The sequence below is a fragment of the Ambystoma mexicanum genome, chromosome 4p (genome assembly GCF_040938575.1).
Source record: "Ambystoma mexicanum isolate Mex_15411 chromosome 4p, UKY_AmexF1_1, whole genome shotgun sequence".
In the NCBI taxonomy this organism is placed as follows: domain Eukaryota; kingdom Metazoa; phylum Chordata; class Amphibia; order Caudata; family Ambystomatidae; genus Ambystoma; species Ambystoma mexicanum.
This window is the reverse complement of record NC_090927.1, coordinates 754,258,827-754,547,184: the sequence shown is the minus strand read 5'-3', so window position 1 is coordinate 754,547,184 and position 288,358 is coordinate 754,258,827.

Genomic DNA, 288,358 nt, shown 5'->3' with positions numbered 1-288,358 from the left:
ATTTGCGGTACCGTAATTAGCGCCTTCCCCGTTCCCATTGAGCCCTATGGGGCAAAAATGGGAATGGGGAAGGGCAATGGTGGAAGGGGGAATTACCGCCCCGCCAACCTTGGAATGGGGCGGTAATTCCCCTTTCCGCCAAGGCGGTGCCGGTATTTTACCGGCATGAACCATGGCGCTAATAGCGCCATGGTTCTCCGCCATCCGTGTAATGAGGCCCATAGTCTTAAATTCATCTTGAATAATGCTGGCATCCATGCCATCTGCATTTAAGAGGATGAGGTAGAATGGTGGGACAGTAAAGAGTAGGAATAAGGAAAGAAAATTGTAGGACAAAAAGATCCATCCAGGGAACAGGCAAACAGGGAAACACTTTAGGAAGGGAAGGAGAAGTGAACATTAAATCAAATGTGGCACCCAAGTTATGGGTTGGCCCAATAACTAGCTTATTCAATAAAATATTGTTCATGGCAGACAAGAACCTTTTCTGCATTACAACAGAAAGCTGCAGAGATTTCTGATTAAAGTCAGCCAAAAGCAGTAGATCAGAATAGCGGTGTGAAAGGTCGGCAGCAAGTTCAAGGAAAGAACCACAGAAGGTCTAGTCAGGATCAGGGGGGCAGTATAACAACAATGCATGAAGATTGCTGAAGGCAGAAATAGAGATCTGAATCAGCATATCCTCTATTATCAGGGGTTATAGTTCTGGTGTATTTGGTAAGAAATATGGGAGTGGCAGAGAGTGGCTCTCTGTGCTAAAGCAGCAGTCTATTCTCGCTATGCATTGCTTGTGGGAGGAGGAGCCTACCTATGAGCCTACCTTGAAAAACCCAGCCACACCGCAGAGCGGTGCAGAGTGCTGGAGAGTGGCTGTCAGTGCTGTCTATGGTGGCCGGAGGTGGGAAGCAGGTAATGGACAGACCTCAAGTTTGAGGTTGACTATGGAAACTAACGGGCTCGCCACTCAATGTACCAGAAGCCAAGCTCACAGGTATGGTGAAAGAAACGTTGGCACCTCAAAAGTGTAAATGCAATTAAGTGTGCCTGCGGATCAAACATCTACCCCTGACACCTCTTCGATCCCCAGGACAACCACGGATATCACGCCCCCAAGATCATGTTCACCCGTGCTCTCCAGCCCCTTTTTTAGTTCACCTGCTCCATCCTGCATGCTTGAACTACAAATCCCACAAAGCCCCAGTAGCGCTTATACTGACTCTGACTCAATGCAGTCAAACAAACAAGTACATTTGCAAATGTCCCTTGCATTATTCATCCAACATTTAGGGTCTGTACCCTTACCTCCTACTTGGGGGTCTAAATTGGAGTGCCCCTCGTGGCTAGGCCTGGAGATCCGGCGGTGTTCGCCACTATACAATGTGTATCTCTTGTGGACGACCGGCCTGGAGTGGGGACAGGAACTCGCAGGGGTCTGGCTGGTGGTTGGACATGGCCCAACTCTGACCCCTTGAGTTCTGGCTGTCAGCCAGCGAATTGCATTTTGCATGAGTTGGATTCAGATAACCAATCTCCCTCTCCCCCCCGTAAGGAAAGGAAGACAAGTGCTGACTAAGTGGAAATTCGGGCTGAAAGAATGGGTGTCAGCGCACAAAAAAAAAGAACCCTCGCCCTGTTCTGACAAGACCGGTAATGTTTTTTGTATAGGCACATTTGCAAGATCTAATCTCCAGATAGTGTCGTGTGACAAACCCTCCGACACCAGTGTGCTAAGCAAATCTCCCACTCCAAATAATGATACTGAGTTTGCAACCACGTTGTGGCAGTTGGTCTCTATGCTACGCTGTACTCCGTTCTCCTTGAACCCGTATGAAACAAAAAAGGATGGTAACAGACTCCAAAGGGAAAACCAGGAAGATCTTGAGCACACTGAACATACACTCCCTACTGAAGCAAACACAAATCATTCACATTCAATCCTTGGTCAGGATCCAGATGTATTAGTCTCAAGGAAACCGAGATTTGCCAAGTCATTAGATCACAAAACATTGCAGAAGCTAGTTTCTGAGAGTGTGAACACTTTATGCACCCCACAATGCTCAAATGCAAGCTTTTCTGAAACATCTAGTAATTTAATTTCTGACTCAGACTCCCACTTGCCATCTTCAACTCCACAGTTTAACTGAAAGATAAAAAAAGCTACGGAAAAAAATAAACTGTTGGAAAAATACTTATGAGCATTGCCGAGAAAATCTGGACACCCTTCAGACAGAATGTAGTTTAATATCTGCCCTGACAATTTCCTTAGAACCTTTTCTCAAACTATTTGAATGTATATGTGAAAACTTCAGAAACCATGCAACTGTACTTGCCATAACACATACAAAATTGATACATATTGAAGCATTTATAACCACACTACAAGAAAGACTGGACCGTGAAACTACCTCAGGACCCTACTGCAGAAATTGCCCAGTGATCATGAGATTGAAATGGGAGCCAACAAGAAAGTTCAATTGGACATGGCAAAAGACATTTTGAAATGGGGCAAGGAATCTGCAAAAAGACCTCTGCTCAATCCAACAGTTGCAATTAGGCCTAATAGCATCCTGGCTTGCCCAACAGCCACACCTAATTCCAATATTTATACTGGTGAAGTGGAAGGTATCACTTTGTCCAGGAAAACTGAATTTTCTACATAAAATAATGTAATAGCCCCTCTGAACATCACGATCATGGACAAATGGATTGGTAATGGTATAGCAAATGAACAAGCTCCCAATGTTTAAATATATAGCATGTAATAACAAACGTGCTCAACAACAAGTAGCGAAAAATAAAAACATTCCTGTCAAAAAATACCCAAAATATCTAATGCTCGTGATTTTATTAGAAACTTAAAAAACTGCCTACCAACAACCACAGAGAAGGTAACCTTGAAAAACACCAATGACAATACAGATGCCTTACAAAGAGTAAAACTACAGTGGTTTCCTTAGAGGATTCTATAGAGGTTAACAAAGGAAACACAGAAGGCAGTAGAGCTGCACACTCTCAAAGTTTTGAATTAGACCTGCAGGAAATCTCTCTATATGAGGATGGACTGGTCGAAGGAGAATACATTCGAACTATAGCTGCTTCAGCAATAACGAGATCTATTTTTGAGAAGCAAAGGTAAAATATAAGAGACAGATATAGTGCCGCAAATCCCACCCTGAATCATGATCCATCTAAGGGATATCATTTTGAGACTTTGGAAAGAAGACGCTTGCGGACCACCGCTGCAAATAATTACTCTGCCTCTTTAGGATTGGTAAATGCAGAATTTCAATGCGAAAAATCAGCGAATTCCAGTGTACCACTTGATTGCAATGAATTGACCGGCAGTAAAACCAACGACAAATTGAACAAAACAATTGTGAAACCTATACTGAACCCACCATCAGTTGCAATGGCGAGAGGTATTAAGAGCATGTTTGAATCAAAAAGTGTGGAGTTGAAACAAGAGGATAAAAACAGGAACCAGCATAATATTGCTGAACAACCAAGGACCACAACAGTAATGAAGGACTATACTAGTCCCCGGATTTTCATAGAATAAATACTTTATGTGGATGATGGCCTAAGACTAAATCAGACAAATGTCTTTCGCCTTTCCAACATATACCGGTGTTATGCAATTTGTAATTTAGTGACATTGCGCGATTGAATTCCTTATACCAAATCAATATGACTGTGCATATTTGCACATAAGATCCAAAACATTCTTTTAGATGCTGCTGAAGCGCTCTGGTCACTAGGGTTAGACATAAAAGAACTGAGTTGTGAAGATGAAGACTTTCAGAGAAACAGCCTAGACCCGGTTGTCCAGCGGGGGAGCGTGCCCAGTCAAACAGGTGAAGAAACCACTAGCGCCTTACCCGTTTTCAAAAGTATGGTGGAAAGAATAACAAGCAATGATTTCAGAGAGGCCAGAGATATGTCTTGAGGTGCTACAACCCCCCTTAAGATTACAATCAACAGACTAACAGAGAATAAGCGACAAATAAGCCTTCATCTAGTCTGCCCAATCGAAGATAGTAAAGATACTAATTGGTGGTGGCTATCCAAGACCTTGAACTTAAATAAAGTACAATAATGTTCACACAACTCTACAGGAAATATCTTGATGATTGGCAGCTGGAATAAAAGAGGGTTCTCCCATTTCTTTTATGACAAATGCAGGAATCATACACAATATGACATTCTTTGTTGACTAGAAATGTTGATGTTGACAGCTCTGTCAATAGATGGGTACACCCTGCTCCTGAATACTGAAAAGAAAGGCTTAAGGGGGATACCGTCCATGGGCCTAATCACCCTAATTAAAACTGGTTCATGATTGAGAGTGGTTCATAAAAAGAATTTAAATCATCATATTTAAATGGTAGTGTTACGTTGGAGAACACAGTTGGAATTGAACCTGCAAGATGATTATTGTGAATCTCTACTGGAATTCAGAAGATTTGAAAGACAAATGCTTCATAGAAGAAGTAATGACTGTAATTGACAACTGCAGAGTACAATATCATGAGCCAATGCAAATTTTATGTGGTGATCTGAACACAGACCTTACATTACAAATCTTAATCTACATGATAGTGGTATGGTAAACCTTGTCTCTATTTCATAAACTCATCATTCGTAACCCATTGAGACAATTTCCAATATTAGAACCCGATGAAAACGGAAACCTAGATTGGGTGCAAAAAGCTTGGTCATCGCAATGTCACGTAATTCTGGATGAAGCAAACATATCATTAGAGGCCCTCATACACAAACCTGATGCTGCAAAAAAAGAAACTTTGGCTCTAAGATTGGTTGCAAACAAAATCAAACAAATCACAATACAAGATTTATGAAACTGTCACTCAAGAATCCAGAGCAGTGATCATGATTCTGAAGTATCTATCAAATTTTCCAAGTGCCTATGATCGCACCATGTTGATGCGCATTAGGTTAAACTTGTTTCCAAACAATCAAATTCTCAGTCCGAGGAACCTAAGTGATGGCGGATCCACCAACTGTAGATGGTGTAAAACAACAATAGAAACACTAAAACATCTTGAATTGAGTTGTCCAGAACTCCCTACTGTAAGAACCAACTATCTTGGCTCCTTAGTAAGAAAAAGAACTACTTAGAGTATCTCAGACTTATGGACTTTCATGTGCAGTGGTAATAACTTGAAAATGACATTTACATTTACTTTGTTTATTGGCAAAATATTTTCTAAGAGCGTGTAAAGAACAATTAATGTTTTAGCACGTGAAAACTGACTGTGTCCAATTTTCTCTTATACTTATCTTTCTTTTCTTTCTCTTGTTATTGTATTGTTTGTATACATGAAATCTCATTCTTGTTTAATGACTGGCAAATGTTTGTATTGAACCATAAAACAATAAATAAATAAATAAATACATAAATAAATAAATAAATAAATAAATAAATAAGAGGGCTAACCAACCCCAGGATTGTAGCCTGTCAACAATCAGAATGTCATAGCCCTCAGGGATAGCATGAACCAGAGCAGGACCTGAGGACTCTTGGAACCATGTTTCAGTGAGGATACACTATTCAGCTCAGTGATCCTGTAGTAAATCAAAACAATTGGAAGTGTGAGCTACTAGCATGCCTGTATTCATTAGGAAGCAGTTAGTTATACCTAGGGCGGGATCCATCGTCACAGAACTAGCAGGCTTATGATTAATAGTAAGCAAGGAAAGAAGATTAGCAGCCGAGGGGGATAGTGATAAAAGGTGAGAAAGAGAATAAACCTGTTGAAAGGCATCATTAGCAACATTAACTGCCCATGGCCCGTCCATAGGCCAGACGGGCACAGAAGGGCTTGCCTTAAGCGTGCCCCTGGCACGCTGACTGCTGGCCCACTACACAGCCTCTCGCTCGAACACATAAGTAGAGCGATGTGGGATGTCTTAACCCACTGATCCAAGCCCTGCAACATCAATGTAAATTGCTGGCAGCAGAAACATCATAATGGCTGCCGGAAAGCATGCTGCTCGCCAGAAATCACCAGAAAGTGTGCAGTGAAAACCTGAAAAATAGGCCACCATCTACTTATGCCTATGTCAGTGAGCACAGGAGATCACTGCCAAAACCGACTATTGGGCTACACACAAAGTAGCCTGAAATCACTTGTAAAAGCAATGCTGATTGCCAAAAGAAAAGCTGCTTTAAAAATCTGTTTTTTATTTGTTGTCAAATTTGCAAAAATGATGGCTCACAAACCACCCAAAAAGATCCAACCTCCTTGTGGGGTGGTCAAACACATTCTACTGCAAGAATCTACATAAATATAAGGTCCACAGAAGTATGTGTTATCTGAACAAAGTCCACTTTTGAGGATTGCTTACTGGAAGAAATCTGTCAAAAATGGGTGTGTAATAACGTTACTCACCTCTACCAGAAGCCGGCATTTTAAAACCATTTTGGGTAAAGTTGAACATGGAACCCAAACTATGCCAAAGAAAGACTTGCTAAGAGGTGGATACAATTTTAAACTATATTCTGTAAAGGCTTGAAGCAAGAAATTGTTTAATGTATCTGTTAAAAATGTGAGTTATATTTTAAGATAAGACAATGTTTAGACATTGGGTTAAGAGTTAAAAGTTTCCCACACTGTGTTCAAAGGAATTCCACACCTTCTCCCTGGTCAAAGGGGACTTCCCCCTGCCCTGGGCTAAGAGATTGACAGGCTGGTGTCAAAAGGAACTGGGAGTGGCACCCTGGCCTGTTGCTCTCAGTGCAGACAAAGGAATACTTGGGCTGAATAGAAAATGCTAATTCGGGTGTGACTGAAAACAAACTACTGCCAGGAAGGAGAGACATGTGACCCCTGAGTCAGCACAGCTCTGGGGGCGGACCAGACTGAAAAGTGGATTTAACATTGGGTTAAATATATGTTTTAGAAAAATGCTTATAACAAATTGTAACAAACGGACAAAAATGTGAAACTTTGAGATTTTTTAAATGAAAAATGTCCTCACAGTTTAAGACTAAGCTGGACTCCGTGCGATGTTCTGAGACCAAACCTCGGAATTTTTCATATTGTAGCTACTATGTTTATGCCAGGATCCTGAACAATTACAAAAATGTGCTCAGATGGGGTGTGCATGCATGTCTAAAATTGGTGCAGAAATAATATTGAGAAACCCACCAAAAGCGCAAAAAGTGGTCATTTCTGAACCCAAGTTCTTAGGAAGATGAGAGTTGAACAGACATGTACCTTAGTTAATCTGTCATGTGATTTATGTAATATTAACAAGTTGTGTATATTGTAAATATGTGTTTTATGAAAAATAAGATATGCTGTACAGAGACCAAGGGGAGTATTTTTCCCCAAGCCATAAAGATCACACAGGATGACACGCTGATCCTTTCTCCAATCAGGGGACAGGGAATCCTCTAGCCTATCAGATCCTTAGAGGGTTGGGCATTGTAGAATAAGCCTTCACACCCACTTTGGAAATACATAAATAGAGACTGCTTGGGACAGACAACAGACACACTTTCCACTTCTCAACCGATTTCTTGGCGAAGCATCCTGCAGGAAGACTCCAGACTCCAGACATATATCCAGAACCAAGTTCTAGAACCAAACTCTAGAACTTTGAAGCAGAAGAGGCCTAACCCACAAGCTGAACCTTTTTCAGAGGCCTTCAGAATCTTTTGCAACCTGATTCTAACCCCTAAACTTCCAAGGGGCTCTCACAGTCAACAGCCGGGCTGTGCTGTTTTGCTGTTCTAGCCAAGAACCCTGTGCTAGAACCAAGATCCAGACCCAGAAAGCAGAGCTGTATCCAGAACCCGTCAGATCCAGTCCAAGAGGCCGCACAGACCTCAGTGCATTGCTGAGACCAGAGTGTCTGAGACCTGTCCGGTGGTAAGAGACTCCCAGCTAAACCCTTGACCAGATCTTTGACGGGGCCCATTCCATTCCATTCCAAAGCCATAGGAGTGAGTATCTAGTCTAGAACTGTACATAACCAATCTCTTAGTTTAAAGTAATACTATTCCATCCATTTCAATCTGTCCAGAACTGCATTACAGAACCTCTGTTGTCTATCCTTAATTCTTCTCCCCTCGATAATTGTAGCAATAATCATCTTTGCGCTGATATTTTCTGAAGAGGGACAAATGTTTTGACGGACAGAGATCAGACGGAGGCGCCGCTGTTCTGGTGGCTGCCCATGGAGTGTCTTGCTTCTTCATAGCTCCTTAGTATCTTTGTTGGTAATTCTTTAAAGCGCATCTGTCATTTTTGTAATCTTGATTCTATTTCTGAAAAATCTACCTTTCTCAAAAACCTCTGTAACCTTGGAACTGCACGTCCTAGCACTGAATTGTAACTGTCCCTTTGAAGCTAAGATCCTAAGCTTTCCAAAATGACATTCCAATTCATTATAGTTTTCCCATAATCGTGTTTCACGCATGCGGAAAAATTGCCGCAAATTGCAATTTAGCTAAATTTCACCACATGTCAAAATAGCTGTTTCTTGTTTGCAACTGCTGAATTTCGTTTTCAATCTGATAATCATCCATAAATCATTGTTAGTTTTGACCTGAACCAATCCAAAGTAACTCACTTATCCTGAATCTCCTTTAGTGAATTAAAGTAATTTTTAGCATTTTTTCCATTCATTGCAAACCACATTTAAAAGTGATTGACCTGTTTTAAAATCATACCTGTTTTCAGTAAACCTGCTTGTGGGAACTGGAATTGAACTGCATTATTGATTGTATTCTTGAAACCTGTGTGCCCTCATTTCCACCTCTTCATATTGCATAGGGGGGGAGTGAGTAATGACAGGGGAAAAAGTGATCATATTATCTTTTGATTGAAATCATATCAAGTTTATTTCTGTGTTGCATTCTTCCCTATTATTGCATTTCCTTGAATCCATATCAAGTATTCTCTGCTACCTTATCCCTTCTATTCCTACTCCTGATTAACGAGATTGTTGATATTGTACTATTAACCATTGCTGATCATTGTTCATATTCATAAATGTGCTATTCAGATATTATTCATATCCATAAAAGTGTAATCTATATATTGTTCAAGTCTTCGAATAAACCTTTTAATTTGCAAGACAAACCTACTTCTTGGCTCAGTGAGGTCGGGGAGATTCAAAGAGAGGGGCATTATATAAGGGTTCATCATCCAGATTTAAAGAACTTTGACATAAAAATATATAAATAAGGTCTTCCATTTGGCATCCCATACTAAGCATTGACTTAGTTGGAGTGCTGGATTGAAGTCACTTACAGCGATTCACGTGGGGGGCAGGCTGGCGGGGAGGAACAATGGAAGTAATATTGCCTGTCACGTAGTCGAGGGTTACAACAGACAAACAGAGGGGGTCTTAACGAAAATAAATCCTGGTTAAAAGTAAGTCAGATGCACATCTACAATAATCAAACAAAAGCATGTTCTGCAAGAAATAAACATAGTAACATTATTTTGTATTATTATTATTATTATTATTATTATTATTATTATTATTATTATTATACTTTATTTGATTTGGTTAAAAACATTTTAACCTTTTCACTACAGTTTCATTGTTCCATTACAAATACACAATTCATTACATTCCAATTACAATCAATCAAATTAAAAACAATAAAAGCCTTTTTTTAACAATTAAAACTATGTTAGGATTCTAAAAACTTTAATCATTTCAATATAGTAAATTTTTATTCACAAAAGTTGCAGCTTATTTAATAAAGGATACAGCGGCTATATTTAGTGATATATGTTCTGCACTAAATATCGTAGCCCACATTTCATCTCGGGTAAGTAGTTTAAAAATACACGAAAATGTATAAAAATATCCTTCCTAAATTGCACCTGACGCGCATTCGGTAAACAGGTGTTTTAAAGTTTCAATCGCCAAGACATCACTACAAAAGCGGCATATATTATTTTGTTCATGGTCCTTTGACCTGATTGCCAAAACAGTCTTAGTGGGCCATAAGTCAAGACAAATTCGTAAGAGGGCATTCCGGTAAATGGGATCAGAAAACGTTAATAGATATTTCGGAACTTGTTTCCTCACTTTAAGAATAAAGCAACCAATCTTCATTATTCTATAATTTTGGATTGTCTCCCATGGAGTAATCCATTCTGATTGCCATAGTTTTCTCTTTGCACCATCTGGATTCTCTAACAGCAGTTTTTCCTCAATATCAGATTTAAACATTATTTATACACAGTGGTCTTTCCAGTGGCTAAAAAGTATTCTGTCTAGAAGTGATAGCACCTGCTATTATTGGGCTAAGAGTTTTTTTATGATCTGCTTGTAAGTGGCATTTCATGTATAGGACAGCATCTGCCAGTCTCCCACTCTTTGCAGTGATAATAAACCAAGCTCATACATGAGCACCTGAATTGGTGTGCTCCCTGGATGATGCAGCATAGATTTCCCAAATTTCCCCCCAAGATAATCCCATTTTGGTTGATCGGATGGCTTTTTAGAGCGTGCACCATAGGTGACAATCGGTATTACTTTTCGGACATAGAGATCCACATTGGTTTACATGAAAATGATTAGTATTCCCGATATAGGACTTTTGCTTGAGATGTTAGATTCAGCATCTTATTTAACACATCATTTATGTATGTTGTTTCTCATAAAATTGTGTTAATATTTACTCCCAAGTATTTATATTCTGAACAACTTCCAACTTGTCATTTCCGACACACCATTTATGCTTTACTAGTTGTGTTTTTTTTTTGTGTTTGGGAATACTAAGTTGTTTAACTTAGAGGTATTAATTGAAAGTAGATTTTTCACTGCATAATCTCCTAGGTCATCGGCAAAGTGTAGGTGTGAGATTTTTATATTACCTATCTTTGGAGAGAATGAGCGCATAGATTCTACAGCTTTACCTATATCATGGATATAGAAGTTAAAACATATTGCAGCAAGGGCAAAGCCTTCTTTTAGACCCTTCTGTCAGCATCCCCCCTTAGTTGAGTCTAACTCTAACTGATGTATTGGTATGTAGCTGTTGAATCAAGTATATGAGGGCTGGGGGACAATTTGCGTTCTTCAAATTCTGTCACAATACATTTCTAGATATTAGGTCAAATGCCTGCCTGAAGTCAACAAACGCTAAATAGATCTTCTGGTTGCACTTCAGGGCCTGGCATTTTAATGCTGATAATATTATCAGGTTTACAGCTGTACCCAAGCCTGATACAAAGTCTGATTGATAAAAGTCCATTACCCCACTATTTTTCAGCCATTCTGTCAATGTTGCCAGGATCAACCGTGCAAATATCTTTCCTGGAATGTCAAGAAGGGCAATAGGTCAATAGTTGGTAGGATCGTTCCTATTGCCCTTCTTGAACAGTGGGATGATGACTGAAGTCTGCCGTGAAGGGGGGTAACACCAATCAAAACTATCTTCTGGAAGATCAAGCAAAGAATCATTGCCCATTCTTCAGGGTACATTTTCAATGTGAGATGTGTTAGCCCATCTGGGTCTGGGGCCCTCAATGAGCTAAGTTGCTTGATTAGTGCAGTAATGTCATTATGGTCAAAAGTGATTGTATTGAAGTTTACATCATCCTTTGCCAACAAATTCACATCATCGTAATTTTTTGCGAACACCTTCTAAAAGTGGTTTCTCCAGGAAGTTTCATTTATGGTATTCAGAATAGTAGAACAGTGTCATCCTTGGGGGTTGAATTCAGCAACCTCCATATTTCAGAGCTGTATTTAGTGATTAGAGCCTTCAGCCTTTTTTCACCTGCTACTTGTTTTCGTCACTCTCTAAGATATTGTAGATTATTATTATACCTAGTGTGCAAGTTAATTATCAGCTCGGTCATATCGTATGGTCTGGTATGCATAATCTTTGATACAGCTCTTCTTTTTTCATTTTTTTATGTTCTGAACAATTGGGTCGTATTGAGATATAGGTATTATCTGAACTCACCCTCCCTTTTTTGAACTTGCTCAAATACCTGCAGGGTATCAATATCCGTTCACTGTTGATTTTGGACAGGGTTCTGCATATCATCAGTCAGGAGTTAATTCAACTTCATCAAATTGAATGGAGACCATCTGACTCTATTCCTCCGTTGTAGTTCTATAGGATAATTGTAAGACTTACTCTTTTCATTAAACACAAATGACCATGAGATCTCTAACATATTGTGATCACTAGCTATAGCGGGATGTATTACAAAATCTTTCACTCTGGGAAATGCCTGTTCTGATACAAATGCATAATCAAGGTTTGCTCTTGATGTGTCTCTTGACCATGTAGGCCTTGGCAGAGTGTCACTCTCTGTTGACCCATTTAACATTTTAAACCCTCTCATCTTCATTAAGTCTAACCATGATTTAGCCCGGGTTAATAGGCTGGAGTTTATGACTCCAATACATTTTAGATTTAGATCACCTACAATTAAGGCCATGCCCATATCGTTGTCCAAAGCTATCAGATCGAGCATATCTATGGCTAGTTGCAAGAAGTTTGTATCCGATACCATCGCAGCTTTCCAGTATAGATTTAGAATCGCTATTTGAGATCCTATGGTATTTTCTTGGCCTCTAAATAACAGTACGTAACATTATTTAAATAATGGCAGGCTTGGAAAATGAGCACAGCCATACTGTGATCTCTCAGCAGTATGTGATTTTCACTATCTATCTTTATTGGAGGAAAGAAGACATAGGTAAGTACAAATAAAAGGTAATGAGGGGGATAATGGTTTTAAATTAATAGCATTTTTAGTAGTGTAGAAGGTACAGTTAACATATGTTATATATACGCATGGCCACATTGGAATTGTTTTTATGATATGTAAAAAGTAAAGGAGACCCCTGGACAAAAAGGTGTAGCGACTTTCTCATGCTGTTTTTATGTTGAGTATTAAAAATATATATATGCTTAATAAATGAAAAATGTACTATGTGTTGGTTGTGTCGGGGCAGAACATTATGTTATTATAGAGATAAGTGTTAGGAAAACGGGACAGAACATTATGTTATTATAGAGATAAGTGTTAGGAAAACCTACACACACACATTTCACACTTGCATGCACACACACATTCTATGCACTTTGTTCAACTTCAGTGGGAGGTGTATCAGAGTAGGGACATTTTAGGAAAGTAACAGAAATTGTCAGTTATAGCTTGCCAGGACAAACACAGCAGGAACAGAACAGATTGCGATCCAACGTCATCTGAAGAAGGGCTACCAGAAAAAAGCAAAGAGAAGAGTTGCAGCAGATAGAAGATTGTGCAATCAGGTATGCCATCGCGTTCACAGAAAAAGACAGCACAGCTTCATTATAGACAATGGATGCTGCACCACAGCTGTCAACACTAAAAACAAAAGGACACGTTTCACCCAGTAATGGACAAGAGCACAGATGTTGCCAGCACTGTCACTTTAAAGAAATAAACTGCAACAAGACCAGCGCCCTCCATGCAGAAGAAGAAAGGAAAAGCCTACTAAATGGGAAGTAAAGGCCAATCTGCTACTGTACAATGACATTCTGTCCTCATTTGGTCTCTACAGGAGAATAACAAGTAGTTGTCCATGGATGTACCAGGAAGAAATGGCAGGAGGGGTGCAAAAGGCGAAATATGTTTCTTTTTATTGATGTTTTTATGTTGTACTTTGTTTTCCTTCTATTTTGTTTAAAAAAGAAAGGGGGCAGTTTACCAGCAGTAGGAATAAGAGTATAATGTATAACGGTTTTGTGAGAGAAAAAAAGAAGAGAGGTTTAAACAAAAAACAATAATATTATTTGAAGATGGCATTCAAGGTCAGCATGGTACTGAGCAAGGAAAAGTGTGATGTGGTTGTGTGAAGACGGTGGGCCAAGAGCAGACAAAACAACACATGTTGTGTGTGCTCTCTCATCTCACATGTCGTAGTAAGGCACAAGCACATTGCAGATCAAAAAGTAATACTAAAATAGGTAACAGAGGTAATGTTCCTTTCAAGTAATTGTTGCACTGAATTTGACAGGTTTTTCTTAGGGCAGCTGAAACATATCATTCCTATCCCCGGAGGATAGGTCAGCGGCAACGTGCGTGCCTTGAAAGGAAGTCAACATGAAGCAACACAGGTTCGGTCCCCGGATCTGCGCTTAGAAACCTCTGGGGATTTAAGTGCGTTATAAATACACATCTAAGACAAAAAAAACACAATTACGCAAACAAAACAAACAAATAATACTTCCTGTAACAGCGCCTTGATGCCCGCAGGCTGTGTGAGCCCTTTAAAAATGCTAAATAAAAAATAAATAAACAACATTTTTGTCAGTGAACTTCATAGCTTTTTAGTAGTGCAACTTACCCATAACATCCCTTTAACAATGTTTTGTGTGAGCGAATTGCACAGGTTTTTACTAGAGCAACTTAACCATAACGTCCCATTAACAATGTTTTTTGTCAGTGAATTTCATAGGTTTTTACTCGTGCATCTTAAGCATAATGTTCCTTCAGCAATGTTTTTTCAGTGAATTGCATAGGTTTTTAGCAGGATACCCTTACTTTTTGAAGATGCACTGTACACATACTGAACCTGTGGGCACCATGCTAATGCGCACAGCAGTCTCGGAGTATGCGTCTGGTCGCAGACATCGGGTGGCATTCGGCATACACAACAAACGTATGCAGGCAGCAACATGTACATGAATTGCAAGGTAAGATAGAGTAGGGCTGCAAACTGTGTACTTCTGAAGCAGACAGCACAAAGGCATAGGGACTACACCGTAACGGAATACACCAACAACAGAAGTGACGTCTCTCTTCAACAATCTTACTTCACTGCAACTGTGCAAGGGAACAAAGAACGAATAGCCAGAGTATGGACGGGAAAGTACTAAGACCAGAACATCACTGCAACGTAGCAAGCACACTCTGTTGTCTGATAATTGTGCAGATGGGGCAGTATACAATAGTACAGAAGCAGAACTTTTTTTTTGTACATAGCAATGGCAAGCACCTTGCAGTGGCTGGAAGAAATTCTCCCTCAGGATGCAATGACTTATGATACTAAGCCCTTTGGTACTCACAGTAGTGTGAAATGTAATTAATGTAGTATATGTGTTACTCTCACCTGGCTCCCACAGAGGCGTCGATCTGAACTGGACAGCTGCTGTCTCCACCAATGTGACGCGTAGGGCCGAGATGACGGACTGGACTGGCCCACCTAGCTTCGTTTGCTTGGCCTGTAGGAATATTCTTCTGCAAATGGAGAAAGGGAATTAACCACCCGTGGAGATGAGTGTAAATCCCCCCAAACCCCCTGCTGTTTTCCCCACGGATCACCTTTGATGTGCCCTCTTATAGTCTCACCTGATGGTTTGAAAAGATGAGCTCTCCATCCTGCATTGAGCGCAGGGGCGCATTGATAACCAGTTGCTTCACTGGCTCGAAGGAATTGGTGAGTTCCAGAACAATATTGACTCCGAAAAGTATGTAGTTCGTAAGAGTTCAAATGCCTGACTTTTACTCTTGTCCGATTCCTTGCAGATTGCAGCTTGACCCTAGTGAAGAGTTCCTTGTGGCAACCGGTAATATTTTGGTAAGGATTTGTATTTCCAACACAGTTTGATAAATAATGTCAATATGTAACCTGTTGCTTTCTCCCTTATTCAGGCACTGAGAGAAAGTATGAAGTCTCGGGGAATAATACCTCCGGCGGTAAAATCAGGTAAGTCCAATGTGGTGAGGAGGGTTCCCCTTGATAGTCCCTTTGTTTCACCTTGCTGTCCTTTTGTTTCCCCTTAGGGGCCGGGGTTCGGCGAAGAGGCAGTGGAAGCTGCGCCGACCCGTGAAGAGGAATAGTACCCCCAGTGGTAAAATCAGGTAAGTCTATGGTGGGGTTACTAATATTCCTCTGTGTATTCCCTTGGCTCACCTTGCTGTTCTTGTCTACTCCTTAGGTGCCGGAATGTGGCAGGAACATGCAGGAGGATGCGGTGGAATGTGAAGATGCTGCGAAGGCCGGTGAGTTCAGCGCGGCGGTGCAGCAGGCGAGGCGATGCGCATAAAATAACTTCTTTCTTCCAGCTCGAAGGCGCAATGGATCGGGAATTCAGGTAAGGATCAAAGGTATTGCTCTTGTTCTAACCTTTTCTCCTTCTTTTTCCCTTTTTCTAGGAGCTTCAAACTCGAGGCGGGTGTGGCAGAAGGCTGGATGCAGACTTGCAGGCACAGTGAGCGTTATGCTGCTGGATGCAGAATAACACGAAGCATGTGCTGCTCTTTGGGCGTGGTTTAAATAGCCTCCAAAGTAGTCCCAGTTAAGTATTCCTCCCCAGCCCCGCCCGAGTAAAAAATAGTCCCTAGGTAAAATAGTCCCTTCCAAGCCTCATTTGGCTTGTAGCTCTTGCAGCATGGTCTGCATCAGGTAAGCTTGCAGCATGGTCTGCATCAGGTAAGTTCTACTCTATGAGCCTGGCGCCTATGGCACCAGGACTGACTCTCCATATGAGCCTGGCGCCATAGGTGCCAGGACCGCACCCAAACAGCCCCTAGCAGGGGTTTTTGGGCTTGCCCAAAATAACTTGATGCCTGCTTCTGGGGTTGCTGGACCTGGTCTGGATCCCCGGGGGTAGGCATCATGACAATATGTTGCTTCATGTACACCTAACACATTTTCATTTCTGTAAGAAAACATATTGGAAAGGAAAACAAGGCAGCACAAGCGGCACCCCTTTCACAACAGCAAACAGGCATAGGAATGGAAAGAAACTCTATAAGTAGCTAAATGGACAGCCTGGAAGACAAAATAGAAGAATTGGAGAATAATTGTGTTGCTTTAAAAGATTGCGTACAAGGTTATATTATGCACAAAATGAACAGCACTGGCAGACTTGCACGTGAACCCATTCCCCATGTCACAGCCTGCTATCCCCTCAAAATCTGTGTGATGGGAGACGATACGGTGATACCTGAATCCCTTCCTTCACACACGACCAACCTGTACAAATCCTCAATTCCCCACAATAAGTATCCACTTCTACTACTCCTTCCCTTTCCTAATGGTGTGTATGAATGTGTGCAAGTAAATAATGATATTGAAATTGTTGGTGAGTGCATATGTGGTATTGTTTTTTTTAAGTACCGTTATGACTCAGCTGTGAATAGTCCTTATAGGAAAGACCACAATTAAGAAAAAGATAGGTGACCTACAGACACGGCACCTGCCCAGCCTATCCGCAATGACAATGGAGGCATCCGTACGACTCCAGTACGACCCGCATGTCTGCATGTTGTGCACCACATATGATTACGTGGGAGCGGACGTTTGTTCGTTGTGCAAGTACACCCATGTGTATCTGTTCCTCTGTGTCCTGGTGACACCGCCACTGTGCACCATATGCAAATGCATATTAATTAGATCACACCACCCACCCACGAACTACAGGTAGTGATTGTAAGTGACTTCAATTCAGCACTCCAACTAAGTCAATGCCTAGTCTGGGATGCCCAATGGAAGCCCTTATTTATATATTTTTATGAGAAGTTCATAAATCTGGATGATGAACCCTCATATAACACCCCCCTCCTAGAATTGCCCTGACCTCACTGAGCCAAGAAGTAGGTTTGTTTTGCAAAATAAAAGGTTTATTGGAAAAATTAAACAATATATATGTATCACACGTTTATGAATACATATTATTTGATAGCACACTGTTGAGTATGAACAGTGATCAACAATGGATAATATTACAGTAGCACAATTCCTTAATTACTTAGGAGTTGGTATAGAAAGGATAAGGCAGCAGAGAATACTTTGTATGGTTTCAATGAAAAGCAATGATGGAAAGAATGCAGCACAGAAATAAACTTATATGGTTTCAACAATAGATAAGATGATCACTTTTTTCTTTATGACAACTCACTCCCCCCTATGCAATATGAAGAGATGGAAATGAGGGCACACAGGTTTTCAGGAATACAATCAAACGCAGTTCAGTTCCCCCCTAGCAAGCTTAGAGCAACCGGTATGCTTTTAAACAGTCAAAAATACTTTTACATGTGATTTGCAATGAAGTAAAAAATATGCTAAAATTATTTTAATTTCCTATAGGAGATTCAAGGTAGGTGACAGCTACTTTGAATCAGTTCAGGTCAGCACTAGCAATGATTCAGGAATGATTATCAGGTTGAAAATGATTTTCAGCAGTGCAAGCAAGAGACAGCTATTTTTAACATGTGGTGAAATTGAGCTAGTTTGCAATTAGCAGCACTTTTTCCGAGGGCGTCAATCGCGATTATGGAAAAACTATAAAGAGTTGGGATGTCTGGGTTTTTTGGTAAGCTTAGATTCTTAGCTTTAAAATGAAAGTTAAATCTCGCTTCTAGGACATATGGTTCAAAAAATACGGACGTTTTTGTAGAGGTAGATTTTCAGAATGAAGTCAAGATTTTAGAATGACAATTGCGCTTTGACAGGTTGGAAATCACAGAATGGACACACAATTTCTATGCAGTGCGGGACAGGTTGAAATGGATGGGATAAGATTATTTTAAACTAAGAGATTGGTTCTGTACAGATCTGGCTGGATACTCACTCCTAGTTTTTGGACCATAAGAGGCCTTGGACTGTACTCTCGCAACGGGACAGTCTCTGCCACTGGTTCTGCTCACAGCATCTGGTCTGGGTCTGCTATTGGCACTTCATAGCGGTCTGGTCTGGGTCTGCTACCGGCACTGCACAGCGGTCTGGTCTGGGTCTGCTACCGGCACTGCATAGCGGTCTGGTCTGGGTATGGTTCTGGCAAAGGGTTCTAGCCAGAATCAAACAGCTCGCCCGGCTGTTGAATAGTTTGGTTAGGTGGCTGGATTCTGAGGCCTGCTGAGAAGGATTCAGCTTTTGGTTCTGGCCTCTCTGCTTCAAGTTGTGGAGTCTATCTGGAGTCTATGGTCCTTCTGGATATTGTCTGGTCCGGCAAAGTGCTGCGCAAGAAAGTGGAAAGAGCAGTCCCTATCTGGCTTTCAGTGGTTCTTTTTACGTCTTTTGAAAGTGGGTGGGAAGGCTGGCTTTCTATGCCCAACCCACTAAGGGTTCTGATAGGTTAAAGGATTTACTGTCCTCTGACTGGAGAACAGAGTAGTGAGTCATCCTGTGTCATCAGGTATCATTTTTATTGCTTGAAGGAAAGAACACCCCCCTTTGGTTTCTTATAGAAAATCAATTTTACCCAAAACACATATTTCCCAGATACACAAGTTGTTGAAATTACATGTACACATCATAGATTAATTAAGACTGGTCTCTGTTCAACCCTGATCTATCTAAGAGCTTGGGTTCAGAAATGACAACATTTTGCGCTTTTAGTGGGTTTCGCCATATTGGTTTTTCATAAAATCTTCCATGGAGGTACACCCCCTCTCTGCGCATATTACTGTAAGTTTGCATTGTCCTAGCATAAACACAGTGTCTACAATATTAATAAATCCAGGGTTTTGTCTCAGAACATCCCACAACGTCCAACTTCGTCTTCAACTGTGAGTGCATTTTTCATATTAAGAATCCCCAAATTGTACATTTCTGTCAGCTTGATACAGTATTTTATAAGCAATTTAATAAAACATACATTTGCTCTCAATTCAGTACACCCATTTGTTTGTCCCGCCCCCGGGAACTTGGCTTGACACAGAGATCATGTATCTTGCCTGCCCCAAGAGCAGTGTTGACAGATCACACCCAAAATCAGCATATTCTATTCAGCTGAAGGCATCCATTGTCTCTTTCCTCCAGGCTGCAGGGAAACTCTCCTCTCCTTTTAATCAGCAGGACCCTGTGATATCCTGTGCTGTTGGTGTAGGGCCTGGGAAGAGTAGGTGTTAAGAATTCTCATTGACCAGCAAGCCCTTTGAAGTCTCAGCTAATTTAGGATGCTGTTTAGCTTCTGAAATACAGGTCTCCTGTCAGAATTTAGATCGCTAGCACCGGTTAGTGTCAAGCACCGGTATTGCAGCCATTTTTGACAACTGCCTTACCAGTAAGCAATCCTTAAATTATACTTTGTTCAATTATCGGTTCACTTCTGTGGATCTCAGATTCACGTAGATTATTGCGGGAAGATGATGTTGACCTCCCAACAAGGAGGTGGGACCTTTTTAGTGGTTCTGTGAGCCATGATTTTGGCAATGTTTGACATCAATTAAAACAGATTTTGACCAGCACTATATTTCTTTGCACTGATTTTGCTCTGTGTGCAGCCAAAGGATAGGGTCTGGCAATGGTCTCCTGTATTAACACTAACAGAGGCAAAAGTGGTTGGTGGCCTATCTGTCAGGTTTTCACTGCGCATTATTGGATGATCTCTGGTGAGCAGGATGCTTTCCGGCGGGCATTATGATGTTTCCCATGTCAGTAATGCACAATGATGTGGTAGGGCTTGGATGCGTGGATGAAAACATCCCACAAGCCCCCCTCTTGCGATGGCATTGATTTTCCATCAATGGAACTCGCAAGACTGGGATGTTCGCCTCATCTTCTTCTGATTTCTTCCGATGGCAAAGTTCAGCATCTTTTCCTCCATCAGGGTGGATCAATCGGTTCTCCTCACCGGTCCTGATGGGAGTATTGGGCGGTACCCCGGACCCCTCGGATCTATGCTCCCGGTCCCCGGGTCGTCCTCCTTGGTCCATCTCCATGGTTTATCTCTCCTAGGATGACAAAGCAAAAGCGGCAGAAACATATTTGTGGACATTTCCCCACCACTTTTAATGTAGTTGGGTGAACAAATCAGGAGTTATAAATTATAAATCAGGAGACATTTGCATTCTTATCATATATTTTATAGACTATAGGTGGGATATTTTAGGGTTGGAAATTTATTGATGTGGAGCGGCCCCCTCTGGGATTGCAGAGGACTCCTCCAGTTGCTGCACAGTGTGCCTGGGATGGCAACACTTTAGTTGAATAATATGGACCCACTTGTCTTCCCCTTCTGCCAAACTGCCTTTGGGGATGCAGATCTTGTAGGCGACTGGTGAGATCTTGTCTACAATTTCAAAAGGTCCCTTCCATGTAGGCAGAAATTTCCGCTGTTTGCCTGGTTACTTTGGAAATTGTATAGATAGACCTGGTCTCCCACATTGTATTCTTTCCTAGTAGTCTTCAAATCATAGTGGGTCTTCATGCTATCGGCTGATCTTTCTAGGTTTCGCTGAGCATTGGCAAAAGCATGTTGAAGGTGTTTCCTTAAATTTTCAACATACTCATGAGTTGTGGAGGCATTGATCAATGTTTGCTCTTGGGTCCTGTAAAGCAAATGCTGGGGAAGCACCATCCTGCGTCCCGCCATCAGCTCAAACGGTGACATTTTAGTTGCAGATGAAGGGGTAGATCTGATGGCCATTAGGACAAGAGGTAATCGAATATCCCAACTTGGCCCAGAATCTGCCACAAACCTTTTTAAGTTGCTCACAATGGTTCAGTGTAACGTTCTACTGCACCAGAAGAAGCTGGCCGGTAAGCAATGTGTAGCTTCCTTTTAACCCCCAGTATCTCCCACATCTTAGTCATTACTTCACTGGTAAAATGGCTATCTTTGTCTGACTCAATCTTTTGGGGTAGACCAAAACGCAAAAAGATGAGGTTGATCATCAGGGCAGCTGCTGTTTCTGCCTTGCAGTTTGGGGCCGGGAGACATTCCACCCATTTAGTAAATAAGCATGTCACTGTCAACATGTACTTATTTCCCCTCAAGGAGCGAATCACGGGCCCTATGTAGTCGACTTGCAAATCTGACCATGGCAGTGTCATCCCCCTCTTTTGGAGAGGCGCACGGTGTGTGAGGGATGTTGGCTGAAATTGTGCACACACAAGACACCCCTTCAAGTATTGGTCGAGGTCCTGCCCCATGTGTTGCCAGTATGCAACCTCTCTTAAGATCTCAAGTGTTGTATGAAACCCCCTATGACCGGCGGTGTCCGCATCATGGGCGTGACTTAACATCAGGCTTCGGAATGAGGTAGGAACTACCCACTGATCATGGCCAGCTTGGGATTTCCTTACCAACAAACCATCTTGGATTCGGAACATTTTTGGACATTTCATCAACACTCTAAGGTCCTCTTTCCCAATGTAATCGGTATCTGTCAGGGGAAAGTTCTCACGGTCCTCAATGTGTTGGTAAAACTTGCCAATTATTGGATCCCCCTTCTGAGCTGTAATCAAATCAGCATCTGGGGTCTCCTTACTCCATTGTGCAGTTGAAAGATCACTGTGAGCATTTGTCTGGGACCTAGTGATTGCAGTGACCTGGATCTCCCCCAACAGGGACTCAATCTGTATTAGATTCCCTTGGATGGCCCCGGTTTAGGCCAGCTGATCAGCTAGGTCATTTCCAGTTTTGTCTGGTCCCTCTACTTTGGAATGAATCTTGATCTTTTTCCAGTAGATGGTCATCCCATTCGAGGGGACCAGATCATCAATATTTTGGATTAACTTCCCATGTTTCAAGGGTTTGTTATTAGCACATAACATGCCTCTGGTTTTCCAATTAACCAGGTGCTCCACGAACCCGTTCCGTACATAATCCGAATCTTTGATTATGACCAGTTCGTGGAGTTAATGTTGGACAGCAGTGAGGATGGCTTGATGCAGAGCCATCAACTCTGCCACCTGACTACTTCGGGAACCAATCTTGTACCCAGCGGAGGGTTCTGGGGACTCATTCACCCTTGTATTCCCTATGCTGGCCACAAGTTCTTTTCCCCCGTTGTTGTCAGCATGGGAAGAGCATCCATCCACATAGACAGTGGGCATTCCCTCACACTTGTCTTCTTCAAAGACTTTGTGTGGGGAATTGAGGTATGCCTCCATGTTGTCCTTTATTTTTAGACTTTCGTCCTCGAGACAGTTTTCTCTGGCACAATCATGCAAGTCAGCCAGACCTTGCGCGAGGGGACTCTTCTTGTTTTGGCCATATCTGACCGCCACAGGAAAGCCTTGTATTGACAGAATCCAAGAAGTAATTCAGGAATTACTCACATTTCCGGCCCGGATTCTGTCACTTTGGAGATATTGCAGAGGCTGGTGTGAAGTCTCCACTATGATGTGTTCCCCCTGGATAAACGAGCGGTAATTCTTCAATGCCCACACCGTTCCCAGGGTGCCTTCTTACAATCGTTGAATTTTTCCTCCACAGAGGATAAAGTTTTGCTCACATAGGAGATTACTTTATTGACCTTGTCGTGCTTTTGATATAATACTGCAGTCAAGCATGTATTAGAGAACCCTGTCTCCAAGAAAAACTCCTTGTTTCTGACAGGGTAAGCTAGGCAAGGCACTTGTGAGAGACTTCTTTTGAGCTGTCTTACTGCCTCGGATTGTTCTGGACCCCATTCCCACTTGACCCCCCCTTCAAGTGATGAATCAGTGGTCTGGTGATCTCTGTGTAGCCCTCAATGAACTTTCTGCTGTAATTAGTCAGTCCAAGGAGGCTCCATAGTTCCCGCAGAGTTATGGGGTCCTTTAGTTTCTGAAGTGCTTCCACTTTCTTTTCCTGGGGACTTAGACCCTGAGGAGTAATCTCATGCCCCAAGAAATTTACACAGGTTCTACACCACTGTGCTTTCTGAAAGGAAAGTTTTGCTCCGGCGGCCCTCAACTGTGTCAGAACATAACAGATCTCTGCTATGTGTTCCTCCACAGATGAACTTTTGATGAGGACATCATCTACATAAGCCAGGTTACCCCTCGCACCCAAGTCGGGCATGGCCTTGTGTAGGAAAATGTTGAATTCATTGCCGGAGTTGAGATATCCGAAGGGAGTCCGGATCCATGTGTACTGCTGGCCCCCAAAGGTAAAAGCCAGTTTGTATTGGTCCTCCCTACTGACAGGCACAGTCCAGTATCCATTGGTCAGGTCTATTGCAGTGAATACCTGTGACCCCTGGATCTGGGTCAGCCCTTGGTCAATGTAGGGAAGAGGCCATCGGGAAGTATGGACCCATTTGTTGAGCTCCCTAAGGTCGGCGCAGAGTCTCCACTGGCCGTTTGGCTTCAATATTCCCAGCACCGGATTATTGAAGGTGCTGTGTACTGGACGGATTATCCCCCGGGACTCAAGGTTCTTAATTATTTCAGTAAGGGACTCCATGGATGCGAGAGGCAAGCAATATTGCTTCACAAACACTGGAGTCATGCCAGGGTCCGTGGGAATTGTTGTTGTGTGGATGTCGGTGCGACCACAGTCATATGAGTCCACCGCAAAGAGATCTTGGAAATCCAAGAAAACTTGTTTCAACTTTTGCTTCTGCTCCAGAGTCACACAGGCATCAGCTAGGTTGACTCTCTCTTCAACCATATGCCTGAAGCCTGGAAAGACTTCTGATTTTGCTATCTCAGCGGCCTCCTCCAGCTGGGTGGAGATGTACCTGGTCAGAGTGATGATTTGGACTGGAGGCTTCAGGTGGGAAAGGCAGCCCTCATGGACCTGGAAAATCACCTCATCCCCTCTGAAGTCACAAGTCACATCTTCCTTACCATAAGGGCAGGAAGTGTACACCAGTAAGTTCCACCCATGAAGGGTAAAGATCCTGTCTGGTGTTGTGTTTTCATCACTGTCACTGTCAAAACAGTCCTTGGGGATTGGTCCTAACAGTTAATTTCCTAAATCAATGGAAACATGTCGGTCATCAACCGCCATTCCAATAATGGTGCCTGCAGCTAGAGTAATACTCTTTAAGTCGCTGTTTTCCACCTCTATTGGAATGGTGTCATGTTCTAGATTGACTAACGGTGTTGGGTTTACCCCCAACCCTTGCTGTTGGAGAGAAGCATTTAGATGAATATAAGCATCAGGGATTTTCAATTTTTGTCCTCTTTTAACTTTCACTTCCAGGGAGAATTGTCGGGTCCTTTCTGGGATGGTGGCTTCCTCTCCAATCTGAATTTCAACTGCATAAGGCAGTAGTTGAGCTGACCTAAATGCTTTTTCTGGATCATCAAAGCCCATGGGATTATCTGCTAATCGGGACCAAGCTTTGAAGTTTATTAGGTCCAAACTAATGGCAAAGCGATTGAGAATGTCACTGCCTAAGTAAAAGGCGGCAGTGACGTCTCGCAAGACCCAACAATTATGGACTATGCTCTTGTTGCCAATGGAGATTTTGAGCATACACCTGCTTGGCAGGAGATGTTTGGAATTGGGTGTTTCCAGATCCATTTCCCATTTGTCTATCAGTTTGAATGTGGGAAAGGCTGGATCTTTTGGGAGTTGGCAGAACATGGCTTCGCTGATGAAGCTCTTACCATTGTTCACACACACTCGGGTGAGAACAGAGTCCTTCCAATCATTTAACTGAACAGGGATGAACAACTGCTCTCCAATTTGCTGAATATCAGCCAGGCTCTGAGCTGATTTCACATCTTTCTGGACTATTGGAGTGGGAATGTCTGATTGTGGATTAGTAAAGAATTTCAGAGTGTTTCCTTCCAGTGTGGAATATCACCTTAAACTGGAAGGAAGGTTGATTTTCAGAAATAGAGAGGACCCCCCATCACCAGTCTGTTGTCCCACTGCTATTACTGTCACGTCTGGAATTGAGGTGCAGTTTATTCTGGAAGTGAAATTCTACTTGGTCAGATTTTTGTTCAACCATGTGTCATGTGCCGTTTAAACTAACATGGTTGACACTCTGTTTTCATTTTATTGGTCGGCTAGTCTGGGTCCAGAGGACCTTGTTTACGCAATCTATTAGGGGTGACAACCTTCTCAGGAGGTCATTCCTTAGTAAACTAGGGGTGCCCTCTGGAGTCACTACTATGACCGGGTGTGTCACCTTGTGTCGCCCAATTTTAATGTCCAATTCTGCAGTCCCCTCGACGGGAATTTCCTTCCCGTCAAAGTTCTGAAGTTGTCCAGGAAGAGAGGTGAGAGGAATTTGGTAATTCTCCCCCCTCCCTGCATTTAGTTCGACAAAGGCTCTTTTGGACAGAAGGGTAGCTTGAGATCCAGTGTCCACCAGTGCCAAAATTGCACCCTGTCCCTGTACTTGTACCGGGGCATAGTATCTTCCCTCCTTCTCCTCAAGGGGGCACAGATAAGGCATATTTTTGGACAGCTGGTGGGCTAATGTTCTGGTTTTGGACATGCAAAGAGAAGAGATTTGGGCAGAATTCTGTGGAGAGTACTGGGAATCTGAAAGAAAAAGTTGTCACCCAGCAATGGGAGAAATTTTGGGTTCCCCTGGTTCCGGTTCTGGGCCACCCCCCCTTTTTGGAGGCAGTCACCAGAATGGGTTTGAACTAGGGGATTCTGATGCTGTTGGTTCTGGGATGAGATGATGGGCGGCGCTAGCTCAGTCCCTACATCTACCCAGTCTGTCTGTGAATCCCTTAGGACCCATTTTTCCTTGGGAGGAGTTCCCCCATCTCTGAAGGAGAAGATCCTTTTCCCAGGATCCTCTGAGGATCCCTCTCCCTCAAATTGGAAGATCTGTACCTCCTCCCCAAAGCGAGTCTGTTTGGGTCCTTTGTTTCTCCTACCTCCTCTGTGCTCCTTGGGTGGCAGACTTTCAGGGGTAGGAGATTTTGTTTCCGGTTCCTGGGTTTCCAGGGGCTGTTTACAAGTCGGGAAGGAAGCTTCCTCCAAGGCTTTGCACCCCCCTTCCCCTTGTGCCTCCTCCCTGGGAACTGGTGGGTTATCGGGGTGCTGCCCCTTCATTGTTCTGGAGCACCAGGCCCAGAGTTTGGGGCATTCTGCGCTGGCATGCTCATCTGAGGGTTCTGTTGAGCCCTCAGCATGTGACCCAGATCCTGTGCCATATTTTGGACCTGGCGCTCTAAGTGTGAATCCCGCTCAGGCTGATACGGGGTTCGGTTTTCTCCCCTGGGCTGATCCCGGGAAGGGTAGCTATCCCTTCTCTGGTAGTACCCCGGGTTGGGAAGATTTGGGTACCCCTCCACCCTTGGCCTCCCCTCTCCTGGATTAGGTGGTCTGGGCTCAGGGAAGTGGGGAAAGAAGGATGGATGATTTTGGGGTTGGAAACTTTGTGGATACTTGGGGAAAAAGTTCTGCCCAGGGTTTGGTGAATTTCTGCCCTCCTGGGGGAGGTTAGGAGGGAAGTTTCCTGGGTTAGGCGCTTGGCTGGATCCCCCCCCTTGGGCTGGAGGAGTCCACACATAACCCAGGACGGGTCTGTTTCCCTTGTAGCGGGGACTTACATAGTGAGGGGATTGAGGGACCCCATTTGTGGGACTACCTCATTGACTCCCTGTCTGTGACTGGCCCGAGGGCCTTCTTGGCTTGGAATTATTCTGTGCAGGCAAGTTTATAGGCCCCCCATCTCCAAATCTAAAACGGGGGCAACCTTTACCTCTGCCACCTTGGCAGTAGCAGGGGTGCTGGTCGGTTTGGGGCTTTTCTGTGCATTACTTTTATTTTCTATGGGCTTCTGCACCTCATAGATTCAGGTGGCCTGTTCAATGACCCAGTCTAGCGACCAATTTTTGACATCAATTAAAATGGATTTTGACCAGCACTATATTCCTTTGCACTGATTTTGCTCTGTGTGCAGCCAAAGGATAGGGTCTGGCAATGGTCTCCTGTATTAACACTAACAGAGGCAAAAATGGATGGTGGCCTGTCAGGTTTTCACTGCGCATTATTGGATGATCTCTGGCGAGCAGCATGCTTTCCGGTGGCCATTATGATGTTTCCCATGTCAGTAATGTACAATGATGTGGTAGGGCTTGGATGGGTGGATGAAAACATCCCACATGATACAGATAAACATCCTACCTGCTACACCCTATAAACACCCAGCATCTCCTAAAATGGTTGGCGCACATTTGTCATACTATTAATCATTAGAGAAGTGGCAACAGTGTGCATAGAACACCTATTCACATGCGCACAACATATGCTGCCCAAAATGCGTCCTGCGGACAGCCGTCCCAAGGGAGAACAGTGGCGACGTCAAGAAGGACCCACTTCGCCAGCTAGAATTGGTAATTGATATACCGCTTAAAGCTATGACAACTTACAATTGTCTTGAGAATTTGGAGCAAACAAAGCTCTACTTCATTTTACATGTTTGTTATCAACAGTTGTACCTCGCAACCTGTGATTAACACTTCAATAGAAGACGACCCTGAATAGTGTCCCACTGGAAGTTGATGTTTAGTGACACCTCCTGAGGAATGTCCCCGAACTACCTAGAGGACAGAAACATGTTGATCTAATTTTCTACTAAGTGTTAATTAACTTAGTCTTTGAAGATGACACCAATTTAGGGTTGCCACAACATTTAGAAGTATATTTATTATTTTTTTCTCAAATGTTGTTTTTTCAATACTGTGGATGCCATCAACATCCAACCTCTTTAAATTGAAGAATGTCTTGGTAGTCACTTTTCCAATTGTGTTTGTTTCATGAGTATTGACTTTTTATGTATTGTGATCTCCTATATGAGATTTTTATGAAGTATCTTAATAAAATTTTGAGTTAATGTGAATTAAGTGTTTTTGAGGTCTGTTGATAAATACTGTATACCTTTTCTGTAGTAACAAAAGCCATAATGCACCATGACAACTTGACCAGTAACGATAGAGGCGACATATCTGCAAAGACGAACCATCCGGCCAAAATTTCACACATAGAGAAAGGCCCACAAAGCGTCCACTCCTATTAACCCGAAAATAGCAGCAACGCCTCTTTGCACGGCATACCTTTGCAGATCTTATACAAATGCATCACCCACGAGCAGCACTGTGCATCTCTCCATCTCTACCAATCTCATTACACAGAGAGTATTGGGAAAAAGTAGTACTGCCCTTCCTGTGAACCACACCATTGATACCTGATTCCATAATCCCCACAGTTCCTATTGCATGCCCACCATGCTGAGAATGGCAGGACGTGGCATGTGTGCTTTCACAGCTACATCGAGGGCTACACCCCAGTGAAACAGGGACAGTCCTTGTCCCCTCTCCACTGTTCTTCTTCCAGCACTCCCTCATTGAGTACTGTGAAATAAACATGCATGCATGCAGAACTCACAGCCAAAAATTCTTCAGCCAACAGTATCATTTCTGTACAGCACTCCATAGTTACCGTTGAACACTCCGAGTACACGGTGCGTGTGCTTCCAAAGCACCTTCAGTACAAAGGTCTGGAAACAAATCCACAATGTCAGCATCCAAAATCATCCAGAGCGGCACCCAGCACGCCTTTGACCATGCACACAAGAGTCTACTGCTTGCCCACACCCAGCACAACATAATGGAGCCATGCATGCAAACATGCGGCCAGAAAACAAAATCCACAAACGTAACATAGCCAGCGTCACTTCTATCCAACCCCAGTTCCATAAAATAGCGATGCATGAAAACATGTAACAGTTAGCAGAGACCACACACATACCACTGCCTCCGCCATCCCTACCCACTTCCATTCACAAAGTATTGTGTCACTGCCAACCAGACCACACAATCTTCACAACATTGGGCCTACTCCCAGGAAGCTACACAAACCAGAATGTCCAAGCACATAGAACATTGACTTCAAGCGTACCCTCTTCTATACTGACAGTGTTTCAACACTGCACCCAGTGGGCACACTGCAGGACTTTTCAATGCATAATCTCCAGCCATACACCGAAAACCGTAGGATGTTCTAACAATGACTGCACCCATGGAAGCAACATTACATGCATGTCAGCGCACTTCTGGTGCTCTATAAAGAGTAAAATGTGCTTCACAACCATTCTGTAAAGGTGTGCCACCCTCTGACAGATGCAGTCTAAACTGCATTGCTACAGTGGGTGTGGGCAAGGCCTAGACTATTGTGTGCATGGCCTATGGCCTTTGGCCATGTACCCAATAGTCTAGACCTTGCCCACACCCACCACAATGTAATGTAGTCATGCATGGAAACATGTGCCAAGTACCGCACTCCACACACATACCACAGCCACCGCCACTGCTACCCAACCACTGCACCTTAATACAGCTATGCATAGAAAAATGCAACAGTTAGCAGATTCTACAAACATTCGACACCCTCCGGCACCCATACCCACTTTCATTCACACAGTATGGCGTTACTACCAACCAAATCAATACAAATTCTGCAACAGTGGCCCTGCTCCCAACATTCTATTCAGTACACAAAAGCAATATCTCATAGTGCAGTATAGTAGTTAGCACTCCACGCAATGGACAATACACAATCCGATGAAATATGCAGCTCACCCCTAACCACCTCTATGCACACACTATTTAGTATTGCACCCACTTCACACATTGCAGTATCCATGCACATAGAAGATGCACTTCAACCCTACCTGCTTCTATACTGACAGTATTCCAACACTGCACTCAGTGCACACACTGCAGAACTATTCACTCCATTAGCTGCAGCCATGGAGTAAACACTGTAGGATGTTCTAACAAGCACCACACACATGGCTGCAACAATGTATGCAATGCTGGACGAACCACACACAGAAGGCAACAATGTCAAACCTAATTGCACCTACGGTACATAGTTGTTGGTGAAGGCCTGCATCTGTGCATCGAATGGGCTACGGGCTTACCACATGCAACACACGTGAGTACACGCTATCTTACAATGTGCAAGTCATTTACAATGCACTCCCCTTCTGCAATTGAGCTCCTACCAGTCACCATGGAAAGTGGTCTCCGCACCAGCTATCGTGCCGTAATGCAGCCTGCCTGCATTCAGCACACATGGTAGCCACCTCTGCAGAGACACACGAATTGGCACTGTATGCACAGATACTGCAGGCACATCAACGTCTTCGTCCACCTATTGATGTATCACAGTTTAACCACTTCTCACTCCCCCACCCTTCCCATCCATCTTCCCACCACCACATGGCATACTCTATGCAGTACACAAAAGCAGTACCACTTAGTTGACAGTAGTCAGCACTGCACACAATCAATGGACACTACTCAATCCTATAAAATATGCAGTTCACCCCTATCCACTTCTATACACACACTATTTAAATATTGCATCCACTTCACACACTGCAGTATCCATGCACATAGAAGATGCACTTCCACCCTACCCTCTTCTATACTGACAGTATTCCAACACTGCAATCAGTGCACACACTGCAGAACTGTTCACTCAATTAGCTGCATCCATGGAGTGAACACTGTGGGATGTGCTAACAAGCACCACACCCATGAAATCAACAATGTATGCAATGCTGATGAACCACACACAGAGAAGGCAACAATGTCAAACCTAATTGAAACCACAACACATAGTGGTCAGTGCAAAGCCTCCATCCGTACATCTAATGAGCTAAGGCCTTACCACATGCAACACACCGGAGTATACGCTATTTTGCAATGTGCATGTCATGTGCAATGCACTCCCCTTCTTCAATTGAGCACCCACCAGTCACCACGGAGAGAGGTCTCTGCACCAGCTGTCCTGCCATAGCGAAGTCTGCCTGCATTCAGCAGTGGCCTGTGTCGACACCCGGGGATTGGCTCTGTATGGACGAATACTGCAAGCACAACAATGTCTTCGTCCATCTAATGACATATCTCAGATGAATCACTTCTCACTCCTCCACCCTTTCCATCCCTTCTTCCCACCACCACATGGCATAATATATGTTTTCCAATGCACTGTCCTCTGCAAATCAGCTGCCAACAGTCACCACGGTAATAGGTTGCGGTACAAGCTATCGTGCCATAAAGAAGGCTGCCTGCATTCAGCACACATGGTAGTTGCCTCTGCAGGGACCGGCGAATAAGCGCAGTATGCACGGATACCTCAGGCACACCACCGTCTTCATCCACCTAATAATCACACATTTCAGATTAACCACTTCTCTCCCCCCCACATTTTCCATCCCTTCTTCCCACCACCACATGCCTTACATTATATTTCTCAGTCCATTTCGGTGCCGCACTGTTCTCCGATACACCATGACGGCGTTTCACAAAAATGTTGACGCACACCACAGTTCCCTCCAGTCAACCACGGGCCGCATTCAAAGTTCACCGACATCACAGCGTACTCCAAGCCAATGAGACTTCTGTCCATGGAGCAAACAGGGAAATGGGTCCGCGGAGCGGAGCCAGATATAACACATTTTTTTAAATGTGCATTTCAGTTCTTTGCAACAAAAGTACTGGTTGTATTTCCACCAAACACACAAAAGCACGCTTCCGGAACCAAGCCACCACTCCTGCTACAAATTTGGTGAAAGTCCGTCCAGCCGTTCGGGCTGTAGCCGTGCACAAAGTTTTTGCCCATTCAGTCTATGGGAAAAAAATAAGTTTTGGGACCCCCCCTATAATTTCCACCTGCACAAAACCTCACCAAATTTGCCGTAAAAATTCAGAGTGGGCCATATACTTTTTTTGCAAAGTTTGGTGAGGATTCCTGCAGGGGGAGCGAAGTTATAAGTTGCTGAAAAAGTGGTCTTCTTATGGGTTTCGCAACTTAACCGGAGGCCGTGTAATACATGTATATTGTGTGTGTGGTCAATACATTGATATGTATAATTTCTTTTAAAATGTGTGTGCAATGATTAGATATTGTAATCAAGAGAGAGAAACAAGGGATCTAAGCAGTACTCCCCTTTAAGAGTGTTTGCTTTGTATGAGGATAGTACATGTGCTTTATGATTTGTGGATTACTGCCATGCCTCCACTTACCTTTGCTGTGTAATCAACATGTTAGATGTTGTCCCTGGGTGGGAAGAGACATCAAAAATAATTGTAGAGGTGGGGAGAGCCAGGTTTCAGTGTTAAAAATGTAATTTAGTTTATGTGTGGTGTTGAGGTCGGCAAAGTTGGCTTCCTGGTTTACAGCCGAGTGCGCATTTGGTTGGGTGGTGTCGATGGTGTGTTAATAATGGGGGCTGTTTTCAATTCCAATATTGCCTTCAATTGGTCAGTGAATACATCCTGCAGCATTTCCTCCAGTGTCCGCCCTGATTCCAAGAATGTGGCTTGTGCCCCTTCTCTGCCCTAAACATTCTCTACAGGCATCTGAACTATTTGGCTAGTAATTTCATTGAATGGAGGGTGTGTTCCCATCTCCTGAACATGGGGAGGCCTAATGGGATGTGAAGGATACATTATGGTGAGATACTAATGGGCAAGAAAGGAAGATGTAATCCCTACAACAGTTCAGATACCTCCTTGGTGACTCTGACCATCACTTCCTTGGTCTCTGACATAAAGCTTCTCCTTTATCTGATTGAGAGTTCTCATGCAAGGGTTCTTCTGCCAAAATGTACATTTGGACGTTAGATTGTGGTGCAGATCATAATTCATGCTCCCATCCTTTCTCGCTCTCCACGTCTGGGGCTACAATCGCAATCCCTGTACGGGAACAAATAGCACCGAATATTGTCTCCCTTTCCACTACAATCTCTGATTTCTGCAACCACTTGTTCCCTATTGGATCTTTACCCACCTCGCTCAAGCACTCCCTTGTGCGCATCCTCCTGAAAAAACCTTCTGCAGACTCGTCTTGTCCAGCCAACTACCGCCCCATATCTATCACCACCTTCCTTGGTAGACTCCTGGAGAAGCTGCCCCCAACTGACCCAGCACACTGAACTTGTTGATTGTCTACACAACCATCAATATGGATTCCAAGCATCCAGCAGCACAGACACTGCTGTTTTGAACACCCATGAGGACTGGCTTGCATCTCCTGATTCCAACTCTCCAGCTGTTCTCATTCTACTTGATCTCTCCTCTGCATATGATATGGTCAACCAATCCATCCTCATAAAACAACTCCACAATACTCTAGGTATCTCGGAGCAGGCAGTGGACTGGCTGACCTCCTTCCTTAGTGACCGTCCATCCCAGGTTATTCTGGGTTCCTTCTTCCCCCCCTATCTCCACCTGCAGCTTCCCCCACGGCTCCAACCTTTCTCCCTGGCCTTTTAAGGACTACCTTTATCTGCTTGCACACCCTATTTCCATCTTCTCCCCAAACTCCCAGTGTTATGCAGATGACACACAACTCTTTTTCAAACTTCCCTCTTATTCTTTTCTTACTTCCTCCATCATTCCTGACTGCCTATCTGCCTTCCAGTCCTAGTGCACTTCCAATGATCTCTGTCTCAATGCCTGCAAGACCGAGATCCTTCCTGCTGGTACTCCTGCTCCCTCTTTCTGTCCCTCACCCTGGCCATCTTCGATGGGCTTTCCCCCTTCTCTTTCATCTGCAGCCAGAAACCTTGGAGTCATCTTCGACTCCTCTCTTTCCTTCACCTTCAAATTGAGAACCTTGCCAAGAAGTCCCACTTTCAACTCCACCTCCTCAAAGGAATTTTCCCTTTCTTCACTTTCCCCCCAAAGCTCAATGTCTCTAGAGCTCTGGTTCTCTCTAGGCTAGACTACTGTAATAGCCTTTTCCTTAACCTAACCTCTTCTTCTCCATGACCGCTCCAGCTAATCCGGAATAGGACTGTGAGACTTATCCTTGGCCTCAAGCGGAGGGACTGCATCTCTCCAGCCCTAAAAACTCATCACTGGCTCCCAGTTGCTGCAAGGATCCAATTCAAATCCCTCTGTATCACCCACAAGGCTGTCTGGGGCTGTGGACCACTCTGACTACAACTTGCTCTCACTAGATACTCTCCGTCCAGATCTTTACATTCCTCTGGCACCAACACTCTGTGTGTTAAGCGCTTCATTGAACAGCAAGCCTGTGGCCTATCTATCTCCTCAGCAGGCTCCCACCTATGGAATAGCCTCCCCGTGTTCTCTTCGACTTGAACCGGATCTCCTGAAATTCCAGAAGCTCCTCAAGACTTTCATTTTAACCTCCTCCTTCCCTTCTTCCCTCCTCTGTTAAATCCACAGTTGCAGAGATTGGTGACCAGGACCCTTATGTGTCCTTTCAGGACCTGGCCTCCCACACCCAATCGCCTACAGCCTCCATCCCCACCCCCTGACCCCCAGTACTTTGCCTTGGCACCCACTGGCCTATGTCACCACAGGCCTGCACGTATTTATTGGCGGCTGGCCACTCCACCTAGGCACTTGCAGCTGCTCACTGCCTAGATCTTGGTAAAGCTAGCACCTACACCCCCCACTCCCTCATCCCTCCTCTCTCTCTGCACTTGCACATTCTGAATGCTCACAAGGCCTACTAGGTCTGCCTCTATATTTCATTGTTGTTTTTGTTCTTCATCCCATGTCCCCTCCCTGGTGCCCTGTGGTCGATTTGAAACACAATGTACTTGATGAATAAGCACCTTATAAATTAACAATAAATAAATAAATAAATGCAATCAGTCATGGTCTATGTCTGTCCTTAGATGGTGGGTGATATTATAGATGGGCATGGGAAAGATGCACTAGCGTTCCCCCATCTAAATTTGCTAGGGTAGGTATCACTTAGCGGGTGGCATCTCCTTCCCTTCAGAGTGCCTCTCACCCCTCTTCCAAGCCTCACCAATGGGTGCCCCACATTTGTGCCAAATGCATGCTGCGTAATTTTTTTATTCTTTGGAAATGTTGGCAACTTTCTTTTTATAATGTAACCATTACATGTTATTTTTGAACTGTCTGCCCCTTGCAACAGTGCAATTTGAAACTGTCAGCATAAGTGACAGGGTCAGGGATCTGAGCCTGTCAAGATGGGAGGTGGGCCCATCTCAACTAGGGGTGGGAAGACTACCACAGGAGGTGATGATAGGTTATTTACAACACGCTTAATACCCAGAGGTTTCTAAGCACAGACCCGGCGATCTAACCTGTGGTGCTCCATGTCCTCTTGCCTCCAAGGCGAGCACGTTGCCTATGATCTATCCTCCCAAGACAGGTGTGGGTGGAGGATCAGAAGTAGTATGGAGGGCTGAGTAGTAGTGTAGAGAGGGGCGAGTAGTTGTATGTAGACGGGACATTATTAGTGTGAAATGTGGAGAGTAGTAGCATCGAGAAGGGAGAGTAGTACAGGGCGGACAGACCATCAACACGGACCTGAACGGATCCCGGTTAGGACTGACAACTTATTGGAAAGGATTGCAGCCAATTACATAGGACTATAAATAGACGCATCATAAACAAATCTATTGATCTATTGACCACAGGAATTTTCAAAGAAACAACAAGATGCAATAGTTTTCCTAAAACTCATGCACAAATAAGTGCATCTCCGTAATGGAGATTATCATTTAAGTCAACAAGAGCCATTGCAGCATATTGGAAACTTCACTTCACAAAAACTTTCTTTTCCTCCTGTTGAACCACCGCTACCACGTGGTGGGGAAACACGTGTGGAGGAAATCTTTGCGTGTAAGTTAGAGCACACCAGCCTCCAGGACCCTTTCAGATCAGAGCTTACCGCTCTCAAGAGGATCTTATTCTAAACCAAAAGCTCACCGCTTTCAAGGACTCTGCAAGATCTCAGAGCACAATGCTCTCAACTAAATCAAATTAACCAATCAAGATCTTTGGCCTTTAAAAACAACAGAGAAACCAGGTTTTCATTCACTCTACTGTGCCTTAAAACCAAGATACCTTTCTCACAATAAGGAGACCAATTCAGTGTTCAGAAACAATTTTTGAATTCTTTTCTGTGTTTGTTTCAGTGAAATAGTGAATCAACTATATTCATGTATTATTTGTTTCCACTTTCACGCGTACTATATCCTGTTAAATAATACATCTACACAAATCTATCATTCTTACATCAGAGAAGCGTAACCCTGGGACATCTAGTTTCAGAGTAGTATTGGGGAGGAAAGAGTAGAAATGTAAGAGGGGGAGTCATCGTTGGAGCACCGAAACTTGTAGGAGGAGGAAAGAGAACCATGGAGGGACAGTGGGGAATCGAAAGAGAGGGAGAGATTATGGAGAGTGGGATGAAGAAAAGGGAGGAGAGTAGAGGAAAGGTAGAGGAAGGATAGAACTTTGGGACAAGGAATACAAGAGCATGCAAGGAAGGGAACTAGGTGTTTGGAATGCCCCTCTTCTTGTACTCTGTTATTGTGGGACATAGGTTAGAAGTCAGCTAGGATGTTCCCAGCGGGAGAGAGAGAGAAAGGGTGTTAGCCCTAGCATGTCATGACCATGCCATCATTTACAAAACAATAGAGATTACCAATGATCTCTAGTGACCATCTTAGGGTTTAAGGTAGCTGGGTGAGGGAGGGACCACCCAGCGGAGAGAAGGTCGGCCCTTAGTGAGCCTCCTGTTAATTACTTGAAGAAAAAACACTTGAACTGTCTTTGAAAGTTCAAGTTCAAAGTAGAAATGTGTATTGCTATCAATGCGTGCAAATTGCTTTTTTTGCTATTTCCATAATACTTGTGGTTCTTGAATGCCGTAGTGTGAAGAAGTGAACAAGAAGCATTCTATATGAAGTTAAAGAGCTTACAGAACTCTCTGTAGAACTATAAGCCAATAGCTCTCCCGCATTTACTGGCTCAGCTCCAGGGGAGTGGCTTTACCCATCCTCTGGAGTGGCTATTTAGCTCTGACAACAGGAGACACGAAAATCGTTTCAGAAAAAGCTGTGAACTGCCTCAGTAACATGCAGAAAGGAATCAGCTAGAACTGGCTCTGCTTTAAGAAACTGGAGCCCCTGCTTCTAGTAGCCCATCCTTCCTTCCATATGCCTTGCACCCATCTGTGCTGCCTCCACCATGGAAGACATACAAGATTGGCATCAAATGAAATTGAGGTATTTCCTTTGAGCCATAGATTGATAATGGTTCAAGGTATTGCCCGGGTCATTGCAGTGGACATTTCTTTGCTGTTCAATATTTCATGTGATTCCTGGAATGATGGTGCACAAATTCACCTGTACATCATACAGCTTTAGAAGCTATACCAGAAATGCCTGTATCAGCTTTTACATTAAGCAAGGGGTAGAAATCAATGGCTGCTGCTTAAATGATATAATTTGTTCCTGGCATGGACCTGTACTTCACTGTGTCATTACCTGTCACCTACAAGTCCATCATTTGAAGGAAAGGTACAGAAATAGCATAGTTTATAGAGCATGTGGACTGGAGTCTTTCATTCCAACCTATACTGAATAGTATCTCACAATCTACTCTTCGCACCAAAGAAAAGTGTTTGTTAGAGGACGAGATGTTCCTGTAGGGATGCACAAATATAGAAAATAATATAACATAACTGTACATTTAAAAACATTCTTTTAAAATGCAGTCACACAGTCAGAAAATGGGTATTTCGAATATAAAAGCCATACAATTATATCAGTACAAAATACACACAATATAAATCAAAATAAGTTTGCAATTTTAAAAATAATCCATTGCATATATTCAACATACCACCTTATGGCCATAGCCGAGTCACGTTGTGAATCTTCTAAGATTAAAATTATAATCGTACAAATCTGCTTTCTAAGCGTGATCTTTCTTAATTACTATTTTTAAACTATTTCATTCCCAGGGACCAAACCCATTTTAAGAAATGTGTCACTGCAAATACTGTGCTTCTCAAAAAGATACTGGCAAAATGGCTTGCCCACAGACTGAAACTGACGATGCCGACTTAATTTTACCTGAACAGCCTGGGTTGATTACGAATAGATCAACCCAGGATAATCTGTCTACCTTTTGTGATCTTGCAATATAATATTCCCATCTCCCTATAGAAGAAGCCCATCTAGACATACAAAAGGCAATTGATACATTTGAGTGTTTTTTCAGATTTGCAGTTCTCCAAAGGATAGGTCTGGGTGGACGTTTCATAGATAGGGTTAAATTGATGTATACTGAACACTGCATGCTTGTATATACTTATGGTGCTGTTTACTTTTAAGTTCCTCTATCTAGTGGTGCACGCCAGGGGTGTCCACTGTCCCCTTTGATGTTTGTGATTTCATGGAACCCCTGGCATGTAGGCTCAGAAAAAAATCATAACCATTGTATGTTCAACGTCAATTGCGCTCAGATGTTAATATCTTTATCCAATGAAGTTTGCTTTACATTAAAGTTCCGACCTGGAACTTACAGCTGATTGTTGATAGAGTGGCAGAATTTGTTGACGTCTATGGGTTAAGAATAAAGAAGAGAAAGTCGGAGCTATTCCCCTTAAAAGCCTGAGCGCTCATGAGGGCTAAATTCTGCCACAGTTAACCTGGCACCAACAAATGGTCTGGTATGCTGGTATTTTTCTAGCTCAATGATGGGATCTTTTATTTAAACTTGACTATAAAAAGCTCTTGGACTATTTTGCAGGTAGGGTGCATAGATGGCTTTCTCTAACCCTAACTATGAAGGGCTGGATCTCCATATAGCGAATGGCAGTGCTGCCTACATGCTCTCAGATGTATCTGCTGGTCGGATAGCACAGCGAGGTGAGTGCTCATTTTCGACATCTTTGCAGTAGCCTGCTGACACAGGTCTGAGTCCTGTCGGGGCCAACTCAGCCTTTCATCCTTCCGAGGTTAATAAATTGAGTACCATGCGGTGGGTAATGATATCAACTGTTATTGAAGTGCTTTGATGCCCTACGGTGAGCTAGTGTTATATAAAAACGGGTATTATTATTATCCAGTAGGCCAGTGTGGGGAAATGAGAAGTAATTCCCTACCAGCCTTTAAGTAATCTCTACATATTGACACCCCATGGGGAGTATGTAGCTGTTCACTGCAGTTCTCTCTAGTAGGTGTCTATCAACCTGCCCCTGTCAAAACACTAAAGATTGCAAATAAAAGAAATGCCAGTCTAAATCTACTAGACCTCTCTTGTTGCTGTGGTTAAATGAATGCGGTCACCCATGTGCTGATCTTCCATAATCAATATCTCAACCTCAGGCACAACAATATATAGAAGATTGACATGCGTGCTCTACTCAAAAAAGCTTTCCCTACATTCATGGCCGGACATTTAATAATAGAGGACCCCATTCAATGCACACATTCAGGCCACTTCTTACTGTATTGAATTGTTTAATAAGTCTCTCCTCCATTTTTAGCAGAAGAGAGTCCATGTTGTCTCCACTGGATTTTGGATTCATCTGCATCAACACAAACCCACATATATCTTTGCCAGTGTGATTTTTTAGGTTGAAAGCCTCCACCAATGGCTTATCTGGAACACCGTCCCTGGCACAGGACTGGTGTTCACAAATGCGCTGTCTGATTTCCCTTTTGGTTTTTCCTATATAAAGCAGGTTGCATGGGCACTTGATCCCATAAATAACATGTTTACTCTTACAGTTTGTGAATGGTTTCAACTTCCAAACAGTGCCAGACAGCGATAAGCTCCTTATACCTTCTATCAGGACACCTTCCATGTCACATAAACAGACCACCGCATGCCATTCGATCTACCACTCCTTCAAAGGCCTGGGACATTTCTTGATGACATTGCTGAACTCATCACCTCAGCATAATTCACAAATTCAACAAAGATCTTTCTTGGTGACTTCAATCTACCAGGTATCAAAGCCATTGAAAGCATCCAGAGACAAGCTCCTCTACCTGAATGATTCCCTGGACGTAAAATGGCAGGCAATGAACCCCACCCACATCAGAAGAAGTATACTCAACTTGACTGTCTCAGCATCCCCCTGATAAAATATCTTAAAGTTAACCCTCCCACTTGACTGGACAGGTCATGCTGCAATCCCCATCCTCATAAGGATGGGGATATACCCCCCTTTCAACACGGGAAAGTGTAAGCCCACCATGCCCTCAAGTCACTCTTTTAAGTACTTTCCCTTGGAAGTACGAGAATGGAAGTACTAGAACATAAATTACCAACTCCACTACACCCAAGGTTGTTATTCTCTTATCAGCGCTCAACCAAGCCACACTGGAGCTGATTGACACAAAAACCTCCTTGATACTATGTTGCATCATAGTTAAGGCCTCTGCCACTGCACTTAACACTCACTCAAAAAATACTGGGTAAAAAAAACATGGAACCGACATTTCCTTAACCCGACAGCCTCTCATGCAGTATGTGCCAGTCTCCTATCATCAAAGACAAAAACGCAAACTACTCCTCAACTAACGCGGCGGCCGCCGCCAACAGGAGTAATACTGTCTTCACAGCAGAAAAAAACTGCTCAAAAGCACTGCCCGCCCTGAGTCAACAGAAAAGTGCAACAGCCTTTAACAACTGGTTCATCACCAAGATAGATAACACATGAGAACAGACTGATACTGCAGAATCGGTCACCTCCCCCACTGCTAATCCCATGACACAGAAGTGAAACCTGGACAGGCTTGTGCAATAACTGCTAGAGGTCTTCCAGATGCCCCACGCTGCTATCCCAGGGCCATAACAATGGCAAGCTCCAGGATGATGCCATTGTTTTACAGACGCCTTGATTTCAGGAATACGGGGTGTTTAAAATGAAAGTTGAAAAAAGGAAAGGGGGTGTTTTACAAGAATTGAGACAATCATTTGTACAACTTTAGACTGAGAGTCCCACCATCGGGCCTCCAGACCTTATCCCTAAAGCTGCAGAAAAGCATCCCTTCACCAGCCCCAGCGTTACAATTTATGAACTCGGGTGCACCTGCAACAACGTGTCTGACCATTTGGCAAGCATTTTGCATTGGAGAGCTTGAGGTAAGTGGTTAAGATTGGCATGGGCAGCAACGAGACTCACATACACAAGCAAGTGCTGCACTTAACATCAGGTGCAAGTCCAATGGTGACTATGTTTGTGCATATTAATGAGCTAGGTCGAACGTGCAGAGTTTTGAAGGTGTTCTGCTCGAACTCATTTGTCAACCCTCTTATTGCAAGCTGCTTACATTACACTTTATTTTTATTGTAGTATAAAGTGGGAAATGCATTAGTTAAGTTCAAGACAGACCAAGACTGTACACAAAAAAGGCACTACAGGCCAAATGCCCGACTGGCCAGTCCAAGGCTAACAGTGATACTGTAAAGACAGCAGGGTGGTATCTGTACTTCTGCTACCCATATATGGTAGGGTATGGGCATGGAACACCCCAGGGAAGGGTCTCAATTTGGTAGAATGGGTGAGCAGCCAGGCTTAAGCTTTCAGGAGGTGATGCAGTACAGCGTTTCCCCAAAGCCCCCACAAAGGAATGTCCACACACTGTTAGGTGATAACACAGCGTCTTGCTATCAAAACATATACATATAAATAAAAACACTTTGTACTCTGGAGATACTACTTAGAATAATGGCAAATATATACACTCTGTGTGGTACCGCACAATACTGAAATTCAGTAATAGATACACTAACACTAACGGCAGACAGTTTTAAATAGGCATGCAAATTCTTAAGTGAGGTGAAATAGCATAGATTAGGGAAGACAGGCAGGTTAGATATGGACAGCAGCAGAACAATTTCTTTAGATTAGATACACAATTCTGTGTGAGGATCCCCCCACCTGGGCAACCTGTAATGAAAAAATTAGGGAGTAATTCATCATGTATTTTACAACCCAGTCCAATAATGTTCAATAACCTTATACTTTCTTTGAAAAGGTTCTAACACCCCCAAAGTACCTGAGAGCCCACAGGAGGACAGGATCCAAGATGAGTCCGGGACCCCTGGACTACTCCTGAGGCTAAAGATGCTCTTTCTCATCATAATGCATTTGGTGCCTTGGCAGTCAAAGTGGTAGAATTTCTCTGGTTCACTCTCTGATTCCCTCCGAGGATGGACCACCCCACCCCCTTGGAAGAAAGATCCACTGGGATGCTGAGTCCAAGATGAAAAATGGAACTAAAGTCTTTCTGAAGTGCAGCAGTTTTGCTCTTCGTGGTGCTCTCCTTTGGTCGACGATTTCTCTAACTGTAGATGTCCTGGGAAGATGAAATTTGGCGTGGGCTCCTTAAAGGCTTGAGAGATGAGAGTAAGACCCCTGCGACCCTTCGATGACTTTTGGTGGTGGCGGGTGCATAGGTTATCTTTGGTGTCAGGTTTTGGGTTTACACGGTTGCCCGACTTGCGGTTCTTCGGGGATTCAGCTACTGCACAGACATCTTGACAACTTCTGGCAAACTGGACTCAACCACTGGAGTGAACCATGGATCCTCACCAAGTCCGGACCCTTGAAACATCTTCATTATCTTCTGGTGGTGGGAAACCCACCGGTGTACCTTCCTCTGCACTCAGCGATTTTGGACTGTCTGCAGTGAGAAAAGTGATGATGGCAAGAATGTCCCTTGAAATGTTGTTAGGCAATTTGGAACTTTTGCAGCTCTGAGTGTCCAGCAGCACTATGCCAGGGTACCCTCTCTACTGGGTGGTAGACAGCAACGGTTTCCAGCGGTCACGCAATGCACCTCCTGACCCTGGGTGATATGAATGGACTTCTTTGACTTGAGATGTCCGGGCACTCATCTTCAGGTCTCATGAAGACCCCTTCTCCGGACGGGAGGCACACAGGACTGGCTTCCAGGGCACTTCAGATGAAGAGTAGCAGGTTGCACGATGGTCCCTCATAGCTCGAAGGAGAGATCCCCTTTGCAGATCTTCTCTGGATCAGTCCTTGGAACAACACAGCAGCTTTTGGATTACACAAAGAAAATGCTGCAGCAGGCATCTCCTCCAGCTGGGCTTCAAGCAACAGCTTCTTCTTGCTTCAGCTTCAGCTTCTGAACAAATTAGTGACTGAGAGGTCCCCTGTTATACACATTAGTTCCCATTCACTCAGGATGAGCCAGGCTCAGTCAACCAATCATGCAGAAGGACAGTCATGCAGGCAGGCAGCCAATCAGGTTCCCAGGCCATTCACTCCACTAGGAAACCCATAAAAAAGGATGTGGAATGGGGTAAGTACCCAGCCTTTCAACACACTACACTACATTCATAACAGTTTCAGTCAGGGATGTCTCAGTTACTGTGTCACACACAGAAACCAGACACCAATAACACAGATAACACCAATAACACAGATTGCGTGTTCACTTCAGGCTCATTTCACACAGGGATCACCCCTGCGGTGTACCCACAACACACAGACCCCTGGGAAGGCTCCAGTCTGTCCTACAGGAGGCAACCCCAGAGTCATATATGGTATTTCCACCCAGCAGCCAGTCAGGAGGTAGTGACAGAGTAAGGGCTTCCCAGCACTTTGGGAAACAAAGTAAAAGGCAGTAGAAACCAAGAGGTCACAGGGGCCATCTTGCCCTCCTGCACTGATTCCTATGGCAGGGCCTGGGTGTCCCAAAAATGGAGGACACTCAGAGCCACTGTCAGCCCATACCCTGCTCTCTGGGGGGGGGGGCAAAACGCCCACCCATGGGTTTCATAAGGGTATCCCATGGGTGTTGTTCACCAAAAGGAAAACATGAAGAGCTGAGCTGCCAGAGGTCCGGGCAGTGCCAGAAAACATAGAGAAAAACCACGCAGAGAAGTGGTAGGACAAGGGCTAACATCCTCCAGGGACAGGAGGGCCCTGTCCCTCCATAAGGCATTTCCAGCATCACAGACACACTTGGCTGTTAGCTGCCAGTAAATATGCATACACAGTGATTGTGTCCAGAGTATAGGCAGCCTCTCATTTCAGGTGCTATTTTGTGTGGGGTACATCTGCCTCCATAAAAACACAGAAAAGGTCTGCCTCAGGGAGTCCCTAATTAGTTGTGTTTTTTCGATGGCTCCCCAGTGACACTGCTCAAGGAATCTGACAAGATGTTACGTAATAACTCAAGGGAGCTTCGCAATCTGCAGGTAATTATTTCCCTCCAGTCTTGTTTTTTTTTATCAATGCATTTGGCATTTATTTTATAACCAGGCTGTAGTAGACACAATTGTGTAACTGGGATGGGTTCATTTGCATATCAGAGCTCTTAGGTCTGTGCCAACCCTAAAGTAAACACTGACTCCACATTTTAAGAAAAAGAACAATGTAGACAAGTCTCTGACGTGTCTGCTTTGTTACTAAGAAAGTAATGTGTTGCCCATGTTTGTGGAATTGCACAATGTATCCACACCATTTATAACACCAAGATGCATGCCTGTGTGAACGACTTCTGTGGTGCTTTTATTTCATTTTGAAAGCATTGAAAACCATAGATCATTATCCAGTGATGTCAAGTTGCCTCGTGTGAGGTATGAGATATTCAGATAGTGCCAGCATTCAGGCTGGCATTCTATTACTTATACTAATGCATTTATGATGTGCTTTTATAATTCCCGGAGGTCAAAGAAAGAAAACATCTTTGACTAAAGGTAATCTATTCATAAGAAAAAGGAACGAATCTCAGATTTTAGGAGGTGTATAGCTGCATTTTCAAGCAGATGGCTAACATAATCCACTTCCTGTCCTTTTACTTCCTCCTCAATCCAAATGCATCTCTCAGACTTCAACATGGCGACTTACCTGTCTATTCATGAAGGACACATCAGCAGCCTGTCTGCTGGTTTCACAGCCTCCCTGCAGGATCGTCTGGTGCAATCAGCTAGAGGAGTTGGCAGGGAGTATCTTCTTAAGTCAATGGGCTAAGCTCTGGAAGCAGCACTACTCACACTGCCTTCAGACAGTGAGAGGTCTATTAAGACTTCGACCCATGGAGGCCTCCATTTTGTGGGACCGTAATGCAAACTTTGACGTGATGAAAAATGTGATGCTGCAATACTTTCCTTGCTGACGTATACCCATCAAGGAAGTTAGGGATGCCAGAACCGGCAGCTCTCCTGGGATGTAGAGTTTTTGGACTGTGGTAATCTACTAAAGTCTGACATCCAAGTACTTTTAATAGGTCATTTAATTACCTATGGTACTTTGAAACGGTAAGAACGCCCAGTGAGTTGCAAAAAAGTGCACCTATGCGATCAACATTAGACCTTCAGTTGTTTTTTATGTTTTTGATTCATTTTACAAAGTGTGTTCCACTTTCTAATCAATTTTAGGTACCCAAAGCGAGACACATCACCCCCCCCCCCACTCCCCGACCCCATAGAGACAAACACTCCTATGGGGTATGCAAGAATTAGTGTGTCCACGAAACCTTTAACAATGGCTGGCCGTGGTAATAATCATGTCCACCATTTTGACATGGTTGACCTGGTGTCTCACCAGAATTTAATTTCAACCACTTTAGGGAAAACAACTATGAAAGCTGAGCATGCCAGCCCAGTCTCCAACACCACCATAGAGAAAAGCAAAACAGCAAAATAGTGGAAAGATTGATCGCCTGGAGGAACATCAGGCGAAGAACTAATCAGATATGAGTACCCGCACAGCCCATGGAGTTTAATTACTCTGCAGCACACTAGGGAAAAAAGATGCTCAGAGTGAGAGAATGGCAGATGTGGCTTTGAACTTGGAGATCCGCACTAGGAGAGTGCAACACAGCCCAGCAGTAGAGAAACCGGAACTGTGGGGTGCGGCAACCTGAGTGAGAACAGAGTACCTCAGCAGGCAGAAGCAGAACTCAGAGGAGCTACTGCCCACAAGTTCCGGCACTGAGCCAGCGGGAACATGGAGGAGATGCCCACTGTTGTGGAGTTCAGTTGAGAAGTCATTTTAGCGGCTCATGGTGTGATGAGAAGCAGTCAGCCTACATAGCCCTCCGATTGAGCACCGCATTTTGATGAAAGTATGAGGTGGCTGCAGAGACACAGAGGGCAGACAGCAACACGAGAAAGACAACCTTTGGTGAGGGAGTAGGGGAATGAAACCCCAAAGAAGAAAAAAGAGAGAAAAAGACAAACCATGAGGGGGATAAAGACTGAGAAACACCAGGGTGGAGAGAGGAACAGAGACAAGCCCCGGAATGGGGAAAACATTGAAAAACCCCACAATGGGGTAGAAAAGAGAAACAAGACCCAGACCAGGGAAAGGACCGAGAAACCCCAGAGTGGGGAAAAAGAAGAAGAGAATCCCTAGAGTGGGGAGAGGAAGAGAAAGTAACCCAGAGGTGAGGAAAAAGCCAAGAAACCCCAGAATATAAAGAGAAATGGTAAGAAGCCCAAGATTGTGTAAAAGAGACAGGGAGAAGAAAGTGTGAGGTGAAAGAACGAAGAAGCCCAGCATGGGAAACATGCCTGAGGCAAGTTGGGAGTGCGGAGAGCACTGAGAAACCCCATAGTGGGCTGAGAGAAGGAGACCAACCCCAGAGTGGGAGAGAGAAAGAAACCAACTGCAAGGTGGGAGAGAGACAGAAACCAACCCCAGGATGGGGAGAAAGAGAGAATTGAGGCCAATAGTGGGGAGTGAAAACAGCCCCAGAGTGGGGAGAGACTGAACGAGATGGAGAGATAAGAACTCCAGAGTTGGGAGTGAGAAACAGAAAAATAGGACAGTGAGGAGAGACTGAGAGAAACCTGAGTGAGAAAGAGGAAATCTAGAAACTATTCACATTGGGTGGAAAGACAGATTCAATATCACAAGGGGGGCACCTCAGAGTGGCAAGTGAGAAGGAGAGGAGCTCCACAGTGGGAGAGGCTGAGGGAGCCCCTCATTGGGGAGACAGAAAGACAGATAGTACCCAAGGAGAGAAAGAGACAGAGGGAATCACAGATCCGGAAATGTCACAGACAGACCTGAAGTGGAATATCTTGGTAACGCGACAAGGGCGTCATATCCTGAACTGGAACTTTCAGCAATGACCTTTTCTATACAGGGATGAGAGAAAGAGACACAACGCCCAAGTGGGGAGAAAACAACAAAGCCCCAGATTGTAGAGTAACAAGGAAAAACCCCAAAAAGGGAGGAGGAAGGAACACTGCTGGGTGGGGAGTGAGGAGGAAAAGAGCCCCATAGTGGGACACACTGAGATAACCCAGAGTGTGGTTGAAGAAGGAAAACCCTAGAGTGGGGAGTGAAAAGGGAAAGAGCCCACTGAGGAAACTCGCGTGTGGGGAGGAATAAAGAAAGAAAGCTCCAGAGTGGGGAAAGATTGAGCAGAGACCTTTATGTGTTGAACACTAACTGTGAGCCAATGCCTTTGGGGAGAGATTAAAAGAGCCCTTAGCAGGACCAGCCTAATAACATTCCAGCTCATCAAGAACTGTTTTTATTTCACTTGAAATATGGGCAAAGGCTTTTCCCAAAAGCGCCAAGGTTGGGGTAGACCCCAGCAGCCATCCCTTCCAGTGACAAGTTCTGCAAACTATTTCTTTTGTTCCTTTTGTGGTTGTCCTGTATCACATGGGGAAAGTGGTTACCTTAGAGTAGGATTCTGGACATAGGAATTTGTTAAGTTACAGGCAGGCATCCTGACAAGTACCCTGTTTTGACCTTCATATGTTGTAGACTAGGGCATGGACTTATAAAGTTAGGGAAAAATGTTTTTCTAACCATCAGAAAAAAAAACCTTACATAAAACCTCTCATTCCGACTTTTGATTCTGATTTACCACTCTATCCATGGGCCCAACATATGGAATATGATACAAAATGTGTAAAAAGTAAATGAATGATGATCATCCCACCCTGAACACCATCATGTGTTTTCCAAAGGAAGTGTGTATTTCAGTCTGATTAAAATTCAGTTAGATCAACTATTAAAATGATAATGTTCAGTTCTATATGTTCTGCAAGTCGATTATTGGACCTGATTACCTCCGGGTCTACTTAATTATTGTACAGCATACACGTAATAATCAGAAATACGTTTTCTACACAGCAGAAGAATGGATGCCCATGACAAAATCAGAAATCAGGAATTTAGGGGCTATGCACTAGAAAGTGTATATATAAAATGTGCACACCAAACACGTTAGTCTAAGCTTTTAGAGGCACTCTTTAATGTGGAATGGTATACTCCAGCCCTTAATTTAACATGTTGAGCTGTAGCTGAAGATGGGGAGCTTTACTGGGCATCTGTGCCTGAAATAGACTTATGGAGCTGCACTGGAAAAGGGAGAAACCAATGTGCAAATGAAGCTGTATCTGGTGAATGAGCGCAGTAAGAATCTTATCTGGACTTAGTTAATGATGACAGTAGGCGAGCATGAAAGGTTTCATTTAACACATGTGTGAGGACATTCTCCCTGTGGAGGGCAGCAACCTGTAGGAGTCCTGAGCCAGGGATACTACACCTTACCGCGCACATGTGTGAATGGGAAACCAGGGGGGTGATTGGTTTATGCTTTTCCCTACTGGCAGCTCAGCCCTGGTGGCTAGCTGTCCTATGGGTGAACCAGGATAAATAAACAGTCATATCCTCATGTGATTTGGTAGGAGTAATCTCCTTATTTATATAATAGTATTAGCAAAAACAACAGTTCAGCTCCTCGGTATGCCAGAGTAATATAGAATTTACAATGTCCCCTAGTCCAGGTACAACATAAACATGTTGAAGTCCATCTTACATTTTCTCCAATAGTTACAATACTCCTTAACCCCAGTGTGGTCACTTAGAGGGGGTGGGGTGGGTGAACTAGACTATTGTAAGTGGATAAACCAGTAAATGAATACCTCAGTGGGAGCACTGATGAGCTTGATCATTCACATTGGGTAACAACTGGATGGGGAACACTTTGCGAGCGAGATTTTTCACATTTGATTAAATAAATAACTATTTCACCCCATGGGGAGCACGTGCAAGCGAGATTATTCACATGTGATAAATAAATAACTCACCTCATGTAGAACACTTGCAAGCAAGACTATTCACATTTGATGAATAAATAACTCTTTCACCATTCTGGGGCGCAGTTGCCATTGGGATTATTCCCCTTCGATAAATAAATAACTTGTTCACCTCATGTGGAGCACTTTCAAGCGAGATTATTCACATTTGATAAATAAATAAATCTTTTGTCTTTTTGGGGTGATTTTCCAAGCGAGATTATTCACAGTTGGTGAATAAATAACTCTTTCACCTCATGGGGAGCATTTGCAAGCGGGATTGTTCACCTTTGATAAATAAATAACTCTTGCACCTCATGTGGAGCACTGGGAAGCAAGATTATTCGCATTTGATAAATAAATAACTCTTGCACCGTTTTGGGGAGCTTTTGCGAGCAGGATTATTCACATATGATAAATAAAATAAAATGTGTTTAGCATGTCCCCAAATCCTCTTGGCAACTTTTAATATCTTTTTTTAAGGAAAATCCATTTTGAGCTTAAACAGCATGTTTGTATTGCCTTGTAATGTTCAGAAACAGTGGGGACAGCCCAACAGTTAATTGTGTGTGACGCTTATCATTCAAATGATAACTATCGCTAAACATCATGTGTAGGCGGGTGCAGGGCTGTTTGTACTTTTCAAAGCAAGGTTGCCATGCAAAGAGGCTATGGTGCAGAGCAACGGCCCACCAACATCCTAAATAGCGTTACTTGAGGTCAGTAGACTAGACAGAGAGAGGGAGAGAATGTATGCTTGTGTGCAGCTGCAAACTGGCATCAGAATGAAACACCTCACTTTTTCAACATGCCCACTCCTTTAGCAGACGCTCAGACTTTCCTTCAACCCTGCCCTTCTTTGTGTAAAACAGAAAATACATTGTATGTCTAGCCAGTTCTCTTCATTTCTTAATTCAGAATTTTATACATGTATATATCATACCAGACATTTTTGTTCTGGGCTGAGTTCTTATTTGAGTTTTAATAGGTAAGAGCAAGCTTTGAATAAGCTTTTCTTGGCGGTTGGCGGTGTATGTCTGAAACACACTGTCATGTGTGAACCATTCTTTGTGACTCCGTCAGTTCTCTACAACTTGTCTCCACAGTGGCAAAGTCAGTGTATAAGTAAGACGCCCTGATCCTGCTTGCTTCTTACACAATATCCCTGACAAAGTATGATTCAGATATTTACCCCATGCAGTATCGCGCCCTTTGCCAAACGACAGCCAAGGAAAAGCGAATCTGACTGCACTGAAACTCTTATCAATGAGGACTGGTGCCGTCTTATAGTCGTTTATTTTATGGACTTGAAAAGAAAAGAAAAAAAACAAGAAAGAAAATGGCTCAGCCATGCTAAAATGTAATCCCATGATCTGTGCAGAAATGTACCACTTTTCATTGGTTTGTAGTGTCTCTCCTTCCATGCAAGAGGTCATGTACAAGGTGGGAAAGCAGAAAATTGAACCTATTAATTCCCCATCAGTGAGGGGTCACCTAATACTTCAATCTGAATGGGCCAGCTCCTTGACAGCCATCCCATCCCTCACTTTGGTTTCCTATCTTCCCACTTGATTCAGGTGGACTATTGGACAGGTAGTAAATGTGGATTTTACTATTGAGTGCAGCAGAGCAAATTGTTGGGTAGGAATGCGGAGGCATGCATAGGTAATGGTAAGCATTTGAAAGCATCCCTGTGACCAGCAGAGGTTGCAAGAATGTGGTATGCCAGAACCGGGGAGTGAACGACATTTCCCCAAAGGAGCCATCATTAATAATGTTTTTTTATTTGCACTCTAATAAAAAAAATTAAAAAAAACAAGCACACTTACAATGTACTGTGTTGGTCTATGGAAGACCTTACTACTTTCCGCTGTCCTCCAGCCGAGTCTCTGCTTGCCTTCTTCCCATCAGTGCCCTTTTTTCTGGCACATCGCAGGATAGTATTTTTCTTTATACAAACGTTGACACTGCATGAAAGTACTATTTGATATCTACCTCACGAACGTTGTCACCGCATGAGAAGTGTTCTTGGACTTCTACCTTCACTGCATTGTTGCATTTGGAAGAGCAGCAGAGCCTTGTTTTTTTTTAGGAGGGGCTTTTTCTCCAAGTTACGGACATAACTTCCGGTTGCCCTTTGTGTTCTGCCTGTTCTGTTAGTCAGACACTGTCGCTGAAGGGTGGATCATCCCTACCACTTCAAGGAGAGCACCTTCAGAAAGGAAAAGAAGAAGACATTAAAGAGGAGTCCTTCTGAAGTGCCAGCTCCCAACAGAGAATCAAAAAGAGGTGAGAATAATCCCATTAGTACTGATCATGAGACAAACAATTCATCACTACTGCTGCTCACATTCACCTTCAGAAAATGCAGACAATGCATTCATTTCTTACCACTGTATCAAAACCCTAGTCTCCACCCACCCATCTCAGCACACTCAATTACTGCTCATGCCTACTCCTTGTCCTCTTCCCTCTAGACAAAGTCCTCAAGTTCTATGCCCACACTCTGTACAACCTACCCAGATTCTCCCCACTGTTGCCTACCACCATTGTGCTGTTTGGTTCTTCATGAGCAACCACTCCTTGTTCAAACTACATCCCTTAGTCTACATAGCTATCAATGGTCTTGCACCTCAGTACCTGTTGGAATGTTTATCCTTCTACTCACTATCTCGATCAATATATTCCTGCTTTCCACTCAACCTCACTGCTCCATGCTCCCATATATATTCTCACGTGCTTTATCTCCCTACTCGTGGCACTCCATTAGAGCTTGCAGCCATCACAATGAAATCCAACCCAGCTGTGGATCCCTCCAATGCTTAGCTTAATCTTCACTTACTTGCTTAAGTGGTATCGCAATCTGCCATCTCCCCATCCTCCCTACCTGACTCCACCACTCCCTCCATTGCAATGTAATAATGTAATGTTGTATATTTGTATAATACTACTCTTTAGTTTGAAGTACTTGACCCCCATGCTAATGCTATCTTTGTTAGTCACCTGTTTCTAATATTTTTATTTTTGGTTTTCTTTTTTTTTTTTCTTGGGGTCCTGGTCTATGTCCAACTGTGTTCACCCCCCAAAAACTGGCCCTCCGCTTGTCCTCATCTTTGTGCTATTATACAGACACCATTCTGGGGAATGCCTTTCCGATCTGCAAATATGTCATTGTAAGTACTTTCTGATCAAAATTGCCATTCCTGTTCTTGAAATAAATACAAAATACAAAACATCTCACACAGTCCACTACTCGTCTACTGGAAGACCTGAAGCATGCATCTGAATTGTTCGTCCTTCTTCTTCTGAAGCGGTTTGTGACATGTTGTGTTTTGGAAGGTCTTCCGTACTGAATTAAGCAGAGTTCCTTTTTGAACATGCGCCTCTTTATGAAAGGATCCTCCACATCTATCGTTGACCTCCATGTCTTTGTCTTTCTTCCAGGTGCACTATGTTCCACGTGTTGTTTTCAACCTATCACAACTGCACACACTTCTCATCAGGCACCTGTGATCAATGTAAAGGAACCTAATCCCCAAACCCCTCTGCTCAGTCACGGTCTCTAACTGTTGTACTCAGCACATTTGCAAAGCAGACTCTGGCCAGTGCAATAGGGCATTATGGGAAAAATCTGCAATCCACATGAGCTGGGAGTAAATATAAGGGATACTTGCAGAGAGCGTCATGGAAACAGGTTTCCCAACATCATTGAGGTGAGGAGGAAAGAAGGTGGGTGCAGTGGGTATATGTGTGTGCATGTGTGTTGCATATGTGTGTTCACATGCATTTAAGGGACATGTAAGGGAAATAAAGATGGTAATTTAGGGAGATTTCTGAATCATAAGAGAAAACTATATCACTTTCAAGGAAATGTTAGTGAGCTATACAACATGTAGTTTGTAAGTGGTCTTCTGTACTGAGTAAATGTTTATTCTGGAATGTATTGTTTTGTAAGGGGTGCCCCCACACTGTTAGTCAGAGTGCACCCTCAGAAATACAGTCCTGGTGATGGAACAGCTCCTCAGAACTTAGGTAGTGTGACATGGTGTGGTGTGCATGTCTCTTAGTGCATCTATCCTGGAAGCGGCAGAGTGCATTCTAATATATGCAGTCAGTTGGAACAAATATAGTAAGTGCATTATTAGCTTGAAGCCCTTTTGGGGAGGGCTGTGTACAGAAGCAGACTGCATGGTTTTGGAAAGGAAGTCAGGTGGGGACATCCATAATTAGTGATACAAAGTGCATTCAAGGGTATGTGGTCCTCTGGTGGTGTTGGAAGTGTACAATGGAGAAAACATTGGTAGTCCATAGCCTTGTGCATTCTTTCCTCAATTAATTGTGTGAGGTAGAGTGCTGGAGGCTGGCTAGTACATTGACACACAGGCTTGTGGAGGCAATTATTTTGAAAGAGCTGTGGTGCATTCAGTGATAGGTAAAATACTGGTCATCAACATTTGAAGTGTTGGCTGCAACACAAAGTACCTTTTGCTGTGACACCATGGGCTGCCTATCACTTGCAGAAAATTGACTATGTGTTGCCTCATATGTAGGTCTCCCAAAAACAGAAGGAAAAACTACTTGCAGAAGTGTTGCAGCCATCTTGAATTGGTGATTCCGGAAACTCTTTAGTACACCACATGCCATCGTATTTACAATATTGATTCATTTCTTCCTTGACTCTATGTACTTTTATTACTACTGTGTTATTATTTTTTAAATGGTATTGAATTCGTATTTTGGGAAAAATCAGCTTGTGATTTAAAAAATCTGCATGGTGTAGAAATATGTCAGAAAGGGCTACAGTACATATTTTTGTTGTTGGCATGTAACTGCACTATATTCACATTATAATTCATACATATTATTTACATTTGTGCAGAACCACGGCATTGTGAGGGATGGATTTCTGTCTTTTTTGATTGTTCATACTTGGCATTTAGACTGCTTTCATGCTGAAGAGTGGCACAGAATATCTGAAACTCCCTGCCCAGTAAAGTCCACCATTTTTCAAATGGATTTTTCCCAGTGTAGTTGCCTGTAGATACAAACATTGCTAGCAAGTAAAACAGTGTAATGTACAAACGTCACTCCTAACTAGAGATGTATGATGTGGTTATCAGCTCTGTGGGGACACCTATATTGAGCTCGATGCTCTCCTGATTAGAGGGATCTGCCTCCCATTTTTTTGACCTCACGCATACATTCATCAACTTGGTTTTATCATGGTTAATGACCAGCCCATTCTCAGCTGCATAACTCTTTAGCTCTTTAAAGGACCTCTTTATCCCCACCAATGTATAGTCCATCCGGACTACCATGCCGGCATACAATATCCAAGGAACGTGTGTCTTCGCTATTTTTGGGGGAAACATCTATTCCCAGCTAATTGTCCAGAAAAGTCCAGGTGCAGGTTGAAGAGCTTGGGTGCAAGCACACATTCCTGCTTCAAGCCCCTATAATTAGGGATCTCTTTAGAGCAGCTACCCATGCTCTTAGACCTGACCTGGACCCTCATATCTTCATGAGATTGCTTTAAAACTCTTACTAGTGCCAGTGGAAGCAACACATTCTCTAATTTAGCCCACAATCACAGTCTGTCAACAGTGTCACATGTGGAATTAAAATCAACATACATCAAGTACATTGGAGGGCTATTTTTCTTCAGCATCTTATCAGTGTACTCAACAAGAGTTGGTAGTTGGGTGGTGGCAGAACCTGCTCTGAATCCCGTTTGAAATGGCGCTAACATTTTATTTTCCTTGACCCAGTCTTTCAGATTATTCAGTACTCCAGAATCGATAGTTAATCAATAATTTGCTGCATCATTACATTTATTTTATTTTTTTGTAAATAGGAATTAATATTGTCTGCTTCCAAGAACTCGGGATATAGCCCTCCTCATAGAGTCTCTCTTGAATAATGATGTCAACATCTCCCCCAAATCTCAGGGGAATTGTTTTCGATCTCTTGATCATCAGTATGATTCCATCCTTATCGAAATGCATATCGAACTTAGGGCCCCTAGATTGTGTTTTTCTATGGTCACCTACCTCACTTCCACCATGAACTTCATCGGGTAGTCAACCCAATAACCCGATAACCTTCCTTACTGAGATTGGTAATTATACATGATTTGGAGCCTTTTATATCATTAAGAGTTCTCCAACGGCTTCTGGCATCTGCCCTCCTCATAATACCCAGCATATGTTGCTACTACACATTTTATAGAGGAAGTAGCCATCTCTCCAACCATCTTTTCTCTCTTTATTTTTGCTACAGTGGCATTAGCCTCCAAGGTCAGCCTCCTAATTGAACTTATATGTTGCCTAAGGTGGGATTACGGGGTCATGTATCTGCACATGCCAAACTCCTTTACCATGCAAATATTTATATATGCCAGGAATGGCGATTTGGGAAACACAATGAGAATTCCAGCTAATTATGCCCCTTTTTAGGATTGTTGTGTGTTTCTTCCATAACCCAATTCATTATTGCAGAATTCATAGACTTTACATGTTTATTAGTCTAATGTATTCTATTTCTCCTGGTGTTGATCTCCACATCGCCCATTTTTCTGGGTCGATGTTTAGCCCAGTCAAAAGTCATGATTAAACTTATCGTGACATGTTGACTGTAGACTGTATCTTGTACTTTCATAGACAATACATTTTCCGTGTCATGACTATTGATATAAAATTAGTCTAATATTGCTTCCCTCCCAGGTATAATTACTGGGCTATCTTCTTCCAATCTGCCACTGATGATACAGAATTTTTTAACAATTTTACAAAACCTAGCTACAATTTATTCTGAGCGTTTGGGATCAATTGGTTCATAATACTGATTGCTGCTACATTTTTAGTGACATCTATTTTTTGGTCATCAACGCAGTGGGCATTCATTTCTCCACCTAGTATTATATCCATTTCCCCATTTCCTTGGTACAACTCAGCAATTACTCCTCAAAGAGTGTTGTGTATTCTTTTGGTGAGATAGACCCCAGGTGTAGCATAGATATTGATCACCAGCATTTTTTTCTCACCTTTAGATGTTGAATCTATAATCTCTACTGCTTTACTATTGGACCTATTGCCCATCATCTCAATTTCTTTTGCCATCAACTCAGTTGTAGTATCATTCAACATACCACCCACTGGCCTCCTGACCAGACCCCTTTTTGACATTGTTTGGAAGATTGTAAAACCATAAAAAATATACCAGAAGTGTCAACCTGGATAAGGGATATGTCATGCTTACACAAAAACCCATGCCCCCACCCGGCACTGGTAAAATGACAAATGTTTTACGTAGTACATGTCATAGAGTGGTCGAGGCATTTTTTGAGAGCTTACAGGCAGGAAACCGGTTAACCAGTCCCTCTCTTGCCCGTTTGAATCATGTTCCAGCCCATCCATCTCATGTGTCACCATTCGACCTTTTGAGGTAGTTGTGATCTTCAATCCTCCCCCAGTTCCAAAGTGTTCCTTCCTACCCTGTTGGGGGGCATTTCCGGAGGAATTGTCAGAGCTTCTCACGTTGGTTAGCTCATGTGGATGGGCCCAATCTTGACCGTTGTAGCCATTCTTAACGACCAACTTTGGTGACTCAATATATCCCATGTTCAGTAGCTGATGGTGGTTAGATTGCACTAGATCAATCCTTGCACTGCAGAGGTCAGTGTTTCGGCACCCTCCTGCCATTTAACATATTCAATATTACTAGAATGTAGCACTCTTAGCTGTGGCATCATTTAAAATATTTGAAATGTAGCTTGCCTGTTGTTCCACGTTTCCTCTTTATTAGGGAACAAGCTGCTGATTAAAAACCTTTTACTGTTGCTCTCCATCGGCTTGCCCCTTGCCCTGCTGTGCTTATCTATGTTGCAACTAATACCAGATACCTTCGCCAATGTTGGGGCTATCTTTCCTGGTGTAGAACACTTATCTATCTCTGACATAATGTCATCCTCACAGAGTATCCTGACTCTCATCAATGGAAGCTTTTGTAGTCTTATCGGCAGGGGCATTCACCAGCTGGATTGGTAACATGACATTTTTTACTAGTTCTCTTTAGTTTCCATTTGGACCTCTTCATGGCTTTTTTGTGCCACCTGTCAAGCTCTTAGCTGACCCTTGAAGAGTTATGATCACTTGGGATATAACTTCTTGCTTAGCTCTATTCTGTGATTTTAGAACTGCCAGACTTTTCAAGCAGCGTCTTTCTTTTTGTGTCTGATACAAGCTCCCTGCACTGCCATTTGTATCTTCCAACTCATTCTGCTCCTCATTCTCAACCACTTTTATTGGTCCAGGGGGTTATCAATCACTATTACCCAGCAGCACCAACCTTATCAACTGATCTCTTATCAGTCGGTATCTCGAAACCCACCTACGTAGATTTTCCTTGTATGTTCTCCATTTTTGTCAATATGACCGCCTGCGTACAAATATTTTCATACATTGTGTCACAAAGGTTTAGCAGGCTTTTGACAGCAAGCTGCAGTGTTTGCAGTATGGTGTTATCTGAATTTAAGTGGCTGCCACTGGCCGAGGCAATATCCTCATGCGATATTTCCACAAATAGTTCCGGCAAAGCTGATTGACGGTTTCCGCTTAAACTCTTTCTCATTAGTAGAGGTAACATGGTCAGTAACTTCCTGCCCTGAACCCTCTGTCGGGCCGCCTATTGCATGTTGTTTATTTCATTCTGAAGAGAGTAACATAATTCCAAAAGAGAGTTATTGTCAATCACAGTAGATGAAGATGATTGCATTACATTGAACTCTTCATTCTCTTGCGGTGATGTCGCAGGTGCACAGTTGCTAGGTTCTGCCTCAAAATAGTTCATGATTTTTTTCCCCTTGCAGGTTTCGTCCACAGTACTTTATTAAGTCATCGCTAGTAAATCATGCCTGTCTCCTGTTCCTTCTGTATCTCATCCTGAATGGATTATTGCTTGCTCCTTTGGTCATGGCTGGAGGTTAAAGTTACTCGACTTAGTCTTCCTACATGGTGGCATATCAGATCATGGTGCACACGCAACTTTAGATCTTGTAAGACTTTTGTTTTAAGCCCAGAGGGCTACGCAGCAATCTCTATCAAAATACAGACAGCCGCCTCATTAGCACTTACTTTAGAGCCTTTGTGGGGTGGAGATGATATTCTCGGCGATCCACTAGGACCGAGTTTGTCATCCTGCTATACTACAGAACTGCTCAACACTTGCTCTGCACTTGCGTAACATGCACACGCACATGTGCATCGCTTGATGATTTTAAACTGCCAGACACCAGACTGATTGCTGAGTTGCCAGCCCAAAGTAGTCAAGTCGGAAAACTCCACAGAATCAGCACTAAGTGCAGGACTGCTCAGCACTTGCTGTGCACTTGAGAAATGCACGTGCAAGCACTCATCCATTCATGACGAGATACAGCAGGAACGGGAGATAGGCATAATTTTCCTATGATGACTAAAGAAAGTCCCAGGGACGAAACACACAGGGGTAAAATCACAAACTATTTCGAGGCAGAACCTGGCAACTATGAGCCTGCAACATCACAGGGAGAGAACAAAGAGCTGAATGTGACTTGAACTGCAACACTAAGGAGCTCATGCTCCAAGACCCTGCAAATTGCACTTATGTGCAAATAGGTACATCCCATGAAATGTGTGAGATTTGCTCTAAGAATTGCCGAAGGGAGGTGTAAAAAGCAGCCAACATAGCCTGTATGCCTCTCGTTTTAACTTTACTGTGCAAATTGAGCAAATGCTAGCTCAAATGTACACATAACAAGCAGCATTTTCAATGGATTCCATCCGATAGGTAACAAGCAGACAGATTCCAAAGGATTCCACAGCATTTATGCCACAATATAAATGTCATGCTCACTTATTGTCTGCAAACACTGGGCTTCAAGAAGATCATATGGAAGAACTAGCACTTGGTGAAATTAAGTCTCCCTGATGTAGAAGCATCTTCTTTTGCTATAAAAAGATATGTAAACCTCAGTGACAGCCATGTCCATTCTCAGTACAGGAGGCAGCCTAATTCACAGACAATTCGGAATGTAGGCCTCTGTCAGACCACTAAACCCGTGGCAGTTGTTCAGCTTGCAAATTCACCCAAAACGTTGTCAGCTTCCCATATGGAAACAAAGTTCGGACCTGGCGGGAAATGACCGACTGCAAAAGGCAGAAAGTCGTATATTGCATAGAATGCCTTAATCTAAAGCGATACATTGGTCAAAACACACGAGCCATCAACATACGTATTTCTGAACACAGGTACCAAATTAGGTGTAAAACTACTAATGCCCCTCTTGTTCAGCACTATACTAATATAAGTCACACCTCTGATGACATACTTTGGTGGGTTCTTGAGACACTATCTCAAAGCACAAATCCTGAAAGGTCCCTCTTATTTAAAGAGGCCAAATGGAACCATCACTTGAGACACACATTCCGGGCTTAAATGAGGAATTCCAGTTCCCCCACTAAATAGCTAGTGGAACACTTACTTTGTGTAGTTACCAGCTCCACCAGTGTTTTTACCTGATTGAAACAACTATTCTCTTTTTAAGTGTACCCTGTGATCACATAGATTGTCATCTTTTTTTTTTAACTTGGCGACATACCATGCTTTATTCTTCTATTTTCATTTCCATGTGTTCCATCTACTGTTTTTGTTGCACCCCCAGCATGTCTGTGACGTGATGTTTATTATATGACATCACTACGTGCATATATACGTCAGCAAGCTGTGACATAATTTCCCGTGATAACTGAATACACTGAGTCTGCCTCTATTAAAGATCGTTTTTTTTTATTAGCATTCAGGTAGGTGGGCTTACTCAGCCTTTCGCCATTGCCCACTGGACGTATGCAGTAAGCTATTTAACTTCTCCATGGGGGTCCTATTCCTTCTGGCATCCCTCAGTGCTGTGTGCCGGTAGATAACCGTCCTTCCCATTAACTCTTGGTTTGCATTCTGACATCTGATGTCAGCCTATCACTTTGTTGGCCAAATGCAACTTTGCTTTGATGAATCGTACTGTCATTATATTTCTATTTTGTATTTATTTTAATTTATATAGCGCCTTAATCCAAAGCGCTTTACAAGAGGAACAGAGGAGAGGTTCTGTTCCTCTGTTCCTCTCAACAGAGGAACTGAAGCGCTTTACAAGTGGTAATGTTTATAACATGTTCACCACCATAAGCAACTAAACATTGACATGCAAAACGCACGTATCTTTGCTGGACCCACTGACATAAGATATACACATATTCTTGCTACTATATTTATTTTTGTCAACTCCAAAACCCTAATTAGGTTTATTTGCTCTTACAAGGATCCATCCGCTGAATCTTTCTGCCACAGCAAAAATCCCTTTCCTCTGATTTCCACTGCGCACAGAAAATTGGATTTCTTCCCAGTTTAGGTGAACCCTTAATTTGCCCTAGAACCAGCACTTTATGCGAGCTTTTTACTGTCAGCCCACGTTGGCTGAGTCCAGGGGAGTTGCTAGGTCTGGAAAAGACCCGGGGCTACGCTGATGTCGGAACTGTTGGGACTGGGGGCTAGCTAGTCTTTTGGCTGTAGTTCCTGAGATTCTATCCGGGGCTACAACCAAAAGATCAGGGGCTATAGCCCCTTTAGCCCCCCCCTAGAAACGCCCCTGGCTGAGTCACCTCTATGTGTTTGTATTTTTTAACACGGTCCACATCATTTGAGTCTGGTCCTGAGGAAGGCGCTTAATACATTCAGCGTGGAAACATCTTAGACGTCTACCCTGCTCTCAAACCTTTTCAAATAATTGCCATCAATCCTGCTCCCTCAATCAGTTGGACAGGTGTTAGATCAGCATTTCCTGCTCATCACAAGCCTCTTTCAATAACCTCAGACATTTTTAATTTTTTTGAGGCCGTATGGGGTGGAACTTTAAATCATTGTTTGTAAATTGTGTCAACACCAAACACCTGTTCTTGTCTGAAAATATGTATAAAAGAAACACCTGTACTTGTCTGAATATATGTATATTTTTGTTTGCCTGTAACTGTAACTACTTTGAGTATGTCTGATGTTATCTTTGAATAAGTGTAACATAACCAGTTATTTAGAATATTGTTTTCTCTTCACACTTTTATTTTTATGTTTAATAAATGTTTGATTAATTCTAATCATACTCAGTTTACAGCCGCAACGTGGTTGATTATCTTTATTGATCTCATTTATGATGTTTTTGAAATAAGATAAATTGGTTTTGAAATGTCTGTAACTAGCTGTCCTATAGGAACACCCCTTTCTCAAGATGTATTGAAAATGTCATACTGGCATATACGCTGTCTAAGTCATACGCCTCCGTAAAAAATTAAAGAGTAACATAACATTCATGCATACAATGTTTACACATGGGTTTTGTACATTACTTTTACGTTACTTCTCAGGGAAAATGTGCTCATAAATGTTTAACTGCTTCTTTAAACACATCCCTGTTTTGTACATTACTTTTGCGTTACTTCTCAGGGAAGCTGCCCCCAGCTACCTCATCAAAAAATTCTCCAGAAGAACCTCCAGCAGGCCCACCAGAGCTGTTAATCCAAACTGCCTGTTGGTACCAAGATTCAAATCTTCCAAAATTGTCGGCAACAGCTTCCCTGTGAAGGCCGCTAAACTCCGGAACTCACTGCCACACGAGCTGAGAGCGGATCAACCATATCCACATTTCAGAAAGAGCCTCATCACCTACCTCAATCTGACCGAAGACTAGTCCCAACTCTAACCACTGCACTAGAGTACACTCTACCTCCCTAGACTGTAAACTACTGTTTATTACGATGTAAATAACTTTTCTTTTCAAAATCTATCACTCGCATATGCTGTACCCTCCTCCCAATATTGCTAACTTTTTATACCACTGTACACTATGATGTAAATAACTTTTCTTTGAATTGTATTACTTGCACACTCTGAGCCCTACCTATTTTGTATTACACGTGTCAATTTATACTGTTTGCCATTATGTAACCTTGTAAGCCTTGCATAACCTTTGCGGCGCCCTGCTACCCCTGGGTTTGGTGCGCTTTATAAATTCAATAAACAAACAAACAAAATGTGCTCATAAATGTTTAACTGCTTCTTTAAACACAGCCTCCTCATTATCAAATCCATCTAGTTCTATTGGTGGCCAGTGGTCGAAGTGGGCGGGAGCGGTCAGGAGCAGTGCTCCTCTAATTCTTTTAATTAAGTTTTACTTTTCCTATTCTTTTATTTTAAAAAGAAACCGTTCCGGAATTGTTTTGTTTTAAATTAAAAGTGTAGGAAGAAGTTGAAACTTGCACTTTCAGTGCACTGCATTAAACGTTCCCCTAAACAGCAGGAGCATGTGTTTTGGAGTTTGTATTGTGCGTGGGTGGGGGCGGGCGAGGGTGGGGATGGGGTTTGTGTCGGGCGGTGCAGGCCAATAGGGAACATAGTTCCACTACTTCTTTTCGTACACTTCGACCACTGTTTGTGACAAGTGGACCACTTTGACTAACTAGCCACATAAAATAGAACAAATTGCTACCTTCCTAAACTTGGTTTTGGACAAATGCAGACAAATTCATTACTGAACTGATGAACATGCCTGGTAAACACAGCTGCAATATATTCTTCTATGTGTCAGCACTCAGCACTGAAACTCCTCCTTGGCAATGGCATTTGCCATGTGTTGCCCCTTTGATGGTGCTGCTTGCTGGTGACTTCCGTGTTGCTTATCACCCGTTAATGGTGCTGACAATTGTGCATTGCTGATCGTAGTTATGTGCCACTATGTGTTTAAAACTCATTCTAGCTGTGAATTAAACAGAGAAAGGCACAGTGTCTAGCTTAATACAGCTCTACGTGTGCCTGCTGAGTGCCTCTGCCCTCAGAGATGCAGCAGCACCAGAGCCATTTTTGCCATGTGTGTGGCTGCCATACCACTGGCACGTTTGCATGAGTGTGCTTGCCAGGCAGTGCCAGCCCACTGAACTAGTCCACTGCTGACGAAAGAGTGGCTTCGTAAACACTGCCCACAAGCCTGAGTGACCCCTCCCCACTGCAGCAGTGCTGCCTGTTATTACAGTGGAAATGTCTTGCAGGCTAACTGAAGCAGTGTCCAGTAAGGGGTGCATTGTCCCTCGAGCAGTACCTTCTGTCTCTCTGCTATTCATTGAGGTAAGGTTAGCTAACACTGCAGCACTGGCACGGCTCATCAGGTTTAGGAATAACAATGAGCGGATCCAGGATGTTGTAGAGGCATGTGACTCGTGCTTCATGAGGTTGTTTTTTGTGTGAATAGAACCGACTGACAGTTAAAATAATGAAGTTGCCAAAACGTCACATCATATTCGTACTGAGTGTGAGACAATAATTACCAGAGCTCAAAAATAAGCTCTGTGGCTCAGCACTGGCAAACACCGCCACAAATGAAGCATTGAATGGGACTCATTAAACTGGTATGGCTGCCGCCGGAGTTATTTTTTTTCGGCAACCGGGAATAGGGAATTACCGGGGCATTCCTGCCCTGCCGGACCCGGGAATTGCTCATTTACGAGCACCAGAAAAAAATGCTCCCCTTTCCCATTGAGCCCAACAGGGCTCAATGGGAATGGGGAGGTCGGACGCACCGGCACCATTTGTGAATGGTGCCGGTGCATCCGACATAGGCTGGTCGCGGGTGCCGGTACACCCGCCAGCCGTGAGGAGAACTCGTTGTTTGCCAGTCCGGTAACAACGGTACCGGCAAACTTACCTTTACCATTGTTACCGGACCGGCAAACTTTTAATGAGGACCAATGTATTGCTTTTAACTAATGAACTGTTTGATGAATCTGCCTTAGGCCTAGTGGCAAATATGCAGAATATTCAGTGCATCTCTGTTTAATGGTTCAATAGTTGTCAAGCATTGAAAAAAAGTGTGCTTTTGATGTTTTGCATTGGTTTTCCTTTAGGGCAACATGGCCACTGTTTGTTCATGACCTCGCGGCTGACATTTTTTGCCAGCATTAGTTTTGTTGGAGGTGAAAAGTGCAGGAATATGTTTTGTTTTGGTGGGAATCCTTAATAATCATTTTAAACATCGAGTGTATATTGGGGTTTGCCTGAGCAACAGAAAAATGTGTATGATATGATAGGTTATTTATAACGCGCTTAATACCCAGAGGTTTCTAAGCGCGGACCTGGAGATCGAACCTTTGCTGTTCCGCGCCGGTGTCGTCTTGCTTCCAAGACGAGCACGTTGCCCCTGAGCTATCCTCCCGAGATCGCATGAGGTGGCTTTTCAAAACTAAGAAACCTTCTCTTTTCCTCTCGAGCATTTCAGCGGCCATTCCAGGCCTGTGAGTTACATATGCTTATAATGATGTACGAAAGGGGTAAGGATATGTTTTAATCCATGGAGGATTTTAGAGGGTAGTTAAGTAGGACATGGAAAGGTTTGCTATTTTTACAAGTTCTTTAAAAGTATTTGTAGACTTTTTCCGATCCAGTGAAGATTCCTAGCAAGGTTGTAAGAGTTCTTGAAATAAAACTGATTATTAACTATAAATAGACAATTGTATGCACTTAAAAACCTCTGCGTACCTTATTTATTCAGCCAGCAATGTTTGATGCTACTTTAGAGCACGCTCTGTCTCCTGAAAAACCTTACATTGAATGTCTTGATTGTGTTGTAAGTTAGCATAGCGCATTTGCCAGGTTGTTTACAATGTGCATGGTATTTTTATTTAAAAATTGTGCAGTTGCGTATTTTAGATAACTTGAAAAATTCAGCTGTGCAATGCTAACGAGAATGCTGCTTGTGTACTTACTCTTGGATATGACTGGATGACGCATTCATTGCATTGGACTTACGAATTCTAAAGAGGGCTCACCAGGACCTTGTGTTGCTGATAGTTTTAAAGCTTAGAATTGTGGCGTAGGTAATGTCCGCAGGGCACCTTGACAAGCCTTATAAGGTTCCATTAAAAATGATTGAAAAGACATAAGAAGGATGGACAATGAATCTTTGCTCTGAAGGGTCTTTTTTAGGTCTCCCTTTGAACCACGGGATCATAACCTGTAAAGGTGGTAGTCTGGTAAGTGCATCAGTTTGTTGGCAGAATTGTTCTGGGAACTCGGTAGATTGTCTTGCAAGGCAATACATCTGTCGCTATCTGTTATACTACCTAAGAATGATTGCGTGAGTTCTGTTTCTGTGGCAATTTGGCACTGCAACCTGCGCCTGTTGCTCTTTGAGGCAAAACCATCAGCTTTTGAACTGCTTTCCTCTGAACTCTGTTGGCGCCAGAGCTAAGTGGTAAGTAGTCCATGGATTCTCCATTGTAACCAGAGAATCTTCAGTCTAACCTATGCCGTGCGTTGATTATGCGATGACCAATCTTATTGTATGAATTGTAACCACTCTCTCACTGTAACCAGAGATTCAAGCATCATGTAACCTACGCCGTGATACCCCTGGGTTTGGGCGTATAACAAATGAAATAAATAAATAAAATAAATAGTCCTGTTTAAACGTCAGTGAGGTGGTGAGGAGAAGGCTGACTGTAAGTAGTGCGTCTTCGTTGTCGCATAGCGAACACATTTCTAAAGGGTATCGGAACCAGATGGCGATGCTGTGGGCAGGCATGCATATCATATCAGATCAGCAATGAGAAACTGGTGTAATCAGTAAGGGCCATGTCTGGTCATTGTTACTGTAAAACGGCGGCATATTTTTCTGGTATCTGGTATTCTAAAACTTGTCCTCAGATGTAAGAGCCAGTCCCAAACAAACAATAAGATCTTGTTATGTCTGAGGATGTGAGTCGGTGGGTGGATGTAGGCCATGTTTCCCTTCTCAGCGACACTTAAGTGGAGATTCCTGAGCCTGTGTCCTTTTCCTCTCCTGAGGGCCAAAGAAAAGTAGCATTTTCCTTGCGTGTAGAATGAATGATGATGAGTGAGTTTCGAATAGTAAAGGAGAAGGTAATTAAGTTTGAATTACAAAACAGGTAAACCTAACTAGTCATGATTACAGAACAGTTAAAAGAGGTGCCAATAACACCCAAAGGCACATCTGTGCATGTCATGCCTACAAAATATGGCAATCAAGTATGACATTAGTTAACATGAGAGAAATGGCATAACCAGCTTCCGCTAAAAGGTGCCATTCATGTAGGCTCTCCAATTTGAAGTCTACATTTGAATCTAAAAAGGAGAATGTCTAGTGGAAAGAGCCACCAGATAGACATAATGTCCTTAAAATCATAGGGTTAAAAGATCCTCATTAAATATTTTTTTAAAATGAAGGAAAAAAAACGTATTTCTTAAATACAAAATGAAAGAAATAAGAGGCAATCAGAGTAAGAAACAGGGCTCGCATCTGCCCTGCTGTATCCTAAATTGGGACACGATAAGAGGATAAAGGATAGAGAACATAATAGAATGACTGTATGTGGACCACTTCTCAACAAAGCGAGCACATCGACGGGGCAGCTGCCCAACGACTGACTGTTGCTACATTGGATCGTGCTCAACAACCATTGTTAGCTCAACGACGGACTGCCCCTCAATCTTTGACTCCAGACTTTTCCATATGTCAGATGTCAGGACCCATTGCATTACCACCTCCAAATGGTATGACTTAGCTGCCCAGGGGGATTGCCTCACCCAGATTCACACACATCACTGCTACATCTTCACTGGCATCTTCCCTTACAAGCAGAGGTACCAGTTACCGAAGACACTCCTCTGTCATTCACATCCCATTGTGACAATTGCTGAGGACCAAAGCCGACAGAGAAGAGAACTTGGTGACTGCCATGTATCATGGTCCCCCAGAGTTCTTAGGATCCTGGTAAAAAAAATGTCCATATATAAATATTTCACCAAGGCACTGTAGACTATCCAACGTTGTAAAATCTGTTGTGCTCACATGAATCGATCATAACAGTCATTGTGCCAGCGGAATTAAGGCAGAGAATAATCCAACAAGAACAGTGGCCAAGTGAAGATGCAGTGATAAGTACTGAACTAGTTCAAGCAAGGAGAAGGCGATTAGCAACTGTCACTGATCTGTCCCACAGGAAGACAGATTGCAGATTCATCATTCTAAGAAAAACAAAAGTGAATTATCAGAAAACTATTTAGACAGACTTAAGTTAGTGCTCATGCAACACTTGTATTGTTACACCTATGGGCACCCTGGAGGAAGTGGTAGCTAACAGCCTTGTTACAGGACTATACCACCCAAAGTATAGTAGCAGCTGAAAATGTTTTGCATTGGGGGCAAGGGGGAGAACAGAAAATTGAGAATTTTGAAAACAAGCTTATTACATGTGCAAAACCTTCAGATCTAAGTTTCCCAGGAGCCAGCAGTGGATTTTGGGGAGACTAAAGGGAGGGGATAGGGAAGATCTAGAGATGTCCCACAGGATTTCCATCACATAGAGATCCTTAGTCATACAGCTTGTAATTTCAGAAAACAGAGGGCTCACTGGAAAAACAGACCCATAAACTAGCATCAGCAAAATGTCCCTTTCCAGATACAGACTCTTTCCTTTATCCAAAGGCCTCTCCTTTCAAGGCAAATAAGTCCTCACCAAGTGCTCCAGATCAATACTGAGACAACAGGAGACCATGCCACGCAGAGTCATGGCTGATCCCAGATCCCAACAAGCTGTACAGGCAGATGCAGGAGGGCAATGAGGAAAGCATTTTCTTTAGCTGCACTATTTTAACAGGAGACCAGATGACACCACCACTGTCCAAAGTAAAGGTGAGGTGAACTGATTGGGCCCAAGGGATGGGATGGAAGGATGTCAGATGTGAGCTGAGATGGAAAGAAGAGTGAGGATGTGTAGCTCGCATAGAAGACTCTGAAAGCTCACAGGTGGTGGAACATTCTGGTGTAGCAGCTAAGTACTTGTAGTCACCCTCCCTCTTTCCCCACCCCCTTTGGGAGGAGGAGGTTCAGGAAGTGTGAGCAGGGATACCCAGGTAGCATAGTGGTGAATCAGTGACATGACAGAGAAACAGAGGTCTGGTGGGGGAGGCCCACTGTGGAGAGACTTTCCCCTGGGGATGTTAGAAGAAGGGAGGAATGTACGCCTCAGCTCGGTGTACATTTTTACAGTGAACAATGATACAAGTTCAGATTCTCCAACAGCAGAAGTACTGACATACTAAACTGGAGGGGGTAAAGGGGAAGAAGTCACATAAGCCCCTGAAATTATATACATCAGCAACTCTACAGGGAATACAGACATTGCAAAGGTTTAGGAGAGATCAGATTATCACACCCTTAGGGGGGGCAACGTGGCTTAAACGGATGTACCAGTGTGGCTCTGCATGATATGGCAATGAAGGGGGGCATTCAAGACATCTTAAGCAAGATTAAGTATCTCTGCTCAGATATACAATCAGCAAATATGGAAATGTGTGGGAGAATGGACAAGGCTGAAGAAAGATTAGAGGCCATTTAAAATAATGAAATTTCTATTTAATTTCTATGTATTACATTTGTTACACAGCCAGACCCTTTGGTATCACAGTGAGGTTACAGACAGCTTAAAGAATTTCTTATACAGTGTTACAGTCAAATGGTAAAATGTGACATTTCCCCTGACGGCTCAAATTATACATGATACAAAAGTTAAACATACATAGAGGGTATATAGAAGGACATTCACTTATTGTTGTAGATATTCAGGTCTAGGCAATCCAATGACAGTGCAGGTTGGGACTTGGCAGGATGGTACAGATTGTCAATATTGGTTAAAGAGCCAGGTTTTCAGAGCTTTTCTGAACCCTGATATGGATTCCTAATTCTTTAAGTGGTAGTGAGTTCCAGAGAGTGGGGGCAAGGACTCTGAAACTCTAGGGACTTAGTTGTCATGAAATATGAGATCAAAGTGACATACCTAGAGAAGCAGATTTGATATTAAAGTTTGGTGATATTGAGAATACAAAAAGAAGGAACAACCTATGGATCTTCAGTCTTAAAGAGGAGGATGGGTAAACTCAGAGAAATATGGCAAAGAAAGTAAATTACATCATGTGCCTCATGACAGTGCACACAGGGGAGGCAGCACAGTGAAGGGTGCACGATCTATTGTGGCAAAATGACACTATTATCATGATAGAATGGAAGTGAAAACAAAGGCACAGAAAATGAACGTAATTGAGTATGCTTGTTCACAGATAGAGATCTTTCAGTATCTTTCAAATTTGAAAATAGTGAATAGGAGGGAATGACATCCCCTAATCCAGTCGTTAACATCCCATAATATTAAGTACCAGTGTGGCTTCCCTTTTGCTCTTATCTTTGAATGTTATAGAGAAGACTACAGTATTACAAATTTGGCAAGGCAGGTGCTTCATGGTTTGATTAAAACGGAGGAGTGAGATCCTCAGTCACTTAATTATATGGAGCTATGAAAAGAGAAGGGTTGACAAAAGTTATGGTCACAAAGAAGAAGATTTCCGGAGCCCGAAAGTATCACAAGGTGAGCTTGCCATCTCCAGGAAAGAGGCAATGAAAACCCAGACAATTTTTGAGGATTCCCCGGGAGTTATAGGGGGTAATTCATATCATTCAGCGCAGAAGTAGCGCACACGGGCAGCACAGAGAGGGAGTGTGTGCAAACATGAGCCAGCCATGTGCGCTAAACAGCATTCTGACGCAATGCATATTCATGGATTTCCCAAGCCTTTTGCAGCCGTGGCACAGCAGATATCCCACAGCGCCAGTTACACCCCCAAGAACACCCCTTGTGAAAGGAAAAGCCATAGAAATCCCCAATATGGCGTAAAGGGCCGTGCTACCCTGGACCAGTTTACAGATCCCCTACACTGCAATTGCGTGAAAAACTATGCCTACCCCGCTCGCGGCAGACAAAACACATGAAAATGTACTCACGCATCCCCTTGAATACGCGTACCTTGCTCGCAGCAGCCAAAATGCGTGAAAATCAACTCCTGCACCACCTTCAATACGTGTACTCCGCCTGCTCCAGGCAAATTGCATGGAAAAAGTCCCCCCTGCGATGTGGGCTGCCTACGGGTCATGGTCAGGGGTGATGGGCTGCCTGCGGGTCATGATCAGGGTGGATGGGCTGCCTGAGGGGCATGGCCAGGGGTGTATGGTGGTCCCTGTGGTGTGGGCTGCCTGCAGGCATGATCAGGGTGGATAGGCTGCCTGCGGGTCATAGGCAGGCTGGATGGGCTGCCTCCGGGGCATGCCCAGGGGTGTTTGGTGTAGACTGCCTGCAGGGCATTGTTAGGGTGATGGGCTGCCTGCAGGGCATGGCCAGGGGTGTTTGTTCATCCCCATGGTGTGGGCTGCCTGCAGGGGATGGTCAGGGGTGATGGTCTGCCTGCGGGTCATGGTCAGGGTGGATGGGCTGCCTGCAGCTCATGGGCAGGGGTGTTGTGGGGGGCCTGTGGTGTGAGCTGCCTGCAGGGGGTGAATTTGGCTCCACACCTCAATGCTGTGCGAATCTTGGGTTAGCGAGTGTGCTGTCCACGCGATTTTGCTTGCGTGAGCGGGGTACGTGTATTCCGGGGTATGCGAGTGAGCTGTCCATGCGATTTCGCTAGCACGAGTGGGGTACGTATATTCCGGGTATGCGAGCGAGCAGTCCACGCGATTTCACTGGCGTGAGTGGGGTATGGGTATTCCAGGGTACGCGAGTGAACTGTCCACGCGATTTTTCTGGTGCGAGCAGGGTATGTGTATTCTGGGGTATGCAAGTGAGCAGTCCATGCGATTTCGTTGGCGCGAGCGGTGAACGTGTATTCCGGGGTACGCGAGTGAGCAGTCCACGCGATTTCGCTGGTGCAAGTGGGGCATGTGTATTCCGTGGTACGCGAGTGAGCTGTCCACACGATTTTGCTGGCATGAGTGGGGTACGAGTATTCTGGGTATGTGAGTGAGCAGTCCATGCGGTTTTGCTGGCACGAGTGTGGTACGTGTATTCCGGGGTACGGTAGTGAACTATCCATGAGATTTCGCTGGCACGAGCGGGGTACGTGTATTCTGGGGTAAGCGAGTGAGCAGTCCACACGAGTTCTCTGGCACAAGCGGGGTACGTGTATTCTGGGGTATGCGAGTGAGCTGTCCATGCGATTTCTCTGGTGCGAGTGGGGTACGTGTATTCCAGGGTACGCAAGTGAGCAGTCCACGCGATTTCACTGGCATTAGTGGGATACGTGTATTCTGGGGTACGTGAGTGAGCTGTCCAAGTGATTTCGCTGGCGCGAGCGGGTTACGTATATTCCGAGTAAGCGAGCGAGCTTTAAATGCCAATTGGCAGTGTGGCCCCTCCCGGGTGTGCCCTCCCCATGCCTCACAGGCAGCCCACACCACAGGGGACCACCCTAAACCCCTGGCCATGCCCTGCAGGCAGCCCACACCACAGAGCCCCCCCCTACACCCCTGGTCATGCCCTGCAGGCACCCCACACCACATGGGGGACCCCTACAAACCCTGACCATGCCCTGCAGGCAGGCCACATGGCACCATGCACTTGTATGCCCCAACACCAGTCCCCCCCACCAATGACGGGCACCTGCCAGCAGGCCCCGACTCATGTCCCTCCACCCCACCCCCATTGACTGGCACCTTTCAGCAGGCCTTGACTCATGTCCCTCCGCCACACCCCCATTGACGGGCACCTGCCAGCAGGCCCCAACACATATCCCCCCCACCCCAGCCCCATTAACGGGCACCTGTCGGCAGGCCACGACACATGTCCCCCCCACCCCTCCCCCATTGATGGGCACCTGCCAGCAGGCCCCGACTCATGAACCCCCCACCAGTGACGGGCACCTGCCAGCAGGCCCCGACACATGTCCACCCACACCACCCCCATTGACGAGCACCTGCCAGCAGGCCCCGACACATGTCCCCCCACCACCCCCATTGACGGGCACCTGCCAGCAGGCCCGACACATGTCCCTCCCACCTGTGACGGGCACCTGCCAGCAGGCTCCGACACATGTCCCCCCCACCCCACCCACATTATCGGGCACCTGCCGGCAGGCCCCGACCCATGTCCCTCCCACTGCACCCCCATTGACGGTCACCTGTCAGCAGGCCCCGACTCATGTACCCCCCACCAGTAACGGGCACCTGCCAGGAGGCCCTGACACTTGTCCCTCCACCCCACCTCCATTGACAGGCACCTGCCAGCAGGCCCCGACACATGTCCCCCCACCCCACCCCCATTGACGGGCACCTGCCAGCAGGCCCGACACATGTCCCTCCCACCAGTGACGGGCACCTGCCAGCAGGCTCCGACACATGTCCCCCCACCCCACCCACATTAACGGGCACCTGCCGGCAGGCCCCGACCCATGTCCCTCCCACTGCACCCCCATTGACGGGCACCTGTCAGCAGGCCCCGACTCATGTACCCCCCACCAGTAACGGGCACCTGCCAGGAGGCCCTGACACTTGTCCCCCCACCCCACCCCCATTGACGGGCACCTGCCAGCAGGCCCCGACACATGTCCCCCCACCCCACCCCCATTGACGGACACCTGCCAGCAGGCCCCGACTCATGTCCCCCCAAACACCATGTCATAACAATACAGACCCATGGCCCTAATGCCAACCCAAATCCCACCCCCCAACCCCCAAACAAACACCCAACGATCCACTGCACCCACTCCCTAGTAAATTACCCATGCCATGAGAGTATGAAAAGAACCAGCATGCCCATTAATAAATGTCCTACAGAGCCACACAGTGGCAACACATGAGTGAGCAATGCTCATGAAGACATGCACGAAATAAATCATAGTAAACCACACCAATAATGAATAATTATGAAATGTATTAAAAAGAAAACCAAATGACAAAATGATTACCACACATGCAAATGAAGAAATTATGATTGCAATATGAAAAAGAAAGTAAAATCCAAGGAAAAAAGAAAATCCAAAACATGAAAAAAGAAAAGTGGTTAATCGCCAAAGTCCATTGAAAGAAATCCTAAGTTGAAAAGCATAAAAAAACATTACTCCATGTGATGATCTAAAAAAGAAAGTATGTACATGCCCGGAAATATTGGAAATGAAAGTCTGAAAGGTCCATTATCCCAAAACAAAAGGAAACCTACACAAAGCCCTATCCTCCTATCTAAAACACAACTATATTCAAAAAGTGGAGCATAGTCCGTGGACTCCAAATCATTAAAAAAAAACAAATGAAACCTAAACCTAAATAACTAGATACAAAGGTGGCGGGCTAGTCCGACGGCTCACTTTTTGATGTCCCGGGCAAGGGCATCATCGAACTCCATGTCGATGTTCCAGAGGCGGGCCTGTTCCCTGGCCTTGAGATCTCGCAGGGATGCAACCATGGCCTCCTCCAACTCCCTGCGAGTTGCCTCGAGGCACTCAGCCCGCCTCAAAGCCCAGTGCATGGAGTTCTCCGCCCTGACCATTGTGAGCCATGCCCTCTCCACCCGCCGCCGCTTTGCATCTATTTGATGGCCCAACCGCTGCCACATGGAAGACACTCCCAATCCTGGGTCCTCCTGCCCACCGGCCGATGCCTGCCCCCGGGATGTTGATGTCCCCAAGCCATGATGGCTCCCACACTGAGCCTGCTGCTGCCTCCAATGCAACTGCCTCTGGCACCACAACGGCATCCAGGCTGATGGAATCCTCTGATGCCGCTGTGCACGTGCCCTGCTTGTTGATGCCTGCATGTCATCCATTTGTTGGGGTCCAGTTGGTGGGGTGGTCACACCTGCTGGACCTCCGACTCCCGACTGTGGCAGGGATGTGTCCTCTACCAGCCTGGCCGCTGGCTCAGGGGCAGCTCCAGAAGGGGCCCAGGTGACACTTGGGTGGGAAGATGTCACGGAGGGCAACTGGCGCATAGGGGGTTCAATTGAGGAGGGGGTCACAAGAAGAACCAGCACACGGAGGAACCCAGTGCTGACAAACCTGTCCTAGTAGTGCGACATGGCCAAACAGGTATTCGAAATGACGTGCATTGTCCTGACGAGAACCCTGCACATCATCCCGAATACCATGTTGGCGCAATGCCACACTAGCTAGGACAGGCTCAATCCGGTCACGGATTGCCACGTCTGCAGGCAGAGGAAGGCCAGTTGTTGTTTGCACATCCCCTCCCTGAAAATGGGTCTGGACGGAGGCATCCCAGCTAGTGCCAGATGATGCAGTCACAGGATTGGGGACAGGATTACACACAGGCAACTCTGTGGTGGTCTGTGCTGCCTCCTGTCCCTCCCCCTGGACTGCACCAGTAGCACCAGTGGAATCCCCCCTTCCAGGCCCCGTGCGTGGGGCTTCCATGGCCTCCTCCACAACCAAACCTCCCACCAACCTGGATGACTCCATGCTATCTTCCTCATTAGGCCCCTCTGGGGGCTCAGCTGCCCCTTCTGCTGCGGAGGAGTCCACCTCCAACCTCCGCCTCTTGGACCTTCCCTCAGGAGCTGCTTCCTTGGACGCAGCACCAGACTCCTCACTCCAGGAAGATATCAGTACCTGGGAGGGGAGCTGGGCCTTGCGTCTCCGGCTGGCGGTGGGATCCCTGCCACTGTGCTCCACAGCACCGTCTCCACCCTCTTCATCAGTCGACGCTGCAGACAGGGAGAGATAGAACACAGCCATCAGGGCACTGTACAATGGTCTGATACACACATGACAGTTGCACATGAGTGGTAGTGTCAAACTTCACAGATGGCCTCACACTCCCCAACACTCATATCATTTGAACCCACATACATGCACAAATAAACTGGTATCATGCTACAGGCATCAGCATCCATACACACGTAACTGCATGAACAACCAAAGGTTGGCATAACGTCACAAGCAACATGGGTAGTGCTGATCACATGCACACACGCCACCAGACAGACATGGATCTGTACATCTCCAACACCTGTCACAGTGCAATCATCAGCAACTAAGTCACATCTGCCAATCAGGTACCCACATGTCCAGGTCACATGCATCCATGGTGTATCACAGTTGCACACATGTCAAACACGCACACTCCGTGCATGTACATGAAGGTGCAACCAGCATCCATGTGTCACACGGTTATAGGTCAAAGGATCAAATACAAAGGATCGAAATGCAATAGGGTCGAGTCAAAAGGACCTAAAACAAAAAGGTCAATTTTTTTTTATTTTTGGGGGTGTCCACCCTTAACGACTGTTTTTGGTGTAAAAACCACTTTTTCTGGTCCTTTTGACTCGACCCTATTGTATTCTTTCCTTTTGTTTTAGATCCTTTGACTGGACACTGTGTCACACCCCAACCATGGCATAGCACATACACAGAAATGCAAACATATGTGCATCTCCACATGCAGTTGGGCATCATGCATTGGAACACATGCATCATTGATGTGCATCACACATGACTGCACTCACATGCAGCACCGGCATGTCCATGCACACACACACATATCCATACATGGTCCCGGTCAGGCATATGTCCAAGCTGCACACTCCTGCCACACCTCAACATGCACTGTGTGGAATGCAATAGCCCAGACACTCACCGCTTGACTCCAGATGGGTCTACCTCTCCAGGACCTGGTGGTGAAGCACTGGGTCGATGCATTCCAGGAACCTCATCTGGTCGATAGAAAGTTGGACCCGGTGCCCCCCTGCATCCCCTGCACACAAGAGGCTCTGGGTCTTCCTGAGGGTCCTGGATCTGAAGTCCTCCCAGTGCTTCTGGCCGTGTTTTAAGTCGCGGGTTGCCACCCCCTCTGCATTGATGGCAACCACAATGTCCAACCAGGTCCTCTTCTATCTATCCTTGTTGGCGCACGGACATCTGAAGAGGGCATCATAATGCCCCAGGACATGCTCAACCAGGATGCCAACTTCTTTGGCTCAGGAGCTGACAGCCCTCTGCCTCTCTGGCTGGGGGTTGCGAGTGGTCTCAGATGGTGTTTGCCCCAACACGGCAACCCCTGAGGCAGGTGTGGGTGGGCAACTGGTTCCTGGGGCTGGGCTGTGGAGCGATGGAACAGCAGTCGGGAGTCTTCTGTTCCAGCAGGGGTGGTCGCAGCAACTGGACCCCTGCAGATGGATGATGTGCAGGCACCAAATAGCAGGGCACGTGGCCAGCAGGCAGGCAGGCAGCAGCAGATGGCTCGTGGGAGGCAGCTCGGGGATCTGGGGGCAGGAAAATGGCCTTCTGGGCAGGAGTGTGGTCTTCCGTATGTTGTCGCAAGGCCAGCTTGATGCAGAGTAAATCTGCATGTGAAAAAACAGCATGTCAGTGTGTAATTCGGGGAAAGGGCTTTAGCGTGTAAGCGTGTAAGTGACGTGATGCGCGCGGGCATTTCCCTCAGCACGGGTGCATAGTGAATCTGCAAATGCAAAAACAACACCTCCGTGTATAAATGCGTGTAATTCGAGGAAAGGCCCTTAGCGGCGTAAGCGGGTGAGTGACGTGGTACGCATAGGCGTTTCTGTGGGCAGGGCTTAAAGGTCCACATAGGACACCATTTTCTTTTACGTGCTTTTTGTGGAGAGAGAGAGAGAGCGGGTGATTCTTGTACTTCTTGTTGGTTCACACACAATTACTTCACAACGGTTGCAGTGTGTACTCCTTGTTTACTGAGGCAGAGCTCAATTCTTCTTTTGGCGGGGGTGTTGCCAACGTGCACATCCGCGTCTTTTTCACGTTCACTTTTCAGGCGAGTCAGGCATGTATTTTTCCACTGTGGTTGCCCACGTGTGTCACATACCCATTCAGAGGTCATTGTAGCCTGCGTGTACCACGCGTATGCATTTTTTGTATTTCTGGGTGCCACAGCGTACTGCGGGTCCTTCATTCCATGCACGTGGGCTACCGAGGGGTTGCATGCACATTTCTTTTAGTTTTTGGGGTGCCTGAGCATTGCGTGTCCCGTCATTTTCCCCCAGGGGTCACAGACATCCTTTCAAGAGCACAGGGGTACGTATTCCTGCCTCCTTCACCCCAATTGCCCAGGGCAATTGTTTTCTGCACCTCCCATTTGCATAAGAACATCAGTGCCATGGTTGGGAGATGACCAAGTAGTAAGGGAGGCAAAGGTGGCCAACCTCCAAGAGGTGGCTGTGGTAGGGGACGTAGCCAGGATGAGCTGGGTGGCCAAGGTGGCAGTAGTGGGCCACCTGGCCAAGGTAGCCCGAGAGGCCAGTGTGTCCGAGACCATTCAGGGACACCTATGCCCCCCCAGTGGGTCAGGGAGATGCAGCTGACACCATCCCAGCTCAGGCCCTGCTAGCCTGGCCCGGATTGGTCACCGAACTGGCACAAGATGACTCACAGGCCGACTTCCGTGTCACAAAGTCCAAGCCACGTGTGGTGGTGAAAGTTGCTGTCACCAGGCCACGTGGATCTGGGGTAGCAATGTCATCTGTTGCCCCAAGTAGCAAGGGTGAAGAGACTGCAGGGGTAACTGCAGCTTACTCCACCCCGGCTCTGAGTCATCCAGCTGGGACAGTGTTGGTTCCGGACCCTCACACCAAGGCAGTTGTGCAGCTTGGTCCTGGCAACAGCACCCAGCAGCCAATGCCTGCAGTGAGACCTTTGGTCATCGTGCCATTGCCTGCTTAAAGTGGCCAGTCCACCTGCGCTTCAGCCTCTACAGACCAGAGCGGCGTAAGACACTCATGGTCCGCACCACATCTCAAGAGGAAGAAGCGTGCTCTTGCAGAACAGGCTGGGATCCCATACACGGCTCACCCCTCCGACATGTCAAGGAAGCAGAGTTTCAATGATGTGGAACTAGACGCACTTGTGGGCTACGTGTCGGCACATGGCTGCGACATGCTGGTGACGGCAGAGTGCAAGACTATGGGCCTCATTACACGGACAGTGGTAAGGGTTAAAGGTCACTGTTAATGGTACCAGTGACCGTTAACCCTTACCGCCTTACTACAAGGTCCCTTTGCGGGTTGGAGAATTTAACACCTGCTTTTTGCAGGCGTTAAAAACCAACCTGCAAAGGGACCAGGGAGCTAATTATGGTACCGCAATTTGCGGTGCCGTAATTAGCACCTTCCCCATTCCCATTATGCCGTATGGGGCAAAAATGGGAATGGGAAGGGCAATGGGGGAAGGGGGAATTACCGCCCCACCAACCTTGCAATAGGGCGGTAATTCCCCTTTCCACCAAGGCGGTGCCAGTATTTTACCGGCATGGACCAAGGTGCTAATAGCACCTTGGTCCACCGCTGTCCGTGTAAAGAGGCCCTATGACTGCTCAGCGTAGGGCCCACTGGCAGTGCATCGTGGACCAGATTAGTTCCCTTGGATTTGTGAAGCGCACAGCTGATGATTGCTCAAAGCGTTGGAATGACCTCAAATGCCGAGCAAAAAACAAGCTGGCTTCCAATTATGCCTCTACTCTTGTGACTGGCAGTGGGTCACCACCAGAGGAGGATGAACTCAAAGAACATGAGGCAATCGCTAGAGGGTTCATCCTAGAGGATCAGATCCAAGGCGTGGGAGACCTACCAGATCTTGAGACAATGGGCCTCATTACAAGGTGGGAGGTAAGGGATTACTGGCACCGGTAAGGGCACCGGTGCCGTAATCCCTTACCTCCCTGCTATGAGTTCCCTTTGCAGGTCCTTCCTTAACACCTGGTTTTTGCAGGCGTTAAGGACGGGACCCGTAAAGGGACTCTAGAACTAATAACGGTACCACAATTTGCGGTACCGTTATTAGCGCCTTCCCCATCCCCATTGAGCCCTATGGGGGCTCAAATGGGAATGGGGAATGGCCCTGGTGAATGGGGAATTACCGGTCCCTTCAACCTCGGAATGGACCGGTAATTGCTCCATTCACCAGGGCGGAGTCGGAAGGGTTTTGGAGGCAGCCATGGAGCTAATAGCTCCATGGCTACCTCCAACCTCGTAATGAGGCCCAATGTCCGGTGAGTGCCCATGCGTGTGTGTCCAGACCATGGCCCTCATTACGACCCTGGCGTTGGACCATGGTGCTATTTACCGCCCCATCACAAGGTTGGCGGGGGCGGTAATTCCCCATTCACCATTTGCCCTTCCCCATTCCCATTTTGCCCCATAGGTCCCTTTGCAGCACCCACTTGAACGGCTGGTCTACACCAGCCGTTAAGTACGGGTCCCGCAAAGGGACCTTGTAATCAGGCGCTAATGGTTTAACGGCGCCGCAGCCTTTTACGGCGCCGTTAAACCATTAGCGCCTGGGTCGTAATGAGGGCCCATGTGTATGTTGCCTGAGTAACTGCTATATGTGACCCATGTAGTGCCTCCAACCCATCCCCCGCCATTGGATTTTGTGCTCACTGTGTCCCTACTGACCGCTGCAAACATTTTTCACTTGATGACTGCACTTGCCCTTAACTACCATTATGCCACGACATTGTTAATACAGTTTTTCTCTTTATTCTGCCCGATTGATGGAATCATTTGCATGATAAATGCACATTTGTGTGCCGTTCTACCCCAAAATCACCATACTTCAGACTGGGATTTTCCCCCAGAAAGCCCCACATATGTTCATTTTTACGCAAATGATTTCATCAATCAGGCTGATTGACTGCTGTCCACCTACACATGCACTGCACCCCATCACTTCTGAGCCCTGTTTGAATTTTGAACATAAGAACTGATTTGTGTCATGTACAAGTGACCTACCATTGATGTATCCATGTGCCTCCCATCACTGTATTTCAACACACTGGCGTTTTTACAGCGTGTGACACATGTGTGCTTTTTCACACTCTTTTGCATGTTCTATTTGGTGATATGCGTTTGATATGGATGGGGGACAGTAGTGATTAACTTCCATCTGGGTGTCCTTGTCAGTTCTGGCATGGCTATGCTACGTGCCATCTTTGTGCTGGCATGTGTCATGGTTGTGGATGGTCCATGCAGCTCACAGGCTAATGTGTGATGCAGGTGCTATGCATCATGCAGCACATGTGTTGCTTTTCCATTTTGGAGTAATCAGTGTCTGCTTTCAGGGTCCCCTTCCACTTCATTGCCATTGCAGGCATGGCTGGGTTTGTGTCATGTGTGACATGTCTGTATTGGATGTGTACATTGTGATGCCTATGTGTGTCGGCTAAGCTGTTCATGCGTGTCTTCATCACTTTTCTTTTCATTTTGTGCAGGTGATGAGGCACTAGATGCTGTGGAGGAGGAGGAGATGGCGCAGGGGCAGCAGTACTCAGAGCCCCAACCAAGCACCACTGGAGGACATGGGGTGGTGCTGCACGAACATCCATTAGTCCTACAGACCATCCTGTCCATCAGTGTCTCTGGGTACAGCTCCAATGATCTCTATAGCTGAATCAAACATTGAGACAAATGTCTCATTGCAGGTGAGTGTTTCAGCGAGGAATGCTGTTCTGTCCAATGCACCTGCACTGGGGGTAGACCCCTCAATGGCTCATTCAGTGTTGGAATGTCCGCCTGTGGCGCTAACGGATGCAGGATCACACTCCACAATATTTGTGTCATGATCTCTGCTTCCAAAAGATCAGGACTTGCCCGACTCCCTTGGAAGCATACACATAACCCCGGTTCCGAGTGCCAGCCAGTCCCAATTGGGACCTTTTGGACCATGTCCTGGCGCCAGTGGCACCAGGCTCATAAAGATGCCCAGTCCCAGCGCTGGAAGCGCCGGGCTCATAATGCTTGGGTAGACTTACCTGCAGCAGACCATGCTGCTTACTTACCTGCCAGTTGAACCCCTGATCCTCTTCTGTTTGGGACTACTTTTCCTGTTGGGTGGGGCAGGAGCCACTCCCTAGGTTCAGAACACTGGAACTCTTCTGGAAAGCAGGAACTCTTTTCTTACCTAGGCGTGGCTGTGGAAGGAGACACCTAAGCACTACAGGAGGCTATTTAAACCACACCCGATGGATGAATCTTGCTTTGCGTTATTCTGCATTCTCTGCAGCAGAACGCTCATCGTGTCTTCTGCTTCTGATCCTGGGCCTAAGGGAACAAAGGCTTACCATCCTGGAATCCAGTCTTCAGCAGCACCTGTAAAGACAAAGAAAGAACAGGTTAGCACTACGGTCTTCAGTGGCAGCGCATCTCTTACCTGGACCATCGGCTGTCACCAACGCCTCGCGCTGCATTCCGGCATCTGAAAGACAAAGGCTTACCAGCTCTTCGCCCGCTCCGGAGGCCTTTGGCGCTGCATCCCGCATCTGAAAGACAAAAGAAGGTGCGTTTAAAGACATTGGGCAACTTTATTACTCACGTGCCATTACTCCTTCCCATGCCGAATCCAGTGGGTATTCCAGCACCCTTCAGCTTCTCTAAAGCTCTGAACTTGTACATGCAAGATAAAAGGGACAGTTGGTGCGCATCTTGAAGCAGGCTACAAGCGCTTACTTACGTGCTTCCAGGCGCTTCTATTCCTCACGCGGGTTCGATCCTCAACTCTCATCAGCCCGCCATCCGCCATCGCCGGAACCCTGCAAAACAAGAGATATCATTACAAAAGACTTTTAAGACATTTGAAGTGCCCAGAACTTACCGTTCGTGCAGTTAACGACGGACAGCAGTCCTCTGAGGTCAAGAGGCCTGCACCCTTATCCAGTGAAGAAACTGGTTACGGCACCCTGCCCCGAGGCAGATGGAGAGCTTGGCGTTCACTTACCTAAGGTGAGGGCGTTAACCTTTGGGGTTCTACAGGAGAAGAGAAAGGGAAGAGGAGAGAGGCACCCAATAACCCCAGTTCATTAATCCCATATTTCCTATCTGCAGACATCTTACTCTTCGAGTCAGACATACAGTGCACAGAGGTCCAGCCCAAAGAGCCAACCGTGTGTTACACATCACCTTTGAAGGTACGGCATTCACCCAGTCAAGACCAGCGCCTCTACGGGAATCAGGTGAGCGTTACAGAACGCAAAGCCTACCGCAAAACTCCCACCCAGGCGCTATGGAAACCTCGGATACCGACCAGCTAGCCCAGTTACTTGGGGAACTAAGAGCAGAAGTGCAAGCAGCCCGTCAGGAAACGAATGCTCTAAGAAGGGAACTGATTATTTCCAAGGAGCGAACAGACGATCTCGCTAGACAATTGCTACAGTCACAAGCCGGACAAACTCCGTTACCCGCATCAGGGGCAAATCTTCCTTCAACATCCTCTACGAACCCAGTGCAGATCAACCTACCTGGGAATGTACCTCTGGCTCCGCCCGAACGATTTTCTGGTGACCCAAAGAGGTTTGCAGTATTTATTAACCAGTGCCGGTTGCACTTCTTATGCCGGCCAGCAGCCTTTCCAACTGATCAAGCTAAGGTAGCTTTCGTGCTTTCGTACCTTAGTGGCAATGTGGCAGACTGGTCGATCCCTCTAGTTAATCAAGATGATCCGGTTCTCCATGATTTTCAAGCTTTTCAGCTCAGTATGGAAAAACTGTTTGCAAGACATTCACAGGGGCAGGCCTTGGACAATGAGCTCCTTTCATTGCGACAGGGTAATCAAGACCTTTTGGCTTATATTGCGTCTTTCAACAGACTGATAGTGGAAACTCGATGGCCTGAGGACAAAAGGATTACGCTGTTTTATAGAGGTCTACGTGGAGAGCTCAAAGATGTGTTAGCCCAAGTAGTGAATCCCCCGCAAGACTGTTCGGACTATATTGACTTAGTCGTTCAAATTGACCACAGACTGCAGAACAGGAAGGCCGATCGTTCCAAGTTTGATGCTCGAGTATTTTCCAAACCACCAACTCCTACCAAAGGAGTAGACTCCGGGGAACCCATGCAAATAGGGGGCCTGAAAGGACCACTAACACAAAAGGAGCGGGAAAGGAGAAAACAGCTGCAATTATGCCTCTATTGCGGAAACTCAGGGCACTTTCTTCGAGACTTTCCGGTGAAACCAGCCAAGAAGGCAGTAGGAGCTGCAGTTACCAGGGTCACAAACTCTGAGCAGGGAAACAACCTCGCCCGACAAGAATAGAGGTCCTCTTGCCGAGCGTTAAAACCAGAACCGTGACCTCGCATTTCGTGATACCTATGGTCCTCATTAGCCCTGAACATCCGGATCGATTGCATGCGATTGAAGCTTATGTCGACAGCGGTGCCATCGGCAATTATGTGGATCATGAAATGGTTTTGGGGATGAATCTGACTCTTTGTCCAAAGGCTGTAAAGGACGTCATTACTACGGTGGATGGTACGGAGATAGCCTCCGGACCAGTAACGCATACCACCCAAGAAGTGACGCTAGTAAGTCAAGATGGACACCATGAGAAGATCGTGTTCGATGTGATCAAGGCCCCTCAGTTCCAGATTATTCTAGGAATTCCTTGGTTAGAGAAGCACAATCCTCAGATCGATTGGCGAGCAAGAACGGTTCAGTTTCCAGAATGTGTCTCTACTTGTCACCCTCGACCTGGTGTTGCACTGGCAGCAATTTCCTCGGAAGCTCCCCAGTTACCTCCTGAATACCTAGAATTCCAAGATGTTTTCCGGAAGGATCAGGCTAACTCTATACCTCCTCAGAGGTCTTATGACTGCCAGATAGACCTGATACCTGGATCTACTCCTCCTTGTAGTAGAATTTATGCCCTCACCGAGCCTGAGAATCTTCACCTCCGACAATACCTGGATCAATACCTAGCGAATGGGTTTATTCGTCCTTCCAAGTCCCCTGCTTCCTCAGCTTTGTTCTTCGTTCCAAAAAAAGAAGGGGACCTTAGAACTTGTATAGATTATCGCGCCCTGAACCAGATCACCGTTAAGAATAGATATCCGTTACCTTTGATCCCTGAACTCCTGGACCAAGTCAGAAAAGCATGCATATATACAAAGCTGGATCTTAGAGGAGCCTACCACTTGGTACGAGTAAAAGAGGGCGATGAATGGAAGACGGCCTTCCGCACCAAGTATGGGCTATTTGAATATCAGGTCATGCCCTTCGGACTTTGCAATGCCCCGGCCGCCTTTCAATATTTTATGAACGATGTCCTCAGAGAGCTCATAGATGTGTGTGTTATTGTTTACATTGACGACATCCTCGTTTATTCTTCATCGGAAACTGAACATCGGAAACACGTGAAAATGGTCCTCGAGAGATTGCGTCAACACAAACTTTTCGCTAAGTTGGAAAAATGCGTTTTCAACGTGACTGAAGTTGAATTCTTGGGATTCATATTATCACCTAGTGGAGTGCGTATGGATTCAAAGAAGGTCGATGCAATTCTCAAATGGCCATCGCCATCCTCCGCAAAAGGTGTTCAAAGCATGTTAGGCTTCGCTAACTTTTACCGCAGGTTTATCCCCGAATTCTCTCGAATAGTCCAGCCCATCACCGCCTTGTTAAAGAAAAACAAACGTTTTGAATGGTCTACCGAGGCGGAACAAGCTTTCCAGAATTTGAAGACTAGATTTATCTCTGCACCGATCTTAAAACATCCTCGCCCAGAACTCCCCTACATCGTTGAAACTTATGCTTCGAGCCTTGCCATGGGGGCAGTTCTATCACAAAAGGACCCAGTAACCAATCAGTTGCATCCCGTGGCATTTTGGTCCCGCAAATTCTCGCCTCCTGAAATCAATTACACTATTACTGATAAGGAACTTCTAGCTATCAAGTCCGCCTTTAAGGCTTGGCGGCATTATCTTCTGGGGGCCCGACACACCGTTACTGTGATTACAGATCACCGAAACCTGCAATATTTGAAAACCGCAAAAGCTCAATCCTCTAGGCAACTCCGTTGGGCAATATTCTTTGCCGAGTTTGACTTCATAATTACCTATCGACCTGGTACAAAAAATGATAAAGCTGATGCCCTTTCTCGGATGGGAGTGGAAGAACATTTGATCAATCCTAAACCTGTACCTATCATTCCCGAACAAAGAATTCTAGGTGTAATCGCCCCACAATCCATAGAGGAAGTTAAGGATAAAGCCAGGCTACTGGTAACTCCAGCAGACATACAGAATTGGCATCTGCAGGGAAAGGACTTTACGGTGAAGGACAACCTATTATATTTCCAAGAACGGTTATACCTACCCAGCACAGATTTACAGAAAAAGGTAATCTCTTGTTATCACGATTCTTTAATGGAAGGACATCCCGGTATGACCAAGACCTCGGAAAAGATCAAGCGCTACTTCTGGTGGCCGTCTTGGAAAAAAGATATCAGAGACTTTATAATGTCCTGTGGAGTATGCGCCCAAAACAAGAGTCAAAAGGAAAAACCAGCCGGCCTCTTACGCCCTATTGACAACCCACCTCGCCCTTGGCATACGCTTTCTATGGACTTCATCACCGATCTACCTCCATGCTCCGGATACAATACAATCCTAGTAATCGTGGACCTATTCTCCAAGATGGCGCATTTCATTCCACTCAAAGGCTTACCAACAGCAGCAACTCTGGCCCGAGAATTTCTCGAAAACATCGTCCGACTGCACGGTTTTCCTTCAGTTTTAATTTCGGATCGAGGTAGTCAATTTATTTCTCATTTTTGGCGAAGTTGCTGTCGGTCGGCTAAAATTGATGTGAGACTTTCGACCAGCCACCACCCTCAAACCGACGGACAAACCGAGAGGACCAATCAAACTCTGGAACAGTATTTACGCTGCATGCTACAACAAACTGAAAAAACTTGGAAAGATATCCTTTGGATAGTCGAATATGCCTACAATAACTCTTTCCACTCGGGAACTGGGAAGACCCCGTTTTTTCTTTTATACGGTAGTCACCCTCGAACCTCAGAGTTGGATCCACTCCAAGATCTTGGAACACCAGCAGTAGACCACCTGCATTCTACAATCACCCAAGCCTTTAAGGAAGCCGTTTCTCACCTTCAAAGGCTAAAGAACAATACAAGAAAGGAGCAGACCAACATCGGAAGGAAGCCCCCCAATATCAAGTAGGAGATCAAGTCTGGTTATCCACCAAATATCTACCTCTAAAAGGACCACGCACATTCAACCCAAGATACCTTGGTCCCTATTCCATCACTACCATAGTAAATCCAGTAGCGGTCAAGTTGGACTTGCCCCCTCACATGAAGATACATCCGGTCTTCCACGTCTCTCTATTAAAACCCGTGCAACCTCAAACCCGACTAACTACATCTCCAAAACCTATTCTAGTTGATGGAGAACTCGAGTTTGAAGTCAAAAGCATCCTGGATTCCAAGATCTCCAAATCTAAACTATTTTACCTGATTGACTGGAAAGGCTACGGTCCCCAAGAAAGATCCTGGGAACCTGCAGAATATGTCCACGCGCCTCGTCTAATCAAAAGATTTCATCGAACATTTCCTAACAAGCCCAAACCCCCGGAGAAGCCCGGTTTTGGAGGGGCCTTGAGGGGGGGTGCTGTCATGATCTCTGCTTCCAAAAGATCAGGACTTGCCCGACTCCCTTGGAAGCAGACCCATAACCCCGGTTCCAAGTGCCAGCCAGTCCCAATTGGGACCTTTTGGACCATGTCCTGGCGCCAGTGGCACCAGGCTCATAAAGATGCCCAGTCCCAGCGCTGGAAGCGCCGGGCTCATAATGCTTGGGTGGACTTAACTGCAGCAGACCATGCTGCTTACTTACCTGCCAGTTGAACCCCTGATCCTCTTCTGTTTGGGACTACTTTTCCTGTTGGGTGGGGCAGGAGCCACTCCCTAGGTTCAGAAAACTGGAACTCTTCTGGAAAGCAGGAACTCTTTTCTTACCTAGGCGTGGCTGTGGAAGGAGACACCTAAGCACTACAGGAGGCTATTTAAACCACACCCGATGGATGAATCTTGCTTTGCGTTATTCTGCATTCTCTGCAGCAGAACGCTCATCGTGTCTTCTGCTTCTGATCCTGGGCCTAAGGGAACAAAGGCTTACCATCCAGGAATCCAGTCTTCAGCAGCACCTGTAAAGACAAAGAAAGAACAGGTTAGCACTACGGTCTTCAGTGGCAGCGCATCTCTTACCTGGTCCATCGGCTGTCACCAACGCCTCGCGCTGCATTCCGGCATCTGAAAGACAAAGGCTTACCAGCTCTTCGCACGCTCCGGAGGCCTTCGGCGCTGCATCCCGCATCTGAAAGACAAAAGAAGGTGCGTTTAAAGACATTGGGCAACTTTATTACTCACGTGCCATTACTCCTTCCCACACCCTTCAGCTTCTCTAAAGCTCCGAACTTGTACCTGCAAGATAAAAGGGACAGTTAGTGCGCATCGTGAAGCAGGCTACAAGCGCTTACTTACGTGCTTCCAGGCGCTTCTATTCCTCACGTGGGTTCGATCCTCAACTCTCATCAGCCCGCCATCCGCCATCGCCGGAACCCTGCAAAACAAGAGATATCATTACAAAAGACTTTTAAGACATTTGAAGTGCCCAGAACTTACCGTTTGTGCAGTTAACGACGGACAGCAGTCCTCTGAGGTCAAGAGGCCTGCACCCTTATCCAGTGAAGAAACTGGTTACGGCACCCTGCCCCGAGGCAGATGGAGAGCTCGGCGTTCACTTACCTAAGGTGAGGGCGTTAACCTTTGGGGTTCTACAGGAGAAGAGAAAGGGAAGAGGAGAGAGGCACCCAATAACCCCAGTTCATTAATCCCATATTTCCTATCTGCAGACATCTTACTCTTCGAGTCAGACATACAGTGCACAGAGGTCCAGCCCAAAGAGCCAACCGTGTGTTACACATCACCTTTGAAGATACGGCATTCACCCAGTCAAGACCGGCGCCTCTGCGGGAATCAGGTGAGCGTTACAATTTGCTCCTGTTCCTGGGGCAGCAGATCAAAGGAGGAATGCAGTCCTGCAGCTTCAGGCAGTGCCAGAACAGCAAGGTGCACATCACCTTGGGGCCAACAGGTGTTGTGTCCGGCAACGCAGTGGCTGTGCGCCACCGGGCAATACTATGTGGGAGAACACCATTTATGCAATTGTAGCACAACAGGGGGCATCATGTGAGACCCCCCTTTGTTTTGCATAAATTAACTTTGAGTCTCACCCTAAGATACCAGGGCGAACCAGACATGGACCCCTTGCTCACTGTTCTTAGAGAGGCACAGCTTCACCTCACTGATGATGCCCAACAACGCTGAAACATGTGTATGGGGTTGCTGTTGGTACTCTTGTTAAGAGGAGAATTGCCTAGCATTTCAGCGCAGGACTGCCCTGAACAGGACAAAGGCTGATATGCGGGGACATTTCTTCTCTGTGAAAGGGACAGTGAACTAAAGACTTGGTAGAGTCTCTCCCAGGGGTTATTCACCCAAGAACAGGTCATTGGCCTGTGTTTGTGCTGGTAGAGAGATTCCCAGACGCCCCTCTGTTTTGCATAGATTAACTTTGGGTCTCACCCTAAGTTTCCAGGGGCATCCAGACGTGGACCCCTTGCTCACTGTTCTTAGAGAGGCACAGCTTCACCTCACTGATGATGCCCAACAAGGCTGAAACATGTGTATGGGGTTGCTGTTGGTACTCTTGTTAATAGGAGAATTGCCTAGCATTTCAGCGCTGGACTGCCCCAGGGCAGAGCAAAGGCTGATATGCGGGGACATTTCTTCTCTGTGAAAGGGAATGTGAGCTAAAGACTTGGTAGAGTCTCTCCCAGGGGTAATTCACCCAAGCCAAGAACAGGTCATAGGGCTGTGTTTGTGCTGGTAGAGAGATTCCCAGACCCCCCTTTGTTTTGCATCATGTGGGATGATGGCTCAGGCTGTGGATAGGGTGGCCACTTCCATTCTCCCACCCAAAAGGCAGGTGGAGCTCCAGCAGCAGGTAACGGAGTCCATGTGACGCTCACACAGGGAGGACATGTTGGGCACCAACAGGGACCAACGGGCTGAACTGGAGGCTCTGCGCACAACCATATGTGCAGAGGCACGGGCCCACAGGGCTGCACTTGAGGTGCCCCAGAGTACAAGGTCAGAACAGCAGCTTGAGCAGCTAAGACGCACAATCTAAGGTGAGCTCCAGGAAACCCGTGAGCAGATCCAGGCATCATGTGAGGCCTCGCAGGCTGCATGGCGATCTCCGGACCATCATCCTGCAGAACCGAACCTTTCACACCCACATGCTTGCTGCCATGGAGGAGCATGCCAGGGCTTTCCATGGTCTGCCTCCCATACCATGCACACCTTATAATGTAGCACCAGAGGGTGACAACAGCGACAGCAGTTCTCCCGCTATCGCTCCCGCTATCGGGTAGCCGTGCGGGCCATGAGTCCATGTTTTTTTTTTCTCAACATCCATGCATGTAGGTGTTGGGGTGCACCCTGCACCTCCTCCCATCTGGGTGGTCCCCTCCCTCTCCTGGTCGACCCATGGCCATTTTTTATTTCTTTCTTTATTTTTTTTGTCTATTGTGCATTCATGTTACAGTGTGTTGCTTTGTGTGGCACCCGCAGGCATCCACTGTGTGTTCCAGCTGGGCCCATGCAGGCTTGTCTTGTGTTTGTGTTTGAAGCTTGGGTCCAGACACATATGCCATTCCTGCTTCCCCTTTCCATGGTCTCGCAAGGGTTGCACCCCACGTGACAGTAGCTTACACAGAGGCATTGGGCTTCCATCAGTTGTGTGGCCAGTTTGTAGGTCAAACTGTGTATACGCCCCTAATTAGGATTACTGATGATTTCTCCACTGCATGGTTGATTTGTATATTGTATTCCATATTGCATATTATGCATATTTGCATGTAGCTTCTTTATGTCTTACCTTGCCTGTCTCCATTGCAGATGCAGTTCATGTTGTATGCAGTACCCTGCCACATTTACCTACCAGCAACACAGTGAAGATGGAAGGGTTCTATGTGCTGCCTTTGTCAGGTTGTGACACTTGCACTATTGTGATTGGTTACTGTCAGACTTTGCCACTGTTGGATCCTGTATTCATGTTTTGTCATACTGCTAAGTATATGTTCATGTGTGCTGTTTCTTTTTCATAGATGAGAGGGAATTGTCTGTGGCCTGTTTCAATTTGTGACAGGGCACTTTGTGACAGTTGTGTCATGTGTTATGCATTCATTTGGTTGCTTTCACATTGCATGCCATGTCATGGTGTCTTGAGCTGGTGAGATGGGGTTTGGGAGGTGTTGGGTGACATACCAGTATTGGGTGTGGTGTTTATCAAGGGGGTAGTCCTTCATGCAGCATGAATGTGTGCCTTTTACTGACGCAGCATTGGGTCTGTTTAAGTAGCTAGGGATGCACATAATGTAGCACTTCCAGGGAAACAATCTCAGGGTGGTATGGCTGTGACAGTTGACTGTCCATTTTGTCATCATCAATTGTCAGCTGTTATGTACCAGGCCTGTGTGCACTCTGCAGGGGTGGGATTTTAGGTGAAAAAAGTTGCCACAAGCTGGGCATGGGCTACCTCACCACATGTCCTTCCCCCTCCCATGCGCAGCGGCCATGCATGTGGTTGGAGATGTGGAGGCACCACCATATCCACCGGCACCCCCACGGGTTGCAATGGTGTGCAGGACACATGCTGCCACTATAATCCTGAACACTACAGGGGGCACATATAGCAGCTGGCCGCCAGAGAGGTCAAGGGAACGGAAATGTGACTTCAGCACTCCGAACGTGCGTTCCTCTCTGCCCTGGGTTGCAATATGGGCTGCGTTGTATCTTACCTGGGGTGGTGTGGTGGGGTTGTATTGGCATCATCAAGTAGGTGCTCAGAGGGTAGGCACTGTCCCCTTGGGAGGTGATAATGGTTGTCATTAGTTGGGTTTTGCCATTTCCTTGTGTCTGACATGCATGCATGTGCAGAGGCATTTGTACTCACCAATGAGCCATGTGTCACCATGCCTCCCAGCTTCCAGGTCCCGGTTTAGGGGTGACATTCTGAATATAAAACTATCATGGCAGGAGCCCGGATAGTTGGCATATACAGAGGTGATAATTCCCCTGGCATCACATACAGCCTGCAAGTTGATGGAATGCCAGTGCTTGCGGTTGCGATAGATGTGCTCAGTGGCCCTAGGAGGACGTAGAGGCACATGGATGCAATCAATGGCACCAGCACTTTGGGAAAGTGTGCCACCCCGTAAAAGTCCTGGACCATGGCCTGCCTTTCTGCGGGTGTTCTGGGCATGTATATGTGCCTGCGGACTGAGGGGCGTGCAGTCATGATTGCCAACACCTTGTGTATGCAGCGTGCCTGCATGGCCTGTGAGACACCCAGTTCTAGGATGATATGGGGTGGAAACCTGTACCTGCCATAGAACTGGTTATCAGGCATCCCAAAAAGGCTGGTCCTGGGTAAACACATGTGGGGCCTGGCTATCCTCCTCCTCCTGCGGTGTCCCACAACCAGTGCTGCGAGGAACGGTATATTCTTCGTATCGTATGAGCTTGTTTGTTGTTTGCCTGCACTTTTATGTTGCGCGAGGCCGCTTACACCTGCTTACGCCTGGCATACGTGTTTACAGATTAGTGCGTCTTTTCTGGCACGCAGGTTTCCCCAGTTCGATTCCATGAATACGTGTTGTTAGTGCTCATGTGGGCGTTGTGCAGATTTAGCAGCGGTACTTCCCCCGTAACGCCCACATTTTCACATTTTCTTCCCCATTCTGCGTGTTCCACCCCCTTTTTAGGTGTGTGCGCTGCCCTGTGTGCGCCTTTACTGGCCTTCTCGCACACAGCCTTCAGGATGTCACAATGACATGTGCACCACACGCGGATTCAGTGCAGATCTCAGGTAAGTCACGCGCAGCGTCTTCCATGAAACGGCTGCGTGCACAGCTTTCGCACGCGCGCGCTGCGATTTTCACACTTGTGCACCCATTTTCAGCACACATTAATTCGTTTTGAGGGGGGAGAAGAAAAATGTTTTGCAATTATAAATGTTTCGTTGATATGATATAATTTGAGGTGGAATTGTGTGATTTATAAGAGAGTAGGGAAAAAAGGGGGCCAGGGTGAAGAGGTGCTTGATTGGTGGCCTGTAAATGTTTGGCTGACTCAGGTTGCGGTACTGTTTGTAGGAATGTTTGCTATTTTGTTGTATGTGGAGGATGTGGGGCTGGAACAAAGGAAGGGGAGGGACAGTATCAGGGAGAGACAGATTGGGAGATCACCAGCATTTTAGTAAGACTAATGTTCTAAGGCATTGTTTTAAGAAAACATATTTGTGTGATTTACAGAGTTAATTTTATTAGTGAAGGAAAGTCTTTACTTACTTTTCTGCCTAGCACACTACATTCACTGACACTTTTAGAGGGGAAATAAAGTGAATATCATGTTATTCACAGTAACATCCAAAAGGTATCATGGTCTGCCCATTAAATGGTGATATTAAAGACAGACATTCAGGACCTTCTCCATAGAGATAAAATATGGGGATGGTATGATTCCATCTTGCAGGGGCCTGTATTTATGGATGAGCTTACAACTGGCAATCTAGATTCTTCTAAGAGGAATGATACAAGAGAGATAATAGGGCGTACTGTATGGAAAGCAGATAAGCCACAATCAGGGGCCGCTTAATGAGGAAAGGAGCTAGGAGGAAAAATGAGAGGCACCTTCTGGAGGAGAGGTTAAAAACGAAAATGCAGGAATTGGAGCAAACTGTCCTACTCAGGGTGGAAAGGGAGGATCTCCAACTTTAAATAATAAATGAAAGGCAGGAGGTGAGGTAATTGTCGCTGGGAGAGATCATCTAAAAATTGTGCTTCTTCATTAAACAAAGTTTTTATGAAAATGAGAATACAGTGGATTCCCTCCTGAAAAGAAGGTTGAGGTCACAGATGCTAGACAAGAGGCTGTGTTTCTCCATGGACTCTGAGGGCCAATAAGTGACGCAACCAGGGGAATAAATGAACTGTTTTTCTTTTCAAAGAGTCTCTATGGTGGGAGGACCAGGAGGTGAGGGTACAGATGTGAGGTTATATTTGTGGACTAGGACATCCAGAATTAACAAAGGAGGAGGTAGTGCAATTAGATAGGCCAAGTGAAGACTAAGAGGTTTTGGCAGCAACAGGAAAGATGTCCACCAGGAAGGTGCGAAGAATTGATAGCTTTTCTATATGCTTTAACAATAGGGTTGTAGATCCTGTAGTCCCCAGATTGGCCACGTTGTTTAATTTTTAGAATCCCTCATAATGGCCATGCAAACAGAGGGCAAGGACCCTAAGAATTGTGTTTCCTAACATCCAATGTGTCTGTTAAATATGGATTTATAATAATCACATGGGTTGTTGAATGTAGACTATAGTACTATAAAGGCTAATGAACTCAGATCACATAGGGGGGCATCAGGAGGCAGATACAGTTAGGAGACGCATTGATCTTGATGATGACCCGGAAGGTTAGGGCATGTGATACCTTCCTGTTCACCTTACACACTGAGAAGTTGTTTGTCCGGGTTAATTGGGGCTTCATGATGCAGGTGATTGCTCAGGTGCTATTTGTAGATGAATGAATGAGAGGCATTAAGACACTACATTCTAATCCTGGAGCTTAGGTGTTCAGGGAAAGTAATTGAACGTGTTATCTTTGTCAGTGTTGTTTGTGCCAGTGATGGAGCCTCTAGATGCATCCAATAGGTTGAATCCTCTAATTAAGGGGTGAAGGCAGATGGTTGGGAATTATATCTAGGCTTCTTTGCTAACAATGTATTGCTGCTTATCGTTGATTCGCTTTCTTCCATTACAGAAGTGTACAAGGCCCTGGAGTAATATGGGGGCATGAGTATTTAAAGTGAACTATCAGAAATCAATGTTTTTCCCCCAGGGGCGGGCATATGGTGATGACCTAGGGGATCTGGCCTGCAAATTAGCAGAACAGAGAGTCAACATTTATACAGACTCCCATTATGAATTTGGAGTTGCACATGGTTGTGTTAAGTTGCAGAACCAGAGAGTCTCCCTTACATCTTCAAGTTCCACAATTAAAAGCCATAACTGCATATACGCCCTTTTAGATGCCATTAGGTTATCCAGTCATAAGCAATTATGAAGCACACTGCAAACGAGTCAGTTACTGGGGAGATTATGCTTTAGATTATGCATTAGCAGCTGCTGCTCCTAATGGGTCCCCCATTCCCAACTCTAAGGCTGAACATGTTATAAGAATAAAGATTAGGAGACAAACTCCTGTATTCACGAACTAGAAAACAATCAAGATGCATCCCCAGAATTAGTATTAGTGTACTATTTTTATGTAGGGTAGAACCCTACCTATGTGTCAGTGCAGATATAGCCATTGCTAAATTGTTAATGAAGGATGTTAAACTACGGTTTAGGGTGACTACGAGTATACTGGGGTAGGGACACACATTTCACCACTGGGCAAGCAGTGAAGGAACTGAGCACAGCACTCCAAATACAGTACCTGTAATACTGTCCTTTTCACTCTCAATATGCTAGCACAGTGGAGAGGCAGAAAAAGGGCGCAATGGCACCCTTTTTCAGGCATAATCACTGCAATCCGCTCAGGCAGTGGGCTACACCTTCAGAAAATGCTGACCACAAACCCGTACTTACTTGTCACAATACTGCGTTTGGACCAACTCACGAGTGCAGAGGCGATGACTGTATCAACCCAGTTGATCATCATGAACACCTATTGGAATCCTACAGCTCTGGATGACAAAACCTTCCTACTGATGATCAAACAGGCTATTGATGAATCATTCATGGAACATCGGGTTACAAACATCATTATATGTGGCGACTTAAACGTCACCTGTCGCCCTCAAGACAACACGTCAGCATGGTGGTCTCCTCCAACGCATAGAGAAGAGAGAGGAAAAAAGTGGTCAGACCTTATGTCTTCGAGAGATCTCTTAAATGCAGGAGATTTATTCCCGAGGGGAAACCGGGCCCTGACATGGGAAAGAGACAGTTCACACACAGACATTGACCACATCTTTCTAACAAGACCTCTAGTTTCCCAAGCAGCCTCATTTGAGGTCTTAAAGTCAAGTGCTAGCGATCACAACCTCCTTGTTTTCACGTGTTCTGCTCCCAAAATTCAAATGTCAAACCAAGTGGAGTGCAATCTGCAAAGAAATCGCCTTAAATTGATCATAAAATCAATAAAGACAATAACAAAAAGCTATTTAAAGGGGTCAGAGGCCCTACACGCAAACGACGCTCCAGCAGCACTGGACTACTAGCCACTCTTGATTCCGTACGAAGTCACAGTCAAAAAAGCTAAAACATCTTCAAACTCTCATAACCACACCTACTGTAGGACCTTGGTAGTGAAAGGACGTGATCGTTGGAAACTAAAGCGCCTGGCCTTGAAATATCCGTCACCAGCTAACCTGGAATGGCTATGTGCAGCGGAAAAGTCCTACAAATCACTGCCTAAGTCTCTATCAACAAGATGCCGAAGAAAAGCTGAGAAACGTGAGTGGCCACAACCCTTGAGAATTCTGGGCTTTAATCAGGGCCGCCGACTCGGGGGTGAAGGTTGCCCCTATAAACAACATCGGCAAGGAAACCTGGATGAAGTTCTTTCAAACACTATTTCAGCAAACTTCACCATCCACAAGGGCAGAAGAAAACACAAAAGAGGCAAAATGGGCCGACTTGAGCAACAAAGAGGATATAATTGACGTTATCTGCAGACTGAAAACATCCAGAGCCCCGGGTCCGGACGGTATTACCAACAGCGACCTCAAACAGCACCCGCAGGAATGGGCAACGTTCCTCAGCGCTATCTTTAAAAGATGTTCAGAATCAACTTCTATCCCATCTTCCTGGACCTCATCCATCGTGGGCCCGATATTTAAAAAGGGATGTAAAGAGGAGCCAAGTAACTATCGTCCTATCGCGTTATTTGACGTGATCGGTAAGGTCTTCGGAGCCCTCCTACTAAAACGTTTCCAGATATGGAAAAAGAACACCCCGTGCGCTGACCTCTTTCAAACAGGATTCACTAAGAACATTGGGACAACGGCGAACATCATGTTCATGAGCGCATTGAAGAACAAGATCATCGAAGGGGCACCCCGACTCTTTGTGGCTTTCATTGACCTGGCTCAAGCATTTGACCAGGTCAATAGAGAGACTCTTTGGAAGAAAACTAAGTGTCTGGAAATGCCCTTCGGACATCACATCAAAGCCCTTCATGAAAACACTAGATTAAGAATGAGACTAAACCAAACAGGCCTGCTTTCAGATGAAATACCGGTTGCAAGAGGATTCAAACAGGGATGTCCGCTTGTTCCAGCCCTCTTCATTGCATACATGGGCGACTTTAAAGATTCTGAGTCTGCTATACGATCTTTCCCGCCCACTACGGGGGTGATAAAAACTATGCGTTTGTTGTACGCTGATGATTTGATATTAATGGACCATACGCCAATCGGCCTCCAGCGCCAGCTTGACAACCTGACCTCTAATATACACGGAAACATTTTGCAAATCAACATCGCAAAAATAAAAATTCTGATTTTGGAAAAAGTCCAAAAGAGACAGGAAAGACTGCACTGGTTCCTCAAAGGTCTGGAACTCGAAAAGGTCCCCAACTTCAAAAATCTTGCCGTGACACTCGACTCTTCTAGAACAAACGCAGCAATGCAACAAACACTTCTGGTCAAAGCCAGAAAGCTGGCCGCTCAAGCCAGAGCGATGGATAACAAATACGGCCAATTCTCCCTAGTTCCCAAAATCAGATTCTAACGCTCCAAGGTGGTGCCTTCCTTAACTTACGCCATGGAGGCTATGCCCCAAAAACCTGGAAAGATATGGATTAGGCTGGAAGGCCTCTTTTGGTGATCAATGTTGGGTTTCCCCAAATCAACATCAACGGTGTTAATCAGATGGGAACTAAGGGCCTCATTACACGGAAGGCGGTAAGGGTTAACGGTCACCGGTAATGGTACCGGTCCCCGTTAACCCTTAGCGCCTTACTACGAGGTCCCTTTGCGGGTTGGTACATTAACGCCTGCTTTTTAGCAGGCATTAAAACCCAACCCGCAAAGGGACCAGGGTGCTAATTACGGTACCGCAATTTGCGGTACCGTAATTAGCACCTTCCCCATTCCCATTATGCCCTATGGGGCAAAAATGGGAATGGGGAAGGGCAATGGGGGAAGGGGGAATTACCGCCCAACCAACCTTGCAATAGGGCGGTAATTCCCCTTTCCTCCAAGGCGATGCCGGTATTTTACCGCCATGGACCAAGGTGTTAATAGCACCTTGGTCCACCGCCTACCGTGTAGTGAGGCCCTAAGTCGTTTATCCATTGCAGCACATATCGAAAGAAACAGCATGATGCTATATAGGAAAACTATGCTCCCTAACTGTCCAACCATCCTAAACATGATTAGAATGAAAACCACGGGAACCAAATGCAACATGCTGAAAACATGGGGAAAAGTCTGGCAAAGCGAAGCTAGACGAAATCCAAATACCTGAGCCTGAGCTAATACAAAATCCCATGAAAATAAAAAGAAAAATTAAGGAACTGACTTTAAATCAACAGGTCATCTACCATCACAGCCGAGGAAATTAAACTGTGTTCCGAACTACCTGAAAAAATTTCCCAATAAATCTGTAAGGAATACCTTCATGAGAGCTCATTTAAATCTCTGAACGAGATCCTGGCCGTAAGAGGTTTATCAAACTCCAACAAATGCCGCTTGTGCCCACATGGCAACCAGATCGAGACAATACGGCACTCACTCCCGAACCGAGAATATCAGAACAAACTAGTTGCTGCCGCACTTGACCTCCTCCTACACTCAAAAAGAATCGGTGTGGTGGGAAAGATTAATAGCTGGCGAAAGAACTACCTGGACAATTGCTACCATGAAGCTACTGAAATAAATTCTTGGGTCACTAAATCAGTAAGCTAAAAGGGACATGCCGCTTAAGTATGGAAAGTGCCTATTCTTAACTTAAACTTCTTAACAAGAACTACAACTCCAAACAGGAAACACAGTCTTAATGTTGTCACAACTATATACTGCTACATGTCTCTTTTCTTTCCTTGTAAAAATCATTCATTTTGATTCAATCAAGTAGATAAAAAAATGAAAAAGAAAAGTTCAGCAGTCAGAACACAACCAGTATAACCACAGGCATGAGACACTATCAGGTATTCATGAGCCACCTGAGGCACCTTCCTGCTGCTGAACACATTTGTCTATTGTCAGATTTTTGTATGCATATGTATGAGAGGCACTACCAAGGGACAAAAGAGTCCTGCCAATCCATTAAGTCTGGGGAACTTGTGTTTTATTAAGAAACACCAGAGAAAGAAGGTGCTGGCTCCCAGGTGAATTGTGCCTTTTGAAGTATAGTTTGTGTTGAAGTTAAAGTGATAGAATCTTACATTTATGCCACACACTGTAAATACACTGTGGCACCTGAGAACGCAGGCAGGCTGTTGATAGCCTGGTACTGGGACTCTTTTAGCTAGCAACACTTAATGACCTCGCACATTGGGGCATTCACACCCAACTGGACTCTGTTGTGAGAAACCTGAGGGCATCCTCACGTCTACTCTCCTCGCAGCCTCTTCTGAGGAAGCCATGGCAAAACCATTGCTTTTGGATCCTGAACCTGGGGGTGGCGATGCAATGGAGGATCACCTTTGGCTTTAGGCAACACATGGTATCCCCTATCCCTTGTGAGAGAAAACCGTACCCTCCCCCTACCTCTATAGGTTGCTGCCAATCACTTCCTTTTATTTATTTCCTCTCAGCCATACCACTCTATTACTGGGATGAGGAAGAGGCCGGGAAACTATTATAAAGGTCAGGCATGTCCAGAGAACACCAGTAATTGTAGTCATGCAATTACACCCCAGGGTTCACACCTGCAACCTGTTAATAGGTCAGAGGTGCATAACAGGGAGAGCTGACAACAGGGGAGTGTAAACCAGCAGGAGAGACGTGCATGAGTGGGCTGAATTCCCGTAAAGAAAGCAGCTGCCGAGGAGGGTCTTGAGTGGAGGCCAGGATGGCGGCTTTTGCCAGGAGGGAATTGTGACGGTGAGCAGTGAAAGGGTCAAGAGCAACCTAGTCCCTTGTGCATGGTGCCCACAGCTGGGACTGTGGGGAGTGGAGGACGCACAAGTTCTACAGGGCACCGGCAGCCTCTGCGAATGAGAGCTGGAGCTACCGGCAACCCACAGCAGGATTCGTAGAAAGCGAGCGCTGCTCACAGAGATGCAGAGAAGTGTACACGAAGCTGAGAAGAGAGGTAGAGACCACCCAGATGAGCAACAGGTGACCGGTGGGTTAATTTCAGATATCTGTTATCCGGGAATACTGATTGATTGAATTAAATTGATCCAAAGTTGGAAATGAACTATTGAACTCAAAAACAATCTGTTGATAGATAAGACACATATATTATGACCATGGTAATGAATTGGTCGTGTTCTACTAGGGCAAACAACACCCCCTTTCATTGGTACCGTTACACAATGTTTAATTTATATGTTGAAGTGATTTTGCTTAAATGTGCTTTATATACCCTGTGGCTATGCGGGGGGCAGCGTAGGTTTGAGTCACCTTTTGGGCTCTTAATCTCTTAATATTAACTTTTGACTTTATGCTTATGTATATATCTTTTTGAAGCTCTGTCAAATGGGAAATTATATCGTGCCTCCTATTGCAATGAATATGTGTACATTGGCCTACGCCAAGCTGCTTGTAAGCCACTTGCGAAGAAATCCGTGTTGCAAAGTCCTGACCTTAAAATCAATGTAAACCACCATTTTAGGTCAATCCGCCATTTTAGGTTTGCTGTGTAAAGTCACCCTGTGAGTTAAAATGGTGGACGATGTCGTTCCGAAATACAACATGGCCGTACTGACCTCTGGGTGTAGCTAATATGTAACTTGCCTGCAGGCCACTGGTTGAGGTCGTGAACTGAGACCTTGTCCTTTGTTGACCTGTGTGTAAAGGATTACTCGCGTCAATTAAACTAATATGCGAGCATATGTTAAGAACAATGTATTCAAATACTGAACTGAGAACACTTGTTTAACTACATTGTATTAATGTTTGAGAAGACCTGTATGGGAAATCCCAAAATACACAGTTGCCGTGTAGGCTTGTTGACGTATGTATAAAAGGCAAATTAGTTACATGTGGATATGCGAACTCGGCATGAACCCTAGATCAGTAATGTATTAGAGGAATATTAACCCGAAGTAGGGTTGGACATCATGTTCGCAATTGGTATAAAAGAGCAACAAATTCTAATGTACAGCGTCTCTCACTGAATACACCGAACCACTCTGGAGTTCGCTGTGTTGTACTGAGGGCTGATAGCTATCTGATTTTGTTTTGTTCTTTGTAACTGATTCAGTATAAATTAAAGATCTTTGTATGTTCCTTTGTAACCCGTGTTCAGTGTATTTCCTTTTGGGGTACTCAGCCTCGATATTTTGATTTTGTTTTCACAGTTGGCACCTGAATAGGGACCCTCAAGATTGATGCCGGATTATCGAAGGTTGACCCTCGCTATCGGACCGGGATCGTACGGTGTAACAGAAAGGGGCCCCACTGAACGAGACGCGACACCTCAGCAGCGCTGCACGACCCGATCCCTGGATGATTAGCTTGTGGTCCGAGAACGGCATCTTGACGAGGGTCCACTTATCGAGGCGGGCAGATTTGCCGAAATCACCAAACATGAGGTAAGATTAGTTAGGTAATATTCTTTATAATCCAATCGGACTTCCTTAGGAATCGATCAGGTGAGTCGTGACCTGACTCTTAAATAATCCTGATAATATGATTTTGGCGTATTGTATCTGCAGACACAATTATTGACCAGGTAACACCAATAATTCGATATGCCTGGGAAAATGTCTACCTGCTTCAGGGCGTTGTTCCGCAGCTATAGACAATCTATGGAATTTAGCCGTCCGGCACCTCAGGAGGGGTCGCCAGCGTGTACTATGTACTGTAAGCATGGCATTGGAAGTATAGTGTTTAATGATATTTGGCACAGACAAACCAGACATGCCTCCGAACTTCAGTGGCCAATAAATGATAGCTTTGAAATCCCTCGTATTGAGTATTTAGAGTCAATTCTATTAAAGAAAAAGGCTAGACCTGCAGCATTCGATGTTTTGCAGAATTGGAAAAAAGAAGCGTTGCAGCAACTTAAGAGCAAAGAAAGACATGCGCGCGTCATACGACAAACGCCGAAAAAGCATTATTGTATGACCAAGATAAACATTCTGAGTCGACTAGGAATATGGATAGGGCTTTCTCACTTGGAATTCAGAAAGTCTATCCTTCCAAAGATCTTCATGTTTCTGATGAATTCATCGACAAATTGTTAAATGAACGAAGGCCTTGGGCCTCTGCGTCACCTCTGTATGTTCCTCTTCCTGCTGCTTTGCCTCTTCCTGCTGCTATTCCTGCTCTACCTGCTGTTGTTCCTGTTGTTCCTGCTCCTACTAATGTTCCTCTTCCTCCAGTTACTGTTCCTCCACCTATTCCTCCACCCCTTCCTATTGCACCAGTAACAGTGCCTCCATTGAATTTGCCTGCTCCCCTCTTCCAAGTGGTCCTGTGCCGCTTGTAGTCGATCAAGGTGCGGGGTCGAAGGTTGTCACTCGCAATACTGTACCACCAGAGAAGAAACGTGAGTTGTTTGCATGGGCTAAGCATTGTATGGAGAGGGATGATCAAGCTAATGTTTTTGCCACACTTTATAATATGGATAATTTTCCTGAGAAAAATGTTTTTATTGAAGGTTTAGGGATTCATTTATGTGTAATGTGGGGCAAATTAAATAAAATAGATCTCCCGCAAGGGTTAAGGGATCTAAACACTTTAGCGTTTTCAAGAGGCACTGTGGAGAAAGTAAATGAGCATGTCGAGAGGTTATTTGAGTATAGAAAGGAGTTGGAAAGGTTACAGAATGAGGATGACGAGGGCAAAAGTATGTATGTACAGAAATGGTTCCTTCCTTGTCGAAAATCGATATCTGAGGAAGCATGAATATGTACGAAGGATGCGCTTAGATGGATTACAGATATGTCGATAACTCCAGTTGAGGCATATGACACATATAGTCTGTATACGCCAGAAATGCAGAGGAAAGTGATACAGGTAATGACAGAGTACCTACAGGATGATTGTGTAAAGAGAAAAATTAGTTGTCCCACAGAGTTATTGAGTATTTATAAGAGAGCTTTTTCACTTGACACTTCTTTGACTGCTTTAGCGCTTAACTTAGCTCTGTTGCTTAGTAAGCATTCGGAGTCACCTACTTCTCAGTTGCCTATGAGAGAGGGTCCTCCGACATTTGTCCCGAAGGTTGAGATTGCGGCCGATGCTGCACAGGGTATAGTCGCTGTGAACATTCCTGCACATTATATATCACAGTTTGTTCACGTCCCGTTCTCAAGACAAGAAGTCAATACTATTAGACAATCTATTCCTGATATTAGGAAAAATCTGACAGGATTCTATAAAGAAATAGAGTCCGTCTTGCAGTCCTCAGTGTTCACCTTATGCGATATTGATTTGTTATTTCCTGTAATCCTGCCCGTAGATTTGTGGAAACAAGTTAGGACTATAGACGACGTGCCAGGGTTGGGAGATACATGGGCGAATATAACTAGATTCGATGGAGAAAGGCCAGCTGGTGAAAGACCGCCCCAGGTGATACTAACTTTGCCTGATAGAATCATTACAAAATTAAAAACCATAATTCCTGAGAAAAGAATTATTTGGGACAAACTTATGGCCTGTGTCCAAGGGAAGTCTGAGGGTGCTACGAGTTCTTTAATCAGTTCGAACAGGTATTCTCGGATTTCAGCAGACAAGATTTAGGCACAGCGTCTGGGAAAAGATTATTTGTGGACATATTTGTCCGTAGATTGCTGCCTGACATCCAGTCACAAATTATGTCTTCTGAGAGCGCTTGGCAGGTGAAGTCCCAATCAGAAGTACTGAATATCGCTCAGTACTATGAGAATCGTGTCAATAATGAAAAAGATAGAGTTGAAAAACGAAAAGGTGATTTAAAGACTAAAGTACTATTATAGCAGATTGTTAGAGGCCCTAGATGGGGTAGTTCGCAGATTAGAGGTCAGTATGTTCCACAAGGGAATGTGCCCTTGGGTCATGTGAACATTAACCAGTGTGTTTATTGTCGACAAGAGGGTCATCAGAGTGCACAATGCCCTGTCCTTCGACAGAGGTCGAATAACACATTTGGGAATCTAGGTAGATGATCCAGAGGTCTCCTAGGTGTAGGGGGCACTGGTAGAGGTCAGTTTGCACAGGATTCTCAGAAACCTTTTTCACAGGATAATCAGACTTCGGGTGTGGATAGTAGGAACATATTTGATCATCGTTCTGCTGCATATCTATCTGAAGAGCTTCCTTTTGATGATATTCTGTTTCGTTAGGATTGCCCGAAGCAAGGTTTGGAACCTACACCTATTCCCATCAATCAGAAAGGTCCCTACGTTGAAATGGTGGTGGGAAATAGGAAACATCAGTTTTTGATAGATACTGGAGCACAGAAGTGTTCCATTGATCATTCACGGGTTCCAAACATTCCACTGTCAGGGCAAACCAATGTTTATGTAGGGTTTTCTGGCATGCCAGTTGTTTGTCCAGTTACTTCACCAGTACCCATTTCTTTGGGTCCCTTTACAGACCACTGTCCATTTCTGTTGACTTCGAATTGTGGAGAGAATTTACTGGGGTTGAATCTGTTAAAAGAATTAAATGCAGTGATTTATTGTTCTTCTGATGGAGTGCGCTTGACGATTTCACCACAGCAATTTTCTGTCTCACAATTCTTGACTAGACCTTTGCCGCCAGAATTAATTGATGTACCAGAGAGCTTATGGGTTTACAGATTGAGCCTGTTAAAATAGTTTTGAAACATGGGATTGCGCTGCCACGCATTCCCCAGTATAAGATTTCAGTTGAGGGCGAGCGAGCTTTGAAATGCATTGTTTCCTATTTTGTGCATCGCGGGGGCGATTGAGGAAATTTCAGGAAGTTTGTGCAATAGTCCGATTTTACCCGTGTACAAGAAAGGCGATAATGCAATTCCATTCTGTTTCATAATTGATTTACGTGCCATTAATAAAGTCGTCCCTCTGCAATTTCCAATTGTGCCTGATGTGACAACAATATTGACCATGATTCCAGCTACAGCTACTTACTTTAGTGTTGTGGATCTAAAGAATGCTTTCTTTAGTATTCCATACACAAGGATAGTAGATACTTGTTCACGTTCACCTTAGGGGGATGCTCGTTCACATTTACTCGTGCACCTCAATGGTACACAGAGAGTCCTAGCATCTATAGTGGGCTTTGAAAGAACAGCTCGATACCCTTGAATTGCCCTCTACTTGTACATTGCTTAAATACCTTGATGACTTGCTTTTAGCTGCTGATTCTGAGGAGGGCAGTGTGTTATTGCTTATTCATCTAGCTAAGCATGGTCACAAAGCTTTGCTTCAAAAGTTTCAATATTGTTGCCAGGAGGTCGACTATTTAGGCTATCTCCTGTCAAAGGAGGGAAGAAGATTGACACCTGAACGTATAAAACACATTTCTGACATGTCTGTCCCAAATACACAGAAGGAAGTTAGAGCCTTGATAGGTATGGCTTCTTACTGTAGGTTGTGGATCCCACATTTTTCACTAGTGATCAAACCGATGTTGACTTTGACAAAGAAGGGCATTTCTTCGCCATTGCGGTGGAACTCTGAACACCAGCAATCGTTTGATTTGCTCAATACTGCATTATGCTCTGCACCAGTTTTGGGCACACCAAAATATGAAAAGGCCTTTGTGTTGTTTGTGCATGAATGTGATGGATGTGCTTTGGCTGTTTAACGTAGGAACATGGAGGGAAGAATAGGCCGTGCAGTTACTTTTCTTCCGCCCTTGATCCTGTAGCATGCACTTTGCCAAGATGTTTGCGAGCTGTCGCTGCTGCTGCTGCGTCTGTAAAACAGAGTGAGGGAATGGTCCTAGGCCATGATCTAACCCTGATGGTGCCTCACTCTGTAGATGTTCTACTGAACCGAACCCAAACGCAACACCTCACTTCCGCACGGTTGACGAGATATGAATTGATCTTGTTTGCTCCTCACATCCAAATTAAGAGGTGTTGTGTTCTTAATCCGGCTGAACTCCTTTCCCGCAAGATACTACTTGCGGCGATGAAGAGTCACATGACTGTCTCTATACTACCGAACAAGAGACAAAGGGTAGAATTGATTTGAAAGACACTCCTTTGGATAATCCACAAGGAGAGCTGTTTTGTGATGGCTCCTGCTTCAAACTTCTGGATGGTACATCCACAGCTGCTTATGCAATCACCACATTAAGCACGGTCGTGGAAACCAAGAGAATCACGCATAACTCTGCGCAGGCCACAGAGATTATAGCATTGACCCGAGCTTGTGAACTTTCCGAAGGGCTTGCAGTAAACATATATACTGACAGTCAGTATGCCTTTGGGGTAGTTCACAACTTTGGGAGACTTTGGTCACGGAGAGGGTTCTTAACTTCACATGGCACCAAGATTCAACATGGCTCCCTAATAGTACAACTGCTCTCAGCGCTTGCGCTCCCTATTCAGTTAGCCATTATGAAATGTGCAGCACATCGAAAGATTACAGATGACATAGGAAAAGGAAATGCTTTCGCTGATCGGATAGCTAGACAAACTTCTACCGATCGCCGTAAGGAAATGTATGTTTCTAGGGAGACTGTAAATACTTATGCAATGGACGAGGGTGTTGGGTCTGTACAGGATATCCAAGCTGATGCCACGTTAGAGGAATCCAAGAGGTGGGCTGAAGGTTTGGGGAAACTGGATGATGACGGGTGTTGGGTGGACATAGTTGAAGGGAAATGGCTACTCCCTGACACGTATGTAATGATGATGGTCATCATGGCCCATGGTCCTACGCATGTATGTACCCAGAAAGTAACGAAAATGTTAGAGAAAGTGTGGGTAAATGACAACATTTCAAAAACTGCCCAACGCTATGTTCAGGATTGCATGATTTGCCTACAACACAATGTGGGAAAGGGGACAGCAACTCCAAGGGGAGGTTTTGGGCCACCCTCTGTCCCCTTTGAAGTCATCCACTTTGATTTTATTGAAGTGGAACGGTGCAACAATATGAAATACGTACTAGTGGTCATCTGTGCTTTTAGTAAATGGGTTGAGGCTTTCCCTGTCAAAGATGCTACAGCCATGACTACGGCGAAAACCATATTAATACGAGTACTTCCCGCGGTTCGGGCTACCAAGAGTCATCTGGTCGGACAATGGTCCACATTTTGTCGCTGCTGTAATTCTGCAGATATGTGTGGCATTACAGATCGACAAATGGTTCCATTCGGCCAGACACGTTCAGAGTGCCGGACTAGCAGAAAGACACAATGGTATCATCAAGAACAAGTTAGCTAAGACGTGTGCCGGCACTAAATAAAAATGGACGAACGCCTTACCGATCGTGTTATTATCCATGCGTACAACCCCTCAAACTAAGACTGGGCTCTCTCCATTTGAGGTGTTAATGGGGAGACCTGCCAAAATCTGGAACCTTCTTAAATGTAGATCTTTAAGAAATGTTGAAAATGTAGTACTTTCAGATTATTGCAGCCAGTTGACTAAAAACCTGTATTTGATTTATCACCAGGTGTGAGAGGCTTTACCTGTGTGATACGAGAGCCGGGGCCACAGCATACGGCCTGGAAGCGGGGTGCTCATCAAGGCATTTGAGCGCTCTTCCTGCCTTGCACCTCGCTGGCAGGGCCCATTCCAGGTCCTGTTGGTCACACAAACGGCAGTGCAGGTTTCTGGAAGAAAGAATTGGATCCACACGTCGCACGTCAAGAAACTTCCTCACCCAGTGCCACATGATACAGAAGAAACAGAACCCCTCGCTAACGCTGCAGCCAACAATCCCAAAGCAGTAGATAGCGCTGAGAGTGTATCAGAGAATCTTTCTGAGCCCGTGAGGCTTGGGAAACCAGCCATTTCGTCTCCACACTCTACAAAGGTTTTGCTTCCGGAAACTGCTGTTTCAAATTCAGCATCTTCACTTGTTTCTGATACGTTGCTTCCAACAGGAAGTGACAACACATTGGGCCTCATTACATAGATGGCGGAGAACCATGGCGCTATTAGCGCCATGGTTCATGCCGGTAAAATACCGGCACGCCTTGGCGGAAAGGGGAATTACCGCCCCATTCCAAGGTTGGCGGGGCAGTAATTCCCCCTTCCACCATTGCCCTTCCCCATTCCCATTTTTGCCCGATAGGGCATAATGGGAATGGGGAAGGCGCTAATTACGGTACCGCAAATTGTGGTACCGTAATTAGCTCCATGTGTCCCTTTGCGTGTTGGTTTTTAACGCCTGCAAAAAGCAGGCGTTAAATTCCCCAACCCGCAAAGGGACCTCGTAGTAAGGCAGTAAGGATTTACCGGTACCGGTAAAATACCGGTACCGGTAAACCCTTACCGCCTACCGTGTAATGAGGCCCATTGTTTCCGGATCAATCAGTACCGGGAAAAGCAAGGTACAATCTGCATCCAAGAAAATAGATTTACAGCACGGTTTTGCTGTGCATCTGATAGACTTACGGCACTCTTCGGCTGTGCATTCGGAGAAGGAAAGGATCATCGAGGGCTTGGTTTTGCCCAAATTTGAGAAAGGGGATTCTGTTGGCTAGGGTTGTGGAAGGACTAAAAAGTCGCGCGGCCGGGAAGTCGCCAGCTAAAAACACTGGGTTTTGTTGTTTGAAGACTACAATGCCTGCCACCGCTACTGCTCGTATGGGACTTGTAAATGATTGTGTGACCAACCGGGACAATGGACAATACACCTGGGCCCCGAAAACGTATTGCTGTGTTTTTAGAATAATATTTGGTTTTATAATAGCCACTGTCCTAGGTTTATGGTACCTAGAGGAAATGCATTCTTTAGAATCCTTGTTACCGACTGAAAATGTACCTACTGTTCCTACTCCCTTTGTACATTTGCATACTCTGTCCCATAGGGACTCCCAGCATAGACAAAGGTACTACAATAATACTCTGCTACTCATCATGAATGCTACGCATGCCATTTTTAATAAGTCTAACTGTTGGGTCTGCTCACATTTGCTGCAACACGGGGATAAGGGGCTAGGTTGGTTTATTCATCCTTTACCTTTGACAACTGCTTGTTATGCTTCTCTTAGAGCACTGTTCTTTGGCCGTTGGAATGATAGCATCTCGGGGAACTTTGATGGCACTAATTTAAATAGCTTTGAGAAACGTGTTCTGACTCCCCTGGGATGCTCGCTTTTTGCAAATAGGAGTAAGCCTAATGTTGCTTTTATTAGGCCTTCTGATAGACTGTCTCGTCCTTTCCAATCCTTGATTTCCTTTAAGATGGCTCCGATAGGCAATAAGGATGCCATGCCTCCTACTTACACTGTTAACCATAGCCCCGATTCAGTTTCTTTTTGCATACAGAGGAATGGTACTCAGTCAATGGGAGATTTTAAAGGTTGTGCCAACGTTGCAAATTTGACTGGGGAAGACAGGCCTTTGTCTGTAGGTGAACCTGTCTACTTTGTTTGCGGTAATGTAGCATTTCCATGGTTGCCCAGTGATTGGCAGGGAACCTGTTATTTAGGGATCCTGTTACCTGTGGTGTTTATAGCTAGTACAATAGAAGTTTCAAAGGCTCGTCCACGGTGGGACGAGAACGGTGACACTCCAGCACAAATCTTGGGAGATTTAGCAAAATCAGTTGTGCCATTTTGGGGGCAAATAGCGAATTCCGAGGATATCAGAAGACTAGCGAGAGTACTGGAGAGAACCATCAACCGGACCACGAACATACTCTATAATATGACATTAGAACAGAAAGCGATAAGACTAGTAGCGCTTCAGAATCGGATGGCATTAGATGTCATTCTGGCTGAATGTGGTGGAGTGTGTAAATTAGTGGGGTCCGCTTGCTGTGTTTTCGTGCCAGATTCCTCCCCAACTTTCTTCAAGGCAATACAGAATCTGCACATCCTTAGTTCAGAAGTGCATGTTCCTGAGGGAAACTGGGATCTTAGCGCTTGGTTCTGGGACTTCTTGCGATCTTGGGTTGGAAGGTACTTTCGGTTTTACTGATTATTTTGGGAATTCTGTTGTTCCTTTGTTGTTGTATTCAGTGTCTACCTAGTATATGTTCGATGCTATGGAGATGTTGCACACAAGCGATAGGTACAATAGGACATAAAGTGTATGCCCCGGATAAAACTTCCAAGGAATACGTGTTAAAAGAAATTTTAGCGAATTACCTGATGGCAATAGATATTTCTGACAGCGATTCAGGGTGCATGGACAATGATGCATGGAGTCATTTGATTTGCAAGGAGATCCGAAGTAGTTTAGCACTTGGCATAGGCCAAAAGGAGGGTTTGTCAAATGGGAAATGATACCTTTCAAAATCTGCAAACGCTGGCCAATCATGCTGTAATCGCTACATGTCCTGTTCCCTCCCAGGTCCTGTGCACAGCCTTGGCCTCTAATTTCACTACTAAAGCATCCTATCCACCCTCTCTCCCTTCTTCATCCTCTTCTTCCTCCTCTATCACTCCTGGTCCATCTGAGGCCATCTCTCCTTCTCATTTCCCCTCCTTTCCTCTGTTCACCCCTGACAATGTTTCTAGACAAGTCCGATCAATGAAAGTCTCGTCAAAGCAGGTTCTCCCCTGCTCATCCAGAACCATCAAGGAGCACATCGACACCCTTGCTCAGCCTTGGCTGATTTCTGCAATCACCCCTTTGTCACTGGAATGTTCCCCTCCCCCTTAAGCACTCTCTTGTGCACCACCTTCTAAAGAAGCCGTTGGCTGATTCTTTTCTGGGCAAACTCTTAGAAAAGCTGGCCATCTTCCAGCTTAATCTACATACTGAATCTGTTGGTTGCCACCACTATAACCAGTCTGGCTTCAGAGCTGCCAGAAGCATGGAAACTGCTCTCCTGAACACCCATGGAAACTTGATCGCCAATCTTGACTCTAATCTCCCTTCTGTCCTCATTCTGCTTGATCTATCCTCTGCTTTTAACACGGTCAACCAATGCCATCCGACTCAATTGTCTCTGCGACAACCTTGATATTACTGATCAGGCCACGGCCTGGTTGACCTCTATTCTTACCGACTGACCCTCTCAGGTCCAACTGGGATCTTTTCTCTTTTCTCTCTCTCTACTTGTGGTGTTCCACGGGGTCTAACCTCGCACCCTGGCTCTTCAACCACTACCTGGCACCTTTTGCCCACAGCATCGCTACTTTCTGCTCCAATTTTCAATGTTATGCAGATGACACTCAGCTCCCATTAAGGCTCCCCTAAACCACCTCTGCTTCTTCTCTCGCCACCATTTAGGAATGGTGTGCCACCAATGAGCTCTGCCTTAATGCCAGTAAGACTGAGATCCTCCTCACTGGGACACCTGCTCCCTCCTTTCCTCTCTCTCTCTAGCCGCCCACTCTGGGCCCTCTTCCTGCTTCTTCCTTTGAGGCTAAGAACCATAGTGTCATCTTTGACTCCACCCTCTCCTTCTCTCCTCACATCTCTGATGTCTCTAAGAGGTAACACTACTAAGGTAGTCTTCCTTTTCTCACTTTCCCCCCAAAGCTCATTGTCTCCAGAGAACACACAAGAAATCACAGTGTTGACTGAAGAAAAATCCATACACCATACCTAAATGTACAGCAACATTAGTTAATTAACACAACAACACATGAACAACGATTAGAAATAGCACTAAGTTTCTAGGAAACCTAAACCTCATACAAGCCTAACTAGATGTAGGGGTACCTATCTGACTAACTAATTGCTGGGTGATACAAATGGAGAAAACTGCCCAAAAGACAATGATTGGGCTCAGGGGTCTTAGTCCTAGTGCCTTTGGACAATAAGCTGGAAAGAAAAAACTGTTAAAACTGTTCACTATGAGTGTTTCATTAACATGCACAGATGCAGGAATGTCTTCTGGTGGTGTAACAAAAGGGCTTTTTCTGATTATGGCTGATAGGACCTACTCATTATCTCCAAATGACAAGTACATTCCCTTGCTATGCATTGGCCAGATGAATTCCCCGTTTTGTGCAAATAGTAGACACAAGATCAATCAGGATTTCATATTCCAGGTGCAACAGTCAAAGATGCAGATCTCTTGACCTCACAGAGGTACTGTATGCATATGAAAACATCCTCGGTGCAAATAAGAGGTCATTTCAGGTGCCTGGTATATCAAGCTTATCAGGTTGGGATTACTTATGCACCTACTACTAAGAAAGAACTCTGTCTGTCAAGAGAAAGGTAAATAACCTGTGTCCCTAATGGGCTGCAATATCCTCCTTGCAATGGTAGATATGGACATCTGCTTCATGGTCTTTGGACCTATGAGAAAATGCTGGGGTTTCATCCCATCAGAGAGTTAAGTATGCCCATAGACGCTAAAGAATGCCTCATCCTAAAATATCAATATCATAAACTGCACAGGTGGACACTGAAAAAGAAAACAGAGGTACATCATAGTTTAATGCTACAATCTCAGCATCAGAAGATAGAACATTAGTCAATTCAAGCTGACTTGGGTTTATGGGCATCACCATCAGGTGAAATGTTGCCTCCAAAATGGATCAAATGCAAGCTGGATCGTGCACAGTGAGCAGTGTCGAAAAATGTTCTCATTGAAGATTAACCAATCCACTAAACAGCAGGTGTTAGATCAATCCCAAAAGCAAGCACTGGCAGGGTCCTTCTCTTGGAAAGCAGCGGTTGCAAACATTCTTCTGTTTTACTTCTTATAGAATGCATCCGAATAGTGGAGTGTGTTGAGCGCTCACTCCATATCTGTGTGCAGCCTGAGTACCCTTATGATGTAACCTGTCATTTCAGACCTCTGAGACCCATCGGAGTGGATTTCTGTATAAGAAATAAAAGACAAAGTAGATAGCTCAGTGGGGATTGCACTCGCCACAACCTTACACTGGTAAGTTCCTAGCAGTCACCTTTAAATAGTTAATGCCTTGCTTCCATAATGAAATGGTATTCCAAAGCATTCTAAAACTTGCACAGCACCATTTTAAGGCATTCAGCTGCTGAGACACAAATGTGGTACGTTTATAGCCAAGCCATTGTAGCACTTGCAATAGTGGAAGTCCTTTTCAATCTCTCGATTTAAAAGTCATTTAAATGCTTTAAAAAAAACTGCTCTATTCAACAGGGAGGCGAAAGGGCACCTTTAATACAGAGCTTGAATGCATGGCAACTTAACAACCAATAAAAATAACATGTAACATGTACGTACACATTGCAAGCAGTGAGGTGAAATAAGCTGATATAGCTAAAATGTAATTATTCAAATAGCGTTGCCCAGGCCGTGAAATCTACAGTCAGCAAGAAGCACATTGTGAGATCTGATGAATAATGTTTACATGACTGGGCTAGATTCCAGAACTCTGTGCTACAGATAGAAGTTGAGTCTGGGAATCATTCCAGAAAGAAAAGGTAGGGGAAGCTCTGGGAGTGAGGGACGCATAGCTTGTGGGCAGACAGAGAGAGACAGGAGCACCCCTCCCATTTGCAAGTACAGAGGGAGACAGCTCTGCATTCTTCATGTTCGAGTGAAAGCCACAGAGACAGACAAATACATACTACAAGGCACTATTCACTAACATGAGTCACAAAGCACAAACATGTACATTCCAATAATCGAAATGTGAGACTGATATCCTGGACCCATAGACTAGAACCATGGTCCAACAGACCTCAAATCTAGAATCTAGCCCTGGAACTCAAGTTCTGGGTACAATCTAGAAAACTGATGTATTGATTCTAGAACCTAGAACCTTTAGATTTACAATGGGATCACTCTTTCCATTACATATGATCTCTCAATTTGCAATACAGAAAATGCTTTGGTATATGCCATTATGAGCAGCATTGCATACAACCATGCAAGACAGTGGTGTAATCCCCTGCTATTAGCAACCAGCTATAACACGGCCATGGCATAGCAAAACATGCTAAAACATAGCGTGATGTAACAATGCTAAGCAGATATTCATGTGTGCATATATTTTCTCCCAAATCCTGCATGCACAAGCCTGCATGAATATGCAGTGCAGTATATAAAGGATGTGCTGTCAATTCGAAGCAACTCTAGAATCCATATCATAGTAGATAAACATATTGGGCCTCATTACACGGTAGGCGGAGGACCAAGGTGATACTAGCACCTTGGTCCATGCCGGTAAAATACCGGCACTGCCTTGGTGGAAAGGGGAACTACCGCCCTATTCCAAGGTTGGCGGGGCGGTAATTCCCCCTTCCCCCATTGCCCTTCCCCATTTTTGCCCCATAGGGCTCTATGGGAATGTGGAAGGCGCTAATTACGGTGCCGCAAATTGCGGTACTGTAATTAGCACCCTGGTGCCTTTGCGGGTTGGTTTTTAACGCCTGCTAAACAGCAGGCGTTAAAGTACCTACGCGCAAAGGGACCTCGTAGTAAGGCGGTAATGGTTAACAGTCACTGGTACCATTACCGGTGACTGTTAACCCTTACCGCCTTCCGTGTAATGAGGCATTGAACTGATGTGAAGACAACCCAATAGAGTCCATAGTAATATGAAACTAAATAGAACCTGTTAAATAGACATTTGCCACCAGGCACACAGCATAAGGCAGACAGAATAATACATTGCCTATTAAGAGGGCTCAGGTATGTGAGTGCTAGCCACAGACATATGTATTCATCTACAACCAGGTAGCTTCAAGGCACTATATAAAGACTTTTGAACTTTATTATCCACTTTTCAGAAAGAAAATGGAAGTTCAATGATTCAACACCTTCATGAAAGAGGGTATTAACATAATATTTGTACATACTCCTTAGGGTGTGCAACCATTCAATTATATGATAAGTAGACAAAGTAATAACATGTGTAATTTGTCTTATGCTTATGCCACACAGAAACATGTTAAGTGAAAACATTGTGTGAAATGCATTGTGTAGGAAGCAGATGTAGCCCAGGTTACAAGCACCATTGATAGAATGGACCTTTTTCCCCAAATCTCTAGACCCCAGGCCGTCGGACGGCGCTCAACCAAAAGCGTTCTGGGACCATAATTACGGTGAAAGGCGCTATAACACATGACAAATGAATGAATGAATAGAATTTATTCAATAATAGTATTAAGATGCATTTTAAATGTGCATATGGTAATGATCATGTCATTGTGTATTTACTCCCTCTCTGAGCTCAAGGAGAGACAGCGAGCAGAAATCACCTGCAGTGCAGACAATAGTCAATCAGCCATACAAAAGAGACTACGTGAGTATTGGAAAGTTCAAATACAGGGGTGGTAAGAGGACACAAATGCTCAAATTATATTGTCTGGTGATTTCAACATGAAGTTGATAGAGGTGGAGTGAGCGAAAGTAGAAGTAAACTGCAAGGAGAGGATGAAAAGCGAAAGATGGCTCGAGGAAATGTCAAACAGACATTTGGCATTGATAAACGGATCTATAACAGGAGATTTTCCACCAAAACCGACTTGGGAAAGAGGCCCTCAAAAATCTATAATAGATTATATTTTTGTATTTGAAGTAATGACACAGGAAATATTGCTGCTTAAAGTCACTCAGACCAAGCAAAGCGAACATAATGTAGTCACTATCAAGTGGAAGCGGAAAAAAACACAACAACGAAAGATGTGGGACCAACAAATTACTGTAGAACCTGGACTCAACAGACTGAGATGGAGAAATAATGATATCTTAGCAATAACTGAAATCTTGAGTGCAAAAAATGAGCAAAGTCAGATGAAATCAATTGAATATCACCTCTTGTTTGAAGTTTACAAAATAAAGAGGAAAAATGCCCAGAATAAATCTACTTAGCAGAGGCATAAGTACAACCCCCACAAAAAAGAGAGCTTAGAAAAGAACTAAGAAGAATCCATGCATCTATAGATCCTGATTGCAAATGTGTGATAAGAAGAGCGAAAAATTGTTTAAATAACTTGTGCAAAGCGCACAGAGCAGCACTCGAACAAAGAGATGCAGAGATAATGCTGTATGCATTGAATCAAAGAAACTCAAGAGGCTTCTGGACGATAATAATTGAGGTAGAGAACCCGGAGAATGCAGTCCTAATGAACATGGTGAACGAAAAAGACTGGGAAAAACACTATACGCACCTATTCAAAAAAGTAAAAAAATCAACTTGTTCAACTTTGCAAACAAGTCACCCTTGGGAATTTATCATCGATCGAGAAGACATTCGAGCATGTATCCAAAAAAGTAGCTCATCTAGAGCAGCTGGGCCTGATGGCCTTTCAAATGCTGACCTGAAAAACAATATCGATGAGTGGATTGAATTTTGTGATACATTATTTCAAAACATAATTAAAGAAAGACGTATTCCATCAACCTGGAAATCTGGGATTATAGTCCTGATATTTAAAAAAGGTATCCACACCAATCCAGCAAATTATCAGCCAATAGTCCTTCTGGATGTGGTGGGGAAAGTCTTTGTAAGTTTGCTGCTCAACCAATTGACGAATTGGATAAGAAGACAGAAGATCTTTGATGTGCGACAGTCTGGGTTCGTTAAAGGAGTAGGCTGTAATCTAAATTTCCTCATACTAAACCTGCTGAAATTTGATGCAATCAAAACAGGGCAAAAAGTCTATTTAGCATTTACAGACATGGCTAACGCATTCGATGGTGTTGACCGTGGAACACTGTGGACAAAACTCAAAGAAAGAGGATGTGCAGTCAGTCTGATTCAAGCAATCAAAGAGTTGTACTCTGAAACTCATATTCTAGTGAGTCTGGATAGATTGGGAAACTTAACAGACCCCATACCAACAGAAAGGGGTGTGAAGCAAGGATGCCCCCTTGGGGCAACTCTCTTTAATTTCTATATATCCTAAGTTGGCCTTGCTTTGGAGAGTGTTGTGTCATTTCCACCTATGGTGAATGGAATTCACATAAATCACATCCTGTATGCTGATGATATGGTTATTCTAGATCTTACACCCATGGGCCTACAAAGGAAATTGACCGCATTAAAAGCCTTCATTGAAGATCTGGGGCTAGACATTAACGTAGCGAAATATGAAATTCTGGTGTTAGAAAACAAAAGGGGTAGGCATCTGAAGAAAAATAGGTCAGGTTGGGTTTTGGGATCGAAGAAACTGAACAAAGTGCCATACACGCGATACCTAGGAACAACAGTGACCTGCAGTATAAATGACGAACCAATGAAGAAAAAACTACTAAGCAACTGCAAACAATTAACATCTCAAAGAATAATACTGCAAAAAAATATGGAAAATTATCTTATATTCCGATAAGAAAATTTTACCTGAGCAAGGTGAGTCCCACACTAACCTACGGAGCCGAAAATATGTTTGGCTGTGATTCAAAGATCTGGCCAAGATGTGAGGGCTCCTTCTGGAAGCGAATTCTACAGATCCCCCAAAGCTGTCCTACTGCCTACATACTGTATGAAGTGGGTGTCTCTACTCTGAATGTAAGATTAATTTGGAACAAGCTAACAATATTCAGAAAGACCAATGAAGAAGCAGACTTACCACCCTTTGAAGTGCTGACTGAGTGGAAAGTGCAAAGGAAAACTACCCTAACGGAATGGAGACAGCAATGCAAAGACATCTTGCTCCAGCTGGACACCGATGAACAAACACTATGGATTAACCCCAATGCTGTAAAGAAAGAGTTGCTGGAAATTGACTGGATCGAAACTGGAGAGAAAAGAGCAACTCACTGTTGCATGAAAAATGCACCAAGCGAAGCAAAAAAGCATACATGATTATTTCACCGTGTAAATGTCTAAGAAGGCTTTATATGAAATTTCGATTAAATCTTTTCGAAACAAAGGAAATTCGAAGTCATTTAGTTCTCTTTTGTCACGCTCTAAGAGATTTACGAGGAAAATTCCTGGGGAAAGAATAAGACAAATGCTTGATTTACAACGATGATGATTGGTGGAAGCAAATGCATAACAGCGAATGTAGATCACTAACGCTGGCACTTATGAGGTTCCTAGAACAGTTGCAAAAGATGTTGGAGTCGGTGTCTACCGTCCATTAATGACAGTGAACTTAAATAGCAGCAAATTAAATTTAGTGCTAATAATGCTGATCCCCTTTTTTTGTTCTATCTTTTTACATCTTATGTTTAAAGAATAATTCGAAACTTATGTATAGAATTAGTTTATATTGTGATTTATTGTTGAGTTTTATATTTCAAAAGATTGTATAAACTATGTGAAATAAAAAAGAAATGAAATGAATGTGATTAGCAGTGAAAATAACCATCCATGAGAGACAGGCAGGATGTTGAACATGTACATAGTCAGCAATATGCAAACGTGTAGTTTAATAGGAAAAGCCTATCCATAAGCAAAACGTGTGCTAGAAACACACTGGTGTGTGTAATCAGAGAGTCAATGCTTACAAATGCAATAACAAGCAGCAAACAAGCAAAACATCTCCAACTATTAAGCTAATAGTTTAGAACAATCTACAAGCAATACGATGTGTGAACCTGGGGAAAGCCCCATATAATATAAATATTATAAACCTATACCAGTATTCTCTAACAAACCAGCAAAGTAAGTGAAATGCAAACAACATTTTGTATTTTGCACTACTCCTATACACGCTTTGTGTGCATACAATCCACATAATCCTGCTCACCAGCCTTGAATTGCTCAATCGTTGGGCGAAGCAAGGCCTAGATATCGGCCATGTTCCTGGGCAGCTGCACCTGCCAGCCCTACACGAGCATCCCCAGATGAGTACTGTAAAGCACTTACAGTCTCAGACTCAGTAAAGCTCCTACAAGCCAAGGCATCGTGGCACAGCAAGCATTGGATTCTGCTAGTGCTCAGTGCACCCGCCTGCATCACGAAGATGATATCACAACTGCGAAAGAAGATGTTGCTGTGAGAATCAGAGCAAGACAAATACATCCTCCTAGCAGCTATCTGGCATTTTGAATTTGCCTGCAAACCTACTGCATGGGAAACAAGAAGGCAGCACTCCTGTCAATTGCAGTTTTCTTCCTTCCGACCTTGAGCCTGTGTCCACAGCTGACAAGTGAAATCACAAGTAAGGGACAATAATTGTTTATACTCTGTTTTACAACTTGATCTAAGGCCTATTTTACAAAACGAGTGAAAAGGCCTCCTTCTTCTTTTTCTGATTTGACGTGGCAAAGGAGTGTTGGTCTTGCACAATCCAAGTTGAAATGCACAGAGCTGCTCCACAATGCCCTTCTATGGCAGCCCTGAAACAGGCATGTTGGAAAAGATTTGATGCTGAGTCAGACTGGCTATACTCCATGCCCAATATACCATGGGCTTGCAACGTGGATATTATGAAAGAGAACTTGTGATTGTGGCACTTTGTGATTGGTTCCCCAGCAGAGTGATCCTGTTGACAGGACTTCTGGACTGCCCCACTGTGCCAACAAAGTATCGGACACAGTGACGAAATGAGTGGAGAGATCAGCTAGACATCTACACACAATTCCACCATGGAGAACAGCTATACGCCAATCAAATGAGACAAGACTTCCTGGAACCCCAAAGAGAGATGCCAGAAGAAGTGGCTGGTGACCCAGACACATGTTTGCCTGTTATTGATCTAACAGAACAGTGTATAGAAATAGGACCTGAGAGAAATTAGCAAGAAATACCTGCAGGAGATCCAGAGTCTGATTTAATTGTGGACATTGACCGTTTTGCCAATACAGATGCAAATCTAGCTGGACATCGAACACTGCCACTGAAGTATATCAAAATCTTGATCAGAATGTTACTGAAATGTAATCTCAAATACCCTATGTGTAGTCTCCTCTGAGTCAAGTAGAGACGAAATTAACTCAGACAGTGACACAGAGGGTTCTATGTCATTTCATCAACAGCATCTTTATCAATGTTTTTTTTAAAAGAATATTTTTTCAATGAAAAAACTCATCGAAATTGTTTATTTTTATTTTTGGGGGTGTTCCCCTGCAAACCCCCACCCCCTACTGTTTGTTTTCTATTCCTGACTCCCTCCACCCCTTATATATACTTCCCCACACCCCTATATTTTTCAATGAGTTTTTTCCATTCAACATTTTTCATAAAAATAAATTGAAAAAAAGACAGTCGATGAAAGTACATTGTACCGTACAGAGAATGTGTTACAATAGGATCCAGATGGTATTTTTGTCATGTTCATAAATGATTCAACTGAACAGGAGACATGGGAGTCAGTTGAGTAATATGGAGAAAAAAATATGGAGGATAATAGCATAGTATACCTACCCTATTTAGCTTTAGATAAGTCTTTGTACATCCAGTATAAGTAATGTGTACAACATTGTAAGAGAACATGGGGCCTCATGACAACCCTGGCGCTAATGGGTTAACGGCGCCGTAAAAGGCTGCGGCGCCATTAACCCATTAGCGCCTGATTAGGAGGTCCCTTTGCGGGACCCGACCTTAACGGCTGGTCTACACCAGCCGTTAAAGTAGGGACCCGCAAAGGGACCTTGGTGCTAAGTACGGTACCGCAATTTGCGGTACCGTAATTACCGCCTTCCCCATTCCCATTGAGCCCTTTGGGGCAAAAATGGGAATGGGGAAGGGCCATGGAGGAAGGGGGAATTATTGCCCCGCCAACCTTGTAATGGGGTGGTAATTCCCCCTTTCTCTATGGAGGAGTCGGTGAGTTACCGGCATGGACCATGGTGCTATTAGCACCATGGTTTTCCGCCTGGGTCGTAATGAGGCCCCATGTCTAGAACACTTATGTCAGACAGACACACGTGATGCTTATAAAAGTAAGGAATGTGCAATGTGTCGAATGTCGAATACATATTAGAATTCCAAATTGTGGAAACAAAAAGTGAGCATTAGTTGGTGACTAGGCTAAGTACCAATACATTCCCCTGAAATTATTGATTTAGATCTCGAACCACCTAGAAAAGGGGTGTCAAAGTACTCGGGGAGATGTGGTAAGATTGTATTTAGACTTTGATTTTCCTTAGCAGAAAGGATTAGCACTTGTGTGCTTTTGTCAATGGAAATGTGCTGTTGGACAGGGCTTTATGTGTTGGTCATTTGTTTGCAGCCCCATGATGAGAATATAGATGTAGAATGATGTGATTATAGAGATGAGACTTGTTACCTACCAAACAAATGTGTTTGAATTTCTGGCGAAATTAGAAGACAATTGAGAGTCGCGTGAATATCAGAAATATGTTGGAACACTGTGTTGATATAGAGAGAATGCAATAAGGATGTCTATTTGTAAAACAATACTTATTTTTGCAACGTTGGTCATTCTTGACTCTGGGACATTCTTACAGTGAAATGCTAATGAACAACACTGTGTTATGCAATGCATATATTGCTTCTCTCTCTTAAGTCTTTCTGTGTTCTTAAATCTCTTTATCCCTGTATATATGTGTATTAGGAGTGACAGGAACTGTTGTGGACATGTTGCAAAATGAGTGAGTACGTTGTCAGGTGTGAGGAATGTACATCGGTAGAGCTATGCCAGAGGAGGGGGGCACTGGGACAGCTATGCAAGGGATTCCGTTGTTTGGGTGCGATGATGTGTATTTGGGTCGTTGGGACCCCCTACATGAATAGACATATCTTGTTTACAACAAGCAACAGGACAAATAATGTCTTGAGGTCGATGGAGAGGGCTAGGTCGGTAAATTTAAATTATGAAATGTCAATGAATAGGTGAACACAGTGTCACTGTTTTGACGATCTCTCCGAGTTTCTACCCCTTGTGAAAAGGAGCATTTGCGCAAATAAACTGTTGAATATTCTAGGAACAGTGTTTGATGAGGAGAAAGACACGTCCCATGTCGCTCACTGGTGTGTGCACTCCTTCTGATGTCACGTGCATTGTATTTGAGGGTATTAGGGATAAAATATGAATCAGAGCAGTCAGGAGTGTAGCAGTCCTACCAGTTCCGTTAGCGAGATGCATGAGACTGTTATTGTGATGCAGAAGAAGAAATGGATATCCTCATAAATATTGCATTTTCGATTGTATTTACATTTTAATAAAGGTTTAGTATCAGAGTGAGGGATAGCTTGGGTATGTATTGCACTTAAAGTGAGCAAAGGTGGCAATGTGGATGCATGCATATGTATTATTTCTCATGCTTTCCTTATTGCTCTATTGTCATTTGTGCATGTCTCTGGAATCAATACTTATAATAGACTCCATTACATTTATTTTTTCTCCCAGTTTATAACAAAGGGCATTTAATAAAATGACTGCTTTATTATCAGTTTGTCATGTGTTCTCCCATAGATTCACTACCAGGATTAATGTGTATCTTTGAGTGGAGCTACAAGAGCTGCTAGGGTAGCAGTTCTGTGTGTCACATGGTATCGATAATTAGGACTGAGGGTTTGAGCAGGTAACAGTGGAAAGTTACAGTCACACGTATAAAGGAAGATAAAGGTTATCGCTCAGGGGGGAATTCTTCAGAAAGGTCTCTGTCACGTGATTGTTAAGGTGGGGATGCCTGAATCGAGTAAGAACTTGTCTATGTTTCCATGGAGAACTGAACAAGGGGAGTGAGCGCTCCTCTCTGAGACTGGTCAATGCATCTTTTTTCTGTAGTTCTTTACTTTCAATCACAGGGTCATACACTATAAATGTGGTGATCTGGTGAAAGGGTTAGATTGTTCTGGTATAGTGACCATGTAACCCTGCATATTGTCTGGCAAGTCAATAAAGTGGCTCTATCTTTGCAAATACCTGGGAATGAGTGTGTGAGCTCTGATTCTCTACCAAGTCTATTGTTTTAATTTCTTCTTCCGTGCCCATGTATTTTATTGGGGGGGATTTGTTTTGATTTTTTGTTTTTTTGTATTAAAGGGACCAGGAAATGGAGCTGAATGATTTACAACTACAGTAAGAGGAGAAGCAGTCGCAGCGGGAAAGCAGCTGTAGTTCACAGGGACCACAGACACTGTCGAGCAGATGGTGGTTTGGGCAATGAGGATGCTGTGTGGCTTCTAATACCCAGCACAGCAAGGAAGTTCAAAGCATCTTCTCACGAGTTCACAGCTAATGCTAGCTCCTGGTACCTGGGAACCCATCTCTTTCAGAGTTGGAGTTCCCAAAGTGCTCCTTCCATGGGGGACTGCTCCAAAGAGACCATTCCCCTGTTAGCTTTCAAAGTCGTAGGACCTAATTCCTGATCCAGCACCTCATCCAAAGTCAACGTGAAGAGGTGGATGCAGTCTTCAAGAAGGGGCGCTCAGGGGAGATATGTATGATCTTCAGGAGATGTGACATCATGCATCACTAGTAGCAGCTGCCATTGGTGGTGGCACCAGCAGAGCCCAATCCCGCCAATTCTGCCTCAGTGGACCACCCTCCTTTCTGCAGTGTAATCACTGTATACTCACTGTAACGTCTATGATGTGCAGCATGCGGTGTCAAACTGTCATTGTTGGTGGTACCAAAGTCCTGCAGGAGGAGCATACATAGACAGACTACAACTCTAACTGCCAAAGATTTATTTTTTTTCCGAAATCTTTTTTCTTTTCCTTTGACAGCGCATTTCTTTGCTTTTGGTTTTCCCAAAAATAAAAATACAAATAGAAATATAAAATGCATGCTCTTATTGAATGTAAATCTTATCTCCCTGCTCATTCCTAACCTAGCTCCCCCTTGACCTTCAAACCAGTTATTTTCAAATGAGTTTTATATTCTGTTTTGATGTATAACTGGTACTGCCTTAGTTAGTTTAAGTTTGAGATTCTATACTCCTGTTTGATGCCTGGCCCTTTTGTGTTTGTAGAGGGTCATGACATCTTTGGAAGTATAGTGATTTATACTTACTCTAGCAGTGGTGGACAGTGACACATAGGGCCTCATTACACGGACGGCGGTAAGGGTTAACGGTCACCGTTAATGGCAACGGTGACCGTTAACCCTTACCGCCGTACTACGAGGTCCCTTAGCGGGTTGGTGCTTTAACGCCTGCTTTTTGCAGGCGTTAAAAACCAACCCGCTAAGGGACCTCGGAGCTAATTACGGCACCGCAAAATTGCGGTGCCGTAATTAGCGCCTTCCCCATTCCCATAGAGCCCTATGGGGCAGAAATGGGAATGGGGAAGGGCAATGGCGGAAGGGGGATTTACCGCCCCACCAACCTTGGAATGGGGCGGTAAATCCCCTTTCTGCCAAGGCGGTGCCGGTATTTTACCGGCATGAGCCATGGCGCTCACCGCCTTCCGTGTAATGAGGCCCATAGAGTGTGTTGGAACAATACAGAGGCGGGTGGCTCCTCGCTACAATGAAGTGGTCTTCTGATTTCAGTACATCTGAGTGGCATTGAGCAGTCATTCATGTGGCTCGGCAGACAATCAGATGTCAGGGGTAATTGGCACAGTAGGATCAGTTCTGTTCCTCTTTCAGATCAAAATGCACAACATATATTTCTCTCTGTGATGGACAGCGGCAAGGGACGTTCATTGCGTTTCTGTAGAGAGAGGAGTGGGACAAGAGATGTGTGCATGTAAATTAAAAGTCCTTCTCTTTTTGAGTCTTATTGTTTTTGAACTGGTTTAGAATTCACTGCACCTGTCTCGGGATTTGTGAACCCAAGTCCCAAACACTGTGGGTTTAGAAGTATGCGATTTATTAGTAAGTTACAGAATATGACACTAGTGTTGTCAAGTTTGGATGACTAAAGTGATAGGCCACTCATTTGTGTTCTTTCTGTGTTATGACTGATATGCGCAGCAGTGAAAGAAATTCATGAAGTAAGAAGACCTGATATGAGCAGCAGACAGTGGATCTACTGGATACGATGGAGGTATTCAGAAGCTGTGTATACATAGTTGTGGTGCACAGGTAATATGGTTGAACATTTTAAGAAGCAAAGAGAATTAAGATGTGTCATTTCTCTCGGTGCATACTTATGTATCGGAAAATGCACCTAATTGTTTATAGCATGGGGTACATAACTAAGGTTTGCAAAGGACCTACATAACAGGACCTTCTCACATACAAGCTTATTTGATAAACCCATACAGGCCTCATTACGAGTATGGTGGAGCAGTAAAATAGTGTCAGTGATGGAAATAGCATTACTTTTTCCACTCTGCCAAACTCCGAGTTTGGCCTTGGAGTGGAGGATTTAACTCCAGACTCAGCTGGAGGGAAATTCTCCACGTTCTGCTGAAGAATCTGCAAAATTAGCAGAATTACCTACTGCTGGTGGGATTACAGCTGGTTGTAATTCAACCAAAATGCCCATGGAGTCGGACTCCAAAAAGTGGGGACTAACACTGCCTGCCACCACTTGTAATCCAGCTGTAAATTTGCATGGCCAAGTGGCAGTAACGGTAATTCTGCTTGGCGGTATTCTGGTGAATTTACTGCCTGAATATTGACCTACTCATAATGAGAGCCTCTAGTCTTATTTCATATTTTAATTTTCTTTCAACTTAATGAGCAAACCTCTTTGTTTACTGATGGAACACCTGGCGTAAGTGCTGGAGATTCCATGCAATATGCCCTACTGCTAGTAGATGAGGTTTGACGCTAGACATTGTAAGGGAGAGACAAAAGGATGCTGAAAACCCCAAAGAGCACCTTCACCTTCATTTTGAAGCCATCAAGAGATCTATATTTGTGAGAGCAGGATGACCAGGCCAATGAGAAGTTGAACTGACTACATGCTTTATAGTTACTTTTCAACGTTGGCCCTCCATAGGCTGTACGGTTTTCGTGTAGGTCTGACAAGGAGGATTTTCAGTCTGAGAAGCAAATATGGTTTGTCACTTTTCTGTAGCAGTGTCACTGAGTGTAGAGTACACTTTCTTCTTAACAAAATGTGTTCATACATTTCAGCTGAGATGGAGAGTGTTTCATCTTCCTCTTTTCCTTTTCTGAGGTAGATCCATGTGACAATTCTTTGGATCTTCCCAGAGAGGGAGGGAGTGAGGTGCACACTGGAGGAGGGTATGTTGGGTGTTACTGGGTGTCACAGCATTTCTGGACACAGTTGGACCATATGTGGGAAGTTATTTCTTAATGGCAGAAGAAACAGGTGCATAGCCAGGTGCCTAGGACATTTGTACATGGTGATACCGAGTGGAATTTGGAGGCCATTGTGAATACATTTTTTAGATTATTATTTTTTGGAAGTGTTCAGCTCCAAATGTTGCATAGTTACCTGTTAGGACACTCCAGACAATACTGGCTACATGATATTCCAATACCCTGCTCCGCCACCAGCAAAAGTAAAAAATATGTGAGGGTTTGTGGCTTGGTGAAGCTTTCCACACCGTTTCACCGATCTTCACCAAATTCTGCATAGTCATTAGTTAGGACCCTCCAGACCTTACTGGCTACATGACATTTGGATACCCCACCCCTGTCCCTGGATTCCAGCAAAATTCTAAATGTGTTTGTGGTTTGTGGCTTGGCAAAGCATTGTTTCTAATAGAATTCCACACTTTTTCACCAATCTGCACCACATTTTGCACAGTTACTTATTAGGACCCTCCGTACACTACTGGCTACGTAATATTTAGACACCCCACCCCTTTCCCTGGGTTTCAGCATCTTCACACAGGAGACTGTTGCCTGAAATTAGCGAAATATCAATGTGGTCGTAGAAGGATCGGTCCCCAACTGTTTCTGGGACATTTGCCCTGCAATTCTTTGCAATCAAATGCACCATGCCAGGCTGAGGCAACAGGTGTGGAGAGAACACAGAAAGTCCCAGTATGCAGCAGGACATCAACTCTCGCCTCCCCCCAACGTCAGCTCTGGTTTATGTCAGCCAGCCACACACGCCCATTCTCAGTGCCGTTTACTTCTGAGTGCAAAGCACATCAAGCGATAAGCGAATTGGAATAGCGACCTACAGGAACAAATGATGAGAGTGTTGTCATGTCTGTCCACAGAACCCATTCGCAGAACAGGTACCTTTTGTTAGTATATTAATAACATGCATTGTGGGTTAGTAATTGGTGGGCCTTGTACATATGTATCTAACGGATTTATAAACTGTAACCTAGATGGAATGCAGCATAGCCATGTTTTGTACAGAAGACGAGTGGGTCTTGTTATCCAGTTGTTCTTTATGAGAAGATGAACTGGCGTTTTGCTGTATGTGCAGGATGGATAGTCTTAGTAATCCTGCCTGAAGTTTAAAGTAGGATGGTTGAGAGAAGTTGCCTTCAAAGGAGACTAGAGAAAAGGCATGATGTATAAACACAGTATATTTCCGGTAGTTCCTAGTAATGATAATGCCAACATATTTCCACAAGTCGTACATAACGATCAAGTTGCTGTAGCTAACAATACATGTTTTAGTGCCGAAATAAATTAACCTGTGAAGGGAGTCACCAGTAAGTCAAATGAATGTTGTTGAATCTCAGGCAAGCCACAATATCTAAAGGAGATTTTTTTTTAAAAAAAAGAAAAAAAGAAAAGAAAAGTTCACTTAAGCAATCTGGTGATTTAAAACATTCCATGAAAAAATGAAAAATGGTGGTGGAAGGAGCATACACTGCAAGATGCACATCTGGGAATGTTTTACAATCAAATGCATGGAAAATGGCAAAACATACACATATACATATTTACCAGTTCAGGGAAAATTGGAAATTGGACATTTTAAAAGTGAAATCACTTTATTTCAAGAGGAGACCTTTCATTTTGATTTGAATTCAATAAAACCGTAAAAGAAAGTAATTGTTGAGCTCTTACAAAATTGCACGCTACAAAACGATGATGTTGACGAAAATGTGTAGGTTTTGAGAGGGACACAGTAAGCATACTTTTCATACAGGAAGGCACATTCATGTGCAATGTTTCCAAGACAAATAGTAATGAACATTTTGTATTCACTGAGGTAGGAAGAGGATGTATTATGGAAAGATGGCACAAATCAAATGTAATGTGGTAGTTTCTGCTGCAGAAAGTCGGGGACCTTCATTAAAGTGTACTTATCTGTGCAACAAGCAAACCCAGTCCTGTGTACTCTTGAAGACCTTCCTTATTTAGTTTTACAAAACCAATAGTACAGTGAACCACATGGAAATGCTGCAAAACCTAGATGAGTGTGAAATGTAGTTCTTCCGGTGTCATTCTTTGGCTTGCATAGGCAAAGGGGCTTGTAGAAGTATATTGCTCCATGTATGTATGTTAGTTGGACACCTCACTACAATGGAACACCACGTGATGGAGTTGTGCTTTTCCAAGACACCAGGCCTCATTACGAGTTTGGCGGCAGCCATGGAGCTACTAGCTCCATGGCTGCCGCCAAGCCAGGCTCCTTTACCGGGTTCCCTGAATGGGGATTTACCGGGCCATTCTGAGTTTGGAGGGCCCGGTAATTCCTCCCTCAGGGAACCCAGGCCCGGACCGTCCCCATTCCCATTTGAGCCCACATAGGGCTCAATGGGAATGGGAGAGGGAGCTAACAACGGGCCGGTTATGACCGGCCCGTTGTTAGCTCCCTGGTCCCCTCGCGGGACCCGGTAACAACGCCTGATTTCGCCAGGCGTCCTTACCGTGTCCCGCGAGGGGACCTCGTAATCATGCAGAATGGTGTTAACGGGTCTGCATCCATTAGCAGAACCCGTTAACCCTTTCCGCACGGGTCGTAATGAGGCCCACCGGCCGTCTCATTTGCACATTTTCATCAAGTATTTCCTTCTGGAGTTGTGTTTTGTGCAATGTAATCAACTTAAAAACTTGTAGCTTCACAATGCCTTTCAGTACGGGCTAAGGGTGACATATGAATAATTGGCCTACACTCATTTCCGCGTCCGAAAACCATTTATATATATTTATATATAAATGTCTGCAAATAAAATGGTAGAAAAGGTCAAAACAAAAGATGGTGCAATTTATCCTAAAAATGCCCCTGTTAGTGGTGTTGAATCTTTTTGGGATGACAGATAATTAAACCTCTGAAATCCCTCATATTCGTGTTTTAACTGAAAGATGATCCTACGTTTAACATTCCTAAGAGCACTGTTTGTGGAGTTATTTCACAAACGTATAACAAATGCATTCGAAACAAGCTATGAAGCACCAAGCAACCAACGTCCCATCCGCAATGCTAACTAGTTTCAAATGTGGAAGACATCCATCTAGCGTGCATGCTCTGTGTCTGACTGTCTGTCCAATGAATGCACATTTTCGCGGACTAGAAAACCAATCTAAAAGGTGAAAACAACGCCCTTTTTCGATGTGTTATCCTTTTAAACCGTTGGACGAATGGCAAACGCAGTCAATGAATAATTGGTTGCAGGACGCTGACATTGCAAAGTTCAAAATGTTTACTATAAAAGTTATCAAACTTCACAAAGTTGAGAAGCTTTTGCATGCAGCATCAAAGGCCTGTCATTTAGCAAATCAGGTTAAGCACATGCGTATATAACCCTTCACAAAAAGCAGTAACTGAGAAACATATTCCCCTAATACCTACCAATACCTGGGAAGTGAGTGCCAACTAACCTGAAGAAGAAACTCGATGCACCCTTTGGTCTGCTGTGGGAGCCTCACATGTGCTATTGTAAATCACTGGTCATTACTAATTACATCTATAAAGACTGATTCATCTGATTTTAGAGACTGTGGGACCCATTACAGGTCCAGCGGTAACCCTGCTGGTGTGACCGGCGGGTTGCCGCCACTCCCGTAATATTTAACCGGCGCCTGACTTCCTGGTGCCACCAGCTGATTACGAGTCTGGCGGCCCGGGCAGTCAGGCGCCAGTAATTTGTAAGTCCCCATTCCCATAGAGTCCAATAGGACTCTATGGGAATGGGGACACAGAAGCACCGTCACTTATGCTGACGGTGCCGGTGCTTCTGTGATGGGTCTGCCTACCATGGCTGCTGCACCCAGCAGGGTCAGACCTGTTGGGCACAGCGGCTCCGGCAAGCAGTCTCGGAGTTTGCTGAGTGCTGGTGAACATTTTTATTCCAGAGAATTATTCAAATTGTGTGCATGTTTCGTGTAAGAACATCAGTTCTCACAAATACATTGTGCATGAAATACTTTTACTTTGAACACACAGTAGGCGTGAAAAAATACATGTTTCCATTGTACCATCGCTAGCAAGAGCATCACAGATAGGAGCAGCATTATGTAGTTTGGCGGAGAATGATCATTGTGTGCCGATGGTCCATTTCTGGATGCACACTATTTTTTTCAAGTGTGAAATTATTTAGTAAGCTGTTAGAAAGGACTTAATTACGGTCTGCCAATTGCTTTCAAATTAAAAACAGAAGGTAGATCTCAAAGATAGTCGAAATCTTCACTGCGGTCAACACAAATGTAACACCACTCGTCTGTCTGTTACGGTTTAATATAGCATTTTTATAATGTTCCGTTCCTCTTCTGTGACGTAAAACATATCATGCATTTTAGCAATGTTACCTTGTGTGAATTAACTTCCAGCTACATTATTTTCACCTGATGAAAACGTATAACAAACGGGCATATGACTGTTCTTTCTAGAAAAACAAATTATGTTCAAGCTGTTCTTTAAAAAGAAATGTCAGCAACTGCGCAAAGAAGGAATTTCTTTTTCGGTTGTTTTTTTGCAGTTTTCTTCACCCTATGAGGTACTACCTGCGTCATAAAGTTAGAACGTCTACTTGATTGTATTCAGATTGCCCATTTGTGGATGAACAGGTGGATTTTAAGAGATTTGGGTTTACTGGAAATCCAGTTAATAGTTGAGTATCTTCATGAGAGTTTTAAACTAAAATGCTTTGCATTCTGGGCCCACAAATTGTAAAGAGTGCCATGAAAAACGGTGTTGTTTTGCATGTTATCAATACGTGCACTTTCGTGTGTGCTGTATTCTCTGAGAAAACGTATTTGGAATTGTGTGGTAAGTTTAAGCAGAGATGTTTCTGTGGCAGAAATAAATGCAAAGGCCTCGGATGACTTTCACACCTATGTTGCAAAACATGTGACAGATATAAGTAACGTTAACTTTCAAATGCATGGTGCTTTCTCAAAATGTGGTGATGTGGTAATTCCTTTTTGCTAATGTGTTCACATGTTTCTACTAATTCTATCATTATTATGCCAAGGAAGTCATTATTTTCCTTTTCTCAGCCACTCACAAAAGCCACTGGTACTGACTACAGGTCAAGGATTCTCACTTCAGAAGCAGGCATGGACACAACAGAAAGTATTTCTCTGTTTTCAAGAAACAGCAATGCAATGTCCCACCAATATTTCTATGAAAAGGATGCTCCCCATCTGGGAGGATCCTTTTGCCACTACAGCTTCAGTGACATCAAATGCAATGCACCACATTCATAGCTAAACATGGAGCAATGCTTGCACTTTCACATGGAGAAACCACTGCCTTTTACTTAATGCATGAACATGCTGAAACTCTTCCAGTTCAAAAAGGTTTTACATTAAAAGAACTCTGTATAGCATATACCTCTGTTTAATAAGCCTTTCAGGGAAATGTATATAAATGGTGCACATCTGTCACATTCAGGTATTATTTGTTCTGCCAGTGGTGTAATTGACCATGTCCTACACGATGCTGTAAGTGATGTCAAATGTGAAGTGCCTGCAGTGATGTCACCAGTGTACTCTTGGTCAATTGATGAAATAATGATGTCATATGTGATATCATCAGTAATGCTATCAGTGGTGCAATCTGAACTGTCACCAGTGTGCTTATGATCTGTGTGTATTGGGGACTCAGATGTAATAGCATAATACCCCATCATATGATGGCCTCACTAATTGACCTCACCAGACAAATGCTATCACCTTCTGAGATAAACCCACTGTGCAGCTGCCTCAATTCAATTCAATTTCTGTCCTGTACCAAGAGAGCATATTACTGCCAGCAAGATAAAAAGCATTTGAAAGAAGATGCAGACTTACAGGATTTGTTCACAGGGAACCAGTGTTGATCAGTTGGTCTAGACTATGGATGGCATTAGGATTTACTTCTTTCCCAAAACCTGGATTCCACAATGTGAAAGGAATTCTGCTCTTGAAATGTGTATCCTTTCCATAAACTGGCTCATTAAAGAATCCACACCCAAATGAATTTATGACAACATCCCCATAGAAGAGCTATCCACAACCTTCAACACAGAACAGATGCTATCACTACATATTCGGAAAAAGGATGCAGCACTATTCGCCATGGTACTCCACTACACTATACTATACTCCAATACCAAGACTTTGAAGATTGTATATGCTTCCAAATGTTCACAAGGGAAACAAACTCTGCTGTCCTATAACCTCTCCCAATTACACAGCCACAGAGAACATAGCTTTATTTGTTAATATGCACGTCCACCCTATTGTCCAGGTATTAAGGATACCATCTATTAAGGATACCAATCACTACCTGCAAATTATTGAGAAAATATACCAAAGATATTTTATTGATGAAAACAAAACACTGTCTTGGCTATGTTTGATGCAATTTCACTTCACATCAATATACACCACAGTGATTTTTTTGGCACTTATGGAAGCCCTTTACAAAATAATGATAAAAACCCTATCCACCAAATGTTTCACCAACTTGGAACTAATCGCTCTTCCATGCAACAAGTTTACCTTCAGTGCTGCACACTCTGTACAGGTGCAGGACACGGGTGTGTTTGTTTGCCAGATCAACATCTTCGAAGGCAAACTAGAACCTCTAGTACTTCCCAATCCTCCAAAAATTGAGTTGTGTGGCTCAGATATGTTGAATGAATCTTTGCAGTTTGGAATGTAGTTAGAAAAGCACAGGCATAATTTACATCGTCTATCAGCCACGTCTGATCCACCATCAAATACAACAGTAACACCTTAGGGAATCACCACCTTCCTTTCCTGGATGTGTTACTCTGCATTCATGAAAACAATATAGTAAGATATATGCACACTAAACTAACATAGGCCCAATTGTATTTAAACGGGATATCCTGCCATAACCATCATACATAGGTCAGCATCCTCTATAGTCAAGCTCTGAGAATAAGACACATCTGCAGCAATGAAGACATTCACAACTGTGAGACGACTCTTTGCATGTTATACAGTAAGGATTTTCCACATAAAGGCCCTACAAGCAATAATAAAAAAGGATATTTTTGGTTAGCAAGGCAAATGCACATGAAAGGAAGGTGTCCAGATGAAACAAAATTGGTTTCTCTATGAAGAAAAACGATATGTTGGTTAATGTAAGACATTTTTTTTCACTAACCGACCAAATCTATAAATGAAAGGCTGCCTAACAAAATAAGGCCTAGCTTCATGCTCTAAGATAAAGACCCTTAAAATTGGTCTGACTGATCGACCACCAGGGGGCGCAGAGGCTTACATGCTCCTCACGTAAGCTCTGTGCCTCGAGCCCCGTAAAGTGACTTGAGCCCCCACTTACCGGGCACCCCCACGGGCAAAAAAGAAATGCTAGCTGGCGGAACACCCCCCCCTCCACTGGGCGAAATCCCGATCACAATCGGCTGAGGGATCCCGAAATACACGAAGAGGAGCTGAACAGCCTTGCCGACCCGGCAAAACGGAAAGCGAAACCGCCGTGACACGCACCTGCTGCGGTGTGCCATCCAGCCCCCCCCCTGAGGAACTTTTCATACGCGCTCCTTGGGAGCAGTGAATTGCGGCCCACGTCCACAGAGAGAGAGCAATTTGCGACCGACCCCCCGGCAATCAAAAGAGGTGGGTGTAGGCGGCCGCGTACCCTCCCGCCACCCGCCGCTTCGGGCACTTGTGGCATACTCCTTCACGCGCGGGAGGCTTGCGCCGGATCCCCGATCAGTATGGGGACCGGACTGGGGCCTCTCGCCCCACACATAAAAAATAAAAAAATAAAACATTTTTAAAAAAAGGGCCTCTGCAAATCAGCAGACATACTGCCCGCAACTCAATAAAACGTATCCCTGGCCCCCCACAGCTGCAACGGTCAATCAGCCCCTCCTCTGAAGGGACACAGAGAGGAGGCTCTATCCTCCCGAGGAACTCCTACGGGCATTGGGCCCCCTCCATCCCGTGGCACAGAGCGCCCGCACGGAATCCCTGAAAAGGGTTGCCTAGCGCCTGCATCATATAAGCGGGGTGCCAAGCACGCCTTGGCGGTGACAAAGCTCCGACTTTCTGGTCACCCAACGCACACCAAACAGGAGGACCCTTGAAAGACCGGGAACATTTACCCACAAATAGGAGGGAGGACTAACTCCTAAATATCCCAAACGGATCCGGGTGCGCGCCCGCCAACACTAAACTATAGAAGGCAACATCAGAGAAGAGGTGCAGACACAAGAGGGCTGAGTGGCTGACCATGGACTCCCGAAGCTCTGAACATGCACCCCAGCTAGAGGCTACAAAGTGTGTGGTACACGATAAAGTACCCCCTGGAGCCGCAGTCCCAAAAGAAAGGAGACAAATCCCTCCGGTCCCAGAATCCTGCTCACCAGAAGCACAGTCCCTGGACTCTCTCAACCCGGAACGACCAAAGGTGAAAACCCCTTCTCAGGAACCCAAGTAACTAACTGTGCTTTCTTCATTCCAGTTCCGCAGACCACATAGAAGGATTACCTTCCGAAAGCCCCCCGGCAAAACGCCTCTCATACCAGAACCGCTATCGCCCCGGCTTTGAACTGTTACTACCGCCGAGGCCTCCTGGAACACATGAGCGTGAAAGAGAAATTGGCCTCATTTGCTTACGCATCCTCACCCCTTAAAACCAGCAAACCCAATATGGCGAATACAGACATGGCAGTGAACTAGCTGCTACCAAGGGGGACATCGCAGCCTTGTTGTGAGAAATAAAGAGCCTGGGGACCAACATCGGATGTAAAATAGACAAAATCACAAACCGCCTGGACAGCATGCAAGAGATGCTGGAAGGGGTTGAAAACAACCAAGCCTCGATAGATACACTTGAGGCACAACTTGATCAGAGAATGACAGAACTGGAAAGGCGGACTTTAAACTAAAACTCGACAATTTGGAAAACCCTGAAAGATGAAACAATATACACATTTTTGGGATCCCAGAATGTGAAGGAGAGATGGAAGGTGACCTGAGAAACACTATGCACAATATCATGAAACTCCTGGTCGCTGATGACGCCATTGACAAACCCAACACTGAAAGAACTCACAGGGCTGGTGGCCCCCCCAGGCGGACCGAGATCAGTGCTAGCACGATTCCACCGCTTCCAAGATAAGGCTAGAGTCCTTGAGAGAGCGAGCAACAGTGATGAAATTACGCTCAGAGGTGCTCGGATTTCAATATATCAGGATCTATCATCGTTGACCCTCGCACTCCGGAGAATGAGCGGCCCCCTAACGAAGCCCTTGAAAGAAAAGACTATCAGGTACAGATGGGGGTACCCCTTTTCCCTCTCCTTCGAATATGATGGAAACAAAATAAAGCTGAACTCGGAAAGGGAAATCAAGATGTGCATATCTGAGCTGCTCGGACCCCGCATAGAAGATGATAACAAGGAAGGCCCGCAGCGGGAAGACCGAGGATGGCGTCTCCAAGGCCCCAGGAGAAAACGTATGAAGGGATCGAGGAAATTCCGGAGAGGTAACGCCTCCCCGGAGGCACCCTCCTAACCACCAACAAAACTTTGGTAAAATGACTTCTGTTTCCATGTTGTTGATAGAGACTGACTTGAAGTAGACAAAAATAAGGAGGAAGCGGCAAAAAGGAGGGGAGGGGGAAAACAAAGGAAGAAAGGGAAAAGACTAAAGACAACTCACTTAACCCCAGCTAACATACCCAGGATATGGACATGGGGGGGGCGGGCGCAGGGGGCTCAATTGGAGTTGTGATTACATATTACGCATGGGGACGTGATGTAACGGTCCCCTTAGGTGGTTCGATGTTGGTCCAATATTACCCCCCGGGTTCACTCGAATGCCATCGACTCAGGAAGGGATCGGAGGGGGAGGGAAGGGGGAATAGAAGCGTGGAAAAGGTTACAGCATCATCTGAACTAATCCGAATTACCAAAGAGAACGTGGGTCTGGGTGATCGAATAAGTGTTTGGCTGCTGAAAGTGAGCAATTTCCCAATAATAACCTACGATGGCATCATCTGACGAACTCAAAATGAGGGACTCGCTCAGAGTAGGGACCTTAAATGTGAAAGGTTTGAACTCGCCAACTAAGAGGTCACTGGTGTCCAGAGAATTTCGTAGATCCAATTTAGACATCCTTCTCCTACAAGAGACAAAGTTTGCCAAGGGTGAGGAGCAAACCATCCTGGGAAAGCGGGGAAGGCTCGAGTTCTGGGGTTCAGGTCCACTCAGGAAGGGAGGTGTCGGCATCTTCTCAGGAAAGGAATTAAATTTGAAGTGGATAAGACATGGTCCGATGTGGGAGGCCAGGCTCTCCTGATAATGGGGGAAATAGCAAAAGTAAAGGTAACAATTGCTACTGTGTACTCACCCAACACGGGACAGCCAGCATTCCTTGAGAAAACGATCCCTAAAATAATGTTAGAGGCCATAGGTCACATCATCCTGGGAGGTGACTTTAACCAATGGGCGAACCCGATCAAGGACTGGAAACCAGGCAAACCCGAAACGAAAAACCAATATAAGGGAGATCGCTCTGAACTGTCTGAAATAATGGAACTGTATGAAATGAGAGATGTGTGGAGAGTTTTGCACCCCAGCGAAAGCGGATACACCTTATATTCAAACCCCCACAACACATTTGCACGCATTGACTACATATTTCTCACAAGCGACATCACGAGCACTGCACAATACTCAGACATTATCCCGATAACATGGCCAGACCATGACATGGTATTAGTAGACATTAACTGGGCAGACTTACCTGTTGCGGGAGGAAAATGGCGATGTAACGAGAGCCTCTGGAAGGATGCAATTTTCAAAACTGAAATGGAGACCGAAATTGATGAATATTTTAAAATGAATAATAATGGGGAAGGCCACATGGAAAGGCATTTTAATACGAGAAGGGTCCTCTAAGAAAAGGGAGCGAAGGATCATAGAACATAGACTATGAACTGAAATACGCCAATTAGAGGGTGAGCTAAGAAAAGATCCTGAGGTAGACCCTGATAGAATGAAAGCAGCCCAATGAAAAAGGGAGGAACTACGGTTGTTGGAACATGACCAAGTAGTACGCAAACTACGATTTCTCAAACAGAAATTTTATGAAAAGGGAGACAAGGCTGATGCACTATTGGCCGCCAAACTCAGAGAGCAAAGAGCGGAATTGTAGATGACTCCGCCCCCTCAACTCATGCACCCCGCACCATCCCAGAGTGCTTTGCTAAATTCTATGAGAATCTATACACCTCTGAAATCATTCCTGGCCAATTAGATTTGAACTCCTATCTATCCCCAATTGTCATGCCCACAATAACGTACGCAGAAGCCGAGCTCCTTCATTCCCCAATAGTTGTACAAGAGCACCAAGATGCAATCAAAAGGTTAACCCTGGGCAAATCTCCGGGGGAAGACGGCTACACCGCTGGCTTCTATAAAACTTTTAATAAGCAACTGACACCTTTCCTAACAGAACTATTCAACGAGATAATAGAGACTGGGGCGGCCCCAGACTTCTTCAAGAGAGCACTGATAACAGTGATCCCCAAGGATGGGAGAGACCCTAAACACTGTGGATCATACCGTCCTATTTCCCTTCTTAATCTTGATGCCAAAATCTATGCAAGGGTGTTAGCTGCAAGATTGGAAACACTAATGCCCCACCTAATTCACTCTGACCAAGTCGGGTTTATACTGGGAAGACAAGGGGCTTATACCATGCGTAAAACTCTACACCTCATCCACGCAGCTCATGGCCTTCCCAGATAGATGCAGAGAAAGCCTTTGATAGGGTAGAGTGGGAATTTCTAGGAGCAGTCTTGCAGAAGATCGGAACAGGCCTGAGAATTAGAAATGGAATACAGGTGATATATACATCCCCCAAGGTGTCGATATTTGTAAACGGAGAATATTCCAGATGGTTCGAACTAACACGTGGGTCTAGGCAGGGATGCCCCCTCTCTGCAATTCTATTTTCTCTCTCCTTAGAACCACTAGCACAAAAAATGAGATCTGACCCTAAAATAGACGGGATGCGATTAGGGACAACGGAATATAAGGTAGCACTATACGCAGATGACATTCTCTTACACATAACTAACCCATTAGAATCTGTTCCCCACGCCCTTAAGCTAATAGACGAATATGGTCAATTCTCCGGGTTCAAAGTGAATAAGACCAAATCTATACTGTTCCCCCTCCAGGGATCCGCAGAAGGAAATTACGCCAAGTTCCTCCCACTAGGCCTTAAGCTAGAACACACCACATTGCAATATCTGGGCATACAGATCACCAAAACCTTGAATGACCTATATGAAGCCAACTTCCCCCCACTCGTCCAGCGATTCGCAGCCGATCTTAAAAAATGCAATAAACTCACAATTTTCTGGCTAGGGCAAATTAATGCTGTCAAAATGGTATGCCTCCCCCGATTCCTGTAGCCCTTCCAAATGTTACCGGTTGAGATACCAAAAGGGTTCTTTATTGAAGCTAAAAAGATCTTGGTTAAATTCATCTGGCAGGGGAAGAAAGCGAGAATCCCATATAACACACTAACACTTCCCAAGGACAAGGGAGGAGTGGGGCTCCCCGATCTGAAAACTTACTACAAAGCCGCCCAGCTACGCATTCTAATCCCACACCTCAGAGATCATAAAAACCTCCAATGGATACAAATGGACAACCACTATCTGTCCCCAGCCACAGTATCAGAATGGCTATGGACACCACATAAAAGGCTACAGTGGAGAATCAAAGGCCACCCCATATTGAGCACCATATGGAGTATATAGCGATCGGGCAAAGAAATGCGTAGAATAACTACCTGTCTGTCCCCGCTCAGCCACTTATGGTCCCCTGGCATAAACAATCACATTCCCAACGTAGTAAGGTTCCAATCATGCTACAAGGCGGGCCTGGAAAGGGTGGGTCAGTTGCACAAGAAAGACTTGTTTATCACCCTACCAGATCTGTCCGAAGCATTAGGTATAGGTACGCTATCCACATTCCACTATATCCAACTAAAAGGTGTGCTAACGAAACCTGAATGGGAAAACAAACTCAAAAGAGACCTCGCCCCATTTGAGAAACTTCTAGACTCTAAATTCGAAATGAAAGGCCTCATATCTGCAATGAACCGAGAGTTAATAGCGGCAGGAGATGGATCAATGGACCCCCTGAGAGCAAGGTGGGAAAAAGACATTGGAGAAGAGATACACCCCAACCAGTGGGAATTAATGTGTAGAGCAACATCTTAAACGTCCATATCAAGCCAATACAAACTTCATGCCATTAAACTGTTACATAGGTGGCAATACAACCCCCTCAGACTCTCCAAAATGTCCCAAACAATGAGCCCAAGATGCTGGAGAAAATGTGGAGAAATAGCCAACTACTGGCATATGTGGTGGACTTGCCCCCACATTAAAGTGTTTTGGGATGAGGTCCTGGGGTGGGTTAAAGAGATAGATGGAATTCAGAGAGACGCCGACCCCTATCTAATTCTGTTTAGCCTTGAAAGAGACAAAGATGATTGGATCAGAGTGAAAGTACTGATCCCCCAACTATTATTGGCGGCCCAAGCCCAATTGGTGATCCAATGGAAATCCACAACTGTTCTGAGAAAGAATTAATGGATCAACTTAGCCACAAACATTTACTCAATGGAAACAATTACTGCATCTCTACACGATAAAGCCGCACAATGCGAAACCTTATGGATGGACTTCTAAAATAAGTATCTCGCAACAACCTCTGATTCCCAATCTGGAGAGCCCACACAGACCTGATGCTAAATGCGAGACTAAGTAGAATATCATGGGAAAAAAACTCATATTAAGCGGTGACAGAGCTACCAACCAACAATACTATGTTCACTATGTCGTCGCAGTTCCCACTTTACCACAATTTTCGTATCATGTATGCTAAACCAGGGAGGGGACGGGGGTGGGAGTGGGTAATGTTCTTTTGTTAATAAGATACACCCAGAAATATGGAATGTATATACAGCTGTGAAAGCAAAATGATATAACGTGTTCCGCTTTTTGTTATACAACCATATGCTAACAATGGTGTGATGTGTAATGTGAAATTTTCTTTTGTCAAAACTAATAAAACAAAATAAAAAAATAAAAATATTGGTCTGACTAAACAACACATATTTTCTTAGAAGGGAATGACAGGTAACATTTCTGACTAAACTCCATCCAAATCCCTTAAACGCCTCTTTCTGGTGTGTGGATCAGCTCGGCCTCATCCTCCTGCAGTTGATTGAAATCCTGAAAGGGACCAGATTTTATATATGGGCCTCATTAGGACCCAGGCGGTAAGGGGTTTACGGCGGCGTAAACAGCGCCGACCCTTACCTCCTGATTCCGAGGTCCCTTAGCGCCATGGCGGATTTAACACCCGCTAAGGGACCATGTTGTTAATTACGCCATCGTAATTTACGGTGGCGTAATTAACGCCTTCCCCACTCCCATTATGCCCTATGGGGCAAAAATGGGAATGGGGAAGGGTAAATGGGTTAATGGGGACTTACCGCCCCGCCAACCTCGGAATGGGGCGGTAAGTCCGCCAACCACCATGGCGTAAACGTAGTTTACGCCATGGCGGTAAAGGTACGGCCCAGGCGGTAACTTACCGCCTGGGTCGTAATGAGGCCCATAGACTTCCAAAGTCGCTGCCTGACTTCAACCTTTTTTGAATGCCAACCATGTTCTGAAACCCATCTTCACATGATGATCTATGCAAAATGTGAAATTACGTTAATTGATATTTATATAGAACAATACAATGTGCTGATTGAAATGGAATTCTGTGCATCTTGACTGTTTTAAAACATTGTTTCTGCTGATGTAGGGCTTGGCTAATGCTCTCAAAGTGAAGGTATTGTTAGGAATGACACATAGTTTTAAACCTCAAGCTGTCTCTTGTGATCTTAAAGTGTTTTTAATGTGTCACAGATCAGCCGAGTATCAATACGTGTGTCTTATTATTACTAATTCATATGATCAGGTGCAACATTTTTTTTAGTGAGCAATCCTTGAGTGACCTCCAAATGTAGTCATAAGTTTGACATTTTTGACTGATGTTCGACTATCAAGTCAGCAGTGCCCTCCAATAGATCAGCAGTTCAGCCAACAGGGATCGATAGATGAATTTTTGGAAGTTTCCCGGAACATATTGTGGAGCAAGACAGAAAGACATGAAAACAACAGTTGAAAGCATTTTAAATGGTATTGTCATTGACATTAAAGGAAATGGGTTTCAAGGCAAAGGCTATGGTCCTTCTAGATATTAATACTGCAGATGTATACCCAGTGATCAAGTACTTTGATTCAAAATGCTTGTTGTTGAATACAGTCCTTAACATGGTGGAGATGTCAGGAGAAGACATTGAGATGGGTGATTTGCCTAATTTTGAAACGGACTGACTTGAGAATTTGGCCATAATGGTTAAGGAGAAAGCAAAACCTTCTCCTGCAGGTTTGTAGATCTTTATTAAAGGGAGGTGAGGGCACAGGTAGTAGACTGTCCAGTAAAAATGAATGCCAAATGTTATACAGGAAACTATGGAAACATTTCTAAAAATCTGGGCAACTCCATTATAATCGGTTGAACAACTTGAGTGGGTGTGCTATAGTGAAATATATAATATTATGACCAGATCATATGTACACATGTCCAGAAGCAAATTAGCATTTATATTTAGCATATGCATTTGTATTTATTGGCGAACAGGCATACTGCTTCAAACAGAAATTCTATAGGTTGGTAAAACAGCAACAGGTTGAGATCCACATGGTGTTGGATTCAAATAATCGTAACAGTGAATGAGGGCAGGTAATACTGAGAAATCTATCTATCTATCTATCTATCTATCTATCTATCTATCTATCTATCTATCTATTTCTTTTATAGCGCCATTCACCCAAAGGCCTCAAAGCACTCACAAGACAAAAGAAGAACAGAAAACAACATGTGGCCATACAAAGAGAGGGGTTTTTAACCATTTCAGAAATGAACGGTCGACACATATCCTTTAAGATTAGATGGTAATGAATCCCAAAGACTTGGTGCCCTTGCATTAAAGCTCGAGCCACCAATCTTTTTTTAGAGAACTCGAGGTTGATGAATAGAGTACCTTTATTTGAGCGTAAAGCTCGCCTAAAAGGAAGCCTCAAGACTTGTGATGAAAGACAGGCAGGAACTTCACCTGGCAGACATTTAAACACCAAAATGGTGCCTTTGAACTGGATTCCTTGACTGAATGCAGTTTTCTGCGCGCCTCGGACACAGGAGATCGACAACCGATATATACAGTTATTATAGGCAGTCCAATATGTAGATTCATTTGACATGCCCAGGATTTACAGAACCAGAGAGGTGATCAGAGACATTCCCCTAGGGATAAAGTAGCTGAGGAGTAGCCTTCTAGGGAGTGAAGATGAAGTTTCAATGCTGATTTCAATGATGGGGTAATGGAAGCATTTGCGCTTGTAGGGGAAAGTAAGTTCCAGTGGAGGGGGCATGGCAGGAAATAAAAGGATAGCAATGGGAGATGGTACAATGCTGGGGGGCAGATTAATTGAGTAGGGGTGCTGGAGCAGACGGGGAGAGTATCAAAGAAGCTGTTGATACGGTTAGTTAGCCATGGGGGGCTCTGCCATGGATAGATTTCAAAATGTGCAGTAGTGGGAATTGAAAGAGGAATCCATGCATGCTAGAAAAAAGGCCAGCACACAGTCACTGAGCATACTTGTAAGAGGTGCAGCAGAGTTGTGAGTAGCAATATTATGTAATTGTGTTGAGAGTGAGAAGTAATAGAGTTCAGGCTGAGTAGTAGGGAGCGCAGAGCGGGCATGGAGAAGCAAAAAGCTCTAACATCGCTCTGCATCCCCGCCATAGAAAATGGCTATATATTGGCATTAAAATTGATCCTTTAGATTCTCATTCAACATCACAGAATCAAAACATGTCCAAGAAATTATGGCTCGAATTGGGGCTTAGCGTGCAGCCAAATAACCGAGATCTCTGACGAAGGTCTGTGGCCTGCCTCTGACAGGAGAATATGCCTGCAAAGTACTGCCTGCGCCATCACCGCACTGAAGCCTCGCTGGCTAAAACTCTTCTCTGGTGGTGAGACAGACGACCAAATCCAGAGACTTTCAAATGCTTAGGTACTGCAGAGGTTTGCCTGGTCCTCTTGCAACAGGAGTGGGCAGACAATGGCCAGGAATGGCTTGGGCCAAGCACAGTTGTACACCAAGCATTTTCAAGTCGCCCGGACTCCTAAGGAAACCAGAATAATCCAGCCCATGTATAAAGCAATGAGGGCGAGGAGGGCCCATGCTACCCTGCCCAGGTGTGTAGGAATGGAGCACAGGCGAAACAGGATCGGGCCGGCAACAACAAATCACATGAAATACCTAATCAGCCTGAAATGGCGGCTCTCCATTGAGCGAAGACCTACAGATACTGTTAGCAAGATGGCACTGCGTGTAGGCTGGGCCCTGTGCCTGATCCGGGCTTCACGGCAATAATTGGCTGGGCAAAATGCTAGGGAGCTCCAACTCCACAACTGTCCATGGTGTGCCATTCTCAGACATTTCTGTGCCGAATGTGGCTGATCATTTGTCCAGTAAGTCTTTGCTTGGCTGCTTGTACTGTTCCAAGTTCTTGTACACCTTAGAGGACAGGTGACCTTCTGACTTATATTCATTTTACCAGATATGCCAACCTTTACCATCCTCTGGAATTTTGTTCATCAAAGCTTTCTTCAGATTTCTTTATTCTCCAAGCGTGCATTCTTGGACACCTTTTCCTGAAATTAACCGCTTAAAGGTGATTAATTTTTCGCCCTCAGCTTGATCTTCCAGCCACTGTATACCACCCATCAGCTAATGTGTCCACAGTAGTTATTACCCATCCAATTTGATGTCAAGATACAACCAGATTGAAGTGATGCTTTTGCCTACCACATCCTCATTGCCTTTCCATCTTTCCAGCATGCTCTTATGAATGCAGTCAGATGAAAGGAGTTGCGGCCAGCCCCCTCCACTGATGTTAGAATTGCTCTTGGAGAAAGTGGGGAAGATCTACTCGCCTCCTCTTGTGTCCTCTTGTGTCCAGACATCTGTTGAGTTTCCAGAGAATGGAACTAAATGTCAAGCACCAAACTCCAAATGATAATTTTCAAAATCTGGAATGGCCAGACCACCACTTTCCTGGGACAGTTGCAGTTTCCATAGTTTCAATTGGGGCTACTTACCTTCCCACAGGAATGTTTGGATCAAGCTCTCAATTCTCTTTATGAAGCTTTTTTTGATCTGCAAGGGGGATCATGCTTAGCACATATTTTTATCGGTGGTGTTGATGTCATTTTAATAGCATGCACTCTTCCCCAAAGGCTCAATCTCAGTTCATTCCATATTTTCAAATCTGATTCTAAATGTTGGGTAATGTATGGTAGATTGATCTCCATCTTTTTAGACACATCTTTTGTCAGCCAGATCCCAAAGTAGCACATCTTGTCAGGACACCAATTGAAACCATAAGCGCTCATTTTCAAGATCGAACAGGAGCTTGATGTTGGCAATGCCTCGGACTTCATCCAGTTGATCTTATGCCCAGAAATTCTGTGAAAGATTTTTGACCTATCAACGCCGGAATAGAAGACTCAATGTTTTGAAGGACCAACAGCATGTCATCAGCATAGAGGCACACTTTTTGACAGGCCTCTCCATAATGTACTCCTTCAATCGTATTGTCTTCTCTAATCTTGACAGCTGGGAGCTCCTTTGCAATGATGAATAAAATGGGAGAGAGCAGGCAACCTTGTCTTGTCCCCCTCTTAAGATCAAATACCTCTGAAACAAGGCCATTTGTGTTCACACTAGCTGTTGGACATGAGTATAAGGGCCTAATCCATTCTATCAAGTTTCTCCCAAATCCAAAACCTTCCAAAGCTGCCAGAAGGTACTCCCACTCAATCCGGTCGAAGGCTTTCTCTGCATCCAACGACAACATCACCACCTCCTTCTGATGTTCTTTGCTCTCATACAACGTCAACAATAATCTCCTCATATTCTCAGAGGCGTGCCTCCCTTTCACAACGCCTGTTTGACTCTGATCTATAATATCTGGTAATAAGTGCTCCATTCGTAAAGCTAAGGCTTTTGCAAAGATTTTATTGTCTGTATTAATCATGCTTATGGGTCTATTGCTACTTGTTTTCATTGGCGGTTTCCCCTTTTTTGGGAAAGTGGATATAGAGGCATATCTTGTTGTAGCCGGAAGTCGACCCTCCTTCAATGAAGAGCAAAGCATGGCCAACATAAGATTGTAAACTTCATCTGGCAGAATTTTATACAGTTCGGCAGGCAGACCATCTGGTGCCAGGCATGTTGCAGAGTTTAGCACACTTGCTGCTCTTTTGAGTTCCTCCACACTCAAGTCCTTCTCAAGGCAGTCTCTGTATTCTCTGGCTTTAGTCTTTTTGGTGTAAACCCACTTACAAAGTTCATTACTTCCTGATGACTCACATGCACATCCGAGGAATATTGTTTGGAGTAATATTCCTTGAACGTTGCTGTAATTGCAATAGGCTCATATGTTATAATTCCATCTCTGTTTTCAATTACATTGATCGTCTTTTCACTAGTCATCACACATAGACGATGAGACAGGAGCCTATCACACTTTTCACCTTTTTTGTAATACTTGTATCTCATTCTGAAAAGAAGTCTTTCAACCCTTGTAGAAAGTAGATCTTCCAGCTTTTCTTTTTTCTTTTTTCTTTTTGATTATATTGAAAGAACTCCCAGAGTATGTTTGCATATTTGGTAGTTCAAGTTCCTCAATCTCCTCGTTTAGGCTCTTAAACTCATGATTTTTCTCTCTTTTCTTTTTGCTTAAGAGACCTATCAGCATCCCTCTCATGGAGGTCTTGAAGGCCTCCCACACAAATTCAACCTTCACTTCTGCAGTCCAATTCTCTACCATGAAAAACCATGCTTCTTTAACTATTTTATCTCGTTATCATCAAGCAGCGTTACATTTAAACTCCATGTAATTATTTTTGGTAATGGAAAGGTTAATTTAATTTCTAGAGATATGGGAGCATGATCTGAGAGTATAATGCGTTTAAAATCTCCCCCATTGAACCTCTGTATGCACAACCCGGCAGTCAAGAATTAGTCAATCCGTGAGTATATTTTATGTCTGGCTGAGAAAAGGGTGTATTGTCTGAGAATAGGATTCTGTAGACTCCACACATCTGAAAGGCTCCAACCCGCCATCGATTTCTGTAAGGCTTCTCTTTTCAGCTTGTTTTCATTATTCAAATTTCCCCCACTCTTATCCAACTGAGGATCAAGATTGACATTAAAATCACCCCCCCACAATGACATTCCTTTCATTAACATTTTGTAAGAACTGTGCGAGAGTTACAAAAAAGCCCTCATCCCCTTCTTTGGGAGCATATATATTACAAACAGAGTATGTAACATTTTGAATTTTCAAATTCACATAATTAATTCTACCCCCCATCTTTTTCACAACTCATTTTAGAAATTGGTATGTTCTTACTAATCAGGGTGCAAACACCTCTAGAGCTAGAGGTGAAGTCCGAACAAAACACATTATCAACCAATTCTCGTTTCCATTTATCTGCTTCTATCTCCAATAAATGTGTTTCCTGAAGCACGGTAACATCTGCCCCCAACTCAAAATCTATTTCCTCTTATTCACACAATTCTCTCCATTAACATTCCAATAGATTACCCGTAAACTCTTCTTATAAGCAACAGCCATGTTAGCACTGTCAAGCACCTACCTCCCCTGTGATGAAACCTAGTAATGGATAACACCCTACACTAAAAACAAAAAATAAACAAACACAAAAACCTTGGATTTGCCCAACCCAAACCTCTGGAACCTCACTTCAAAAATCACATAGATAGAAACACCACCCAACCCCCTCACACATTTCCCATCACATCTACAATACCTTATCAATTATATTGCATTGCCAAAAAAAAACACAATACAATACAGATTCCATTTAACTCCAAATCAATCCACCCTACCCAATCCGTCCCCTCATAAGCCTGTAATAACTTTTTTGGTCACCAAAAGTTCAGCGCAGCATTCGATGGACTGCCTTAACCTGTATCGAAGAGGTCGACCAGCAATGTCTACATACTCATAAAAACCTAAACTTGTTAATGACTATGTTCTCCAAGTTTGGCACCAAAATTGAACCCAACACAGTAACCAACCATCTTCAATTGACAGACTATCCGGCGTAGCCTGTCCTAAAGCACAACAAATTCCAATTAGCCTCACATTCCCTTCCTGACCCGCAATTTGGCATCTTACCCCCTCATTGCCAAATCAATCCCCTTTGCCCCTAAATACACGTGCCAAGTCTTGGGAGCACCCCTTACTACAATCTTGCATCCACAGTAAAAGGGTAGGCCTTCCCATCATTTATAAAAACCACTTTAACAAGTTCTTAAATGCCATCATTTGCCCGAACCATACTACTACCATAAGCGTTCCAAAGGGATCTCTCAATAAAAATCCTCCACACTATATGATTGCATATTGTTTTGACTTAATGGAATTTTTGCCAAACCACGCAACAGGTGTCAATATTACACCATACCAACCCCTTGTCATCTCATTACGCTCCATGCATTGGTATTAACATCAAAACAAATACCCACACATAACATTTCAAATTGTCACTTCATCAGTCTTACAGTTGCCATATTATGGAGCCCAGTCATATATACAAATTGCCATCATATATTTTTAAGGAAAACAGTTTGCATACAAGAGATGTATTATGCATTAGGGGAATTAGATCCAGGGAAATCTCATGACGGCATTGCAGTCCTGATGCTGTCCAAACACTTAATCATAACATTCCACTTTATCTAAGAAGCTGTCCCCATGACTCCGTTGACCATGACTCCTGATTCAACCTCCTAGCGAGACCCTAAGGAGATTAATTGCACCGTGCCAAATACATTACAGAGCATACCACTCTAAAAATGTGCAGATTCATATTCTACTGACATTAAAGCACTATTGTGATTTACCTAATCTAATTCCTGGTTCCCTCCATTTGAGATTCAACTCCAGCTGACATATAACTTCCCTTTCCCACCGAGGAATCACTATTCCGAAAATATCATGTCCTTACCCACACGTGATATCATCTATTATTATGTTAAGCACGTGACTTGAAATAGTAAGCATAAGTGACTCACGTGTTTGCGAGTAACATAATTCACTGTGTAACGCCACTCCTAATGGGACAAGGTCAGGCATCAACCGTCAAAATCAACGTAACGACACACCCTTGTTCATCCAAACACATCGTGACAGGAAATGTTTCTACTGAGCACCCGCTTCCCAGAGGAAAGCGGACAATAAAATCAGCACGGATCTCTAAATCCCAACATACAGATTCTACGTATGTTTTCTCTCACCTGAAGCCCGTAAGCAATCACACACAACAAGACCCTTCATCATTCCATCCACTACTAGAGTAATGCACCCAGACTCAACAGCATTAGACCATAGCCCACGAGCCATACTGTGAAGTGAAATGACCATTAAGAAACGGCTTCCCCAGCAAACCAAAAATAAACTCTAATTCAATAAATACTGTTATATTATATTATATGAATATTTTAAAAAGCTAAAAGAAAGGAAGACATTAGAATATTCACACAACATTTTACAGGAATACAGGAAACTTTTCAGACAAAAATTAAAAGCAGTAAATTAATTAATCCTTAGCATTCCTGATCCTTTCAGCTTTTAACCAATGCTGTGCCTCAGAAGGTTCCTCAGTAGATTTAACCCCTCCATCCAAAACAATCTTAAAATTTGCAGGTTTGACGAAAATGGTTTTGATGTTTTTTTCCAGAGCCAATCCTTTAGCAAACTTAAAAGCCTTTCTCATCTCCACAACTTCCTTTGGATAGTCTGGGGAGATGGCCAGAGGGGTTCCATGCAGCACAATTTTCAGCACAATTTTCCCGTTTTCTCTCGCCAATTTGAAAATGTTCTCCTTTACGCTCACTTTAGTTAGTACCAGTATTATTGGTTGTATATGAATTGTACAAATGGCAATTGTTCGAATAACAATTGACTTTCTGCACAAAATACTAAACAGCCAATTAGGATATATATGTGGGTGAAACCCCCCCATCCCCCCTGCCCAATCCAACCCCCACCCCAAACCCCACCCAATCCCCTTATATTATGATTATCAAACAAAATCAGATCGTCTGCATATGAAAGGCAGTTTACCGTTCTCCCCAATATCGTAGGTGGGCAGTTGTGAGCCTTCTGAAGCAAGCGTGCTAGTTCTGCTAGATACATTTTAAAAAGGAGGGGAGCCAATGAACATCCCTGTTTGATTGTTTTTTTATTGATGTCGATACCATACACCTACTGTCAAGCCTTACTTGGACCAAGGTGTTTTCATGTAGGCCTACAGTTGCCATTGGTAGATCCCACGGACAGCCTAGTTGATTAATTTTATCCCATAGTTTTCTCCTATTTACTGTATCAAAGGCAGGCAGGAAATCAAAGAAACATATAGTCTGGGCTGCCCCTTACACTTTGCCCTTCTGGTCAGGAAGTCAAGTAACCATAGACACTGGGATGTTCCCAAGCCTGCTCTGAATCCCATTTGAAAATCACTCAGAAGACTGTGGCTGTCTGTGGCTGGCTGAGGTAGGAGTCCATTACTCTTCCAGTGGGCATCTCATGTTGCACACTTCCATCTTACAACCATGAAATCAAATAAAAATATAAATAGCATGACTATTTGGTCCTGAACAAGGGTTTTGAACTGGTAAGACACTTTGCATGTCACAAATCAAGTACATGGCACCTAATAGTGCGCAGCAAGAAGACTATGTTTGTTTGCACAGAACCATCCAAGCTAAATATTTGATCATGAGTGTCAGCACACAAGGGTCCCAACTAAACATTTAGTATTTGGGGAAATATGTCTTTGTTCTAGTCAAATTGCCTTTGTGTGTACTAGATCTTCTCAGGCCAAATACTCTGTTTCTTGGACAGATGGCCATGTTAGAATATGTATGTTCTTTCAATTTGAATCTAAATTGAAGCTATTATTAATTTTTGATGACTAACTATTTTTATATTTGGCCTTTGATTGATTCATTTCGACAGATGGATTTGGTGGAACAATTTTGTTTTGAATGAACATCTTTTGAATTTAACATGAAGCTTTGAATATGAAAATATGGAATACTTTCAAATTTCATGTTTGTCTGTTTGTTTGGTTATTTGAATGTGTATGGTATTTATGTTTGTTTAAGTGGTTCTTGGTAAGTGTGTATTGTCTGATTGAATTTGCGGTACATATTGTTGGTTGCTCGACTTCGTTTTCTCTTTTTTGAAAATATATTTTGACACATTTTAACTGACGATTCCAAATATGCTTCAGAATGTTTATCTGGTGTCCGTATCACACTCTTTCAGATGGCATGATGTTAAATGTACACTTAACATCAACGTGTTTCATTTAGATTTATTTGTTTAACACAATTTAATAGTAGCATCCCCTTTTTTGTGAATAAGTCTGCCCATCTTTAGAGCATTGTCTGGTAGCACTTGCGAAAACTGACAAAATTAATACTTGATTTATTGCCCATGCATGTATTCCCACACTCAGCCTTCACCAATTGTGTCAGTGGGTGATACAGATACAAGCAGCTCTAAACACATCTTCTTTCATGTGGGATATCTTGCTTAATGTACCCTCCATTCCCCTTGACTCATGTGGATGGGTCTACTCATAAAATGCTGTTTGGCCGAGGTTCATACTGCTGCATCATGTACTCACGATTTCCAGAATTTCATAGCGCTCCAGGGGCCCGTGTATATGGAAAACAACATTGGCAATTTCTGCCTACATGCTTACCTCGCAGCTTCCCAATCCTCAAAAAAGCGAGTACATAAACCACTAGCTACCCACCTTTAACACACCAAAGGGGCTACTTATCAGAAATGATCCTCAAAGTGGAAGTTTCATGAGATTATACCTACCATCACAATCAAGGTAATATTTTTAACATATTTTAATCATTATTTTCTCAAAACATATCGGTAAAAAAGCATAAAATACCATTTACAGAGTTCTTCATTTGCGAAAACCACAATAGAGAGAGAGAGAATACCACTTCACATTTATGGCTGTTGTTTACACCAATGTGTTTACAGTTTATAGGCATTCATTCCTTGATGTCTACGTGCGCCTTCCGAACTCACAGGCACCGCGTGAACAAAGCCGTGTTCCACAGCGGTACCCTTTCACTGCGAGCACCGGCACGAGAGGTAAGCCTGCCCTGATCGTATACCATGCACATGCAGGTACCACACGGCTACCTTACAAATGAACAGCGGGTTGACCTGTTCTCCCCCTTCTCCTTGCCCTCATGCAGGACTCAACTCCTTGATACGGGCGACATGTGAGCTGACATCCAATAACAAAAACAGGAGACAAAACCAAGATAACACTTGGGATACTCACCGTTAAGTAAGTGGTGGCCTTTTTGTTACTTATACACTGTCAATAAATAGAACCAACGCGGAATTGATTTATTTTTCTATTTGCTATAGATTCCATGATGCATTGTGGGAAACGTAGTGCCCAAACACCTACATAACCTATTTTCACGGCCAACAGACAGCGCGGGAATCTATAATTTGACTAAGCTCCGTATCAAATGGTAAATATCCATAGATATAATCTCATGAAACTTCCACTTTGAGGATAATTTCTGATAAGTAGCCCCTTTGGTGTGTTAGAGGTGGGTAGCTAGTGGTTCATGTACTCGCTTTTTTGATTTATCCTTCCTTACATACTACAGCCCCCTTTACAAAAAACTGAGGAAATCTTTTGCTCACAACACTTGTTTACCAGCTTCCTAATCCTTACAGATCATTCTGCATACAAAATACACAGGGCATTAACCCAAATAACCTTTCCTTTGACGGTTTCTTGTTCCTTGTGTAATGCTCAGACACAAACAGAAAGACATTCTCACCCACAAGATTAGAGTTAGAATTCTATGAGTTCTCAACGGCAACTTTTGTCTCCTCCTGTTTAAGTACTCAACATTAAGTAGTGTGTACGCATCACAGACATCTTTCATGTAATGTCATGGTTTTCCTGATCTGGTTAATTATGTTATTGGAACACTGGACTGTAAGTGGGCCAGTGCCAGCCGGGGGTGAGTCAATGCATTCTCCATAAAATCCCTTTCCAAGGACCACCAAACTGACTTTCCCGACCTGATTTACTAGCTCACAAAATTAAGACGATGAATGTCAATACTGCTCATGTCTACTAGGTGTCACTATCAGATATGTTGAGCAACATATCCTTAGTTAAAGACGTTTGGAATTAGATATTTTGTTTTTATCCCTGAAAAGAAGAGAATGTACAATATAGAGAATGCATTTTTTATTATTCTACAATATATTGGGGTCGATTCATGGAGCAAACGTGCGCCGAAAATCCCAGCGCAAGCAGGCGCAAGGTGGCGCAAGGATGAGAAACGCAGCGCACGTGCACGCGTGCGATTCAAGGAAGACGGTGTGCGTGTTTCCCGCTGTCCGTGCACCAAATCCTGCCATGGCGCACGCGGGCACACACGGCGTGCGCTACGCGCACAGCAAAAGTGCACATAGCACGGCGCACACAACCAAAGTGGGCGGAACAGTGGGCGGAACACGCGGAATGGGGAATAACGCGTGAAAAAGAAGGCGTAACTGGGGAAGTACTGCAGGGAACTACACGGAACGCCCACACGCACGCCAACAACCCGTATTCATGGATTCGAATACGGGAAACCCACGCACGGCAAAATCCGCACACAGGCGTCAACGCGTCTGCCACACGAAGGCAGGCGGAAGCGTCCCCGCGCACAGTATAAAAGTGCGCGCAAACAACAAACACGTATATACAGCTACGATGAATGCCCCATTTGTCGCAGCACTGATCGTGGGACACCGCAGGAGGAGGAGAATAGCCAGGGCACGCATTTTCGCACCACAGACAAGCCTTTTTGGGATGCCTGATGACCAGGTCTACGGCAGGTATAGGTTTCCATCCCATATCATCCTAGACCTGGTCAGGGAGTGGGAAGATGACCTTGCATCCCCCACCCTTTGCTCCCAAGCATTGAGACCCTTGCAGAAGGTGCTCAATGTCCTGCATTTTTTGGCCACTGGGTCATTTCAGCGGACTACTGCCATAGTGGGGGGGTCTCACAGGCCACGCAGTCACGCTGCCTACACCTGGTACTGGCAATCATGACAGCGCGCCCCTCGGTCCGCAGGCACATATACATGCCCAGAACACCCGCAGAAAGGCAGGCCGTTGTCCTGGATTTTTTCAGGGTGGCACACTTCCCCAAAGTGCTCGGTGCCATAGATTGCACCCATGTGGCCCTACGTCCACCTAGGGCCACTGAGCACATCTACCGAAACCGCAAGCACTGGCATTCCATCAATGTACAGATGGTATGCGATGCAAAGGGAATCATCACCTCTGTCTATGCAAACTACCCTGGCTCCACCCATGACAGTTTCATATACAGAATGTCCGCCCTGAGCCGGGCCCTGGAAGCTGGGCAGCATGGCGACACCTGGCTCCTAGGTGAGTACAAATGCCCTTGCACATGCATGCATGTCACACACACACACACAAATACACAAACCCCAATAATCACAACCATTTACACCTCCCCAGGGGAGAGTGCCTACCCTCTGAGCAACCACATGATGACGCCAATCCGGAACCCCACCACACCACCCCAGGTAAGATACAACGCCGCCCATATTGCAACCAGGGCCATAGTGGAGCGCACATTTGGAGTGCTCAAGTCACGTTTCCGCTCCCTTGACCGCTCCGGCGGGCAGCTACTCTATGCACCCCCAGTAGTGTGCAGGATCATTGTGGCAGCATGTGTCTTCACAATGTTGCAACACGGCAGGGCGTACCGGTGGACATGGTGGTGCCCCCACATCCCCAACCACAGGCACAGGCGCTGCCCATGGGAGGGGACAGGGCACGTTGCGAGGAAGCCCGGACCCAGCTTGTGGCCACATTTTTCACCTAAACTCCCACCCCTGCGGAGTGCACACAGGCCTGGCACATACCAGGTGACAATCGATGATGACAAAGAGACAGTCAACTGTCACAACCCTACCACCCTGAGATAGTTGCCATGGAAGTGCCACATTTTCTGCATCCCTAGCTACTTAAACACAAGCTATCCTGTGTGACCAAAATGCAAACATGTGACATGACATGATATGGCCTATACACAAGTATTTCAAGGTGCGATGAGGCAGGGAGGGGGGAACAAGGGAAGACAGACAACGATACTACTAGGCCAGGTGTCATTTAGATTGTGCAAGTGCAGGGGTAGGGGGAAGGGAAAAGTGCAAGGGGAATGGTAGGGGGGAAGTGCAGTACAGGGTAAGTAGACTAAAAACAAATAAATAGGCCAGCTGGTGGCAACTGCAAAGGTAAGTGCAGACAAGTGCTGGGAAGGGGGGGCTGTAGGGATAGAGAGACAGTCCCGCAGTGCAGGGGTTGCCAGGGAGGCAGTGCAAGTGGAGAGTGGCTGGGCCAGGGACCGAGGTCGGTGAGAGTGGCCCAGCTGCAGATCCAGTGCAGTTCCAGTGAAGAGTTTTGCAAGGGAGAGGCAAAGAGAAAGCAGAAGCAAAGAGGAAGGTCTTGAGGTGCTTCCGGAACCGGAGATGGTTCTCCTCAAGTTGCAGTGAGGCAGGAAGGCTGTTCCAGAGGGAGGCCCCTGCCGCAGAGAGATATCTACCCCCAGCTAGTTGCTTTGAGAAGCGGATGACCCTGACATGCAAGGTGTGAATCACACACACCTGCAAAACAGGCCATGGCCATCACTGTTATGTCACTCAAACCCTCCCAAACCACAACATGACATGGCAAGCAATACCCATACACCAACACAGTAACAATAAGGTACACATTGCCATGTCAAAAATGTACAGTGGCATCAGACAATGATGCCTGACATGGAATCAGATGAAATGACTGACCAACAACCCCCCACCCAAAATAAGTAATTTCCAAATGCATTACAAGAGGTGTAGACGTAACATAACAATGAATGCCTGTCTACATGTACATTGTGCATTGCAAAATCAACACTGCAGCTTCTGTGTGCTGTGTCCAACTCCTGCAACACACTGCTCAGCGCACAGCACAGTGAACAGCCATTGTGTGTGATGCACAGCCTGAGCATCAAATCTAAGCGACAGACCACATCAAAAAGCAAATTAGGCATGTACAGGATCCATAATTGGTCACAGAACATGTGCTGCAGGGACACAGTGGGCACCAGAAGGCAAACAGTGTACACGTGAATATGCAAGGGTGGTTGTACATGTAGTGCATCAGAGTGAAAGTGTGTGGGTCAGTAAGGACATGCACTCAACATATGCATGTGCAATCAAGTGACCATCAGTGTCCTCTACACATCACATGTGAACATTCACCATGTGTACACCCCAGCATGTCAAACCACAACTATCCCCTCACACCTGAAAGGTAAACACAACACATGAACAGGCATTGATCAGCAGAATACAACATGTACATAGGATACCACCATTACAATGTCAGGATTCCCATCACACTGCAGGGCAAGGCAACTATCAACAACAACCCCCCCTCCCTCACAAATGACCATGACCCACTGAACAACTGCACCTGGGTCATGGAGCCTTCAACCCTCAATTCCACATGGTCACAGGATCACCTTTCCCCTACGTCACCATCTCCCACCTTGTGTGTAAAAAGGTGCCTGCACCCTCAGAGTCCACCCTCATTTGCAAAATCACAAAATCCAAGCGAGAAAAACGAACCAGAACACCCTCCAGTAGATGACTTGACGTAGCAGTACCTCACAAAGGCCAAGTACTACCACAATGATGTAACAACCAAGGTAGCACAGTAAAACAATGTCACAACAGGATGTGAACCATGTGTGGTACATAACATAGAATGATGCACCATGAACGGATGTGTACTGTCACAGGTCCCGTGTACAGGCGCGGGAGTGTCACGAAACAACCACCCCCACCGTGTCCCGGGTGCCTGCAAGGTCAAACTCACACAGGCCTCTGAGACCCTGGTGGGGAAGGAGGGTCAGGGATATGCAGTCGGGACAGGTGTTGGCACACTGGATAACTGGAATGAGTGGCAGGAGAGGGGAGGAGGAATGACACATGAAAGTAGTGAATGCACGAAAATGTACTACCTGCATGAACACATACACAATCCAAACAAACTTGGACATCATTGTCATGGCCTTCTGTAGTCCAGGCTTAGGAGTGGCACGAACCAACCACCCCCTCTAGGGTTTTGGCACCTGCAAGTTTGGGGCTTACACAGGCATCCACAACCCCAGCAGGGAAAGAGGGTTAGGGAACGTTGCTTGGATAGGTACTGGAAGCAGGAACACCGGGTAGAGGGTACAGGGTTTAAAATTGGATAGGATTCTGGGTGATTAGGGGAAAAAAAACATACCAAACTGAATTACACATTCATCCATGCATTAGTGCACCCCCCAGCAAGCCTATGCAGACCAGTTTGAAAGAAAAACAACAAGACACTTAGCTCTGGTTTTGAGTGCTGGCCTCCTGCCTGCGCACTCTCAGGTCCGGTTACAGGAGCACTGCAATGCTGCAAGAGAGCCACAGTCAATAACCTGTCCATGCTCATTACACAAAAACACACCACCAAACATGCCCCATAGCAACAAACTACTCTACAAACAGACAATCTGGTGTAGATGCTTCGTACCCATATATAATATTACCCCTGTGATGGGTCATACACAGTCAATGCAGTAAGTCAGCCGCCGGTGGGTGCGTGGCAAATGGAACACCAATGTGTCACAATTCACACAACATGCAATGTTCCCTGGGTAAGCAGACAGACCCATATAGCAAGGCATGACTTCAGAAAAAGTTGTATTCCACCATGACCGAAACAAAGTTGGCAGTGCATGTATCAAAATGTACATGGAAATGAAATGCACTGCATCCGAGTATGTCCCTTGCTGTATGTCCCTGTGAGCTGCCCCTTTCCATGTCTCGGAAGGCTACATGGTTGATACAAGTGCCTCAATGGACCTTGGTGTACCGGAGGGTATGTGCCACTGCCCCTGCAGGTGTCCCAGACAACCTTACAATCAACAGCCATCAGTGCACCAACACATTTGAGCTGCATTGTGTGCTTCAACACCAATATTCGTCCAAGCTCACCCTCAGTGCTGTGATAAGCCTGCATGTGCAACTCGCCTGGTGCAAGCTTTGCTGTGTTGTGGCCCCCCGTGCTGCTCACCTTGCCTGGAGTTCCTTGGAACACGTCAGCAGTTCTAGGATGTAGGTCTGCAATCCCTGTGCCTCTGCTTGTGCACACATGTGCATGTGTGCACCAACAAACGTGTCCAGAATTCAGACGTCCAATGGGCCATGTCTGCTGGCAAAGGTGCTTTGGAGGCTCATCCCCCTGCAGAAAGGGCATGAAACACATGATTAATGCTTTAAAGTCATCTGTGTGTGTCTCTTCAGGCATCTCATTACTTGACCATGTCAGAGAGTTACATCAGAAATCACACCATCAGTCTGTCTTTCACATCCAAAGTGTGGAACACACTATCTACGGCATGAATTGCAACAAGCACGTGTACAGTAAAGATAAGAAACATACTACACAATGCATAGCAATGAATGTACACATTAATCATGAAACACCCCATCTAGCAAAAGCTGAACAGTGGACATAACACCGAAATCATCCCTACTAGGGGTGTCAACACAAGTTACACAGCACCAGACATGCCACAGATATGACAGTCCAAAGCCCTTGTGCAATAGGCTGTCACACCGAACCATCCTTGCGAGCCCATGGATAAGGGAGGCAGGAGTGGCATATGTGAGTCAAGGACCCCAAGCAGCAAACACATACACAAGACAAGCCTGAAGGGCCCAGCTGGAACAGACAGTGGATGCCTTCAAAATCCACAAAGCACCGCACCGTCACATGGAAGCACAATAGACAAGCAATTTTAAACTATATTAACTAATTACACTAACTATGGAAAACCTACATTACCTAATTAAACTAACTATCAAACAGAAACTTAACTAACTAAACTAAAAGAAAAATCAAAAATGGCCATATACGACCCGGGGGGGAAGGGAGGCACCCAGGAGGGGGGAGGTACAGAGTGCTGGTCAACACCCACATGCGATGATGCTGAGCCAAAAAAAAAACCTCCATGGGCTCAACGCCTGCACAGCCCGACCTATGTGGGAGATAGATGGTCGTCCGAGTCTGGCTCTTCCTGGAAAGGAGGACGTGGCACAGTAGCCTGGCCACGCCTATCCGCAGCTTGCCCCTCGTCGGCAGCAAATCTGCCGGACGGGTGAGCCTGGTTCTGTGTGGCGATGTGACATAGGTCTGCATGCAGAACCTCACGTGATACACGTGCTTCCTCTTGCAAGGTAGCACGTGTAACACGGAGTTCCTCCTGCAAGGCCTGGCTGGACAACCGCTGCACCTCCCGGCAAGCCTGTAGCACAGCCGGGATGGTTCGCTCAAACTGTGCAAACCTCTCCTCTGCCCGCTGCCTCTGGGACATCATAAGGACACCCAGAGTGGATTTGAGGGAAGCATACTCCTCGCTCAGGGCATCCATGTGTGCCTCTGTGTGAGCAGCAATTGCTTGACGCAGAGACGACATTTCAGCCTGGCGTGCCCTGTCTGAGGCCGCCATGCCCAGCCTTAGCGAGCGGGCCGTGGACCGTGCAGCCTGCTGCTGGAGATGCACCTGCCTAGCAGGGGGGAGCACAGATCGGGCCACACACTCCATGCTCTCAGCGATGTTCTCCATTGCTGCCCCCTGCCGTTCTGAATTGGCAGTCATGTCTTGCTCCCACTCAGTATACTGCGGTTGCGCGCGGCAACCGCGTTGCCGGGCTTGACCCCTGCGGGACCCACGGACCGGGTGTCCTAGCTGTGTTGGCACCGCCCGCGGCTGCACGACTACATGACCCCGTCGACTTGATGTCCCAGGCACATCAGTGACTGGTGTGGAGGGCGACCCTGCGTCCCGATCTACCACGGGCGGAGGAACCAAGACTGTCTGATCCATCAGTGCAGGTGTCGCAGACAGAGGAGTGTCCAAATCAGAATCACTCACCATTGACACATGGACTGAATGCTCATCCAACTCAACATGGACGTCAGAGTCATCATCAAGGCTGGACTCATAGGCAGCCAGAGACAAGATGGACTGTAGCACTTGGGGGTTTTCATGGCCTACCACCCCATGCCCCCCACTTGTGCCGGGTTGATGTAGTGGTAACAACCCTGTGTCTGGCATGACAACACCATCCTCCGCCTCCATTGCGTCATCACCTGAAAAATAGAGAGAAAAAAGGTCACTACACATGTCAGAAGCACACAACACACACACACACCGACAACAAATGCATCAGGCAGACATGTGACACACAACATATAACCTGGCATGCATGCTGGGTCAACTTTGAATTGCTTCTGTGATCAGACCTGTTGAAAGGTGGCAGTTTCCATGGAAGTGGGTCTATGCAGTGCAAAACATGTGTACGCCACTCACTACCTACATGCACAAGGACTCCATGGTGTGTGCCAGGAAATGTGAAGGCAGTGCAAGGTCAAATTCAGGCATCACGTGCATTGTGCATTCAATGTGTACCATATCTAGAAGCCAAGCACCCCTCCACCCCAGTACCAAAGCAGGGATGCCTAGCATGGTATCAAAAGGCTGACCATACACCTGTGTATTGACAGGCAGTGTTGACTGGCATCAACAGCTTAATGTGATTCAAGTGACAACACTGCAAATGATGATTCGACAGTAAGCAGGACACATGATGAAAACTCTGGAGGCCGCCCACGTTTGAAGAAGACACAACAACAGTTGGACAGAGTCATTGGCCATTGAACAGGCTGAGGCCTGTGAGCCACACAGATTGTCAGATCCTAAACATGTGTGCAACGCAGTACTGAGCCACAGTTGACATGGGAAGGCTGATGAGATGCCATGCAATGTATGTCACCCAGGACTTGTATTACAGTGATCATCCAGTCAAGGACACATAGGGGCAGGCGTGCAATGCACATGGAGCATGAATGGGCACTCATGTCCCTGCGGGACATCTGACCTATGCTCAGTACAAGTGAGATACCCTGCATCAAGTACTAAGGCTGTACCACACGGCATATTTCTGGCAAATTCTACGCTGGAAGTTAGCATCTACACAGGACGCATGAACAAGAAAGTAAACATTGGCAAGATTGAAGCAGACCAGTGCAAAGGTGGAACTGGGGTGCAGAGTGGCGGAGGAGGGGCAAGGGAGCATGCCTACATGGAGTCCCTGCATGCAGGCAGAGGAGACAAGCATCACGGAAGCATTGCATTACTTACACATCAGAACCATGTACACGTCACATGTAGTGGCAATCATGCAAAACACATCCCACAAGTGAAACACACATGTCCTCAACAAACACGCATCAACACTCACTGGACTGGGCATCAAAGTCCAGCATCTCTCCCACTCCTTCGACCAATTCAGGTGGTATGAACTCCGCAACGAGTGCCTCATGCGGAGTGAGTTCTTCCTCCTCTGGTGCAGGCCCACCGCCAGTCACCAGAGTCAAGTTGTAATTAGAGGCACGCTTAGCCTTAGTGCTGCGTTTGATGTCATTCCAACGCTTTTTGCACTCTTGCGCCATGCGCACCTCATGGCCGAATGAACTGACATGTTCCGCAACATGCTTCCAGTGGGTGTCACGTTGGGCAGCCGTAGTCTGACTATTGGCACCCACTAGCATGTCACGGCTGTGGCCCCGCACGTAGCCCACGAGGAAGTCCAGTTCCTGCTTGCAGAAAGGCTTCTTCCTCGACGTGCAGGAGGTCGTGGCTGTGTGTGGGGTCCCAGCCTGTGCTGCAGGTGCAACCTTCCTCCTCTTGGACTGTGGCGCAGACCCTGGCTGGCTAATGCCGCCCTGACCAGTATGGCCAGTGGGTTCGGTGGATTGAGCCAAGGGAGTGGCAGGTGGAGGGACGACCAAAGGCCTGACTTGTGTCAGTGGCAGCTGGGTGCCCTCTAAGGGACCCTGTGCAGCAACATCAGCTGTGGCAGGGACATTGACCGCAACTGCCCCTGTACTTGCCAACACCCGGCTGTTCGGGGCAGCAGATGACATAACTGCCCCAGGGACACATGTCTTGTTCTGAGCAGCCCGGCCTGCCCCTATGGTTTTCCTCCTGGCCTGTTGGAAATCTACCAAGGGCTCCTCAAGTGCCAACGCAGCCTGCGCTGGCAGACCCTGAGCCTGGGTGGGGGTGTCCACAGCTGCACCTGCAGCTACCACTACCCTTGCGCCCGTGGCAGTCGATGGAACGGACTGCCGGGTCACACGGGCGCCAGTGCCAGATGCAGAAGCTGCATCCCCCGGAACCACAGGGGGTGGTGGCATGACTGCACCGACACATGGCACAACATTGTGCTCAAGTGGCGCACCCCTGCCTCTTCCCCCTCTGTGGCCGCCCTGGACACCCTGGAGTCCCCCTACTCCCTGGTCACCACGGCCACGTCCCCGACCACGCCCGCCACGAGGAGAACGCCCAGCTGAGGCGCCCCTCACCTTTGGTGGCCTCCCAACCATGGCACAGATGTAGTAGTGCCGGCACAGATGGAGTAGTGCCAATGGGAGGTGTACACCACAATTGACCTGGGCAATTGGGGTGAAGGTGTTAACAGCCCCCCTGCACCTGCAAGGCTGTATGTGACCCCGGTGATGTAGTGACGGGTCACGCAACGCTCAGGCACCCCAAAACTGCAGTAAAACTGTGCACGCAACCCTGCAGCCTACGTGCATGGATTCAACCTCCCGCAGTACGCGGTGGCAACCAGTAACACGAATAACACGTACACGTGGGACACGCAGGCTACTATGACATCGAAAATGGGTGCGATACACAGGGGCACCCGCGGTGGGAAAAAGAGCGTGTGCGACTCACCGTCTGACTAGCGCGATGCAGAAAAACACACGTAGCCAATACCCCCGCCAGAAGAAGAGATACGTCCTTGATAGCTGTGAAGTTGTGATGGCGCGCGAAACAACAGGAAGCAGCAACACACGTCGGTCTCCACGAAACGCACGTACAGCGAACTGCTGGCCCCGCTCACCTTTAACCCGTGCTGAGGGAAACGCCCGCGCGCGTTACGTGCATGGGCCCTTTCCTCTGATTACACACGGACGTGCAGTTTTTCACGTGCGCTGAAACGCCCATGTACGCCTGTGCGCGTCACGTCACAGGGGCGCTTGCGCTTGAAGGGCCTTCTGTCCAATGAAATTGCATATGCGTGCAGACGCGCTTATGCGCTAAGGGCCTTTCCTCGAATTACACGCTGACGTGCAAATTTTTCACGTGCCAAATCACTCCGTATCAATCTGGCCACGCGTAAGCACACGGAAGACCACGCTCCTGCCCAAAAGGCCAAATTACTGCCCCCCAAAGCCCCGAGCATGCTCCCACCTGCCATCTGCTGCTGCCTGACTGCCTGCTGCCCACGTGCCCTGCCATTTGCTGCCTGCACATCAGCCAGGGGTGCTGTTGCTGTGACCACCCCTGCTGGAACCGAAGACTCCCGACTGGGATTCCACCACTCCACAGCTCAGCCCCAGGACCCAGTTGCCCACCCACTCCTGCCTCTGGGGTTGTCATGTCGGGCACTGCAACATCTGGCACCACTGAAAACCCCCGGCCAGAGAGGCAGAGGGGCACCAGCTTCAGTGCCAGGGAAGTTGGTGTCCTGGTGGAGCAAGTCCTGGGGCAGTATGATGCCCTCTTTGGAAGTTCCCGCGCCGACAAGGAAGGACGGACTCGGATCTGGACGGACATCTTGACTGCCATCGACGCGGAGGGGGTGGCAGTGCGCGACTTCCAACATGTCAAGAAGCGCTGGGAGGACTTCAGGTCCAGGACCCTGAACAAGGCCCGGCACCTCTTGAAGGCAGCGGATGCTAAGGGGCGCCGGGGCCACTTGTCGGAAGATCAGATGAGGGTCCTGGAACGTATATCCCCAGCGCTCCACGTCAAGGTCCTTGAGAGGCAGACCCGTCTGGAGTCAAGCGGTAAGTGTACCTGCATCCTGATTGTAAGCTGTCCGTGTGGTGATGTTTCAATAGTGTGCAGGTTGCACATCTGTTTGTATGGGGTCTAGTATGTGTGGGGGTGTACAGGGCCGTGAGGCTAACGCATGCGAGGGCTGTCATGTGTGAGACATGGATGGTGCTTGTGTGTGTAGGCTTGCATGCCAAATGGAGTTGTGTGGGCACACATGTTTGGATGAATGTGTATGTAAGTAGACATGTTCGTGATGTCACGCATGTATGTTGTTTTCAGCTGCATGTATCAGCACTGTGTACATGTGCATGTGTGTGTATTTGACAAGGGTGCAACAGTGCTGCAACATGGATGCATGTGACAGCGGGATGTGGAAGCCTGATTGGCAGATGTGACATGGATGCCCAGCTGAACACTGCGACACTTGGCAGAGGTGTACACATGCATGCACGTGTGGTGGTGTGTGTACATGTCTAGTGCACTCCCTGTGTTGCATGTGATGTCTGGCTCACTATTGCCTGCTCATGCTGTTGTATGTGTATGGATGGTGCTCGCAGTTGCAATATGGCTGTGGTATGGCTCATGTGTGCAAGTTGAAATGACATGTGTGTTGGGGATTGTGATAGCATGTCTGAGGTTTGCCAATGCCACTCATGTACAACTGTCATGTGTGTATGTGTCCATTGTACAGTGCCCTGATGCCTGTGTTTTATTTCTCCCTGTCTGCAGCGTCAACGGATGAAGAGGGTGGAGAAGGTGCTGTGGAGCACAGCGGCGGGGATCCCACCGCCAGCCGGAGACGCAAGGCCCGGCTCCCCTCCCAGGTTGTGATCTCGTCGGGGAGTGAGGAGTCCGGTGCCGCGTCCCAGGCCGCAGCTGCCGGGGGGAGGTCCAAGAGGCGGAGGTTGGATTTGGACTCCTCGGCAGCAGAAGGGGCAGCTGGGACCCCACAGGGCCCAACGGGGGAAGATGGCACGGAGTCATCCAGGTTGGTGGGGGGTTTGGTGGAGGAGGAGGCCGTGCAAGCAACAGAGATGGGGTCTGGAGGTGGGGATTCCACTGGTGCTAGTGGTGCAGTGCAGGACCAGGGACAGGAGGCAGCACAGGCCGCCGCGGAGGTGCCTGTGTGCAATCCAGTCCCTGATCCTGTCCCTGCATCATCTTGCACCAGCAGGGATGCCTACGTCCAGACCCGTTTTCAGGCAGAGGATGAGCTCACGACAACTGGCCTTCCTCTGCCTGCGGACGTGGCTATCCGGGTCCGGGTTGAGCCTGTCCTGACTGGTGTGGCGTTGCGTCAAAGGGCCATGCGAGGTGACCTACAGTCTTTTCATGAGGAGACTGCACGTCATCTCGAATGGCTCATTGACCGCGTCGGCCTATTGGGACAGGTCACCCAGGCCGGATACCTCCGTTTGATGGGGCTTGCTACGACCGCCTCCTCAACTGAACCCCCTATGCACCAGTCGTCCTCCGTGCCATCTTCCCACCCATCAGTCACCTGGGTGCCCTGTGGAGCTGCCTCTGATGGTGTGGCCAGGCTGGTGGAGGAGGCATCCCTGCCACAGTCGGGGGTCGGACGTCCAGCAGGGGTGGCCACATCAACGACTGCACCCCAGCCAGCGGAGGATGTACAGGCAGCAGGAGGCAGTGCACGGGCAGAGGCACAGCAGCAGCAGCAACGTGGTGGGAGCCATGATGGCTCGGGGCCTTCGACATCGGAGGGGCAGGCATCGGCCGGAGGGCAGGAGGACCCAGGACAGAAAGTGCCTTCCGTGTGGGAGCGGTTGGGCCACGCCATAGATGCGGAGCGGCAGCTGGCGGAAGAGGCACGGCTCACGATGGTCAGGGCGGAGAACTCCATGCGGAGGGCCCTGAACCGGTCCGAGTGCTTCGAGGCAATCCGCAGGGGGTTGGAGGTGGACACGTCGACGGCCTTGCGGACCCTCGGGGCCATGGAGGAGGACCGCCTCCGGGACATTGAGCAGGAGTTCGATGATGTCCTGGCCCGGGACATCCAAAAGTGAGCCGTCGGACTAGCCCGCTGCCCTTGTAAATAGTTCTGTAGTTAGTGTTAGGTTTCCTTTGGTTTTGCATTTTTTTTGGACCTTTTGGACAATGGGCCACATTTTTGTATATAGTTTTTTTTTATTAGGTAGTGTTATTAGATAGGTTTCATTTCTTCTGTTGGGATCATGGACCCTGACGTGTTTATCTGTATATAGTTGACTGTTGGATTTTCATTTTTTTTTTCAATTTACCCATGGAGCAATGGCTTTCAATTATAATTTTCCATTGGATTTACTTTTGTGGACTGTGACTTTGGACACCTTTCCTTTGGATTATGATTTTTGGTTTTGCATTATTTCACGGACATGCTGCTTTTTATTTTTTTTAATTCCCATTTCTGTTTGTTTATTTTTGATTCAATTAATGTTTCTTTTAATACATATTTTTTGTTCAAACTTCAATGTGTAGTATCATCTCATTGGTTTCATGCATATCATGATATGGGTTTTGAGATTCACTGACGCCCATTGGGTGTATGTGAGGGACATGTGTTCATTTCCAAACTTGCAATTGGGGTTCTATCATGTTATTGCCATTTCTAAGTGGGTGGATGCAATACTCGGGTGGGTGTTTGGCATTTGGAGGCTGACCATAGGGGCCAGGGATCTAGATTGTGATGACATGTTGGCTGGGGGACATGAGTGGGGGCATGCTGGCAGGTGCCCCACAGTGCTGGGGGGTGGGGGTGCAGGGGAACATGAGTTGGGGCCTGGTGCAGGGTGCCCCACAGTGCTGTGGGGTGGAGGTGCAGGGGGACATGAGTTGGGGCTTGGTGGAGGGTGCCACACAGTGCTGGGGGGTGGGGGTGCAGGGGGACATGAGTTGGGGCCTGGTGGAGGGTGCCCCACAGTGCTGGGGGGTGGGGGTGCAGGGGGACATGAGTGGGGGCCTGGTGGTGGGTGCCCCACAGTGCTGGGGGAAGAGGGGGGGCAAGGGGACATGTGTGGGGGCCTGGTGGAGGGTGCCCCACAGTGCTGGGGGGTGGGGGTGCAGGGGGACATGAGTGGGGCCTGGTGGAGGGTGCCCCACAGTGCTGGGGGGTGGGGGTGCAGGGGGACATGTGTGGGGGCCTGGTGGAGGGTGCCCCACAGTGCTGGGGGGTGGGGGTGCAGGGGGACATGAGTTGGGGCCTGGTGGAGGGTGCCCCACAGTGCTGGGGGGTGGGGGTGCAGGGGGACATGAGTTGGACATGAGAGGGGGCCTGCTGGCAGGTGCCCCACAGTGCTGGGGGGTGGGGGTGCAGGGGGACATGAGTTGGGGCCTGGTGGAGGGTGCCCCACAGTGCTGGGGGTGGGGGTGCAGGGGGACATGAGTTGGGGCCTGGTGGAGGGTGCCCCACAGTGCTGGGGGGTGGGGGTGCAGGGGGACATGAGTTGGACATGAGTGGGGGCCTGGTAGAGGGTGCCCCACAGTGCTGGGGGGTGGGGGTGCAGGGGGACATGAGTAGGACATGAGTGGGGGCCTGCTGGCAGGTGCCCCACAGTGCTGGGGGGTGGGGGTGCAGGGGGACATGAGTTGGGGCCTGGTGGAGGGTGCCCCACAGTGCTGGGGGGTGGGGGTGCAGGGGGACATGAGTTGGGTCCTGGTCGAGGTTGCCCCACAGTGCTGGGGGGTGCGGGTGCAGTGGGACATGAGTTGGTGGCCTGGTGGAGGGTGCCCCACAGTGCTGGGGGGTGGGGGTGCTTGGGGACATGAGTGGGGGTGCAGGCTAATCCCCGTGGTGTGGGCTGCCTGCAGGGGCCGTGGAGGTTGTGGAGCGAACACCTGGGAGGACCCACACGGCCAATTCACGTGTAGTACTCCACGGAACCCCTGAAATACACGTACCCTGCTGATATCGCATGTGGAACTTCCCGCGCACCCCACAATACACGTACCCAGGACATTCGCGTGTGGAACTTCCAGCGCACCTCTGATATACACGTACCCTGATGGAATCGCGTGTAGAACTTTCCGCGCACCCCTGAAATACACGTACCCTGCTGAATTCACGTGTGTAAGTTTCCGCGCACCCCGAAATACACGTACCCAGGACAATCGCGTGTGGAACTTTCCGCGCACCCCTGAAATACACGTACCCTGCTGAATTCACATGTGTAAGTTTCCGCGCACCCCGAAATACACGTACCCAGGACATTTGCGTGTGGAACTTCCAGCGCACCCCTGAAATACACGTACCCTGCTGAATTCACGTGTGTAAGTTTCCGCACACCCCGAAATACACATACCCAGGACATTCGTGTGTGGAACTTCCAGCGCACCCCTGATATACACGTACCCTGATGGAATTGTGTGTGAAACTTCCCGCGCACCCCTGAAATACACGTACCACGCTCGCACAGGGCGAATCGCGTGTGAAACTTCCTGCGCACCCCAGTAATACAGGTACTCTGCTGAATTCACGTGTGTAAGTTTCCGCGCACCCCGAAATACACGTACCCAGGACATTCGCATGTGGAACTTCCAGCGCACCCCTGAAATACATGTACCCTGCTGAATTTACGTGTGTAAGTTTCCGCACACCCCGAAATACACATACCCAGGACATTCGCGTGTGGAACTTCCAGCGCACCCCTGAAATACACGTACCCTGATGGAATCGCGTGTGAAACTTCCCGCACACCCCTGAAATACACGTACCACGCTCGCACAGGGCCAATCGCGTGTGAAACTTCCCGCGCACCCCAGTAATACAGGTACCCTGCTGAATTCACGCGTGTAAGTTTCCGCGCACCCCTGAAATACACGTACCCAGGACATTCGCGTGTGGAACTTCCAGCGCACCCCTGATATACATGTACACTGCTGAATTCACGTGTGAAACTTCCCGCGCACCCCTGATGTACACGTACCCTGATGGAATCGCGTGTGGAACTTCCCGCGCACCCCTGAAATACACGTACCCAGCTGAAATAACGTGAGGAACTTCCCGCGCACCCCAGTGATACACGTACCCCGCTTGCCGTGCTGGTACAGGGTTAGCGCAGCCCTTTGCGCTGGATTGGGGATTTTGATGGCTTTTCCCTGCACAAGGGGCGTTCTTGGGGGCGTAACTGGTGCTGCTGCAGGGTCGCTGCGCCACTGTGCGCCACGGCTGGTTTTGGTGGCTGGAATCCATGAATACGCTGTGCGCGTGTAGTATAACTTTCCCTGAAGGAAGACAGGAGTCAGGCAGGGGTTTTACCAGTGCTTTATTTCTCCTGGTTGCTCCGGAACATTTCTTATACAGACAGTGCCTGGGTAAGCGTGGTCCAACGTGGCCAGCTGGGGCCTGGCTGCAGCAGATATAATATTTCAGCTTTAATGCTGATTTAGTCCCGTGCTCGGAGGAGCCGGGAAGACACAGCTATCCGCGTCCTCAGCTCGTCCCGTAATGCGTGCGTGGCGCGCGGGGGCGGAGCTGTGGTCGCGGGCGAGATCTCGCAAGAGCGGGGCTCTCGCGACATCTCTACACACCTCCCTTTTTCAATGCGGAACGGGTTCACTGTAACACATAGTCATTGTATCTCACCGGTCTTCTGTGCTCCCTTCTGGGCCTCTCACTGGTTCCAGGGCACGGTCCCTGCTGAACCGGTTCTGGGCTTACATTCGGTTCTTCCTGTTCTATATCGGTTTCTTCTCTTCCTCCGTCGTTTCCTTCGGGTTCTCGTTCTTCGTTTCTCCCGTTGTCCCTTTCGGTTTCTATGTGTGGGGTCTCTGGGGTCCTCGCTTTTTCTTGCCTTCGCTGGTATAATGCTACTCTTTCAAAGTTCCACATGCGCCCGTCTTCTGTGCGGACGTGATTGGTTCCTTTGTGAGTTACTTTTATGGGCTGACTATACCGGGATCCTGTGGCTTGATCTTTTCTTGGTAGTTTGATTTTGATCCAGTCCCCTTTTTCTATGTTGGGCGCTTGTTTCGTCCTCCTTCTTTCGTCACTCCACGATTTCATGCGTGTCTTGTTTCTTTCAATGCGCCATACCACTTCTGTCATGTCTACTGCTTCATCTTCCCTTACTTTCGACAGCCATGGTGGGATGAGCGTAGGTGCCGCACTCCTCCCTCTCAACATTTTGAACGGGGATATTTGAGTAATTCCGTTTGGCGTGAGCCTGTGGGCCGCTATTGCTTCTTTGGTGGTTTTGAGGGGGTCCATGCCCGACGCTGTTGCCAGTTGGATGGCCCCCTTTATGAACCTGTTCGCCCTCTCCACAAGTCCATTTGCTTGGGGGTGATATAGGGCCGCCTTCTTTTGTTTGATGTGGTTCCTTTTTAAAAATTCTTCCATGTCTTTGGAAACTAGTTGTACTCCATTGTCTGTGACGACTTCTTTGGGGAGGCCTTCCCTTTGAAAGATTTCAGTGAGTACTTCTATGACTGTCTCAGTGGTTATGTTTGGGACAAACTCTGCTTCCACCCACTTGGATAGATAGTCGACCAGCACTATGCCGTATCTGTGTTCCGTCGCCATCGCCTCCAGGGGCCCTATGAAGTCTATGCCCACTTTGGACCACACTGCTTCTGGTATCTCCGTGGGTATGAGAGGTGCTTGGCGAACCTTCAGTCTTTTGTCGCTATTTAGGCATTCGTGGCAGCGCTCTATCATGGAGCGTATTTCTTGATCCATAGACGGCCACCAGTAAGCTTCTCTCACCCTGCGGTGAGTCATCGTGTTCCCGAGGTGTCCCGCGTGGGCCCTGCAGAGAATTGTGCGTCTCATTCCTGTGGGGGGGATGATTTGATCCATTCTCATGATTATCCCCTCTGTTTCCGACAATTCATCTTGCACCTTCCAATATGGTCTCATGCCTTCGGGCAGCATTTTTTCATTTGGCCACCCTTCTCTGATCCATTTGCGAATCTTAGCCATGGTTGGGTCGTTCCCATCTTCTTCTTCCCAGTGTCTCTCACTGAGTTCCAGGTAGTCTGGTGCCCTTATGTCTGAGATGGATGCAACGATGCATTCTCCGTGTAGGAATGTGGTAGCCCTCTCCTTGTTCTCTGGCAGTCTCGACATGCAGTCGGCTTGCGAGTTTTTCCAGCCTGAGATGTGATGGATTTCAAATGTGTATTCCTGTAGTTTCGCTGCGATGCGAGCTAGTCTGGGCGTTGATGCTTTGGTGCCTCCCGGACTGAGCATGTGGATGAGCGGGTTGTGATCTGTCACCAGCTTGAACTTTGTGCCCCACACGTATGTTCTGAAATGTTCGACTGCCCATGCGCATGCTAGCATTTCTTTTTCAATGGTGGAATAGTTCTGTTCCGCCTCTGATAGTGCCTTTGACGCAAAGGCCACCACATGTTCGGTGTCACCTCTCCTCTGCGTTAGCACAGCTCCTAGTCCGTACGCACTGGCGTCAGTGGTGATGACTGTATCCCACTCTGGGTTAAATGGTTGAAGACATGGAGCTTTCATGATATGTTGCTTTATGGTGTCTATCGCCAACTTCTGGGATTCTTTCCACGAGAATTCTGTCCCTTTTTTGAGTAGATCGCGTAGGGGTGAAGTGGTTTCTGAAAACTTGGGTATGAATTTCGCATAGTACTCAGCCAATCCTAGAAATGACCTCACCTCTTCTTTGGTGGTGGGTTCTGGAGCCTTGATGATGGCTTGCATGAGATTCTGTTTTGGACTGATGCCCTTTTCCGAAATCTTGTACCCCAGATATTCGACTTCTTTTACCCCAAAAGAACATTTTTCATGGCGTAATCGCACTCCTGCTTCTTGTAGCTTGTTGAGAACCACTTCGAGCGTGGCATCGTGCGTCCGTTTATCCCCTGCGTAGACCAATATGTCATCCTGAAAGTATACCACATTTTTAACTTTCCGTAGAAGGACGTCCATCATACGTTGAAAGGCTGATGCGGCTGATGACAACCCGAAAGGCATTTTGGTGAATTGAAACGTGCCAAATGGAGTGATAAATGCCGTAAAGGGTTTCGATTCTTCGTGCAGCTGTATTTGGTGATACACATTTCTCATGTCTAGTTTAGAGAATATTTTGGCCTCTTTCATTAGTAAAATGAGTTCGTTTATGCTTGGGAGCGGGTAATTGTCCGTGATGACTTCTAAGTTTAGGCTGCGCAGATCTATGCACACCCTTAATTCTTGTGATTGGGGTTTCTTTATGAGGACGACTGGGCTCAGCCATTCGGACGCTTCAATTTCTTCTATCACTCCTTCCTTCTTCATTTTGTCTAGCTGTTGTCTAAGGGCGTCCCTTGCTGTGGCCGGTACTGGTCTCACCCGGTGCTTGACGGGGACGGCATTTCTTTTGAGCACAATTTTGTGAAGAAAATTTTTAATGTGCCCCGGCTCCTCCGAGAAAAGTGTTGGGTAATCGCTCTTGACAACGGATCCGCTCCTCGCATTGACTGATAGAACTTGATCTTCTGTGCTGGGATCTAGCCTGATTTTTAATTTGTCTTGATCGTCCCAGCCCAACACTGCAGGCCCTTCGTGGCTGAAGTAGACCCTGGTGATGGTTTCTCTTCCTTTGAATTCGACTTTGCCGTTGATATAACCTAGCAGTTCGACTGAGGCCCCCCCAAACACCGTGGGCTTGTGTCGCGTGGTGAGCACTTTCACTTTCTATTTACCCACCATTTCTTTGTATGTCTGCAGGGGTAAGATGGTGAGGTCTGAACCGGAGTCTGCCATGACCCTTGTCTCTCTTCCATCGATTTTGATCACGCAGTGGGGCTTCTCTCTCCTGGCTCGTGTGCTGTTCACCATGATAACTGTGGGTCTTCCTTCCTCATCTGAGGAGGATTCTCTTTCCCTTGTGCGATCTGTGTTGAGGCTAGTGACTTTCTTGTTTCTCCATCGACACACTATCGAGAAATGTCCAATGCGTTTGCAGACGGAGCACTCCTTGTCTCTGGCTGGGCACTCTCTGTCAAAGGCCAAGTGTTTGGTACTGGTGCACCTATGACACGTGAGGGGTTCTTTCTTGTTGCTTCTCACTTCTCTCGTGTCTGGTGCCAACCTTTCTTTTCTTGAATGGAACCCCACAGCTTGTATTTCAGTGGGACCTTGGGCCCCTGTAAACTCTTTCCTTCTTCCCGCCGTTTCTTCCACTGCTCTGGCGATCTCAACGGCTTTATCTAACTGTAGCTCTTTTTCAAGGATGAACTTATCTTGAACTTTCCGACTGTTGGTGTGGACAACTAGCATGTCGCATATACGGTTCTCAGCATTGGTGCCGAAGTTACACAAGGCTGCTAGTTCTCTTAATTTCGTGACGTAGTCATCGACGGGTTCGGATTGTTCTTGTTTTCGAGTGTAAAACCGTATCCTATGGAGTACTGTGTTCTCTTTACTGGCGAACCTCTTAATGATTCTTCTAACCGCTTCCTTGAACACATCATCATTGTCATCCTCTACTGGAATCGAGGTAAGGCCCTCGAATATTCTTTGCCCTTCCACCCCTAAGGCATTGAGTAACATGGCCCTGCGTCTTGCCGCTGAAAATCCTGCTCCGCCCATGGCCTCCACGTACGTCGTGAACAGGGGCTGCCATTGTGGCCAAGGAATGGCAGGCCTACCTGGCGTTTGTAAAAAGGGTGGCGGCGGTGTGGCTCCCTGCATGCTTCTGCGCGGTTTCTGGTGATGATCCTCGTCGCCAATTTATGTAGTATAACTTTCCCTGAAGGAAGACAGGAGTCAGGCAGGGGTTTTACCAGTGCTTTATATCTCCTGGTTGCTCCGGAACATTTCTTATACAGACAGTGCCTGGGTAAGCGTGGTCCAACGTGGCCAGCTGGGGCCTGGCTGCAGCAGATATAATATTTCAGCTTTAATGCTGATTTAGTCCCGTGCTCGGAGGAGCCGGGAAGACGCAGCTATCCGCGTCCTCAGCTCGTCCCGTAATGCGCGCGTGGCACGCGGGGGCGGAGCTGTGGTCGCGGGCGAGATCTCGCGAGAGCGGGGCTCTCGCGACATCTCTACAGCGTGGAAATGTATTTTGGCGCACGCAGCTGGCGCAGGGATTTGCACGTGCACACTTGTGCGCTGAATTCTATGAATTTCAGTCTTGTCTCTGGCATGATTTAATAAAATGAATAGGCTAGAATCATGTAGCTCCTTCAAAGAACTCCAGCGTTCATTGTGCATACTTATTTTGATTTCGATGTTATGTTTGAATGTCTTTATTCTAATCAATTGCTTTACTTCACGTTAATTTTAGATAATTGATAATTGAAGATACCCTATCAAATTGATTTTACTCTGTTCATTTCAGGTACAAAAACACAACCATCTATGTTAGGCAACTAAGTACAAGGACCCCACATCTTTCAGGGTTATTTCTTTCCACTTGGGATACTGGCAATCACCTCGATGGAATCTAATGGGACTCCATGGAATGGGGATTTACTGCCCTTTCCACAACCTGTAAAATTATGGCAATACTGGGATAACAGGCGACAGAAATGGTAGGTCAGTTTGGCGGTTCCTGTCGAAATTACCGGCAGGATCCAGATAACTAGTAATGAGGATTTAAAGATGAAGAGTGAGACTTTGTGAGATGGGTCAAAGATGACACCAAATGTAGCCTGTGAAGTTTAATTTGCAGGCAGCATTTATTCCTTCATATTTTGGAGAGAAAAACTGAAGAGTAACTAGGAAAATGCCCTGTTTTGATCTTTAGAGTTCAAATCCGTCTTGCAAACCTTTAAAATTGTACACAGAGGACACAGCAACGCTTAACTTCTAATGTTGGTGGTCCCCTGCATTCAATGTCCTAAATGAACTATTTGTTGCACTTGTTTAGTTGGATATGTGCCTTTCCTTTTTTCCACAATCTGTGCTCATCTATGCATGTAGTCCTTTCCAATCCGTCCTATCTACATATTATAACCCTCATGAACATGCAATGCAGTTCACAGCACTTGGTGATCTGCAATTATAGAGGCATGTAATTCATATCTTATTGTTCCAGCTGTAAACATGTCCTTGATTAGGTTCAGGGTCAAGAGACACATTGCCCACATGCAAACGGTTGCATACCACAGCGGCACCCAAGTATTGACGAATCCTATTCTCCACTGCCTCACTTTGTCTTTAACTATCCTTTTTCAGTGATTTTCATGTTTTTGGTAATGAATAATCATGGCGGTTTATGGTTCTTCTGTTGTTTTATGAGATGCTAGTCCGTCAGATTGAGTTGGCATATCCCGCATATACTGCCATAACATATCTTTCAAATGTGGGCTACAATTAAAGCAGAACAATGATAGGGAAAGCTGTATACATTGCCATTCTACACCTTAATTGAAATGGCTACATCTGCTGCACGGGAGAGCAGGTGATGGGGTTTCTGTACAGGAGATATCAGCACCAACTTGCCCCATGCATAAAGAACAAATACTATTAATACTGAGTGGAAAGGCAATGTTGCAAATGTACAAGCAAGAGCAGACATGTTGCAACAAATACATTGCGGGGTGCAACTCTGAAGTAGCAGTAAATGAGACAGAACAATCTAGCAATAAGTCTACCAGACACAGTGTTAATCAGGAGATGCGACATGCTGGAGCCATTAGACACGGCATGTTGCATGCATGAAGAACTAGTATTACATTATTAATGAGTGGAGAGGCAGAGTTGTACACAATTAAAGCAAAAGAGAAATATTAGTATTCATTTGGGAATTCAATTTCGAAGGCAGAGTTTGACAGATATCATTATTACACTGCGAGAGGCCACCAACTCCCCTAAAAGAATTAGTCTCCAAGGACAAATTGAATTTGGCACTAGTTAAATGTTTTAGAAAGTCTTCGGCCAGTTCCATTAGACTGCCAGTGCCCTGCCTCACTCAACATGTTAGTTGTGTTGTGGTTTATTATGCGGTCACACTAAAATCAGGGAGTTCCTTTCCCCCCCAAGCAAGGCGGCGCACAACAAAGCACTGTTTATTCAAGTTTACTTTGGTGAGGCCTCCAACCCGTCTCGCCCCCAACCCCAACAAATACCCGGTGTCACAAATGGACTAGGAACCATGCTGGTGTGTAGTAAGAGTATATCTGCCACCAATGCTGTGGTGACAGCCAAAATCACAACTATGATTCAGTTATATGAAAACAACACAGGTGAAATTTTGAAACATGCAATAACTGTTAGGGAGAATTCTCTGTTTAGGCTGAATTTCCTAACCTAGTGAGTCCACCAGCAGCTTTGCTGGATTTCTGGAGTTTGTTTTTTTCCATCCTGCCAAGAGTGAGACTCTTTTTCTCCCACTCTTGGACATGTATGTGTGTAATTCCTTTGAAAGTCAATGTGTTCTATGGGCTATGGGGTCTTTTACTCCATAGGGTCTCATATGTTTTTCTATGGGTGTTACACCGCACCCTACGTGCCGTAACACTGGGGCGTCCTAGCGGACCTCCACCATAGACTCCATACCCGGGGACTGACTACTGTCTCCCCGGGCATGTAAAGTCACCATTGGCTTTACTAGACCTAAATTTACTAACAGAACTAGTACAAACCATCTTATTGTGGACGTACTAGTAGGGGTAATTCGATTACTCCTGGATCTATTACTCGAGGGGGCACTGTCCCGTCCCCCCTCGTCGAGTTTTGGCTGGTGGCAGTGGAAACTACTTGTTATGCCCGACCCCGAACATAACCCTATGGGATTCGTCCCATTGTTGGAGATTGATACTTTTCCTCGTTAATCTCTAACGTACCACCGGTCTACTTATCTTAAATAAGTTTATCGGATGGTATTTTCTGCGAGAACTCGGTTTGTAAAATGGCGTCTGTGTTCGTCTCTGTGACTCCTAAACCAAAGGTTGAGCCCTTTGTTCCACTTTTGGCGGGCCTCTGTACAGAGACCCTCCGAAGTGGTGCCATTCTGTCTGGGTTACCACAGGGGTGTGGGAGGGGGTTTAGGCGCCCTGGACCGAGTTGCCTTGCCAACTCCGGTCGCACTCTGGAGTGATTGGCCCAAGTGGTGAGCCTCCCCGCTCACCACCTAGCGAGTGTTGATTGACAGCTAGGCTGAATGAATGGGGGCTTTCTGCATAAAAGCAGGGCTTTTGGGACTGGATCTTCAGAAGTCGCCACAGGACCTAAGAATCCGACGAGGGTAACGCTGAGCCGACCTGCACGACGACACCACTGGTGGAGCCCTGCAGAACCGACTCACCACTTCCCAACGACAGAGGAGATCGCCCTGCCGGAGAGTCTCTTCCCCTGACTGGTGGGAAAAACCAGTCCCCTTTGCTTTTTATTCGCCTCAGGACGCAGTGGTCGAATTGCCTGTGTAGAGCACCCCGGCAACCGGATAGCCACTACCCCTGTACTGCGACCAAAAGGTGGTCCCTTGTGACGGAGCACTCCGCCGCTGGTTTCTTCCCTGGTGGTGCACCGGACTTCACTTTTCTTCGACAACGAGATCATCTCTACTCTTGGCAAAGACCCGACGTGCATCCACCACCAGGAACAACTGCCCCCGCCGGAGCTGCCCTCCACAACAAGGTACCGTGTCCGCCTGGCTTCCCTTTCAATCGGTTCGAGTGAGGTGTCTTAATCCTCTCCTTTCCGTTGGGTCGCCTCCAAGCTTTTCTCATTTATTGTTCTGAACTGGTTCAATCTGCCGATAACAATTTGTACAAAGACTTGAAGGCCTCTCCACTAGAGACTTTTTGGGACATATCGCCTTGCCTCTCTCCGAGTGGGACTGGCCTCTGAACTTTATGCTCTATTGTGATTCCTGCCTTCCTGCCTTGCATTTTACCCGTAAAGTATTGAACTGCGTTGATTTCGTAACCTGCCTATCTTTTTCTCTCCCGTCCTAACTAATATTAGAGTGCCATCTAGGTTGAGGTATACACCTCTGTCTGTAAATAAGTGGTGCTGGTAGAACCTAGACTTGTCGAAATATTACTAGGGGGATTGATCGTTTCTTCTTCGTAGAGTAATTGTGTTTGATTTGTTTGCCGTGAAAGTGCCATAGTGTTTTTGATAGATGTTTCGTTATAAATAAATACCTTAATATCTTTACACTAAGCCTCGTTGCGTGTTTGCTTGTCTTGCTGTGAAGAATTGCCCTATTTTGTATACTCCACATACTGCTCAACTCTTCTTGAGGGAGGTCTGACTGCTCAGCCACAGCTACCAAGTGAATCTGTGTGGTACGGACTGCTACCAAGTGGGTTCACCGCCAAGCACCTGTAGTCCTAAATCTTTTGCAGTGGTCCCAGAGGGAACTGCAGAGGTTGCCGCTTAACAATAACAACACAGATTTTTATTTAAATTTAACTGACACAAAACATTCACAATCTAATATAGGGTCCGCAGGAATGACTTACTTTGAAACCATACTTTTCTCCCAGCAACGCCACCCCCAAGGCCACAATTTAATATGAGCCCTTTGATTGAAAGGCAAGATGCAGGAAGTGAGGCCACAATGGAAAACTCGTTTTGCTGCTGATTTAAAAAGGCGCTTTTTGGGAAAGGAATTCAATGAGAAAATTCGTTTTGTGCTTGTTTAAAAGGCAACTCAAATGAACATCGTTTTTCAACACACTTGAAAATAAAAGGCAGGACTTGAGGTCAGAGAAAAATGAGAACCAAAAGAAAGATTTTGTTTTGCACCACACATGCAGATGCGATTTAATACCTCATAATTCTGGTTTAAAAGGAATGGGGAATTTCGTTTTATGCCCTCCACACTGATTTGAAAGGTGGTGTTTTATGGATTATTTCTTTTTGGATTATGGACCCCCGACTTTCTATGTGGAAGTCAAGGATTTCAGAGACAGTCAACCAGGTCTTTATGGGCTATATCAGATCTAACACACTGGGCATGAGCTACAGTTAGTTTCAAAGTCATCTAATAACCCTCATCCCATGATTTTCTATTTGGAAATTCATTGATTTACTTTAGTAAAATGTGCTAAGGATCTACAAAGTTTCCCCCTCCCCACACATTAATGGAAGGGTTTAAGGATGGCTGTTACCAACACAAGGAAGCACAGGTCTGCTCAAGGGCTTTCATTCAGGGATTATCTCCTGCACCCAGGTTCCTTCTGCTCCTCTGGTTTGGGTCCCAGCTAGCTTCTCTATGTCCCAGCCACTGTCTCCAATGCTAGTTGTTCTTCGCAAGAGTCCAGTAGCAGCTCTCTTCAGAATAATTCACAAAAAGCCCAGTTTTGATGCAAACTAGTCCTTTTATATGGCTAGTGACACAGTAACCTTGTTATGATTCCCACAGTCACAATTGGCTACCTTGTTCCTTCCACCTCCCCCACCACACCCTCTGCCTGCTGATAGGACCAGGAGTTGAGAGATATGGGTGATGTAGGCTGAGGGAGGGGAATATATACATCCTTTCAAATTGACAAGGATTCCTGCATCTTTGTTCTGAAAAATCTCATACTGTGATAACTCCCTGGCTCTTTCAAATAACCCCATGATGATGTATATGTATGAGTTCTATATTTTACAGTGTATCAGGCCATGCTAATTTTACCTAGGCACATCCTTCCTGAGCGGAGTTATCATTTTTCTTGATTTCGTCATAGACCATACTAGTGAAAAATATGACACTTCATCATACAAACGTTAATTATGTCCTTCACCCTCTCACAACGACTTTCAAATTTCTCAATTCATGGAAAGGCCCAAATCAAGTTTTCTTAATAACTTCTACTATGTTTATCACACAGAAATTGTTTTAGTATGGTTCAAAGAAGATTTCCGTCACCTTTAATAAAAGTCTAGAACAAGCTGTGTGGCATATACGCTGCAGTCATTATGCAACAAAATGTATTCTTATATTAATTAAACCCGTACCTCACAAGCCTTACTCACTTTCCTAGCCCCCACCTTTTTCTTAGGTTTCGATTCCCAAATCCACTCTCCTCAAGAGCTTCAAAGGACTCTGCTTCAGGCTAAATTGTGTATTTTATGGGAAGACCTGACCCTAGGTCACTTATGCAGGACCTGTTATCAGCAACTAATTGCCAACCAGACATCTTTCTCCTAGAGAGCCTCCACCACCATGTCATGGGTCACAGTTTAATTTCAGTGGAAATGCGCCTCTGCCTCCATACTTCTCATAGTACAGCTTTAGATCAACCAAAGGTTTTTATCTTTTGACATTTTGCACAGCATTGTATTTAACCATTTTTATTGTAAATTACATATAAACCTGTTGTTCATTACATATAGTTTTTGCTTCCACAATATTAACCCTAAGGTACATTCAGAATTTCACCAAATAGGCCAGTTAACAGAGAGCACCAGTGTTCACTTCTACCACGAGTATGCCTCTCCTTTTACATTAAGAAATTTTAATATTGAAAAGTACTTGTTTCTATTTGTGACAAATGCACAATGCTTGGCTTCACTTTAGATTTCTGGATCACAGTATTGTGCTGCATTGAAGGAAATGTACATGCTGTTATTTGTCTCTTTATGTAGAAAGTGTAGCTTTCCATGTATTTAGGAAAACAGCATTTTCGGCCACATATATTTGTTGCCATGCATTGGGGAGGTCCAGCACTTTTAAGTTTCACGGCTCATTTTCCTTCACTTGAGCACCTGTTCATTCTGGTAAAGTTGAAAGAGGCCCATTGCTGTTGGTGTCCTAGGCCTTAAATCAGAAACAGAAGTGTTTTGGGACTGGTCTGCATTTTCCAATGGGTTGCACCAGTCAGCTTCACTCTCAAATACTGCCCTGGCCTGGTCATTTTATTTCCGACACTCAGGGGTTATATTTACAGGGTAATTCATGAAATTTCGCACAAAAGTGTCGCACGCGGCTGGCGCACAGTGTGCCCGTGCGAATGTCTGTGCCAGCCGCGTGCACTAAAATCGATTTCCGCGCACAGCGTATTCATGGATTTTCGCATCCAAAACCAGCCGTGGTGCAGCGTGGCGCAGCGACCCTGCAGCAGCGCCAGTTACGCCCCCAAGAACGCCCTCGCGCAAGAAAAGCCTTCAAAATCCCCAAATAATGGCAAAGGGCTGCGCTAACCCTGGACAAGTTCACAGGGCTGGCAAACAGCAAACGCCAAGGGGAACGTGTATTTCAGTGGTTTGCGGGAAGTTCCACACGCGATTGTCCTGTGTACGTGTGCATCAGGGGTGCGAGGGAAGTAACACACGCAAAAGCATCAGGGTACGTGTATTTCAGGGGTGCGCGGGAAGTATCACACGCAAAAGCAGCAGGGTACGTGTATCTCAGGGGTGCGCGGGAAGTATCACACGCGATTCCATCAGGGTACGTGTATTCCAGGGGTGCGTGGGAAGTATCACACGTAAAAACAGCAGGGTACGTGTATTCCAGGGGTGCACGGGAAATATCACACGCAAAAGCAGCAGGGTACGTGTATTCCAGGGGTGCACGGGAAGTATCACACGCAAAAGCAGCAGGCTACGTGTATTTCAGGGGTGCGCGGGAAGTATCACACGCAAAATCAGCAGGGTATGTGTATTTCAGGGGTGCGCGGGAAGTATCACAGGCGATTCCATCAGGGTACGTGTATTCCAGGGGTGCGCGGGAAGTATCACACGCAAAAGCAGCAAGGTACGTGTATTTCAGGGGTGCGCAGGAAGTATCACACGCAATTCCATCAGGGTAAGTGTATTACAGGGGTGCGCAGGGAGCACCACACGTGAATTGCACGTGTGGGTCCTCCCAGGTGTTCCCTCTACACCCTCCACGGCCCATGCAGGTGGCCCACACCACAGGGGCCTACCGTGCACATGTCCTGGAGGCACCCCATCCAACATGGCCATGCCCCCCAGCCAACCCACATGTCACCTTGCAGTACTGCCCACCAACGCATGTCCCCCTGCACTCCCAGCCACCAGGGGCAGCCTCCACCAGGCCCCCACCAATGTCTCCCATCACCCCCACCCCCCAGCAGTGCATGGGCAGCCTCCACCAGGCCCCCACTCATGTCTCCCATCACCCCCACCCCCCAGCAGTGCAGGGGCAGCCTCCACCAGGCCCCCACTCATGTCCAACTCATGTCTCCCTGCACCCCCACCCCCCAGCCACCAGGGGCAGCCTCCACCACGCCCCCACTAATGTCCCCTATCACCCCCACCCCCCAGCAGTGCAGGGGCAGCCTCCACCAGGCCCCCACTCATGTCCCCTAACACCCCCACCCCCCAGCAGTGCAGGGGCAGCCTCCACCAGGCCCCCACTCATGTCTCCCATCACCCCCACCCCCCAGCAGTGCAGTGGCAGCCTCCACCAGGCCCCCACTCATGTCCAACTCATGTCTCCCTGCACCCCCACCCCCCAGGCACCAGGGGCAGCCTCCACCAGGCCCCCACTCATGTCTCCCATAACCCCCACCCCCCAGCAGTGCAGGGGCAGCCTCCACCAGGCCCCCACTCATGTCCCCTATCACCCCAACCCCCCAGCAGTGCAGGGGCAGCCTCCACCAGGCCCCCACTCATGTCCCCTATCACCCCCACCCCCCAGCAGTGCAGGGGCAGCCTCCACCAGGCCCCCACTCATATCCAACTCATGTCTCCCTGCACCCCCACCCCCCAGCAGTGCAGGGGCAGCCTCCACCAGGCCCCCACTCATGTCTCCCACCACCCCCACCCCCCAGCCACCAGGGGCAGCCTCCACCAGGCCCCCACTCATGTCCAACTCATGTCTCCCTGCACCCCCACCCCCCAGCCACCAGGGGCAGCCTCCACCAGGCCCCCACTCATGTCTCCCACCACCCCCACCCCCCAGCCACCAGGGGCAGCCTCCACCAGGCCCCCACTCATGTCCAACTCATGTCTCCCTGCACCCCCGCCCCCCAGCCACCAGGGGCAGCCTCCAACAGGCCCCCACTCATGTCCCCTCTCACCCCCACCCCCCAGCAGTGCAGGGGCAGCCTCCACCAGGCCCCCACTCATGTCTCCCATCACCCCTACCCCCCAGCAGTGCAGGGGCAGCCTCCACCAGGCCCCCACTCATGTCTCCCACCACCACCACCCCCCAGCCACCAGGGGCAGCCTCCACCAGGCCCCCATTCATGTCTCCCTGCACCCCCACCCCCCAGACTCCAGGGGCCGCCTCCACCAGGCGCCCACTCATGTCCCCTATCATCCCCACCCCCCAGCAGTGCAGGGGCAGCCTCCACCAGGCCCCCACTCATGTCTCCCTGCACCCCCACCCGCCCAGCCACCAGGGGCAGCCTCCACCAGGCCCCCACTCATGTCACCCATCCCCCCCACCCCCCAGCAGTGCAGGGGCAGCCTCCACCATGCCCCCACTCATGTCTCCCATCACCCCCACCCCCCAGAAGTGCAGGGGCAGCTTCCACCAGGCCCCCACTCATGTCTCCCATCATCCCCACCCCCCAGCAGTGCAGGGGCAGCCTCCACCATGCCCCCACTCATGTCTCCCACCACCCCCACCCCCCAGCCACCAGGGGCAGCCTCCACCAGGCCCCCACTCATGTCTCCCTGCACCCCCACCCCCCAGCCACCAGGGGCAGCCTCCACCAGGCCCCCACTCATGTCCCCTATCACCCCCACCCCCCAGCAGTGCAGGGGCAGCCTCCACCAGGCCCCCACTTATGTCTCCCTGCACCCCCACCCCCCAGCCACCAGGGGCAGCCTCCACCACGCCCCCACTCATGTCTCCCATCACCCCCACCCCCTAGTAGTGCAGGAGCAGCCTCCACCAGGCCCCCACTCATGTCTCCCATCCCCCCCACCCCCCAGCAGTGCAGTGGCAGCCTCCACCAGGCCCCCACTCATGTCTCCCATCACCCCCACCCCCCAGCAGTGCAGGGGCAGCCTCCACCAGCCCCCACTCATGTCCAACTCATGTCTCCCTGTACCCCCACCCCCCATCCACCAGGGGCAGCCTCTACCAGGCCCACTCTCATGTCCCCCAGCCAACATGTCACCACAATCTAGATCCCTGGCCCTTATGGTCAGCCTCCAAATGCCAAACACCCACCCGAGTATTGCATCCACCCACTTAGAAATGGCAAAAACATGATAGAACCACAATTGCAAGTTTACAAATGAACACATGTCCCTCACATACACCCAATGGGTGTCAGTGAATGTCAAAACCCATATCATGATATGCATGAAACCAATGAGATGATACTACACATTGAAGTTTGAAGAAAAAATATGTATTAAACGCAACATAAATTGAATCAAAAATAAAGAAACAATAATTGAAATTTTTTAAAAATAAACCAGCAGGTACGTGAAATAATGCAAAACCACAAATCATAATGCAAACGAAAGGTGTCCAAAATCACAGTCCACAAAAGTTAATCCAATGGAAAATTAAAATCGAAAACCATTGCTCCATAGGGAAATCATAAAAAAAAATGAAAATCCAAAAGTCAACTATATACAGATAAACAATCCAGGGTCCATGATCCCAACCGAAGAAATGAAACCTATACAATAACACTACCTAAAAAAATAAACTATATACAAAAATGTGGGCCATTGTCTAAACCAAAGGAAACCTAACACTAACTACAGAACTATTTACAAGGGCAGTGGGCTAGTCCGAAGGCTCACTTCGGGATGTTCCGAGCCAGGGCATCATCAAACTCCTGCTCAATGTCCCGGAGGCGCTCCTCCTCCATGGCCCCGAGGGTCCGCAGGGCCGTCCACATGTTCCCCCCAAACTCCCTGCAGATTGCCTCGAGGCACTCGGCACGCCTCAGGGCCCTCCGCATGGAGTTCTCCGCCCTGACCATCGTGAGCCGTGCCTCTTCCGCCCGCTGCCGCTCCGCATCTATGGCATGGCCCAACCGCTGCCACACGGAAGACACTTCCCGTCCTGGGTCCTCCTGTGTTAGGGAGAATTCTCTGTTTAGGCTGAATTTCCTAACCTAGTGAGTCCCCCAGCAGCTTTGCTGGATTTCTGGAGTTTGTTTTTTCCATCCTGCCAAGAGTGAGACTCTTTTCTCCCACTCTTGGACATGTATGAGTGTGTAATTCCTTTGAAATGTCAATGTGTTCGATGGGCTATGGGGTCTTTTACTCCATAGGGTCTCATATGTTTTTCTATGTGTGTTACACCGCACCCTACGTGCCGTAACACTGGGGCGTCCTCGCGGACCCACACCATAGGCTCCATACCCGGGGACTGACTACTGTCTCCCCGGGCATGTAAAGTCACCATTGGCTTTACTAGACCTGTTACTCGAGGGGGCACTGTCCCGTCCCCCCTCGTCGAGTTTTGGCTGGTGGCAGTGGAAACTACTTGTTATGTTCGACCCCGAGCATAACCCTATGGGATTCGTCCCATTGTTGGAGATTGATACTTTTTCTTGTTAATCTCTAACGTACCACCGATCTACTTCTCGTAAATAAGTTTATCGGATGGTATTTTCTGCCAGAACTCGGTTTGTAAAATGGCGTCTGTGTTCGTCTCTGTGACTCCTAAACCAAAGGTTGAGCCCTTTGTTCCACTTTTGGCGGGCCTCTGTACAGAGACCCTCCAAAGTGGTGCCATTCTGTCTGGGTTACCTCAGGGGTGTGGGAGGGGGTTTAGGCACCCTGGACCGAGTTGCCTTGCCAACTCAGGTCACACTCTGGAGTGATTGGCCCAAGTGGTGAGCGTTCCCACTCACCACTTAGCACGTGTTGATTGACAGCTAGGCTGAATGAATGGGGGTTTTCTGCATAAAAGCAGGGCTTTTGGGACTGGATCTTCAGAAGTCGCCACAGGACCTAAGAATCCGACGAGGGTAACGCTGAGCCGACCTGCACGGAACCGACTCACCACTTCCCGACGACAGAGGAGATCTCCCTGCCGGAGAGTCTCTTCCCCTGGCTGGTGGGAACAACCAGCCCCCTTTGCTTTTTATTCACCTCAGGACGCAGTGGTCGAATTGCCCGTGCAGAGCACCCCGGCAACCGGATAGCCACTACCCCTGAACCGCGACCAAAAGGTGGTGCCTTGTGACGGAGCACTCCGCGGCTGGTCTCTTCCCTTCATTTTCTTCGACGACGAGATCATCTCTACTCTTGGCAAAGACCCGCCGTGCATCCACCACCAGGAACAACTGCCCCCGCCGGAGCTGCCCTCCACAACAAGGTACCATGTCCGCCTGGCTTCCCTTTCGATCGGTTCGAGTGAGGTGTCTTAATCCTCTCCGTTCCGTTGGGTCGCCTCCAAGCTTTTCTCATCCTTTGTTCTGAACTGGTTCAACCTGCCAATAACAATTTGCTATACAGACTTGAATGCATCTCCACTAGAGACTTTTTTGGGACATCGCGCCTTGCCTCTCTCCGAGTGGGCCTGGCCTCTGAACTTTACGATCTATTGTGATTCTTGCCTTCTTGCCTTGCATTTTATCCGGGTAGGATTGAACTGTGTTGATTTCATGACCTGCCAATCTTTTTCTCTCCCGTCCTAACTAATATTCGAGTGTCATCTGGGTTGAGGTATACACCTCTGTCTGAAAATAAGTGATACCGGTAGAACCTAGAGTTGTCGAAATATTGCTAGGGGGATTGATCGTTTTCGACTTCGTAGAGTAATTGTGTTTGATTTGTTTGCCGTGATTTGCCTTAGTGTTTTTCATAGATGTTCTGTTATAAATAAATGCCTTAATATCTTTACACTAAGCCTCATTGCGTGTTTGCTTGTCTTGCCCTATTTTGTATACTCCACATACTGCTCAACTTTTCTTGAGAGAAGTCTGACTGCTCAGCCACAGCTACCACGTGAATCTGTGTGGTGCAGACTGCTACCAAGTGGGTTCACCGCCAACGCCTGTAGTCCTAAATCTTTTGCAGTGGTCCCAGAGGGAACTGCACAGGTTTCCGCCTAACACTGGTGTACAGCGGTGGGATTTGTATCGAGTATACAGTTTAGAGTGCTTTTCTACACTGTAGGATAACTAACCACAAAACTTTGCACAAAAAGCAACTTTCAAAAACATGTCTACGATGGAAACTTACAGTCAAGTGTCTTTGTCAGGTGAAAATACTGAGAGTTTGCAAGCTCTCTGTAGGCAAGAGAATCTTCCTGTAAGAGGCAAGAAGTTAGAACTAATCGAGAGATTGCTGGCGAACCAAAGTCTGGGTACTGGTTCAGAGGAACCAATCTCTCCAGCAACTGTAGATAACAGTGATGGTGTTGATCTGAATCGTAATTCTGATGGTAGCGATGAAGAGGCTGACGAGGACGGAGAGGCTAACGAAACTGTCTCCCCTGCTCCTCTACCCGCCTTAACAGCTGTGCCTACGGGGCCCATACCAGGTCCCACAAGTAACCCTGCTCATTTTGAACTTGAAAAAATGAAGCTCGAACTAGAATACAAACGGTTCTTGGCTCAATCTGAACGAAACCAAGAGCTCGAGTTCAGACGGATGAATGCCCAGGCTGAGCAGAAGCAAGCTGAGCTAAGAACTTAATCACGAGTTAGAGATGAAAAAGTTGTCTATGGAAAATGCTTCTCTCTCCTCTGGTTCCTCTAGGAGCTCCAGGCCCAAAAGACCCCGGATGCCGAAGGAATTAGTGGGTATGTATGAACCGAGATTGGATGTGTTGGATTGGTTGAAACTGTTTGAATACAATCATGGGCTCCAGGACATCACCGGGAATGCTTTGCTTCCCTGGTTGTTCTCCAGGCTCCCTCCTGTTGCGACTGATGTGGTAATGGAGTTGGGGGAGGCGGATAAGACGGATTATGAAAGTGTGAAACTAGCTTTAATAGCTAGATTTGGGAAGACCCCTTCCCAGTATCTTAAGAGGTTTAGAACCCTCAAAAAGCATGATGGTACCCCTTGGGCTACCTGGGTGAGTGAAGGGTTGAAAAACTTAGAATATGGATTAAGGGTTACAAAGTGAACACTTATGAGGGTATGAGAAATCTTTTTATGTTGGAGTCTATTTATGATGCCTGTTCTCCTGAGCTCAGACAGCACTTGGCTGATTCGAAGGAATTGGATTCCAGGGAGCTATCTAAGGCTGCTGACTTGTGGGTTGCCAACAGGGCTACTCATAAGGATTCTGGGGCAACTCAGAAAAAGGATGAGGGAAAACAGCCTAAAAAAGACTCAAAAGAGAATTCGAATAACTCACATTCCAAAGAGGGCCCCAAACAAAGCCAGAAGGGTAAGCCACCGGAAAACCACAGCAGAATGGTATGCCTTCTGGTGCCAAACCAGAAGGAGGGCAGAACAAGCCACCATTCCAGAAAGCATTTGGTAAATGCTTTGTTTGTGGCTCGACTGACCACTTGAAAGGAGATCCCAGATGTAAGGGTAAACCTTCAGGGGTCCAGCTTGTCTCCTTAGCCTTCGCTCCAGAGGAGGAAGTCCAAATGGCAAGTGGAAACTTTCTACTGCTAGCTGACGAACCCATTGGAGTCTCAGCCAGCGTTTCTTTAGTATCTCTGGGGTTGTGGGAACAACAGAATTTAGATGTCTATAATTCTATCCCCGATAATACTAAAGAGTATTATAAGGACAGTGTCCAGGTGAATGGTCAGGAGACTCCTGCCATTAGGGACACTGGGGCCAGCATAACTGTGGTGGATAAATCTTTTTTCAGGCCGAGGATGTTGCTAAGGCACCCAAACGCCTCACCAAGTTAGCTGGAGGGCCTGTGCAGATGCTTCCCCAATTACCAGTTCTCAAACAGTGTAACGACATGACTGTGAAGATACCTGTCAGCATACAGAGTGAGATACCAGGACGCGTACTGTTGGGTAACGATTTGAAAACTCTCGGAGTTGTATCGCATACTCCCAGACCTCCTAGTAAACGGTTACAGGAGCTAACCAGACCTGCAAGAGAGAGGACCATGCGCGGAACTCTCCAGGAGATGATGAAGAAAGATATCACTCCTGCTCCACTGGAATTGTCGGCCGCTGTCTCCAAGAAATCAGAAGCGAAAGGGAAACCTAAGACTTCTATCCCGAAACCAGCCGCCAGCATTCCAGTGCAGCCGACACGGACTTCCCCGCGGTTGTCCAAAGTCACACCCTTAACTCCACCTCCAGCCGAGGCTGAGAGGGAGGTACAACCCTGCGTGGTAGAATTAGACTCTGAGGAAGAGCTAATGGAAGGCCAGGAACTCATTGGAGATCTGGATCCTGTTGACCATCCTGAGCTGCAGTCGTTACTGGCAGAAGGTGGACCCAGCAGGGTGGACTTCAGTAAGGGACAGAGAGAATGCCCAACTCTGGAAGGTCTTCGCCACCAGGCAGAAGCTCAGGCTGAAGGGCAAGAGCCTGGGAAACACAGGTTGCACTGGGAAGATGGCCTCTTCTACAGTGAACCGACCGAGTCTGCACCTGGAGACTACAAACGACTTGTAGTGCCCCAAGAGAACAGACCACAGTTCTTGCAGTTAGCCCACGAGATTCCTTTGGCTGGTCACTTGAGTTTCAAGAAGACTAAGGAAAGGTGCTCTCTCTACTTCTATTGGCCAAAGATGGGGGCCGAAGTAGAAAAACACTGCAGGAGCTGCCACACCTGCCAGACCTCTGGTAAGGTTGGCTCCAAGAATGTGAAGAATGTGGCACCATTAGTGCCTCTCCCAGTTGTGGGAGTCCCATTTGAGAGAGTAGGGATTGACATCATTGGTCCCCTTGATCCTCCAACCTCCTCAGGCAACAGGTTTATACCTGTTGTAGTAGACCATGCTACTAGGTATCCTGAGGCAATTCCTATGAGGACTGTTACAGCTCCGGCTGTGGCTAAGGCCCTCCTTGGTATTTTTACTAGGGTCGGGTTTCCTAAGGAAGTAATCTCTGACAGGGGGTCAAACTTTATGTCCCACTACATAAAAGCCATGTGGAAAACCTGTGGAGTTACTTACAAGTTCTCAACAGCTTACCACCCACAAACCAATGGGTTGGTGGAACGGTTCAACCGAACCATGAAGAGCATGATAGGTGCTTTAGAGGAACCCCTTAAGCGTAAGTGGGACCTTCTACTGCCATGCCTTCTCTTTGCTTATAGAGAAGTCCCTCAGGAGGGAGTAGGTTACTCTCCCTTCGAACTACTCTATGGTCATCCCGTCAGAGGTCGATTGGCCCTGATTAAGGAGGGGTTGGAGAGTGCTCCTTCCCCCAAGCCAGTCAGAGTGACTGACTACATGATAGGTCTCCGGAGGAGAATGTCACACATGATGACGGAAGCAAGCGATAACTTGAAAGCTGGACAAGCATTGATCAAGCACTGGCACGATCAAAAGGCTAACATGGTTGAGTTCGCTCAAGACCAGCTCGTTCTCGTTATGATCCCAACAAGGCAGAGGGCCTTGCAAGATAAGTGGATGGGACCCTTCCGAGTAGTGGGTAAACTCGGAGAGGTTAACTATCTGGTGGACTTGGGCAACCCCAAGGAGGCTCCGACAGTCTTTCACACCAACCGACTTAAGGCGTATGTCTCACGACCTGATGTAGGAGCGTTGCTTCTAGCATCATCCGAGGAAGAAGAAGAGAGTGAAGCTCTTCCGGATCTCCTCAGAGGCTTACCTTTAGATGAAAAAATTGAAGGAGTAAATCTCTCCTCCAATCTGACACCCGAGCAACAAGAAGAGTGCAAATCTATGTTGAATCAGTTTGCCTCTCTGTTCTCGCTTTCACCAGGCTTGACCCCTTGGGGCCAGCACAACATACTCACTGGTGACTGTCTGCCTGTCAAGAGCAGAGGATACAGAATGTCAGAGAACGTACGAACCCACATCAAAGGTGAGGTCAGCAAGATGCTCGATCACGGGGTAATAGAGCCCACTACTAGTCCATGGTCTAGCCCAGTTGTGTTAGTACCAAAGGCCAGATCTAAAGAACTTAGATTCTGCGTGGATTATAGAGCTCTTAATGCAGTCACCAAGACTGATGCCCACCCTTTGCCAAGAACAGATGAGTTGGTGGATAAACTTGGCGCCGCCAAGTTCCTCAGCACATTTGACTTGACGTCAGGCTATTGGCAAATAGCCCTGACAGACCATGCCAAGGAGAAAACTGCATTTTCTACCCACGTTGGCTTATACCAGTTTAAGGTAATGCCATTCGGATTGAAAAATGCACCTGCTACGTTTCAACGGATGGTAAACCAGGTTCTGAATGGGATGGAGGACTTCTGCATGGCATACTTGGATGACATCGCAGTGTTCAGCAATTCCTGGGAAGAACATGTAACCCACCTGAGAGATGTTTTGCAGGCTCTTGGACGAGCCAATCTGACCATAAAGGCGAGTAAATGCCAAATTGGACAGAGTAAGGTAGTCTATCTTGGGCATGAGGTAGGCGGTGGAGAAATAAGGCCTTTGCTCAGTAAGATTGAAGCTGTGCAAAATTGGACAACACCGACTACTCAAACCCAGATGAGAGCCTTCCTAGGCCTCACCGGGTATTACAGGAATTTCATAGAGAACTATGGGACCATAGCTTCTCCACTGAATGTCATCTCCTCGCCCAAATTCCCTAAAAAGGTTAAATGGAACGAGGAGTGCAATCAGGCTTTTGAAAACCGGAAAAAGGCTCTTTGCCAAGCCCCAGTACTCAGAGCTCCTGATTACCGCCAACACTTCATTGTGCAGACAGATGCTTCCAATGTAGGGATAGGTGCTGTACTGAGTCAACTGGATGAGAAAGGTAGGGAGCACCCCATTTGCTTCATCAGCCGCAAGCTGAAGGATCCTGAAACAAGGTGGGCAACAATCGAAAGAGAGTGCTTTGCTATCGTGTGGGCTCTGAAGAAGTTTAGGCCGTACTTGTATGGTTCTACTTTCGTCATTCAGACTGACCACCAACCCTTGAGATGGTTAATGCAAATGAAAGGGGAAAACCCAAAACTATTGAGATGGTCGATCTGCCTGCAAGGGGTTTGATTTCACCATTGAGCACAGGTCAGGGTGTCACCACCAAAATGCTGATGGTCTCTCTAGGATGTATGTCATCGACTAGAGGTATGAGATTCATCCAGGAGTGGATTAAATCCTCCTGTCCCTTAGTCGGGGGGGGGGCGAGTGTTAGGGAGAATTCTCTGTTTAGGCTGAATTTCCTAACCTAGTGAGTCCCCCAGCAGCTTTGCTGGATTTCTGGAGTTTGTTTTTTCCATCCTGCCAAGAGTGAGACTCTTTTCTCCCACTCTTGGACATGTATGAGTGTGTAATTCCTTTGAAATGTCAATGTGTTCGATGGGCTATTGGGTCTTTTACTCCATAGGGTCTCATATGTTTTTCTATGTGTGTTACACCGCACCCTACGTGCCGTAACACTGGGGCGTCCTCGCGGACCCCCACCATAGACTCCATACCCGGGGACTGACTACTGTCTCCCCGGGCATGTAAAGTCACCATTGGCTTTACTAGACCTGTTACTCGAGGGGGCACTGTCCCGTCCCTCCTCGTCGAGTTTTGGCTGGTGGCAGTGGAAACTACTTGTTATGTTCGACCCCGAGCATAACCCTATGGGATTCGTCCCATTGTTGGAGATTGATACTTTTCCTCGTTAATCTCTAACGTACCACCGATCTACTTATCGTAAATAAGTTTATCGGATGGTATTTTCTGCCAGAACTTGGTTTGTAAATTGGCGTCTGTGTTCGTCTCTGTGACTCCTAAACCAAAGGTTGAGCCCTTTGTTCCACTTTTGGCGGGCCTCTGTACAGAGACCCTCCGAAGTGGTGCCATTCTGTCTGGGTTACCACAGGGGTGTGGGAGGGGGTTTAGGCGCCCTGGACCGAGTTGCCTTGCCAACTCCGGTCGCACTCTGGAGTGATTGGCCCAAGTGGTGAGCCTCCCCGCTCACCACCTAGCGAGTGTTGATTGACAGCTAGGCTGAATGAATGGGGGCTTTCTGCATAAAAGCAGGGCTTTTGGGACTGGATCTTCAGAAGTCGCCACAGGACCTAAGAATCCGATGAGGGTAACGCTGAGCCGACCTGCACGACGACACCACTGGTGGAGCCCTGCAGAACCGACTCACCACTTCCCAACGACAGAGGAGATCGCCCTGCCGGAGAGTCTCTTCCCCTGACTGGTGGGAAAAACCAGTCCCCTTTGCTTTTTATTCGCCTCAGGACGCAGTGGTCGAATTGCCTGTGTAGAGCACCCCGGCAACCGGATAGCCACTACCCCTGTACTGCGACCAAAAGGTGGTCCCTTGTGACGGAGCACTCCGCCGCTGGTTTCTTCCCTGGTGGTGCACCGGACTTCACTTTTCTTCGACAACGAGATCATCTCTACTCTTGGCAAAGACCCGACGTGCATCCACCACCAGGAACAACTGCCCCCGCCGGAGCTGCCCTCCACAACAAGGTACCGTGTCCGCCTGGCTTCCCTTTCAATCGGTTCGAGTGAGGTGTCTTAATCCTCTCCTTTCCGTTGGGTCGCCTCCAAGCTTTTCTCATTTATTGTTCTGAACTGGTTCAATCTGCCGATAACAATTTGTACAAAGACTTGAAGGCCTCTCCACTAGAGACTTTTTGGGACATATCGCCTTGCCTCTCTCCGAGTGGGACTGGCCTCTGAACTTTATGCTCTATTGTGATTCCTGCCTTCCTGCCTTGCATTTTACCCGTAAAGTATTGAACTGCGTTGATTTCGTAACCTGCCTATCTTTTTCTCTCCCGTCCTAACTAATATTAGAGTGCCATCTAGGTTGAGGTATACACCTCTGTCTGTAAATAAGTGGTGCTGGTAGAACCTAGACTTGTCGAAATATTACTAGGGGGATTGATCGTTTCTTCTTCGTAGAGTAATTGTGTTTGATTTGTTTGCCGTGAAAGTGCCATAGTGTTTTTGATAGATGTTTCGTTATAAATAAATACCTTAATATCTTTACACTAAGCCTCGTTGCGTGTTTGCTTGTCTTGCTGTGAAGAATTGCCCTATTTTGTATACTCCACATACTGCTCAACTCTTCTTGAGGGAGGTCTGACTGCTCAGCCACAGCTACCAAGTGAATCTGTGTGGTACGGACTGCTACCAAGTGGGTTCACCGCCAAGCACCTGTAGTCCTAAATCTTTTGCAGTGGTCCCAGAGGGAACTGCAGAGGTTGCCGCTTAACAATAACAACACAGATTTTTATTTAAATTTAACTGACACAAAACATTCACAATCTAATATAGGGTCCGCAGGAATGACTTACTTTGAAACCATACTTTTCTCCCAGCAACGCCACCCCCAAGGCCACAATTTAATATGAGCCCTTTGATTGAAAGGCAAGATGCAGGAAGTGAGGCCACAATGGAAAACTCGTTTTGCTGCTGATTTAAAAAGGCGCTTTTTGGGAAAGGAATTCAATGAGAAAATTCGTTTTGTGCTTGTTTAAAAGGCAACTCAAATGAACATCGTTTTTCAACACACTTGAAAATAAAAGGCAGGACTTGAGGTCAGAGAAAAATGAGAACCAAAAGAAAGATTTTGTTTTGCACCACACATGCAGATGCGATTTAATACCTCATAATTCTGGTTTAAAAGGAATGGGGAATTTCGTTTTATGCCCTCCACACTGATTTGAAAGGTGGTGTTTTATGGATTATTTCTTTTTGGATTATGGACCCCCGACTTTCTATGTGGAAGTCAAGGATTTCAGAGACAGTCAACCAGGTCTTTATGGGCTATATCAGCTCTAACACACTGGGCATGAGCTACAGTTAGTTTCAAAGTCATCTAATAACCCTCATCCCATGATTTTCTATTTGGAAATTCATTGATTTACTTTAGTAAAATGTGCTAAGGATCTACAAAGTTTCCCCCTCCCCACACATTAATGGAAGGGTTTAAGGATGGCTGTTACCAACACAAGGAAGCACAGGTCTGCTCAAGGGCTTTCATTCAGGGATTATCTCCTGCACCCAGGTTCCTTCTGCTCCTCTGGTTTGGGTCCCAGCTAGCTTCTCTATGTCCCAGCCACTGTCTCCAATGCTAGTTGTTCTTCGCAAGAGTCCAGTAGCAGCTCTCTTCAGAATAATTCACAAAAAGCCCAGTTTTGATGCAAACTAGTCCTTTTATATGGCTAGTGACACAGTAACCTTGTTATGATTCCCACAGTCACAATTGGCTACCTTGTTCCTTCCACCTCCCCCACCACACCCTCTGCCTGCTGATAGGACCAGGAGTTGAGAGATATGGGTGATGTAGGCTGAGGGAGGGGAATATATACATCCTTTCAAATTGACAAGGATTCCTGCATCTTTGTTCTGAAAAATCTCATACTGTGATAACTCCCTGGCTCTTTCAAATAACCCCATGATGATGTATATGTATGAGTTCTATATTTTACAGTGTATCAGGCCATGCTAATTTTACCTAGGCACATCCTTCCTGAGCGGAGTTATCATTTTTCTTGATTTCGTCATAGACCATACTAGTGAAAAATATGACACTTCATCATACAAACGTTAATTATGTCCTTCACCCTCTCACAACGACTTTCAAATTTCTCAATTCATGGAAAGGCCCAAATCAAGTTTTCTTAATAACTTCTACTATGTTTATCACACAGAAATTGTTTTAGTATGGTTCAAAGAAGATTTCCGTCACCTTTAATAAAAGTCTAGAACAAGCTGTGTGGCATATACGCTGCAGTCATTATGCAACAAAATGTATTCTTATATTAATTAAACCCGTACCTCACAAGCCTTACTCACTTTCCTAGCCCCCACCTTTTTCTTAGGTTTCGATTCCCAAATCCACTCTCCTCAAGAGCTTCAAAGGACTCTGCTTCAGGCTAAATTGTGTATTTTATGGGAAGACCTGACCCTAGGTCACTTATGCAGGACCTGTTATCAGCAACTAATTGCCAACCAGACATCTTTCTCCTAGAGAGCCTCCACCACCATGTCATGGGTCACAGTTTAATTTCAGTGGAAATGCGCCTCTGCCTCCATACTTCTCATAGTACAGCTTTAGATCAACCAAAGGTTTTTATCTTTTGACATTTTGCACAGCATTGTATTTAACCATTTTTATTGTAAATTACATATAAACCTGTTGTTCATTACATATAGTTTTTGCTTCCACAATATTAACCCTAAGGTACATTCAGAATTTCACCAAATAGGCCAGTTAACAGAGAGCACCAGTGTTCACTTCTACCACGAGTATGCCTCTCCTTTTACATTAAGAAATTTTAATATTGAAAAGTACTTGTTTCTATTTGTGACAAATGCACAATGCTTGGCTTCACTTTAGATTTCTGGATCACAGTATTGTGCTGCATTGAAGGAAATGTACATGCTGTTATTTGTCTCTTTATGTAGAAAGTGTAGCTTTCCATGTATTTAGGAAAACAGCATTTTCGGCCACATATATTTGTTGCCATGCATTGGGGAGGTCCAGCACTTTTAAGTTTCACGGCTCATTTTCCTTCACTTGAGCACCTGTTCATTCTGGTAAAGTTGAAAGAGGCCCATTGCTGTTGGTGTCCTAGGCCTTAAATCAGAAACAGAAGTGTTTTGGGACTGGTCTGCATTTTCCAATGGGTTGCACCAGTCAGCTTCACTCTCAAATACTGCCCTGGCCTGGTCATTTTATTTCCGACACTCAGGGGTTATATTTACAGGGTAATTCATGAAATTTCGCACAAAAGTGTCGCACGCGGCTGGCGCACAGTGTGCCCGTGCGAATGTCTGTGCCAGCCGCGTGCACTAAAATCGATTTCCGCGCACAGCGTATTCATGGATTTTCTCATCCAAAACCAGCCGTGGTGCAGCGTGGCGCAGCGACCCTGCAGCAGCGCCAGTTACGCCCCCAAGAACGCCCTCGCGCAAGAAAAGCCTTCAAAATCCCCAAATAATGGCAAAGGGCTGCGCTAACCCTGGACAAGTTCACAGGGCTGGCAAACAGCAAACGCCAAGGGGAACGTGTATTTCAGTGGTTTGCGGGAAGTTCCACACGCGATTGTCCTGTGTACGTGTGCATCAGGGGTGCGAGGGAAGTAACACACGCAAAAGCATCAGGGTACGTGTATTTCAGGGGTGCGCGGGAAGTATCACACGCAAAAGCAGCAGGGTACGTGTATCTCAGGGGTGCGCGGGAAGTATCACACGCGATTCCATCAGGGTACGTGTATTCCAGGGGTGCGTGGGAAGTATCACACGTAAAAACAGCAGGGTACGTGTATTCCAGGGGTGCACGGGAAATATCACACGCAAAAGCAGCAGGGTACGTGTATTCCAGGGGTGCACGGGAAGTATCACACGCAAAAGCAGCAGGCTACGTGTATTTCAGGGGTGCGCGGGAAGTATCACACGCAAAATCAGCAGGGTATGTGTATTTCAGGGGTGCGCGGGAAGTATCACAGGCGATTCCATCAGGGTACGTGTATTCCAGGGGTGCGCGGGAAGTATCACACGCAAAAGCAGCAAGGTACGTGTATTTCAGGGGTGCGCAGGAAGTATCACACGCAATTCCATCAGGGTAAGTGTATTACAGGGGTGCGCAGGGAGCACCACACGTGAATTGCACGTGTGGGTCCTCCCAGGTGTTCCCTCTACACCCTCCACGGCCCATGCAGGTGGCCCACACCACAGGGGCCTACCCTGCACATGTCCTGGAGGCACCCCATCCAACATGGCCATGCCCCCCAGCCAACCCACATGTCACCTTGCAGTACTGCCCACCAACGCATGTCCCCCTGCACTCCCAGCCACCAGGGGCAGCCTCCACCAGGCCCCCACCAATGTCTCCCATCACCCCCACCCCCCAGCAGTGCATGGGCAGCCTCCACCAGGCCCCCACTCATGTCTCCCATCACCCCCACCCCCCAGCAGTGCAGGGGCAGCCTCCACCAGGCCCCCACTCATGTCCAACTCATGTCTCCCTGCACCCCCACCCCCCAGCCACCAGGGGCAGCCTCCACCACGCCCCCACTAATGTCCCCTATCACCCCCACCCCCCAGCAGTGCAGGGGCAGCCTCCACCAGGCCCCCACTCATGTCCCCTATAACCCCCACCCCCCAGCAGTGCAGGGGCAGCCTCCACCAGGCCCCCACTCATGTCTCCCATCACCCCCACCCCCCAGCAGTGCAGTGGCAGCCTCCACCAGGCCCCCACTCATGTCCAACTCATGTCTCCCTGCACCCCCACCCCCCAGGCACCAGGGGCAGCCTCCACCAGGCCCCCACTCATGTCTCCCATAACCCCCACCCCCCAGCAGTGCAGGGGCAGCCTCCACCAGGCCCCCACTCATGTCCCCTATCACCCCAACCCCCCAGCAGTGCAGGGGCAGCCTCCACCAGGCCCCCACTCATGTCCCCTATCACCCCCACCCCCCAGCAGTGCAGGGGCAGCCTCCACCAGGCCCCCACTCATATCCAACTCATGTCTCCCTGCACCCCCACCCCCCAGCAGTGCAGGGGCAGCCTCCACCAGGCCCCCACTCATGTCTCCCACCACCCCCACCCCCCAGCCACCAGGGGCAGCCTCCACCAGGCCCCCACTCATGTCCAACTCATGTCTCCCTGCACCCCCACCCCCCAGCCACCAGGGGCAGCCTCCACCAGGCCCCCACTCATGTCTCCCACCACCCCCACCCCCCAGCCACCAGGGGCAGCCTCCACCAGGCCCCCACTCATGTCCAACTCATGTCTCCCTGCACCCCCGCCCCCCAGCCACCAGGGGCAGCCTCCACCAGGCCCCCACTCATGTCCCCTATCACCCCCACCCCCCAGCAGTGCAGGGGCAGCCTCCACCAGGCCCCCACTCATGTCTCCCATCACCCCTACCCCCCAGCAGTGCAGGGGCAGCCTCCACCAGGCCCCCACTCATGTCTCCCACCACCACCACCCCCCAGCCACCAGGGGCAGCCTCCACCAGGCCCCCATTCATGTCTCCCTGCACCCCCACCCCCCAGACTCCAGGGGCCGCCTCCACCAGGCGCCCACTCATGTCCCCTATCATCCCCACCCCCCAGCAGTGCAGGGGCAGCCTCCACCAGGCCCCCACTCATGTCTCCCTGCACCCCCACCCCCCCAGCCACCAGGGGCAGCCTCCACCAGGCCCCCACTCATGTCACCCATCCCCCCCACCCCCCAGCAGTGCAGGGGCAGCCTCCACCAGGCCCCAACTCATGTCTCCCATCACCCCCACCCCCCAGAAGTGCAGGGGAAGCTTCCACCAGGCCCCCACTCATGTCTCCCATCATCCCCACCCCCCAGCAGTGCAGGGGCAGCCTCCACCATGCCCCCACTCATGTCTCCCACCACCCCCACCCCCCAGCCACCAGGGGCAGCCTCCACCAGGCCCCCACTCATGTCTCCCTGCACCCCCACCCCCCAGCCACCAGGGGCAGCCTCCACCAGGCCCCCACTCATGTCCCCTATCACCCCCACCCCCCAGCAGTGCAGGGGCAGCCTCCACCAGGCCCCCACTTATGTCTCCCTGCACCCCCACCCCCCAGCCACCAGGGGCAGCCTCCACCACGCCCCCACTCATGTCTCCCATCACCCCCACCCCCTAGTAGTGCAGGAGCAGCCTCCACCAGGCCCCCACTCATGTCTCCCATCCCCCCCACCCCCCAGCAGTGCAGGGGCAGCCTCCACCAGGCCCCCACTCATGTCTCCCATCACCCCCACCCCCCAGCAGTGCAGGGGCAGCCTCCACCAGCCCCCACTCATGTCCAACTCATGTCTCCCTGTACCCCCACCCCCCATCCACCAGGGGCAGCCTCTACCAGGCCCACTCTCATGTCCCCCAGCCAACATGTCACCACAATCTAGATCCCTGGCCCTTATGGTCAGCCTCCAAATGCCAAACACCCACCCGAGTATTGCATCCACCCACTTAGAAATGGCAAAAACATGATAGAACCACAATTGCAAGTTTACAAATGAACACATGTCCCTCACATACACCCAATGGGTGTCAGTGAATGTCAAAACCCATATCATGATATGCATGAAACCAATGAGATGATACTACACATTGAAGTTTGAAGAAAAAATATGTATTAAACGCAACATAAATTGAATCAAAAATAAAGAAACAATAATTGAAATTTTTTAAAAATAAACCAGCAGGTACGTGAAATAATGCAAAACCACAAATCATAATGCAAACGAAAGGTGTCCAAAATCACAGTCCACAAAAGTTAATCCAATGGAAAATTAAAATCGAAAACCATTGCTCCATAGGGAAATCATAAAAAAAAATGAAAATCCAAAAGTCAACTATATACAGATAAACAATCCAGGGTCCATGATCCCAACCGAAGAAATGAAACCTATACAATAACACTACCTAAAAAAATAAACTATATACAAAAATGTGGGCCATTGTCTAAACCAAAGGAAACCTAACACTAACTACAGAACTATTTACAAGGGCAGCGGGCTAGTCCGACGGCTCACTTCGGGATGTTCCGAGCCAGGGCATCATCAAACTCCTGCTCAATGTCCCGGAGGCGCTCCTCCTACATGGCCCCGAGGGTCCGCAGGGCCGTCCACATGTTCCCCCCAAACTCCCTGCAGATTGCCTCGAGGCACTCGGCACGCCTCAGGGCCCTCCGCATGGAGTTCTCCGCCCTGACCATCGTGAGCCGTGCCTCTTCCGCCCGCTGCCGCTCCGCATCTATGGCATGGCCCAACTGCTGCCACACGGAAGACACTTCCCGTCCTGGGTCCTCCTGTGTTAGGGAGAATTCTCTGTTTAGGCTGAATTTCCTAACCTAGTGAGTCCCCCAGCAGCTTTGCTGGATTTCTGGAGTTTGTTTTTTCCATCCTGCCAAGAGTGAGACTCTTTTCTCCCACTCTTGGACATGTATGAGTGTGTAATTCCTTTGAAATGTCAATGTGTTCGATGGGCTATGGGGTCTTTTACTCCATAGGGTCTCATATGTTTTTCTATGTGTGTTACACCGCACCCTACGTGCCGTAACACTGGGGCGTCCTCGCGGACCCACACCATAGACTCCATACCCGGGGACTGACTACTGTCTCCCCGGGCATGTAAAGTCACCATTGGCTTTACTAGACCTGTTACTCGAGGGGGCACTGTCCCGTCCCCCCTCGTCGAGTTTTGGCTGGTGGCAGTGGAAACTACTTGTTATGTTCGACCCCGAGCATAACCCTATGGGATTCGTCCCATTGTTGGAGATTGATACTTTTTCTTGTTAATCTCTAACGTACCACCGATCTACTTCTCGTAAATAAGTTTATCGGATGGTATTTTCTGCCAGAACTCGGTTTGTAAAATGGCGTCTGTGTTCGTCTCTGTGACTCCTAAACCAAAGGTTGAGCCCTTTGTTCCACTTTTGGCGGGCCTCTGTACAGAGACCCTCCAAAGTGGTGCCATTCTGTCTGGGTTACCTCAGGGGTGTGGGAGGGGGTTTAGGCACCCTGGACCGAGTTGCCTTGCCAACTCAGGTCACACTCTGGAGTGATTGGCCCAAGTGGTGAGCGTTCCCACTCACCACTTAGCACGTGTTGATTGACAGCTAGGCTGAATGAATGGGGGTTTTCTGCATAAAAGCAGGGCTTTTGGGACTGGATCTTCAGAAGTCGCCACAGGACCTAAGAATCCGACGAGGGTAACGCTGAGCCGACCTGCACGGAACCGACTCACCACTTCCCGACGACAGAGGAGATCTCCCTGCCGGAGAGTCTCTTCCCCTGGCTGGTGGGAACAACCAGCCCCCTTTGCTTTTTATTCACCTCAGGACGCAGTGGTCGAATTGCCCGTGCAGAGCACCCCGGCAACCGGATAGCCACTACCCCTGAACCGCGACCAAAAGGTGGTGCCTTGTGACGGAGCACTCCGCGGCTGGTCTCTTCCCTGGTGGTGCACCGGACTTCATTTTCTTCGACGACGAGATCATCTCTACTCTTGGCAAAGACCCGCCGTGCATCCACCACCAGGAACAACTGCCCCCGCCGGAGCTGCCCTCCACAACAAGGTACCATGTCCGCCTGGCTTCCCTTTCGATCGGTTCGAGTGAGGTGTCTTAATCCTCTCCGTTCCGTTGGGTCGCCTCCAAGCTTTTCTCATCCTTTGTTCTGAACTGGTTCAACCTGCCAATAACAATTTGCTATACAGACTTGAATGCATCTCCACTAGAGACTTTTTTGGGACATCGCGCCTTGCCTCTCTCCGAGTGGGCCTGGCCTCTGAACTTTACGATCTATTGTGATTCTTGCCTTCTTGCCTTGCATTTTATCCGGGTAGGATTGAACTGTGTTGATTTCATGACCTGCCAATCTTTTTCTCTCCCGTCCTAACTAATATTCGAGTGTCATCTGGGTTGAGGTATACACCTCTGTCTGAAAATAAGTGATACCGGTAGAACCTAGAGTTGTCGAAATATTGCTAGGGGGATTGATCGTTTTCGACTTCGTAGAGTAATTGTGTTTGATTTGTTTGCCGTGATTTGCCTTAGTGTTTTTCATAGATGTTCTGTTATAAATAAATGCCTTAATATCTTTACACTAAGCCTCATTGCGTGTTTGCTTGTCTTGCCCTATTTTGTATACTCCACATACTGCTCAACTTTTCTTGAGAGAAGTCTGACTGCTCAGCCACAGCTACCACGTGAATCTGTGTGGTGCAGACTGCTACCAAGTGGGTTCACCGCCAACGCCTGTAGTCCTAAATCTTTTGCAGTGGTCCCAGAGGGAACTGCACAGGTTTCCGCCTAACACTGGTGTACAGCGGTGGGATTTGTATCGAGTATACAGTTTAGAGTGCTTTTCTACACTGTAGGATAACTAACCACAAAACTTTGCACAAAAAGCAACTTTCAAAAACATGTCTACGATGGAAACTTACAGTCAAGTGTCTTTGTCAGGTGAAAATACTGAGAGTTTGCAAGCTCTCTGTAGGCAAGAGAATCTTCCTGTAAGAGGCAAGAAGTTAGAACTAATCGAGAGATTGCTGGCGAACCAAAGTCTGGGTACTGGTTCAGAGGAACCAATCTCTCCAGCAACTGTAGATAACAGTGATGGTGTTGATCTGAATCGTAATTCTGATGGTAGCGATGAAGAGGCTGACGAGGACGGAGAGGCTAACGAAACTGTCTCCCCTGCTCCTCTACCCGCCTTAACAGCTGTGCCTACGGGGCCCATACCAGGTCCCACAAGTAACCCTGCTCATTTTTAACTTGAAAAAATGAAGCTCGAACTAGAATACAAACGGTTCTTGGCTCAATCTGAACGAAACCAAGAGCTCGAGTTCAGACGGATGAATGCCCAGGCTGAGCAGAAGCAAGCTGAGCTAAGAACTTAATCACGAGTTAGAGATGAAAAAGTTGTCTATGGAAAATGCTTCTCTCTCCTCTGGTTCCTCTAGGAGCTCCAGTCCCAAAAGACCCCGGATGCCGAAGGAATTAGTGGGTATGTATGAACCGAGATTGGATGTGTTGGATTGGTTGAAACTGTTTGAATACAATCATGGGCTCAGGACATCACCGGGAATGCTTTGCTTCCCTGGTTGTTCTCCAGGCTCCCTCCTGTTGCGACTGATGTGGTAATGGAGTTGGGGGAGGCGGATAAGACGGATTATGAAAGTGTGAAACTAGCTTTAATAGCTAGATTTGGGAAGACCCCTTCCCAGTATCTTAAGAGGTTTAGAACCCTCAAAAAGCATGATGGTACCCCTTGGGCTACCTGGGTGAGTGAAGGGTTGAAAAACTTAGAATATGGATTAAGGGTTACAAAGTGAACACTTATGAGGGTATGAGAAATCTTTTTATGTTGGAGTCTATTTATGATGCCTGTTCTCCTGAGCTCAGACAGCACTTGGCTGATTCGAAGGAATTGGATTCCAGGGAGCTATCTAAGGCTGCTGACTTGTGGGTTGCCAACAGGGCTACTCATAAGGATTCTGGGGCAACTCAGAAAAAGGATGAGGGAAAACAGCCTAAAAAAGACTCAAAAGAGAATTCGAATAACTCACATTCCAAAGAGGGCCCCAAACAAAGCCAGAAGGGTAAGCCACCGGAAAACCACAGCAGAATGGTATGCCTTCTGGTGCCAAACCAGAAGGAGGGCAGAACAAGCCACCATTCCAGAAAGCATTTGGTAAATGCTTTGTTTGTGGCTCGACTGACCACTTGAAAGGAGATCCCAGATGTAAGGGTAAACCTTCAGGGGTCCAGCTTGTCTCCTTAGCCTTCGCTCCAGAGGAGGAAGTCCAAATGGCAAGTGGAAACTTTCTACTTCTAGCTGACGAACCCATTGGAGTCTCAGCCAGCGTTTCTTTAGTATCTCTGGGGTTGTGGGAACAACAGAATTTAGATGTCTATAATTCTATCCCCGATAATACTAAAGAGTATTATAAGGACAGTGTCCAGGTGAATGGTCAGGAGACTCCTGCCATTAGGGACACTGGGGCCAGCATAACTGTGGTGGATAAATCTTTTTTCAGGCCGAGGATGTTGCTAAGGCACCCAAACGCCTCACCAAGTTAGCTGGAGGGCCTGTGCAGATGCTTCCCCAATTACCAGTTCTCAAACAGTGTAACGACATGACTGTGAAGATACCTGTCAGCATACAGAGTGAGATACCAGGACGCGTACTGTTGGGTAACGATTTGAAAACTCTCGGAGTTGTACCGCATACTCCCAGACCTCCTAGTAAACGGTTACAGGAGCTAACCAGACCTGCAAGAGAGAGGACCATGCGCGGAACTCTCCAGGAGATGATGAAGAAAGATATCACTCCTGCTCCACTGGAATTGTCGGCCGCTGTCTCCAAGAAATCAGAAGCGAAAGGGAAACCTAAGACTTCTATCCCGAAACCAGCCGCCAGCATTCCAGTGCAGCCGACACGGACTTCCCCGCGGTTGTCCAAAGTCACACCCTTAACTCCACCTCCAGCCGAGGCTGAGAGGGAGGTACAACCCTGCGTGGTAGAATTAGACTCTGAGGAAGAGCTAATGGAAGGCCAGGAACTCATTGGAGATCTGGATCCTGTTGACCATCCTGAGCTGCAGTCGTTACTGGCAGAAGGTGGACCCAGCAGGGTGGACTTCAGTAAGGGACAGAGAGAATGCCCAACTCTGGAAGGTCTTCGCCACCAGGCAGAAGCTCAGGCTGAAGGGCAAGAGCCTGGGAAACACAGGTTGCACTGGGAAGATGGCCTCTTCTACAGTGAACCGACCGAGTCTGCACCTGGAGACTACAAACGACTTGTAGTGCCCCAAGAGAACAGACCACAGTTCTTGCAGTTAGCCCACGAGATTCCTTTGGCTGGTCACTTGAGTTTCAAGAAGACTAAGGAAAGGTGCTCTCTCTACTTCTATTGGCCAAAGATGGGGGCCGAAGTAGAAAAACACTGCAGGAGCTGCCACACCTGCCAGACCTCTGGTAAGGTTGGCTCCAAGAATGTGAAGAATGTGGCACCATTAGTGCCTCTCCCAGTTGTGGGAGTCCCATTTGAGAGAGTAGGGATTGACATCATTGGTCCCCTTGATCCTCCAACCTCCTCAGGCAACAGGTTTATACCTGTTGTAGTAGACCATGCTACTAGGTATCCTGAGGCAATTCCTATGAGGACTGTTACAGCTCCGGCTGTGGCTAAGGCCCTCCTTGGTATTTTTACTAGGGTCGGGTTTCCTAAGGAAGTAATCTCTGACAGGGGGTCAAACTTTATGTCCCACTACATAAAAGCCATGTGGAAAACCTGTGGAGTTACTTACAAGTTCTCAACAGCTTACCACCCACAAACCAATGGGTTGGTGGAACGGTTCAACCGAACCATGAAGAGCATGATAGGTGCTTTAGAGGAACCCCTTAAGCGTAAGTGGGACCTTCTACTGCCATGCCTTCTCTTTGCTTATAGAGAAGTCCCTCAGGAGGGAGTAGGTTACTCTCCTTTCGAACTACTCTATGGTCATCCCGTCAGAGGTCGATTGGCCCTGATTAAGGAGGGGTTGGAGAGTGCTCCTTCCCCCAAGCCAGTCAGAGTGACTGACTACATGATAGGTCTCCGGAGGAGAATGTCACACATGATGACGGAAGCAAGCGATAACTTGAAAGCTGGACAAGCATTGATCAAGCACTGGCACGATCAAAAGGCTAACATGGTTGAGTTCGCTCAAGACCAGCTCGTTCTCGTTATGATCCCAACAAGGCAGAGGGCCTTGCAAGATAAGTGGATGGGACCCTTCCGAGTAGTGGGTAAACTCGGAGAGGTTAACTATCTGGTGGACTTGGGCAACCCCAAGGAGGCTCCGACAGTCTTTCACACCAACCGACTTAAGGCGTATGTCTCACGACCTGATGTAGGAGCGTTGCTTCTAGCATCATCCGAGGAAGAAGAAGAGAGTGAAGCTCTTCCGGATCTCCTCAGAGGCTTACCTTTAGATGAAAAAATTGAAGGAGTAAATCTCTCCTCCAATCTGACACCCGAGCAACAAGAAGAGTGCAAATCTATGTTGAATCAGTTTGCGTCTCTGTTCTCGCTTTCACCAGGCTTGACCCCTTGGGGCCAGCACAACATACTCACTGGTGACTGTCTGCCTGTCAAGAGCAGAGGATACAGAATGTCAGAGAACGTACGAACCCACATCAAAGGTGAGGTCAGCAAGATGCTCGATCACGGGGTAATAGAGCCCACTACTAGTCCATGGTCTAGCCCAGTTGTGTTAGTACCAAAGGCCAGATCTAAAGAACTTAGATTCTGCGTGGATTATAGAGCTCTTAATGCAGTCACCAAGACTGATGCCCACCCTTTGCCAAGAACAGATGAGTTGGTGGATAAACTTGGCGCCGCCAAGTTCCTCAGCACATTTGACTTGACGTCAGGCTATTGGCAAATAGCCCTGACAGACCATGCCAAGGAGAAAACTGCATTTTCTACCCACGTTGGCTTATACCAGTTTAAGGTAATGCCATTCGGATTGAAAAATGCACCTGCTACGTTTCAACGGATGGTAAACCAGGTTCTGAATGGGATGGAGGACTTCTGCATGGCATACTTGGATGACATCGCAGTGTTCAGCAATTCCTGGGAAGAACATGTAACCCACCTGAGAGATGTTTTGCAGGCTCTTGGACGAGCCAATCTGACCATAAAGGCGAGTAAATGCCAAATTGGACAGAGTAAGGTAGTCTATCTTGGGCATGAGGTAGGCGGTGGAGAAATAAGGCCTTTGCTCAGTAAGATTGAAGCTGTGCAAAATTGGACAACACCGACTACTCAAACCCAGATGAGAGCCTTCCTAGGCCTCACCGGGTATTACAGGAATTTCATAGAGAACTATGGGACCATAGCTTCTCCACTGAATGTCATCTCCTCGCCCAAATTCCCTAAAAAGGTTAAATGGAACGAGGAGTGCAATCAGGCTTTTGAAAACCGGAAAAAGGCTCTTTGCCAAGCCCCAGTACTCAGAGCTCCTGATTACCGCCAACACTTCATTGTGCAGACAGATGCTTCCAATGTAGGGATAGGTGCTGTACTGAGTCAACTGGATGAGAAAGGTAGGGAGCACCCCATTTGCTTCATCAGCCGCAAGCTGAAGGATCCTGAAACAAGGTGGGCAACAATCGAAAGAGAGTGCTTTGCTATCGTGTGGGCTCTGAAGAAGTTTAGGCCGTACTTGTATGGTTCTACTTTCGTCATTCAGACTGACCACCAACCCTTGAGATGGTTAATGCAAATGAAAGGGGAAAACCCAAAACTATTGAGATGGTCGATCTGCCTGCAAGGGGTTTGATTTCACCATTGAGCACAGGTCAGGGTGTCACCACCAAAATGCTGATGGTCTCTCTAGGATGTATGTCATCGACTAGAGGTATGAGATTCATCCAGGAGTGGATTAAATCCTCCTGTCCCTTAGTCGGGGGGGGGCGAGTGTTAGGGAGAATTCTCTGTTTAGGCTGAATTTCCTAACCTAGTGAGTCCCCCAGCAGCTTTGCTGGATTTCTGGAGTTTGTTTTTTCCATCCTGCCAAGAGTGAGACTCTTTTCTCCCACTCTTGGACATGTATGAGTGTGTAATTCCTTTGAAATGTCAATGTGTTCGATGGGCTATTGGGTCTTTTACTCCATAGGGTCTCATATGTTTTTCTATGTGTGTTACACCGCACCCTACGTGCCGTAACACTGGGGCGTCCTCGCGGACCCCCACCATAGACTCCATACCCGGGGACTGACTACTGTCTCCCCGGGCATGTAAAGTCACCATTGGCTTTACTAGACCTGTTACTCGAGGGGGCACTGTCCCGTCCCTCCTCGTCGAGTTTTGGCTGGTGGCAGTGGAAACTACTTGTTATGTTCGACCCCGAGCATAACCCTATGGGATTCGTCCCATTGTTGGAGATTGATACTTTTTCTCGTTAATCTCTAACGTACCACCGATCTACTTATCGTAAATAAGTTTATCGGATGGTATTTTCTGCCAGAACTCGGTTTGTAAAATGGCGTCTGTGTTCGTCTCTGTGACTCCTAAACCAAAGGTTGAGCCCTTTGTTCCACTTTTGGCGGGCCTCTGTACAGAGACCCTCCAAAGTGGTGCCATTCTGTCTGGGTTACCTCAGGGGTGTGGGAGGGGGTTTAGGCACCCTGGACCGAGTTGCCTTGCCAACTCAGGTCGCACTCTGGAGTGATTGGCCCAAGTGGTGAGCGTTCCCGCTCACCACTTACCATGTGTTGATTGACAGCTAGGCTGAATGAATGGGGGTTTTCTGCATAAAAGCAGGGCTTTTGGGACTGGATCTTCAGAAGTCGCCACAAGACCTAAGAATCCGACGAGGGTAACGCTGAGCCGACCTGCACGACGACACCTCCGGTGGAGCCCTGCGGAACCGACTCACCACTTCCCGACGAGAGAGGAGATCTCCCTGCCGGAGAGTCTCTTCCCCTGGCTGGTGGGAACAACCAGCCCCCTTTGCTTTTTATTCGCAGTGGTCAAATTGCCCGTGCAGAGCACCCCGGCAACCGGATAGCCACTACCCCTGAACCGCGACCAAAAGGTGGTGCCTTGTGACGGAGCACTCCACGGCTGGTCTCTTCCCTGGTGGTGCACCGGACTTCATTTTCTTAGACGACGAGATCATCTCTACTCTTGGCAAAGACCCGCCGTGCATCCACCACCAGGAACAACTGCCCCCGCCGGAGCTGCCCTCCACAACAAGGTACCGTGTATGCCTGGCTTCCCTTTCGATCGGTTCGAGTGAGGTGTCTTAATCCTCTCCGTTCCGTTGGGTCGCCTCCAAGCTTTTCTCATCCTTTGTTCTGAACTGGTTCAACCTGCCGATAACAATTTGCTATACAGACTTGAATGCATCTCCACTAGAGACTTTTTGGGACATCGCGCCTTGCCTCTCTCCGAGTGGGCCTGGCCTCTGAACTTTACGATCTATTGTGATTCTTGCCTTCTTGCCTTGCATTTTATCCGGGTAGGATTGAACTGTGTTGATTTCATGACCTGCCTATTTTTTTCTCTCCCGTCCTAACTAATATTCGAGTGTCATCTGGGTTGAGGTATATACCTCTGTCTGAAAATAAGTGATACCGGTAGAACCTAGAGTTGTCGAAATATTGCTAGGGGGATTGATCGTTTTCGACTTCATAGAGTAATTGTGTTTGATTTGTTTGCCGTGATTTGCCTTAGTGTTTTTCATAGATGTTCTGTTATAAATAAATGCCTTAATATCTTTACACTAAGCCTCGTTGCGTGTTTGCTTGTCTTGCTGTGAAGAATTGCCCTATTTTGTATACTCCACATACTGCTCAACTTTTCTTGAGAGAAGTCTGACTGCTCAGCCACAGCTACTACGTGAATCTGTGTGGTGCAGACTGCTACCAAGTGGGTTCACCGCCAACGCCTGTAGTCCTAAATCTTTTGCAGTGGTCCCAGAGGGAACTGCACAGGTTTCCGCCTAACATCCTACCCTCCGGCCGATGCCTGCCCCTCCGATGTCGAAGGCCCCGAGCCATCATGGCTTCCACCACGTTGCTGCTGCGCCTCTGCCCGTGCACTGCCTCCTGCTGCCTGCGCATCCTCCGCGGCTGGGGTGCAGTCGTTGATGTGGCCACCCCTGCTGGACGTCCGACTCCCGGCTGTGGCAGGGATGCCTCCTCCACCAGCCGCACCGTCAGAGGCAGCTCCATAGGGCACCCAGGTGACTGATGGGTGGGAAGATGGCACGGAGGACGACTGGCGCATAGGGGGTTCAGTTGAGGAGGGGGTCTGAGCAAGCCCCATCAAACGGAGGAATCCTGCCTGGGTGACCTGTCCCAGTAGGCCGACGCGGTCAACGAGCCATTCGAGATGACGTGCAGTCTCCTCAAGAAAAGACTGCAGGTCACCTTGCATGGCCCATTGACGCAACGCCACACCAGTCAGGACAGGCTCAACCCGGACCCGGATAGCCACGTCCGCAGGCAGAGGAAGGCCAGTTGTCATGAGCTCATCCCCTGCCTGAAAACGGGTCTGGAAGTAGGCATCCCTGCTGGTGCAAGATGATGCAGTGACAGGATCAGGGACAGGATTGCACACAGGCACTTCCGCGGCGACCTGTGCTGCCTCCTGTCCCTGGTCCTGCACTGCACCACTAGCACCAGTGGAATCCCCACCTCCAGACCCCGTCTCTGTTGCTTGCACGGCCTCCTCCTCAACCAAACCCCCCACCAACCTGGATGACTCCGTGCCATCTTCCCCCGTTGGGCCCTGTGGGGTCCCAGCTGCCCCTTCTGCTGCCGAGGAGTCCAACTCCGACCTCCGCCTCTTGGACCTCCCCCCGGCAGCTGCGGCCTGGGACGCGGCAAGGGACTCCTCACTACCCGACGAGATCACAACCTGAGAGGGGAGCCGGGCCTTGCGTCTCCGGCTGGTCGTGCGATCCCCACCGCTGTGCTCCACAGCACCTTCTCCGCCCTCTTCATCAGTTGACGCTGCAGACAGGGAGAAATGAAACACAGGCATCAGGGCACTGTACAATGGACACATACACACATGACAGTTGCACATGAGTGGCATTGGCAAACCTCAGACATGGCATCACAATCGGCAACACACATGTCATTTCAACTTGCACACATGAGCCATACCACAGCCACATCGCAACTGCCAGCACCATCCATACACATACAACAGCATGAGCAGGCAAAGGTGAGCCAGGCATCACATGCAACACAGGGAGTGCACTACACATGCACGCACACCACCACACTTGCATGCATGTGTACACCTCAACCAACTGTCGCAGAGTTCCGATGGGCATCCATGTCACATCTGCAAATCAGGCTTCCACATCCCGCTGTCACATGCATCCATGTTGCATCACTGTTGCACCCTTGTCAAATACACACACATGCACATGTACACAGTGCTGATACATGCTGCTGAAAACAACATACATGCGTGACATCACGACCATGCCCACTTACATACACAGTAATCCAAACATGTGTGCCCACGCAACAGCATTTGGCATGCAAGCCTACACACACAAGCACCATCCATGTCTCACACATGACAGCCCTGCATGTGTTAGCCGCACGGCCCTGTATACCCCCACCCATACTTGGCCCCGTACAAACAAATGTGCAACCGGCACACTACTGGCACATCAGCACACGCACAGCTTACAATCATGATGCATGTACACTTACCGCTCGACTCCAGATGGGTCTGCCTCTCAAGGACCTGGACGTGGAGCGCTGGGGATATGCGTTCCAGGACCTTCATCTGATCTTCCGACAAGTGGCCCCGGCGCCCCTTAGCATCCGCAGCCTTCAAGAGGCGCCGGGCCTTGTTCATGGTCCTGGAACTGAAGTCCTCCCAGCGCTTCTTGACATGTTGGAATTTGCGGACTGCCACCCCCTCCGCGTTGATGGCAGTCACGATGTCCGTCCAGATCTGAGTCCGTCCTTCCTTGTCGGCGCGCACACTTCCGTAGAGGGCATCATACTGCCCCAGGACTTGCTCCACCAGGACACCAACTTCCCTGGCACTGAAGCTGGTGCCCCTCTGCCTCTCTGGCCGGGGGTTGTCAGTGGTGCCAGATGTTGCAGTGCCCGACATGACAACCCCAGAGGCAGGAGTGGGTGGGCAACTGTGTCCTGGGGCTGGGCTGTGGAGCAATGGAATCCCAGTCGTTAGTCTTCGGTTCCAGCAGGCGTGGTCACAGCAACAGCACCCCTGGCTGATGTGCAGGCAGCAAATGGCAGGGCACGTGGGCAGCAGGCAGTCAGGAAGCAGCAGATGACAGGTGGGAGCGTGCTCGGGGCTCTGGGGGGCAGCAATTCGGCCTTGTGGGCAGGAGCGTGGTCTTCCGTGTGCTTACGCGTGGCCAGCTTGATACGAAGTGATTTTGCACGTGAAAATCCTGCACATCTGCGTGTAAATCGAGGAAAGGCCCTTAGCGCGTATGCACGTCAGCACGCATATGCGATTTCATTGGACCAAAGGCCCTTAGCGCGTACGCGCATCTGTGACATGACGCACGCGGGTGTTTCCCTCATCACACGTGATGACAGAACACACGTGGATTTCCACCAATCGCGTGTGAAACTTCCTGCGCACCCCAGAAATACACGTACCCAGGCCAATCGCGTGTACGCTCACTTCCCTCCGATTACACGCGATGACACTCGGACGTGCAGTTTTACCACGTGTGCTCGCATATGCGATTTCATTGGCCCAAAGGCCACCATGCGCAGCTGTGACGTCACGCGCATGGCCGTAGAGAATGGCGCGTGTAAAAAAAAAGAGATACACGTCCGAGTGTCAAAGCCCGTAATTGGTGGAAATGACCTCATCGCGTATGCACGTCTGTGACGTGTATATAAAAGGTACGTGTAGAACGCCATTTCCTTGTACGTGCTTTTCGTGGAGAGCGAGTGGGTGAAATCTGTACTTCTTGTTGGTTCACACGCGATTTACTTCACGGCGTTTCCAGTTCGTACTCCCTGTTACCTCTGACAGCTTTTTCTCTTTTCCTCTTTATCCTGGGCCTGTTTCCTCAAACAGCGTTCCCTTCTACTATTGTCCTGTCTCCTCAGACACCGTACAATTCTTCTTTTGGCGAGGATGTTGCCAACGCGCACACGCGCATATTTTTCACTCTTTTGTTCCTGGCAGACGGTGAGTCGCGCACGTATTTAACATCTGTGCTTGCCCCGTGTGTCGCGTACCCCTTCAGAGGTCCTTCTAGGCTGCGTGTGACACGCATACGTTCATTCTTGTGTTTCTGGGTGCCACAGCGTAGTGCAGGTTTATTTTTCCACGCACATGGTCTAGGAGGGGTTGCGTGCACCTTACTTACCTTTTTTGGGGTGCCTGTGCATTGCGTGACCCGTCATCTTTCCCCAGGGGTGACATACAGCCTTGCTATAGCACTAGGGTACGATTACCATCTGGTACCCAACCCCTTTGACCCCCAATTGCCCAGGACAAAAGTTCATATCGACTCCCATACGCACAATAACATCAGTGCCATGGCTGGGAGGCGAACAAGCCGTAAGGGTGGCAAAGGTGGCCGAGCCCCAAGTGGTGGCCGTGGTGGATCTGGTAGGGGACGTGGCCGTGACTTGCAGGGTGCCCCTAGCCCCCCATGTGTGGAGGAGCAGTCAGGGACACCCATGCCCCCCCCCTGGTTGAGGTTAACGTGGCTGACACCATCCATGCTCAGCCCTTGTTGGACCAGCCCACTGTGGAACCAGACCTGGCACAGGGTGACTCCATGGCTGACTTCCAGGTCAGCAGGTCTAGGCCACATGCGCCGGTGAACGTTGGTGTCATCAGGCCACATGGATCAGGGGCAGCTAGGTCATCTGCTTCTCCGTGTAGGCAGGCTGGGGAGGCTGCAGGGGCAGCTGCGGCTCCATCCACCCCACCTCTCACACACCCTGCCAGGACAGTGTCGGTCCAAGTCCATCATGCTGACATTCCCCCTGACACCATCACACTTGAGCTAATGCCTGCACCAACTCCCATGCTGAGTGTGCAATCCTATACTCCTAGTACAGAGTCCACCGGGGCTCCTGCCCCTAGTGTCCAGAGCGGCGTAGGACACTTAGGATCCCCACCACCTTCCAAGCGGAAGAAGAAGAGTGCTCGTCCAGTAGAGGCTGATGCCCCAGACACGGCTACACAGTCCGGCCCGTCAAGGAAGCCCAGCTTCAATGAGGCCGAACTGAATGCACTTGTAGAGTATGTGTCCGCACATGACCGCGAAATGGTGATTGTTGCGGGATCCAAGACCACACCTGCACAACATCAGGCACACTGGCAGACCATTGCGGACATCATAAGTGCCCTTGGAATCGTGAGGCGCACAGCTACTGAATGCTACAAGCGCTGGAATGACCTGAAGCGCAGGGCAAAGAATAAGCTGGCCTCAAGTCATGCCACAACTCTAGTGACTGGAGGTGGGTCTCCAGCAGACGACATAGAACTCACTCCACATGAGCAGGTTGCTGGGACCTACGTCACGGAGGAACAGATCCAAGGCGTGGGAGAACTGGCAGATTACGAGGCATTGTCCGGTGAGTGCACATGCATGTGTGTGTCATCCATGTGCATGGTGTGTGGGAGGGCTTCTGTTTGGGTGCCAGGTGAGGGTGTGTGTGCCTGAGTGGTTTGGGTCACCCATGTGCCTCTTCCTATACATTCTGCGCACCAGCATTTGGGTATAGCTGCATCCCTTCTGCCAACATTAGACATCCAGCCCAACACCACGCTAGTTGCCCTTGGAGTGTCATCTTGCCACAACATTGTTGCTTATTTACCTCTGTTTATTCAGGCAGATTGTTTGCATACCACCACTTTTACTTGGGATTTCTCAGTCCTATTGTCACATGTCTGACATGGCTATGGTACAGTGGACTGACTTAGTTTCCTGGACATGATTTGTTTAGACATGTCCCTTTGCTATAGGACCATTTTGGACTGGCAGCTGCAGGTTAAACATTCAAATCATTTCAATGAAAAAATCAATAACATTAGCAAACTGGACTGAATGAACAATTGGTGACCTCCTCTCCCTCTTCACTTCATGGCTAGGGTACATGCCATCTGTGTGATGGCATGTGTATTTGACCTGCCAATCACTGGCCAATGTGTGATGCCACTGCTAGGCAGCATGCAGCAAATGTGTTCATCTTCCATCTTTGTGTCATCAATGTGTGCCATCTGCCTCCCCTTCACACGCAGTGAGTGTGCATGCATGGGAGGGTTTTAGTCATGTGGGACATGTGTCAATCAAGTACTGTTTCTGTAGCCTCTCAGCCCTAATTGTGTGCCATAGTGCTAATGCCTGTTTGCATTTGTTTTCTTTTATGTCTTTGCAGGGGATGACGCACTTGATACTGCTGGGGTTGTGGAGATGGTGCAGACCCAGGAGGGGTCTGAGGGCCGACCGACCACCAGTGAGGGACGTGGTGTGGTGGTGGGTGAGAACCCACAACTGCTGCAGGTCGTGCTCTCAAGGGGTGTCTCTGGCTGCACCTCCCCCGAGCTGTATTCAGGTGTCGATTCGGATGATGAGACCTATGTGCCGTCGCAGGTGAGTGTTCCTGGGAGGGATTCTGTTCTGTCCGACCCACCTGGACCAGGGTTAGAACCCTCAATGGGGATGTCAGTGTTGGCAGGTACGCCTTTGGTGGTTACGGATGCAGGGTCACACTCCGCGAGATCTGATCCTGTTCCTGGGCTAGCAGATCAGACGGGGAATGCAGTCCTGCAGCCTCAGGCAGTGCCGGCACAGCAAGGTGCAGTTCACCTTGCCCCAGACAGGTGTGGTGCCCGCCGACGTGGTGGCCGTCAGCCACCTGGCAATACCGCATGGGAGCAATCCATATACGGTATGCCAACCCAACAAGCAGCATCATCATAGATGAGGGCTCAGGCCATGGATAGGGTGGCCACTTCCATTGTCCCCCCGAAAGGCTGATGGAGCGACTACAGCAGGCAACCGACTCCATCTGCCAGTCACACAGGGAGGACATGTTGGCGTCCGACAGGGACAGGCGGGCGGCACTGGCGACTCTGCAGGAAGCCATTTCCATAGAGTCCCAGGGCCACAGGGAAGCCCTGAGGGTGGAACTCCTTCACCTCAGGACGACTCTTGTTGAGCTTGAGGCTTCAACAAACAGAAGGACAGAACAGCAGCTGGAGCGTCTCACACGTACGCTCTCAACTGAGATGCAGGCAACTAGGGCAGAGTTCCGGGCATCCCGTGAGTTGTTGCATGGGGACCTCTGCACACTTATCCTCCAGAACGAGACCTACCACACCCGCATGCTTGCAGCCATGGAGGAACAGACTAGGGCTTTGCGTGGGATGCCTCCCATAGTGCCACCACCTCCTGATGCAGCTGCAGAGGGTGAGGAGAGCGACAGCAGTGATACTCCCACAATAGGGTAGCCGTGTAGGCCATGAGCCTATGGAGGTGTTTTTTTTTCGCAAGATCCACACAGGTGGGTTTTGGTGTGCACCCTGTCCTCGGACCTCCTGGGTGGCCTCCCCCACCCCCAAGCCCATTAATGGCTATTTTTGATTTTTTTTTTCTTTTTTTTTGGGACAGTGTGTTGCCTTGTGTGGCTCCCGTGGGCATACGCTGCATTGTGGCTGGGCACATGCAGGCTTGTCATGAATTTGGTTCAGATGCTTGGGTTTTTGTGACACACACCCCTCCTGCTTCCCGTTTCCATGGGCTTGCAAAGGGTGTGCCCAAGTGACATTGACGTACATGGTGACATTGGACTCCCATGAGCTGTGTGGGCAGTCTGTAGTCAATACTTTGTATACATTCATAGTGCATATTGTTGTTGTATTGTACACTGCATGGTGTATTGATATGTGCCTCTGCATCCATCTCATCCTCCTAATTTGCAGGTCCATTCCTCATGTCTTCACAATGCTGTCCACCTTCGAACTGGAGTCCACGTTGTAAGCAGTGCACCTACACTCTTGCGTGGCGCTAACACTGTATACTTGGAAGTGTTCGGAGGGCTGGCATCATCAGGTAGTGAGGCTAGCAAATGTTTAAGTCTGTAATGTCATGTTTAAGGTAGGTTGGAGGTTGTGTAGGTGATTGGTATTCTTGGTACGTATTTGGTAATGTGTGTTGTAGGTCCTGCATTACTGTGAGCATTTCATGTGTGGACATGTTTCCATTAGGGACACTGTAGCTGGTGACACTTGGGGCATGTTGTGGGGATTAATTGGTTTCCTCTCACATTGCATGACATGCCATGGTGTGTTGTGTGGCCGTGCCGGGGAGGGGTTGGGTGACATGGCACTGTTTTCATGTAGTATTTTGCGAGTGGGTATTCATTTCTGCAGCATGGAAGTGCCTTTTGATGACACTGCATTGGTGGTGTTTGTGTAGGTAGGGATGCACACATTGTGACACTTCCACATGAACAATCTCAGGCTGCTATGGTTCTGACAGTTGACTGTCCCTTTGTTCGTCTTAATTGTCAGGTCGAGTCATCATTGCTTATCAGATGGTATGTGCCAGGGCTGTGTGCACTCCACTGGGGTGTGATTTCTATGTGAAGTAATTAGCCACCAGCTGCTTGCGGGCTGCCTCACCCCATGCCCTCTCCCCTCCCATGCGCAGCGGGCGTGCATGTGGTTGGGGATGTGGGGGCACCACCATGTCCACAGCCAGGCCCCGGCGTGTTGCAACATTGTGCAGGACACATGCTGCCACAATGATCCTGCACACTACTGGGGGCGCATATAACAGCTGCCCGCCAGAATGGTCAAGGGAGCGAAAGCGTGACTTGAGCACTCCGAATATGCGCTCCACTATGCCCCGGGTTGCAATATGGGCTGTGTTGTATCTTACCTCTGGAGGCGTGATGGGGTTCCGAATTGGCATCATCATGTGGGTGCTCAGAGGGTAGGTACTGTCCCCTGGTGAGGAGGTGATGGGTATCATTAGTGGGGTAGTGACATAACTCTGCATCTGACATGCATGCATGTGCAGTGGCATTCATACTCACCAAGCAGCCATGTATCGCCATGCCGCCCAGCTTCTAGGTCCCGGCTTAGGGTAGACATTCGGTAAATGAAGCTGTCGTGGGTGGACCCTGGATAGTTGGCATATACTGAGGTGATGATTCCCTTGGCATTACATACTACCTGCACGTTGATGGAATGCCAGTGCTTGCGGTTCCTATAGATGTGCTCAGATGCCCTGGGGGGACGTAGTGCAACATGGGTGCAGTCAATGGCACCTAGCACTTTTGGGAATTGTGCCACACCGTAGAAATCGAGGGTGGCAGCCTGCCTTTCTGCAGGTGTCCTGGGCAGGTATATGTGCCTACGGACTGATGGGCGTGCAGTGATGATGTTCAAGACCTGGTGTAGGCAGCGTGACTGCGTGGCCTGTGACACCCCACCCACTATGGCACTTGTCCGCTGAAATGATCCTGTGGCCAAGAAGTGCAGTACATTGAGGACCTTCTCCAGGGGGCTGAGTGCTTGGGAGCACAGGGTGGGTGATGTGAGGTCATCCTCCCACTCACTGACCAGGTCCAGTATTATGTGTGGTGGAAACCTGTACCTCCCATACACCTGGTCATCAGGCATCCCAAAAAGGCTGGTTCTGGGAGTGAAAATTCTGGCCCTCACTATCCTCCTCCTCCTCCTTTGGTAACCCACGGCCACTGCTGCTAGGAACGGTATATTCATCCTGGCATCTGAGCTTGTTTGTTGTTTGCGCGCACTTTTATGCTGCGCGGGTCGGCGTACGCCTGCTTCATGCTGGCGTATGTGTTTCAGGATTGGACCATTTATTTTTCGGCGCGTCGTAGGCGAATGTGTGATTCTTCCCGCCCACCCCAGGAATACACGTAGCACGCTCTCCCAGGCCCAGTCGCGAGTAAATATTCCCGCCCACCCCTGGAATAGACATACCCCACTCTCAGAGGCCCAGTCGCGTGTGGAAGTTCATGCGCACCCCGAAATACACGTACCCAGGCCAATCCCGTGTGGAACTTCCCGCGCACCCTGTAATACACGTACCCAGGCCAATCGCGTGTGGAACTTCCCGCGCACCCTGAAGTACACGTACCCAGGATAATCACGTGTGGAACTTCCCGCGCACCCCGTAGTACACGTACCCAGGCTAATCGCGTGTGGAACTTCCCACGCACCCCGAAGTACACGTAACCAGGCAAATCGCACAGCTGGGGGGTGGCGGTGATGGGAGACATGAGTGGGGGCCTGGTGGAGGCTGCCCCTGGTGGCTGGGGGGTGGGGGTGGTGGGAGACATGAGTGGGGGCCTGGTGGAGGCTGCCCCTGGTGGCTGGGTAGTGGGGGTGGTGGGAGACATGAGTGGGGGCTTGGTGGAGGGTGCCCCTGGTGGCTGGGTGGTGGGGGTGCAGGGGGACATGTGTGGGGGTCTGCTGGGGGGTGGGGGTGGTGGTAGACATGTGTGGGGGCCTGGTGGAGGCTGCCCCTGATGGCTGGGGGGTGGGGGTGATGGGAGACATGAGTGGTGGCCTGGTGGAGGCTGCCCCTGGTGGCTGGGAGGTGGGGGTGGTGGGAGACATGAGTGGGGGCCTGGTGGAGGCTGCCCCTGCACTGCTGGGGGGTGGGGGTGGTGGGAGACATGAGTGGGGGCCTGGTGGAGGATGCCCCTGGTGGCTGGGGGGTGGGGGTGGTGGGAGACATGAGTGGGGGCCTGGTGGAGGCTGCCCCTGGTGGCTGAGGGGTGGGGGTGGTGGGAGACATGAGTGGGGGCCTGGTGGAGGGTGCCCCTGGTGGCTGGGGGGTGGGGGTGCAGGAAAACATGTGTGGGGGCCTGGTGGAGGGTGCCCCTGCACTGCTGGGGGGTGGGGGTGGTGGTAGACATGTGTGGGGGCCTGGTGGAGGCTGCCCCTGGTGGCTGGGGGGTGGGGGTGATGGGAGACATGAGTGGGGGCCTGGTGGCTGGGGGGTGGGGGTGGTGGGAGACATGAGTGGGGGCCTGGTGGAGGCTGCCCCTGCACTGCTGGGGGGTGGGGGTGGTGGGAGACATGAGTGGGGGCCTGGTGGAGGCTGCCCCTGGTGGCTCGGGGGTGGGGGTGGTGGGGGACATGAGTGGGGGCCTGGTGGAGGCTGCCCCTGGCGGCTGGGGGGTGGTGGTGATGGGAGACATGAGTGGGGGCCTGGTGGAGGCTGCCCCTGGTGGCTGGGGGGTGGGGGTGGTGGGAGACATGAGTGGGGGCCTGGTGGAGGCTGCCCCTGGTGGCTGGGGGGTGGGGGTGGTGGGAGACATGAGTGGGGGCCTGGTGGAGGCTGCCCCTGCACTGCTGGGGGGTGGGGGTGGTGGGAGACATGAATGGGGGCCGGGTGGAGGCTGCCCCTGGTGGCTGGGGGGTGGGGGTGGTGGGAGACATGAGTGGGGGCCTGGTGGAGGCTGCCCCTGGCGGCTGGGTGGTGGGGGTGGTGGGAGACATGAGTGGGGGCCAGGTGGAGGCTGCCCCTGGTGGGTGGGGGGTGGGGGTGGTGGGAGACATGAGTGGGGGCCTGGTGGAGGCTGCCCCTGCACTGCTGGGGGGTGGGGGTGGTGGGAGACATGAGTGGGGGCCTGGTGGAGGCTGCCCCTGGTGGCTGGGGGGTAGGGGTGATGGGAGACATGAGTGGGGGCCTGGTGGAGGCTGCCCCTGGTGGCTGGGGGGTGGGGGTGGTGGGAGACATGAGTGGGGGCCTGGTGGAGGCTGCCCCTGGTGGCTGGGGGGTGGGGGTGGTGGGAGACATGAGTGGGGGCCTGGTGGAGGCTGCCCCTGGTGGCTGGGGGGTGGGGGCGATGGGAGACATGAGTGGGGGCCTGGTGGAGGCTGCCCCTGGTGGCTGGGGGGTGGGGGTGCAGGGGGACATGTGTGGGGGCCTGGTGGAGGGTGCCCCTGCACTGCTGGGGGGTGGGGGTGGTGGTAGACATGTGTGGGGGCCTGCTGGAGGCTGCCCCTGGTGGCTGGGGGGTGGGGGTGATGGGAGACATGAGTGGGGGCCTGGTGGAGGCTGCCCCTGGTGGCTGGGGGGTGGGGGTGATGGGAGACATGAGTGGGGGCTTGGTGGAGGCTGCCCCTGGTGGCTGGGGGATGGGGGTGGTGGGAGACATGAGTGGGGGCCTGGTGGAGGCTGCCCCTGGTGGCTGAGGGGTGGGGGTGGTGGGAGACATGAGTGGGGGCCTGGTGGAGGGTGCCCCTGGTGGCTGGGGGGTGGGGGTGCAGGGGGACATGTGTGGGGGCCTGGTGGAGGGTGCCCCTGCACTGCTGGGGGGTGGGGGTGGTGGTAGACATGTGTGGGGGCCTGGTGGAGGCTGACCCTGGTGGCTGAGGCGTGGGGGTGGTGGGAGACATGAGTGGGGGCCTGGTGGAGGGTGCCCCTGGTGGCTGGGGGTGGGGGTGCAGGGGGACATGTGTGGGGGCCTGGTGGAGGGTGCCCCTGCACTGCTGGGGGGTGGGGGTGGTGGTAGACATGTGTGGGGGCCTGGTGGAGGCTGGCCCTGGTGGCTGGGGGGTGGGGGTAATGGGAGACATGAGTGGGGGCCTGGTGGAGGCTGCCCCTGGTGGCTGGGGGTGGGGGTGGTGGGAGACATGAGTGGGGGCCTGGTGGAGGCTGCCCCTGCACTGCTGGGGGGTGGGGGTGGTGGGAGACATGAGTGGGGGCCTAGTGGAGGCTGCTCCTCGTGGCTGGGGGGTGGGTGTTGTGGGAGACATGAGTGGGGGCCTGGTGGAGGCTGCCCCTGGCGGCTGGGGGGTGGGGGTGGTGGGAGACATGAGTGGGGGCCTGGTGGTAGCTGCCCCTGGTGGCTGGGGGGTGGGGGTGGTGGGAGACATGAGTGGGGGCCTGGTGGAGGCTGCCCCTGCACTGCTGGGGGGTGGGGGTGGTGGGAGACATGAGTGGGGGCCTGGTGGAGGCTGCCCCTGGTGGCTGGGGGGTAGGGGTGATGGGAGACATGAGTGGGGGCCTGGTGGAGGCTGCCTCTGGTGGCTGGGGGGTGGGGGTGGTGGGAGACATGAGTGGGGGCCTGGTGGAGGCTGCCCCTGGTGGCTGGGGGGTGGGGGTGATGGGAGTCATGAGTGGGGGCCTGGTGGAAGCTGCCCCTGGTGGCTGGGGGGTGGGGGTGCAGGGGGACATGTGTGGGTGCCTGTTGGAGGGTGCCCCTGCACTGCTGGGGGGTGGGGGTGGTGGTAGACATGTGTGGGGGCCTGGTGGAGGCTGCCCCTGGTGGCTGGGGGGTGGGGGTGATGGGAGACATGAGTCGGGGCCTGGTGGAGGCTGCCCCTGGTGGCTGGGGGGTGGGGGCGATGGGAGACATGAGTGGGGGCCTGGTGGAGGCTGCCCCTGGTGGCTGGGGGGTGGGAGGGTGATAGACATGAGTGGGGGCCTGGTGGAGGCTGCCCCTGCACTGCTGGGGGGTGGGGGTGGTGGGAGACATGAGTGGGGGCCCGGTGGAGGCTGCCCCTGGTGGCTGGGGGGTGAGGGTGGTGGGATACATGAGTGGGGGCTTGGTGGAGGCTGCCCCTGGTGGCTGGGGGTGGGGGTGGTGGGAGACATGAGTGGGGGCCTGGTGGAGGCTGCCCCTGGTGGCTGGGGGGTGGGGGTGGTGGGAGACATGAGTGGGGGCCTGGTGGAGGTTGCCCCTGGTGGCTGGGGGGTGGGGGTGCAGGGGGACATGTGTGGGGGCCTGGTGGAGGGTGCCCCTGCACTGCTGGGGGGTGGGGGTGGTGGTAGACATGTGTGGGGGCCTGGTGGAGGCTGCCCCTGGTGGCTGGGGGTGGGGGTGATGGGAGTCATGAGTGGAGGCCTGGTGGAGGCTGCCCCTGGTTGCTGGGGGGTGGGGGCGATGGGAGACATGAGTGGTGGCCTGGTGGAGGCTGCCCCTGGTGGCTGGGGGATGGGGGTGCAGGGGGACATGTGTGGGTGCCTGGTGGAGGGTGCCCCTGCACTGCTGGGGGGTGGGGGTGGTGGTAGACATGTGTGGGGGCCTGGTGGAGGCTGCCCCTGGTGGCTGGGGTGTGGGGGTGATGGGAGACATGAGTGGGGGCCTGGTGGAGGCTGCCCCTGGTGGCTGGGGGTGGGGGTGATCGGAGACATGGGTGGGGGCCTGGTGGAGGCTGCCCCTGGTGGCTGGGGGGTGGGGTGGTGGGAGACATGAGTGGGGGCCTGGTGGAGGCTGCCCCTGCACTGCTGGGGGGTGGGGGTGGTGGGAGACATGAGTGGGGGCCTGGTGGAGGCTGCCCCTGGTGGCTGGGGGATGGGGGTGGTGGGAGACATGAGTGGGGGCCTGGTGGAGGCTGCCCCTGGTGGCTGGGGGGTGGGGGTGGTGGGAGACATGAGTGGGGGCCTATTGGAGGCTGCCCCTGGTGGCTGGGGGTGGGGGTGGTGGGAGACATGAGTGGGGGCCTGTGGACGCTGCCCCTGGTGGCTTGGGGGTGGGGGTGCAGGGAGACATGAGTTGGACATGTTTGGGGGCCTGGTGGAGGGTGCCCCTGCACTGCTGGGGGGTGGGGGTGATGGGAGACATCTGTTGGTGATCAGTAGTGCAAGGTGACATGTGGGTTGGCTGGTGGGCATGGCCATGGTGGATGGGTTGCCTGTGGGACATGAGCAGGGGTGCAGGGTAGTCCCCTGTGGTGTGGGCTGCCTGCAGGGGCCGTGGAGGGTGTAGAGGGAACACCTGGGAGGACCCACATGGCCAAATCACGTGTAGCATTCCCCGGCACCACCGAAATACACGTACCCTGCTGAAATCGCGTGTGAATCTTCCCGCGCACCTCGGAATACACGTACCCAGGCCAATGGCGTGTGGAACTTCCCACGCACCCCGAAGTACACGTACCCAGGCCAATCGTGTGTGGAACTTCCCGCGCACCCCGAAGTACACGTACCCAGGCCAATCACGTGTGGAACTTTCCGCGCACCCTGTAGTACACGTACCCAGGCTAATCGCGTGTGGAACTTCCCGCACACCCCGAAGTACACGTACCCAGGACAATCGCGTGTGGAACTTCCCGCGCACCCAGGAACACACGCACACGCTATTTTTCACACAGCGGGTTTCCGTGTTTGTCGGTACCCCTTTGCACCTCATTTGTCCTAGAAGACCACTGTATGGCCCATTCATCATGGCTGTATATGGGTGCTTTTTGTTAGCGCACATTTTGGCGCACATTTTTTTCAGTCGCAGGGGCGCTACCGCCTGCTTTCTTGTGGCGTACTTGTTTGGCCCTGTGCGCCTCTTTGACTGTGCGCTGGTTTGCCCTATTCGATTCCATGAATACGGGTTGTAGGCGAGCGTGTGGGCGTTCCGCGCACTTGCCTCCTGTACTTCCCCCATGACGCCCATATTTTCACGCGTTGTTCCCCATTCCGAGTGTTACGCCCGTGTTCCGCCTACTTTTGTGATGTGCGCCGCGCTATGTGCGATTTCGCAGTGGCCGTGGCGCACGCTGTTGGATGACCTGTGCGCCGGCGTGCGCGGCGCACATTTTTAGCGCACATCCAATGTTTTTCTCGCGCACGGACTTCCATGAATCGATGTGCACTGGTTTTCTTGCGATTTCCGCACTTGAACTGCGATTTTCGCACTTTTACTGCGCGGGAATTTTCGGCGCACATTATTTCCATGAATCGACCCCTTAACCCCACAGTTGTACTGACTATGTGGTGGTGTTTATAGTTAGAAACAAGCAGCATTCATGGTAATGGGATTGATATTTGTGTTTCGTTAAGTGCCTAAATTACAATACAAGACACGTTTTTCTCAGTCGTATATTATTATTTTTGTTGCAGTGACGGTATCTATTTTTTAATAAAAGTTCAAATAAAGAGGAAAATGACCGACATGAGGTCAGTGCTGGGGAGAAGGAAACTCACAGATTATTGTGCTGCACTCTCCCAAGTGAGTGTTCCAATCTCTGGTCCGCTAGTGCTTTGGTCACGCCATGCACAACAATGATTTACTGCCAGAGAATGGTGCATCTGATTGTGGTGTGGATAGTACAGAAGCTTTGATCTTTGTCGAATGAGAAGGAGATGCAAGTAATGAAACAATCTGCAATGTTTCACATGGCTGAAGCAACCCTGTATAGGGGACATTTTGAAACAAATAAAAAACAATGCGTCCAAATGTGCCTCTCTAGTACAAGTACATTGTACTTTGACTCATCAGACTGTCTGTGTAGAAGAGCATGTGCCACTGAAGGGGCTACCATTCGGCTATTGAACATGCATTTTAAGGAGGCATTTTGAATATAAATACAATAGGGGCGAACACCGCACATATTTGCTTCTGTTCAGTACTCCCTTTGTTATGTTATGTGCAAGATTACATAATGTGTATTCTCACGAACACTGGTTACTGCTATATGGGTGCGAGTGGGGTTGGGAACATTTTCTAAGTAATAGATTGTTTCATTATTAAAGTTCTTGACAAAAAGATGGGTCATAAGGATGCACCAGAATCTTTTATATGATATTGTTTCCAAGAAGGGGAGGTAATAAAACAAACGCTTATCTAGGAAACAAAAGGCGCTGCCTACGAGTATTTTCCCTTTGACAGTACATGCCAGCCGTTGGCTGGAGGATTTTAGCTGGCGGAAGGTTTGTAATAGGTTACCTTATTCTCTTTGTGCAAGGACTCCTGCCGATGTATCGTTCTGTGGACAATACAGAATAATTTCAACTGAATGCCTGTAATATTCACGTATTGTCTAAGGTTTGAAATGTGCCAACCAGCTGAATTCTGCAGTCTATGCAGTCTTCTAAGAGCATAGGCTGTTAGGCCCAAGTAGAAATCATTGGCATAATCCAAGGGTGATAGAGACAGAGCTCCTAAGGCAGACGGTCTGATAGTCTGATCTAGAAAAATGAAAAGGTGTTTAAGATGCGTCACTTTCCTTCTGCGTCCACTCTCCGATGCCTTCAACTACAGCCAGGGGTGATGATCAGATCTTGTACCTGGCACAGCCGCAGCTTCGGTGGTGGTGGCATGGAGCCACCCCCTGTACCTTAGAACCCAGTGCAATGTTCTGCTGCTAGGCTGCAGATATGCCTGTTGACATCTTTTTTATTTTGGGACGGATTTCCTAACGCAGTTTGGAGTAAAGGTACAGTGTGGTCCTGGCTACTTCAGGCCCAAAGAGGAGGGTGTCCCGCCTCGGTATTCCATCCTCGAAAACACAGAGCTCACTGTCAGAAAATGTGCTCTTTTCCGAACATGTTCTGGTGGACATTTTAAATGTTGTGGGACCTGAAAGGGCCAGTCGGTGGGGCAATTTGCAAGCCACAGGATTTAGCATCATGGCAACTCAGCGGGCCTCTAGCAGGAGCCAGAGATTGTATTTCAGACAGAAACAGGTTGAGTGGCTGGCACAGAAGTCAAGAAAAATAAACAGGGGTTGACTGCTGGGCTTCAAGGTTATGGGCATTGGGTTAGGTGCTCCTGGGGCGTATAATGTGGTAATGAGCTCAGCTGTCGAACTGTTAGTGTCAGTCTGCTTCCTTTCCTGTTCTCTATGTTTTTGGAAGCCTGGTGGGGGCACCACGTTTTCAAAACAAACAGGATTGGAATTGCCCGTAGGAGACATTTCTATGCAAATGATCGACATACAGAAACTGTATGGTTTCACTGGGTGCATGTACTCTACATGCAGCAACTCAGCTCTTCAAGTCTGCAACAGACAGGAAAACATGAGAACCTTCGCACAAGTCAGAAATGGATGTGGAAGCTATTGGGCCTTTTCAGGTGGAACCTCTGACCACATCAAAATGAGCCTCTGTTTGTTTCAAATGTACCTTTGATGTAGTCTTGCACAATTCTGTGCTTTGCTTTGACTATATGTGTTCCTAAATATCTTTCATGTGTACGTGCATTGGTAGAAGAAAAAATACAAGTGGTACCAATTCAACTGTTGACATGAAAGTACTGCTTGGCGATTGTGGGAATAAAAAAAACAAAAAAATCCAAATGCTGCCAGCCACATTTTTATTCCCTGATCTGTATTACAGAAACATACCACACAAACACACACACAAACAGACTGCAAAGTTTGCGCCATTGCAGATATTCGGGTTCATTACGAGTTTGGTGGTATCACAGCGCTAATACCACCAAGAGGCCCCCAAATGGTATTATCATTACTGCCACTTGGTCTGGTGGTATTACCACTGGCGGTATTACATCTGGCAGTAAAACTGCTAGCTTATAAGTGGCAGTTTGGCGGTATGTAAATCCTCATTTCGTGGAGTACACAGGACTCCGTTGGAGATATTTGGTGGTACTAATTCCGCCAATTTTTGGGGGTACATCAGAGGATTTACCTTTAGCTTTTTTCATTCTGAAGTTAACTCCTTAACTTCACCTTCAAAAATGGGTGCAATTACCACACGATAATTCCGCCGCAGGTAATACTGCCATACTTGCAGTTTGGCGGTGCAGGGAAAATGGAGGTAACTGAATTACCTCCACTGTTTTTCCTACACCGCCAAACTTGTAATGAGCCCCATTGTGCGAATCAAAAATGAATTGAAGAAATATATGTTTTCACTAGTGCAGGTTTGACAGTGTCACATTAAATTGCAGAGGGTCAATGCAGTTTCTTTAATATGGCCACTGGTGTGCCTGATGGTGAAAGTTGCACATTTTTTCAATTATTAACATTTTGTCCAGTGTCTCTGAACATGAACTGTATATACCGATGCAGGCTATGATCCTGAGTGGCTAGTATGCACTTCCCTTAATGCATTTCCATGTAGGCACTACATTATTCGTGCAAATAATTGAACAGACCTACATCTATGTACATTGTTGCTTTGGTGATGTATTCCCGCTGGTCTGCCCGTGACCCAATCAAGTTTGGAACAAGGCCCAATCAGCAGCAAACCATCAAACATTTGAAATGGATATTCCGTAAAAATGTTTCAATTCCTCCAACATCTGATTCGATTTATGGAGAACAATGTGTTTATTTGTTCCCTTTCCAACTTCCTCTATGAAATGTTGCTTGGCTGGACCTCTTCCTAGTTACACGTCCTTTTCTGTGACACTAGGCTATTTGGACCCACAAACATGTGATAGGCACAAATTGCACACTGCACATATGGGATTATTTGCGACTCACCGGGCAAGTACAATTTGTGTGTGTGTTTGCAAGCATAAATAGTATCTTCCAAACTCTGTGCAACTTTCATTCTTTGTAAATTAGCTGCACTGTGTCTATATACAATCAGATTATAGTAACATTCCGTTTTTACTAACTTATTACAGGCTGTCAAAGGTTTATAGAAATTTAGCCATACATGTATTGCACATGCAATTGTTTTCTTCTGATTGTACTATGTTATCTGATATACGCACTATCAAGTTAATGTGTTACATTTTGTAACATTTAAGTCATGTTTTCATGGAATATTCACTGGCAAGAAACATGGCTTACCTGAGGTTTGATTAAGCAAATTCTGGTACCCAAAACATTCAGATGCCACCAACATTCTGCCATATAGGCTCCTGCAGTGCATGTATGTATTTAATTGTTTGGATGTGTGTCTTTAATTCTTCTGCATTCAGTTTGCCATAAATTAAGGAAAGTCAGTTTAATGTCTTCTTACCTTTACTTCTCCTGCTTTCTGCAAATCATTACATCATTAAGGGGATGAACCCTTGCAATCCCCTTCTAGTCTAACCCTTATTTCTCCTCCTACCTCACCCTTAACCCTTACCCAAACCTTACGGTCCCTATACCCATATATTTGTCCTTTACCTTACTACTACAAATATCCTTCCTTACGATTCAAACAATCGACCTCTAACAGTTTCCTTACACACACCCCTAAATCCAACCCTAAACTAAACTATTAGTCTGACAATAATTCTATACCCAACCCTATCTCTAACCATGAATTTAACAATAAAATAAACCATATGCTAACCCTGATCCTACGAAAAATAGCCCTAAGCCTAGTACTTCTCAAATTCAGTTTGTCATTAGATGGTGCTACGCCTTGATGTGCCCCTTCTTTGCTTACCAATATTATTCTGCCACCGTAAATCCCATCCCCCTTACTCTTTCCTTACTTCTAACCTTAAGTACAACCCTAAAATAAATCCTTACCCTACACCTAATTGTACCCCTAACCTTGCCCCAAATCCTAAAACTCTAACCCTGAACCTAAGCTTCCAAATGTGAACAAGCAGACTGAGTAAAAACAAGAAGAAGTACACGTCTGTCGAAGAGGCTTTTCCTAAAAACAAAAGGGGTGATACCACATTAGTGGGGCCTTTCTATGGAGCTGGGGGGAAACCGCATATCCCTTCAAATAGCGTGTGAGAAAATCAATGAATTCAATGTTACTTAGAGAGGAAAAAATAGAGAACTGTGATATTTCCTTGTTGATATGATTTGATTTTGAATTTGTATAGCACAAATTCCATGGGGGAACCAAGCGGCAAGCCACATCTAGGCACAGATTTTACATACAGTACAATGAACCATCATAAAGCCACTCAAATGATCTTACTCGAATAAAAATGTTTTAAGCCATTTTCTAAAGACTGTCAAGGATTCTATCTTCCTTAGATAAGGCGGTAATCAGTTCCATGCACGTGGGTCAGCCACCGAAAACCTTGTGTCCCCCCCAAGGGAACAAATCCGGAGATGGGAACCACAAGTTGATTTTGAGTAATAGTTTGCAACGATCTATTAGGGGTGTAGGTTTGAATCTTAGCAGATAGATAGATGCGAGTCCATGAACACACTTAAAGACCAGACACAGGAGCTTAAATTGGATCAGTCAATGGACCGGAAGACAGTGTAATTTCTTCCTGAATTCTGAGACTGACTTTTTCCAGGATAAGGAAAACACCACACATACCGTAACATTGTGTGCCACTGCAAGGCGCTTCAACTGGTATTTAGGGCACCCTACCAGTAAGCCATTGCAATAATCCAAAACTAGCAATTACAAGTGAGCCCACCACCATTGATCGGTCACCTTCTGAGATAAGGGGGAGAAGTGGTTTCAGTATTTTCAGATGGAAATATACTGATTTCACCAATTGGTTCACATGCAGATTGTATTCTAGATCTGACTGCCAAATACACCCTAAATTCTTAACAGATTCTGTACAGTGGAGATATTTCCAAATATCGAGGGGCATGGAGTCATGCAAAAAGTGATTCCTAATTTCTTCTTCGAGCCAAACAGAATTATCTTGGCCTTGTTTGGATTGAGCTGGAGCTTATTTTCCATCACCCATAATCGTTTTGCCTCTGAACATTTCAGTATATTCTCTATTGCCTTCGCTGGTTGTCTTAGGCTGACATAAATGAGCGTGTTGTCCACATATGAGTGATACTGCAGATTAACTTGTGCCAGGAATTTTAAGAGAGGATGAAATATAGAGATTGAAAAGCACAGACAATAGAGAGGAGCCTTGAGGAGCTCCACAGACTATGGTCTGCATTTCTGATAAAAAAGGGAGCATCTTGACCAGTTGCTTTTGGTCATTCAGGAAGTAGTCAAACCATCTCTGAGCTTCTTCGGAGACAAGTGCCACTTCACGTAGTCTAGTATTAAGATTATTAAAGTCAACCGTGTCGAACGCTACTGACAGGTTCAACTTAATAAGCATACTAACATTAACACTGTCTACATTTTCAATTATGTCATCCCATACCTTGAGTAAAGCGTCTCTGTTCCATGTCCCGGCCTAAAGCCGGACTGGAATGTATCCAGAATATTGTTATCTTCCAAATGTTTCTGAAGTTGTATAGTCACAACCTTTTCGATGATCTTGGTAGGCCACACCAGACCAGCAATAAGGCGATAGCCGATACATCGGGATCTAGGCTTTTTTTTTTTAGTAGTGGTCTCAGGTATGATTTCTTTAGATCAGGTGGCACACATCCCGGTGCCAGAGATGCATTAACAAAGCTTTGGATTGGTCCACTCAGGGCTTCAGAGTGTTTTTTTGCTAGATATGCCAGAATGGGGTCATAGCTAAGATTATTTGGTTTTAATGCTCCAATTAAATATTGTATTGACTCTTTTTCTACTGGGGCAAAGTTAAACTCTGTATTTCGGGTTGTTTCTCCTGCTTCATGGATAGGTACAGTGAGGTCATGGACACCGATGGGTTGGCTTTTAATATTTAGTCTAATCTGTTCAACCTTATTGAAAAATAAATGTGTAAAGTCGCTGGCGATCTTTGAGCTCGGAGCACTTGGATTTATATGGCTGCATCGTTGATGTGCGTTTTACTTCTATTAAGATGCCATCCAATTCCACCACCCTTTTAAAATCTCAAGGATTCACAATTACCTGAGAACTCCATTTCAAATATTGCATTTAATAAAAAGCTAAAACGTCCAAGATCAGTCTCGTTTGACTGTTTGCAGACTTCTAAACAGATGTGAATACTCTCAACATCTCATGTAATGATGCTAGTAGCACCCTCATTACATTCAAAGTCACAGCCCTTAACAATTCCACTATATTTCCCCCAAAGCATGCCTGCATTTTGCTACTCACCTCATAAAGGGTTTACACACATTAGGCAGGAATTACCACCATGCTTCTCTACGTGCAGTGTTTTTGAGAACTGAAAAATACAATGTAATGTTGAGAAGTTCTAAATAGCATCATTCTTACATTTTTGTTGGCCTTCCTGTGCAGAGTTATTTAAGAAAAGAAGGGGCTTGGGGTCATTAAGTTAGGGGGATAGCGGTAGAAGCAGATTTAACACCTCTAGTGTTGACAGGTGTAGGTCAGAGTGCCCAGGTCCTGGGTGCAGATGCTCTCCCATGTTTTTTGTCGGAAACACTTGGGAGAACGCTATCTCAAAGGGGCAGCCCAAGACTTAGGGCCTCATCACGAGTCTGGTGCTAACCCTTAAATGCAGCAGTAGCACTATTACCGCTGCAGTTAAGGGTCTGCCGAGAGGCCGTGCCTCATCATGAGTTGGGCCGTAGCACCAGCCAGTGCTATTAGCACCGGGGCTATTAGCGCTACCGCCAAACCCCCCGGCGCTATTAGCGCCGGATCACGGGTTTGGCAGAGCAGTTATTTCCCATTCCCCATTGGGCACATTCAGGAATCCCTCATTCATCCAGCTCAGAGCTGGGGGGAAATCCGCCAAAGCCATGATCAGGCGGACCCTTAAATGCGACCGTAATAACGCTACCGCCGCATTTAAGGGTTACCGCCAGACTGGTGAGGAGTCCCTGACACCCTTTCGGTCTGACTAGACACTGATGTGGAAGAACGAGTAATAGGGCTACAGAGGAGAGCGTAGACATTGCTCCATTGCTTTTGAAGTGCTGAAGGCAATGGCCAGTGTCTGTGGCCCTTCTCTTCCAAGCAAATGATAACACGTTTTTAATTAATACAATGAAAACTCACTTTTCCCTAATATACAATCTTGCAAAACAAACATAACGGAGATGTAATGGATACAAAAAAGGCAAAATATTGCCATTGGCATGTGTGTCAATAAACCACAAGTGACCTTGTTTTACTAATAAAGCTGCACGTCTACAATTTAGATGTGCGTTTAGTCACACTGTAAAAGCAAAAAGAGAATATCGAGGCTGAGTACCCCAAAAGGAAATACACCAAACACAGGCTTACAAAGATACACATATATTTATTCTATAACTGAACACTTTTCAAAGGAACAAAGTATCAGATAGCTATCTGGCCCTCAGTACATCACAGCGAATACTAGCCCTTTCGGTTCGAGAAGTGAGTGGGGCTGTACATCAGAACACTCACTCTTTTTATACAATTTCTAACATGATGTCCAGCCCATCTACAGGTTAATTATTCCTCGGGCTAGATGTTCGTGCCGAGTTCACTTCTAATTTATTCACCTATATGCATATAGATTATTCCTAGTTTATACACAAATAAGTCACAATGGCAACAGTGTATCTTTGGATTTAACATTAAGCCTTCGTACATGTTTTATACAATGCAGTTCAACAAGTGTTCACATTCAGTATTTAAACAACATGTGCTTAATGTATGCTCGCGGATCAGTTTCTTTGGCACAGGTAATCCTCGATCTACAGGTCAACGAAGGACAAGGCCTCATTACATGACCCTAACATTTGGCCTGCGGGCAGTTTAGACATTAACTTACATGTAGAGGCCAGGATGGCCAAGTTACAAACAGAAGAACACTGTCCACCATTTTAGAACCCAGGGTGACTTTGGAGTGAGAATCAAAATGGCGGATGAACCTAAAATGGTGGCTAAATTGATCTAAAATCGGAACTTTGCAACGTGGATTTCTTCGCAGAGCGACTGGGCTTAGGCCAATATATACAATGAAAGAGGCACAATATAATATCTCATTTAACAAACCCTCCTTTGGCCTAAGCCAAGCGCTAAACTACTTCTAGTCACTTTACGAGTAACTCCACGTCTCAAAGTCCATACATCTTGAATCACTATCGGAGATATCAATTGCCATAAAATCAGATACTAAGATTTCTTTCAGCACATATTCATTGGAGATCTTCTCTGGGGCGTATACTTTATGTCCTAATGTACCCATCGCTTGTGAGCAACATCCTCCTAACATCGAACACATACCAGGAAGACATTGTATACAACAACAAAGAAACAACAGAATACCTAAAATAATCAGCAAGACCGAAAGTAGTTTCCATCACCATGATCGCAAGAAGTCCCAGAACCAAGCGCTAAAATCCCAGTTTCCCTCGGGAACATGCACTTCTGAACTTAGGACATGCAGATTCTGTATTGCCTTAAAGATAGTTGGGGAGGAATCTGGTACGAAAACACAGCAAGCGGACCCCACCAATTTACATTCCCCACCACGCTCAGCCAGGATGACATCTAATGCCATCCGGTTCTGAAGTGATACCAACCTTATTGCTTTCTCTTTTAGGGTCATATTATAGAGTATGTCAGTGGTCCGGTTGATGGTCCTCTTCAGTACTCTTGCTAGTCTCCTGATATCTTCAGAGTTCATTATTTGCCCCCAAAATGGCACAAAGGATTTAGCTACATCTCCTAGAACTTGTGCTGAAGTGTCACCATTCTCGTCTCGCTGCGGATGAGCCTTTGTAATCTCTACAGTACTTGCAATGAATACCCCGGGTAACAGAATCCCTAAATAACAAGTTCCCTGCCAAACCCTGGGTAACCATGGAAATGCTATATTACCGCAAACAAAGTAGACAGGTTTGCTTAAATACAAAGGTCTGTCCTCGCCAGTCAAATTCGCAACGTTGGCGCAACCTTTAAAATCACCCACTAACTGAGTACCATTCCTTTGTATGCAGAAAGAAACTGAATCGGGGCTATGGTTAACAGTGTAGGAAGGAGGCGTGGAATCCTTATTGCCTAAAGGAGCCATCTTGAAAGAGATCAAAGATTGAAAAGGACGGGACAGTCTATCAGAAGGCCTAATAGAAGCAACATTAAGCTTACTCCTATTTGCAAATAGCGAGCAACCCAGGGGCGTCAGAACACGTTTTTTAAACTCATTCAAGTTAGTCCCATCGAAGTTCCCCGAGATGATATTGTTCCATTGGCCAAAGAATAGTGCTCTAAGAGAAGCATAGCATGCAGTTGTTAAAGGTAAAGGATAAATATACCAACCTAGCCCCTTATCCCCGTGTTGCGGTAAATATGAACAGACCCAACAATTAGATTTGTTAAAAATGACATGTGTAGCATTCATGATGAGTAATAGTGTGTTGTTGTGATAACTCTGTCTGTGCTGAGAGTCTCTAGGAGATAGAGTATGCAGATGCACTAAAGGATTAGGAACAGTAGGTACATTTTCAGTAGGTAGCAAATTCTCAAACGGATGTACTTCTTCTAGATACCAGAAACCTAAGACAATGACTATTGTGAAACTAATTAACATCATCACAAAACAGCAATACGTTTTCGGGGCCCATGCATTGGATTGTCCATTTTCGCAGCTGTGCACACATTTTCTTATCTGTTCTGTTTGTGCGGGAGCGGTTGCAGGCATTGTATTCTTCAAACAAAAGCACCAATGTTATTTGCTGGCGACCTACAGGCCGAGCGTTTTCTTAGTCCTTCCACAAACCATAGCCAAAAGAATCCCCTTATGTACAAATGATCGGACCAAAAAGACAAGCCCTTCGATGATTTTCCTTGATGGCACAACCAAACCGTACAGTAAGTCTATTTCCTTGGATGCAGATTGTACCTTGTGATCCCTGGTACTGAGTGATCTGTGAACAACGTGTCGTCACTTCCCACTGGAAGTGGCGAATGAACAGAAGCAGATCAGAAACAAGATTCGGAACATCTTCTGGAAACAAAACAGTTGGAGAGTGTGGAGATGAAATGTCTGTTTCCCCAGACCTCATAGGCTCAGGGATGGTCTCCGATGCACTCTCGATGCTGGTTGCTGCTTCGTGATAATTGGTTACAGCATTGGTGAGGGGTTCTGTATCTTCTGTATCGTGTGGCACTGGGTGTGGAATCCTCTTGGTGTGCGACACATGTATCCAATGCTTCTGGCCTGGTACCCGCACCGCAGTCTGTGTGACCAGCAAAACTTGGAAGGAGCCCCGCCAGCGAGGTGCGAGGCAAGAAGATCGCTCAAACGATTTCGTGAGGATCCAATCTCCCAGTCGTATGCTGTGACCGGGACCCTCGTACCGTACAGGTAAAGCCTCTCGCACTTGGTGATAAATCAAATACAGATTTTTAGTTAACTGGCCACAATAGTCAGAGAGAAGTACATTTTCGACATCTCGTAAAGAACGAGACTTTGGAACATTCCAAATATTAGCTGGCCTACCCATGACCACCTCAAAGGGAGAGAGCCCAGTCTTAGTTTGAGGGATCATTCTCATAGATAACAACACGATCGGTAAGGTGTCCGGCCATTTTAGTTTGGTGCCGGCACACATCTTAGCAAGCTTGTTCTTGATGATGCTGTTGTGTCTTTCTACTAGTCCAGAACTCTGAGCCGTGGTCATAGCTGTGGCATCTTTGACAGGATAGGTGTCAATCCATTTGCTAAAAGCACAGATGACGACTAATACATACTTGAAATTGTTGCTACACTCCATTTCAATAAAATCAAAATTAATAACCTCGAAGGGGACAGAAGGTGGACCAAAACTACCCCTAGGAGTTGATGGGCCCTTTCCCACATTATGCTGCAAACAAATTATGCACCCCTGAACGAAGCGTTCAGCTACTTTAGGGATTTTGTCATTTCCCCACACATTTTGCAACATTTTTGTGATTTTAGGAGCACATATATGGGCGGGACCATGAGCCATAACAACCATCATCATAATATATGCGTCAGGCAGTAACCACTTCCCTTTAACTTTGTCCACCCAACACCCATCATCATCCAGTTTCCCCAAACCCTCAGCCTACTTCTTAGATTCTTCTAATGTGGCATCGACTTGAATGTCCCTTATGGAATCAATACCCTCATCCAAAGTACAGGCATTTGTGGTTTCCCTTGAAGTATACATTTCTGAAGAGAGATCAGTGGCAGTCTGTTTGGCTATCTGGTCAGCAAAAGTGTTCCCTTTTCCTACATGACATACAATCTTCTGATGTGCTGCGCATTTTATGATAGCTAGCTGAGTAGGGAGTGAAAACGCTGAGAGTAACCGTACTATCAAGGAGCCATGTCGAATTTGTGTACCATGTGAAGTCAAGAAACCTCTTTCTGCCCAAAGTCTACTTAAGTTGTGAACCACCTCAAAGGCGTACTAACTGTCAGTATATATGTTTACTGTAAGCCCTTCAGAAAGTTCACAAGCTCGGGTCAATGCTATAATCTCTGAGGCCTGCGCGGAGTTATGCGTGATTCTCTTGGTTTCCACGACCGTGCTGAATGTAGTGATTGCATAAGCAGCTGTGGATGTACCATCCGGAAGTTTGAAGCAGGAGCCATCGCAAAACGGCTTCCCTTGTGGATTGGTCAAAGGAGTATCTTTTAGATCGATTCTACCCTTTGTCTCTTGTTCGGTAGTGTAAAGGCAGTCATGTGACTCTTCGTCACTGCAAGCAGTACCTTGCGGGAAAGGTAAAAGTTCAGCCGGATTAAGAACACAACACCTCTTAATTTGTATGTGCGGTGCAAACAAGATCAATTCATATCTCGTTAATCGTGCGGAGGTGAGGTGTTGCGTTTGTGTTCTATTCAGTAGAACATCTACAGAGTGAGGTACCATCAGGGTTAAAGCATGTCCTAGGACCATTCCCTCGCTCTGTTTTACGGACGCACCAGCAGCAGCGACAGCTCGCAAACATCTTGGCAAAGTGCATGCTACAGGATCAAGGGCGGAAGAAAAGTAGCCGCACGGCCTATTCTTCCCTCCATGTTCCTGCGTTAATACAGCCAAAGCACATCCATCACAAGCCAAAGCACATCCATCACATTCATGCACATACAACACAAAGGCCTTTTCATAGTTTGGTGTGCCCAAAACTGGTGCCGAGCACAATGCGGTCTTGAGCACATCAAATGCTTGCTGGTGTTCCAAGTTCCACGGCAATGGCGAAGAAATGCCCTTCTTCATCAAAGCCAACATTGGTTTAATCACTAGTGAGAAATTGGGGATCCACTGCCTACAGTAAGAAGCCATTCCTATCAAGGCTCTGCCCTCCTTCTGCGTATTTGCGACAGACATGCTAGAAATGAGCTTTATCCGTTCAGGCATCAACCTTCTTCCCTCCTTTGACAGGAGATAGCCTAAATAGGCCGACCTCCTGACAACAGTATTGACATTTTTTAAGCGAAACTTTATGTCCATGTTTAGCCAAATGTATAAGCAACAACACAGTGCCCTCTCTGTGTGAGCAGCTAAAAGCAAGTCATCAACATATTGAAGCAGTGTACAAGTAGAGGGCAACTCAAGGGTATCGAGCTGCTCTTTCAAAGTGCTACTATAGATACTAGGACTTTCCGTGTAACCTTGCGGTGCACGGGTAAAGGTAAACAAACGTCCCCCTAAGGTGAACTCAAACAAGTATCTACTGTCTTTGTGTATAGGAATACTAAAGAAAGCGTTCTTTAGATCCACGACACTAAAATGAGTAGTTGAAGCCGGGATCATGGTTAATATTGTTGTCACATCAGGCACAATTGTAAATTGTGGAGCAACGATCTTATTGATGGCACGTAGATCAATTATGAAACGAAAAGGAATTGCATTATCGCCTTTGTTGTACACGGGTAAAATCGGACTATTGCACAAACTACCTGCAATTTCCTCAATCACCCCTCGATGCACAAAATCGGAGACGATGCATTTCAAAGCTTGCTCACCATCGACCGAGATCTTATACTGGGGAATACGTGGCAGATTTACTCCATGTTTCAAGATAATCTTAACAGGTTCAATTTGCAAGACACCGGCGTCATTATCATCAACAGCCCACAAACACTCTGGAACATCACTAAATTCCGGCGGCAAAGGTCTGGTCAAGAATTGAGAGACAGAATGTTGCTGTGGTGAAATCGTCAAATGCACTCCATCAGAAGAACAATGAATTACCGCATTTAATTCCTTCAACAGATTCAACCCCAACAAATTCTCTCCACAATTCGTAGTCAAAAGGAATGGACAGTGGTCTGAAAATGGACCCAAGGTAATCGGTACGGGCGAAGAGACCGGTCAGACAACTTGTGTGCCAGAAAACCCTACAGAAACATTGGTTTGCCCTGTCAGTGGAATGTTTGGAACCCGCAATTGGTCAATGCAACACTTTTGTGCCCCTGTATCTATCAAAAATAGATGTTTCCTATTTCCCACTAACATCTCAATGTAGGGACCTTTCTGATTAACGGGAATAGGCGTTGGTTCCAAACCCTGTTTTGGGCAATCCTAGCGAAACAGAATGTCATCAAAAGGAAGTTCTTCAGAGAGGTAAGCAACAGAAGGATGATCAAAAATGTTTCTATTATCCATACTCAATGCCTTTTTGTCCTGCGAAAAAGGTTGGTGTGAATCCAGTGAAACCTGACCTCTACCACAACCCCCATACACCTGGGCGACCTCTGGATCGTCTACCTATATTTCCAAATGTATTATTTGACCTCTGCTGGAGAATCGGGTATTGTGCATGCCAATGACCCTCTTGTCTACAATAAGCACACTGGTTAATGTTTACAGAACCCAAGGGCGCATTTCCCTGTGGAACGTACTGACTCTAAATTGTGAATTACCCCCTCTAGGGCCTCTAACAATTTGCTGCAATAGTACTTTCGTGTTTAAGTCACCTATTCTCTTTTCAACTCTTTCCTTTTCGTTATTGACATGATTCTCGTAGTACCGAGCCATGTGCAATACTTCTCAATGAGACTTCGCTTGCCAAGTGCTCTCGGAGGACATCATTTGCGACTGGATGTCAGGCAGCAATCCATGCACAAATTTGTCCACGAATAATCTTCTCCCAGACTCTGTGCCTAAGTCTTGTACACTGAAATCTGAAAATACCTGTTTGAACCGATTAAAGAACTGGGTAGCACCCTCAGACTTCCCTTGGACACAGGCAGTAAGCTTGTCCCAAATAATTCTCTTTTCAGGAATTATAGCTTTCAATTTCTTAACTATTCTGTCAGGCAAAGTTAGTATTACCTTAGGCGATCATTCGCCAGCTGGCCTTTCTCCATCAAGTCTAACCATGTTAACCCATGTTTCTCCTAGCCATGGTACATCATCTACAGTTCTTATCTGTTTCCACAAGTCGACAGGCAGGAGTACGGAAAATAACAAATCGATATCACTTAGGGTGAGTACCGATGATTGCAAGACAGACTCTATTTCTTTGTAGAACCCTGTCGGATTCTTCCTAATGTCGGGAATCGATTGTTTAATGGTGTTCACTTCCTGTCTTGAGAACGGGACGTGAACGAACTGTGACACATAATGTGCAGGAATATCATAATCCTGCACACCCGTTCCGCATCCGCTGGAACCTCGACTTTTGGGACAAATGTCGGAGGGACCGCTCTCATAGGCAACAGAGAAGTAAGCAACTCCGACCGCTTACTAAGCAAAAGAGTCAAATCGAGCGTTAAAGCAGCTGAAGAAGTGTCAAACGAAAAAGCCCTCTTATAAATACTCAATAACTCTACGGGACAACAAATCCTCTTCTTCACACACTCATCCTGTAGGTACTTTACCATTACCTGGATCACTTTCCTCTGCATTTCTGGCGTATACTGACTATAAGTGTCATATACTTCTACGGGAGTTATCGACATGTCTGAGATCCATCTAATCACATCTTTCGTACAAATTCGTGTTTCCTCAGTTATCGATTTCCGACAAGGAAGGAACCGTTTCTGTACGAACATGACGTCCAAGCTAGCACCATCTTCATCTTCATTCCGTGACCTTTCCAGCTCCCTTCTATACTCAAGAATCCTCTCAACATTCCCTAGCACCTTCTCCGCAGTATCTCTAGAGAATGCTAAAGTATTCAAATCTCTCAATCCATGTGGGAGATCTATATCATTCAGCCTGTTCCACATTACACATAAATGAATTCCTAATCCTTCACTAAAAACGTTTTTCTCAGGACGTTTGTCTATATTAGAAAGTGTGGCAAAAACATCAGCTTGTTCACCCTTCTCCATGCAATGCTTAGCCCACGCAGTTAACTCACGTTTTTTCTCTGAAGACACAGTATTACGAGTTACAACCCTCGATCCCGCTCCCCGATCTACTACAAGCGGTGTAGAACCACTTGGAAGAGGGAGAGTAGGCAAGTTTTGAACATCGGGGAACAAAGGTGCTATTACTGGTACAGCAGGCAAAGGTGGAGGAACGGGTGGAGGAGCAACGACAAGAGGAGGAACAACAACTGGAGGAAGAGGAACAGCAGGAGGAACAATAGGAGGAGCAGTAGGAACTATGGGAGGAGGAATAGCAGCAGGAAGAGGAACATACGGAGGTGGCGCATTGGCACCAGGCCTTCGTTCGTTTAATAGTTTATCGATAAGTTCATCAGAAACATGAAAGTCTTTAGAAGGATACATTTTCTGAATCCCAAGTGAGAAAGCCCTATCCATATTCCTAACTGACTCAGACTGTTTATTTTGGTCATAACACAACGCTTTTTCGGCGTTCGTCGTATGACGGCGTGCATGCTTTTCTCTACTCTTGAGCTGCTGCAAAGCTTCTTTCTTCCAATTCTGTAATACATCAAATGCTGCATGTCTAGCCTTTTTCTTCAATAATGTAGATTCTAAGTATTCAATACAAGGGATTTCAAAACTACCATTGATTGGCCACTAAAGTTTCTGAAGCATGTCTAGTTTGTCTGTGCCAAATATCATTAAATACTATACTACCAATGCCGTGCTTACAGTACATAGTACACGCCGGCGACCCCTCCATTGGTGATGGTCGGCCAAATTCCAAAGATTGTCTGTCCTTGCGGAGTAATGCCCTGAAGCAGGCAGACAATTTCCCAGGCATGTCAGAATACTGGTGTTACCTGGTCAATAATTGAACTCGCGAGTGCAATGCGGCAAAACAAATTATCAGGATACTTAAGAATTGGGTCACGACTCACCTGATCAAATCCTAAGGAGGTCCAATCGGATTACAAAGTTTTCTAACAAAGATTTCCTCATGGTTGGTGATTTCGGCAAATCTGCTTGTCTCGATATATGGACCCTCGTCAAGATGCCAACTCGGGCCGCGTGCTCACCGTCCAGGGATCGGGTTGTGCAGCCCTGCTGAGATGTCACGTCTCATCCAAGAAAGGGGCCCCCTTTAAACCGTCTGATCCCGGTCCGATAGCCGTGTCAACCTTCAACGAGCTGGCATCAATCTTGAGGGTCACTATTTGGGTGCCATCTGTAAAAGCAAAAAGAGAATATCGAGGCTGAGTACCCCAAAAGGAAATACACCAAACACGGGCTTACAAAGATACACAGATATTTTTTCTATAACAGAACAGTTTTCAAAGGAACAAAGTATCAGATAGCTATCTGGCCCGCAGTACATCACAGCGAATACCAGCCCTTTCGGTGTGAGAAGTGAGTGGGGCTGTACATCAGAACACTCACTCTTTTTATACAATTTCTAACATGATGTCCAGCCCATCTACAGGGTAATTATTCCTCGGGCCAGGGGTTCGTGCTGAGTTCACTTCTAATCTATTCACCTATATGCATATGGATTATTCCTAATTTATACACAAATAAGTCACAATGGCAACAGTGTATCTTTGGATTCAACATTAAGCCTTCATACATGTTTTATACAATGCAGTTCAACAAGTGTTCACATTCAGTATTTAAACAACATGTGCTTAATGTATGCTCGCGGATCAGTTTCGTTGGCACAGGTAATCCTTGATCTACAGGTCAACGAAGGACAAGGTCTCATTACATGACCCTAACATTTGGCCTGCGGGCAGTTTAGACATTAACTTACATGTAGAGGTCAGGACGGCCAAGTTACAAACAGAAGAACACTGTGCACCATTTTAGAACAGAGGGTGACTTTGGAGTGAGAATCAAAATGGAGGATGAACCTAAAATGGCGGCTAAATCGATCTAAGATCGCAACTTTGCAACGCGGATTTCTTCGCACAGCGACTGGGCTTAGGCCAATATATACAATAAAAGAGGCACAATATAATATCCCGTTTAACAACACGTGTGTACCCTGCTGCAATATTTTAGTGGTGTATTTAGAAATTGGGGCGCTAATCTAATCAAAGGCTCCGATCTAAGTTTGATCACGTGTAGCAAATACGCTATTGCCGGAAATCGATGCAGTATGTTGTGATGAGCAAACTTCAGTGACCAACATTACTTTCCCTATGTAAATGAATGTAGTGTTGTCAAAAAGAGGTATCTGTCAACAAATGATTATCTGTAGACTGACATTCTTAAAAGACAACTGTGTTCGACTGTGACCAAAACAATAGTCCCAGGCCCACTCTCAACTGAAATATGTGACTTTTCATAAACTAAGCATTGACTGAGGAGGTTTTATGATCAGCAGCCATACACCAGGCTCCACAACAGTGACGCACACACGACACAACTTGCTTAAACACCCTGTTGCTTTATTTTAAGGGACGTACCTGCTGCAAGATATGCATACGAGCAAGGAGCTACTTAAATGTACTGCTTACATTTGTTGCTGCTCCCTCGCTCGTGTGCACTGAATCCTCTTTTCAGGCGTGCGCAGTGCATTTCCATTCATGGATCTTGCAATGCTCTGCAAATAGTGTGGCTCCTCGAGCAAGACTGGTGCACCAACACATCGCTTTTCCTATTGAGAAAAAGAAAGCGCTCAGTCCATAATTAAATCTTTAAATCTGGACAGAATTTTCTTGCTTCTCACAGGGAAGGAAAGTTAATTTCCGGTGAGAACATGACCCTGCTCCCGTTACTTTTCATGTCATCTGGTACTGATCATGCTCTCGCCAATCCTCGTGACGGTGATGGGCCGCTTGCAACAGGTGAGAATGGCATTTCTTCATGGGGAATCATTTCATGTTGATCAGCCACTCCCACGGGCTGCTCTCGAGTGCTTCCCCCATACCTGGTGGTATTATCCTGGGCACCGGCCTTCAAAGATGGTGGTTCACGGCTGGTGCATGAGTCTTTTTGTGTCCAGCTGCTGTGCAAACATATATTGTTCCCTTGCTTACTACTCTTATGGGAATGCTGAAACGCAAAGCTGTGACATATTTTTGGTAAGGAGGTTTTATTTGCATAGTTTCTATTTTTTATTTATTTTTTATTTATATGGTTGGTTTATTACAAACCTTTCATAATTTACATAGCACATCAATTCATCTTAAAATATCACACATCCAGTCTAGCAAAAAAGAATCAGAAGAAACAAAAACACTTAAAGAAACCCCCAAAACAAAGGATTTGTGTACACTCTGTTTCGTCATCTTAGCTCCAAAGTGACCGAAACGTGCCCTGTCATTAATGATATTCCTTAAACATTGGGGTGGCATTATTTTCTCATTTCAGAACAGTGATCTGCTTTCCATTCACAATGCTGGTGCAACCTTCCAAAAGGGTGTACTCTTTCAGGGACTGCGCATTCATCAAGCCAAGGTGGGCTTATACAATATTGCAGTTGGGGCGTCAAGGTATTCTCTTTCATTTCCTACACATAATGCTGCTTGCTCATGGCCATCAATTCTCCTTCTCTAATCTCATCAACGGATGCAACCACACACTCATCTTTGAGAAATTGGTCGTCTACAGCTGTTTCAAGTTGGATATGAGGCATTCAGTTTGCTTATAATTATTTTCCAGCCTGGAATGTGAGACTGGTGAATGTACATTCCGGCAGCTTCTCAGAAATTCAGTTATGTTTTGGTGTGGAGGTCTTGGTCCAGGACTTAATTCACATATGAGGGGTTAATGGTTGTTACTAAGAAAACATTGGTAGACCATATTGTTAAGGATTTCAATCTGGCACACACCCTGGTCTCGCCTAGCATGTAGTACGCAATGAAATACTTATTCTATTTGTGTCTATAAGTTCAATATTCTGAATGATATACCACTCATATCACACCCGTCTAAATATACCCAACAGGTCACACTGAACCAGGAATCAGGGTAGTTTGTAAAGGGAAATGTTTACTTATTTATTTAATATTCAACTCACACATACGTTTAATATAGATATATATGGGACAGCAATCACCTAACGGTGACAATACAATTAAAAAAATAAGCAAAGCAATTGAATTCACTTATAATGATGCAGAATAGAAAACAGAGGAAAAAGAACAGTTTTGGGTTGTGAACAGATAGTGTTTAGGTTAATACTCCACCTGCAAAGTTTTTTATATACAAATGAGCAATCCTACATAGATGTAAATAATCAGCAGGTATTCAGGAATGAAAGACAATGGGCCCTATTCTCAACTTGGCACAGTGAAGGTGCTAAACATCACTGCGCCAAAAGAGGACGCCCAGGCTCCACTACTATTCTCAAGTGGGCCTGGGCGTCCTCGTAGAGCACGACATTGATCTGTGTAGATTGTGCCGGTTTTTATTTCTAATGGGCGCAATCCAATCTCGGCAGCATTTTTGTAAAATAACAACATATTCGTTATTTTACAAAAATGCTGTCGAGAACACAGTTCCTATACACCAAAGTGAGCAGCTTCAATGTTGCATACTGCAACGTTGAAGCTGCTCGCTTTGGTGTAAATGAAAGTGTTCATATACACCCATGTGTTGTATATGAACACTTTCAGGTACACCAAAGCAAGCAGCGTCAACGTAATGTTGAAGCTGCTTGCTTTGGTGTACCTGAAAGTGTCCATATACAACACACGGGTGTATAGGAACACTTTCATTTTCACCAAACAAGGCTTCTTGTGGCACTCCTCCAGTTTAACGGCACCAAAATGGTACCGTATATGTTCGCTAGTTTAGCACACATATTAAAATGGCAGAGTGCCACCAGAATAGGCTTCCAAAAATCCAGTTTACGAATGTGGCGGTTGCTAGGTAGGTTTCCAACCCATCCCAGCAACCGCCACATGTATTCCGAAAGTGGCGCATTCCTTCCAACTTCGGAGAAATGTGCCACCTTCAGAATAGGTCTTAAGTACCAAAAAGGTTGTTAAGCCTTTTAAAGTCCTTTTCGGTACTTAACACCTGGATGAGAATAGGGCCAAATGTCTAGAGTTTAAATGTAATCTTCCCTCCCCAAACAAGAGAGAAAACTATTTTGGAAAATGACACTTTTAAACTGACAGATGAAAATGGCTTTGTAAAATAATGCAAAAGGGTGCAAAAATGCTTAAATGGATAAAAATTCTGAGGAAAGCAACACTAAATAGGTCCTAACACACATGAGCTATGATATAAACAACAGTACCCACTTTAGATCAGGATGGGGTTGAAGAATCACTTGAATGGGAAAAGATACGTGTAAACTTTTGCTAAAATTGCAAAGTCGCAGCAAACTTTTACTATGCGATTTTTGATAAAAAAGTGTCAAATACACTGTTCCGCGATGCGTTTTTTGGTTGTGGATTTTGCAAAGGGTCTTAGGTATCAGTGAGAGTTGAACATGAAACAGGAATTTCGGTATTAAAAATGACAGATAGATTTTCTTCTACTATTTAATGACAATAAAAAAGAGGAGGCCACATATGAATCTTCACAGTTACCTGGCCAGCGCAACCATTCACATGGTGGATACTCAATTTCTTTCTGGGATTTACCTTAGTTACTCAAAATCACTATGGAGTTATGGTTTTGTAACACAGATGAGAACAATCAGCGCAAGAAGGATTCTAACAATACTAGGGTTCTGAATTTAAAGATGGGATGGGATGAGATTGGGATAATACAATGCAAATATACTATGGGTCACTGTTCTTCCTATTAATACTTACAGTCCCTTGTAATTAAATTGGACTGTCAAGGTTCTGGCCAATGGATAGGGTCAGGTCTACTGGCAGCAGGGCACATCTGGAGGGCTTGGATCAGCTGCACAGTTCTGGTTAATTGGGACTGCACCTCAGACTGGATTTTGGATGGGCCCTTCTGGTCACTGGACACAGCAGATTGCAGGATGGAAGTTTCAGCGGGCAAGCCTTAATAGTAGCAAGCCATGCTGGATCAGAATTATATCCCCTCAAGTTGGAGATGTTTGAAATTGGGTCTAGCTAGCAAGAGTTCAGCAATGCTAAAGTCTGGAGTCTGCAAAGAAATCTGGATCTTCAAAGAAGTCTGGAGTCAGCTACAAGAGGAAGAGTTTGGGAACAAGGTGCTGCACGGAAATCTGGATGTGTTCTGGTAGCAGTCTCTATGTGGAGTGAAGTTCCTATATTTATACTATCAAATGACATCACCAAATTTATGGTGTGGGCAGAATTTCCAAAAACACACCCCACGGCTGTGAGTGGCCACAGGAACATGCTTTGTTTTGGTTGGCAGTCAGAACAGAGCTGCTATCTTTACAATGGAATTTAGGAACTCCCACAAAACATAACTTTTGCACAAATGTACATTTCTAAAATTATGTACCCTAATAAAACCGGACACATACATTTCATATTTGATTGTCTATATTCACATTCAATCCCCATCTTTGTGAGAGCTGTCTGTCACTTTATTGATTTTTATCAATTTTAACAATAACAGTTTGGATTAATCATTTCTAATTTGGTACATCTCGGGGCGCTTATCAGTGGATCATGCACATACAATCTTAGGTTTGCAATATTAATCGTTCTGCTACAATTATAATTTTTTCATAACTTTAGTTCCTTAAATGGTACAGGTTTCATCCATGTCTTCAAATGAAAAGCCTGAAAATAGGTTGATGTCTACCAATTTTCAGATGTATCCCTCTTTAGGTTACTCAGTTAAAGATTTTCAACTTTAATCACAAATAAGTATTTAAAAGTCCCAGCAGTTTTTGTTTCTTTGTACCTCCCCTTCACAGGCAACAACTGTCACAGCCCTTTGATCAGGGAGGTGTGCCCCCTTCCTGGAGAGGGAAGCTCCCCTGTAGAGATCAGTTGGGCAGCTTGCCATTGTTCTTGGCTCAGCCCCAGACGAATGTCTAATCAAGACTCATTGTGCTCCTTGTTGTCATTATGTGGGAACCATTAGGCTTCCTGTTTTCAAGGGAGTGTCAAGCTGAGATGTCAACTTTCCCAGGCTAGGCACTGTCCAATCAGAATTAAGCAGTTACTTCCACTGGGCTACTGTAATATTCACAATAAAGTCTTTTCTTTATCACTTATAAAAATAAGCACAGTTTATAAGGGATTTGGACATTTAAAAGAATTAAGCCCTTCACAAACATGCTTTAAATAGTCGCATTTTGCAATTTCTTCCAGAAAAAGAAACACCTTTAAACTGGGTTTGACAACTACTTTCCTTAAGCAGCTGTCCGGCAGTGAGGCCTGAATTTCTCTGTCTGCCTGCAGAATCTATGATTTTAGCACACTTTTCCTTTCAATAATTCACTGGGAAAATGACTGAATTTTGCGCAAAAACACCACTTTGAAGGTTGCCATTGATTAGAAATCTATATTTAAGGGCATTTTTGGATTTTAGCCCTTCTGTGACCTTGCTTCAGGTGACCAGTGACAGGTGACAGGTGGCATTCAGTGATTCCTGTTTTTACACCAACTTTGACTTTGTGTGGCAGTGTGTGCAGCTCTTTTCTGGTTTATGAACCATGCGCAATTTTGCAGATTTGGCGCGCACAGGGGTTAGTGCATCCATTTTTGGCAGTTTTCTTTCCCCATTGGCAAATGAGTGTAGTAGGGTGCATTGGCATGGGTTGAAATATCCCACAACATATATGTTTAAAATTAATTAGCACCCAAGGCACATGCCAACATTTATTTTTCAGTAAAAAAATAGTTTCCTTTTTCAGCATTATCAGCACTTTTGAATGAAAATTATACCACATTCCTACCTTGTGTGTTAATCCGGGTAGAACCCAGTGCATAAGCACGTGCATCAATGGTAATACAATAGGTGCTGGTGCATCCCCTATAGTCCTGAAGAGAATCCGTTTGGGTGCGGTGGTATTTCTTGAGCAGCAAGGGCATTCACTGAATATCCCACAGCATTGTCTTAAGCATGCAATATTCATGTGTTCACCTTATGCCTGCACAATCCAATTTGGTCAGCACTCTCCAATGCTTGATCTAGGATCTCAGTGTCTACTGAACTATTCAAGTTATCATCCTAAAAGTAGGAGAGGTTCTGTTCTTTTACATTATAGATTTGATCAACCTCTGAAATGTAGAAGCTGAAAAGAAGAGGCAGAAAATAATGTGCGTTAACTGTACCAAATGGAGAGGTGAATGCCGTCAACGGTCCAAATTTCTGTCGCATTTTTATCTATTGGTATGCATGTAGTGTATCAAGTTTGGAAAATATTGTTGCTTCTTTTAGCAACACGATTAACACATTAATGATCAGCAATGTATAACAGTCAGAGACTATCACCTGGTTGAATAGGTCAAAGGATGCATTGGATTGGGTTTCGCTTATTATTAACATTGGGCTGTGCAATTCTGATCATTCAACCATTTCAATTGTCCCTTCATAGGCTGATATTGTAATGCTGCCTACGCGGAAGCAGGTACAGTACATACTTTTACTGGAGCTGCACCTGGATTCAATTGTTTTGACTGTACATAGTTTTGTACTCAACATAACGACCCAAAAAACAATGTGCAATGACAATTCTGTATGTGTTCTCCAAATTCCAGTGCTAGCAATTGGTCCAAATTCCTTGGCGTCTAATTCTATGACAAGACCGGAGGCGAGCATTATGCTTTATCTTCTTTAATTACTGCAAACCACAGCTTTTTAAATCTTTCTTTGTTTTCATATATAACACTTTTTTTAATTTTTTTTTTATAACTCGTATAAACAGAGAAAAGAAAAAATGAAAACATCATCGTCTTAACATGACAAAACTACATTTCCTATGAGGCTTCTCTGCCTGGTAGTCCCACAGCCTCTCTTTCACTGTCCAATCCGGCAATCCTTCCTGCTATAAGTCCCCGTTTCCCTGGGTCCCTTCCACTTCTTTTTTGCTGCAGCTACAGATAAGTGACGTTTATTATGGATAGTGCTTGATTATACTATCTTTGTCTGTTGAAACGTTTCAAGAATGGACTTTACTTATTCTTAATTGTGCACGCGTGTAACTAACAAGCGGCAAAGCATTCGCGCAAAGCTTTATATGCACTTACCTCGCGAGTAGCATAGCGTATTTCAGAGCGGCCGCCTGCCGAGCCCGCGAGTGATCTGACACTCGCTTTAGGGCTCAGGCAGCCGGCCGCACGACAATGCATCTAACGTTGATGGAGCTCGCATAATACGCGGAGTAAGCCCAACCGACCTTAGAAACAAGGTGAAGCGCGCGCATGCGCATCGACTTACAATCTCCTCAGTGGAACGTTTTCTTGCTCGGAGAAAACGTACATCCAGTCCTCCGCCCTTATTTCGTTCCTAGGAGCGCGAATTTCGCTATTTTCTTAGCGGTTCGCCCTAGCACAGCAGAGGTATCCCAGAGTTAAAAAAAAAAAAAAAAGATAATAATAATAAATAATTTCAGTGACCATTGTAGAGGAGGTACGTCTTTAACCCACTAGTTTCCTCTGTACGGCACATACAATTACCATGGCATACAGCATGGGAAATGAGGCTTGGTGTGAAGGGAGCGAAGGAGGACTGGACCAGGAAGCAGAATGCATGGAGGAAGATATAGACCTCTCCCAAAGCTTCAAGAGAGTGCTAGGCGACTCATTAGTTAAAGCCGTAGCACTAGGAGTTAAGCCTCTACAAGATAGGCTAATAGTCCTGGAAGAGATGCTGGGCAGAAAAGCTGGCACGCTTGATGATCCCGGAGAAGGAACCTCCACACAAAATCCTCTGCAAAAAGGTGAGAAGGGGAAGAAAGTGGCCCGGAAGAGGAAACACTCTTCTACTCCCCCGGGCGAAAGTACAGGGAAGGATAAATCCCTAGAGGTGGATGATGCATTCAACAGGCTTAAAAGTGCCTTCCTGACGAAGACAGTCCTGCCCAACCTCGTACCCCCTACCCCAGGGGCGAAAAATATAGGGGATGCCTATTCATCATCCTCGGAGCACTCAGATCAAGAACAGCCAGAGGAGGATGTTCAAAGCATAAGCAAAGTAAGCGTGGTCTCGCAAAAGAGTGCAGGCAAGCCTAAAGCCAGTAGTGTGGAGGCCCTTCTGGATGAAGAGGACATATCAGACATGTTCGACCCGGACACCATAAGGCACCCCAGATCGACAGACTGGACGCCTTCTCCAAGAGTAGCCCTTTACATGGCCCAAAAAATGAGGAAGCCTATGGAAAAAGACATTAGATTCAGACTCAAAGCTGAGTGTCCGAGGCCAGAGCTGACTGGGAAAGTTGCAGATACACCCGAACTCGACGCAAAGATGCTAACCTTCATTACGAAGGCAGGGAAAGACACCAGGAAAGGTATGGATAGGGCATGGAAAACATGCCAAGACAAGCTGCTAGACATAGCCGGCCCTATAGCAAAGATAATGGACCTGGCCGAAAGGGCCAGAGATACAGGGGAGCCAGTCGACCCATCCATCCTAGCAAGCTGGGCGCAGAGGGCAGTCTGCATGCTAGGCAATGCAAACTGCACCATATCTTCGGAACGACGCAGATCAGCCCTATTGAAAATTGATAACAAACTTGGGGACTTAGCGTCCTATGAAGCCGGGGAAAGCGCCCAAGGTCTCCTGTTCGGTGATACATTCGTTAAGGAGATGAACAGGTTCGTCGGTACATATACGGCGCTGGAGAAGGCGCAGGCCTCCATCAGGAAGGTGTTTCCGGGAAGAGTTTTTTCAGGGGCCGGTCGATATAGAGGCCGCTCGACCGGCCGCTTCAATAACAGAAGAGCGCAAGGCCCCAGAGCCCAATATTGGGAGACCCGACAACAAGACGCCTTCTTCCCGAACAGAGGACGAGGCTCGCGGGGACGTCGGGGACGCGGATATTACCGACACCAGAACAACAATACAGGTGAGGGAACGCGCAGCGACCTATCCTCCTGTGGGGGGCAGGACAACACTCTATTTGCACAACTGGCGTGAGTTATCGTCAGATGCATGGGTCCTTCAGACCGTACAAGGCTTTATGCTAGAGTTCATAGATCATCCAGTGCAGAATCGGCCTCCTCACAGAATTCAAATGACGCAAACAGAAGAAGCGCTATTAGGAGCAGAGATCCAAGCTTTAGCGCAGAGAAATGCGATAGAGAGGGCGACCGAGAGCGCCCATTCCTTCCTGAGCAATATTTTCCTAGTACATCGCAAGGACAAAGTTCGTCCAGTGATCAATCTGAAGGAGCTCAACAGCTGGTTAGTGTACAAACACTTCAAGATGGAAGGGATCCATCTACTAGGAGACTTGCTCAGTAAGGGAGATTGGCTAGCGCGCCTGGACCTGAAAGATGCATATCTCACCGTGCCCATAGCAGCGCCTTTCCGACACTTCCTAAGATTCAGATGGGGAAGTGAGCTCTGGCAATTCAAATGCCTGCCGTTCGGTCTAGCATCCGCACCATGGGCGTTCACCAAGCTCATGAGGCCCGTTGCGACAGCACTTCGAGAACAAGGATGTCAGATGATCGTCTACTTAGACGACATCCTTTTCATGGCCGAAGACAAAGACCGATTACAAAAACAGGTCCTCTGGGCGATAGAGCTGATCTCCAATCTGGGATTCCTGGTGAACAGAGACAAATCAGAGCTAGCGCCAACCAGGCGACTAGAATTCTTAGGCTTCACCATAGATACAAAGAAAGCTACATTGGAGTTGCCAACTCAGAAAATGAAGGCTATCAAGAAAGATCTGAGGACAGCGCTCAAGAAGCCGCTGATCTCTCTTCGTTATCTAGCCAGGATAGTAGGGCTTTTGGCAGCATCCATACAAGCAGTATTTCCCGGGCCGTTACATTATCGAGCTCTTCAGAGGCTGAAGATAAAATACCTAAGGAAAGGCTGGAGATACCATCGACTAGTGCCCTTAGACGAAGAAAGCAAGGCAAGCTCATCTGGTGGCTCCACAATATTGAAGCCTGGAACAGCCGCGCCATTTTCGGTGACGTACCAGAGTTGGTTATAGAGTCAGATGCCAGCAGGTCCGGCTGGGAGGCGCGATGTGGCGAGATAAAGACAGGAGGAAGATGGTCAAAAGAAGAATTAGAACTTCATATCAATTGTCTAGAGTTACTAGCGGGATCTTTCGCAGTGAAAGCATTTACCAGGGACAAAGCACACTGCAGCATACTTCTCAGGATGGACAATATATCTGCAATAAGATATATCAACAAACTGGGAGGTACCAGGTCCAAGATGTTAGCGGAATTAGCAAAAGATTTCTGGCACGACTGCCTACAGAGACAGATCACAGTGAAGGCAGAGTATCTCCAAGGGTCCCTGAATTCAGTGGCGGACTGGAACTCCCGACACCTAGTGGATTACAGCGACTGGAAACTACACAGGGACATATTCGAGAGACTGGAAGCGAAATGGGGTCCCCTGCACACAGACCTGTTCGCCTCGAGACTGAACACTCATCGGGCGAACTACTTCAGCTGGAGGCTAGACCCGGAAGCCCAAGGCACCGACGCGTTCATGCATCATTGGGGGTCGCAGAAGCACTACGCTTTTCCCCCCTTCGCGATGCTGGCGAGGGTACTAGCAAAAGTGCGCAGAGACAAGGCGCAAATAGTGATAGTGACGCCAGAGTGGAAGTCGCAAGCTTGGTTTCCAGTTCTGATGGAACTTTCTACGGATTTTCCACAGAAGATTGCATACAGACCAGACTTGCTGGTCGATCCAGCAGGAGTTCCTCATCCTCTGATAGAGAATCAATCCTTGTCACTGATAGCGTGCAGAATTTCAGGCATAGATAGCGATTGCCAGGCCTTTCAGAAGACGCTACAAGACTTATCAATCTATCATGGGCCCCATCTATGATCAGGAGCTATAATTCCGCATGGCAAGCCTGGGACCTATGGTGCAGGAGGAGGAGTATATCTCCCATTTCAGCACCTGTAGTGCAAGTAGTGAATTTCCTAGCCAGCCTCCCTTCAGCAGGTAGAGCTTTCAGGACCGTAGGGGTATATAGGTCAGCAATCTCCGCGGGGCACGAGTTAGTGGACGGGGCACCAATAGGGGAACACCCGGCGGTGTCCCGATTGCTGAAAGGTGTGAAGATGAGCAAACCTCCCGGACCCAAGTACTCATCACTGTGGGATGTCCAAAAAATTATACATCTGTTCGAGCAATGGCCTAGTAACAACTCTCTATCAGGAAAGCAACTTTCAGGCAAATTAGCTACACTCCTTTGCCTAGTGTCTTGTAGAAGAGTTTCAGACATTAAAGCACTCGAAATAGACAGAAAGATGTATTACCCAGAAGGGATAGCCTTTACCATAGCGCAGCGTACAAAGACCAATTCTAAAGTGATCTCGTACCCATATTGGCCGAATAATGAGAAATTGTGTGTGGCAAATTGCATAAAGTGTTATGAAGCAGCGACAGCAGCGGTTAGGCCACAAGGAGTGAAACAATTGCTTATAGCGCGTATAAAACCATACAAAGCAGTCATATCAGCTACTATAGCTAGATGGGTGAAGGAAATAATGGAATTGGCAGGTATAGACACGTCTAAATTTGGGGCTCATTCTACCAGGGGAGCAATGGCTTCACAGGCTTTTGCAGTAGGAGTTCCGCTGCAAGAGATCATGAAAGCAGCAGACTGGTCGAGCGACTCAGTCTTTAAGACTTTTTATTTCAAACCAGTATCCAATATAGCAGCTGCTGTGGTAGAAAGCTTTGAACAAGCATAATGCTCGCCTCCGGTCTTGTCATAGAATAAAGATTGCCCATGCGACTAGCGCAGGAAGTCTTGATTCTATTAAAGACACGGAGGCGAGCATTATCCCACCCTATGGAGTACAGCGATGGGTGTTATGTTATGATCTGTAACAGTTTCAAAGTTGTGTACGTAAAGACTTGATTATGATATGTGACGAACTGTATTCCCCTTCCCTAACATGCGCATTTCTCTTTTTGCGTAGGAGAGGATCAAAAGAGTAACAGAGATTAGTGTATGGAAGGCAGCAGTCCTGCGAATTTAGAGCATGGCAAAGCTATCGAGGATAGAAAAGACAATTTCTGTTTGGAGTTACGATAATTCAGTTGGATCTTAGACTTTGTTCAGTTAATCGGTGTGCTGCAAAAGAAGAGGAAGGGACCCAGGGAAAAGGGGACTTATAGCAGGAAGGATTGCCGGATTGGACAGTGAAAGAGAGGCTGTGGGACTACCAGGCAGAGAAGCCTCATGGGAAATGTAGTTTTGTCATGTTAAGACGATGATGTTTTCATTTTTTCTTTTCTCTGTTTATACGAGTTATAAAAAAAAGAAATAAAAAAAAGTGTTATATATGAAAACAAAGAAAGATTTAAAAAGCTGTGGTTAGCAGTAATTAAAGAAGATAAAGCATAATGCTCGCCTCCGTGTCTTTAATAGAATCAAGACTTCCTGCGCTAGTCGCATGGGCAATCTTTATTGTAAATCCAGTTTGGCCGGGTCATCCCAGCCTGGCTCAGCCAGACCCTTTTTTTCTGAAAAATATACCTTTGTTTTAACAGTTCTCCCACTGAATTATGTAAACACTTCTGATACCCGAACAGGTGAATGCAAGGCCCTGAAGCATTTGTGGTTTTCTTTGGTTTTCCTGACTTCAAAATTGTTTTGTCCCAACATTTCTTTTTACGTGTTTATAGCCAATATGGTCAGATCTGATTCTGAATCCACTATTAGCTGAATCTTTCTGCCGTCAACCATGAAGTGCAGTGATGATTTTCCTTGCCATATTTCCCGACATGCAGTGCCAGTACTGTGATATCCTCTTGTCTGACGCTGACTCATTAATTCTGTCAAGATTTGTGTCAACAAAGACCACCTTAAGACTTTTCAGACAACATACATTTATAAAAAGGATCTTCCTTATCTCAATGGCAAGTCTCTTGCCTTGCCTATGCGTTGTCTGTTGTTGGCCATTTGCCTGTCAATTCCACACTGGTGGCATTTCAAGGAATCATCCCTTCTGACCACACCTCCCTTACTGTTGATACACTGTGTTACTGTTTAACTAAGCATCTGCACTGCATGTACTTCATTAACGGGTAGAGCTCCCAGCTGCTCCTTTAGCAATTTGGATGGCTTTATCCAATGTTATCTCCTTTTCTTTAATACATGTATCTTTAACCGTTTTACTGTTCGTGAGCATGTCTCCCATCATATTGTCTGCATTGTCACCAAATTACCCCAGTGCCACTTCTTCACTTAATCTTATCACACAGCCCTCAACGAGTTTTTATGCATCTTGTTTCCTGGTGTAAAATCTCTAGCTATGATGCACCACATTCTCTATATTCTTGAATCTCTGATCAGTCTTCCCTATGGCTTCCTTGTACATATCAACATAACCAGGGCTGACTCATGGTTCATCACTGCAAATATTCTCTGTTCTTCTACTCCCATGGCATTTAATAGCATGGCTTTTTCCCTTGCTGGGGCATGATCTGGTCCTCCCAGGGACTACACATATGCAGTAAGTAAAGATAGCCATACTGCTCACTGTATCACTGGCCCACCTGTCACTAGTATAAATGGGACAGCGTAACACCTCGCATTTTGTCATGGTGTTGACTGTTGCTTTAATGAGCACCTTTACAGACTTGTCGCCATGACATTAATAGTAACCGTAAAGCAAACTTTGAAGCTTTTTTCTAAGATAAGGTATCTGCATCATATATGTGTGAGGAGCTTCTTTCATTCGCTGCTGCTCCCTATCTCACATGTGTTGAATCCCATTGTCTTGCATGCACTGCACACTGACGCGCTCGTGTCTCACAAGACTCCAGCGATCGAATATTGTCCCGTTCCGTTTTCGAGACATGCACTCCTACAGGGGGATATTTCAAAACCTTTCAGGATATTGTGCCACTGAAATCACAACAGGGTAGTAACACTAGTTATAACAGCCAGCTGCCCAGTCATTAGAGAGGCCCGCATTTAAAATCCATACAAAGTACTTACTGCAAAGGTAAGAGTCTGTCGTGTACCTCTTACTTAAGAAAAATCCAAAATGTTTAGTACCTTCACTCCCTTGAACATATTTGTGCAAATTAGAATCTATTTTAACAGAACCATGACTGTGTGCTTTTCTATGATGAAATGGAATCAGATTTCCAAAATGCTTTACAGGGTCCACGATAATGACCCTGTAGTGATGGTTGAGTTGCCATTCCAACAGCAAGATTTGTTTTTAGGTCACTTACAACTTATAGTTTAAATCCTCACGAAACTTTGAAAAACAAGTATATTCCCAACTCGGAATGGTTATGCAGAGATTGGTGCAGTTTTGTCAAGGGGAAGAAAGTTATAATGGGGTCCCAAAACCGTATAAATCTAGATAGACATGAATGGGAGAAATATTTGCTTGCAGCTACAGTCCATACCGCTGGACGGATTTGCAACAAACTTGCTCAAGGAGCAGCTGCCTGGTCCAGAGTTTGTGCTTTTGCAAATTTAGTGTTAATCTGTCCAGTAGATGTTTTTAAAAATGTCCAAAAAGTAGGTAAAATAGTTACCGGCATCGCCATCCGGTCCATTCACTCACTTCGTGGTTCAGTGTCTGTGGATGCCTCTAGACCAATCAGGGATCCACGTAAAGTTCTTGGTGTGCCAAAACCTTTGAAATGGATGTCATGTTGGATTCATGAACTGTGCCTTCAGCCTGAGAACATCGACCTAAAAACATATTTTAAAAAAACATTACACTTGCCAAACAAATTAAAAAATCCCTGTGTAGGTGTGGGTGATATGGATGGGATATGATATGTACAGAAAAAGCCCACAATCTGGTGTTTTGTTCTTCTACAATGTCCACAAACAAAGCAGATGTTCAGGGACATTAGCCCTCATTACAACTCAGGCGGTGGACCATTGTGCTATTAGCACCATGGTCCATGCCGGATTCCGCCATGGTGGATGGCGGAATTATCGCCCCATTCCAAGGTGAGTGGGGCGGTAATTCCCCATTCACCATTTGCCCTTCCCCATTCCCATTATTGCCCCATAGGGCATAATGGGGATGGGGAAGGCGCTAATTACGGCACCGTAAATTAAGGTGCCGTAATTAGCACCAAGGTCGCTTAGCGCCTTGGACTTTAACGCCTGCAAAAAGCAGGCGTTAAAGTGTGAATCAGGCGTTAAGGGCGCCGTTAAACCCTTAACGCCTGACTTGTAATGAGGGCCATTGCCTTGATGTTTGAAAACTTAACAAATGTTTGAGGACATCCATGCATATGTGTGCATTATAGGGTTGTTGAAGAGCAGTTTTTGTGTGACTTATAACTTTGCCACTGTTCAAAGAGACTGCATGAAATGTTCGCAATATAAATATAGACCCATCTTTGAATGTTTTTGCAAAGTTTGGTGCCATCTCGCCAAGAGCAGGCACAAATGTAGGCGGTTCCCACAATTTTTGGATGGCTTATAACTTTGATGTTGTTTGACAAATCTATACAAAGGTTTGCAAACATATTATAGACCCAATGTGTAATGTTTGTGCAAAGTTTCAAAGGATTTTGCCAAGTGGGGTTGAAATTGTAGGCGTATCCCAACACTTTCAAAATAGGGATAGGCTTGAGTGGGGAAAACAAAAAAAACATTCTTCTTGTGACTACAGCCTAAAGTCCTGAACACATTTTCAGCAAACATCTGTGAGGAGCATTGGCAAGGACCTGAATGCATGCTTTTGCAAATCTGTCCTGTTTTATGTTTTGAAAGGTGTCAAAATGTAGGTATAAAAATAGTTATATAACTTTGGTGACTAATGCCATGTCCTGGACAATCTGGCCACTAGCCATTGTCATTAAGGACCCGTAAGGGGGTTACACTAGGCATGGCCACCAGGGACTGGATATGTGGTAACTTTTGTTTAAATCGGGATAGGTTTGAATAGGAAAAAAGTGTGCATTCAGCTACAGCCTGAAGTGCTGGATGATTTTGCACAAAACCTGTTTGAGGAGCAACCGCAAAGACTCTTAAGCATGCTTTTGCAAATCTGTGACATGCTTTCTTTTTTTAAAAATGTGTCAAAATATAGGTACAGAAAATAGTGATACAATGTTGGTGCATGGGCAGTGGGTCTGGCCCACAGCAATGACAAACATCTTCTCTGAATTGCTTATTGGGACGTGCAGCATGGCAGAAGCGCATGCTCCATGGATTGTGTACAATGACCATGGCTGGAAGCCATGAACACTGGCCATTAGACACTTTATGTGGGTATAGTGGACATTGGACCAGGAAGCAGGCTAGGTGCAGTGGATAAGAAGGGTGGTTTGGTGAGGCCATGGATCGTGGTCGAGCCTCATGGCTTAGGCAATTCAACCATGACTTGCATCCCCAGCATGCTCTGCAGAAAATGACTGTTAGGCAGAATCCTGTGCAGTGCCCTTAGGGACCACTGCACACAATTAAGACTACAAGTGGTAATACAAGTTCACCTTTGGTACAAGCCTGTACTTCTATGTTAAAGTGGTAGTTTTAGCAGAGCAGCCAGGCTTATCTCATGAGTATATGAGCAGTAGCAGGGAATACACAAAGGGACCACAATTACTGTGACTCAAGCAAACACTGACTCAAAGTTTCAGGTAAAAAATATAAGTACATTTATTTTTAAACCATCTGTTATAAAACACAACACTTCTATAAATTCAAAACCACACGTAAAATACACTACACACAACCAATTCACTTGGTACAGTATAACTCAAGGTAAGTACCCTATGTTTTAACAGACCAGTGTTGTAAAACAAAAGCCGTTACCGGGAATGCATATGCGATGACTTTTTGACAGTAATGACAGTTCAGTCTTACTAAAGATACACATATCCGCGGCAAGAAATGTTACCAGGGCAAAAACACACTTAGCACCTGAGTTAAACAGAGAGAGTTGGGGGCAACAATCATAGGCAATACTTTTATCAGGGCAGACAGAATCAGAGAACACTCGTTGACAGAAATACAACAGTCAATAGGCCAGAGCCAGTGTCAAGTGGAACCGGGTTCCTGTTGTCGAGGATCACACAGTTGGACAGTTCAATATTCAACGTTGCCAGGAGTACTTAGATATTGTCAACAGAGGAAGCAAAAGTTATAAGAAGGAGGGAAGATAAGGACAAGCCTTGGAAGAGGAGAAAGGGGATTTACCCTAGTTCCTCAAAGCAGAACACAGTACCCTATTCAAGGGAGAAGCTGGTGCCACAGCAGTTGTTCCTGGTAGTTTCCTGCAGACCCACAGTTCCTGGAGCTTCGGTCATGGGGACAAAAAGGAGGACGTCTGGAGGGGTCTGCACCACAAAGGGAAGAAGCCAGCAGCAGCGACGGTGAATAAAAGGTGCGCTCCTTTAAAACAGGAGAGGCTCTTCAGGTGGCTATCACTACTACAATCGCTTCACTACATCAGTGTTAAGCGATTTCAACTACGAAGAGGATCCTCTGGCTGTGGAAGATGAGCTGGTTGACCCCACCAGGCTCAAGGGAAGAAGACTCCGGACTGGATCTTCTCTGGTCGTCGAAGGGTAGATAGCTCAGGACTGCAGAAAGGCTTCACTGGGACGGGGTAGTTGCAGCAGCCATCTTCTTCTCCGCTTCTCTTTCGGTTCCTTGTAGTTCCAGTGGCGACTCTGACTTCCAGCCCAAGAGTCCTGCCTTTTATGCGGAAATCCCCCATTCACACAGCCTGGCTGTCAATCACGCAGCAGGGGGATTGTTCAGCCCGGACAACCACCTCTGCCAATCATGGCAAAGTGCGAGTTAGGTTTTCCTAGGATACCCTGTACAGGGGGTGACAACACCCCTCCCTCACATTCAGCCCACCTAGACACCCAGGCGCCTAGAGGAGGGCTTCTTGGCAGAAGCCCACCAAAAGACAGTGAACAAAGGAGGCAAACTTGGTTTGTCGTGCAAAGTAAAACACAAGAAGGACTTTAACAAAAAGAAATGGTGACTAAACCCGACCAGGGCCAAAAGAAAGAGTATTTGGTCAAACGGGTTTATGTTCGAGGCTAATATAATAGCCTAAAACAGTACCACGTTTATATAGTATAAACGCGGTAGAAAAGTTAGGGTAGATACCACTGCCAACAGCCAAGTCTAAATGTTAACAGAGCAAAACAAGGCTCTAGGAGGTACAGATAAAAAGGGCTAAGGAGTAACCCTTTCCAGTACTCCATGTAAGATGCAGTGTACTGGATCTGTGTTTAAGTGATGAGGTAAAGTTAATGGCAACTTTACCCTTTTCTGGGGGACAGGAGTCAGCCCCAGAAATGGAGTCGGTGAGAAGTCTAAAAGACAACCCTGTGTCACTGCACTGAAGGTGCTGTGTAACACACAAAAGAAGGGGGCTAATGAAGTGGTGTACTCCAGAGTCCACAATCACAGAAAGCAAAACATGGGTAAGAGTGGGTGAAAAGCTCACACTCTTACCAAGTGGAAAAAATAACTCCAGAAATCCAGCAAAACTGCTGGGGGACTCACTAGGTAAAGGGAATTAGCCATTGAATGAGAATTCTCCCTAACAATGACACACATCAGTATGCACTGCAAAAACTATGCTTGTTAAAGGAGGTTTAAAAGCCTTTGCATTTGTTAAAAGAGGAATTATTAATAACTTATATACAGTGAAGTAGCAACATGACACAATTTCACTAATAAAAACCTATGAAATGTATTGAAAACACTTTGTTAAAGGGACATTGTGGTTCCAAGGTAAAAAGTTATGGTAAGCTATGCAACCATAACACACGCCATCACCATGCACTGCTCAGACTAACATTCAGTAAAGAGCTGATGAGTTTATTGACTGAAAACAATTTCCTGAAGAAAAAGGTTTGCATTTGGGCTAATTTGCATACTAACAATGCCTTGCTGTTGTGGCTCAGAACTGGAGGTGAACTTCCAGCGATGGCTACTAGGGCTGTGGATTTTCCTACTTTTCACATTTCACGTGAAAGTTTTATTTTCAAACCTGTTCAGACCCACCATAACTATCTTGGTTTTTCTATATATATGTATACATATATACATTTTGTCTTAGCACTAGTGCAAGGCATCATTAAGGTTACAATGAACATTTGTTGTTGCTCTAAAATGCCTTATATACAGAGCAATGTACTGTGCTGCCATGGACGTCATTTAGGGGTTTCCAGGGGTCGCAACTGTGACCCCTGAGGTCTCCTTTGCTACCCCTAAAAAAAGGAAAAAAATAAAATGATTTCCTTTTTATTTTTATTTTACATTGAGGCTCATGGGCTGTGGCCAGCAGCATGTGGCTCTTTGTTTCTGTAGTGGTTGCTTTTCTGATGGCTATAGCCAGTTAGATAGCTCAGTGGATTGAGTACTGGCCTGCTGTAATGTGTGTGTGATGTGTGTGTGATGTGTAGGTTGCAGGTTCGACTCCCAGCAAGGTCAACTCAGCATTTTCATCTGCCGAGGTTGATAAATGAGTATCAGCACAGGTTGGGTGATATGTTATGTATATTTGTTCTATATGAAGTTCTTAAGAGTAAGTGCTATATAATAATACATCATTATCTTTTGGTCTTGGACTTCTGCTTGCATTCACAGTGATTTGGTAATATGTGCCTATACGCATTTATATTAACAATACATATGGTGATCCATTCTTGTATGAAATGTATATCACTTTACAGTGATATCGTAGCCATATTTTTCGTAGTGTACTCAGAAACAATGGTATGTAATGTCACTTCCTGTTTTGTCATGGGGTGAAAGGTTGTGTTCCATTGCTTCCTGTGATGTCACTTTGGGGTGGGGTCAAAATGTCATCAGAGGTCAAGGGTCGTGTGATCTCACTTCTGCTACCGCAGGCATTTTGATGAAATGGCGTCCTTGTGTGCTGTGTGAACATTTGTTTGTTTTAAGTAAATATGTTAAACTATGTTGATGTATTTATGTTTTTAATGTGCATTACATTTGTGCTGCTTTTGGTAGTATTTACAGTTGCAATTTAATTTAGCACACGTAATACATGTTTGCATTGTTTATGCACAGTGTAATGACTATAAATGCTGTGTACATGCTAATGTTATTTGTAGAAGTACATTTTACTAAGCTTTTACAGTGATATTGTCCTTATTTTTATTAGCTTTGTGCATGTTTTATTTTTATAATGTCATGTTCATTGTTTAGTAAAAAAATGGCCCTGATTCATGGAATTATTTGCGTGTAAAATGGGGATTTGCGTGCCATTCTTTCTGCAAATCCCCATTCGTCAAACAATGGATTTGTGCTGATAATGGTGCACAAATCCCTGTTTTACATGCAAATAATTCCATGAATCAGGGCCTTTTTGTTTTTTTCAATGATGGCAGGTATCTTGTTAATTGTTTTGAGGCAACTGGCCATGTTAAACCGTGTTTATTGTGTTCATTAAGTTTTTTGTTCATTTATATTATTGTATATGTAAAGTACAAGACTTGACTGTTTATATACCTTGTTATTTTAGATTTAAATGTGTATTATAGGCATTATTTTAACATTTATTATAGGTGTACATTTAATGTACTTTTGAATGATTTGACATTTTATACAATTAGTTTTCAAATAATTCCAACTTTTTTTACCGTTACTTTATTATTGATTCTGACTGTTGTAATACTAATCTGTGTTGTAAGAGCATGTATTGTGTGTGTGTGGCATAAGAGTGTCTTGCATTACACCATGTGATGTGAGTATATGTGTCATCATTGCATGTGTTCAACATATCTGTGTTGTAAGACCCTATGTCCTCCTGCCCCCAAGACTGCACATTTTGTGAAAGATCAGTTCCAAAATTTTAAGTTATTAAGAAAGTAAAAAAAAACACTGTTTCAGTCAATCGCCCTTCATTTTCCCATAGAGAAAAATCCCAAACTTTGCTCAAGCCCACAGCCAAAACCACTGGACGGAATTGAACCAGGTATGAAACAATTTGGGCACGAAGCATTGACTTGATTTCCAGGAGGGGGCTGGGCTTATTCCATCCAGTAGTTGTTAAAATATTTGAGGAGAAAGAGGTGCCCCCTTCTGCCAAAAATAAAGTTGTATCATTGATGGTGATTTGCAGCAGAGAGGCTGAGTGGCATTTCAGAAATGAAAAGCAGACATGTTTTCTTAAAATTCTATTGCTAATAACTTTGGACTTGCTAGATGGATTTGAACGTAATTTGCAAAATCCAAATTTTGCCAAGGGTCCCCCAAACTGCAAATGTTGGGAACAAAATGTTATAAAAAGGGAAATGTTATAAAGAAAACAAAACTGCACAGTTTCACAGTTTTCAGACTATTCGTGTTCCCATAGAGAATAAGAGAAAAAGCTGCAGCTCAAAAACCACTGGGCAAATTGTAACCACATAAAAAACAACTTGGGCACAAAGCTTGGACATACATTTCTTGACTGGTTAGGGGGAATTCTATCCTTTAGTTTTTAAAATATTCAGCAGTGAAAGGGGTGTCCCCTACCCCTTTAAACCTTTATATCAGCCATGGTGCTTTTTATAGCAGAGAAGCTGAGCGAGGCTAATCACTTTTGACTTGCTGGATGGATCTGAATGAACATTTCTAAACAAAACATTTATCAAGAACCACACTAGACAGCATGTTGGAAAATGAAAAAGTTATTAAGAAAACATAAAAAGGCTATTTTCAGCCTAATCACATTCGTTTTCCGATAGAAAAAAATATTCAGTATTTGAACAGCCATAGTGTGAAAATCTCTTCATAGTTTCGGACCAAATAAGAAACAATTTGGGCACAAAGCAATGACTGAATTTTCTTGACTGGTTTGGTGTGAATCCATCCAGTGGGTTTTAACATTGTTGACAACAGTAAACGGGGTGCTCCCTGTGCAATAAAACATTTATATCGGTCTTGGAGCTTTGCAGTAGGAGGCTGAGAGAGACTAATACCATTTGACTTGCTGGATGGATTTGGATGACTTTTTCTCAACTGAAGGTTTGTCAAGGGCCACCCCCAGATTTTGTGAATAATTTGTTATAAAATGAAAACCTTTTTAAGACAACCAGAAAATGTTGTCTTCAGCCTACTCACATACATTTTCCCGTAGAGAAAAGGTGCTGTTTCTGAACAGTCGTAGCATGAAAACCGCTTGGTCGATTTGGACCAAATAAGAAACAATTTATGCACAAAGCATTGGCTTAATATACTTGACTGGTTTGGGGTAAATCCGTCCAGTAGTTTTTAAAATATTCAACAGAGACATGGGGGTGCCCCACTGTTCCTCAAAACCTTTACATGTTGGCCCTTTCATTTTGCTTGATGCAAGTGATTCCTGCGATATCATCAGGAGAAGCCAAGAATGAAAGAACTCCAAACTCTGTTTGGAGGATGTAAAACAATGCCATCGAAGTTTGGAATGAACTCCCCATAACCTTACAGATTCGAATAACGTTCTTGACTTCAGAAAGAAAGTCACAACTATTCTGTTTATGTAGTCACTCCTATGGGAACACTGATTGTGTTGAACTACACTGCTTAGAGGGCCTGGCGGTATGCACTAAATAAATAGCAATAGCAATAGCAATCAGATCAGGCTGGAGGTTGGGAGTGGGAAAGAAGACACTATCTATCATTAGGGATTTGGGGGTGGGTTGGGAAACAGTTATTGGTAAAACATTTTGGGGTTATGAATTAGCACAGGAATCTCACAAGATTACAGTGGCAATGCTGCAAGACGTGCTCAGAAAAGAATTTGCGTCACATGAAGCAATGAGTGATGGCGGTAATGGGAAAGGTTAGGGGGGCAAAAGCAATTGAGTGGAGTGAGGGGACCTGGCAAAAAGAAGGTGGACACATGTTGAGGTCCTTTGAGGATGTGAGAGACTTTTTAATTCTGAGCAATTTTTCCCATTATAGCAGCAATTGGCGAATCGCAACTCTACCCCAGGAATGTATGTTATTGGAAATTATTACTGTGAAATTATCACGGGAATAAGAAGATAGAAAAAAAAATGTTTAACATCTGCAGTTCCTACATCTACTGGGCAGGGGCAGTGGGTGTTTGGTAACAAAGTAATAGTTTGACATGGCCATGGAAGAAATCCTATTGGTGCAACATGCACAGTCACCACAGCCAAAGGCCATGGCTTGTGGGCTGTAAAGAAAGCTTTTGGTGCAACAAGCACAGTCAAGGCGTTTGGTCGTGGGCACTGCACATGTTGCACCAGTTTGTTTCTTTGTGACCCACTAGCCATGGTCTTCAGCCATTCCTGATCACATCTTCAGTTGTAGCCGTGGTTATCTTGCGGAATTCTCCCAATGCTCCGGCCCTTGTGCAAAAATGTTAAAACTCTAACTCGTACCCCAGATTATCTCCAACTCCCAAATTTCACATGATGATCCCTTTTCCCCTCCCTACCTCTAGCCTGAAGCCATGTCATACATCTTCCTCTTCCACTTCTCGGTTTTGGCTCTCTCACATCAAGCAATAAAAACAAAAATAGAGAGGTTTTATTTTTGTAAAGCCTCTCTGCTGCAGTGGACCATGTGAGATATATCTATAATTTTGGGAGAATGGGGCACTCCCTTCCCAGTCAAATATTTGAAATACTAGTGGACGGAATAGCCCCAGACTTGTCCTGGAAGATAAGACAATGTTTCACGCCCATGTTGTTTCTCATTTAGTCCAATTCTGTCCAGTGGCTTTAGTGCTTAACTGTGCTGAAATTTCTCTGTGGGAAAATGAATTTCCATGGAAAAGCCATGGCTAGTGGCTTTGAATAAACTGTGGAATAACAATACTTTGAAGTTCACTGAAAAAAACCTTAGTTAAGGTGCACAGATTTAACGCAACAAAAGCCTGGAATCTTCAGCAAATGTGGGAAGTCATGACCAGCTTAATTCGGCATCCCTTTGTTGATGGCCGCAAGGATCCAATAATGTGTTATTTATATTCTGCTTACACCTAAATGCTTTACATAGAACACATATGTATACAATATCACCTAGAGTTAGTACTCATTTTCTGGCCTTGGAAGGATGAAATGATGGGTTTTCCATGCTGGGATTGAAACCTGCGACCTGCAGATCACAGACAGATTGCATCAGCAAGCACTCAACCGACTGAGCTATCTTACCAGCCTATAATGTTGTATGTGATTGTGAATCCCATCTGTTATGTATGGTTTCATCGGCTTTGCAATGGGGGTACGCCGAGCTAAGATGATCATCACATCTCACATCTGCTGAATTTCAAGGGTGTTGTTGCGTTAAATCTGATCACTGTATGTGTCCCTAACTAAAACATTTTCAATATATTTCAAGGGTTTTGTTATACCATAGTTTATGCAAGGGCCACTAGTCATGGCCTTGGACCCTGGCCAGTGAGCATTGCCTTTGACCGTGCCCACTGTATATTTTAAAAGACTAGGTTTCTTTCAAGCCCACTAGTCATGGACTTCGGCCATGGCCACAGCCTTTTGGTCCACTTGTCATGGCGGTGAGAGACAAAGGCCTTCGACCATGGACACTGTACATGTTGCATCAATTTTTTTTCTATCCACTAGAAATGGCCTTCAGGCATGGCCAGTGGCCATTGCCAAAGGCCATGTCTACTGTACATATTGCACCAATAGGTTTCTTTGGGACCCACAAGCCATGACATTTGGCCATGGCCAGTGGCCTCAGCATTTGACTCTGGAAACTGTACATGTTGCAGCAATAGGTTTCTTTTGGACCCACTAGCCATGCAATGGCCACGGCCTTCGGCCATGTCCACTTTACATTTCGCAGTAATAGGTTTCCTTGAGGCGCACTAGCTATGGCCTTCGGCCCTGGCCACTTAAAATGTTGCACCAATAGGTTTATTTGGGTCCCACTAGCCATGGCCTTCAGCCATGGTGTGGCCACTGTACATGTTGCACCAAATGGTTTCTTTCGGACCCTCTAGCAATAACATTCAGGCATGAACAGTGGCCATTGCCGAAGGCTGTGGGCTGTGTCTATTGTACATATTGCACCAATAGATTTCTTTGGGACCCACTAGCCATGGCATTCAGCCATGGCAAGTGGCCCGAGTGAACCGGGACAGCCGACCCAGCCCTTTAAGATGAGGTAGCAATACTTTGAGATGAATGGGGATGCAGAAGATACTCAAACATCAATAATCAGAACGACTCAGGAAGTTGGCAAAGTTGACTGTTTTATTATCAGTTATCTAAATCAGAGAGTACAACTGACATCAACAGATGTCTCATAGCATGGTCCATCAATGCATTTCATAAAAAAACATTCTTTCTATAACAAAAACTCATTATTGATGATGTTTACCTACATATTTGCTGAAGTCATCCTATGTGGCAAACTACAAAAACCTAGGGGCAAATGTGATAGGGTTAAGGGGAACATCTAGGTATACATTCCATACTAGTCTAAAAAGTGATAGGTTCTTCAACATCAGGTGGGACTACTAAGCCCACCCTTCAAACAAGTCACTATGAACGTCACTAAATACACAACGTCCCATTGGTTATACAAACTATAGGGCTCTTACTTACGCTGCTCCCTACAATTGGTTGGCACTCTTACATCCATCAGTACTTTTCCACCCATGTTAGCAGCATGCAGGCTGGATTTCCAGGTACTGGTGAGCTAGTCATAAACATAAATTCCCGCCAATTAGCATATCATCTATCATCACCTCAGTGGTCGGCATGTCAATTAAGGGTTTGGACTTGGCCTTGGAAATGTTTGTTACTCTGGAGAATTCAGGGGAGTAGAGGCACGCTCTGCCCATCTGCCTATGTGTGGTTTGTCATGTTTGTCCAGTTCCATCCATCCACATGACTGATAACCACAAATTTGAGCTCTGGTGCATTTAAAATACTATTATTTAATAAACCTCTGACATCTTCCTTGTTTTCGTCCATACCTTCTGAATAGGAGTTTCATTCCTTTGCACGTTTGTAACTAATGTCTACTCATCCCAGTCCGATAAGACCTTGGCTTCTTGGGGCTGATCCAGCCTCGCCTTCCTGATATTCACTTCTGTATTGCAATTGTTTTTTCAACTGCGACACTGGAAAAGGCCTTCCTTCTCTGGTCCAGCTCTGCTATAACACGTAGTGGAGACATTCATTCTTTACTTACTCCTATATATGTATATGTTGGCGCTTGCCACAATCTATTCACTACATAGCTAGCCTCAAGAATACTTTGTCTGCTTGTGAATCTTTGCATCTGTATACGTGTAAAATAACTTGATATCTTCATTGTTTCTGTAGCATAGGTTTCTTCACCTCGAGCTTCGGATATCTCTTATCTTTACTAATTTCTTGATGCCTTATAGACTATCTTTACTTTCGTGTCTCTTCATCTCTTCTAGGTGCATCAGTTTTACTTCGTATGATGTCACCAATCTGCTCTTTTGCTCTCTTTTCATGCTTCTTCTGGAATTTAATTCAAATGGTCATCATACTGTCTTGTATGCAGGTATGGCTTTCTTAATGGGAACCTTGCTTCCGGGATTGTCCTTTGTATCAGTATTTTCACTGGTACGGCACACGTTTCACACTCTGGTTCCCAACATATAGGCAATATGGGCGAGATGTTTGAGTTGGGGTTTTTTGGCTCCTTCTCTACACTCCCCCCTCTGGGTGATTCATCAACCACTCTCCTATCATCCTTCACATCTATACATCCTTTTCTGAAGAAATACTTATTTGGGACCCATAACTTTATGACTCCTTTCAGGCATCCAGCTGATTTCACATCCTCATCCTTGTTCCAAGTCATGAGCATGCACTGGCCACTTGGACTGCAATAGATCCATTTACCCACATATTTCTTATGGTTCTTCGGATACAGGAATTTTGTTCCCTCAGGTGCATGGATGCCAGCCTTCAAGAAATCGCTGATTTTGTCATCTGTCAACTCTTTAGTGTTCCATACGGACTCAATATCAAACATGATCTTCGTCCCTATGGCCCTCTTTGCAGCCTTCTTGCATTGTGAGATTATTATCCTAATCCCACAGAATCCAAGCAATACCATTACTATCAGGACTCCATGGAATTTGAACATATCCGCCATCCATTGTGGAAATCAAGAAAAGAGCGATCTAAACTAGCTATCATCAGCAATGTTTTCCACTTCGTCCACCATTTGGACGTGTAGCTTCGTCAGTATCTCTATGGCCTTTGTCAAGGTACCTTTCTCGTCATCATGAGAAGGTATAAATGTGCAACATGATTCTCCAATTTTTGCACAAACACCTCCATACATAGCTGTGATCATGTCTACGATGTATCTGTTCAACGTGAATATCGATGAAGTCTGGCTGAACAGACTGTGTTCAAATGGAATGGAATCAAAGGCTTCTATTGACTTGGCTGAGAAATAGTTTTCTCTTTTCATTCTACTTTTCAGCTCTACAGATCTCTTCTTCCTCAGGCGAGCATCTGCTTTAGAGAAGCTTCCAATGTTCAAGTCACCTTTAGGAATCACCAACGCTGGAACATGAACATTTACTATAGAACCTCCCAGTTCCAGATATCTGCGTGAAGGATAAAATGTGCTGCACCAGCATTCAAAATGCCCTTTCCAATAAAATAGCGGCCCTCCAAGACAAGATTGCCAACAAAAAAGAAGCCCTCCATCACTCTACCCCTGTAGCTAGCAAATCCTCACCCACTCCAAAACCCTCAAGAAAACAACCACTTCGCTTTAGCTTCTCCAAAGTAACCATTTTAGAGGTTGAAAAAGTCATACTCACCCTCAAACCTTCAAACTGCCAAGGCGACCCATGCCCAGCCCAAATCATAAAGGAGACTTATCACCATTTATCTCGAAGCTCATTAACTCCTTCTTCTCCTAGTTGTGGGGTCTCCCACTACTAAAAAAGTAAACACTGCACCCATCCATACCTACTAATTACAGATCCATCACTACAGACGCCTTCCTTCTTAAAATTCTAAACAAGGTAGTATACCTTCAAATACAACAATACTTAGAACAAAATCATCTCCTAGGTGTCCACCAGTCCAGTTTCAGACCCCAACATGGGACTTAGACAGCGTTATTTGACCTGCCTCATCATCCAGACATGGATGGCCTCTCATGGTCTAGGCCTGAATGATGACAAGATGTAACTCATAACCCTCGGCCCCACCTCCAACATCAACAAACTTGGCCATGTCTACACCAACTTTATAATAGATGGTAATACTATCTAAGTAGCCAAGGAAGTAAAAATTCTAGGTTTCTACCTAGACGCCACCCTTACATTCAATAGACAGGTCAATTATATGGCCTCCTAGACTGCCTATACATGCAAACTAATCAGGGCAGCAAAGCCTTTCCTCTCCACCAACAGCTGCACCACCCTGGCAAGAGCCTTGATTTGGTCAAAACGGTATTATTGTAATGCGCTATATCTAGGGAGCAATAAATATATCACCAACAAAATCCAGATTTTATAAAATAATGCTCTCAGAGCAGCATTGAGCATTCCTTAAAAAGCTTGCTCACATCTCTGACATAAGTAGAACTAACAACTGGCTTACCACAAAAGACAAAATCTCGTTAAAAGTAGCATCACTCACACACAAATGTCTTAATATCACTGCCCCACAATACCTCATAGACAGATTCAAGAGAAAGTCCTCCCACCGCCCCACTAGAACTGCCATCTCCAACTTCTTGACTGTGCCTAGATTCAACGTGTCAAAACCGGAGAAAGCAGCTTCCCTGTAAAAGCCGCCCAACACTGGAACTCCCTTCCTCCATGTGTGGCGTGCATTATAAATAATAAAACAAACAAACAAACATTGTCCTCCCCAGTCCTTGGGCAGCTTCATGTAAGCTCTGGATCTCCACGCCCAGTAGTGAACCATGATCACTGCTGTTGCAATGCTCATTCCTGGTACATCAAAGATTTTACCACAGTTCTGGTTTTCTCCGACTTTTATTGTGCCATTGTTTCTGAATCACAGCTTCACACTTTCTAAAGGCACTATCTGTAAAGGTCCTCCTTTATCTTCGACCCATATCAGTAGTTTGGTATTCTCGGCCATAGAGGCCTGCATCCATTCTGCACTATGTCAATGGTTGGCTGATAGAAACCAATGACTACCCAGGCTCAGCAGATGACCACTCCTTCTTTCCATCCATCTGTGAAAGCACTGATCCCCAAATCTGCATCTGTCCTCTGTTCTTGCATCTACAAATTTCTTTTGCAGATTTCCCTGGACTCTCCAGTCATCTGTTTACTTTCCATCTGATTCCAGCTCCTTTTACTCCAGTTTTTTCATATCTGATCACATGATTCCTGGTATAAGCTCCTAGTTTCGTCTTTGCGTCTTAGACATAATCATCTTCTTCAAGATCTGTCCATTCAGTTGGCCATTTGAGATAGGATATTCTGCCCATGAACCGACCCCTTGTACAGCAGAGTGCTATGTGTGATAGACAATGTGCTGCCTGGATGTCTATTTGAAAAGTTATGAAGATCTTAGACTTCCCCATACTATAAGGCAGGAGTGCACATACAGAGCTTCCTCCTTCAAGGTTCTCCTTCCTACTTCTTTCATATGCTGATACCATATGTTATTCCCCAAGTGTGCTGTACTATCCAGGTAATCATTAAACTCATGATCATCCTCCCTAGCACTTCTTTTAGGTCTCTTTCTTTTCTTATGAGCTCCTATAATCATCTCATGAAGTATGTCAGCAGAATTCCTTCTTACTGGACCAATCACAGAAACATTTGTCAGTGGACATAGTGCTTTTACATGTACTACTTGTGTAGAAGAAAGTTCCAGAAGCCTCATCCTATTAACATAACATGAAGGCAAAAAAGAGTCCCATATAATCTCCATACATGAACTTTCCCCAAAAGGAAGCCTAGATTTATCTATCACAGGACTAGGTGCCTTTGAATGTACCTCTAGAGTCGGGACAATTACACAAGGTCTTGGTTGTCTGGCAGTTGCCGCATCTGTACCCTCCTTCTGTATAGGAAGATACACAGGAAGCCTTGCTTTGTTTGGATCCAAGTAGGAGGCAGTACGTACTGTGAGTGAAATAAGGAACACAATAAATGAGATGCATGTATAGATAACATATAGATAGGCCCACTTCATCCAGCAGTAGCTTCTTGCCTGTCGTGGTGGTCTCTCATTATCAGCAACATTATTGTTGCTGTCACTATTCCTTATTCTTTTTTAAGGAAGGAAAAATCAAAATTTATTTTGGTAACATAATGCAATACTCTGGCAATATCTTGATCTTCTCAAGAAGCTCTTCAAACAGCAGGCTGATTGCAGGACGATTAACAGGGTTCCCGATGTACAGAAAAGAGTTGTCCTTTTGCCAAACAAAATGTGGACGCGTTTCCAGCAAGAAGTAGAAGACTACAGATAGTATGCTCTGGATCTCTTCCTTCAAAAGTCTCATTCAGGATGTTCTCAATGTTCTCTCAGAATATAGATTAACCTGTTTGATTATATCACATAATAATTTGTTAAGTGCCACTGTATTCCTCGGATCTCTCAAGAAAGTGCGAACATCAGTTTGTCTTCCAACAAGATGTGGGCATTCCTCAATCAAATAATATAAAACCAACTCTACTAGTTTATGAACATTCTCTTTATATAGGGGCATTTGTGATTTCTCCTCTGTACTCAGGATGCTGGAGAATCTGCTCTATCATAGCTGTGAGCAATCTCCTCATGATTGGGCCATTCTTAGGATCTTGCAGGAACAGATGAATGTTAGCAGTTCTCCCCAAAAGCTCAGGATATGCACGAAGAAAGAACAGAAGAACTGTAAGAATGATCCTGTAAAATTGGCCATCAGGCACTACAATAGGTGCCTCCAAAAAGAAACTCAGTGAGAAAGGAATCAGGGAACTGTTCCCTTTTCCAGTCGTTGAAAAGGAACTCCAGATCTGGCATATTTCCATCTCGATCAATACTTGAATATTTCTCAGTCCAATGTTTAACAAGTTCCAGTGACTCAGGAACAAAAAGCCTTTTTCTGTCCTTTTTTATCAGCTTAAAAGAGTGTCCCAGAACAAGCCACAGTCCAAAGTATTCTGTATCTGTTTGACAGTCTCTGCGTCCTTTTTTCTCATCATGGATCTCAGCTGCATTTGCTGAGATTTGTCCCCAATGCTTGCTTCCAATTGGGGTGGGGGTGAAGGGAGGTCTCCAGCTTAAATCTTCACATTTCCGAGAAATATCCACTCATGTCTTCCTAGCACTTTCACTGCTGATGGCGTTACGTCCTCCACAACAAACGGACCGCTAAAGCGCAGCTCGTGCCATTCACGTGTGAACTTCCTAATCAAGATCTGATCACCGGGGAAACGTTTGGGAAGACGTTGTTTTTCAAATCCGTTTGTTGCATGGTCCCCATCTGTGTTCTGAGCCCCAAACCCTTTCTGCTTGAGCTGATCTGAAATGACCGAGATACTTGTAGTTATGCATGTTAAGTAGACATATGACTCCTTTCCTAACAATTCTGCTGTCGTCTGAGCATCACTTCTAGTACTAGATGGAGGTGTGAGGGGTGCCCTACTCCCTATCACTATTTCATGGGGTGTAAGATGGTGGTCAGAACCTGATTGATTTCTCAACGTATACAATGCCTGTGGTAGGCAACGCAACCATCCTTTTTTCAAGGTAAGCTTCAATTTAGCTATTCTTTCTTTAAGCAGGCCATTGAGTCTCTCACAGATCCTATTGACTTGCAGGTGATAAGCTGATGAACCTTGTGCTTTATACTGAGAAACAAGCTTAACTGTTTAATGACTTCATTAGCAAAAATGAGGTCCATTATCTGATCTTCATATTTCACATATTCCCCATCTAGGAAACACTTCTCGTACTAAAAATGTCACTGCACAGGTGGAATCTGGATGTGTACATGGACCAGCTTCAATCTACCTTGAAAAGGGACATACTACCACTATCATATATCTGTATCCATTTCAGACCTGCAGCATATCGACATAGTCGATGTGTAAATGCTAGAAAGGACCATTGACCTGTGATGCAGTTAACTGCATAAAATGCAACGTGATGTGACAAATATGGAACAAACCATTACTTTGCAATGGTTGCAGCAAGACATTCTCTAGGGACATGTGCAGGGTAGTGCAGCTGTTCCAACACCACCCTTAGTAATGCTACAGGCTACAGGCATCACCGGTTTACCAGTGCTTTCATGTCCAATGATTCGGAAAGTGTTAAAGAACACCCCCTCCGCGTCCACAGATCTTCCTCATCCAGTGGCGCTTACCCTTGAATTTCCATTAGCTGAGTTTTAGAAGCTTTCATGCACACTCATCAGCACCACCGTGCTTTCATTCACATCAGGCGTATCAAATTTCATAATGTCTTACGGATATGTAATTTATTTTGCTTCCTCGTCTGCAGCTTGATTTCCACTTGCAATAAAATCTGCTCCTTTGATGTTAGCTATGCATTTAACTACTGTGATGGCTACTGGGAGTTGTAGTGCTCTGATAAGTCTGTCCAATCAGGCCGTATGTTGCACTGGAGGGCTGTCCGCTCTGGGGGTAGCCCTTCCTTTTCCAACGTGCTAGCCCTGCGTGTACCATCGATGTCACATAGGCAGAGTCATTGTACACGGTTACTTCTGGGTCTGTGTTTTTCTCGTGCATGACAATCAGAGACACTAGCTCTGCAGCCTGTGCTGAAAAGTGGGACAGTAGTCGTGCTCTTATCAATACTTCAAATTCTCCATTGGCCCTGTGCTTTGCCACAGTGGCACCTATATATCTCTGTCCATCATTCTGACCAATTCTAGAATAACAGCCAATAAAGAGAATCTCAACGGATGCCAAAGCATTTTCCTTTACCCTCTGGATCTCATCATTGAATTCCTCATAGTTTGAGCAATCATGCAGATACTCATCTTCTGCCAGTGGTTCCGCTATAAACATGGCAGTGTTCACTATTCAGCATCTGATTATTTGAATCACTGTATTCTGATATGATTACCTTATAGGCAGAAGCCCTTTGAGACGTCAACATACCCTTAGGTTTCTTCAAAATGGCAAACAAAGCATGTTCAACAAATAACATCATAGAACATCCCATTACTATGTTATCAGCATTCTCAATGGTGAATGCAGTGGCTGCCAAAGATTGTTTGCAGGGAAAGTGACCCCTCATTACTGGGTCCATAATCCCACTGTAATATGCTAAAGGAGTGTATCCCAACGTGGTTCTCTGTGTGAGTACTGCTGTCATAACTGTGCCATTCATATGTGAAAATAAGAAGAATTCCTCATTATAATTGGGAATCCCTAAACCTGGAGCTGTGCAAATTGCCTTTTTCAACTCATCAAACCCTTTTTCCATGTCCTCAGTCCAGATAATATTTTCCTGAGTTGCCTGTGCTTTTTTCAGAGCCTGCAACAAAGGCCTTATATATGAACTATAATCAAAGACCCATGCTCTCCCATAATTGCATAATCCCAAAAATATTTGCATGTGCTTTATCGTATGTGGCTTTGCTGTTTTTAAAATAGCCTCAGCTCTCTCAGAAGTAACTTTCTTTCCTTCATGCAAAATTAGCTGACCTATATATAGCACTTACTCTTGGCAATACTGTGATTTCTCCTTATCTACTTTATATCCTTTCTCTGCAAGAATAATCATTAGCTGAACTGAGTCATGTCTGCACTCTTCCTCTGAGGTGCTACAAATTAAAATGCCACCTACATATTGCAATACAACACTTTTCAAATCAATATTGCATAAGTCCATCTGTAAGACTCTATTGAAAATCGATTGAGACTCACAGTACGCCCTGAGGTGATCTCGTGCTTTTTAACTTAGTCTGACAAAACGTAAATTACGTCACATCTTGAGAATCCTTATGCAATGGAATTGAGAAAAACACATTTTTCAAGTCAAACACTGTGAAATAGCTTGCCTCAACAGGGATACTACATAAGATTGTTGCCGGATTAGGAACTAGAGGGAATTCAGCCTCTACAATCAGGTCAATTGAGCATAAATCCTGAATTAAATGCCACAATCTCCCCTTAGATTTCTTGATTGGATACACTGACATATTACATGGTGACTCTGACATCACTGAAATGCCTTATTCCCTCATTGAGGATATCGTCTTGAAAATACCTTTGTCTGCCTCTCGAGACATTGGATACTGTTGTGCTTGAGGTAAAATTGCTCCTGGTTTTAGTTTAATCTTAACATCTCCAGCCCCTTTCAATAAGCCTACGTCATAGGTACCTGTAGTCCATAATGAAGCTGGCGCCCTTGCCATATCTTCATCAAAACACTTGGGGCGCTTCAATGCTACCATCATCTTTTGAGGAACCTCACGTTTTATTGCTCTCATCCAATAAGTAATACTCATTTCAAATACTACTTCGTCATCTGACAGATGGTCTCTAAACATATCCTTGTCAATGACGTCAGCCTATCTGTAACCTTCCCCAATGGCAATCACTATGCACCATCGTCTGCCTTCATAATCAACTCCATCAAGCAAAGCCAGTTCCCCTCATACTATAGCTGCTTATAACACTAAGGGAAAGATGTGTCCTCCCTCTTTATCCGTAGGTATCCTTAGCCTAAATAAATACTCATCAGGTATCCTCACAGTTGTACCCACTAAACCTTGTAGTCATGTTAACAAAATGTGTACTATAGTGAATAACCTCTGGTTCAAGCGGTACTCTTCATATGGCCATTTTTACTGTGAATTCCATAATAAATTCACTCACGTTTAAATAATGCATTCCTGGTGTTGAACATAGTATGCATTCATCAGTAAATGAAATTGTCATGTTCAATTTAGTCACTAAATCTCGACCTAATATATTAACAGGTGTCTGTCTCGAATATATTGATGGTACAGATATGTTACATTCTCCTACAGAGACTGGCATTTTTTCAGTAAAATGAACGCTACTTGTAGCTCCTGTGAAACCTTGAGCATTCATGGCATTCCCAGATAATGTACATTTCCCCTCTAATATACATGAGCATGTTGCCCCTGTGTCTACTAAAAAAGAAAAAGATGTGCCCCCTATAGTGATGTCAACCCTCGGTTCCTCTTGACGATTGGGAGTTACTGATAGAATTGAACACATCAAGTCTCCCAGTGAGCTGGCCTATTGTGGGTACATGCTTATTCCCATACCTGTGAAAGGAATTCCTCCTTCCACAGTGACACCCCTATCCTAGGAGTCATTAACTGTCCTGTATTTTACCCTGCTGTATCTGCATGGGTAAATGGTGTGACTGGCCTTGCGGCGGATTCATTGCTGTCTGCTGTGTTTGTAAGCCTTGCAGCATTCTTGCCTCTTGTGTTTGCTGCACTGTCGGATTTTGGGCGAACCCCTCTCCACTTTGTTGAGTATATGCAGGCAGGTATGTGGTCCGCCCTCTTGAGAATTGCCCGTTTTGCACGAACTCACATGCGTGCAATGTACCCTATCATTCCACATGTCCAACATACAGGAGGTCTCCTAATGTGCCCTCCCTGCATGCCTTGATTATCGTTATGCATGTTTATGCATGTTTTTAAATCCACTTATTGATTATTCTGGATATTTCCACGAATATTCTGGAAGCCTCTGCCTCAGAAACGTCCCCATCCATGTGGTATGAATCCATTATTACCTTGATCGAGCTGCCTTTGGTTATTCACCGGCGGCATGCCTGGGGCTTGCTGTGAACCTGACCCTTCCCCACTAGTCGACAACACCCTTTCTATGGCATATTTTGACAAATTTTTCTGCACTAATTTCGCTTCTTCACCTTTCCTAGCATCATCTTTCTTTTGATTCTTCTCCTGCAATAATCTGCAATGGTCAGCTGCATCTCTGACCAGTGTTTCGCTTCCATACTTACTAACTTCTTTAGCTGCTTTTGTACTGGGTATGGCAGCCCGCGTCATAGTATATGATGAAATACAGATATAGATTTCCCCCACGGTTCGTGCGTTTCCAAAGACCACTGCTCTTTGAAATTTTGAATGTAAACAAGAGGATCCTCCCCTTCCTGTATCTTTCTTGTCATTACAGCTCCCATATCTGATGTATCCGATATAGCACCCTAAGTGCTTTTCAAACTGCTGCTCTAGAGTTATTAAATGGTGCTCCATCATGAGGCATGTTCTGCATAGTGACACTGGAGTATCCTGCTCTCGACCAAACATCGTTTGCTCACTCCCCACGGATAGCGGCTAGAAGACCTTTAATGTCTCCTATAGCTAACGTGTTTCCTCCTGTCATTTTTTCTAACTCATGTATCGATTTCCCAGCACTGGAAGTTAAACTCGGAAGTTTGCACCTTAAATTGTCCTTATCCATCTGTGGCCATGGTATATATTGTGGTCTCGCTCCTCCTTTTTCTAACAAAGGAAATGAAAGTGAGAGGTCCCCAATTTGCACTTAAACACTCCCAATAAGAGTAAAATAGGACACATCCCCAAGGGAATGAGACCAAAACCAAGTGCATGTGATAACAAAAATCGTTTATCTAAAATAGGGTAAGCAAAAGCTGCTTTGCTAACTCCTAGAGCGCTCTGCAGAAAACATGTTACATTCTGGTTTTAAGACATAATTTCATCATCAATGACGGGGAAGCATAGGGGGCACATCGAAAATTGGGATTGGTTGCTAAGGGCTGGCACCTATGGTCTCCATAGGTTCATGGCTTGGTGGTTGGCGGAGGCTCATGTGATGCTGTGATGAGGCTTCTTGGGCCACTCGGTCAACTGAACTCAACGGGCTGGCATGCAGTTCCAGACAGTTCTCAAAGTGATACATTTCAAGTTTTCTAATAGTTGCTAACATTTGCCCTTGTGGCCACACATACCCATTCATGTATCAACTACAAATCATCATGTCCTTTAAATCTACAAAGCCATTAATCTAGCCTCAAAAGAGAGTAAAATCTATGGTTTAGATTATTTATTCCAGGTTAGAGGTTAAGAGTACCTTGACGGGTCTGGTGTTAGATCTTATTAGTGAATGGGTCAACAATAAGTTATGGTGCTCTAAGACATATTTATTCAGAGGCCCATAGGTTAGAATAACAGATTCACTTGAAATGTTCATCTGGCACTTCAAATGGGGACACAGGAATGGAGTATACATCACAAATAGACATCAGGTCCTGAGCAGCATATATCATAGTGGTAACGTGTTTTTCTATGAGGTAAGGGTTGGTTTATCCAAACACCATGGTGTAACCCCTTTGGTTCATCGTGGCATGGTGAGCTGAGGGGAGGGGAGTTGGGCTTGTTTAAGATGCAGCCTCAAATTGCACAAAGAGAAAGTATTCTTTTCTTATAGGCTTTAACACACATTCATTACAGTGAGATTATACCATACATGACATGTGAATACTTGGTTATTATTAAACACTTCGAGGCATGTGGTTACTTAAAACTAAAATGAGGTAGCTTGTACTTATATGTGCAGTTTTATATTTGCATGTACATTCTACTATTATAATCTAGTTCTATCACATTTCTAATATATAGATCATGCTATTCTATTACATATCATACTTATACACATGGATCTTGGTGGCAATACTACATTATACATGTCTCGTGCAACAAAATTATGTGCTATCATTTACTACAATTCTCTTAACACTCCATATTCAAGAAAGTGGTTCATGAGCAACCCATTCCTAAATACGCGGTTTTAGAAGGGAATGTGCTTTCACATATGGACGTGTGAGCAAACATTACACACTCGAGGGTTGCTATCACTTATTCAGGCACGTTCAAAGGATATGGGGGTGGTATTCTTTATGGCTTGGGATTGCATGTTGGGGGCAGATTTATAGAGACAAATGACTTTCTGCAGCCAGGCCTTAAGCTGGGCCGCGGCCGGGTCAGTGACGTAAGACGGAAGACAGAAGATACAGTGTGAAGTTTGTTTCATTCGCACGGCCAATCTCTCTTGAGAACTGGGTGGCTGCATGGATGACAAAGGGGAGAAGGTGGGGGGAGTAGCTGGCTCGCTGTGCACGTCTCAAGGGGAGAGCTGCAGGCCTGTGTTCTTGTTCCATGGCTGGGCCTGCCATGGTATGAAAACAAAATGGAGTCACTGGGCACACAAAAATGGAGTCTTGTTAGGTTCTAGTCTGGGCTGTCCTCAAGGGTCACATTTCTCTGGGGTATTCCTGCGCGGGTGCTCGGGAGCCAGGGCCCTGAGCTCAAGCAGCTGCGCCAAAACTCACACAGGAAGTGTGTGTGTTGACTCAGACTAGATGGGGGGATCTGGGACCCCCTCGTCCCACACATTCCCCCCTTTCATTACTTAAGTAAGGAATATTGTAATTGCCCCAATCTTTTGTGTTCTTCTTCCTCAGCTACGGCCTTGTCTCATGCAAGGGTTCCCTTTATTGTCATCCATGCTCTATACAATGCTCTTTCCCCCCTTCTAGCATATTCATCAGGGGTGCAGGTCATGTAAATGCACCCTCCATCTCCCTCCAGGTCCACCCATACTTCCTTGTACCATTGTAACTCCCTTGGTTCTTTTATGGTCGTGTGATATATCTACTATGCGCCCCGTGTTGTATATTGCGGTCATCCTATATTTTGGCTCTGAAGTGTCTCCTGTTTGTACTTCTGCCTTGTGTTTTATTTGTGCCACTCCATTTGCACGGCCCATTGTCACCATCATTAATGCACCATTAGGTACCACGTCGGCACAGCACCTGAGACCTAATTGGCACACACAGAAAATCAGAAGTTAAAAAACAATGAGGGGTATCAGTAGTTTAACAGTCATTCCGAGCCAAGATGGCAGCCAAGAAACTATATAGTCGAACCAGGTGCTGGGCTGTGCTCCCCCTTCGTCCTTCATACATTCTCCAAGGTCGTGCACCGCCGCTATGACATGGGAAAGGGAGCCGTTGTCCGCGTCTGCAGAAGGTACAAATGTGCAACATGCGCTCCCGATTTTTCAGCAAACACCTCCATCCATTGCTGTTAAAAGGTCTAGCACATACCTGTTCTGCAAGGTCATTAGCCGTAAAGCTCTGAGTTCCACTTTGATAGCGTTACATCCTTCTTCTGTGTCATTGGCCAGTTGGATAAGCTCCCATCTGGTAATCTGAAGCCCCATTTTGCATTTGCCCTCGCCTGGATGCTGGGAACAAGAGACACAAAGAACGTCTCAACAGAGCTGAACAACCAGAATCGATCTGGGATTTGCGCTAAAAGTTCTGAGGATTTGGTGGAGATGCAGTTTGATGATCTTTTCTTCCTCTGCACCATGCTCTGCAGGCTTTCCTCTGCTAGGACATACACAAGAACTTCTTCAGTTGGCGTCGGGGATAGTTTGTTCGATGCCACCTTTGGTGTTTTTTTCTCCTTGGATATGACTTTCTGGGATCACCATCAGGGCAGAATGCAGCGTTGCCAGGGAGCACATGCCCCTCCATGATTGCAGGAGGTGCAGGCATGCCTGTTTGTCGCAAACCCAGTATGTATCCATCATTGCAGCTGTCCCTTTCTTCATGTCAGGTATTATCAGAGTTTTGCTGCAGTTCTTGTTTTCTCCCATGTTCTTTTTCCCTTCTCCACGGAAACACAATTCATTTGGAATGTTTTTTTGTAACTTGAAGGGCTTCTCAAGGGCTGAAATCCACGTGAATTTTGCTATGTGTTCGGTCCATATCGGCGCGCATGTTCATTGTACCCATGCTAGTTTTTCTTCGGAAAGTCCTTGCAGTGCCTCTGCTTTGCATAGTATCTCTTCATTCTGCTATTTATTGTCCAAATGTAATGTTCCTTTTATTACTAAAAAAGGCTCCTTTATGCAGATTACCCCTTGTGGTCTGCAGTAGCATGTGTGTTCATTCTGCTGTAGTTCAAATGAAACAGTGTGTGCTTTAAATGTATTTTTGATTCTGCATAGCGCGAGATGTAGGAGACAGTGTGCCTCAGCAAATGGAATTTCTTATGGCAACAATACCATAGGGGTACCTGAGGCATGGAGTATAAGTGAGCAAACATAACAACTTTCATTTGTTGTCTGTTTTGCAGTGTTGCTCATGTCGGCATACCATTTGTTTGTTCGGTATGAGTGCTGGGGATCATCTACTGTGTCAAGGCTGATGTACTAATGTTCTTCCCATTCCTCTTGTTGGGTCCATCTTTTCTTCTGTATAACGAGGGGGGTGGTCACTACCGTTCAAATTTAAACAATTCTTAGAGTATAGAATGTTCTATTTAGAGGGAACTGTAGTGGTGTTTAGAAGTAATCACCCTATTCCAAACCTGCAAGAACTTGAACATGAACTCGCATTTATCTAGAAAATAGCAAAGCAGATTAAATCATTACAATTCTTTGTACGCCCTTTTTAATCAGGGAACATGTGTTTATTTACATATGGTCTAAAAGAAAATCATATACACATCTTTAGGCAACGCAAACTCATTGTGCAACATTTTGCCATGGTGTATGAATCAACGAAAAGGTAGACAATGTTAAACACTAGGATTGTCCATTTTTGAAGCAAAGCAAAGATTCTATATAGAGGACTGCAACCAACATTTGTATTTTAGTTAGAAGGATAATTCCTATACATGAACCTTACTGCAGAAAAGAGTTGGTTCTTAATACATGAACCGTAACTTTTTACAGCGTAAATCTATGCATTTGTATTGCTACTGTAATCTGCTGACAGAGCTAAAGTGTTCTCTAATGCAATCAGTGTGTATGGCATCAGAATGTATTTCAATTAACCCAAATAGAAAATGCTCACAGAAAGTTAAGTACATTGTGTTCTGTGGGCGCCATTATGTACACGACATTGTGGTCTTGAGAAGAAAAACACCCATCACAAATGTGGCATTATTTAGAAAGTGCAGAGTCTGGCTTCATGCAATTTGGGTAGACAAGCCAAGTTCTGTTGTTTTGTAGTGAAGTCTTGCACATTAGTGGAGTAGTGGACAATCCTTGGTCTTGTCTTCTGCCTATTGCCATTCCCTTTATTATTCTGAAGTACCTTGCCATCTTCTTTATCTTCCCATTCTGTGTATAGCCTAAGGTAGTGCTCAGCCATGAGTTGGTTGTGTTGTGTCTCCTGCTTGGTAAGTGCACTATCTAGTGATGAAACTCTCGCAGCTGGCATTGCGGTTGGGTAAGGGTGGTTCTGTACCCATGTGAGTTCTGAGGGTGTTCTGTCATTCATGGAATAAACACTACATTCAGCTTCATTAATGGGGTGGGGGACTTGAATGGCCTGCGTAAATGCCATTAGTGTTATTATTGTCATGCGATTCATTCTTGTGAGTTCCGTGGGCCCAAATTAACTTGAAACCATCCAATATTAGGTGGGTTCCTTTCTAAATCGATTTTATCACACCACCCCCATTGCTCATGTCAATTGAAATAAAGGTGAAGGCCCAATACAAAATCAGCCCAAATATTGTGGAAAAGAATACCACTGCACACACAAATAACACACACTCACATGAATAACTAGAATAACCATTCGTTCTCCTCCTATTTCTGTCTATTCTATTGTCGTTGTTCAATGGAGCCTCGTCCATGGCCAATGTAGCTCCTATCAAATGAGATGTAAACGTTTGTAAAGCACACACATTATATTTTAATTATTTACAAGTGAAAACCATTCTCCATTCCCATTCAAGCCCCCATAGGGCTCAATGGGAATGGGGAAGGAGCTAATAATGGGCACGCAAATAGCGGGCTCGTTCTTAGCTCCCTGGTCTCTTAGCGGGTCCCGCAAGGGCGGCTGGTAAAACCAGCCGGCCCTAGTGGGACCCGCTAAGGGATCTCGGAATGTGGCGTTAGGAGGTTAACGGCACCAGCATCCTTACCAGTGCCGTTAACCCCCTAACGCCGTACTCATAATGAGGCCCACAGACATAAACAACACATTGACACATAATACATAGCACATGCAACAAATAGCACAAACAACATGAACTCCCCGTCCCCTTTTTCCCTTGTACTACCTAACACCCTTAACTTCTATATATATCACTTCCTGATTCCCCGATACCTTTAAAGAGTTCTCCTCGTCCACCTTATCCTTGCCCAGGTTTTAAGGAAGGAAGAGGAAGAAAAAGTAGGAAAAAAGCATTTCTAAAATACTACTCCGAGTCTACCTTTGAGACCCCTACGTTTTCACCTTATTTTTTCCACATACATATGTCCTGTACTAGTCAAGATAGTACTATGCGGTGCCGCCTTCTATCCCCCAACGGAGATAGGATCCCCTTATCCTCTGTTCACCTTTTACTTCCGTCACTGTCCTAATGGCCATTTGCGATAGAAAAAGAATAGAATAGAATAGAATAGAATAGAATAGAACAGAATATAATAGAATAGAATAGAGAACAGACCCAAAACGTTCCCCTTCGTGGCTAACAACCTCCCTTCTTATATGCCCCTGCTGGTTTTCTAGTTCCCAAGCCTCCTAATCTGACTCCCACCCTCCTTTTGATATCACCCACACTTGATACTCATGTGGCCGTCTTGATCCGAGACCCTCTGGATCCGATCGGTCAGGGTGCCGTCCCTCACTTAATGACCACGCCCGGCTCCGGCGAGTGATACGGTGGGTTTTGTTAAGGGGGATCATGTACCCTTTCACCCTATTGCGTGCGCACGTCTAGGTGTACCGGTTACCGTTGGCGGCAGGGTCGTAGGAGACCCATAAAATCTGAGGGGGACAAGGGACACCTTGGGACTTTGCTTTTTTAAATTTATTTATTGTGTTTTAGTCAGAAAGATGTTCTTCCCTAGCGGCGGAGCAGGGGGAGGAGGGTTGGGGTGGTGTTGTGAAGAAGCTTGTATGCCCATGCCTCCATGGATAGATGTAACAGTGGTGGCTGTGCGTCTGGGGGCAAAGACACTGCCCCCTTTTAAAGAGATATAAGTTTGGATTGAAATTCAAAACTCACAACGTTCCTATCAAGAAGCACAGTAATGCTACAACCAGAGACTGTCAGGCACATGCAGCTAGCACGATGCAGCTGATTGCCAGGCAGTGAAATGCTTGTGGGGTCGTGTATGGGCAGGTCCTGCGCAAAAACATGTTTGTTTTTCTGAACAGTGCCTAAAGGGCAAGACAAAGATAGCATAGGTTTGTTCTTTGGAGGCCAGCAGGGTATAAGGGGCCTGGAATGGTTGCCACTCATTTTTTACGCAAACAGCATGGCCCAGACTGGCAGTGGTTTTGGGCCTGTGTACCGCCTCATACTTGCCAACCCTACTGATTTAGGAAGTAGGCGGGCTACTGCTTTTTAAGCAGTCCTACTGCCTACAGATTTGGGTGACAGATCCTACTGCTTTTTACAGTGGCAGGTAATTTATGTGACTCTAAGGCAATTAATCTGTCTGTGCGGTGGGTGGATAAGAGATACATTTTAATGATGGGCTCAGATCAATCCGCTGACCTGACATGACTCTGCCCTGCACTCTTGCAGGGACAGACCATACATTAACCACCAGTGAAGGCAAGTTGCAGAGCGTACCACCAACACACAGCATCTGCCTATCAGACTGAGGAGGGTATCAGCCTCCATGTTGTTCAGTGTTCCACCTCCACTGCAGTAATAAATATGTACTATCCGGGCTGATGCTGCAGAGGAGTGGCAAACGTTGCCTACCAGCTCTGTGTGATTACCTTCTGTGAAGGTGGGTAATTAAATTTAGTGTTAACTTACCATTCAAAATTATACATTGTAAACATTGTAACATCTCTCCATGTTGTGCTGTTTGATGGGTTGTGCATTTTAGAATGTTCCAGTGGTGCCAACAATGTATGGTTTGTAATTTCCTGTGATGTAATTGTTATGCTAAGTATTATTTTTGAAAGTTGAAAAATCCTACATCTCAGACTTTTTGGTCACAGCATGTTGGCAAGTATGCCCCCTGCCGACGGGGGGCATGCAAGGCTGCATGGGGCGGGCCCACACTGAGGAAGCAGCACCTTCATCTTCAACGCGCTGCGCGTGTTAACTGTATAAAAATGATATTTATACAGTTAACACGCACAGTGTGCTAAATATGACAGTCGCTCATTCATTCCCTCTAATTAAATCCTCCTCCCCCAACACCTGATGCCGGCCCGGTCTGCACTGCACCTCCCAGGGTGTCAGACAGGACATGGAGGCGGAGGGGGGCACTTCACAGCTGTGCACATTCTTTTGCTTAGACCCACGGCATGTGAACGAGCAACACAGGTTTGTGTGGTGAGAAACCGTGCCATACAAACCCCCCACCTCGCCCCCTGCTCAGTGCCATCAGCAGTTTATGCAGCTTTAATGGTGCCAGACAGGAAAGCCAGGGAAATGTTACAATTTATTGCATGCAAATTAATTAACAAGTGGGACGAATTAAGAGGCTTGCTGGCTTTTCCTGAATTCTAAACATTGACTAAACAGGCAGAGTTGCATAGCTGTGGCACCCCTGCATGGAAACACACCTGCCTGGGGCCACTTTGACTTGACTTACCTTACTTAGTAGGCTGAGTAAGTGTGATGTCTCTCCTCAGGATTCCAGTCTCCCGGAGGTTGAGTACGAGGTTGAGTGCACTGTCAGTAGTCAGGAGCACGCGCCGCTGCCGGGCTAGTGGTTCTGAAGCTGAGACTGCGCACACACAGGGGCACGTGCAGTATGCCGGCCTGGGCATGTAATGCTCCAAATGCGCAGGTGGCAGGCGCGGGGGGTGGGAGAGGAGGAGGAGGGAGAATGCATGAGCGAGCTGGTCAGCATGCAGCAGAGTTAAGAATCTTGTTTATTTACCATTAGCAATACCCGGGCCGCGGCGCTGCTGGTGACTGTCTGAACTCAGTGGCGTAACACAAAATGTGGGGCCCCCCTGCGAACCATGCTGAGGGGTACCCCCATCTCGGCAACAAATCACGGGTCGTGCCACACTCTGGCCCGGCCTAGATTATCACACTTGCACAATAAATACAAACGTGCTGCTGAAGGCGTATGCCACACACTGTACTAGGAAGAAATATATAAATATGTGTTTTAATGCAATATACAGCACACTTTCTGACAAGAATTGGCTAGAAAGTCGGAGTGTTTGCAATTGGTCTGTAGGGTAATACCAATCCAATACATTCAAGTCACCCACAGTGCACAGGAACATTAATGCTTTGCTTTTAAAAATTCCATGCCACATGAAAACATTTCCCACTGGCTGCACAAGATAGGCCACTGTTGACACATAATAACAATACAGCAAAGCATGCCAGGCCACATTTAGACAAACCTAGACTGGTTGCACCAAAATGCCAAGCAAAGCAATAACACTCATCAAGAAGAGAGCACACATTCAAGCCCGGGTCTCTGTGACCTCTAAAAACACAGCCAAACTCTGTAAAATCTGCAAGGAATTGGTCAATTCTGTTGTGGTCTCCACCCCTCCTGTTCCCTCCCAGGCCCTCTGTACAGCTCTAGCCTCTAACGTCTCTGCTAAAACTCAGGACATGCTGTCCTCTGTCTCCTCCCCTCTTCCTCTCTCTGCCCCCCTTTGGCACTCTCTACCTCTCCTCCACATTTCTCCTCTTTCTCTCTGACAACACCTGACAAGGTTTCTAGACAAGTCCGATCTATGAAAGTGTCGTCCAGACAGGTGCTACCCTGCTCCTCGAGAACCATCAAGGACCATATTGACACCCTTGCTCCAGCCTTGGCCGATTTCTGAAATCACTCTTTTGCCACTGGAACATTCTCCTCTCCCGTTAAGCCCTCTCTTATGGACCCACTCCTCAAGAAGCCGTCTGCTGATGCTACCTGCCTGGCAAACTATTGCCCAATCTCCAACATCCCTTTTCTGGGCAAATTCTTGGAAAGTCTAGCCATCTCCCAGCATACTCTCCACACTGTATCTGTTGGTTGTCTCCATGACCATCAGTCTTGCTTTAGAGCTGCCAGAGGCACGGAAACTGCTCTGCTGAACACCTGTGAAGATCTGCTCTCTAACCTTGATTCCAGCATTCCATCTGTCCTAATCCTCCTTGATCTTTACTCTGTTTTCGACACAACCACGCCATTCTGAGCAATCAACTATTTAAGAACCTGGGCATCAGGGATCAGGCCCTGGAGTGGCTGACCTAGTTCCTCATGGACTGCCCCTCCAGGTCCAACTTGGTCCCTTTCTATCTGCCACCTCCCTCTCTACCTGTGGCATTCCCCAGGGCTCTATCCTCTCACCCAGGTTTTTCAACCTCTACTTGGCCCCATTGGCCGACCTGATCTCTACCTTCTCCTCTAACTTTCAGAGTTATGCAGTTGACACTCAGCTTTCCTTCAGGCTCCTCTCCTCTCTTGCTCATTCCTGACTGTCTATCCGCGATGTAGGATTGGTGCGCCTCCAACAATCTCTGCCTCAATGTCAGTAAGACGGAGATCATTCTCATTGGGACCCCTGCCCCTGCTTTCCCTCTCTCACTCTGGTCGCCCACTTTGGGCCCTCTTCCTTCACCTTCCTTTGAGACTTAAAATCTCTCTCTTTCTCTCCTCACATCTCGGACATCACCAAGAGGTCTCACTACCAGCTGCTCCTCCTAAAAGGGACTCTTCCCTTTCTCACTTTCCCCCAGAAACTTACTGTCTCCAGAACCCTGTTTCGCTCTAGGCTGGACTACTGCAACAACCTCTTTCTCAATCTGCCTTCCTCTACTCTCCGCCCTCTGCAACTAATCCAGAATAGGACTGAGAGACTTATCCTTGGCCTCAAGCTGAGGGATTGTATCTCTTCAGCCATGAAATCTCTCCACTGGCTCTCGGTGGCTACAAGGATTAAGTTAAAGACCCTTTGCATTGTCCACAAGGCTTTCTGGGGCCAGGGCCCACACTACATCCAAAGCTCTCTTCCAAAATACCTTCCTTCTCGAGACCTTCCCCCAGATACCTCCAACTCTCT